Here is a 287,247-nt window from a genome sequence, read left to right as displayed (position 1 = left end):
GACACTTTTTTCAGCTACACTACTCTGAGACTGAGTCCCTGGCTTCAGCACCTCTTCTCACCAGTGCTCCTTTGGCTGGATCCAAAGGAGCTTGGACCCCTGTTGGAGACTTCCCCTCTTGGCAGCTCTGCAACTGGCAGATGTTTGCAGATATGCAGGGCAGCCTCTTAAAAACCAGACAGCATTTATTAGGGATACAGGATTTAGGGCTGGTTTTTTTTGGTCAGAATGGGAAAGCAAAGGCTATCTACACATTTCTCACCTAACTCATCAGCATCGCACCCAGTGGGTAACAATAGAAAAGTGAATGGGGAAACTGAGCCACATGTATACTTTTCACAAAAATAATACAGACATTTCCCATGTTCCCCACACACCCATGTGGTCTTATTACCCAGAATGCACCACAACAATTTTGCAACACTGCTTATGAGGGAGGGAATCCCTGCCTGATACCTGCAGTGATGAGTGGATGCTGTGAAGTATGAGATTTGATTGAATTTGAATGTTACTCATGGTCATTACACTATATAACCTGGTCTTGGGAGAATATTAATACTTTGTCCTTCGAGCATGTCTTTTATCCTAGCATCAAAAATCACTTTATTAACATTAATTACAAGGCTCACAATCCACCCTGCATTCCCTCTCCTCTTGCTGAATCTATCTATCTATCTATCCCCCCACACACCCCTCGATCTATGTATCTATCAGTACAGATATCACCCACCACTGAAATGCCACTACCTCTGGAACGGAAAGCTACATAGTTTTTGTACTGTTGTGTCCAGATAGAACCACGGGGTGTATTTCGGGAGGTCGAATGTCATTGCCAAAGGTGGAATTTTGGAACAACCCAGTTCTTACAAACAGTGCTACCACCGTCTCTTTAGTTTGCTCCCAGGGAATCCATTTTACATTTCATCTGAGAGATGGTGCCTATTCAGCCACAAATCTTGTCTCAGTGGTTTCCCTTGGCACTACTGTGCACAGATGCGTAGGTGCTGCTGAATATGGGTCCTTCAGTTACTCATAGCAGCCTCTAACACCCGTGACTGGGCTTTAACAAAACTTTGAAATAGTCAGTACTGGAGCTCATTAGAAGGCAAATAATGCTGTGCACAAACTGGCACTTTGATGAATTTACAGGGGTGGAAATAAAAATGAAAGGAGAAGGAAACTAGTAGCAACATTGCAACAAATAATTCATGCTGTGTTTGCCTCTGAGGCTGCTTTGCTGTTAACTAACTAGCAATATGACTGGTTTTCCTCCACTGAGTGTGCTGCCTTTCACCGAGGGTCAAACAACCCCCCTGCCCATGGGCCCTTTCCTTGTCGCCCACATCATGTGGAGATTCTGCTTTGGAGATGTGTCTGGGGGAAAAATGGGGGATTCTCGTTAGTGTGCAAATGAACCCATGTGAAATGCCTCACTGGAGTGCTATGGATGAATACTAATGTTTCAGCTGAAAGTTTCGGGAAACCAGAGCAAGCCACTTGCCATGTGAACTCTCTCCCACTGTCCCCACTTCATTCCAGATGACACCAATGCAGCTAAGGCAGGAGCAGGCAGAGGGCCCCAGAACCCCTCCCTGTGGCCTATAGACAGCCTTCACTTAGACCTCATCATTTTATATGTATAGTTGGGATTATGTTTTCTGATGTGCATTACTTTGCATTTATCAACGTTGAATTTCATCTGCCATTTTGTTGCCCATCCACCCAGTTTTGTGAGATCCTTTTGTAGCTCTTGTCAGTCTGCTACAGATTTAACTATCTTGAGTAGTTTTGTATCATCTGCAAATTTTGCCACCTCACTGTTTACTCCTTTTTCCAGATCATTTATGAATATGTTAAATAGGACTGGGTCCAGTACAGGCCTCTGGGGGACACCACTATTTACCTCTCTCCATGCTGAAAACTGACCATTTATTCCTACCCTTTGTTTCCTATCTTTTAACCAGTTACCGACCCATGAGAGAACCTTCCCTCTGACTCCATGACTGCTTACTTTGCTTAAGAGCCTTTGGTGAGGAACCTTGTCGAAGGCTGTCTGAAAATCTAAGTACACTATGTCCACTGGATCCCCTTTGTCCACATGCTTGACCCCATCAAGGAATTCTAGTGAACTGATGAGGCATGATTTCCCTTTACAAAAACCATGTTGACTCTTCCCCAACAAATTATGTTAATCTATGTGTCTGACAATTTTGTCCTTTACTATAGTTTCAACCAGTTTGCTCAGTACTGAAGTTGGGCATTACCAGCCTGTAATTGCCGGGGTCACCTCTGGAGTCCTTTTAAAATATTGGCATCACATTAGCTATTCTCCAGTCGTTTGGTACAGAAGTTTATTTAAACGATAGGTTACAGACTACAGTTTTGTTAGTCAGGGGTCGGCAACCTTTCAGAAGTGCTGTGCCGAGTCTTCATTTATTCACTTTGATTTAAGATTTCGCGTGTGGGTAATACATTTTAACATTTTTTAGAAGCTCTCTTTCTATAAGTCTATAATATATAACTAAACTATTGTTGTATGTAAAGTAAATCAGGTTTCTAAAATGTTTAAGAAGCTTCATTTAAAATTACATTAAAATGCAGAGCCCCCCGGACCGGTGGCCAGGACTCAGGCAGTGTGAGTGCCACTGAAAATCAGCTCGCATGCTGCCTTCGGCACCCATGCCATAGGTTGCTTACCCCTGTGTTAGACTATAAATGTGTTAATCTCTAAGGTGCCACAAGGACTCCTCATTGTTTAGACTACAGTTAGTAGTTCTGCAATTTCACATTTGAGTTCCTCCAGAACTCTTGAGTGAATACCATCAGATTCTGGAGATTTATTACTGTTCAGTTTATCAATTAGTTCCAAAACCTCCTCTAATGACCTCCTCACAATATTAGGACAACTGCTGCCTGGAGGGGTTCCTCCAATGCCGCCCTTTGTGCTGGAAGATGAAATCGCCCGCAGTCTCAGGAAGCACAGAGGGGGAAAATCCTGGATGTAAAACTGCTCAGATATGTACACAGATGATTATCTATTTTCATTACCTTAGCTAGTCTGTCCAGCTCTGGCTAACCTCTCCTCTTGATTGGCCTGGTAAGCCAAAGGAAAGGCTAGCCCAGGGGTTGGCAACCTCTGGCACGTGGCTCGCCAGGGTAAACCAGGGATGTGCTGGCTGCGGCTTCCCACCATCCCCATTGACCTGGGACGGCGAACCACAGCCAGTGGGAGCCGCAATTGGCTGAATCTGGAAGGTAAACAAACTGGCCCAGCCTGCCAGGGTGCTTATCCTGGCGAGTTGTGTGCCAGAGGTTGCCGGCCCCTGGGCTAGCCCATCAAGTCCAATTCTGTTTTGTTTTCACACCCGAGTAAATCAGGAGTAACTCCATTAGAAACAGGAAGATGTCTCACTGGCTGTGCCTGAAGGGACTCCACATAAACAATGGTGTCAGTGAGATCAGGGTCTGACACCAGATCCCTGGGAGCTTGTCCGTGATTGCTGCGCAAGGCAATAGATTGGAGTTTCCCCTGCAACATTCTCAATCCCCTAGGGCCTAGCAGGGGGACCTGCACATGCTCACTGCACTTTTTCACACTGGGATTGTGCCCACTTTTACACATGGAGGCTGTGACCAGATGCAAAGGCTCTGTCTAAAGGCTGACAGGGAAGGGGTTAACCCTGCCTCTGTAGCTGGAGAAATTGCACAGCTGAGGGAAGTGGGATTCAGGGCTGGACCCGCTGTAGGGAATGAACCACTCCTTCCCACACAGTACATAGGATTGGTGTGGGAAGAGGGTGGGTTTGCTTCTAGGTAGTAGCTTGGGGATGTAGCTGTTGTCATCTCTGCATGCAGGTGTCACAGTGGTGTTTTAACTGCTGCCTGCCCCTCCAGTACTGTCTGTGCACCAGATAGGCCCTTTAGATGTGCTAGTGACCCAATGAAATGGCTTATTTAAGTATTGAAGGTGCATTCATTGCTGTGATGTTCTTAATCCTCTCTGGAGTTTGGCGGAAGTGAGCCAGTTTTAGTTGTTTGGTTTGGCTGGTGTGTTTGCTTGTCTGTAAAAGGCTAGTGTGAAATCTCTGGTTAACACCACAACCTGGCAGAGGAGAGAGACTTGTTCCAAGAAAATGGAATCCTCTCCTGGTCATGCAAAGTAAATCAGAAATGAAACAACCCTTGAGGTAGCTTGGAGCTGTCCTTCAGTGCTCACAGCTGGGCTATGTAACTGTATAATTGTATTACTGCACCCCTCTTCCCTGCCCCTCTTACAAGCTGTTACACTCCCGGGTTGTGTCTTGTCTTCCATCCGTTTGTAACTTATCTGTGTCCAGGGATATTCCTGCCTGTGTGTTTGGGCAGCACCTAGTGCAGGGGTGGGGCCTGGTCCTGCCCGGTGTCTCTGGGTGCTGCTGCACTCTAAATGCAGACTGGTGGGGGGCTGATCTGAGACCTCCATGCAGGTTACTGAAATCTTATCAGAACTGGCTTTGGGCTGCCCTGATCTGCAGTGAAACCAGGGGATAAAAGGCCCGAAGTGCTTTTGGCTCTATAGAGTGAACAAAGAAAGACAGTAAACAAATCCGCTTCCATGATGTAAGCTGGGACAGGTCAGACCTAAGCCAGTCTAATGATGGTTTTGTCTCCCTGCTCAAAAGCTTCTGAGTGTTCAAAGATCTCTAATGGGCTGTGCAGGGCTGAAACGTACAGAGCCCTTAGTCCACTTTTACTGTCCCTTCTGTAAACCTGGCCTGTCTCCTCGTGAGCTAATGACCCATGATTGTGTAGGACTGACTCAGGCTGATTGCACAGATACTGAGGGATAATGCATGCGAGGTGGCTTCTGTCTCTTGTGCAACTTTACTGCCATCAGTCTGGGATTAGGCCAGTGGTGGATTTACCCCACTGCTGCCCATTAACAACGTGGCCGCTGCATAGTAGCCATGTATAATCTCCTGGGCAACTAACCTGTGTCCACCTGTACTGATAAGTGTTCTTTCATCGGCTGATGAGTGAGCATTATGTAGGCAGTAGCAGCAGCAGTGCAGTGTGTTCATGGAACAGTGATGGGCAGTAGCATTATTATCGTACAATCTTACTCCACGCCAAATTCCTATCGCCGGGGCAGCTCCAGGAGTGCAGATGGTTGCCCGGCTGCTATTGACAGCAGGCTTTTTTCTATCTGGCTGTAGCGCGGATGAACAGTGCTGGAGATAGGCAGTCCTGTCCTGTTTCCCCAGCATCAGCACAGAATGGGCAGAAGCAGGTAAATTCCTCCAGGGATTCCCATATCAAACCATGCCCCTCCCTTGCTGTACTGGAAGATCTCATTAGCAATGCAGTCTCCAAGGCCCTGGGTTTTGTTGCTGACTCAGCCAACCTCATGTTAGCCATTGGTTAGGAAGGACTGTCAGTAGCTGGCTGACCAAGAAATGGAAAGAAAAGCTGCATATCCCCTTTGCCATCCCTTTCCCTTCCACTATCCCATGCACAAGATGCTATTTGGAGGGCCCGTTTCTGTTTACCTTTGGCACTTTTTAAATAGCTGGATTCAACCAGCCCATCGGGAGAAGAAACTTAAACCTCAGCTCTGCTGTAAAAAAGCATCAGGTCTGTGTGTTTCTGCTAGACAAGCCGGGGGAAGCACAATAACTTGGGATGACTGGCAAAGCAGCTGTGGTCACAGCGCTATGAAATGTTGCTTAGTGCATGAGATCTTGCAGTGGTTAGTATGATCAGTTCTGATAAGCATGAAGACAGTGTTCTGTATCATGTACTTGAGACATGCCAACAAGTAGGAGTGACACATCAATCTTGAAAACGAGAGGGAGGATTTGTCTAACTTTATTCCAGCTGTCACTTGCTGGGAGAGCAGTGAGGCTAGTAAGTTTCATTTGACATTTCAGCTGCTCAGCACAGCTCTCTCTCCCTCCGTCTCCCTGTCCGCCAGATCCCGAGTTCCTTATTTAGAGATCCCCCCATTCCTAACTTGGACAAAAATCTCCCATTGACCTCAAATGAATAGCACCACCAAATGCTATTTGTTGCTGACTCAGCCCATCTGGGTGCTGCTTAGAGTGCAGGATTTTGCTCTGAAGAGAGATCCCCGTCATACAAGCCCCATGCTAGCAAGGAGTGTCAGTAGCTGTGTGTGCATTCTGGGCCTGCTTTAACTAGCAGTGATGTTAGTGCAATCTGTGTCCATTGCCTTTAATGGGAGTTGGAACAGGCCACCTGTGTTTGTCTTTTGTCTACTAAGACTCAATTCTGCCAGCCTTACTCACAACGAGTAATGCTTTACTTGAGAAGCTCCATGGAAAGCAATGTAACTACTCACAAAGTAAAGTGTTACTCAGAGTGAGTGAGGCAAAGCCCTTTTGTCTATACACCAGCTTGGTGCTCAGCAAAAATAATAATTAGGGGAGGAGAGAGAACAAGGCAGCAGGCTTGAATTCTGCAGGTCCCGCTTCATAAGAGTGCCACTCTTAGCGGAGAAACTCCTCTTGAGAACTGAAGGCTGGATGAACAATACCTGGATCCCAAGGCAATGGCTGCATTGTCTAGACATACAGTGTTGTTCATGCTGTTATTGAGCAGTTTTTTGCCTTATTTTTTTCTGCAAGGACGAACAGAGACCTTTATTTCCCTACAAGACAGTGACTCCACTGGCTTCTTTTCTAACGTCCTCTGATCCGCGACACTAGCTTTGCTATCGCTGTCAGATAATGCCTTGTGGTGAAATGGCTTTCTGGGTAAAACTGTGAGAGGGATCAACTGCTGTCAGGGCCATTCCCATTAAATATTTCATCTAATGCTGTGTTCAAAGTCTGGGGGGAAAACATTGCATAACTTCCATGTGGACACATCCCAGGTGATTAGCCTAGCAGAATACAATACCTGGAATGCACAGCAAATCTGCACAGGTTGCTGGACTCTCATTACTGGCCTCTCCCCAGACCCAAATCCTCAGCTGTGCAGGGAGGCTGAAACTAATCATTTCATAGTCTAGGAAGTCTTTTCAGGTCAAAGGAGAGCATGGCTTTGTCTGGCATGAATGAGGACTGGCTGCTTGGAATGGAAGGCTTTCAGGGTCAGCTGTCACTGATAGGGTGACTAGACAGGAAGTGTGAAAAATCAGGACCGGGGTGTGGGGTAACAGGATCCTATAAAAGAAAAAAACAAAAACAAATTGAGACTGTCCCTATAAAATCGGGACATCTGGTCACCCTAGTCACTGACCAAAGAGCTGGCACCATAAGGCCAAGATATAGCAGAGCCAGACTGAGAGGTGTGGAGATCATGACCCTTGGGGAAGGTGTTTCGTCATATGAAATGGCAAGAGGAAGGGAAGAGTGGGGAAATCCTGGTAAAAATGGACTTCTCTTAAAAACACTGGGGAGTGAATGACTGTCAGGATTTTCTTCCTTGGTGGGGCTAGGCATTCTCACCCAGGAGTGGTGGAATCTTGCGGTGACTTGATCAAAAATGACTTCATCTGTTTGTTCTGCATGCCCAGCTTTGCTTCGTCGTCTTCACCTGAGGTTCCCTTTTAGTGCAGGATTGTTGCCCTGTCTCTTCCAAGAAAATCTGAGTTTCCTGGTGCCTTTTACTCTTCTCCCATTCCTCACATCTGAGCTTGCTCAATCACATGGAGAGGAAGAATGGGTTCGAGCCTGAGGCCTGGGTTCTATTCACTGCTCTGCCACAGAGTTCCTGTGTGACCCCAGGCAAGTCACTTAGTCTCTGTGCCCCAGTTCTCCTCTGTAAAATGGGAATAATAGCACTTCTCTGCCTCCCAGGGATGTTGTGAGGATAAATACATTATAGATTGGAAGGTGCTCCAATGCTACTGTAATGGGGAGCAAGATAAATACGATAGATAAATGGATGGATAACTTATACCGTGCATAGACCATTTCCAACAGTCATGGTTAATGAAAGACCCAGCTGTTGGGGCTTAGGATCCAGTGGAGGTTGTAGGTCCTGTAGTAACTGGTAGGATTTCCAGAACAGCCCTGTTCCGGTGAAGTATTACATGGCCTTGTAGAGCAAACTGGACACTCTTGTGCTCTCAAGCTATTTTGGTCCCCAGCATGTGGCTGTTGTTTAAAAGTTGCCCTTCAACAGGTCTCTGCTGCTTCCAGGCACAGCCATTCCCTTCTGAGTGGCCAGTGGGAAAAGACTTGGGGCCAGATTTTTAAAGGGACTGTGGATTCTGGGAGAGTTGCATGAAGCACCACAGGGCTGATGCTCCACTCCAGCCAGCCCCTTTCTTCTTCAAGTGCTTGATAATTTGCTATTTTAGCTAAATTGGTTCCCCAGATGCCGGGACAGACATCCAGGAAGATGCTTTTCATGTTTTTATTAGTTCTCCAAAATTAATATCTCTTTTGCTTTCCTGGACTCCTCACTCTAGTATTTACCAGCTTGTTTAAGATTCTGCAGTCTTAGAAATGAGAATGAGAGTCAAACATTAGCAGTAATGAATGGGGAAAAGGCAGAAAGCTGCTGAATCAATTAAAGAGGGAGTTTTTAATATTTATGGATGTGCTGAAAAGGAAATAATATTTCCTTTGGGTTAGCATGTGGCTTCCACCTCTGTCCTTGCAGGAAACCTTGTCTTTTAATATACATATCCCCATCCTAATGTGTATTATTTCACTCACCCTTGAAATTCAGCTGCCTCTAGGCTGGACTCTGGTTAACAGAACACAACAGTAAAGGATGGTAAGCAATGCAGAATAATGTATCCCACCGGCAACTGCAGGGGAAATTTAGGAAGACAGAATTTGGCAAAGAGACCAGTTAACATCTCTATCCCACCTGAATGTACCACGTGATCTGGAATAACCACTTGTGACTAGAGCTTTGACTTCGTGTCTCCTCTGAAAAGTACCACCTCCAGCAGCACGGGTTCCTTCCCATCAGCACTGTGCCAGGGCATTGATTCAAAGTCCATTTCCCACAAAGCCTGAGCTTGCCTTGGCAGGCTCTGGGTTCACTTTTAACCAGCCCTACCTTCACTTGGCGTAGGAGAGCCTTTGGAGTCGCACACAATACGGTAAGGATACAGGAGCGTTGACCTGGATGTTGTGGGAACAAGTGGTTAAAAACTGAGATTAAGGGCCCACTTGTGCTCTGGGTTACCTGGGTGTAAATTTAGAATCACTCTATTGTCTTTCCTTGCGTTTACATGGACCTAACTGAGGAGAATTTGGCTCTGTTTCAATTATCTTTATTAAAGATTATCCAGACGTCTCAGGTTACTCAGCTCTGGCAACCAGCTCTATTATAATCCACCGGAGCACCTGCTATTGTTCACACATTATCCGGGAATCCCAAGAATCCCCTTCCAGCCTCTGAAGCTCTCTCCATGTAATGACTGGTATAGAGTAACAGGAATCCCTGTGAGAGCTATCATTTGCCTTCTGTGGTGCTAGCCAAGCCATTGATACAGCGCTGAGTTGAGGTAGATCATTGCCATTCTTCAAAAACTGGCTCACAAAGAAAAGTAGCCCAAGGTGCCCCTGATATGGGCTGCCTTTGAGTTAGGCAAAGAATCTGATTCAAATGAAATGCTTGGGGAGGTTCTATATGTACAGCCCCAGACTCAGTGCTGCTCCTGTTAACATCAGTGGGAAAATCCCATTGAATTCAGTGGGATGGGAGCAGACTAGGCTGACCAGGCAGCAAGTGTGAAAAATCAGGACGAGGGGGAAGGGGGTAACAGGTGCCTATATAAGACAAAGCCCTGAATATTGGAACTGTCCCTAAACAATTGGGATGTCTGGTGACCGTAGAACAGACCTTAATGGGTCTTTATTTCCTGAGTCTGCAGCACAATGTTGCATGGGCCATTGCTCTGAAAATGAGCCATCATGTCCACTCTCTCCCCTGCACCTTCCCTCGCGTGCCTGTCTGGGTAACAGGGTCTATGTTGTTTAGCTGTGTGGGTGTAGTTTTGGGTGGGTTTTAAGTTGCCGTTTCACCTCTTTCAAGTGGGAGGGGGAATGAGCTTCCCACAGCTAGGGTGCTGCAGGCTGCTTCTCGCTGCTCACAGCTGCAAAGTGAACACACAAACTGAATCTCTCTTTGCCTCTTAGCTCCAGCTGTTGCCTGACTTATTGTGGTTCATCAGTCAGTTTGCAAGTGACACGCTCCTTTGCCTTGTACCCTACTAACCATTCAGACTCTTAATATTATTTCCACATAGCTACCACTTAAATCGGTTATAATTGCAGCAATTAACATAAGTGTTTAGTTACTCCTGAGAGGGATGTCATCTCATGTAATTAATCATTTGCTGTATCGCCGGAGCTGGTGCAATTCCCAGGAATTTCCATGCAAGAGGGTCCGACTGTGATGCTGCCTCTTTCAGTGTGTCAATATATCCCCCCTGCTGTGTTCCCATGTAGCCTTGCCCAAGAGCAGAACTGATCAGAGTTAAGCAGATAGGGTTGGACTAGAGCTGGGGGGAGGAGTGGGGATTTTCATTCAGTTTTTCATTGGATCCACCAAAAATGCGGATTCAGGTCAAGTTTGGCTAATAGTTTTGGCTAGGGGGAAAAAATGGGGAAATATTTGACTCTCTTTTTAATGTAGATCCCAGGGCAGGAACCACAGAGTTCAGAACTGCATCACACATCTTCAGTTCAGGGGATTCACTGGCTGTGTGGTAAGCTCCATTCGGTTCCCGTACTTTGAGTTATTGGATGCTGAAGCAAAAATGGTAGCAGGGACATAGTCTGTTGGGGAGACTGACAACTTCTCACACAGCCCCCCTCCTCAGGGGGATGGGGAGAAGAACTCAGTGAGAATGAATTTCCAGCCAACTGCCCTATCCTGGGGGAAGGTGTAACCACCCAGAACAGGCTGGGATGCCAGACTCCAGGACTGTCTGCCAGAGGCTCTGGGCTCACACTGGGGCCCCAGAGTCCTGCTCCTCAGGAGTCAAGATCCATTGGCTTCCCCAGAAAAGACCAGCCGTGGAGACCTAGCTTAGTGTGTGTTACTTTCCAGAGAAGTAATAGTGGGTGTCACGGAAGATGCCTCAATCTCCAGACATGGGTGGTCTGATGAAGGGGGATGCTAACACAAAGACAGCTCCCCCATTTTCCATATAAAAGGGGTGAAGTCTGCACACAGAGGTCTGTGTGCCTCTTCCCAGCCTGAGGCATATGTCTCCACAAACAAGTCCATGGGGCTAACAAAACAAAATGTATCTGAATAGTCGGCACCTGGTTTATTTCTGCACAGAATGTTCCTGGAACAGGATTTTAAATAATTTCAACACCAATTATCTTTCTTGAAAGCTGCAGCAGTCAGGTTTCTTGGAACTAGAAAGAAAGCCCACTAACCATTTCTTTACCTCTTTGAAATTCCTCCACTCTCTGCCCCCAGTAATACCCACTTTCACGGGACTCTTGCTTTTTTTGACCTCTCTTGTCAATACCTTCCCCAGTTTTCTCTTTGCACTTCTCTCCCTCAATTTTTTTCTGTTCCTTTTTGTTCAGTCTCTTGTCTTCTCTCACCTCTAGGCACCATCCCCTTCTCCATCCCTGTGGTATCGCTGCCCCAGAGGTTACCACAGAAACAGTTGATCACTCACTGTGTACAGCCTTAGCATAATAGCTCGGACAGACAGGAGGACGTCCCAAACAAAAGCATTTTACAAAATTAAAACCAATAGAACACTTTAGGCAACTGCCATGGCACCGGTCAGGAAAACGGTCAAGAAGAAATCATTGTGATTGAGAAACACTGAACACATCAAAATGCAACAGCGAACCAGACACAGAATCAGGTCCTGATCTCAGCTCCTCCAGTGTACATAAGTGCTGCAGGCTCAGAAGTTTTCTCTGCACAATGCTTAGCTTCTGAGCCAGTGTTACCTGCAAGCTTCTGTCTTTTGCACTGTGTGTTATTTCAGTGCAGACTGAAGAAGCATGTGAATGGACATAAGATCAAAGCAGGAGAGCATTAAAGCTGCAACAGTGTCAGGCTCTGATTACACACAGCCTGCGTTTACATTTAGGCCTTGGCTACACTGGAGAGTTGCAGCGCTGGTGGTGGCTTTACAGCGCTGCAACTTACTCACCATCCACACTTGCAAGGCACATACAGTGCTGTATCTTCCTGGCTACAGCGCTGCATGTACTCCACCTCTGCCCCGGGAATAACGACTGCAGCGCTGGTGATGCAGCGCTGCTCCGCCAGTGTGGCCACCAAAAGAGCTGTTATTGGCCTCCAGAGGTATTCAGAGGTATCCCAGAATGCCTGCTCAGCCACTCTGCTCATCAGTTCGCACTCTACTGCCCTGGCCTCAGGTGACCCACCCTTTTAAATGCCCTGGGAATTTAAAAAGTCCCCTTCTTGTTTGCTCAGCCAGGTGTGGAGTGCAATCGGTGAATCTTTCCAGGTGACCATGCCTCCACGCGCCAAACGAGACCCAGCATGGAGCAATGGCGAGTTGCTGGACCTCATCAGTGTTTGGGGGGGAGGAAGCTGTGCAGTCCCAGCTGTGCTCCAGCCATAGGAATTACGATACCTATGGGCAGATATCAAGGGTAATACTGGAAAGGGGCCATGACCGGGAAGCAGTGCAGTGCAGGATTAAAGTAAAGGAGATGCAGAGTGCCTATTGCAAAGCTCGGAAGGGAATTTGCCTCTCTGGTGCTGCCCCCACGACCTGCCATTCTTACAAAGAGCTGGACGCGATACTTGGGGGTGACCCCACCGCCAATCTGAGGACCACGATGGACACTTCAGAGTGGGAGGGGGAGGAGGAGGGGGGGAGGAGGAAATCGAGAGTGAGGGTACTAGGGTGGGGAGAGACACCCCGGAGTCCCAGGAGGTATGCAGCCAGGAGCTCTTCTCAAGCCAGGAGGAAGGTAGCCAGTCGCAGCAGCCGGTACTAGGTGAAGGACAAGCAGAGGAGCGGGTTCCCGGTAAGCGGCTTTTATTTTCAGGATGGAAATGTTTCGGGAGAGGAGGGAGGGTTAGGGCTGCATGCATGCATGCATGCCTAGATGTGGAATAGCCCATTGATGTGGTCTATCACATCGCGGTAACTGGCCTTGGTAATCTCTTCAAAAGTTTCAGCCAGAGCTTGGGCAATGCGCTTGCGCAAGTTTATAGGGAAAGCCTCTGTGGTCCTTGTCCCAGTCAGGCTAACAAGTCCGCGCCACTGTGCCACGAGGGGTCGGGGGACCATTGCTGCACACAGGCAAGCTGCATAGGGGCCAGGACGGAATCCGCATTGCTGTAGAAGACCCTCCCGCTCTTCCCAGGTGACCCACAGCAGCGAGATAACTTCCAGGATTAACTCCTGTGGAAAATGTTGGGAGAGTGTTCAGTGTAGGTGCCCCCTGCAGCTGTTTGCTTTCCCCAATGCACAGAAACCCCAGCACAGCCGTGAAGCAATCAGTCCCCCTTACTCACCATTTCGAGGCTCCTGTGGGTTATGTGCGCTCTCTTTGATATGGGAAAATTATGCTAAAGTGAAGACTGTAAACTCCTTCACTCTGTGGGAATAGCTGTCTGAGATATAAACAATGCTGCCTCTGTTAACTGTTGCCTTTTTTCCCTTTCCACAAGCAACCTTGAGTTCTCAGTTGCCCATGTTAACAGCAGCTCAAAGACTCCAAAACCTATGGAAGAAGCAGCGAAAAAGCAAAGACGACCTGCTGCAAACAATTATGGATCACTCTGTCAGAGAGAATAAAAAACTGCAGGACTGGAGGGAAAGGGAAAGCAGAATCTGCCAGAGAAATGCAGCGGCCAGGAAGAAAAGCACAAAGCAGCTGATAAGCATCCTGGTGCGCCAAGCGGATTCTATCCAAGTGCTCGTAGCCATGCAGGCAAAGCACTACTGCACCAGCCCCATCCCAAAGCTCTTTCCCTTGTGCCCCAATATCAGCTCAAAACCCCCTTCCCCAGCATCCAGTTTCTTACCTCCACCAGCTGCCTCCAACACCTGTACGTTCACCAACCAGCCCTGAGAACTATGACCCTTACCCTCTGCACTCAACCCCCGTCACCATGCAGTATTTTCATCCTGAAGTGCAGCAGTCATTGCACAGCACTCCAGAGAGGACATATTCAAACCTGTGACAGTACAGTTCCCCACCACACCCCCATACCCTTTTAGGTTCCCAAAATGTTGTGTGTCTGTCAATAAAGTTATTTTCTTTTCAATAAATGAATTCTTGGCTTTGAAAACAGTCTTTGTTATTGCAGAAAGTCAAAGATACCTTAGCCCAGGAAAGAAACAGGCACTGCAAATCAGCTTAGGAGAAACAGATTCCTACTAACATTGTAACCACTGCACTTCACTCCCGTGCAAGGCACCAAACATTATTGTTGGTTTTAAGCCTCAAATTCCTCCCTCAAGGCATCTCTGATCCTTGAAGCCCTGTGCTGGGCCTCTCTAGTAGCCCTGCTCTCTGGCTGTGCAAATTCAGCCTCCAGGCGTTGAACCTCAGAGGTCCATGCCTGACTGAATGTTTCACCCTTCCCTTCACAAATATTATGGAGGGTATAGCACGCGGATATAACCGCAGGGATGCTGCTTTCCCCCAAGTCTAGCTTCCCATACAGAGATCACCAGCGCCCTTTTAAAGGCCAAAAGCACACTCCACAGTCATTCAGCACTGGCTCAGCCTGTAGTTGAACCGTTTCTTGCTCCTGTCAAGCTTCCCTGTACACGGTTTCATGAGCCAAGGCATTAACGGGTAAGCGGGGTCTCCAAGGATCACAGTGGGCATTTCAACGTCCCCTACTGTGATCTTCCGGTCTAGGAAAAAGGACCCTGCCTGCAGATTCCTGAACAGGCCAGTGTTCCGAAAGATGCGTGCATCATGCATCTTTCCAGCCCAGCCTGTGTTAATGTCAATGAAACACCCACGGTGATCCACAAGCATCTGGAGAACCATAGAGAAATATCCCTTCCGATTAACGTACTCGGATGCTAGGTGGGGTGGTGCCAGAATAGGAATATGCTTCCCATCTATCGCCCCTCCACAGTTAGGGAAACCCATTTGTGCAAAGCCATGCACAATGTCCTGCATGTTCCCCAGAGTCATGGTTCTTCTTAGCAGGATGCGATTAATGGCCCTGCAAACTTGCATCAAAATGACTTCAATGGTCAACTTTCCCACTCCAAACTGGTTCCCGACTGATCGGTAGCTGTCTGGAGTTGCCAGCTTCCAGATTGCAATAGCCACCCGCTTCTCCACTGACAGGGCAGCTCTCAATCTCATGTCCTTGCGATGCAGGATGGGAGCGAGCTCAGCACACAGTCTCATGAAAGTGGCTTTTCTCATCCAAAAGTTCTGCAGCCACTGCTCGTCATCCCAGACTTCCATGACGATGTGATCCCACCACTCGGTGCTTGTTTCCTGAGCCCAAAAGCGGCGTTCCACGGTGCTGACCATTTCCGTGAAAGCCACAAGCAATGTCATGTCGTATGCGTCAGGCGACTCGCAATCATCGTCGGACTCCTCATCACTTTGGAGCTTAAGGAATAGCTCAACTGCCAAACGTGATGTGCTGGCGAGACTCGTCAGCATACTCCTCAGCAGTTCAGGCTCCATTTCCCACAGAAATCGCTCTGCACAGAAACCGTTGGGAGAGTCACAATGGCGCCAAATGTGGACGGAAAAACAGGAACCACTGGGATGTAAAGCGATGCATCACGGGGCTTTGAGACAGGAAGCAGAATGACCTGCATCCTTCCGTCCCCTTCCCACAACCCACGGCGCCAAAATGGGATGAGATGCTCTGTGGGATAACTGCCCATAATGCACTACTCCCAACAGCGCTGCAAATGCTGCAAATGTGGCCACACTGCAGCACTGGTAGCTGTCAGTGTGGCCACACTCCAGCGCTTTCCCTACACAGCTGTACGAAGACAGCTGTAACTCCCAGTGCTGCAGACCTCCAAGTGTAGCCAAGGCCTTAGATAAGGAAACCTGAATAAACAATGTCCCATGGGGAAGCTCACTGTGGAGAAATTCCAATTATGATGCCCTGACTGCAGGGATGAGCTGCAGAATGAAGGGCTCCAGTGTGTTAGGCCATGGCTACACTGGTGCTTTACAGCGCTGCAACTTTCTCGCTCAGGGGTGTGAAAAAAAACACCCCCCTGAGCGCTGCAAGATACAGCGCTGTAAAGCCTCAGTGTAAACAGTGCCGCAGCGCTGGGAGCATGGCTCCCAGCGCTGCAAGCTAAACCCCATGGGGGTGTGGATTATGTGCAGCGCTGGGAGAGCTGGGAGAGCGCTGGCGCTGCGACCACACTCACACTTCAAAGTACTGCAGCAGCAGCGCTCCCGCGGCAGCGCTTTGAAGTTTCTAGTGTAGCCATACCCTTAGTCATGTCTGACTTGGCTTGGAAACTAGCTCTCAATTATTCCTAACTACCTCAGTTGCCACTGTGTTCTGCTCTCAGAGAAGACGTCTCAGAGTGGCTGTGCAAAGGGTTGTATGTAGCCTAATATAAGGACAGGGTCCCTGACTGGCTCTGCTCTCTTTAAACCCTCTGAGGGGAGACTGGCTGGGATTCCATTTGTGGGGAGTCCCTCTGTGTGCAGAAGTCCCCAGTGAGAACTGAATTAGTGCAGCTGCCTTCTACGCCCCCACCCACAGCATGCCCTGGTGTAGTGTGAGGGGATGCCCGGGGCTAGCTGGTGCATGTCAGGGGTTAGAAGGAAGTGTACAATATTCTGGCACTCATCAGCTGACTCTCACTCTAGGCCATGCCCACATTCCTGTCATAATCCAAACCCTACATTGAGTTAATCTGAAACCCCCAACCTTGAGCAGCTGCATCAGGGCACTTTTTATTGTGCGTGGTAAGTGTTTCCACCTGGGGAGGTAATATGGCATAGCTAGTGCACTTTTAATTCATACCGAGTTTACTGTGCACCAACTCTCACTTGTAGACAAGCCCTGATGAGACTCTCGCTGCTAGGCATGGGGGTAAGAATGCAGAGTGTGAAACAGAAGTGGGGCAGGAGGGCAATTAGAAGGAATGGAGCTGAGTGGGCATGTTCCCCATCCCCCTCGATCTCTCTCTCAAAGTGACCATACGTGTTCAGTCACCAAATGTGTTCAAATATCTACCCGCTGTTCAGCATAAAGAACTCACATTATAAAATGATTATAAACATCAGTTAAGTCTTAAAATTTCTCCTTCTCACACAGCAATTGCTATATCAAATAAACCACTAATGCGGCTTTGTGTCTCTATCCTGATTTGCTAGACTGCTAGCTAGCCAGGAATAGAACCTAAGAGTCCTGATGTTCCTGCTCCAACCAGTAACCCACGGCGCCGTGGATGGGGAAGAATTCTGCCTCTTTTGCTCCCCTGCTGCAGTTACATTTTTGCAGTTACCACATGTGTGCTGGGGGAGGAATGCTCTGGGAGAGGAGATGCTTCTTTCAAAAGGCTGGGGTGGGAGCCTCAGCAGCTATTTTTGGAAGCAGTATTTTGAGAGAAACAAAGGGCATTTGCACAGACTTGTGATAAACAGTGTCTGTATTGTGTATCTCTGCGTCCATCACACTGCATTAGCAGCACAGTTAATTGCGGAAATAAAAGTGAGACTCTCAAGGCCAGCTAAAACATTGTTGTAAATGTCACACAAGTGGGTTGCACAATGGCCCCATGTACCGAGCAGTGATCGCGATAGGATGAGCTATGAGCTGAGCAGACATTGAGAAGGAGAGTTATAGGTGGTGATGTTTGCAGACAACCATAACTCTCTTCACTGGGAGGCATTCTGGAACTGCTCCTCAGCTGTCTAGGGGCTGGCTGTAGAGCAGGGAATCTCCTCTCCCATGCTGGCAGCACCAAGGGGTGCAGAACTGTGATACACACAGGTAAAAGCAGCACAGCAAAGGCAGGTAAGCTGCCTTGCAATGTGATGCTTTGAAATAACTTCTGGTTGTTAGGACTCTCCAGACTATGGCTTGAGGTTTGTGTAGATCTCCTTTATTTGTTAGACCAGCACAGGCCAGGTGTCTTATCCAAAGTATTGTGGGCATCCATGCCTAGGCAGAGTTGCGGTAAAGGGCAACGGCCTGCTGAGGTGACAGAGACAAGGTGGGTGAGGTAATGTCTTTTATTGGACCAAATTCTGTTGGTGAGAGAGAAAAGCTTTTGTGCTTACATAGAGCTCTTCTTCAGATGTATAAGCATGAAAACTTGTCTCTCTCTCATGAGTAGAATGACATGTTTCAGAGTAGCAGACATGTTAGTCTGTTTCCTCAGGAAGTTGGGGTGTCTCGAAGATAGCTGGGAGTGCTGGTAGCATAGGGCCTGAGGAGAGAGTCCACATAGCCAGACAATTCTGATGTTAAGGTGCCAATGCCTGAGATGATGGGGTGTCCAGGATTTCCAGGTTTATGGATCTTGGGTAGCAAATAGAATACCCCTGGTCAGGGTTCTAGGCATGTGTCTGTACAGATTTGTTCCTGTGCTTTGTCAGGGAGTTTTTTTAGCAGATGGTGTAGTTTCTTTAGGTAATCCTCAGTGGGATCAGAGGATAATGGCCTGTAGAATGTGGTGTTAGAGAGCTGTCTAGCAGCCTCTTGGTCATATTCCAATTTATTCATGAAGACGACAGCATCTCCTTTGTCAGCCTTTTTGATTATGATGTCAGAGTTGTTCCTGAGGCTGTAGATGGCGTTGTATTCAGCATGGCTGAGGTTATGGGGCAAGTGATGTTGCTTTTCCACAATTTCAGCCTTTGCACATTTACGGAAGCAATCTATGCATTCTGTGCATCCAAAGAAGTGGGCTGTAGCCCTTGAAAGCTTATGCTCAAATAAATTTGTTAGTTTCTAAGATGCCACAAGTACTCCTGTTCTTTTCATGAGTAGACATTGATCCAGTAAAAGGCATTACCTCACCCACCTTGTTTCTCTAATAGCTTGGGACCAACATGACTACAACACCACCGCATACACCACGCTGATGGGACAGTCACCCAATCACCTGCCTACTGTATTTTTCACTCCATGCATCTGATGAAGTGGGTTTTAGCCCACGAAAGCTTATGATCAAATAAATGTGCTAGTCGTAAGGTGCCACAAGGACTCCTCATTGTTTCTGCTGTTACAGACTAACACGGCTACCCCTCTGAGAGCTTTCTGCCTCTGGGGGTGTTATGGCAAGAGAGGAGGAGTTGAAGAAGTTGGTACGGGAAGGCTGAGTGATTACGCTCTGGGCTCCCAGACAAGATGCTGAGCCCTCTGTCTGCACCTTCCCCTGAAGCGGCTGGAGCTAGCCCTTTGCAGAGAGGGGATACAGGGTGTCACGGAGTCCCTGGACGATGCTCCGGAATTACTCCCCACAAAGCCAGGCAGGACTTTGGGGAGCTCCTCTCTCTTGGAGCAGACTTTTTCAGGGAAAGAAGCTCACATGTCTTCACCTCCTGGGTGTCTCCTTGGAGCATTCAGCACCCTCTGCCCTTCCGGGCACTTCCCACAGCGAACCCGCCCCAGCAGGGTCCTGGGGAAGCCACAGGGTCCTGCAACCCCACTTCGCAGTCAGATGTGACTCTCAGCCAGCCAGTAAAACAGAGGTTTATTCGATGACAGGAACACAGTCTAAAACAGAGCTTGTAGGTACAGTGAACCGGATCCCTCGGCTGGGTCCATTCTAGGGCCCAGCAAGGCAGACCCCCACGTCTGCTCTCACTCCTCATTCCCAGCCAACTCCAGACTGAAAACCCCCTCCAGCCCCTCCTCCTCTGCTCAGTTCCTTTCCTGGGCCAGGAGGCCCCTGATCCCTTTGTTTCCAACACCTTCAGCTGGCACCTTTGCAGAGAAGGGAACCAGGCCATCAGTTGCTAGGAGACAGAGTGCCAGGCATTTAGGTGCACTGGCCCCTTCTTCTGCAGCAATCACACACCCTTATTCCACCACCTAGATATTAAGAATTGCATAGGGAACACTGAGGCACCAACACAGTATTCAGAGAAAACATTAAGAACATTCCCAGTTCGCCACATCGGTCTAGGTGCAGCCTGGTCTGATCCCCGATGTCTGGCAGTTCCCGTGTAGCAAATGCATGTTCTAGAGGGACCCATTATCTTGACTGGGGATCATCAACTCTTTCCAAAGGGTCTTTATGTAATAATCAGGTCATTTATGGGGCATTTTATCGGTGGGCCTAGGAATAGAGATCCCTGTATTTTTCCCTTTCCCCCCCCACCCCGTGGCTAGAGAATTTTATTTGTTTATAGTTCTGCTCCATATATATTCTTTTTTTCTCCTTGTTCTTGATGTCCCCAGTATGTATGGCTAGTAACGAAAAGCATCAAAGAATAGATTTCCATTTATGTAGTAATTGGCTGAAGGAGAGGCTAATGGCATTTGGGCGGCACTGGCTAATCACTGACAAACAAAACCTAGTAATTGCTGCAGAGGATGAATTGCCTGAAAGGAGAATAGGACATTCATGTGAAAAGATGTGTTCTTTAAAAACAACCATCTGTGAGTTAATACCGAGCCACATTAGCAACTGGACGAATGCATTGATGGATGCCTGAAAGGGACAGGAGTATTGCTGACTGCAGAGTAATTAGCAAGCAGATGCCAGAACCTGGAGGATTTAATGTCTTTACAAAAAAAAAATGTTTTAAATTCTTAGTCATAGAGTTTAAGGGCCAAAGTGACCCACCAGATCATCTAGTTTGATGTCCTGCACATCAGAGGCCACTGAAGCCCACCCACTTTACCCCGTATTGAGCCCCATAATCTGGATTAGATTTAGACTAGTCTACAGGCAGAGCAGTGCAGCTATATTAATGCAGCTGCACCGCTGCAATGTGTCTGGGGAAGATGCTGTATGCCGACAGGATAGAGCTCTCCCCTCAACTTAAAAAACCCACTTCCATAAGTGGCAGAAGCTAGGTCAGTGGGAGAAGCTCTCTGGATGACAGTGTTGTGCCCATGAGTGCTCATGTCAGTTTAATTTAGGGCACTCGGAGGAGGGGGGGGGGGGGTTTATTCACATCCCTGAATGATATAAATTCTTCTGACATAGGCTGTAGTGTAGACATGGCTAACACATTGCAGCCTCCAAAGGTGATGCTATTGCATGGCTCAGGCAGAGAATTGCACTGCTGCTTGCACCCCCTGCAATGGCAGAGAACTGATTTAGTGAGCTAGGCACAAAAGATACTATCTTCTTTTAATGGGGATTCAAAGGTGCTGGCTCAACAGCCTCTGTCTACATGCCATGCAGCAGGGCTAGGGATGGCTAAAGCCACACGCTCAGCCAATGTGGCTCAACCCAGATATGGAGTGATCATGTAGCGGTGAGAGACAGGTCAATCTCCATAGCCCATTTAGTCCTGGACCTGCCTGCTAAGGCAGCCAGCAAGAAGGCCAGTTAGTGCAGGAGATAAAGGGCTCATCCCACAGAAGCCATTCATACTAGAAGGCCCCAGAAGATGAGGCTTTGACAGAAGAAACAAGCAGGCTCTGCTCCTCTTCAGTGTGGCTTGCACTGCAGGCCCTAAAAAAATAGATCAGTGAATTCTGGCTTGTCTCTTGGTCCCAGTTCCTTGGCCCATTGCCCAAATGAGTTTGAGAGGAGGAGAGTGTCTTGAACATAATGACTTAGGCTGTGAACACACTACAGTTTACATTGGGTATAAATTATGTTGCTCAGCTGTGTGAATAAACCCCCAATCTATGTAAATTACACTGACCGAAGTGCCGGTGTGTTGGCGGGTGAGCATCTCCCAATGACATAGCTACCACCTCTCCTTGGGGGTGGAGTAATTATGTCAATGGAAGAGCTCTCTCCCGTCCAGTTAGAGCAGCTACATTACAGAGCTGACAGCAGAACAGCTATGCCAGTACAGCCACGCCACTGTAAACTCTCTAGTGTGGCTGTAGCCTGAGCATTAGGACACCTGGGCAGATATCACTTACTTTCCAGCTAGGGTAAGAAGCTTAATTAGCACGTTTGTAAAGTGTTTTCAGCTAGTCAGATCAAAAATCCACCATGGGCTTGATTTTAAGTCCAGTGAAATCAGTGGCAAAGCTGCTGCTGACTTCAATACCTGGAAAGATACTTGAACAAATTATTACCCAATCAATTTGTAAGAAGAGAACAAGGTTATAAGGAATAGTCAGCATGGATTTTTCAAGAACAAATCATGCCAAGCTAACCTCCTTTCCGTTTTTAACAGAATTACTGGCCTAGTGGATGATGGGAAACAGTAGATGTGATACATCTTGATTTTAGTAAGACTTTCAACACAGTCCCACATGACATTCTCTGAAGCAAAGTAGGGAAATGTAGTGATGAAATTACGATATGGTGAGTGCACAACTGGTTGAAAGATCATATTAAAAAAGCAGTTATCCATGGTTTGCTGTCAAACTGGGAGGGTGTATCTAAAGTGATCTCACAGGGGTCAGTCCTATGTCTGATACTATTCAATATTTTCTTTAATGACTAGGACGATGCCTATAAAATGTGTGGATAAAAACAAGCTGGGAGAGTTACAAGCACTTTGGAGGACAGGATTAGAATCCAGAATGACCTTGAAAAAGTAGAGAATTGGTCTGAAATCAACCGGATGAAATTCAATAAAAAGTGCAAATCAGTAAAAATCTACAGTGATGAGGCCTTGACTGGATTACTGCATCCAGTTCTGACACCACACTTTAGGAAAGAGGTGGACAAACTGGAGAGAGTGCAGAGGAGAACAAAACTGATAAATGGATTAGAAAACCTGATCTATGAGAAAAGGTTTAAAAAATTGGGTGTGTGTAGTCTTGAGAAAAGAAGTCTGAGGGGAACTTGATAAGTCTTTCAAATATTTAAGGGCTGTTATGAAGAGGACGGTGATCAATTGTTCTCAGAGTCCACTGAAGGTAGGACAAAAAGTAATAGGCTTAATCTGTAGTAAGATTGAGGTTAGATATTAGGAAAAACTTTCTAACTATAAGAGTGGTTCAGCTCTGGAATAGCTTCCAAGCTTGAAGCTGTAGATCCCCATCACTGGAAGTTTTTTAAGAACAGGTTGGACAAACACCTGTCAGAGATGGTCTAGGTTTACTTAGTCCTGCCTCAGCTCTGGGGGCTGAATTTGATGACTTTTCAAGGTCCCTTCCAGGCCTACATTTCTCTGACACTGTGATTCTGTAACAAGAAGAGTATTTTCCAGAGTCTAGTTCTGGCAGAGTAGCCAACCTCCCAGGAAACCTGAGTAAAGCTGGTAAATACATTTCTTTTGATTTCCAAGGTGAGAATTAAAGGTTGGGCTAATTAAAAACCTCACTGAATACCACTTTCTCTGCTTGATACAGCAATGGCATGAAGACTGCTTACTGCGAGAGGATTAAGCTGGACAAAGAAATCCAGGAAGAAAGGAAATGCAAAGCAGATTAAGATCAGTACGAATGAAAATAAGAATGGCTAGGCTGGGTAGACCAATGGTCCAGCTACCCCAGGGTCCTGTCTTCCGACAGTGGCCAGGGCCAGGTGCTTCAGAGGGAGTGAACAGAACAGGGCACTTTATCGAGGGATCCATCCCCTGTCACCCAATCCCAGCTTTTGGCAGTCAGAAGTTTAGGGACACCCAAAGCATGGGGTTGTGTGTGTCCCTGGCCATCTTGGCTAATAGCCACTGATGGAGCTATCCTCCAGGAACTTATCTAATTCTTTTTTTGAACCCAAAGAGCTGATTGCCCATTGCTGTCTTGTGTTGTCATTCACACCTCTGCAGAGTGGGTGTGAAATGTTACCCGACTGGATTTCTTCACTTGCTGACCTCAGTATTTTCCACCCCCTACACAGGTGGGAGTGACTGCAGAGGTGCAAAGCAGTGGAGAACTTCTAAAAGTCATGAACAGGTAGGTGTCTGTGTTGCAGTCCCTCTGTGCGCACTAGCACATGATGAAAGATGCATGAACACTGTGTGTTTTCCAGCAAATCAGCACAAGGTAGCTCAGCACAGATGTCCCTGTAAGTGAGGCATTAGAGGAACATTGCAAGGTTTAAAAGCCCTTGACCTGCATGCTGCCAGCTCTGATTGGAAGATAGAGAACATAGGTCAGGACTTCGACATGAAATACAGGGGAGACAGGGTGTTCTTTATTCCTCAGGGTATGGGGGGGTGAGAGAGCAGGATGCACATGTTGAGACGTAGGAGTGCCAGCATCTGCATTGGGGGTTTGCCCCCAGTGTAGCTACTCCTATGTTAAACTCCCTGATGCAGACAAACTTTTAATCTCAGCATCAGCATCTTGCAATAAAACTCCCAAGAGCCCCGCTGCGTCAGTTACTGCTAGGGGCTCGTGACGTGAACAAGTCTGGTTTTACTCATGTAAGTTTTTTCAGTCTTACCGATGGTGCCAAATGACTGTTGTTTTGAGCTGGTTTGACTCTGATTGTTCTGGGACTTGTCGTGACTGCATTTGGGGGCTGATCTTATTCTGCTGCTCCTTTGTGTGACTGAAAATACTTTTCTGGAATAAAAAGCCTGGCCTTGAGAGGTGGTAATGCACTGAAGCAAATTACATGCTATGGTAGCTAAAGTCTGTAGCGCCTCCTTCATGTGGTGATGCAAAAATAAAGCTCAGAGTCCTGGCCGGAAACTGGGTAATTAGTGCACTTGTGGTCTCTCATCTTCTGTCCCACTGGTATTTTTAGATACATAAAGGTGCTCAGTATTTACAAACCACATTCTTTTGTGTCTCGGGCAGAGAGGTGGAAGGAGCAAGAGGTTAAACAAACCCTCTAAATAAAATATCATTCAATATGGATCCCCCGGCCCTACGGTCCTGTCTTGCTAATGATCCAGTGAAACAGGAATGCTGTGATTGGAGCTGGTCAGGAAACTGAATTTTACTTCTGTGAAAAATGTTGAGGCTTTGGAAAAAATTTCGCCCTGAATTTTCAAAGCCAAACCCAGGAATTTTTCATGGAAGTGAAATTCTGCCATCTTTCATCTTGGAAACACTGACACATTCTGCAGTGATGTTTCCAAAATTAAAGAACCCCCCCTCCGGGCATCCAAGCTCTCCTCCAAACAGGATGGTTTTGTGGCTACAGCACAGGCCTGGGACTTAGGAGATTTGGGTTTCATGCCTGTCTTTTCCTCTGCCCCGCTGCATGACTTGGGCAATACACTCTTTGGGCCTCAGTTCTCCAGCTATAAAATAGTGATAACAACCCTTCCTTTTCCCACCCTTTGTCCAGCTTGTCTATCTCGCCTGGGAGCTCTTTGGGGCAGGGACTGACTCTTACTGTGTGGATGCACAGTGCCTAGCACAACAGGGCGCCAATCTCAACCATGGCCCCTAGACACCAATGCAACACAATGATGAGAGTGAGACAGACTGCTAAGCTGGAAACCCTCCTCCTCAGACTGCCTACCCTATTCATCATGTCTTCTAGGGCTACTGGACCCCAGCTAGATGGGATTTTCTCTCATTTAACTCCTCCTACTCCCCACCAGGCATGTTAAGAGCCAGAAGAGGGAACCCAACCACACACACCCTGTGCCATTGTTGATTTCTCAAGCCCTAGCCCCACTGGTTTTCTGTGTTCAAATCCTCCAGCTGATGTCCAGGTTTCTGACATGCAGAGTTGCATCCACCCAGCCTGGCTTGGATCACATCATTGCGTTAAAAAATCAAACAAAACAAAGCTCTGTCTAGAAAAATTAATTAAAGGGTGAGACTTTACTCCCCAGTCTCACGCTGACAGGAAAAGCAGGTAAATGAATCAGGCTTAGGGCTGATCTAGCACCTTTATTCTCCATTAGTTAGCACTTGCGGGTTGCTCTGGACACTCACCGTACTTCCTGGGACAGCTACGACCCCTAGTGCATGTGACAGACCCGCCGCCAGCTCTTGGCTTGGTTTGTGGAACCCACTGCCAGATGGAGTAAAACCACCCACTAACCTGCTCTGCATTCAGAGCTAAATACAAACCCCATCTCTTTGCCCAGGCCGGCCTATAATAGCTTCCACAGCTCACTCCCCCATTCCCACACTGCTGCATCCAGTAAGCAGCCCCTGAGCCTGCACCTTGCCAGTGAGGAAGGAAGGAAGAGAGGCCCCTGTTGGGTGGGTGGGTTGGTTCATAACTCATGGGAGGCACTCAGATGCTAGACTGATAGGTTCTAGTGTAACACCCATGATTGCTGAATGGATGATGGTTGCATGTCTGTAGTGGGAGATAGACAGACGTCTGTATGGAGGATCGATGGATACACACCCTATGAGGTAGGTTTGTATTATTATAGGCTCTGGTTTACAGCTGTGTAAACTGGAGAGATGAAGTGACTTTAGCAGAGCTGGGACTGACTTAGAAGTGCCTGCCTGCAAAGCTAATGCTGCTAACAGGAGATCGTGCAATGGCAACACACTCTGGTAGGATCCAGCTACAGCCCTCCCAAGCTCAAACCCAGCTCCGCTTCTGGGATTAGAGATGAATGGACGGAAGCCCTCTGAGAGGAACTCCGTCCTTTGGGCTGCTTGCTGCCGCTTTGGACTAGGGGAGATCTCAGGTGCCTTCAGCTAATTCTTTTTCTGCTTTCCCATGTCCTTGTTTAGGTGTTTGTGGAGTTCAAACAACGTCCTGCATGACGGCACATCACAGAGCACTTTGAGATAACCATGGCAACAGGACAGTAATTAATAGACACTCAACTCCATGGAAACAAAACTGCAACAAACAAAGCAAGCTAGCAGGTGAGCTGGATGGCTCAGGGGATCCAAAAGGGCCTTGTGGCCCTAGGTCACCAGTTCAAATCTAGCCCAGGTGCGTAGCTCCTGGGTTTTAGCATCTGTTGGCTGCTTGGTGGCCTATGTCACATTAGGGAAGGCAGAACTGATCTCAGTTTGGTTCTTAGCAGAGATGTGTTGACAGGTGGCACTGACTGGTAGTCTTAGCTGAAGCCAAAGACTGAATGAGCCATGCAAAGTGGGTCCCCGTGCCCCAGGTCAGTCTGACTCAGTAGCATCGATTTACTTTAGCGTAAATGATTACAGGAGGTGCAGGGTAGTGGAGAATCAGAGAGATTTCTTCTGTTTCTCCCCTAAGCCTTGTTTTCTCATTGACATAATGGCTGGGAGCTTTCAGCTGGATCATTTCCCGGTACTTAGGAGCTTCCAGGCTAGTGCATTAATGGCCTGCAGTGCAAAGAAAATGAATGTCCTCAGCATCACAGCCATAGTAGCTTCAATTCATAAATCCAAATGATTTGAGGAAGGACAGAAGAGCTCAATGAAGGCCAAACGGGTGTCCTTTGCCCCCCACTTGCCAGCCCCCAGGGCTGGGCATCTGGGGCCTGGAAAATGACACATTTCACCCCAAGAGCAACAGGCTGTTTTCTTCTAATATTTGCCAGCGATTGGTGCACTGATGAAAGGTGCCAGGCTGAGCACAGGTGACTGATGCTCTGTCCTCTAATCACCCGGGGTGAAATTCACCCCTGTGCACCACTGCAGCCCTATTTTGGGGAGGAAACATACTCCTTGTGCTGGCCCCTCTGCATAGGGGTGAATTTCTCCCCTGCACAGCAGGTGCAGCCTAGGCTGTGTCAGCTCAAGCATCCCCCAATCCCTCCCCTAACTAAGCCTCTCAGCCTGGATGGACCTGTAGGGCTTAAAGGGCAGTTCAGACTCCATGGCAACCCTGGAAGCTGAACGGCTCCTTCTCTGTAGCCACAGGCTTTGAATCTCAGCCCTTACACAGCAATGAAGTCCCCTGAAATCAATGGCTTCACTGAAGAACAGACAGGGCCTGCAGGGACTCTCTTGGGTAGGTTGGGGGCTAGGGCTCATTCCATGCTTGGCCTCGCTGCTAAGACTGTCCATAAGGATGGCTGTCAATTAGAGCCAACTGGGATGGAGGGTTTTCTGATGTGGCCAGCTCCTGGGAAGGAGTTAGACCAGTGGTGTTAGCCAAAGCTTCTCTGCCCACTTGCAATTCAGGTCGTTACAATTAACCCATATAAATCCCCCTGAAGTTTCAATCCGACATGGGATTCCTTTCCACTTGTTGAGCAATGTTGCTGTGCACTCCTAGGACATGATCTGAAGCCCATTGAAGGCAGTGGAAGCCTTTCTATTGACTTCAGTAGGCTTCAGATCATGCCCTTAAACAGCTGATGCACTCCACCTCAGAGGTGGTTGCATTTCAGGAGAGGGAGGGGCAGAGTGGAAAGGGCATTGCTGTCAGGCTTAGAAAACCCAGATTTTCACAGGCTGCCTGTCTGACCTAGGGCAAATCAATTAATCTACTCTGTGCCTCAGTTTCCATCTGTACAATGAGGGATAATCACACTGCTTTGCCTCACAGGGGTGTGACTATGCGGGCTCTGATATATTAAGATGATAGGCAGATCTCCATATATATGTACAGTGTCTGTTTTCAGTCTGGGCTTATAAAGTGCTTCAGGAAGAGTAGTGCTATCTAAGCATGCGCTGTAAACTACCAGTAACACTAGAGATGTTTGGATTTGGTGAGAGGTGAAATTAATATAACCACTTTATTCTGTAGTGTGTCTTTCATGCAAACAGTAATCCCAGAGCACTTCACAAAGTTATATGTATAAGACAGCAGGCAGTAAATGGTATCTCTTTTTTAATGAATAACCCAGTGGTTTAAAGACATTTGATGGTGAATAAATTAGAGCACATTTTCACATGAGCAGGAAGTTCAAACACAAGTTTAATGCTGATGATACTCTATTTAACATAAAAGATGCTTTAGATATTTCTCTCAGGCTAGCTTCAGTTTCCCCAGTGAGTCTGTGGATTCTGCGCAGCTGTGGGTCTCCGAGTGAGTGTCAGGCAGAGCCCACTTCCAGAACTAATAAGGAGAAATAGACATGAAAGCCTGTGTGTCCCACTGGGATAGGATTCTTTTGAACAATGGGCCAAGACGAGAATTATCTGTTAGTTGAGTAGATTTCCTAGGAAATACTTGGGAGGAGGGGAATGCAAATGCCTGCCTCTAGACCTGATCTTTGGAAGATTGCCCTGGGGAGGGGACCTTTGCCTACGACTTACCGATTTCCAGGATAAAAAGGCTCAAATGACATAAAAAAGTGACTCTCAGATTCAAGGGGCGCTTGTTCTGACCTAGTGACCACACACAAACCCCATGGTGGGATATGAAGGCCTGCTCACCGGCCAGAACCCTTGTTGGAGTTGGGGTGGTCTCAGGTATTAGCATGGGTGTAGCTTTTTTATTGCTTGAATATGTTTTCTCTGTACTGCTTTACCCTTGAGAATAAATGTGCTTGCTTAGAAAGATCTGTGTGGTAACTCCACTGTGGCAATTAGCCTGTGTTCTCTTCAGAGACAGTAAAGTAAAGCAGGCCTGCTGAGGCAGCCTGATTTTGCTGGTAAATTCACAGTGGAGGCAGGGAACTGCGCAGCTTGGAAATAGCCTGGTCAGAAGAGAGAGGGATGCATGTCTCCGCCCAAGCGAGGAGATGGCTGGGGAGCTGGAAGCCTGAGGGTGGAGGAGGAATACAGATGCAGGTGCCCAGAATTGTGACAATCAAATCCTCTTAAAACTGATCACAATAAAGGACAGATGTTGTGTTCTTTTTTTAACACAAGTGGCTCATTATTGAGGTTTACATCAGATTACATGATTGCTCAGATGAACTGGGAATGAATTTAGTAGAAGGTTCTGTAGTCTCTTTGGCTTTGTTGATCAGGAATTCAAACAGCTGTTAATGAATACCCCCTGAATTAAACAAGCAATGGAAAAGGAGCTGCATTGTAAGAAAATAGTTATTATAAAGCGGCAATGTTCTCACACAAGCCAACCTCTTCAGTGTTAAGGGCCTGATTATCCAGCACCAGCTGAGATGGAGTGAGCACTGTGTGCACATGCCTGACGTATGCTTACCACTACAACTGCTGTACGCCCAACTCACCAAAGGAGAAAGGAAACAGGGAGGTCAAAAGAAATGCTTTAAAGACACCCTCAAGATAAACATCAAGAGATGTGGCATTGACACCACACACTGGGAGACAGCAGCCCAGGATAGGGATAACTGGTGAAGACTTGTCAGAGAGGGAATGTCCACTTCTGAGGAAAATCGCCTTGTCCTGGTTGCAGAAAAACACCAGAAAAGGAAGGACCGACAACTGTCATGCAGCAATCACGGCCCAACTCTGTCTTCCAACACAACCTGTAATTTCTGCCAACGAGCCTGTGGCACCAGGTTTGGACTCCTCAGCCACCAAAAGACCCATGAAAAATAAAAGCTGCGAAAGATCATCCTCGACCTCGAGGGATCACCAACTGTATAGCACCCTTCCTCCCAAAGAATCCTCATACACAGGGATCCTTTCAACCAGTGCTGAAATGTAGCCACCTCTTGAGTGAAACATGATAGCCGGATTTAACACTCTGACTCTTGCAAAAAGCGCATGCCAATGAGATTAAACATCAGTTGTACTTATTTTATCAGCTAGTATTGGACTGATGAGGGCTTTGAACTATGCCACCAAAGGTTAGGATACCGTCTGAAAGAGGGCTTGTCTCTTAGCTGTACCTTCAACCTTTGACTTTCCACCTGGAGCTTGTTCAGCACTTCATTGTTCTTTCATAGACATCACAGAGAAGCAGTGCTTAATTAATAATGACACAGATTCAAGGCTCAAGCAATCAGGTGCTAGGGCTCAAGTAATTTTTAAACTTCCAAAACTGACGTGCCAAGCCCAGAAATGCTGGGGCTACGAACTGGAAGCCCAGAGGTTCTGGGGCTACGAACTGCCAAGTCCCAAAGGTTCTGGGGCTACGAATTGCCAAGCCCAGAGATGCTGGGGCTATGAACTGTCAAGCCTAGAGGTGCTGGGGCTCAGCACAGTTAAGCACTGTAGAGAAGGGCTATTGAGATGTAAGTAAAAAGGGCCTTTGACATCTCTAGGCTGAGGGTTCCAGCCTGGAATTTTCACCTCCTCCGGCTTCAAAGAAGTTACTGCTAATTGACAGTTGTGCCAGAAAAGAATCAAGTTCGCTATCCTCATTGCGGTTACAGGAAGGAGTGGAAGGAGGCAGCAGCCAGTGGGGGGAGTGAGAGGGTTGGAAGCGTGGATCTCGTAAGTTCAGCACACAGCTATGAGCATAGTTGGAATACAGAGCCTCAAAGGATCAGAGAGCAGTCTGAATTCTCTTCTTCTCTCTGACACACAAACCCCTCCTGGAATTAACACAGCTCCTGAGTGTCTTTCCACCCTGACTTTCCTCTGCACCAGGTCAGTAGAGAATGCAATGGTACTGTTGTTTGCACTTACAGATGGAATATTCAGCTCAAATTGAGAAGCAGATTTTTCTTTTTCTTTTAAATGTACTATATGCATAACCCAACTAATGAGCAAGAAATGTGCCTACATGGTTGGAACAGTTCTGTAGTTAGATGCTACTGCATTATAGAAGTTACTTAATTCCTGACCACTGGCGTCTCATTGTAAAAATGCCCTTAGCACACTGAGAGTGTAGACAGCTGAGGTGGAATTATTTTGCTGTTTAGTATCATCTCAGAAGAAGCAAGGACTCCTATACAAAAGAACGTACAGGAGGATTTTACATTCATCTTGTTGTTGACACAGCTAGTTCTTTTGTACAGTTCATATTTGGAAGCTCATTTGGGAGCAGAATAGAAAGGTTTGAGTGATATAAAATGTATTACTTTGCTTTGATTCCACAGAAATAATACTTTGAAATTGCCTTTAATAATGTTTATTTTGAAAGCATCTTCCATACAAACAGTGTCTCAAAATTCTCTCTGTTTGGAAAAGTTCTATACAATTGAATAAGGATAAAACCAATGGGGCTCAATAGAAACTAACCAAAAAATATGGATTTAACAGAGTCTGCTAAGCTTTCTATAGGTTTTTTGAGCCACCCTATAGAATTCAATAGCAGGGATAGAATTCTTTGTTCAGTTCTGTAAGATGTTTCTTAAAAATCTATAGAAAGTGTGTGATTTCTGTTCTATTAAATTAGATAAGACTTTGCCGTAGGAGTTTACAGAGCTAACAAAGACAGAAATGAAGGGGTTCAGGAAAGGAGAAAAGGGCTACTTTACTAAAAAGCTCACTAACCTGCTTCCATAGACAAATGGGAGATTAGGCACTAGAATAATGTTTTTCAGGTCAGACTGAAAAATAATTTGAGCAGCAACTCACAATGCTTTGTGGGAAAACATATATTTTAAGAACATCATAAAACCTGCTGGATGTGCAATGCATGTGTGTGTACTCATTCTGAATAACAGCAGGAATCCATTCATTATCTCCTACATATGAGGAAATGAGTTGTATACTCTCCTGAGTGATGTACAGCAGAAGTTCTCATGGCATCAACTTCACCAGCACGAGTGCTCTGTCCTTGTGGCTGTGACTGGCCAGCCAAAACTCCCTGACAGACGAGGATAAGAAAGGTCATGAATGGTGGGGGTGACTTGAAGGGATTTGTATTCCAAGACTGAATCTAATTCTATGTCCACCAATTTCTGTCTTTCTTTCAAATCCTAAATTTGGGGTCTGGCCCTCTCTTCTTCAAATTGTTTCCTTTATCAGCAGAGGGCTATTTATCTGAATCTCTCCTTTTCTAAACCTCAATTTTCCCATCTTCTTTCCCAGGAATCTGTAGAACAAAACTCTTCCCAGATATTCCAGTCAATCCAGGAAAATTAAATGGGGGAAAATATTCTGAGGAAGTTTGAGACAAAGAAGTCGGATTACGAGGAGGCTAAAGGGACAGGACTGAGGGGAACTGAATTAGCCTCAGTATGAAGGCTAATTGCAGCTAGAGCACAAACATGAAGTGAAATTTGATGTACCATGAGGACATTTCAATTCAACTCTCAGGCTGTGACCCGTGAATTACAGAACAGAGAGGAATATCAGCAGGTAGCACCTAAATAACTGTTCACACAGGGATACTCAAACATAGCTGGAAAATCTCTGCATAGCTGAAACACTGAATTAGGTTAACAGGTCACATTTTACCTCTCAGGAATTGCTTCCTCCTCCAACCAAAAGAGATGCCCACAGAAGGATTCAATGGCAATTACATGGCACATACATGGGTTGCTAACTGTGTCCATGAACTGCAAATGAATGGAGTCATGGTTATGACCCTATAATTAAGGTCACTAATGCTGACCCCTTCTGCTCTTGTCTAAGCTTGCTTCTCAGTTGACTTTGACTCATGGAACCAATTGGGAATTGGGACAGGCTCTCGACCAACGACAGCATCAACGAGATCATCCTCAAGAACAGCTCCAATTCCAGCTCTCAGTTTACAGGAGTCCAGTTGATCCAGTCCTTCAAGCCCCTCATCATCCCCTGCTACACCTTGGTGGTGCTGATTGGCATCTTCGGCAACTATCTTCTCCTCTACGTCATCTGTAGGACCAAAAAGATGCACAATGTCACCAACTTCTTTATCGGGAACTTGGCTTTTTCAGATATGCTGATGTGTGCAACGTGTGTTCCTTTTACCCTGGCCTATGCCTTCAACCCACAGGGCTGGATCTTTGGGAAGTTCTTGTGTTACTTCGTGTTCCTGATGCAGCCTATGACCGTCTATGTGTCTGTCTTCACCCTCACAGCTATTGCTGTAGACAGGTAACTGTAATTCCTAGGTTTCAGAGGGGTAGCCGTGTTAGTCTGTATTGGCAAAAACAACGAGGAGTCCTTGTGGCACCTTAGTGACTACTAATTTATTTTATGCCCAAATAAGTTTGTTAGGCTCTAAGGTGCCGCAAGGACTCCTCATTGTTTTTGTAGTTCCTAGCCTTTGGAAATAATGATTTTCCTTTTTTTTTTTTTTTCCGTGGGTGAGGGAGTTATTTAGTATTTTTTTGGCCTCAAAATACCAAAATCTTTTCATTAAATATCACTAAGAAATCTTTGCAATTTCACTGCAGCCCATCTTGCAGCCTCAGAATTTAGCTTTTCATTAAACAAGTGTTTGCCGAGTGGTGGCTTTTTATTGCATTGGGGCATGTGATGCCTTACAGTTTTGCATGATTCACTGTGAAAAATGATTTTCAGCAAAATGAAATTCCAAGTGTAAAAAATGTCCAGGTTTTTGCACAGAAAAAGTATCACTTTGGAGATGAGGGGGAACTGAAATTTTAATAATTTCAGTAATTAAATATAAATCTTATTACTTTCCCTTACATCACACTTTTCATCTTCAGTTATACAAATGTTAATATGGTAACCCTCACAGCACCCTAATGAGGATAGTCATGATTTATTATCCCCATTTTACAAATTGGGGAACTGAGGCACAGGCTGGCGAAGGGACTGATTGATTTTGTTTTATTGATGTATTTGAATGGTGTTTATCTAATGTGCCTATTGACATCTCTAGGATCTGTCACTGACTTGTGAGAGACTGCAGGCAAGTCAGAGGATCCGACTTTCAGTAGAGCTCAGGAACAGATGTGTAAGCATTTAGCATCCACAGCTGGAGACAATTTTTTTAAAAAACCCTCAGCTCCCACTGCAACGCTTATGTACAGGTACTAAAAGAGCTCAGCCCTTGGCATGTTGAGTAGAAGTCTGCCAAGTTTTAAATCAGAAGAAAACCTGCAAATTTCAAAATGCTCTAGGAACGAAAGTTCAAGACAAAAAAAAGTTTCAGAGCAATCAAAATGTTTGGTGTCAATTTTGACTTTATTGTTTTATATTACAATATATAATATAATACAAATAAGAAGAAATTCAAAGCAAAAAGTTGTTTCAAAAATGAAAAATCAAAGTGGTTGGTTTTCATTGCTGGGATTCGTTCCTCCCAAACCAAATTTTGGTGCATACAACATGGTTTTGATTTTGAGACAACTGCATTTTGCAAGGCAGTTCCACTGAAGTTCTTCCAACCAGCTGTAGTTCTCAGCTCTTTAGCAAGCCTGGCCACTTACAGGTGTCTACGTGGGAGCTTGGCTCTTTTGGAAATCTGATTCTAAATTGTTTTGTATAATGGGAATCACGATCCAGGGTGAGAGACTTAGCATTTGTAAAGCATTTGGGCATCCCTGAATGAAAGTGCTAGAGACATTATTACAGATACAGCCGGGAGTTCCTGTGTCTCAGTTGGAATGAATATTAATTTCCCTCCCTCTTATTATTTTCCTTCATTTCCTTTGCTGCAGCTGTTTCCTACAGTTCTCGTGGTCAGTTCTGCTCATACACTGTTAACTGGCAGCCCCATTGGCTCAGCATACCCTGCTGAGATCATTTAAAGGATCAATACATTCCTTCAGGGCCCCTTCTCGGCCTGACTCCAGGATCTGGGGATCTAGACTGGGAAGGGGAATTGAAAGTTGTGTAACACCAGGGCAACCAATGAAGAGCAACTCAGTAGTAGTCCTTGTGTTCCAGGGCTGTGTTCCCTCACAGAGGGCTGCAAAAAGGAGTAGGCTCCTTATTTTCTCCGCTCTGCTGCCCAGGTGTGAAAAGGAGGGACATACTCTTGCCCACAGGGACCAGTACTGTGGGTTTCTTCTCCCACAAGACAGGATTAAAGGGTGCTCAGCACTGCATAGGATCAGGCCATTAGGGCCAGATTTTCAGCAGAGGTCACCATCTATTTAGGCACCTACAGGAAGTGGATGGGTTTTCCACTGAGAGTTATTGAGCACTTTTGATTATCCGGCCCTTAATGTGTAAAAGCCAAATTCACAGGCCCTTCCTCAATTTTTACTCCCACAGAAGTTAATGGGAGGCTTGCCTGAATAAGGACTGGGTAAGAACCTCAGGCTTCGGCCCTAGGATGGGTCAGTTGTTTCTTGCTCTCTAATGGCTTGATCTTGAGAGGCACTGAGTAGCACAGTTGAGCCCAGATGAGGCAAGCACCTGGAATTAGATTCCCATTGGTCACTTTCTTCTAACCCAACTCAATTTTTTGAGGCTTCTCTTCATTTTCAAATGCTTTTCTTTTGGTGCCTGTCAATTACCTCACTTACAATCCATGCTGTCTGGAGTCCCCTTCAGGGCAAGATTAATAAACGTCAGCCATCCAGCTCTTCAGATGTTTTCTGCTTACCAAAGCAAATCAGCTCTCACTCCTGACAGTTCCCAGGCAGACTTCCCAGCTTGCAGGCTGGGGACCATACTAAGATTCATGAGAATCTGCCACACCAAACACAGTGCTAGCGGTCATTCAGCATCAAATCTAGCACCAGTGCACATCCATGCCACCAAATAATGAACATTTGAACAACTCAGTGCATCATCTCCTGCAGATGACAGCTTCTGTTGCTCTGAATTCTAATACAGAACCCTAGAGTTGCAAATAGCCTAGTAGGTCCAGCTTCCACTGCACAGTGGAGGATTGCTCCTTTCAGCAGTTAACTGTAGCAGAAGGGGCTTGGGTTTAAGCCATAGAACTGAGACTTAGGAGCTCTGGCTGCAGTTCTGGCTCTTCTGCAATTCTGTGTGTCACCTGAGGCAAGTCACTTACTCGGCCCATGCCTCAGTTTCCCCTCTGTAAAAGGAAGTAACAAAGGGGTGTCGTAAGACTCTGTTCATTAAGGTACGTGAGATGCTCAGATTCTGTGGTGATGGGCATCACAGGAAAACCAAGCAATCAGGAGAGAGTAACGTAGGGTATGTCTATACTGCAAATAAAGGCTATGGGAGTAACTTGCCTTAGCTAACTCAGGTTAAAATAGCAGTGAAGACACTGCAACTCGAGTTATCAGCACACGTTCAACCCTATGGCTTTCACTCGAGCTGCTAACCCAAGGTAAAAGCCGAGTTGCTGTGTCTTCACTGCTACTTCAGCTCATGTTAGCTAACCCAAGTTAAGAACACACCTTTTCTGCGGTGTAGATTTACTCTTAAAGTGAAACAGTTAGGGCCAAAGACTTAGCTGGTGCAATCCATGTCGCTCCAGTAAAATCAGTGGAGTTAGGCTGATTTACACCAGCTGAGGATCTGGCCTGAGATTTTTACAACCATTGAATAATTTCCGGCATGTCTATTCAACTGTGTGTATGCACAGGAGAAGACTATACATATGTCCTCCTTGTGTCTCGTACGGCACTGAGCACATTGTCTGCACTTCGCAAACAGCAGTAATAACTGATCATATCAACAAGGAGATTATAAAGCGGGCATCAAGGCAAATGGAAATTAATCCTCCTCAGAGGGATGCAACAAGACTAGTCTCAGGGGAAAGCCAGGCAGTATCTCCATGCTTCCCCATGATGTGTTCATTCACTCTTTGCACACCTCTCCAGTCCACCTCCTGGCAAAGTGAGACTCATTCAGGAGAGAGGCTCAGTCCGGACCCACTCCTCACACACCCAGCTCTGTCATTGCACCTCATTGCTGAGATGCAGCACCCGCTGCTTTTCCAGCACAGAGTTTCTGTTGAGCAGAAAATACCAGCTGTGCACTATAGCTATAATCTAGGAGGAGAAAGAAACAGCCCATTTTCCCTTGTGCCAGGACTGGGATTTGAACTATAGTCTTTAGTTGTTTTCTGGTGTCTTTGGTTTGGGCTGTTGCAAGCTTCTGACCTGTTTGGGAGAAGAGCTTGTTACTGAGGGCGTTGACAAGAAGTCACTGCAGAGCCCACTACACATACATCAAACTCTGCATTACATGGTGTTTTTCCCTCAGTGCTGTTGCTTGCTGTAAAAGTGGAACTTTTATGTGACTTTAATACCAGTGCAGTTTGTGGCATGATAGTGACATGATCAAACATCTCTACTGTGCCCAGACAAGACTTTGTAAATCCAGTACCAAGCTTCTTACTTTCTTGGAGCTGCTGCAAACACCGGGTGTGATAGATTGATCCAATGACGGAGCCTAGATCACGGCAAATAGCAATTCAATTTCCTTTCCTCCTTCTGCACTTTGTATTGAAGTCCTGTGGCTTTGGCACTCATCAGGGCTGGAGAGATGCCATGGCATGGTGAAGATTAAACCAGTGTCATCATGTCAGAATGTTCCAAACAGGAATATGCTACTCAATCTCCTTCTCTTTGTGTGAGGCATATTTGTGCCCTATGCTTCTTTCCCTATAGGCAGAAATGATAAAGTGTTCCCCATGCTTGCAACTTGTAGCCAGCTGTGTTGCAAAATAAGCTAATTTCATATCCCTTCACCTGACCAGGAGGGCTAAGCAGCCAGCATGGGACTGGAAATGTATGTGTGTTTAGTTTGGGAGTGACCTTCCTATTGCTCTTGTTCTGATTTCAGTGCCACTAAATAATGATGTCCTTTACTGCTGGTTCTGTAGGGCACTAGGTATAATTTCTGCTAGTTCCAGGTTATTAATACCTTGCCATACAAATCTGTGCCAGACAAATTGTTCTGACGCCCAAATAGCAGGTACAATCCCTTCCTAAACGGAGACAGACATGGGATCTGCGTTGAGGCTGGTTTTTTTGTGCTTTGGGTTTTTTTACACTGTTTCCATGACGATGTCACTTTTGCAGGGAAGGCTGCAGTCCCAGTGGCGAATGGAAAGAAATAGGCAGATTCCAAAACTAAGCCCCAGATACAAGGAGCATCTTTAATGCAAACATGACTCAGATGCTGGCAGAATAAAACAGGTGCAACGGAGGCAAAGCAGATTAAACGAACAAAGGGAAGATTTAAACTGGACTAGCAGGAAAGAACTTTCTGATAGTGAGATCTCTTAGGATGTAGGATGACCTGCCAAGGGGAGTGTTGGAAATCTGATTACATGAGACTAAAATATACTTGGTAACTGTGCTGTTTGGTCTGATCTTGCATTTTCTGATGGAGGGCTGGACTAGTTATGTCCCAATAAGGCTTTTCCGTCTTGAATTTCTGTAACTCTCTTTGCATTTAGGGTTGGGTTGTTCCTCCATGGTAAAAGAGAATCTAGACAAAAGGAGCTGCAGCATTCATAACCCCTTTTATAACTGCACACTTAGGGCTACATGTTCAGGGAGCCCTACTTTTAACTACTCCTTTTCCTTCCCTAAAGCAGCATTAGTGAGTGATTCTGTGGTACATTGCAACGTACAGAAGGCATCACTAGCTTGGAATGGAAAATGTCATTACTGAAAATATTTCTCTGTCTCTATCTGTTGTCTTAGATGTTTCTCAAGCTCCCATCACCGTAAGTCTTCTTGGCTGCATATTATTTATTAACATAAGGCGTGATTCACCACTCTCTTATACATGTTTCATGCCAGTGTTACTTCACTAACTCCAAATGAGTCATGCCAGGGTGAAGCTAATGGAGTGGAGTAGTGAATCAGGCTCATATTATTCAATCAAACCAGGCCTCTGTGTTAATTTTTCTCCATCCAGTCTTTGAAGTTCGTGCACCTTCCCAGGAATTACAAAACCAGTCAGTACCCTTAAATTCAAAGGTTTGGTTAGGAACTGATGATGGAGCAGAAGGATTTAGTTAAAATACTTAGCTGCCCTTTTCAAAGGGACTCTTTCAGATAGGATGAGATTCTTCTATGTGCAAAGAGGCAGCACAAAGCCTATTGACCACCCCAGTTCCACATGAGTCCTCAAAATAAGTAGGACTTAGGTGGTGCACTGGCTTTGAGCTGGCTCTCTGCATGCCAGGAAGTTGAGGAATTTCTCACCTTTACATCCCTAAAGAGATGTATATGTTCTGTGAGAAACTGTTCATATCGCAGCCCAACAGCATCCAGACTGAAATGGCCTTAAAATATTTACTCTGTGAATGGGGCAAGTCACAGAACCTTCAAATTTTGTGTCAAAGCATCACTTTTGCCAATGCAATGGTCAGGTTCTGTTCAGTTCAAAGGCCCCATTTACACTAGAATTAAAAAGCAACAAAGAGTCCTGTGGCACCTTATAGACTAACAGATATATTGGAGCATAAGTTTTCGTGGGTGAATACCCACTTCATCAGATGCATGTAATGGAAATTTCCAGAGGCAGGTATAAATATGCAGGCCAGAATCAGTCTGGAGATAAAGAGGTTAGTTCAATCAGGGAGTTCAATCATCTGTTAGTCTATAAGGTGCAACAGGACTCTTTGTTGCTTTTTACAGATCCAGACTAACACGGCTACCCCTCTGATACTAGAATTAAAGAATTCCCTTAAACCTCTGAGAAGGAAATCAGGAGTAAGGCTCTGATCCTGCAAAGACAGTCGTGTGCTTCATCTCAATGAGCTACTCATGTGTAAAGTTAAGCGGGAGTGCACATCTTTTATAACCCTAGGTCCAGCCTGAGTTTAGCTCTGTATACTGCTGTCCCACTCATATGGTAGCACAGATTGATCCGAATCCTGGTTTTGGGAGGTTCATATGACAGGTGCAAGCCTGCTTTCCTGTCTAGACAAAATAAATTATAAAAAATGTTATATATCTATCACACGTAGGTTTATTGTCAGAGAGATCAGTTCAATTGCTATGCAAGCTTCTTCTGCTGAGGGTTTGTTTAATTTCAGATGCTCCTTTCCAGTTCCTATTTTCCATTATAATCTTGAATGTTTTGTGAAATCTAGTCATAAAATACAAGTACAGGGATAAGATGGTCATAATAAAAATCGAGATAACTTGAATAATATGTAACTGGGGCATTTATTACTAGCTGGAACATAGGCTGGGACATAGCTAGACAATTTCAACCAAAATTCTCTCTGGCCCTGACACAAGACACCACATAACCATATGCTGAACTTTGAGCCTGGGCTTAAGTCTCATTGACTTCAATAGGACTTAAGCACATGTTTAAAGTTCAGCACATGCTTAAGGGCTATCTTGAATAGAGATGCTTTCCTGGATGTGAATGTCAACCAGTTACATAGGTTCAAACACGAAGGTGAAGAGTGAGGTACAGATACGTACATAGACAGACAATCATAGGATTGCAGGGGAGAGCTGAGTGTGAGTTAGTGCTGAACATCCAGTATGCGAAAGGTGCTACATAAAACCACATTTTATTCACTTAAAATGGCTGGCAGGAGGCTCGGCTCTTACAAGTCTTTCATCATAAGAAATAGCGAGGAAATGAGTACAATGCGCATAGTCAAAGAGAAGAAAAGAGATTAATTAGGTGATTTTTTTTTTGGTTTTAGTCTTTTTAAAAATGCTGCCTGAAGCTCCCAAGTATGATTCAGAGTAACTTCATACAAAGGGCTGCTTGGGTGGTTGATCAGGAGCCTTCTGATAGGCCGGGTGTTTCTGGAGACAACTGAAGGCACCCACTGTTTAACACAAGGCCTCAGGATGGGGAAGATAAAAGCCTCTATTATTTCATTCTTCCACAATAAAAACTGTTCCCAGGGGTTAATTCTGTGGCTGTGCCTCTGCTGGGATAATTACAGCTTTTAGGGACTAAAGGCTTTTCTGCACAGAAAGGGTATCATTTCCTGCAGCTTTGGCACCTCATGTCAGGCCTTTTTGCTTAAATTAATGCAACAGAAATGTAATGTTAATGAAATAAGAAAAAGCAGCCATTAAATGTTTGACTAACTAGAAAATGACAGCTTTGGAACTGAGGGGAAAACCTTTTTTGTAGCTTTTGTGCTCAGCCCTGGAATTTGCTGGTGCTGCTGCTGAGCTGACTGCTGCTGATTCCCCTTGGTTATGCAGAGTTTTATTGATTAAGGACTACCAGAAGCTTTAGGGATTGTAACTAGTGGCACGTGCTGAAGCAGGTAGAACTACAACAGAGCAAGAGCCCACTGAGTCTCATAGTTTGTCTCTGATGGCTGTCAGTGCTGGATGCATCAGGAGATGTATTTCTCCCCAACTGAGCAGTACTATATATATACATTATGGCAGGAAATGGCTTTATTACACCATCAAGTGATCACTTTAGACTCTGAAACCTGGTTGATAGTCTTTGTAATTTTACTTTAGCTCGTGCAACTGGCAGATGCTGTTCTTACCACACACACTCTTTGCCTCAGCTATATACTGTGATGGTGAGTTCCAAAGGTTAACTACAGAATGCATTAACTACTCTCTTCTTTCATCAGTGTAGAGACTTGATGGTTTTTAAAATGCAATTTAATTTTTAACCTTCTAATTTGAGCAAGTGCCCTTTTGTTCTTGTATCTTGGGATGAGGTAAATAGGAGAAACCACCTGGGTATCTCGGTACCTTTTGATACCTGTATCCTATACTGACTGGCCTTTCCTTTTCCTCTGTCATTCCTCCAACCCAGGTAATGTCAATGAAGCTGATAAAATACACAGTAGACATAACTTTGTGGTACAGCACCCCAGGACTCATTAACAATGATGGAAGCTGTGCTTCTGAAACCATATACCGAAAGAAAGTCCTCTGTAGTAGTCATCAGCAGATGAGAAAATCTTTCTATCAGTGACTCCACAGTTCAGTAGAGGGTAGCGTTCTTTGTCCTCTCACAGTGTGGACTCCCTGTGCATTAATTGTGGGTGAAGCACCATCCTGTGCAGAGGAGCCAGCACAAGCCCTCAGCACCATGTGGCGCCCACTAAGCCATACCCAGCGGATTTCAGAGATGTGTAGCACTAGCTGTCTGCTTGGAGAGGGGTTTCAGAGCTGCTCAGAAGGGGGGGCAAGTGGGGCAATTTTCCCTGGGCCCCACAGGGGCCCCCACAAGAATATAGTATTCTATAGTATTGCAACTTTTTTTTATGGAAGGGGCCCTCAAAATTGCTTTGCCCCAGGCCCCCTGAATCCTCTAGGTGGCCTTGAGGGGTTTAGCCCTCTGCAGGGAAACTTCAACGCCAGCCTGACACTGAAACACGTGGACCGGGGCTTGGATGAAAAATGAAGAGCACTTTGCCGCGCTCCGGCTGGGATAGTGGGGCCGCGGGACTCACCACGCTCCGGTTGGGGGATCAGGGCCGCGGAACTCGCCGAGCTCCGGCTGTGCACGGGGTCACGGGGGTTACTGGGCTCTGGCCAGGGGATCAGGGCTGCGGGACTCGCCGTGCTCCGGCTGGGGTTGCGGGGCAGCGGGACTTGCCCCGCTCCGGTTGGGGGAGCGGGATTGCGGGCCGCGGGACTGGCAGCACTCTGGCTGGGCTCGGGGCCCTCTTAGGCGCAGGGCCCGATTAGGGGAAATCCACCTAAAGCCGGCCCTAAAGAGCAATTATAGCTTTCAAAGGTGAGACAGAGAGAGAGAGTGCAGTTAAAACAACATCCTCACTGTTGTAAATACATGAACACAGGGACAGCAGCAGAACATGTGCACGTTAATGTAAAACGGTCTCTAGTGGCTAATTTAGGTAACCACATTACTCAGTATATATCATTGTGGAGGAGTCTCACCCTCTGGGAGCACAGCAGGGGTCTGTGTAGTTGGTAGTGCCACTCTATCCATGCAGTTGGTCACTGGAGCATTTGTTTACTGCTCCAGCTCCACCATCCTCTACCCACGGGCCCAAATGCTAGTTCCAATGTCTGTCAGGTTTGGTGCAAACAATAAGGTCTACAAAAAGCAATTTGAGCTCAGCTTTACTCCTCCCCCAGCTCAGTCAGGAGGACCCCTCATGACTCCTCAGGATAAGTTGCTTCCTATATATCGCTGAGGCCTTATTTGGGTCTTGATACACACACACACGCCAAGAGCACACCCTGACTGGTGAGATACATGAGCTACAGGGATAACGCCATTTAAGAGAAAGCACCCACACTCATTCCCTCTCCCTCTCTTTCCAGGTACTATGCCACGGTGCACCCACTGAAGAAACGCATCTCGGTCACCACCTGTGTGTATGTGGTGGGTGGAATCTGGTTGCTGTCCTGTGCGCTGGTGGCCCCTGCCATCGCCCACACATATCACGTGGAGTTCCAGAAGGAGGGCTTTGCCATCTGCGAGGAGTTCTGGATGGAGGAGGAGAAGGAGCGCCTGGCCTATGCCTACAGCACCCTGATCATCACCTACATCCTGCCCCTCTCAGCTGTCTCCCTCTCGTACATCTGCATTACAGTCAAGCTGAAGAACCGTGTAGTGCCCGGTCACCCAACGCAAAGCCAGACAGAGTTTGACCGGGTGAGGAAGAGGAAGGTCTTCCGGCTTATTGTGCTGGTGGTGGCTGCCTTTGGGATCTGCTGGCTCCCCATCCACGTCTTCAACATCATTCGTGACATAGATATCAATCTCATCAACAAGCACTACTTCCTGCTCATCCAGCTGCTCTGCCACTGGTTTGCCATGAGCTCCTCCTGCTGCAACCCCTTCCTCTACGCCTGGCTGCATGACCGCTTCCGCAGTGAGCTGAAGAAGATGTTCACCTTCAAGCAGAAAATCATCCCCACTAATAACTGCGTAGCCGTGAGCGTGATGCTCTGAGGCCCGGAACCTGGTTTCTCTGCTCTCTGATGGTCTCGCATTCCTCTCACCCTTTGCATCCCAAACTGATACACACAAGAATCAGCACAGCCACTTCCTGAAATGCTGGCTCCTCCCAGGTGGAAGGCTGTGACTATTTATGTGTTTAACAGCAGCCAACCACATTGCACCAGATTCCATTACATGAAGTGAATGATGCTGCATTCCACCACAATTGCATTAGGAGTTTGAGATTTTAAATTACAGAAGTAGAATATGCCCTAGTTCTTGCAAAAAGTGCCACCAGGTCTTTAATGTGTGCAAATCTGGGGTCCTCGGGTTTCTGCCTCATCTGCTCCAGAAGTATCATGTCCTTTAGAACATGATGAAGCTGAGTACTCACTCAGAAGAAAAAGCACAGGGTATCTCCACATCTGCATGGTCCCCAGATGTCACCCGTCCAAGAACTGAACTTTAGGAAGCAGAAGTGCTTTTTTACCCAAAGCATGATCAGCCTGGGGAACGCACTATCACAAGGCATCTTTGGGGTACAGAACACAGCAGATTTCAGAATAAGGATACCCAGAACACCCAGGACCAAAATATCAAAGGGATACAGACCGTCATGCATAAGCCAAGCACTAACTGCAAATGTCAGGAAGACATTTTCCCAGGGGCACTGTACTACATAACTGTCCATTGGGGGGGTTTACACTTTCCTCAGAAGAGTCTAGTATTGTCCACGATGGCACACAAGATCGTGGACTAGCTGGCTCTCAGGTCTGGTTTGGTCTGTCAGTTCCTGTTTGTACAGCCTGCTTGCTTTGTTGGATATGACACCATAACCATGAGCAGCATCACTTCAGGGCAATAGCCTGGAGAAAAGTGGATTTGTGTCTAATGGTAATGTGGGTATGTGTGAACAAATACTGCACCATATTCAGCCCTGCATATATGGGTGCACAACCCCCACCTCTCCTGACTGAGTTAAATAGAAACTGCTCCTCCATTCAGCTGGCATGAAAGGCTGACTTATTGTGCATAGTTCTTTCTTTCTTTCTTTCTGAACAGAAGAATGAGTTGGATGGCCATGGGAGAGGCTGCTTAAGTCAAACAGAAGCTTGGGACAGTGAAGTATATGCACCAGTGTTTGGGGTTGCAATGTAACCTTGTCAAAGTATTCCTGTGTCTAATACAATACTCTTTCCTTCTTGCATATCTCAGATTGTCGTTTGTTGTAATAGTACAATAAATATAAAGGAATAATTTCAAGATTCCTCTCTCAAATGCTGAGCTTAGAGGCAATTTTCTTTTCCAAAGTGCAGATGCTGCAGCCCTGATACCTGCTGGGAACAGAACTGCAGCGAGTGAGATCCTAGTGACATGTAACTGACATGATTCTAATGATTTTATCCCTCACCTGCTGTTCGCTGAGTCGATGTGTTTGATGCCTAATAAAGCAGTGCCAGAGATTTGAGATTCTTTTTTCTCATGCCGACTCCATCAAAGAGAGGGCTGTTTTCATCCAGACATCAGTGGATCTGGAGGGGAGCTGGGGGGAATGTTTCCCAGTGGCTATAGAACAGGACTAACAGTCAGGACTCCTGGGTTCTGTTTCCAGCTTTGCTACTCGGTGGCCTTGGCCTAGTCACTGCACCTCTCTGGGCCTCAGATGTGGCTAATAAGACTTCCTTATCTCACAGGAGGGTTACATGGCCAACCAACACTGGGGATATGAGTGACCAGCCATGGGGAAATGTCTATGCAATGAATGAGGAAGGAGATGCTGCGTGGGTGAAAAGCCTCTTTTGTAGTCCCTGTTCCATTTCCTTTTTACTCTTTCTGCATCCTCTTCCTGTGCCTTTAGCCCAGGGCCCAGTGAGGGGTCCTGGACCCAAATTTCTCCTAGCCACATTCAGAAGCTGGCCTGGAAAGGGTTTCACTACTTCACCCCATTGCCCATCTCCAGCCCTTAGTGCAGCTACAGGATTTCGGGGCAGGGAGGTACATTGGTACCATGGGGAATTTGTGATGTTATGTTGTAGCCTCTCTCCTTTCTGGAATCAGTCTTGATAATCTCCTTTCACAAAGGGCTGCAGCAGGCTGACACTCATGTCACCCAGCCAAAGGGGGGGCGGGGCACTGTGTAACTGCCCATTCACCCAGCTACCTAACAGCTAATCACCTACCACCCATAAAAGACATATGCTTGCCTCAGAGAGCTCCCTGTTGAGGTACTCCACGTTAGCCCCTGCAACGCCAGGCCCAGTGGGAGCTCAGTAGCAGCACCCTTAGGTGCACTGCCCAGAGTGTGTTCTGTAGGGTCCCAAAATGCAACCCCTTGTTGCCCCACTCTGTGTAACTTCAGGGTGAAGGCTGGGGGGATCAGATGCAGATTTCTACCACTTTGATGTGACAAAACCAAGCCAATGCAGTGGCTGTACTGTATGCACATATTTTGATTTGATAAAGATGCATATGCAGAGTTGATGTGGCCCATAGGAGCCTGACAAGATGCCAGCGTGGATCTCAGTGTCAGTAACGATTTGGACAGACCAAATTCCTTCCAGGCTTGTGCCAGCCTGTAGAATACTGGCAAGGATGTAGCAGAATCAATGTGTTTCTTATGTATTTCATTTCCCATTTATGAGGAGGAGGAGAAAGCAGAAGAAAGAGGAGGGAAGGAGGAAAAAAAGCAGAAGAAATTGTAAAGCAGAGAATTCAGTGTGGCTCTCTATTTGGCAAAGAATTGTTTAAAAATGCATCAATAAATCATTTTGCTTGAAAATGTCAGAGTAACTCCTAAAAGCCAGTCATTCCCCCTGGGGTGTATTTTAAACAGTCTTGGGATAGGAGAAGGTAGTTTATTCTTAAAAGGGAACAAGCGCCAGAGGAACCGCAGCCTCAGAAAAGAGGAATGTGCCTCTTTTATCAGGAAGCAGGAAATGCTGGATCCCGTCTACAAAGCTTAGCAGGAAAGGGTCCCACTCAGCTCTCCCATGGCCCTATCCTGTGAGGTGCTGCTGGCCTCTGAGTGGGGCTGAGCGTCTTCAGCTCTCACTCACATCAAGGGAGGTGCTCAGAACCTCTCACAAGGGGCTTGCCACCTGGCAGGATCTGTCCCACTGTCTCTCTTTCTTCTCCAAATCTTTGCAGAGAACAGGATGCAGGAGGAGGAGGCTCTGACATAACATCAAAGCAATCACTCCCCCTTGAAACTCATTTTTTTGCTTAATAAATTCCAGTGATAGAAACGGAGGTGCTGTGGGCTTTCTCAGTTCCTGATCTCCAAAGAGACTGAGATAGCTGCAGGAGGGAATAGAGCTCCCTCCCCCTAGTGCCACAGCAACCCCATGCTCTGCCTGTTTCCCTCAAGGGGCACATGGGCATTTCTGTTCCCCATCCCTCTGCCCTCACTGATCATCACAGATTTTCTCTTGTGCATGTTCAGTTTTTCTTTTCTGGTCCCTACATGAATTTATAGCAACCCCTCCCCCATCCTTATCTCAATGACCTCTTGTAAACACTACTCTGATTGCCTGGGAGAGGAGTTTAACTCATGACTCATTATCAGAGGGGTAGCCCTGTTAGTTGGTATCCACAAAAACAACAAGGAGTCATCTCTATTGAGCTGAAGAAGTGAGGTTTCTTACCCATGAAAGCTTATGCCCAGATAAATCTGTTGGTCTTCAAGGTGCCACTGAACTCCTCGTTGTTTTCATGACTGATTCAGACTCAATACGAGCACAGAGTGGTTCTCCTTCCGAAAGTACCAGCACTCCCTGAGCTGCGGTTTGGTTTTGGAGAGCTCTCTGCCCACTGCCTGTCATACTGGGGTGCCTGTTTGGAATGCCTTTCACACCCCAGTGACAGCAATAGCAATCTAGGCGGGAGGGTGGCTGGGTTGCTCAGTGCTGAAATAATGCTGGAGAAAATCAGGGCAACTGCAACTCTCTGTCCCTCTCAGAAAAACCTAGGCACCCAGTGCTGGGGGACAAGGGGATAAAAAAGGCTCGTTACTGTGAGTCACGTGTTGCCTTCCAAAGTCATTTTCCATATTGCAATCTCTCTATTTCAGCAGCTCTTAAAGCACCTCTGGGTTTTCCACATGAAGTACCATAAACTGGAGGTCTTATCCATTCCTGTGTTGAAGCTTATTACCTCATTACAGTCTACCTCAGCAGCACCTAACTTACCTCCCAGCCTAGAGGGAATGCTCACATACCGTACTAGTATTTCACGTGTGGATCCATCACTAGGTTATTGTTGTGCTCTGTTAGAAACATTGCCCAGAAATCCACTTGCTTTTTTTCCTCCCACTGTTAAGCTTTGTTTACTGAAGGGGTTAAAGTTTTATCCTGCACCAAATCTCTCCAGACACTGCTGCAGTTCTGTGTGCACGAACATTTCTCTGTGCACCTCAGATGCTATCTCTAGTGGTTAGGCCATTTGGACCTGTGTTGCCCTCCTCATTTGTACTGACTGCTGCAGTCCTTACTTTTGCATCATCAGCAAATTCCATTGCCTCGTGCATTTCATGTTCCAGCTAACTACACACTGTATAAAGCAAACAATATCAGGCTTCCTGATCCCTGAAGTGCTTCTAAATTTCCCCCAATCCTTCCTCAGGTGCAATTTTACTCCTGTCCAGAAGGCCCATCACGAAAATGGTGCATAGACCTTGAACTGGCCCTTGGCACTGAGTGAATTTTACTGAAACTCTCTTGAAAGCCAGTTCTTTAGGCACCCACACCACAACATCCTATTCTCCCATCTGGGACATCAGCCCTTTGTGCTGCCGTACTCTGCTCCTTTTCTAAACCCCAGGGAGACCCTGTAGGTTTCTCTGCCATTCTGTTTGTTACTTTGAACACGAAATCTGATCATTCATGAGTGGAAGGAGAACGTAAACTGTCTGCGTGGTGGGAAAATTCAAAGAGGCTGTCACATTGAAAGAAGTTGCAAATGCTGGTAAAGACACAGAAATAATCCAAAGGGTACCAGGGAGTTTGGAAATATGGGCACACAATGACAAAGTGGGATTCAGCTTGTAAACTGTACACTAATGTATCTGGGAAGAAATAGCTATAACCAAAGAGAAGGAGGGGGTGGAGTTGTACCCACCCGATATGTGCACACATGGGACCTCCCCTAAAACCTCAGATGCAACAGGGGCTATGCATCTACCTAGAGAGATAAACTGACCATGTGCACATGGATTTCTCCCCTCTCACACAGAAAAAGGAGCTGCGTGAGCCCCTCTGCTCCCTCCAGATACTCCATTGTTCCAGGGTATGTAAGGAAGTGGTGGGGGCAGGTATGGGAGCTCAAGGCCAGGAGGCATTCACATCATCCCTGCCCACCATGTGGCTCTGACTCAGACAAGATACTATAGCCTAGGGTTGTATTGTCTTTTCCATGGAGACCCTGGTGTGCACAGTGTGGTATAGCAGACACTGACGATACCCCTGGAAGTTAAAGTCTGATTGTTTCATCATATAATCAAAGATGGAATGGGGAGCAGCACAAGCATTGTCGTTTCCTGGTCCCTCATTAAGACTCGCCCTTTCTTATTATTGTTATCATTTATATTATGGTAACAACTATAGGCTCCAATCAATAGTGCTGGGCACTGAACAGACACATAGTAAGAGACATTCCCTGCCCCAAATTGCTTACAGGATAAAGAGTCAAGATAATGTGGGAGAGAAAGGAAGGATTATTATCCCCATATTACAGATGAGGAACTGAGGCCCAGAGAGAATAATTCACATGTCCAGGGTCACACAGGGAGTCTGTGGCGGAGCCAGGAACTGATCTCCTGAGTCCCAATCCAGTTCCACAACCACAGAATTATCTATCGTTCCTCACTAATATTGGGGTTGAATTAACCTGCTTCACCCCACAGCACATGGTTCCTTAAACCATCACACATTCTGGGACAGAGCTCCTCATTGTCTAGAGAGTTCTTCGGACTTTCAGATTTCCTGATCAGAGGCTCTGGCTTGAAGCTGCTCATCTTCATAGCTCCTCCTGCTCTCAGGCTTCATTGGTGTCTGCTTGCCTCTTGGGCCACTAACTCCTCCCGGGCTGTCTCTTGCCCTGATCCAGCACCCATTACAATACATGGAAAATTCCTATTGACTCCTGTGAGGGTTGGATGAGATCCGGTGTGCTGAGGAAAGCCGTATATCTTGCTGCAGCCTAAGGGGAAATCTCCTGTTCCTTCATCAGCTTTTCTTGTTTTTAACACTTTTCTACCTTGCAGTCTTTCATGTCCTGCTTTGCCCTGCTTGGTCCAGCTGTTTTACACCTGGTTGCCTGCACATGGCTCTTCTTTAGCTTTAAAAGCAGCAAAGAATCCTGTGGCACCTTATAGACTAACAGATGTTTTGGAACATGAGCTTTCGTGTGTGAATGCCCACTTCGTCAGATGCACTATTCTTTAGCTTTGTGCTTCTTGGTACAACATCATCACAGGCCTTATTTTTACAGCTCCTGCTATATGCATTCCTATGTCACATGTCCTGTAGTTGGCTACTCATTCTCCCTCACTGTACACTTAATCAGTCTTTCTTTGCCTGCATTTGTCATTCAGTATTTTTCACAGTCTTCCAATATTTAGTCTGCTGAAATTCAGTGCATTTTCACTTTCATCCTTCGGGATCCCATTACTACAAAATTAACCAGATTACAGCGACTGAGCAAGGAGCAGCCTTGTCAAGAGGAAAAGTCCTCTGCTGCCAATGATTTGTACATCTGTTTCCTCCAATTAGCTGATTACTGAACATCTGGAATTTATTGAAGTACACAGGTAGAGTTGGCCGATACAACCCAGAAGGAGAGGGCAACAGGGAAGGAGACAAGAAAAGGCTTGTTATTTTTTCATTTACCTCATACCAGTTACTAAAGCAAAAAATAATAATAATAATAGTAGTAAAAACTAAAATTTAAAAAATCAAATTCTAATAGTTCCAACATTTTTAAACCACAGAGTTAATATGAACCACATAGCAGAAGGGGGTGCTGTTGTTTAGCACACAACAATTACAAGACACTGCTCATTTAGAGGAACTGCAGAAAGAAAACAAAATATGCAATTACACAAGCAATAGGTACTAAATGCCCCTTTTGCTTGTTAAGAGGCGCAGGCTGCAGCCTCTTCCCCTAATTGTCTAACAGGGACATTTATCCACACCTGATCTAGCTACTGTAAAACGGGCTCATAAATAATAAAATCCTTTCAGTTTAAAGTCTGGCCTATAAACCAGGCTACCTCTAAAGAGATGTGACAGTGTGCAGTGTGTTACAGTGAAGGCTTTCACTAACCCAGCTACACATATTTTAAATTTGCAAGTAGCAATGCTAGACTTGTTTTGCCTCATGCTGAGGTCTCCCACATTTGATCCATGCCTAGAGTTGGGAAAAACTGAGTATAGCCCAAACTGTAAGTGTCACAGAGCCATGGCTATAAAAGGTGAAACATAGCTAATCCAGTGCACAGGCGTGCACGAGAGAGGACGAGACAGTGGCACTGGTGGCCATAGGGGACAAGGGGTGACTAACCAGGATGGGCTACTGTCATAAACAGATAGCTAAGGGTTAATGTCTCTTTCACCTGAAGCACCTGACCAGAGGACCAATCAGGAAACCGGATTTTTTCAACTTTGGGTGGAGGGAATTGTGTGTCTGAGTCTTTGTTTTTCTGGCTGCCTGATTTCTCTGAGCTTTGGAGAAGTAGTTCTGTTTTCTAATCTTCTGTTTCTAAGTGTAAGGACAAAGAGATCAGATAGTAAGTTATATGGTTTCTTTTCTTTGGTATTTGCATGAATATAAGTGCTGGAGTGCTTTGATTTGTATTCTTTTTGAATAAGGCTGTTTATTCAATATTCTTTTAAGCAATTGACCCTGTGTTGTATCATCTACATACAGAGAGAACATTTGTATGTATTTTTCTTTCTTTTTATATAAAGCTTTCTTTTAAGACCGGTTGGAGTTTTTCTTTACTTCAGGGAAATTGAGTCTGTACTCACCAGGGAATTGGTGGGAGGAAGAAATCGGGGAGATCTGTGTGTTGGATTTCGAGCTTGATTTTGCATTCCCTCTGGGGGAATAGGAAAGTACTTTTTGTTTCCAGGATTGGGAACGGAGAGGGGGAGTCCCTCTGTGTAGTTTCACAGAGCTTGTGTCTGTGTATCTCTCCAGGAGCACCTGGAGGGGGGAAGGGAAAAAGGATTATTTCCCTTGGTGGTGAGACTCAAGGGATTTGGGTCTTGGGGTCCCCAGGGAAGGTTTTTCAGAGGGACCAGAGTGCCCCAAAACACTCTAATTTTTTGGGTGGTGGCAGCAGGTACCAGGTCCAAGCTGGTAACTAAGCTTGGAGGTTTTCATGCTAACCCCCATATTTTGGACGCTAAGGTCCAAATCTGGGACTAAGGTTATGACATGGTGTAGCAGTGGTGGGATATAGACAGAATCCAGAAGCCAGTAGAAATATTATATTTTTCTTTTCTCTGCTAAGGGCTTTTTAGCAGAGAGAAACAGTTGGTTTTAAAAGGGAACCAGAGAGAATTTTTTTTTCTGCTCTCTCTGGCAGTTTGTGGCTTGCATGTTAAGCGAGAAGCCATTAAGAGACTGTTGAGGGTCTTTTGTCATGCAATAGCCCTCCCATTAGGAGGCAAGTACCAGCACTTATAGGCATGCAAATAAAGTGGTTTTTCTGGTTTCCCTTCATTGAACATTAGCTAGAGAGAGAAAAGGAAAAAGCACTGTTGCTAGGCAGACTTCAGGAGGCAACAGAACCTGCAGTTCAGAAGATAAACACCGGAGGGCACCCCAACACAAGAAAACAGGAACCATGACTTCTAAGGCAAAAATCGACGCCGAAGAACAAATCAAAGAAGCTGAACACAGGCGACAACTGGAAATAAAACAAAAAGAGATGGAGATGAAAGAAAAGGAAGAAAGCATGAAACTGGCAGCCTTCCAAAGAGAACAGGCAGCCCAAGAGGCAGCACACAAAAGAAAACTAGAAGAAGAAGAGGTGGCCTACCGAAGGAAACAAGCAGAAGAAGAGTTGGCCCACAGAAGGAAGCAAGAAGAAGAAGAGGCGGCCCACCGCCGAGACATGGAAAAACACCAAAAAGAAATGGAAAAAACAACAAAAAGAAATGGAAAAAACAACATGAAGAGAAGGAAAAACAGAGAAAACATGAACTGGACTTGGCAAAAGCTGGGCTGCATGTGCCAGCCAACCCTAACAACCCGGCGCCAAATATTGCTCCACAGCACAGGAAATTTCCCACCTACAAGGCAGGTGATGACACCGAGGCCTTCTTGGAAAATTTTGAAAGAGCCTGTCTTGGGTACAGCATTCCCGAAGACCAGTACATGGTAGAATTAAGGTCACAGCTCAGTGGACCTTTAGCAGAGGTGGCAGCTGAAATGCCTAAGCAGCAAATGAATGACTATAAACTTTTTCAAACCAAGGCCAGATACAGAATGGGGATAACCCCAGATCATGCCCGTCGGCGCTTCAGAACCCAAAAGTGGAAACCAGAGGTGTCATTTCCCAAACACGCCTACTACATTGCAAAAAACTATGAGGCCTGGATAACAGGAAACAACATTCAAACCTTGGAAGAACTAAACCTCCTCATACAAATGGAGCAGTTCTTGGATGGTGTTCCTGAAGACATCACACGGTACATACAAGATGGAAATCCCAAAGATATCGCTGAGGCGGGGGAGATTGGAGCCAAATGGATGGAACTGGCAGAAAGCAAGAAAGCTACTGTCAAGGGGAACGATTACCCCAGGGGGCACACAGACCATAAACCCTACAACCGAGGACAGCCAAAGACCCCACATACCACCCAAGTAAAGCCACAGATACCCTACCCTTCAACCTCACCAGTCTCCAGTAACTCACCTCGGCCCAGTGACCCATCAGATGGAAGATGCTTTAAGTGTAACGAACTGGGACATATCAAGGCCAAGTGTCCCAAGAACACCATGCGAGTGCAATTCATTACACCACCATCACCCCAAAGATCCCCAGGCCCGGATGCCTCTCAAATACCCTTGGAGCGAAGGGAAAATTTGAGAGTGGACGGAAAGAAGGTTACTGCGTGGAGAGACACGGGGGCACAAGTGTCAGCTATCCACCAATCCTTCGTTGACCCCAAATTCATCAACCCAAAGGCCAAAGTTACAATTTACCCCTTCATGTCACAAGCTGTAGATTTGCCTACAGCTCAACTGCCTGTCCAGTACAAAGGCTGGTCAGGAATGTGGACTTTTGCAGTCTATGACAATTATCCTATCCCCATGCTACTGGGGGAAGACTTGGCCAACCAGGTGAGGCGGGCCAAGAGAGTGGGAATGGTTACACGTAGCCAAACCAGGCAAGCTTCCAGACCCATTCCTGTTCCTGAGCCGTCCACAGAGGCCCCGTCTGTGTTACCAGAGACCCAGACAGAGGTAGTGGACCCGGATTCCATGCCTACCACTGAAACAGCCACAGCATCTCCAGTCCCAGGCCCGGAACTGGAACAGCAACCAGCACCAGCAAGTGCAACCACATCTTCAAACTCAACGCCAGAGGGCGCCAGCGAGCCAGAACTGGCAGAAGCAAAAGACAGCCATACCCAAAAGGCTCAGCCAGAGCCTGAAATACCCTCAGGTGCACCAGCGGAGAGCGGTACACCAGCAACGGAAACAACCCCATCACCTACATCGCTTCCAGAGGGACCAAGCCCAAGTCCACAGTCTGAGGAAGAACTGGTGACCCCAGCCTCAAGGGAACAGTTCCAGACTGAGCAGGAAGCAGATGACAGCCTTCAGAAAGCTTGGGCGGCGGCACGGAGCACCCCACCGCCTCTCAGCTCTTCTAATCGATCCCGGTTTGTTATAGACCAAGGACTTTTATACAAGGAAATTCTTTCTGGTGGACACCGGGAAGAATGGCAGCCGCAAAAACAGTTGGTGGTTCCAACTAAGTACCGGGGGAAGCTCTTAAGCTTAGCCCATGATCATCCCAGTGGCCATGCTGGGGTGAACAGAACCAAGGACCGGTTGGGGAAGTCCTTCCACTGGGAGGGGATGGGCAAGGATGTTGCCAAGTATGTCCGGTCTTGTGAGGTATGCCAAAGAGTGGGAAAGCCTCAAAACCAGGTCAAGCCCCTCTCCAGCCACTCCCCATAATTGAGGTCCCATTTCAGTGAGTAGCTGTGGATATTCTGGGCCCTTTCCCAAAAAAGACGCCCAGAGGAAAGCAGTACGTACTGACTTTAGTGGACTTTGCTACCCGATGGCCGGAAGCAGTAGCTCTAGGCAACACCAGGGCTAACACTGTGTGCCTGGCCCTAACAGACATCTTTGCCAGGGTAGGTTGGCCCTCTGACATCCTTACAGATTCAGGGTCTAATTTCCTGGCAGGGACCATGGAAAACCTGTGGGAAACTCATGGGGTGAATCACTTGGTTGCCACCCCGTACCACCATCAAACCAATGGCCTGGTGGAAAGGTTCAATGGAACTTTGGGGGCCATGATACGAAAATTCATCAACGAATTCTCCAATAATTGGGACCTAGTGTTGCAGCAGTTGCTGTTTGCCTACAGGGCTGTACCACATCCCAGTTTAGGGTTTTCACCATTTGAACTTGTGTATGGTCACGAGGTTAAGGGGCCATTACAGTTGGTGAAGCAGCAATGGGAGGGGTTTACGCCTTCTCCAGGAACTAACATTCTGGACTTTGTAAGCAACCTACAAAGCACCCTCCGACACTCTTTAGCCCTTGCTAGAGAGAACCTAAAGGATGCTCAAGAAGAGCAAAAGGCCTGGTATGACAGACATGCCAGAGAACGTTCCTTCAAGGTAGGAGACCAGGTTATGGTCTTGAAGGCGCAACAGGCCCATAAGATGGAAGCATCATGGGAAGGGCCATTCACGGTCCAAGAGCGCCTGGGAGCTGTAAACTACCTCATAGCATTTCCCAATTCCTCACTAAAGCCTAAAGTGTACCATGTTAATTCTCTCAAGCCTTTCTATTCCAGAGACTTACAGGTTTGTCAGTTTACAGTCCAGGGAGATGATGCTGAGTGGCCTGACGGTGTCTACTACGACGGGAAAAAAGACGGTGGCGTGGAAGAGGTCAACCTCTCAACCACCCTGGAACGTCTGCAGCGGCAACAAATCAAGGAGCTGTGCACTAGCTTCGCCCCATTGTTCTCAGCCACCCCAGGACGAACTGAACGGGCATACCACTCCATTGATACAGGTAATGCTCACCCAATCAGAACCCCACCCTACCGAGTGTCTCCTCATGCCCAAGCTGCTATAGAACGGGAGATCCAGAACATGCTACAGATGGGTATAATCCGCTCATCTACTAGTGCATGGGCATCTCCAGTGGTTCTGGTACCCAAACCAGATGGGGAAATACGCTTTTGCGTGGACTACCGTAAGCTAAATGCTGTAACTCGTCCGGACAACTATCCAATGCCACGTACCGATGAGCTATTGGAAAAGTTGGGACGTGCCCAGTTCATCTCTACAATAGACTTAACCAAGGGGTACTGGCAAGTACCGCTTGATGAACCTGCCAAGGAGAGGTCAGCATTCGTCACCCATGCGGGGGTGTATGAATTCAATGTCCTTCCTTTCGGCCTTCGAAATGCACCCGCCACCTTCCAGAGGCTGGTAGATGGTCTACTAGCTGGACTGGGAGAATTTGCAGTTGCCTACCTCGATGATGTGGCCATTTTTTCAGACTCCTGGCCCGAACACCTACTACACCTGGAAGAGGTCTTTGAGCGCATCAGGCAGGCAGGACTAACTGTTAAGGCCAAAAAGTGTCAAATAGGCCAAAACAGAGTGACTTACCTGGGGCATCAGGTGGGTCGAGGAACCATAAACCCCCTACAGGCCAAGGTGGATGCTATCCAAAAGTAGCCTGTCCCAAAGTCAAAGAAGCAGGTCCAATCCTTCTTAGGCTTGGCCGGATACTACAGGCGATTTGTACCACACTACAGCCAAATCGCTGCCCCATTGACTGACCTGACCAAAAAGACCCAGCCAAATGCCGTTAAGTGGACTGATGAGTGTCAAAGGCCTTTACCCAGCTTAAGGCGATGCTCATGTCTGACCCTGTGCTCAGGGCCCCGGACTTTGACAAGCCATTCCTAGTAACCACAGATGCATCTGAGCGTGGTATAGGAGCAGTGCTCATGCAGGAAGCAACAGATCACAACTTCCATCCTGTCGTGTTTCTCAGCAAGAAACTGTCTGAGAGGGAAAGTCACTGGTCAGTCAGTGAAAAGGAATGCTATGCCATTGTGTACGCCCTGGAAAAGCTACGCCCATATGTTTGGGGACGGCGGTTCCAACTACAAACTGACCATGCTGCACTAAAGTGGCTTCATACTGCCAAGGAGAACAACAAGAAACTTCTTCGTTGGAGTTTAGCTCTCCAAGATTTTGATTTTGAAATTCAACACATCACAGGAGCTTCTAACAAAGTAGCTGATGCACTCTCCCGTGAGAGTTTCCCAGAATTCAGTAGTTAAAAAGTGTTCTTAAAATGTAGAAGTCTGTTAGTTATATACTTAGTAGTATATGTAAAGGTGCATGTGTTGTAGTAATCTGTTTATTTTCAAGTTCTAGAAGGAAATCGCCGCCAGTGAGCTTCCCCACTGTCTGCAATTTGGGGGGCGTGTCATAAACAGATAGCTAAGGGTTAATGTCTCTTTCACCTGAAGCACCTGACCAGAGGACCAATCAGGAAACCGGATTTTTTCAACTTTGGGTGGAGGGAATTGTGTGTCTGAGTCTTTGTTTTTCTGGCTGCCTGATTTCTCTGAGCTTTGGAGAAGTAGTTCTGTTTTCTAATCTTCTGTTTCTAAGTGTAAGGACAAAGAGATCAGATAGTAAGTTATATGGTTTCTTTTCTTTGGTATTTGCATGAATATAAGTGCTGGAGTGCTTTGATTTGTATTCTTTTTGAATAAGGCTGTTTATTCAATATTCTTTTAAGCAATTGACCCTGTGTTGTATCATCTACATACAGAGAGAACATTTGTATGTATTTTTCTTTCTTTTTATATAAAGCTTTCTTTTAAGACCGGTTGGAGTTTTTCTTTACTTCAGGGAAATTGAGTCTGTACTCACCAGGGAATTGGTGGGAGGAAGAAATCGGGGAGATCTGTGTGTTGGATTGCGAGCTTGATTTTGCATTCCCTCTGGGGGAATAGGAAAGTACTTTTTGTTTCCAGGATTGGGAACGGAGAGGGGGAGTCCCTCTGTGTAGTTTCACAGAGCTTGTGTCTGTGTATCTCTCCAGGAGCACCTGGAGGGGGGAAGGGAAAAAGGATTATTTCCCTTGGTGGTGAGACTCAAGGGATTTGGGTCTTGGGGTCCCCAGGGAAGGTTTTTCAGAGGGACCAGAGTGCCCCAAAACACTCTAATTTTTTGGGTGGTGGCAGCAGGTACCAGGTCCAAGCTGGTAACTAAGCTTGGAGGTTTTCATGCTAACCCCCATATTTTGGACGCTAAGGTCCAAATCTGGGACTAAGGTTATGACAGCTACTGTGAATCACCTACAGATTTCACAAAAATAATCACAGAGGTGTTGGAAAGCGGGTGTGCTATTTTTCTTGTGGGATTAGTTTAAAAGGAGAATGAGTACTTTTCCTGGGGCAAGGAGATTGAATAACACTATTATGTATCTAGTCCTTATAGAATGCTTTACATCTTCAAAGCACCTTATAAACATAATCAAGCCTCTCAGCTCCCTGAGAGGGAGAGCCTGGGTTTACAGTTGGAAAAAGACAAAGACACAGAGAGAGAGAGAGGGCAGTGTAAACTGTATTGAGTTAGCAGCAAAGAGTCCTGTGGCACCTTATAGACTAAGGCCTGGTCTACACTACGCGTTTAAACCGATTTTAGCGGCGTTAAACTGATTTAACGCTGTACCCATCCACACAACGAGGCCCTTTATATCGCTATAAAGGGCTCTTTAAATCGGTTTCTGTACTCCTCCCCGACGAGAGGAGTAGCGCTAAAATCGGTATTACCATATCGGATTAGGGTTAGTGTGGCCGCAAATTGATGGTATTGGCCTCCGGGAGGTATCCCACAGTGCACCACTGTGACCGCTCTGGAAAGCAATCTGAACTCGGATGCACTGGCCAGGTATACAGGAAAAGACCCGTGAACTTTTGAATTTCATTTCCTGTTTGGCCAGTGTGGAGCTCTGATCAGCACAGGTGACCACGCAGAGCTCATCAGCAAAGGTAACAATGCAATCTCCTGAGAATCGGAAAAGAGCTCCAGCATGGACTGCAAGGGAGGTACTAGATCTGATCGCTATATGGGGAGACGATTCCGTGCTAACAGAACTCCATTCCAAAAGATGAAATGAAAAAATATTTGAAAAAATTTCCAAGGCTATGATGGAGAAAGGCCACACCAGGGACTCAGTGCAGTGTGAAAGTTAAGGAGCTCAGACAAGCCTACCAGAAAACCAAAGAAGCAAACGGAAGGTCCAGGGCAGGGCCGAAAACATGCCACTTCTACGCTGAGCTGCATGCAGTTCTAAGGGGGTCCGCCACCACTACCTCACCCCTGTCCGTGGATTCCGAGGTGGGGGTGGTAACCTCAGCCATGGCTGAGGATTCTGTGGATGGGGAAGATGACGAGGAGGACGAGCTTGCAGAGAGCACAGAGCACTCTGTTAGCCCCAGCAGCCAGGAGCTTTTTCTCACCCAGACGGAATTATCCTCCCAGCCCTCCCAAGCCACTAGCCCAGACAGTGAAGCCATGGAAGCGACCTCTGGTGAGTGTACCTTTGTAAATATAAAACATGGTTTAAAAGCAAGCGTTTTTTAATGATTGATTCGCCCTGAGGACTTGGGATGCATTCGCAGCCACTACAGTTATTGAAAAAGTTTGTTAACATGTCTGGGGATGGAGCGGAAATCCTCCAGGGACATCTCCATGAAGCGCTCCTGGAGGTACTCCAAAAGCCTTTGCAGAAGGTTTCTGGGCAAGGCAGCCTTATTTCGTCCACCATGGTAGGACACTTTACCATGCCATGCATGTAGCAAGTAATCGGGTATCATTGCATGACAAAGCGTAGCTGCGTATGGTCCCGGTGATTGCTGGCATTCAAGAAACATCCGTTCTTTATCTCGCTGTGTTATCCTCAGGAGAGTGATATCGTTCATGGTAACCTGGTTGAAATTCAGGAATTTAAGTAAGGGGACAGAGATGGCCATTCCTACTTGGCTGTTTGCCTGTTGCTTAAAAGAAATCCTTCCTTGCACGTAGCCAAGCGGGGGGAGGGGAAGAGGGGAATAGCGCTGAGCTTTTTCGCGTTTGGCTATCAGGGATCTTCCCTGCTACCAGCTACGTGGTGGTGGGGGGAAGGGGGGTGATTAGCAGTGATCTTCCATGATACCAGCCATGCGGTGGGGAGAGGGGTAAAGCGATCATCCTACAGAATTGGAGTGGGGGGGTGGCTTCTGCTGCTGCATGTTAACAGGAAAGAAGCATCACTGAACTGGATTTGCTTGGTATTTGGGAAAGGAGGGCACTGTGTATATGAAAGCTGCAGAGGCCGAAAGACAATGGCTTACCATGGCTGCATACAAGCTGAATTCTGATGCCCGGGCCTGCGTCTGTGAGATCTGTAACATCAGAGCCGCAGGCACTCAATATTAAGAGGCAAAATGCGACCTTGTAGTGAAATCACATGTGCTATGTAAGGTGAATAGTGTTGTTCACGGTGAAAGAGTATAACCATTGTTCTGTAAAATGTATCTTTTTAAATACTTCTCTCCCTTTTTTCCCTCCCTCATGCAGCTGCACATTTTTCAAGCCTCCCTGCTCCATCCCGAAGGCTATCTCAGAGAAGGCGGAAGAAAAAGAAGACGTGAGACGAAATGTTCTCAGAAATCATAGAAGTGACCCGCAATGAAAGAGCTCATCTGAATGAGTGGAAGGACGTGGTATCAAATTACAGGAAAGATGCCAATGAACGTGAGGACAGGAGGGATGAACGTGAGGATAGGAGAGACGCTCGAGATGAAAGGTGGCGGCAGGAAGATCAGAGGTGTATACAGGAAGATCAGCGGTGGCAGGATGCAACGCTGGGGCCACTGCGTGATCAAACTGACATCCTCCGACGTCTGGTGGAGCTTCAGGAAGAGCAGCGGGGTCACAGAGTGCCGCTGCAGCCGCTGTGTAACCACCCTCACCACTCACCATGTTCCATGTCTTCCTCACCCAGACGTGTAAGAATGCATGGGGGAAGCCTTCTTGCACCTGCCCACTCCACCCCCTTGGATAGCCCAACCAAAAGGCTGTCATTACATTGAAATGTTTTTAGTGGCCTTTTCCTTCCCTCCTAACCTCCTCCCAAACCACACCCGGGCTACCTTGTCAGTTCTCTCCCTCTTTTTATAATGACTTTTTAATAAAGCATACATGATTTTTAAACGATAGTGACTTTATTTCCTTAAGCAAGCTGTAATCGAAGGGAGAGGGTGGGTTGCTTACAGGGAATGAGTCAATCAAGAGGGGGAGGGGTTTATCAAGGGGAAACAAACATAACAGTTACACCGTACCCCGGCCCGTGATGAAACTCATTTTCAAAGCTTCTCTGATGCGCACCGCTTTGTGGTGTGCTCTTCTAATCACCCTGGTGTCTGGCTGCATGTAATCAGTGGCCAGGTGATTTGCCTCAGCCTCCCACCCCACCATAAAGGTCTCCTCCTTACTCTCACAGAGATTGTGGAGCACACAGCAAGCAGCAATAACCAAGGGGATATTGGTTTGGCTGAGGTCTGAGTGAGTCAGTAATGTGCGCCAGCATGCCTTTAAATGGCCAAATCCACATTCTACCACCATCATGCACTTGCTCAGCCTGTAGTTGAACAGCTCCTGACTACTGTCCAGGCTGCCTGTGTATGGCTTCATGAGCCATGGCATCAAGTGATAGGCTGGGTCACCCAGGATAACTATAGGCATTTCAACATCCCCAACTGTTATCTTCTGGTCTGGGAAGTAATTCCCTTGCTGCAGTCGTTTAAACAGAGTAGTGTTCCTGAAGATGTGAGCATCATGAACCCTTCCTGGCCATCCCACGTGGATGTTGGTGAAATGTCCCTTGTGATCCACCAGTGCTTGCAGCACCATTGAAAAGTACCCCTTGCGGTTTATGTACTGGGTGCCCTGGTGCTCCGGTGCCAAGATAGGGATATGGATTCCTTCTATCGCTCCACCACAGTTAGGGAATCCCATTGCAGCAAAGCCATCCACTATGACCTGCACGTTTCCCAGAGTCACAACCTTTCGTAGCAGCAGCAGGTTAATGATTGCTTTGGCTACTTGCATTACAGCAGCCCCCACAGTAGATTTTCCTACTCCAAATTGATTCCCGACTGACCGGTAGCTGTCAGGCGTTGCAAGCTTCCAGAGGGCTATTGCTACTCGCTTCTCCACAGTGAGGGCTGCTCTCATCTTGCATTCTGGCGTTTCAGGGCAGGGGAAAGCAAGTTACAAAGTTCCATGAAAGTGCCCTTACACATGCGAAAGTTTAGCAGCCACTGTGAATCGTCCACACCCGCAAAACTATGCGGTCCCACCAGTCTGTGCTTGTTTCCCGGGCCCAAAATCGGCATTCTGTGGCTAGAACCTGCCCCATTACCAGCAGGATCTCCAAAGAGCAGGGGCTCGCGGTTTGAGAGAATTCTGTGTCCATGTCCTCATCACTCTCGTCACTGCACTGCCGTAGCTGCCTCCTCCTCCTCGCCTGGCTTTGCAGGTCCCCGTTCAGCATAGACTGCACGAGAATGCGTGAGGTGTTTACAACGTCCACGATTGCGGTATTGATCTGAGCAGGGTTCATGCTTGCCGTGCTATGGCGTCTGCACAGTTCACCCAGGAAAAAAGGCGCAAAAAGGTTGTTTGCTGTTTTCACGGAGGGAGGGGTGAGGCTGTACCCAGAACCACCCGCAACAATGATTTTTGCCCCATCAGGCACTGGGATCTCAACTCAGAATTCCAAGGGGCGGGGGAGACTGCGGGAACTATGGGATAGCTATGGGATAGCTACCCACAGTGCAACGCTCCAGAAATCGACGCTAGCCTCGGCCCATGGAAGCACATCGCCGAATTAATATGCCTAGTGTGGCCACGTGCACTTGACTTTATACAATCTGTTTTACAAAACAGGTTTATGTAAAATCGGAATAATCCCATAGTGTAGATGTACCCTAACAGACATATTGGAGCATGAGCTTTCGTGGGTGAATACCCATTTCGTCGGATGCATGTAGTGGAAATTTTCAGAGGCAGTTATAAATATGCAAGCAAGAATCAGCCTGAAGAGTGTTGTTAGTGGGTTATAGATGGTTGTAATAAGCCATAAATCCATTGTCACTATTCACTCCATGATTTTTAAGATCCAGTAAAGTTACAAATTTAAGCTCCCAGGTTCATCTTTTGAAAGTGTCATATAGATTTCCTTGTAGATGAGGAATGATAGGTCAGATATAGAGTGATCGCTTTCCTGTTGAGTTCATTGGAGAGCGCAGTGACTGTATGGTTTTACCCACATAGTCACTATTGGAGCATTTAGTCTCTCCAATGAGACAGAGCACCTGCTTATCGCCTCCTAAGGCCATGAGATAGCGGACTTTAAAACTGACATTTTTATATGTAAATCACCTGTCATGGGACCAAGAGCAACTCTTTTCCTCTGGGCTTTTGGGCTGGTATATAAATATGGGTTGAAATCCCACATTTGGGGAGAAAAGGAGGAGACATTTCTCCAGTAGGTTGACTTTTTTTTTTTTTAAATGGCGACTGTTTGATGCCAGGTGTTTGGAATGTTGGAATGAGTCAATAGATTAGTGGGCAGAAGGCAGTGAGGCTGTCAAAGGTGTGATAAATTCATATGTAATGCAGCTGTGCAATTTATCATCTGGCACAGCATATAGATGCTGCCTCCACATTGTCAGTTGTCTATTGTCAATTGTATATTATGTATCATTACACATGGGCCATCTAATATAAACTATCTAAGTAGCCAGGGTCTAATCGCATTTGCTATAGCTAAGGTTGTAAAACAGTTGCTATCACATAATTCATTTGATTATAATGTGCTACAGCATTCAGCATTAAGCTGACAACTTCCATACTTGGTCTCTGCTATGACGGCAAATTTATTTTTTTTCCATATGTATGTTTATGACTTCAGTTCTGCATTCTATTTATGTCTGGTGTCACATGGAGAACACAGACACTCGACTCATGGGTCATGGGCCTATTTGCATTAGGAGTGGCTCCTAGCATTCCTCTCTAACTGGTCACACAGGTCCCTAAGGGAAAATTATTGGAAGGCCTAATGATTTGGATGGTAATGTAAACATAAGCATTGAGGATAGAAGTTCCAGGATGAGGGAAGGTGAATCTCCTGGAAGCGTTAACATGAGTTATTAAGGGTGAGCTGCAACTAGACTGAGCCGTTTATTTTTGTGATGTATTGAGAATTCCTGAATTGCCTTTTCCCCTCAAAAAGCTGTTTTTTTACAAAGAAATGCAGGTCATATCTATCCCGAAGGCCTCAGTGGAGACCAGTGAAATAGTGATATCACAAGAATCAAGAGACTGAAAAGTGAGTAGCTGAAGCTTTGTCTATATTAGAGAAATGTTCTAAACATTTATTCCTGCATTGGCATTAGCAACATCACCAGCCTTAGTAGAGGTAAAGCTCCTGTTTTTAATACTCTATTAATATTCTCAGTGCAAGTCTCAGCGCACTCTATCTGTGAGCATGTGCAAGGAGTGACTACAGAGGGTTCTATTTGGGGAACTGATGTAAGGAAACAGGTGAGATCATTGTTTACTAACTCGTGTAAATGAGTAACCTGTCTGATCCATTCCTTACATAAAAAGCACCACTCCCTGAAAGCATTCCATTGGTATGAGCAAAACACCGAAACTACAGAATGTAACAAAACCACATTCTCCACCTTCTCATTCCTCTCTTCTCTCCGAAGAACAAGACGTCCTGGTGTAAAACTGTCAATTACTGAAAAGGGGAGGGGCAGAGACAAAAGCACATACTGAAGGAGAGAATCTTGTAGAAACCTGTAAATCTCATACTTCACACCTAATATTTGCAGCTTTTTCTTGGATAAAACTAGGCAATCAGAAAGCATATTAGGATATGTTGAGGGTGAGAATCTGTTTGTGACTGATATAATCACAAAGCTCAAAGTTACAATACTGTACATATGATTATTCAGAAGTACTGCCAAATAAACACCACCACCTCTCCCCTGTATATAATGGCCACTTTTTCTATGACACGATGCTGTTCCCATAGGAATGGATTGAAGGGGACAGTTGGGGGGTGGCTATTCATATGGCCAGGGCAATTGTGGGGCGGCTGTTTGAAGGGGACAGTTGGGGGCAGTGGCTGTTTGCATGGCTAAGACATTTGGAGGGTGGCCGTTCGCATGTCTGGGGCAGTTGGGGGGCGGCTATTTGAAGGGGGCAGTTGAGGGTGACTGTTTGAAGGGGACTGTTCTGGGAGGCAGCTGTTTGCATGGCCAGGGCAGTTGGAGGGTGGCTGTTCACATAGCTGAGGCAGTTGGGGGGAAACTGTTTGAATGGGACAGTTGGGGGTCGGCTGTTTGAAGGTGGTAGTTGAGGGGCAGCTGTTTGAAGGGGGAAGTTGGTGGTGACTGTTTGAAGGGGACAATTGGTGGTGGCTGTTTGCATGGCCGGGACAGTCGGAGGGCGGCTGTTTGAAGTGGACAATTGGAGGGTGGCTGTTTGAAGGGGACAGTTGGTGGCAGCTGTTTGAAGGGGGCAGTTGGTGGCACCTGTTTGACAGGGACAGTTGGTGGCAGCTGTTTGAAGGGGACATTTGGTGGCAGCTGTTTGACGGGGATAGTTGGTGGCGGCTGTTTGACGGGGATAGTTGGTGGCGGCTATTTGAAGGGGGCAGTTGGAGGGCAGCTGTTTGATGGGGACAGTTGGTGGCAGCTGTTTGAAGGGGGCAGTTGGTGGAAGCTGTTTGAAAGGGGAAGTTGGAGGGTGGCTGTCTGCATGGCCGGCACAGTTGTGGGCAGCTGTTTGACAGGGACAGTTGGTGGCGACTGTTTGATGAGGACAGTTGGAGGGCGGCTGTTTGAAAGGGACACTTGGTGCAGTTCTTAGGGGACAGTGGTTACTATGGTTAGCACTGCTGACTGTGGCAGTGGTACCCAGAGGCCTCACTCGGCAGGGCCAGCCCCTGGCGCCAGGCGCTGCACACACCCACGGGCACAGCCAGACAGTGGCAGATGGGGATGTCTTGAAGGCTTCGGTTTGAACTGGGGCTCAGGGAGCCAGTCCGCTCTCCCCATCCCGGATGCCCCGCCCCTTTCCCCTCTGGACACGCCCACCCCCCCTCACGGAGCGTGTGCCCCGCCCCCACACACCTGCCCCTCCGCCCCGCCCCTCCAGGCCCTCTGGTGGCGCGAGCCAGCCCCAGCTCTCGCGAGCTTTGCCGCGAGCACTTCGCGGCAGGGCCAGTCCCAGCCCGGCAGTCGGTCGGTCAGGATGTCGCTCTCGGACTCTCCGCCGCGCTGGGCCCCGACCCATGTACAGGTGACGGTGCTGCGGGCCCGGGGGCTGCGGCCCAAGGCCAAGGGGGCCGGCGGCGGCAGCGACGCCTACGCGCTGATGGCGCTGGGCAAGGAGAAGTTCGCCACCTCGGTGTCGGAGCGCTGCCTGGGCGCACCCGTCTGGCGCGAGGAGGCCACCTTCGAGCTGCCCCCGCGCCGGCCCGGCCACGGCGGCGAGCCGGCCCTGCAGCTCACCGTGCTCCACCGCGCCCTGCTCGGCCTCGACAAGTTCCTGGGGCGGGCCGAGATCCGCCTGGCCGAGCTGCAGGAGGAGGGCGGCCGCCGCAGCACCCGGTGAGTCCCGCTGGGGGTGGCGGAGATCCGGGGGGGCGGGCCCAAGGGCTTGTCCCTCCCGCTGCGTAGCCGGAGCGGAGTGGAGCTGGAAACTCCGGGTCTGACCCGAACTCGGGCGGGCTTCCTTGGCGTGGCGAGCTCTCCCCGGCTCGCTAAAGCCACCCACGATGGGATCGCCTCTGGGTTTGAGCCCCATGTCTGTTCCCAGCGCTGGCCCTCCCCGAGCGGCAGGTTGCTCTTAGGGCAATGACGGGGTTGTCCGTCCTTTCTCCCCATTTGTCTGGCTTGGGCTCAGTTAATTTTTCTTTATTGCTCGCCCACAGCCTTAGTTGGAGAAAGGAGCAGGTGCTCCTCTGAAAGTCTCTTTCCTATGCTTGGAAATCCCGGCGTAGATCAGAACCGTTGTGTCATGAGCTGGGGCTTGGGTGTTTGACGTGCCCTCCCCTAGCATCAGTTTCTTGGTGCAGTATGTTAGCACTTTACCATAATAAAGCGAGAGAGATTTGTGTGGGATGGGATGAATGTAGGTTAGCAACCAGGGAGTGCCCTTTGATAACAAGGAGCTAATTTGACACGTAAGGAAGCTATAAATCAGCTGGGAGTTTTAATGTGTATTTCTGTGTAGACAAAGCTTCTATTATTCCATGGCAAACTTAATCAGAACTTTGCAGCTAGATCCTTAGATTCTGTGGCAGCTTATTTTAAAGTTTTAATAAAATGATAAAGACTATACCCAGTATAGCATCAAGGATATTTATTTTTATAAATGTAATGTAGTCTGCATTGTCCTCACATTTTCAGTTTTCAGTATGAGAAACTTGTATTGGCCATGTCTTGCAGAAGTTGTCAAGGTGAGGGGAAGCAAGTGGATTGGCAAGTGGGTGAAGGAACTAGGAGGGAGTGGAGAGCAGTTTCAGATTGCAGGATAAACACTTGAGCAGGTGTTTCTGAAACAAATAATCTTGACAGATTGGATGTCATCATGAGGCTTCTAAATTAACATGACATTGTGATGAATAGGACCAATTTACATATCTTAGATATTTTACTGGAGACTTTGGGACAGTATCACTCTGCTTGTTCTTTTGTGTGTAATGTTTCTTTTATGAGGGGTAGAAAAATTTCTTTTAATTTCAAGCTTGTATTTGAGAGCACAGTTGGTCAATTCAGGAAATGACAAAGATATAGGATTGTTTGATGAAGGAAAATGATTTTTTAAATGGTATTCTGGGATTTGCTATTCGGTTTCAAGTACTTTTCATCAGATATTCTCAGTTTACAAGCAGGAGGATATTTTTCTGATTCCTAGTCCTGCAGAATCAGATGGGTTCTTTCTTGTGCATTATTACTGGCAGAGAAGATTCTGCAGGTCAAATTATGCCATTAAACACCTTACTACAAAAAAAATATACATTAGTGTGTTTGCAGTTCATTTCCTTTCCTTGCAAGTGGACATGGGGTCTCTGTGTCCATTTTTGTTTGTGTGCCCAACTCAGTTTGGACCCTATGGGCTGGTCTACACCAGAGGGGGAAATCGATCTAAGATACGCAACTTCAGCTACATGAATAGCGTAGCTGAAGTCGAAGTATCTTAGATCGAGTTACTTACCGTCCTCACGGTGTGGGATCGAAGTCTGCGGTTCCCCCTGTCGACTCCGCTATCGCCATTCGCGTTGGTGGAGTTCCGAAGTCGACAGGATCTCATTCAGGGATTGATATATTGTGTCTAGATGAGACGCGATATATCGATTGCTACCCACCGATACGGCTGGTAGTGAAGACGTACCCTATGGGTTGGATCATACCCTTTTACAAAATATCTGCAGGAGGGGAAATGGAAGGATGAACACTGGAGTTCACAACAGGAGTGAAGATTTAAGTGTTTTAATGTAGTGAATTTTAGTTGTGTGCTTATTAAATTATATGTATTTGAAAGGTGGAGTTATGTTCTGATTTTAGTGTCTTTGGTTTTATACACTCTAGATGTTTTTTAATATTAGATAATGTTTTCACCCCTCTAGCCAGAAGGGATGAAAACATCATTGCTTCAAAGAGATTATTGGCTTCTGATTTTACAGGCTGTATTAATAACTATAGACTAACTTATTGGAAGTGTTTTTAGTAGGGTCAAGCATATTAAAGGAGAGTTAAAAGGCATGTTTATTACCATAGTTGTTGTTCTAAAATGAAAACTTATTTACGTATGAATAATATTTGCACCACATCAGAAAATTCTAGTCAAGTGAGTTTGAGATCTTCACTTGCTGCACTACTGTACCCTTCTACTACTGGGATGGAAATGTCATTAGTAATAAGCGGACTTCAAGATTAGTGTCATCGTTCTCTTCTGTTATTTTCCACTGGAATGAAATATATAAACTTTCAGATGAAAAATATGCACTTGCATTTAAAATTCTAGAGCAGGAAAGTACAACTTTATGACAAATACAATCAATGGGCATCTATTTTAGCAGGCTTTGGCTTATTTTTTAACTATTCCAGCTACACCAGTTCTTGTTGATTTCAGTATGAAGGGATATACTTTGCATGAGGCAAAAACTATATATTGTTTTATTTGGATTCATAAAAATGTATACAGAAGCTTTGAAAACCCCAACAATACTTAGACTTATAATAACTGTAACTATCAATCAGCATTAAAAACTAATGTACAAATTCATTGAATAAGTCATTCACGATCAATTTAATTAAATGTAGTTTTCCTAGGGCGCTGACTTGTTATATCATAGCCCTCCAGGAAAGCGACTTGGGTTGATTATCTTGAAGTATGATGCCTGGACTAATGCCCATCAGTGTATGGTAATTAAAATAAAGGGATTTTTTAAAGGATTGTATCTACATTCCTTTGAGGAGGAAATCATTGACAAGGTCATCTAAGTAGATAATCTTTAAGACTTTTTCCTAAATTAAACGTCTAGTTGAGTCTTGATATCAGTCTTTTCTAAAGCTCCTGTGAAGGTATTTCAGTACAGACAAACTTAAGTTCTCTGGTGCTCTTGTATATATGCTTGAGTTGAAATAACATGTTTACAGAAGCTATGTTGGTTACCTCTAAGAACGTCTGACTACTTGTGTTACTTACCAAAAAAGAAAATCCTTTTCCTTTGAAAAGATGAAACTGCCTTATTGACTCAGTGTTGGAGTCAGTCTTATACTAGTTATATCTGGAGGACAGTAGGATTGGGTTTTACAGGTTAGTCAGTGTCCATTTTTTAACCTTTTTCTATTGTGGAGGCAATAATGGCTTGGAGTAGGATATGGTTTAGAGGGAAGTTTTCAATGTTTATTTCAGTTTTGAGATACCCTTGGTTTTTGTGTATAAATCTTTAAAAAGAAACAGTAACAGTTCACACTAAGAACAGTGAAGTCACCCAAGAATATTTATCATGTATGTAAAAGCCTCTTATTTAGGTGAAGAATGAAAGTACTGTGCAATGAGTCATAAACACTCTTGTTCTTAATAAATAAATACCCTTAAAGGACATAATCTCCTGGAATAGTAGCTAATTGAGTAAAATGGTGTTTTCCGTTAACTGTGGAGTGGAAATTGTATGAAGTAAAAGATTTTTCCTCCTAGCTTTGAACAGCTAGGTCAACATTGAATTCTCGTATTTGCTGTTTTAATCTAAATGCTTTTGGCTGCTTTGAAATTAGTAAGATTATGGTTTCTACTGTGAGACTATTCTTAATAGAATAACAGTGTGTGGCTAACATACACTCTAACCATATGGACTAATGAGCTGTTTTAACTACCTAGCAGATCTACCTTGGTGAATCTCATGAGGGCCAGTTTGGCTTTTACTTTCACAAAAGTAAGAGGTTTGGCAGCACTGGCTTCTTGTAAATTGAGTATGCCCATGTAAAGGCTCCTCCTAATAGACTGACAACCATGATGCTGGGTTTGGTGTGGACTTATTTTTCTTCCAGGAACTATTTTTAAAAAAATAGTTCTGGGCTGATATCAGGCATACAGGAGCATTAGCACCAACGTGGCCCATAAGCAAACACTCAGTGGTTCTTGACAAAGCTGTGTAGCACTCTGTTGTGTGAAGGAGTTCTCAAACACAAAAGTCTAATGAAAAATGTAGCTGTTTTTTAAAATGCATTGGGGAAAAGAGGCATATGGCAGATGTTTATAGCCTATCATAGGAAACATGTCAAGTTTTAAATATTTATTATTTTGGACTTTAAAAGCTCTTCAGCCATCAAGGTTCAGTATGCAGGAAACTTACTCCATTAGATAGTGGTGTAGTATTCTTCCAGGTTTGCTTTTATCCAAAGATCTGAAAAAAATTAAGGAAAAACCTGGTAATGTTTCTTGGAAAACGTAGTTCTGTCAATAACTGTTTTCATATCTTGTTTCTTATGTTGAAACTTCCTTGTCAGTGGGCTGTTGGCTACTGGATTTATTTTAAATTTTGTTGAAGAGAATATAATAAAATAACCCACCATTTTCATTTGAAGTTTTTCTTCTAACCTCGCACTTAGGCTATGTCTACGCTATGGACCTTACAGCAGCAGTACTGTACTGCTGCCATCGTGCTGTAAGGCCTCCTGTGCAGCTACTCTATGCTGGCAGGGGAGAGAGAGAACTCTCCGGTTGGCATACTTAAATCACCCCTAATGAGCAGCGATAGCTATGTCAGCAGGAGAGCATTTTCTCACTGACATAACGCTGTCCACAACGGTGCTTTTGTTGGGGTGGGTTTGTTTTTTTTTTTAAACACCCCTGACCAACAAGTGCTATTGTAGACATAGCCGTAGTTACAGTATGCAGAAAATATACAGTCTTGGCCCTGACTGCTGACATGCACATTGTTCGCTAATTAGTCTGTGGGGAAGGTGCCTAAAGTTTGTTGCACAATATTGCAAAGATTGTGTTGCTGAAAGTAAATAGCTATTACTTGCACAGCAACTTTTCTTAGAAATTATGGCTGTACTTAATAGAAGTTGCATTCCTTGAATATTTAGAGCTTTTTTTAAAACATTCAGCTGGGACCATTTTATTAAACGGGCTATGCAAAATAAACAGGATAAGCTCACTGATGTATATTTGGAGCCAGAAAATACGTAGGAACGTTCCTTGAATTAAACACACTTTAGAGTCACAAAAAATGGCCAGGGGCTTTTTACATTTAAATGCAAAATATATTCATTTTTATACTTTTGTCTAAGGCTTGGTGAGTGGAACTTATTCAGCTTGTATTCTTTGATACTCCAGTGAGAATGGTCAGCATTTCCAATATAGGTTTCATTTTAGGGATTTTGTAATTTGGCTGTTAGTCATTGTAGGCTGACACTTGGAAGAAAATTGCTTTAATAAAACTTGAACTCAAGTTTTCTCACCCCTTTCTCTTGAATGCATTTCTTCAAGAGACCTTTTTATGTTTGTGTGAAAGTGGAAACTCATTTTAGGGTCAGCTGTCTGAAATAGTTTTGAAACAAACTGCCTGGACCCACTATTTCTCTTCACCCTCAATGTGTGGCAGTGCAAAAAAGGGCAGCAAGGCATTTTCATGTTTCATGCTTTTCATTCCACTTGTGATGGAATACTTCTATTAGTTTGCTTTAATTTAGTAGTTAAGATGTGAGGGAAAATCCCAGCTCCTTTCAAAACAGCCTTTCCTGTCAGTTCTGCAGGGTCAGCAGATCTCTACAGCTCCTAGTGATTGTTAAGAAACTATGTATGGTGCATGATGCCAGTAAATACCTACTCTTTGTGCCAACAAGATTGAAATGTCATCAAATAGTACACCTTGCCTGGTAATTGAACAAGTTTTAATAGTCTAACACAGGCCTGCACAACTCGTAAAGCGGCAAGGGCCACATTACTCCAAAGAAAACAGCTGAGGGCCGAAACCCCCCAGCCCCGCAGAAACACACCTCCCCCAGGACCTCCCGGCCCACGGAAACACTCCGCCCCAGCACCGCCCAGCCCTGCAGAAACAAACCCTCCTTCCCCAGCGCCGCCCCACCAAAACAGCTGTCGGCCGAAAAGGAAGGTTAGGGGTGGGGAGGTGTCATGGTATGAACCCCCACTCTGAACCTTAGCGTCCAAAAGATGGGGTACCAGCACGAATTCCTCTAAGCTTAATTACTAGCTTAGATCTGATAGGGCTGCCACCAGCTAGGACTTGCAGTGCCTGGTACACTCTGGTCCCCCCAAAACCTTTCCAGGGGACCCCAAGACCCAGACCCCCTGGATCTTAAAACAAGGAGGAACTGACTATACCCCCCCCCTTTCCCCTTCTTAGACTTTCCCTCCTTGGGTCGTCTGGAGAGGCTTCACCAACTCACTGGTGAAACAAGATCCAAATTCCTTGAATCTTAACACAAGGGAAAATAAACCCTTCCTCCACTGTGTCCTCTCCCAGGCTTTCCCTCCCTGGGCTATCCTGGGGAGATAGACACATTCAAGCTCCATGAATCTAAAACAAAGGGAAATTCGCCTTCCCCCTCCTCCTTTCCCCCCACCACTCCCTAGTGAGTTTAGACTCAGTTCCCTTGAGCCTTAACAAGGGGAAAAAATCAGTCAGGTCTTTTAAAAAGAAAACCTTTTAATAAAAGAAAGAAAAAGTAAAAATTGTCTCTGTAAAATCAAGTTGGAAAATGTTACAGGGTCTTCCAGCTTATAGACACTAGGGAGAGTCCTCCTCCCAGCACAAATACAATCCTTCCAGCAAAATACACGTTTGCAAATAAAGAAAACAAACGAAGACTAAACCACCTTTCTAACTGGTACTTACTCATTTGAACAGAAGAGGTTTTTTCAGAAAGATTGGAGGAATCTGCTTACATGTCTGGCCCCTCTCAGAACCCAGAGAGAACACAACAGGAAAAAAAAAACCCAAGAAGCACAAACAAAGGCTTCCCTCCACCGAGATTTGAAAGGATCTTGTCTCCTGATTGGTCCTCTGGTCAGGTGTTCCAGGTTTACTGCTAGTTAACCTTTTATAGGTAAAAGAGACATTACCCGTAACCATCTGTTTATGACAGGAGGTGATACTTGATTTTAAATCAATTAGGGGCTCCCAGCTGAAGAAGTGGCTGGGAGCTGTCAAGGGCAAATTAAAGGGCCCGGGGCTCCGGCAGTTGGGGGAAACTGGAGCTTTGCGGGGCTGGAGCAGGGCTTTAAAGGACCCAGAGCTCCTGCTGCTGAGGGGAGCCCAAGCCCTCTAAATCCCAGCCCAGCCCATCCGCTGGAGCCAGGGCTGGGATTCAAAGGGCTCTGGGCTGCCTGTAGCCGCCAGGGAGCCCTGAGCCCTTTAAATCTCAGCTGCGACCGGGAATCTCTGCGGGCAGCCCAGAGCCCTTTGATTCCCGGCCGCGGCTGAGATTTAAAGGGCTCTGGGCTTCCCACGGCTGCGGGCAGCCCAGAGCCCTATGAATCCCGGCCGCTGCTGAGATTTAAAGAGCTCTGGGCTCACCGCCGCTGCGGGCAGCTCAGAGCCTTTTGAATCCCAGCCACGGCTGGGATTTAAAGGGCTCTGGGCTCCCCGCTTCTGCGGGCAGCCCAGAGTCCTTTGATTCCCCGTTGTGGGCCGCACAGTGAGCCTCTGCGGGCCGCATGTTGTGCAGACCTGGTCTAACATAAAGAGCCTACAGTGTTTAAAACTGTAATTTCAGAAACAGATAAAGTGTTCAAAATATAAGTGTAGAATTCCCGTCTATAAAGAATCTTGCTTTTGGTACCTTGATTCTGAATCAGTATTGTATTAACAGACTAAAGTAAATAGAAACATCCAACAGTGATAAAGTGCTTGATTCCGAAGAGGAAATTATAGGCATTTTCCCTCTGTGGTTCAGGAGTTTCTATATTTGAAAAGTATTGAAATAGTAAATGAACAGAGAATTGGAAAGAAAGGTATGAGGTGTTTGGAGAATGCCTTGACAGAACTATTTCAGGTGTTGGTGTGTAACTGCATCTGTACAGTTTGTTCTGTTGCACTGATGCCTTTTCTGTCATACCTGCTTCTACTTTTAACCCCTGGAAGTTTTCAGGAAGCAGAACAAAGTATAAAGTTTGGGAAACCAAAGTGAAATGTTACTTTACCCTTCTTCCTTTAATTAATTTTTAGTTAATGACTCTCATTAGCGCTTTAATAATTTCTCCTTGAGAAACTGTTGGCCCTGTGGAACCCTTTTACCCTTAGACCTGGTCTACCCTGGGAGGGGAATGATCCAAGTTACGCAACTTCAGCTACGTGAATAATGTATCTGAAGTTGACACATTTATATCTACTTATTGTGGTGTCTTCACTGTGGTAGGTCAACTGCTGATGCTCTCCCGTCGACTCCGCCTGTGCTTCCCACTCCGGTGGAGTACCAGTGAGTCAACGGGAGAGCACTTAGCAGTTGATTTACTGCGTCTTCACTAGATGCAAATCGACCCCCGCTGGATCCAGAGGCAAGTTTAGACATGCCCTTAGTTTTGTTTTGTTTTTCCCCATAGGACCTTATCTACCAGTTCTGAGTTAGTTAAAGTCTTCTCTTTTGAAGTCCATGGTCCTTTCCTTAGAATCATGAAATCTATCATTTCTTGGTCACTTTCACCCAAATTGCCTTGTACCTGCAGATTCACAACCTGTTGGTCACAATCAAGTCTAGAAGAGCTGCCCCTCATTTAGTTTCTTCACTTTCTGAAACAACAGATTGTTTCCAATATATTCCAAGAACTTACTGGACATTTTGTGTTGTCATAATACTCTTCCAATAGATGTCTGGGTGTCATAAACAGATAGCTAAGGGTTAATGTCTCTTTCACCTGAAGCACCTGACCAGAGGACCAATCAGGAAACCGGATTTTTTCAACTTTGGGTGGAGGGAATTTTGTGTCTGAGTCTTTGTTTTCTGTCTGCCTGCTTTCTCTGAGCTTTGGAGAAGTAGTTTCTGTTTTCTAATCTTCTGTTTCTAAGTGTATGGACAAAGAGATCAGATAGTAAGTTCTATGGTTTCTTTTTTTTGGTATTTGCATGAATATAAGTGCTGGAGTGCTTTGATTTGTATTCTTTTTGAATAAGGCTGTTTATTCAATATTCTTTTAAGCAATCGACCCTGTATTTTATCACCTTAATACAGAGAGACCATTTGTATGTATTTTTCTTTTTTTTTATATAAAGCTTTCTTTTAAGATCTGTTGGAGTTTTTCTTTACTTCAGGGAAATTGAGTCTGTACTCACCAGGGAATTGGTGGGAGGAAGAAATCGGGGGGGAGATCTGTGTGTGTTGGATTTGCTAGCCTGATCTTGCATTCCCTCTGGGGGAATAGGAAAGTGCTTTTGGTTTCCAGGACTGGGAACAGAGAGGGGGAGTCACTCTGTGTAGTTTCACAGAGCTTGTGTCTGTGTATCTCTCCAGGAGCACCTGGAGGGGGGAAGGGAAAAAGGATTATTTCCCTTTGTTGTGAGACTCAAGGGATTTGGGTCTTGGGGTCCCCAGGGAAGGTTTTTCAGGGGGACCAGAGTGCCCCAAAACACTCTAATTTTTTGGGTGGTGGCAGCAAGTACCAGGTCCAAGCTGGTAACTAAGCTTGGAGGTTTTCATGCTAACCCCCATATTTTGGACGCTAAGGTCCAAATCTGGGACTAAGGTTATGACACTGGGTAGCTAAAGTCACCCATTACTACCAGCTCTTGTGTTTTGGATATTTGTTCTAGATCTTCCTGATTTGGTGGTCTGCAGTAGTGTCCTACCATGAGGTCATCCCTATTTCCCCCCCGTTTTTGTCTTTACCAGAAACTTTGTACCCAGAAACTTTCATCTGGTCTGCCCAGGGTGGGTTTGATTTAAATCAAATTGGTTTAAATCACTAGTCAGGATGACTTAATTTAATCATGGATTTCTACATAAAAGTGCATTCTTCTTCTTCGAGTGATTGCTCATATCCATTCCAGTTAGGTGTGCGCGCGCCGCGTGAACTTTCGTTGGAAGAGTTTTACCCTAGCAACACTTGATGGGTCGTCTGGGCGCCCACTGCCAAACCAACCGCCCCTCAGTTCCTTCTTACCGCCCGTGTCGGTTGTTGGAACAATGGAGCGTGGCTTAGCTGATCTTCACCTCCCTAGCTTCTTGTAGTTCTTTCTTTGTTATTGTGTATATAGTTCAATTTTCTATATTTCTACTTAGTTTTATTAGTTCTTTAACGTAGTTATTGTATATAGTTAAGAGGGGTTGGGGATTAGCCCTCACCCGGTGCCGGGGCCCGTGCCTGGTTCACTGGGTTTCAAACCGTGTTCGGCTTGTTGCAAGCCGATGCCGACAGGAGATCCTCACAACGCCTGCCTTAAGTGCCTGGGGGAATCCCATCTCGCAGACAAGTGCCGCATCTGCAAGGCCTTCAAGCCGCGGATGAAAAAGGAGCGAGACTTTCGTCTCAAACAGCTCCTGATGGAGGCAGCCCTTACTCCTCCGCCCTCGGCACTGAGTGCCGGACAGTCCGCACCGGGGAGAAGGGCATCTTCAGCACCGGAGCGCACCAGCACCGCGAAGGCCCCTTGGTACCGCTCTCTCTCCCCGCGGGTCAAGAGGCACAAGACTCCTGCGACTCCCATGCCGACGTCGCAGTCAGAGCACCCGCCTAAGTCGGACCACCCGGCACCGACAACTTCAGCGCCGTTGATTCCAGCCTTGTAAGAGCTGTCGAGTCCGGTGCCTGACAGCTCCCTGGCACGCACCATGATTTAGCTTATTGTCCCCTCCACGCTGGAGACATTCTCTACGGCAAGGGAGCTGATTGCCCTGACAGAGCCTGCGCTGTCTCAACCCCCGGCACCGCTGGTGCGGGTTATCCAATCAGTACACAAGCCTGCCCTCCTGAGACCATCCTTGCTCGGCACCGCTGAAAGGCACCCGTCACGATTGAGGTCCCGCTGGCGTTCTCGGTCTCGTCACCGATCCCAGTCCTGACGCCGCTCGCAGTCTCGGTACCGGTCGTACTCGCGGCACTGCTCGAGATCACGCTTGCTGACCCAATACTCTCGGCACCGATCCAGCTCCCAGCACCATTCACGGCACCGCACCTCTCACAGCCACTCTCAATGTACAGCTTCGAGGTCCTGGTTGACCTCCCGGCACCGCTCCGGTCGCAGGTCCTGGTCTCATGCCTGGTACCGTTCTCCGGTGCCGCGTGGATACGGATCAACCAGACGCAGAGACCCTTCCCAAGTGGTTTCAGCTCCTCCGTGGCCGTCTCGCCATACATCAGTATCATCACACGCAGACAGTGTCTCCTACTCACATGACTGTGATTCGGATACACGTAGCCTTGTCTTCAAGAGACCCACTGCCCAGACCAGGGACCTCATCGTGGTCCTTCTGGACACCTTGGGCATATCACCAAGCCCAAGGTGGATCCGCAGTGACATCACACTCCATTCCATCGGAACACCGGGTGCCAGAGGCCACTGTCAGCCATCCCCCTCCTGCGGGTACGGAGGAAAATTTCCATCCACGCACCGGACCCTCAGGTCCCACCAGTCCCTGACATCACCCATGATCAGGAGACCATACAGGACCCACTCGTCCTGGGCCTTTCGTTTTCCTCTTCCCCGGATGAAGTGGTAGCGGGGACATACTCATTGGGCCTGCCTCCAGTTGACCTCAGGGCACACCAGGACCTCCTGCGGTGTGTTGCCCTGAATATAAACCTGCAGGTGGAGGAGGTTCCAGAGGTTGAGGAACCTGTGGTAGATATATTGTCAGCGGATGCACCAACTCGAGTGGCCGTAAGGTTCATTCGATCGATTCAAGCTAAGGCAGATACCATCTGGCAATCCCCGGCATCTATTCCGCCCACGGCCAGAGGAGTGAAACTTAAGTACGTGGTGCCCTCTAAGGGCTACGAGTACTTATACGTGCACCCTCCTCACTGGTCGTACAATCCGTAAATGAACGGGAGCGCCATGGCCAGCACGCCCCTGCCCCAAAATCTAAGGAGGCTAGGTATATGGATTTGTTGGGCCGTAAAATCTACTCTGCAGGCGGCCTTCAACTCAGGGTGGTGAACCAGCAAGCCCTACTTAGCAGGTATAATTACAACACCTGGGAGGCGGTAGGGAAGTTCACATAGCTGGTCCTACAAGACGCCCGCCAAGAATTTAAGGCACTATTGGAGGAAGGAAAGAAGGTGACGAGAACTTCTCTCCAGGCCTCGCTGGACGCTGCTGATTCGGCAGCCAGAATTGTGGCCTCTGGAATTGCCATGAGGCGTATATCGTGGCTCCAGGTGTCAGGCCTGCCACCTGAACTTCAGCACACTATCCAAGACTTGCCATTCGATGGCTAGTGTCTATTCTCCGAGAAGACGGACCTTAGGCTACAGAGTCTGAAAGATAATCGGGTGATTATGCGTTCGCTCGGGATGCATACACCACAGACTCAACGAAGATCCTTCAGCAACCAACCTCAATGCCCTTACCCCCCGCCTAGACCAAGACAGGACTTTGGCAGGAGGCGAGGTCGAGGCAACCGCAGACGACAGTCTGGACCTCAAGGGGGTCACAATAATGGTCCCTCCAAGCCAACGACGGGATCCAAACCGAACTTTTGAAGGTGCGCCTGAGGGTGGTGTACCAGTTGTCTCCCTGGATCCTTTTCAGTTTTACAACCGCCTTTCCCCTTTCCTCCCTGCGTGGACCCAATTAACCTCGGATCGTTGAGTCCTACGCACGGTAGAATTCAGATACCACCTCCAGTTTATTTCACTCCCTCCCTCCCAACCCCCCTCCTTGTCCCTCTTCAGGGACCCCTCTCACGAGCAATTCCTCTTGCAAGAGATATGAATGCGCCTTGCCATGGGAACTATAGAGGAGGTACCGAAGGACTTAAAGGGCAAGGGGTTCTATTCCCGGTATTTCCTAATCCCCAGGGTGAAAGGAGGCCTCAGGCTTATCCTAGACCTGCGAGGACTGAACAAGTTCATAAAAAAGTTGAAGTTCCACATGGTATCCCTGGGGACAATCATCCCATCCTTGGATCCCGGAGACTGGTATGCCGCCCTCAACATGAAGGACGCATATTTCCACATTGCCATTTACCCTCCGCACAGACGGTACCTCCGGTTTATGATCAACCACCAGCATTTTCAGTTTACAGTCCTTCCGTTTGGCCTCTCTACAGCCCCTCGGGTATTCACGAAGTGCATGGCTGTAGTCGCTGCCTCCCTCCGTCGTCGTCGAATACATGTCTTCCTGTATCTCGACGATTGGCTCATTCGGGGGACCTCCGAGGCCCAAGTCACCAGTCATGTGTGCATTGTCAAGGACCTCTTCATGCGACTAGGCCTGGTGATCAACCTGGAAAAATCTACTCTAGTGCCCACACAAAGAATAGAGTTCATTGGGGCCATCCTGGACTCCAATCTCGCAAGGTCCAGTTTACCATGACCCCGATTTCAGGCAATAGTATCAATTATGCAAAGCCTTCAAAACTTCCCGACAACTTCAGCTCACACTTGTCTCGGCCTCCTCAGTCACATGGCTGCCTGCACGTTCGTGACCAAGCACACCAGACTACGTCTGTGTCCCCTCCAAACTTGGCTCACCTCGGTTTACCGCCCAGGCAGGGACGCCATAGACATGGTAGTCACCATTCCCCCGAGCATCCTAGGCTCCCTCAACTGGTGGCTGACGCCCTCCCTGGTGTGTGCAGGACTGCCGTTCCATCCGCCACAGCCCTCCATGTCCCTGACGACGGACGTGTCATCTCTCCACTGGGGTGCTCACCTCGGACATCTTCGCACTCAAGGCCTTTGGTCGTCTCAGGAGCTGGCGTTACACATAAATGTCCGAGAGCTAAGAGCAGTCCACCTGGCGTGCCAGGCGTTCCAGCAACATCTACAGGGCAATTATGTCCCAGTGTTTACAGACAGCACAACGGCCATGTACTACATAAACAAGCAGGGAGGGACATGATACTCCCCACTTTGTCAGGAGGCGATCCAACTATGGGACTTTTGCATAGCCCACTCGATAGGCCTGGTAGCTTCCTTTCTCCTAGGAGTTCGGAACACTCTGGCAGATCAACTCAGCAGATCCTTCCTGTCTCACGAGTGGTCGATTCGCCTGGACATTATACATTCTGTCTTCTGGAAGTGGGGATTTCCCCACATAGGCCTTTTCGCTTCCTGCGAGAACAGGAAATGCCAGAGGTTTTGCTCCTTCCAAGGTCTCTCCCGGGGTTCAATCTCGGACGCCTTCCTGATTCTGTGGAAGAGCCAACTACTTTACGCCTTTCCACCATTCCCATTGGTTCACGAGGTCCTACTAAAGCTCTGAGGGACAGAGCTCGCCTGATCATGATCGTCCCTGCGTGGCCAAGGCAACACTGGTACATCATGTTGCTCGATAGCCAACCCAATCACCCTGCCTCGTCATCCAGACCTCATAACTCAGGACCACGGCAGACTTCACCACCCAGACCTGCAGTCCCTTCACCTCACGGCATGGCTCCTGCATGGTTAACCCAGTCAGAGTTACGTTACTCTGCCCCAGTGCAACAGGTACTCCTGGGTAGCAGAAAATCTTCCACTCGGTCTACGTATCTGGCCAAGTGGAAGCGTTTCTCCTGCTGATGCGAAACGCAAAATGTTACTCCCATTGAGGTCTCGATCCCTACCATCCTGGACTATCTCTGGTCTCTCAAACAGCAGGGCCTAGCGGTATCATCTTTGCGGGTGCACTTGGCAGCCATTTCTACCTTCTACCCAGGAGAAAGTGGCCGCTCCATGTTTTCACACCCTATGGTTTCCAGGTTCCTCAAGGGCTTGAAGCACCTATACCCCCAAGTATGCCGCCCTGCCCCTACCTGGGACCTTAACCTAGTCTTAAACAGACTTATGTCTCCACCATTCGAGCCGTTGGCAACTTGCTCGCTGCTATACCTGTCCTGGAAGACAGTTTTCCTTGTAGCCATTACATCGGCCAGACGAGTCTCCAAAATTCGGGCGCTCATGGTGGACCTGCCATATACAGTCTTTCACAAGGACAAGGTGCAGTTGCGACCACACCCAGCGTTCCTCCCTAAAGTAGTATCGGCCTTCCATACCAATCAGGACATCTTCCTTCTGGTCTTCTTCCCGAAGCCACATGCTTCATGATGGGAACAACAGTTGCACTCCCTAGATGTCTGTAGGGCGCTCACTTTTTATATCGAACAGATGAAGCCCTTTTGTAAATCGCCCCAACTCTTCGTTGCAGTGGCAGACCGAATGAAGGACCTACCTGTCTCCTCCCAGAGGATCTCCTCCCAGAGGACAGTGTGCATCCGCACTTGCTATGACTTGGCTCATGTTCCCTCGGGCCATCTCACCCCACATTCTACCAGGGCTCATGCTTCATCTGCTGCCTTCTTGGCCCATGTACCAATCCAGGAAATATGTCGTGCAGCTACCTGGTCCTCGGTCCACACCTTTGCTTCGCATTATGGTCTGGTTCAACAGTCTAGAGATGATGCAGCCTTTGGCTCAGCAGTTTTGCACTCTGCCACATCTCACTCCGACCCCACCACCTAGGTAAGGCTTGGGAATCACCTAACTGGAATGGATGTGAGCAATCACTTGAAGAGAAGACGGTTACTCACCTTTGTAAGTGTTGTTTTTCGAGATGTGTTGCTCATATCCATTCCAAACCCGCCCCCCTTCCCCACTGTCAGAGTAGCCGGCAAGAAGGAACTGAGGGGCAGTTGGGTTGGCAGGGGTATATATCCAGCGCCATGGCGGCGCCACTCCAGGGGGCGCCCAGCCAACCCACCGAGCGTTGCTAGGGTAAAAATCTTCTGACGAACGTGCACGCGCTGCGCGCACACCTATCTGGAATGGATATGAGCAACACATCTCGAAGAACAACAGTTACAAAGGTGAGTAACCGTCTTTTGTTGGTGGTTATAACTTTAAATACATATTCTTCACAACTCAGAGAGAGATGTAGGTTTCATTTTTAGAAGGTACACGCTATACATTTTTAAACTGATTTATTTTGAAAACGTTTCAGATTAGTTTTACAGTTATATCAGAAAATGAATGATTGTTTTGTTATTTCATTTAACAAAGGTAATTGAAGCAGATATTTAGAAGTCATTTGGAGTTGAACTATCTCCAGTTGGAGGATTTTCTTGCCATGCTGTATTAGGAGGAGAACAACACCGGACAGACATTTAAATTGTCTTATTTTAACTATTTCTCACCTCTTTATTTATTTATTTATTGATTGATTGATTGATTGAAAAACATTTTTGCTGTTAACAAGCATGTTATCTCTGGAGACCCAAATCCACAGTTTGAGAACTGCAAAACTAAGCATCTCTGATGGTATCTTCTAGACTGAACACGGAGTCCCATTGGGTAGATAGAAAGATTAACCTAAATAATCTATACAGAAGCCCCTGGAATGCCATAAAATTGGGTCCCTAATCCATGAACAATTGGTTCTGGACCTTCTGAACTTTGGAATAAGTGTATGTATTCTTGATGTATAATGCTGCATCACCTCCCTTTTTACCCTGCCAGTCCTTCCTGAAGAAGCTGTACCCCTCTCACTATACCTGTATTCCCGTCATGGGTCTTATCCCACCAAGTCTCTGGTGCCAGTTAAATCATGGTACATGAAAAAAAGTTATTTTAGCAGAGATGCCAAGGAAATGTCCTCACCTCTGCTCACAATAAGCTATCTGATCCTTGTCTAAGCATGAAATAGTTTCCCAGCTAGGGAGTCTGTTTTCTCATTTTTTTTCCCTCTGCCATATTTTTCTGTGGCTTGCATTAACCAGAGTTTGTTTTCAAATCTTGTATAACGTTCTGTCTTTCTTTTGCAGGTGGTATAAACTTCACTCCAAACCAGGCAAGAAGGAAAAAGAGAGAGGAGAGATTGAGGTGGATATTCAGTTCATGAGGAGCAACATGACAGCCAGCATGTTTGATTTATCCATGAAAGACAAGTCCCGGTCTCCATTTGGCAAGCTGAAAGGCAAACTCAAAGGAAAGCGGGCCAATGGACTGCCTGACACGGCATCAGCCATCATTCCCAGCATAACTCACTCACCAGCTGATAGTGAAGAGGAATCACCTGAGAGAGAAAAGAAAAAATCCAAGATCAAAACCCTGTTTTCTAAACCTGGTTTGCAGAAAACCTCCATCTCCCAGTCCATGTCAGTTTTACCTGCTTTTCAGCCAGTGACAGAGAAAGTTAGGCTTAAACCTGGTGACTTTCAGTCAAAGTGGGGGGAAGATGATGATGATGAGTCCTTTCCTCCAAATTCAGAAAGTGAGTATTTCCTCTCACAATATTAAACTTTATTACTATCTTAAATCTTTGCGCAAAAGAGAGGTTGATTTTTGATACAGTAGATCGATTTATTGACAGAATATTAGAAAAGATTCCACCCATTTTTCTTATGAAAAAGAAAGTGACAGAGTATTTGAAGATATTGGCTAAAAGAAGCATTAAAGCACTGTTGGCAGTACATTTGTAGGTGGGTGATCAGATGCAATTCTCTTTTATTGTATATGTTTTATTTAAAACAGTAGGGCTGATTGGGAATTTTCTGACGGAAATGCTCTGCCTGATTAGGAGTGGGGTCTTGAACTTGGGTGTCTGATATCCTAGGTGAGTGCTATAGCTACCAGGCTTTTGGCTAGTCTGCTGGTATGGGTCTATGTCTCTTTGCACACCACAAAAAAAAAAAAAAATCTTGATGTTTGTTCCAAATGTAGAATAAAACCAAATATCAAACCCTTAATTTTTTGTGAAATGGAGTTCTTGTTTTTGTAGCTGTATGTTCACAGATCCATTGAAAACATTTTAAGAAGAATTTGTCTGAGACCATTCTTTGTATTGCTGGAGCCATTTTGGGTGAAATAGGATACTTCTTCCTTGTGATCTGCCACCTTGCCTCCTGCACACATGCGCCTGCCCCCCCCAACCCCCCCAACAAACAAACAAAAAACAAAGCCAAAAAGCCTGTATAGCAGAGGTTTCCAAACTGTGGGGCCTGGAACTTTTGAAGGGGTGCGACAGGGCCTGGGCCAACCCCCCCCCACCCCCTGGGGTGGGGGGGCAGCGGGAAGGGAGAGGCAGTAGTCCCTCCCTGTCCCCAGCTCTGCTCCAGTCCAACCTGCAGCTATGTTCCTGACCCCATGCCTGGCCCCACTCTCAGCCCTGTGCCCTCTTTCTCTCCTCCCTTCGCCCCCTCTGCAGTCCCAGCCTCAGTTCCCTTGTCTGTGTCCCCTGGCTCTGGGGGGGCATGGCACAGACAGGGATAGAATGGGCCCAACCTCCAAAAGTTTGGGGACCGCTGCTCTACAGGGTGATACTCCTGCTTTAGATAAAAAAATTTCTGTATCTCTAAACATAATTTTTCCATTGTCATGGTAATCACTGAGTCTTTCAACGCTTTTTAGACTGTAATATTGACTGTCACCGGGAAATATTTTTTTCATAGCTTTAATGTCTTTCTTTTTTTTTTTTTTTTTTTTTCAGAGGCCTTTGGAAACAAACCTGAAGATAACTTACTTCATGCTCCTGTACTCATGGCTCATAAAAGAACAGCAAGTGCAGACAATAAGCAACTAAACGAAATAACCTCCAGCAACACGAAGAAAGAAGGACTTTCCTTATTCAGTGGCCTTAAATCCAAAAATGATCCCGCAGTCCGATCCAACGTGTGTATCAATGGCAATCATGTTTATCGGAAGGAAAGTGAAACAAAAAAAGAAACCATGCCAAAGGACAACACTCCTTCCTCTTCCCCTCAAACATTCAGGAAAAACCAGCTCTCTGAATCAGAAGAAAACCCATCTTCAAAATCCACTAAGGAACATGAAAAGACAGGAAGAATGTCTCCTAGCAGAGGTTTCTCTGGGTCACACTCATTGGAGTCGTTTAAGTCTATGACCCTACCATCATACAAACTACTTAGCGGTGGAGATTTACTGGGAAATAGTGCTTCACTGAGTTTAGAAACTGCAGAAGAAGAAACTAAAGAGGACAAAAAACAAGAGAACAAGAAGTCTGCTTTGTTATCTCTAGTCACAGGAAGAAAGGAAGTAGTGAAAAACGATGTAGAAAACATGTCTGATACGACTTTGAAGGAGAGAGAAGTCAAACTTCTTGAAGACAAAAAGAATGAAAAAGAGGTAAAACCTGTTGAAATCCCTAAGGACTACAACCAAGAAAGTACTCCAAAAAACAGCAACACAGCAGATGTCCCCAGAAACAAGAAATCACATAACCCCTTTGATGAATCGCTCATGGAAGAACAGAAACCAGACAAGTCTGCAGTCTCTTCAAGGACAATCCAAACCAAAGCTGTCAAACCTAGGTTAGTCTTGTTTTATTTAAGTTCAGATTCTGATATAAAGCACTGCAGACATATGACTAGGCTGGCCCACTTCCTGCCACAAGGTAACATTTTTGTAGCTGTTGCCCCTTATAACATCTCCTGTGGGGGACTCATTTGTGTTTTGCCACTAGATGAAAGTTTAACTAGTTACACACTTAAGATTCTTGGTATAAGTATTAACTTTTACTTCCATTCTTAACCAATTTAACTTCATATAAGTGAGGATGCACTAACATAATGGTTTTTAGTGCCTGTATCTTTTCAGATAGTATGAAGTCATTTATTCCATGTTGTTCTATTAACCCATAACAAAAGCTAACAATATTCTCCTGCCTTGCTGTCTAAGTTTGGAAGTGTGTAGAAGGGCTGAAATATCATCTTTAATCAAGCCTATTGCTCTCCACTGTACTTCTTGCTGTGGCCTGGAGAATGGCAAATTTTGGAACACATCTGCTTTTGGCATTCAGTTTCATGAGTATATTTCTGGGGTTCTGTGTGAGACTTTTTTCAGAAATTCTGCTCTGTGACTTACATATATGAAAGAAGCGTGGCCTTACTAACTAGTATCCTGAGTTATCTGTCATTAACACTAGATATTCAATTACATTTGTGTTTAAATGCCTTGTGTGTAAATGTAAACATCTTAAGCTATTATGCTATTAGTACTTATGTCTTGGATGCAAAAGAAATTATGTACAGTTGCTTTAAAAGTAGACATCACCCTAGTAATCTTTGATTTGCATGTAGCAAACTTTACAACACAAGTTTTTTGCATCACGAATATTAGTATTGTATATAAAGTATTTTAACGTAAATTATTTCAAGCTTGTTTTATTGGTCCATTAAACTCTTAAGTCCTTGCAGTTTCTTATACATCATTAGTATGTTGCAAATTTTGTGAAATCTACCTTTAGAACTTGTCTTTGTGTGTCTCTCACATGTTGCACCTGCAACTGACACGTGAGTTTTTGTCCCTTTTACAGACTGGGAGTGTCTTCAGAGGATGAAACCGAAGCCACGCTTCCTACTTCTATATCTGATTCCCTTCCTGCTTTCCTTTCTGCACGTCATTCTAGTAATGACAATAACCCTTTCACTTCTAAATTGAGACAAAAATTTAAAGCACGAGACTCTGGTAGCCCTCTTCCTCCATCACTCATTTCTGGACAACGTTCTAATGATGGTAACCCTTTCATTTCTGACTGGGAACAGGAATCCAAAGCACAAGACTCTGAAAACTTTAGTAGTCCTCTCTTGTATTTCCCCCATCCTCCTGCAACTCTGGGGCATGTTTCTCCTCCTCTTCTTTCTACTCACCTTTCTATTGACAACCCTTTTGTATCTAAACTGGGACAGGAATCAAAAGTGCAAGACCTCAAAAACTTTACTAGTCCTCCCTCTTTCTCCCTTCCTTCTGCTGTTTCTAGCAAAAGCTATTGTTCCTCTGCAATAAACTTTGCTGATTCGGAGCACCCCGCTTTTGTTTCTTCAGAGGAGTCTCAGAATGAAAGTTTGACTAATGATACAAATACTGTATCAAATTCTTTGGGGTCACTGTCTGAGTCTCCTCCTCTACCTGTGTATGAAAGGGTTGGGCAGACCCCAAGGAAACAGTGTGATGTCAAAGAGGTACAGATAGTATCACTGGATAAAAAAAATAACAGTGGCTTTAAGAAATCTGTGACCTTTCATCTTGATGAGTTGGAAAATATTGATTCCAGCAGAAATCATGCTGAGACTTTAGATAGAGAGCAGTGTGAGAGATGGCATCCTGATCAATGTGAAGAAATGTTCACTACTGATCCAACCGTAATAGAAAAGAGACAAGGGTTTGCCTCTGTGCTGGGTATGGAGTGCTACTCTTCATCTAAACTCTGTGATGAAAGTGGGAGCTCTGCTCAGAACAATGAGAGCACTGTTCAGGAAGACGTTGAAACCCGCAGTTCAGGTGCTGAAACCTGGATGAAAGATGGCAAAGAACTAACTTCTCTCTCCAAGTCTAATTATAGCCTTTCACCTGGGAATGCTGTAAAACAGCCATCTTCTGCTGAAAGCAAATTAAGTGAGGAGCAAGAACTACATAGTGGAAAGAAAAGTAAGAATTCACTCAAAATGGAAGAATTTGGGCTCACATTAGAGTCCAAGGTAACTCATGCCATCAAAAGTGACTCTTCAGTTCAAGTAGAGCTGCCAAAACCAACTCCAAGAGTTCACATGTTGCTCCCTAAGGACCCTAACAAGTCAGAGGATGTTAGTGAGCTCAATCCTCTATTTGCAAAGCCAAAGCCTACCCCAAGAAATACTGTAAAACCAAATAAGTGTGCACCTGTTTCTCTGACTGGTATACTGAAAGATGAAGAGCTGCTTACTCCATCTGACAGCACAATGTCTGGGTCTGGATTTGTGTTTCATAGAGAGAATCCCATGAACCCACATGAAAACCCAGCCGGTGACAGCTTATTAAAAACAGCTACTCTGTCAACTACACATCATCTTGACAGAGATGATAGCAATAATGGACACTTAAAACACAAAAGTTATGGTCATGATGATTCATTATTTGACTCTGGAACAGCCCTGAAGTCTGCCATTCCAGTTACTGGAGATCAGAGTCTAACACATGTTGGCCTTCCAGTTATTCCAGAAGTAGGATCAGATGATGAGCTTCTAGACAGCTATCAAAAGAACAATGAAATGACTGCAATTTATAAAAGTTTTCCAAATACTGAAAATCAGTGTATAGGTTCATTGTCTGTCACTGAGGAAGAAAAACTCAGTTCAGATATGAGCTCTACTGATAGAGCAAGTATATTGTTTCAGAAGGGAGAAGGTGGCCCTGAAGATGCTTGTAAATCTAGCAAATCATCCAAACTAAATTCAGTAGTAGACATTCATAGTGCAAGCAGCAAGACTAGTGAGTCAGGTTTAGATATGTTTTATCCCAGTGAGCATGGGTGTGTTGAGGAACAGGAACTGAAGGAATCTAGCAGTATTAAGGAAAGAAGGAAGAGTGATTTTTTTGAGCCCTCTGAAAAGTCTGTTTCTTTTACCTCCCTGTCCAGTTCTTCCCAACTCTCCCTTTCCTCTAGTTCCCCCCAATCTGGCGCTTGTGACAGTAGTAGAGCAGAATCAGTGAAAAAGCCACCAGCAGAGAGCTTCAGTCATAAAGTCGAAAATGCTGGCAAGAAGAAGCTGCTTCAGGCATGGGTTTCACCCTCTGAGACACTTCCCAATCAAACACAACAGAGGGGTGGAAGTGTGTCTGTTAAGAACAGGTGAGAATATGGGGAAATGCATAGAAAATTTCTTGGTGTTGTACAGGACATACTTTTTTCTTGCTACAAAAATATTGTGATAGTTTTTTCACTTTGATGTGACTTCATACAATCTTAACTTGGTCTGACTTTTGGACATTGTGAGAGACCTATACCATACCAGTGTAAGATCACTGCCACAAACTTTTATTAGCAAAAAGTCAGTGATTGAACCAAAAAGAGCTGTGCACCCAAAAATGTAGAATGAGCAGTTGGCAGTGCTTTGTGAAAATCTAACATTCACAATACTTCTATTATTTATGGCAAGTTGTTTACATTAGGGAACTCCGTGCTCATTAGCCAAATATGGATTTATCCTTTTTGAATAATGCTACTTTAATACCACAGATGTTCTGGTGTCAACAGCTGGATTTGGTAAACTACATTATGATCTCTAGCTTTTTGGAGGAAATACAATCAAAGGCAAACTGTGGTGGTCGCTTAACTGGTAGAGAAAAGATTTCTAAGCATTAAAACATACTGCAGGCAAACCTTACTTTATGTGACTAATAGGCCTGACTCCCAGATGACCAACATGCTTTTGGACTTCCAGAGCTGTTCACGGTTCCAACTAACTGGCACCTCATTATAGTCTAAGGTGCAAATTGGAGCTGTCTTTTTCTGTGAAACTCTGCTAGCCTCAGAACCGCTTTATCTTTCTCACGTATTGTAGAGCTCCAGGGAATTACTGTTCAGAAATGGTTTGATAGAAACACAGTTGGGTAACTTACTTCCACTTTTTAAAATTGCCATTACAAATGGGTCTAGAGAGTACAAGATTATGTCTAGACATCTAGTGTGCCTTATGCCAGAATTAGTCCATTTAGCGAAGATGGAATAAATCTGCTGCCTAAAAGGATATTTGGTATATAGACTTCTAATGAAGATAATGTGGGAAAACTATGTAGAATCTAACTCTTATAGTAATGTGTGTAGTTTAAAAACAAAAACAAACCCACAACCAAACAAAAACTAAGCACTCACGAATATGGTGTAAGCACCTCATGTAACCAACTTCTGTTGTGATGTTTCCAGTTACCATGATACTGTTTCTTTTTTGTTTTTTGAATGCAATAAAATAAGCAGAACAGAGTGAGTGAGTGTGTGCACACCCAATGGAAGACTGTAATTGGAGGTAGAACTCTATCCTGGAACTGAATTTCTCATACCTTGAGGTGTATAAGGAAATTAATTAAATCCCCTTGTGTTCATACTTACTAGATTTAGGAACTTGTTGGATGCTTTGCTTGTGATACGATCTCAAGATGTTAAGGAACTGCCTAAACAAGTTGTGGCTTTTGTTTCAGACCTCATCCTGTGAAGCCAATGAACACCACAGCAAATAAGTCGCATCCTAAAAGTTTGACCACAGCCACAAAAATGGATGAAAACTGGACTGAGAGCAATAGAAAGGTATGAAAGAAATTGAAACTTGGGTTATAGCTTCATAATAGTTATTGTAAACTTCATAGCTTCTGGGGCACTCAGTGTGAACTTGCTTACTCAGGGTAACTTACATTTTTTGTCTCTGACACTCAAATGATGTCTGTTAAAGGATTTCCTTATTTTCTCTATTTCCCAGCGTTGGGAGGAAGAAATTAAATTCACTTTTTGTTCTTATTCAATGCAAATGACTTTAAAGCAAAAAAAAGACTCCTGATGGGGGTGTCCCAAGGAACTGTGGCAGTACTACTGGAGTAAACCCAGAAGTGCTCTTTGGTTCCCCACTAGATGGGTATGTTGATGGGGAGGCTTGGTTGTGAGCCAGGAAGATGACTACTAGGAGTGCCTTGGGTAGAGGGTGACAAGTAAATATGCTTACTTTGGAGACAGCAAGGATTGTCTACAATGTGTGGGGTGTGGCCACTGTCACCTGGAGTCTGCTTACACTGTGCTTACTCAAGGTGGTTGGGAGCAGGTAGTCACTATCTGCTGCACTGCTGATCTTCCTTTCAGCAGAGACTAGTGGGACCCATCACCTTGTAACTTGCTGCATTGGCAGCTGCCACGATTAAGAATTTTCTCCACTGTCTGAAAGGCAACATGTCCACTTGTTAAAGCAGGAGAATGTTGCCTAGCAAAAGTAGGTTATATTTCTAAATGTGCATGGCTAAAAGCTTTCACCTTCTTTCTCTTCTTCTCAAATCTCTGAAAAGTATTGTCAAAGTGTTCGCATAAGTTCTGATCCCTGAGGCACCATTAGATAAGAGGTCTGTAAAATGAGAGCAAACCGTGTTCTGAGAAAATTCTGATTCAGAAATCCAGGCACAAACTGGCTTGTAATATGGGATTCCTCATCTTAAGAAATGACTATATGCCTGCGCGCCCTACACCAAATGGCAGTGAATCTCAGAGCCTGGGTCAGCTGATGTTGGCTTACATGTCAGTGCTGAAAATAGTCATGTTAGACATTACTGCTTGGGCTCTGAGACTCCTAAGTAGATGGCCACAAAAGAAAAATGTGACTGAAAAGTTGAATTTTTTTCACTTAAATTCAGGTTTGCTGCTCTTCAAAGTCTACAGAAGCCCATTTTCTTAAACATCTGGTGTTTCCAGACCATACCTTAGCTGTGCCAATACAAAACTATTCCTTGTAGTGCCACTGAGATACAACTATGAATAAGTCTGTTGTACAATGAGTATTCTGTACTAACGTAATATTTATGCTAATACTACTTGTATTTTTGCTGCACTAAAAAGGAAGTATAACAAATTACTTTGCAGAGGTTACTAAAAATCATTTCTATTTAAAACAATAAACAGCATTTTAATTTTAAGAATAACTTCCCAACAATGTATTGCTAATTAGTCAAAAGAGAAAATAACAGTATTTTTAAAATTTCAGTCTCAAATTCATCAAATACATTCACTGCTGTTTAACCTGAGTTTGACTCTTGCTTTATTCAGTCTATTTTAACTTGTGGTTCTATAGATCTTTCAGTGCTAATATTACATGGGGAATTTTTTTATGCAAGTCTTTGGGCAATTGATATCCTGGGATCATAACTCATCTGTCCTTTGTTATGGACTCAAATTTACCCTTTAACCCCATGCAAACCTGGCATTCACATATTACTGTAAATTGCTGACACATATTGAGCCATAAAATTGAGTCTCTAGAAAGCGCTACCAAATGTCTCATTTTGAGTCTTACTTCCTCTTAGAATAGATGCCCTGGGCTTCCTAAATCCTACAGTGTCAAATATTCCTGTGCCATAAAAGTGCAGTACTTAAATATTTTTCTTGTTACTTTCCTTTCCATATAATCTATTGTTATAAAGTCCACCTGTCCACATTTTGGAAGTGCATGAATATCTGCCAATAATTATAACCTCGCTGTCATTTCTAGCTGCCATTGCTAAGAGCCCTAACAGATGTCTCTCTTGCGATAGCAGTTGCATTTGTGTCACTTTACCATATTGGTTTGGTCCTGTAGCTTTTCCCTGTCATTGCTGATGTTGCAAGCCTAGCAGGTTTTGGCCCTGGGGAACTTGCTTTTCCTGTTCACTGAAGTAGTAATGACTGATAAATCTTGAAATGCCAGTTGTGTGAAGCTTTTAACAAGATGTAAAGTACAGTAATTTTTTTGAAGAGCAATCCTGTTTTGGTAACCAATGTCCCTGGAATTCTTCAACCTTCCATGAATACAAAGATCATTAGGCAGTCTTCTCATATTACTGTAAAACACTTATTTCTGCATTGACCCTGTCTGTCTTCTCTCTCCAAAAGAAATATGATCCTTCGGAACCTGCCTATGCTTATGCTCAATTAACACATGATGAGCTGATCCAGCTGGTGCTGAGACAGAAGGATACCATTACAAAGAGAGATCTCCAGGTGCGGGAGCTAGAAAACTACATTGATAACTTGCTTGTCAGAGTCATGGAAGAAACCCCCAACATTCTTCGGGCTCCATCTCCAAAAAATATGGCTGGAAGGATGTAAAACCTCTGCCAGTAAACCTGAATAAAGAACTGGACTCCCATCTTGTTACTCAAACTTCACAGGGAGATAATGTGAAGTTCCTGATGTTCTGGTACTGCTGCCTACAAAAAAAAAAAATCACCTTTCTGTGTCTCTTGCAAAAAGTTGATTCCACTTATCTGGAGACTAGTTAATAATTATACCAGGTCTTGAATACGTAAGCCAAAAATACAATAGTCAGAAGTCTTCCACCTTTCTTTCTGGTACACTGTAAATATTTTACCACCACCTGGGAGGCATTGTTAAAGAATGTAATCAGAGGCCTGAGATTCATGTGGCTGTGAATGTTTAAGCCGTTTTTCTCAGTGAGGCACTGATGGTTGTTGGCTTCTGAGCTTTATTTTATTAATATTGGGAGTTTAGCTTAAGGGTTGGTGTTTTTAAAAACTGAACCGTGTTTCTCAGACTTTAAGAACAACAGTTGTTCTTAATTCTAAGACTTAAGTTGTAGTGCAATATAAGCCATCACATACACTAATTCAAGGATTTGATTGCTTTGTTCAAATAATTATATTACATAAGTTGAAATGCACTCCAGAAAGAGGTTTGGTAACCATAAGTTTCCTTATTGTAAAAAATGTAATGCCCTTTAAATATGCTGTAAAATTGGAGGGCCTTTAAATCTACATGAAAATGTGATTGTACTAATGAAGTGTCTACATCTCATTTTGGGAAGGGAAATGCAGAGCCTGTGTAAACCTAGTGTTGAAAAATTTCAAAGCAGTGCTCTGAGCAGGATCTTATGGCTGCTTTAATATAGCAAAAATCAAACAAAGATATAATTGCCATTTGACTACGTGATTAAAAAACAGTTACAGATTTTAGATAATATAGTGATCTGAATTAGAAGCTGTTTTGTTTCATAGCCATCATAATCCTGATTTGAAGGTTCTTGTTCAAACTAGGGGGCAGACAACTCCCATACAGTTTACTCGGTATCCTGTATAAACATGCGTGCACCTGTTTCCTTCGTGGTACACATGCTTAGTTTGTTTATATTGCTATGCACAGCAAGTCGTAATGACTTTTCTGTTGTGCCACTCAAGATCATAAATTTTTTAACATGCTGTATTTGGGAAACTAGGACCTACAGTATGGAACAACTGTCCAAGTTGATCCATATGGAACATCTAAATTTTGTGTGTGTGTGTGAGAGAGAGAGAGAGAGAGAGAGGGGTGTGTGTGTGTGACCTGGGTCTCTTAGTAAAGGAGCATTCAATTGGTGGCTTTTAAAAATTGATCTGGTTTCCAGTAATAAGATTTGAGGTTGAGAATGTTAGAACAGGTTTTATTTTAAATGTAATCAGAAGACATTGTGCTGCTGTTTTCCAAGATAAATCAGATACCTCTGTCTGAATCTTTTGCCGTAGTCTGCTGTAACTATGGGGTTTGCCATGGGACAGGCATTTTCTGTTTATATCGGATAGCAAACAGCAAGACACTCGCAAACAATCATTTTAGTAGGCTCACTTCAAATCATTATTTTATGATAGTGTTGATAGGAATTGTCAATAAAATTTAGCACTTGATGGAAAGTTGTGATTGGATTCAACAGTAACTTACATCTACATTTAGTGTTGGGGCTGAAGTGTGGCAGGCTCTCAGTTTTAACAGCTCTGTGCTCACTGCTCTCGAATTAACTTCTTGAAGGCAGAGTGAGGATCCATGATACAATATTAAAGTACTTTGGATAATCTGTTTTAACATCTAGCATGTATTGTGAAGCAAAAAAAAATAAAAATAAAACAAACTCTACCCTTTATCAAGGTGAAAGGGTCCATTAAGTCTTCCCTAAAGTTCTGAGTGATTAATTTCACCTATAGTTTAGGAGGGCACAGTTTGTCACAGTATTCTTTTCATTAGAGCACTTTAATGAGAGGTGAGACTAGTTGAATTTCCTATTAGCCTTTTAATAGTCTATTGCCTTATATTTAATATTTTCACAAAACACTGGAGACCATTGTAAACTTCTCAGATCCTGTATTTTTGTAGTGAAGTATAATTTAATCTATTTACATAGAAGAAATCAATGTTTACTGGGATTGTATATAAATATATATACTGTTATGTGCATTTGTTATTTTGTGATTGATTATGTGATTAAAAAGTGTAGGGCGGTTAAGTTTTGCCTATCATACAACTTTTCTTCAAGGGAAGCTATACATGAAATAATTCGTAATATTACGAAAGAAAGGTTTAAGATGTAGTGTTCCTTTCTAGGACCACAGGTACATAGTAGCAATGAGTGTTTGAGCAGATGACTTCAGTTAAGGGGTAATTTTCAGTGTCCCAGATCCCATAAGTGGAGTGGCTTGTGCTGAATTTTTTAGCAGAATCTCTTGATTTTGTTTGTATATATTTAATTTGCATGGAACTAGCTATCTTCCACTGAAAATGACTGCTGCTTGTGCCTTGCAATAGTGAGGAAGACGAAACATTAATTTCAGTTGCTTCTATCCCCCTTGATGTTTCTATGGAGAGGAAATTGTTGTTTGCACCTCCCTAAACAGTTTTTTGCCTTCAGGACTTGATTCCATAGCTTACCAACAGCTTTCTGGTTGTATGAGTGCTGTGGAGATCTCTATTTTTTAGTGCCTTTGAGCAGTGGCTCAGCAGTCTGCATTTGAAACTGCTATCATCATAATGGTTGGACTTGCTTTTATACTCGGAACTAATCTGAATGAATCCAATGATATGAAGTGATTTTTACTAGCCTGATTTTAAATGGCTGTCCTTCTGCTCTGGAGTTAAGGTACTACACCACCAACAGCTGAAGCCATTGTTTGTAATGCTGCACCTGCTGCTTGAGGGATAAATACTTTACAAAAATGTTTATCATTAACCAAATGTATTCTTATCTTGGGAAAACTTAAACCCTGTGGTTTTAATATTTGCTGATAACGTTCCACTTAAGGTTCTAACATTCTACTTCCAAGATGGGACTATAGAATTTTGATAGGGTTTTTCTCTTTTTGGTCATCTTTTATACCAGTTACACTTGGAGTCTGTCTGTCTGTTGGACAAAAGGTTAGCTGGCTGCTCTTACGCAATGAGGCTTGATCTCTTGGTTGCATGTGGTAAGTCTCATTTATTGGTGAGATTTGCACACTGCCAGGAGAGAGTGGTACTTTACAGGCCACACTTCTTCTTCATTAGCTGTGAAAATGTTGCACAATCTTATTGTACCTCAATTTTTTTTATTGGCAATGCTGTTTTTGAAGTGTTTTGACATAGAAGAACTGGAATTTTTATTAAGAAAGGTACTTAATTTGAGTACTTACGAGATTAAAGCTTGTTTGTCAAGCCCCTGTACAGTTGCTTAATGAATGTTTAATATTGAAGGATCCAAATGTATTTTTATGTTTATATTTTCTGCTTTGTTTGTCTGGGTACTTTTTTTTCTTTTTCGTTTTTAAAAATGACATTCACTCTTATGGAACACTAAAATAAAATTTTTAATTCAGTGTTTGAACACTTGTTGTTTTTTCACTAGACTCTGGAAGTGCTAGAAAATGCACAAACAGAATGGAGAGAACTCTGTGTAATGGACAAATCGCTAATATAATCTGGGGAATTGTTCTGCGATGGCCCTGCAGAGTGGAAAAAGTCTCTTCATTGCCGTAGAGAAAATTGCATTTGCTTTCTCAGCTGTTCCTAAAGCTTGCATGGCGAAATCATTTTATGCCATATGTGATTGATTACAGAGGGTCAGAGTCTCCTGCTGTTAAAGCCAGTGGCTGAAGTGAGAGAAGCTGGGAATATAGATAACTTAATGTCAAAGTATAAAACAAGCAGGTGAAACTGGCGTACAGTTAAAGACAAATGTTTGTGTGCTACAAAAAGAAAGAGGTGGTTAAGATTTAATGTGGCATCTCAAGGCAATTCTGATTCGTGGGCCTATGGCCCTCTGGCTTTGGCTGCCAGCTCATATTTTCCTCAAGTTGAAGCAGTGATTCTCTGCTCCGCAAAATGCCAGCATTTGATAGTTGTCAGCAGAGGATGCTTGATGGTCACTTGTGCAGTGGGGGGACATGAGGGTGGTCTTTCTTTTCCAGGTCATGCAGCAGGACCATGGTAAGTTCTCAAAATTGTGACTTTAATTTATTTTTTTTTTTTTAAACTGGTGAAAGGAGTTGGGCTAACATTCCTCAAGACTGAAATCCACTGCTGAACAAGTGCAGCATAGCCAGTAGCAGGGCAAACTTCCTGTGCTCTGTTCTCCTGGCACTGTGCCCCAATTCTCTTCTCTAGCGCTGAGAAGGCAATTACGTCTTCAAGGCGTTTTCAGTGATTGAGTGCCAACTAAGGGTCTAGTTATGATTTTTTGATGTGGACACCTCTTCACTGGGAATTGCACAGGTTGCTAATTTTACAGAAGCTGAGAGTAACAGCATTAGGCCACAGCAACCTGGGCTAGATATAGACAAGTAAACTACAAGTGTAGCAATTATCGCTATCCTCTGAGCTAGCTAGACACACACTACAATGAAACTTGATAATGATCTTCCTTCTGTTTATTATTTGTATATCTGCTCCTCCCTGGTGGGAGGACTTAAAAAAATGCAGTGGGTTGTGGCTCATGGGTCCCCGTGATCCAGTACATCCAACTTTCCGATTGGCAGAAAGTGAATAGAAGAGAGACTCTTTGGGCTTGTCTACACTGGCACTTTACAGTGCTGCAACTTTCTTGCTCAGGGGTATGAAAAAATACCCCCCTGAGCACTGCAAGTTTCAGCACTGTAAAGTTCCAGTATAGACAGTGCACCAGTGCTGGGAGCTATTCCCTTCATGGAGGGTTTTTTTTGTTTTTTTTTTTTTTAAAGGCCGCGACTACATAGCCACATTAAAGTGCTGCCGCAGCCAGTGCTTTAGCGTTGCTAGTGAAGACATGCCCTTTGTCACACAAACATTGCTGCTGCCTATCCCTCTCCTACTTTGGGATTTGCTAGAGGGACGGGAGCTGTCTCTAGCTGCATTGAGTCCATGGTAAACACTCTGTGGGGTGGGAAGTCTAATCAACAAATTTAGCAGCATGTGAAGACTGAGGTTATTTACATAATAGAGAAACGTATGAAAGTTATTGCCCAAACGTATGAAAGTTATTCCACTAGAACCAGGTTAGTAAGGATGTCAGTCCTTCAGGAGCACTTTAACTGCATTAACTTTTAAATCCTCTTCACTCTTTGTTCAGGATATCTGGGCAGCAAGGACAAGGTGGGAGAATAATCAGTTCTCCTTTTTCTCTGTCAGTCCACTTTGGCCTAAAATATATTTGCCTTGCCAGGAGAACTTGCATGCTACTATAATAGCCTCTATAATGCTTCTCTCTGCCTCCACTCTGAGGCATTGTTTCCTTCAAGGGATGGATCAAACTAGCTATTAAGATCCTTCTGCATTCAATCTGAATGGTTCCTTCCACTGCCAGGGCCATCAGCAATAATGCTCTGGGGAAACTTACAAGCCAACACTGAATAGAAATTACTTGGTACTTTCAGGCATTTCTTCCTTGTGCGTAGCTCTAACAAGGTATTGTAGAGACTTAGAAGAAAGCTAATCAGATGCCTACTCTCTCGCTGCAGGTGTTTCCATGTGGCCTTCACTGGAGAAGGTAAATCATAGCTGATTGACTACATTCTGGGAAGCAGGGCTTCTGTTTTTAGTTTCATGTGAATTGTCATGCTCTGTCAGCCCATTGGCTCCTCTAGTTTGGTATCTTCTGGTCAATGCTTGATGAAGCCTCACAAAAACCCTCTACTGCCAATGAACCTGGCTAGCTGGGAAACTGCTGTGGCCTGGTAAACAACTTTCCACCTCTCTGAAGCTCCACTTCCATGCAAGCACCAGGCTGGCTTATTCTCTGAAACATGAGGGGTTACCCTTAGCTGTATCTGTTCATAATTTGTTCGTATTAGAGTCCTCTGACACTGTTTGGTTTTCCTGGAGCAGAGTTCCAGTGGTGGCTAGTTAATTTCCTAAATGTTTCCTTGCTTGTTAAATTTTCTGCCATTATTTGTTTAGCAATGTCTTTAGGAAGGCTTTCTTCATTGACATGTTGTTCAGGCTATATCTACACTACGTAGCTTTTAGTGATGTGGATGTCACTACAGCCGTGCCGCTAAAAGTCATGCCGTGTAGCTGCTGTTTGTTGGCTCTCCTGCCGAAAAACTTCCACGCCCAATGAGCGGCATTTGTGTTGTCGGCACTGGCACTTGTCATGGCAAAACTTTCTTTTGTCTTTCGGGGGAGGACACCCCTGACAGACAAAAGTTTTGTCATTCAATTACTAGTGCGGACATATCCTCAGTCTAGTCTTGTGCATAAGATTCAGATGCCAAATGACTTGCACCCATTTGAGCTGTGTGCTGATATCAAGATGGCACTAATTTTGGCATATCACTGAGAATGGCCTTTTCCAAATATAGTCTCTTTCTCCTCTTTTTGTGTTATTAAACATCAAGTCTGTCTAACTGATTTCCTACTCACTTTGGGGCTCTTTGAAATTACCAAATCTCCAGTGCTATATCAGCCTGTTATCACTTCTCCTCCAAGTTGATTGGGACTAAGTTTGTTTTTCTGCAGTCTTTCTTGTAGGGGCCAGAATGACAACTTGATTTCATAGTGCCCTTCAGTCAGCGCTGAATAAATGTATTAAGTCCCAGTATAGGATCTTCAGGGCCTTCTGAATAAAGAGGCAGGTGCTACCAACTGCCTTAGACTAACATTTGACTCTCAGTCTCTGGAAGACTTTCAGCGGATATGGAATAGTTCATATCTTCCTGTTTGCAGCAGGTCCCTGTTACAATGAGAGAGCCATTAGCCATTAATCCTCTTTTCCATCCAGTGAGGCAAATGAGTGTTTATCCATATTTTGATGTGAGGCTGGAGAAATGGAGGCAGAGTCAAAGTGGGCTACACAATCAATTTAGCCAGGACTAGAATGCAGGAAATCAATAGCTTCTAATTCAGGAGTTGGCAACCTTTCAGAAGTAGTGTGCTGAGTCTTCATTTATTCATTCTAATTTAAGGTTTCGCGTGCCAGTAATACATTAAACATTTTTAGAAGGTCTCTTTCTATACGTCTGTAATATATAACTAAACTATTATTGTATGTAAAGTAAATAAGGTTTTAAAAATGTTTAAGAAGCTTCATTTAAAATTAAATTTAAAAAGCAGAGCTCCCCGGACCGGTGGTCAGGACCCGGACAGGGTAAGTGCCACTGAAAATCAGCTCGCGTGCCACCTTTGGCATCGTGCCATAGGTTGCCTACCCCTATTCTAATCCATGTCCTTGGATGACTAAGCACCATGTGTTGGATGCCATATGGACTGTATATGTACATTGTGTTCTTGTGCTTATACCACTAGTGCATGCACAGCTGCATGCAGCCCCTGCCTGGATACTGATTTGCCTTTTGTACTTGGGTGCTTTTCACATGCATGAAGAGGGAAATCCCCCTTTGCTTATGCCCCATTTTGTTCAGACTGTGTGCTGGCATTTTTAATTACACTTAACTTTATAATGGCTTGTTTGCCTCTCCCAGTGAGGGATGAAATGTGTGATCCACTATAGAAAGAACACTTTACTAAGTGGTCCTAAAGCTAGCTCAAAATTGGTTCACAAGGTCAAGAGTTGTGGGCTAGTTCAGAGCAGTGGTTCTCAAAGTTTTGTGTTGGTGACCCCTTTCAGAGAGCAAGCCTCTGCGTGTGGACCATTCTAAATGCTGGAGGCAAAGCAGGGTGTGGGGTGGAGGCTGACAGCGTGTGACCCCCATGTAATAACCTCGTGACTCCCTGAGTGGTCCTGACCCCAGTTTGAGAACCCCTGGTTTAGAGCATGAATCTGGTCATGGCTGTTGGGTTCTCTTCTAGTGACATCGATCACGTCACTTTACCGGTGTGTTCCATGTTTACTATTCTGCTAAAAATATTGTGGATCCCGGGCTAGAAGTTTAATTGGTACCTCACGTGTTTTAGCTGTAACTGCAAAGTGAGGGTGCCATCTGCTGGTCCATACCCCGGTGAGCAGACAGTCCCATCGTTCCATCTACTTTTGTTTTCTGTCCCATATGGTAATACTGATGAGCCCACTTAGATTCGTCTCCTCTAGTTTAAAGGAGAGGGAGGAGCTAAAGGGTTATGGGTTAGTTACATAATGTCAATTTACTGATGTGTAGGCGGTTGTGTTCTAGGAGCCAGCAGATACAGGGGTTGGTGGGTCCCCAAGGAAAAGCTCGTGTCGGTCATGTCAGGAGCGAGGTGCAACAACTACATTACAATGTCTGCGGACAGAAGGCGCTTGGGGGCTATTGACAGGTGAGCTCCAGCCTGGGGGCGCCTTCCTGCAGCGATCTGTCACTGGTGACGGTTGGAAAATGTACAGGCGCCGCGGTTGCAATGGTGCCCGCCGGCTCCTTGCTCGCCCCTTTGGCCCGAGCGGTGCCGGTGCCAGCACCACGCCAACCCCATGGCACACGTGCCTCCCCTTCCGTCCCCCACCCTCCCGGGCAACTGCGTGCGAAGCCCAGGGGAAGGGCGGAACGCGCTTACGGGGGTTCTGCCTCTACTCGGACGCAGCCGTTTGACCGGACCGGATATGACGGATGCGATCGTGTTTTCTCTTCGGCTAGCGTGGGCAGGGTGCATTGATCTAAAGTCCCCCCGGCCGTACACTTCCGTTTGCGAGCGGGAAGGCGGTGGCGGCGGCTGCCTGAGTCCCCGGGCGAGGTGAGTGTTTGGGGGCCGGCGGTGTCTGTGCCCCGGGGGCCATTAGGGGAGAGCCGGGCCGGGGAGACCTTGGCAAGGGGCTGGGCAGAGGCTGAGCCCAGGGGCGGGACGTTGTGAGCCCAGAGCTGGCGGGCGGGGGGTGTTGAACGGGAGGTTTCGGAGGCGGGGGGGGGGGGCAGTGCTGAGCTGAGCTGAGCGGGGGGAAATCTGGGAGGCTGCACGGGGTGATCTTGGAAGGGGGAGGAGAGCAACTGAAACACGGATCTGCCCTCTCCCAATTCCCTGCAAAACACGAGCTACAACCGCGAGAGCCCTGGCTTGGGCAGGCGTTTCCATCACTCAGGCGAGTGAGGCCAGCAGGAGTTGGGAGTTTGGTTGCTCCTCGCGTCCTAGCTCTGCTGATTCAGCTTAAGCCTGCCGTTTTTTTTTTAAATGGTGTGTATGGAAAACTTCAAGCCACATTACAGCCTTGACTCAAACGGCTGAGCTTCTATGAAGGGAGAGTTTAGGGTGAAAACATTATCTAAGTTGTATCTGTCTCAGTTCATACTTGCAGGTTTTCAAGATGTCTGGCCAGAGAAAATGCCCTGATTGTGGCTCCTCTGAAATTGTGGAGGATGCACATTATGCTCAGAACCAACTGGTGTGTGCTGACTGTGGGTTTATCCTCACCGAGGGGCTCTTGACAACCACTTTCCAAGATGAAGAACATTTACAAGGTCAAATAAACACTGACATAAATATGTCAAAATCCGCAGGGCTTTGTGTAAATGGCATGAAAAGTCATCGCATAGTCATGAGGACAGGGAGGCAGAGATTTCAAACAAAAAAACCCCACCCATTCCTCAGAGTTTTGGAGAATATTTTAATCAAAAGTCTTTTTTGCCCTAAAAGCTGCAGAAAAGAGAGTAGGAGATACATTGCTGTTCTAAACTTTACAAAGGCACCAAGAACAGCAGGCCTGGACAGATGTCTCTTAACCCACCTTTCTTCCCCCAAATCAGAGAGATCATAAATTTGACTCCCTTCCTCCACCTATATTACAAACCATTAGTCCTAACTATGAGAGTTTTGCAGACTTATCTTGCTTCTGTAGTCCTGGTTTTAACTTATTTCTCCAATATATAGAGATTGCCTCGGCTGTCTGCAGAAACATTCAACTACCTCTTCATGTAAAAATGCCACAATATAAAATAATGATTTTTTAAAAAACATAAGAATCATGGAATTCATGACCTTTTGAGGGAAAATAATCATCATACAGCATCAATGAAACCTGCACTTGAGTCTTATAAGCAGGGGCCCTACTGTGAAATCTGGTCTTTTGTATGCTTTTATCCTATACCGGGGTTGGCAACCTTTCAGAAGTGGCGTGCCATGTCTTCAGTAATTTAAGGTTTCACCTGCCAGTAATAAATTTTACATTTACAGGGCCTCCCAGAGTGGCAGCAAGCTGAGCAGGGCTGGCGGCAGGGACCCCAGCTGGCGGGGGCCGATGGACAGAACCCCAGACCAGCAGCATGCTGAGCTGCTTAGCCAGCTGATGGTCTGGAGTTCCGGCTGCCAGCTCCTGCTGCTGGGCTGGGGTTCCATTCACCAGCTGCTGGCCAGGACCCCAGACTGGCAGCGCTGGCCGCAGATGGAACCCCAGACCGGTAGCATACTGAGCTGCTCAGCCCGCTGCTGATCTGGGATGTACCAGACCTAAAGCGCATAAGTTCTTGGTACACCACTTTCATAAGTTTATTCACTGTAATTATAATAGCGCTAAAAGACCACATCGTTTGCTGGCAATCTGTAGAGAATCAAAGAATCGAATTTCCCACGAGAACTGAACACCATTCACCTTAGAGGGTGAGGGAGGATCTCTTTTTAGTTCAGGATTGAGGCAAATGGCATGAGGCATGCTTGAGAGAGCCTGCACTGTTGTTGTCTGTGCTGCTGGTACCTGTTCTGTGGATAGAAAGAGAGTGACCAGCCTTGTAAACTGAAATCTGGTGTCTTCAGTAGCACCAAGCTCACTCTCCACTCCACCCCTGAAAGTGGCTGCTTTGCCTGATGCTTGTTGTTTTCCAGAAGTGACGTATTCACGGAGTACCGGCCAGAATGAGCAGCTGAGCCGCTGTAAGCTACGAGGTGAGAGCTTTTATTTAATGATTCCTTTCTTGCAACACTAAGACTCTTGCATGATGCTCTGGCCGAGAAGAGGCTACCATTCAGATTGTACAATCTGTTCCTCATACCTCTCATTTTTCTAAAAGCCACAGTGACTAGTTCTGAGCCCAGGAGAACCTTTGGGAAAACCTTCCCAGCTGCATGAAGAGAAATGGCAAAAGTTGCCGTGGGCAGTTGGTAAGGCTTAAGTTGCCACACTGCCATGTTGCTCCTACCTGGCTTTGGCTGAGTCTTTGCTGCACTGCAGTATCATGCTGAGGTGCGGTTAAAGAAATGTTTTGTGCAAATGTTAAAAGCATCATGGTGTTTTCTCACAGGGATCAAGCGTGTCCAGGATCTCTGCAAAGTCCTCTATCTCCCAGCTGTGTTTGAAGAGACAGCCCTGTCCTATTTCCAGCGAGCAATTGAACACCCCTCCTTCCACTTAGTCAGCTTGGAGAAGAAGGAGATTCTGGTAGGCTGCTGTGTCTTTGTGACCTGCCGGCAGCACAACTGGCCCCTGACCATGGGTACTATCTGCTCTCTGCTCTACGCAGACAAGGAGTTGTTTGCCAGCGTCTATCTATGCGTCCTGAAAGAGCTTGAACTGGATGTGCCAGCCCTGAGCCTGACGGATCTGGTGAAAACACACCTTAACAGGTAATGTAACCATCTGACACCATTCATAATAGAGGATCCAAATGGCTTCCAAATGATATAGGCATAACTAAAACACAGCTGCTTGTGGGCTGAAAGACTACAACCATGGACACATCAAGCTGTACTGCCATGGAATGGGGGTAGCTTTGGCCAAGAACATTAAGGCAAAGCTTTGTCCCTTGTGTTCTTTGAAGTCCATACATGGCAGAGGGGACTTCTGTTTTAGAGCCCTGTCTAAAAGGCCCACATTCAGTTTATCTGATTCAGAACAATGAAGAGCTGTTTTGCTCCTACTGAGATTTAGACTTGTGGCCATAGTGTTTCACAACTGGAGCGTAGCCCAGTTAAGTGTTGTGTTCATGTGAATACATCCATGTATTCTTGTATTGACTGGGATACAAACTAAAGTTGCCTCCTGTATTGCCACAGACTAACCACTCCTTTGGTGATGTAAGAGAGATGGGAGGCATGGGAAGCCAACCCTTAGGTGGCTTTTCTGATCCCAGAGTGCCGGGGGAGGCCAGTTTGTTCTGTTTTGTACAGTGCCTGTAAGGATGGGGGTCCTGGTCAATGACTGGTGTTCCTGGGGGCTACGGCAATATAAATAATAAACATCTTTGGGCACTAAATCTGTAACCCCTTTTGTGCTACTGCTAGTGAGGTTACAGTTAAGCAGCCTATATTCTGCTTCTCTAACTTATACTGTAGAATTCCGCCTGGATCTACTGTTAGTGTTCTTAAACAGCTGCCATATTCTACCAGACTGCATTTCAGTGTCAAGTGAACCCTTGTGTATTGTTTGCTTGCAAAGTGCTTTGGGATGAAGTGCTATAAAAATGCCACTTGTGAGGCAGTGTTGTCTTGTGATTAGAGCAGGGGACATGTCAGGTGCTTAGACTTGTGTTTATTCCCAACTCCACTGTTGACTCAGTGTATCAGCTTGGTGTGGAGAGACTTTACCTGTCTGCCTCCATTTTTCCATATGTAAAAAGGGCAGGTGCTCACCTAAGTTCTAGGTGTGTTCGGTGAATGGGTTGCAAGGCTTATAGTGCCATTATTGTAAGAAAAGTGACTAAGTATAAATATCGCCTCTGTTTTTAACAGATCTGCTCCCCATGTAGCTGGTTACCAGCTCATCTGGTTTAATTATGGTAGCTCTGTTCTGTTTGTACTGCTGTTAGTGAGCAGGCTGGGTTCTACTGGACATAATAAAATTATCAAACTACATTCTAGTTAGAGATTTTTTTAATATTGGAGATGTTCTAGCTAGAAAGCCCAATCTTGAGTGTCAGAGCGCAGGGGAAATTTGCAGTGCTGGCAGTTAGAAAAGCCAGAAGTATTAACAAACAAGATATTTAAGTCTTCTATATCTAAAAAAGTGTGCTGTCAATCTTCAATCCCTCTGCTTTTTGCGGTCTCTCATCTCCCTCTGTGTGTTTCTTTCACTCACACATACTGTATACCTTCTACATTGTAAATTCGTTGGTTTTGCCCTCTGCCCATCACCATGGTATCTCAGCCTCCATAAATGTTGTAGGTGAGTGACAAATTCAGACTAGAAATTAGATGCACATTTTTAACAGTGAGGGTAATTAACCAGTGGAACAATTTGCTAAGGATTGTGGTGGATTCTCCATCACTGCCAATTTTTAAATCTATGTTGAACGATTTTTAAAGCATCTGCTCTAATACAAACTGAACTAAGTCAGGGTAGTCCTGTAGTCTGTTAAACAAGAGGTCAGACTAGAAAAGAGCCCTTCTGGCCTGGTAATCTGAGTGGTCTCAACAGCCATGAGACTTGTTGCTTCTCTCCCTTTGTCTTGAGACTCATAGGATTGGCTAGAACTTCACTTCTTTCTTCTTGCCCTCTCTCCGTTTCTGAGGCCCAGTGATGTAGTCCTTGCTCACCTACAGCAGAAAGTGAATGTGTGGAAAGCCTGTCCGAGGTCTTGCATTTCTCCTGAAAGGTCTAGCCAGCTGTTGGCTTTGCACATATCAATAATAACCTGTGTAAACCAAGCAAATTGGCTGGGGAGGCTGAGGATGAATATGGGAGCCACTCAAGGCCCTTTGCAGAGAGGACTGCACTTTGATGTGTGTGCTGCACTTTGGAAGCCTCCGACAGTGCTGTGGCCATGTAATACCTAGGGCCCTACCAGATTCACAGTCCTGAAAAACACGTCATAGACTGTGAAATCAGCCCTTCCCCAGGAAATGTAGCTATTGGAAGGGAGAGGGAGAGTCAGGCCTGGGGGTGCCCCAGCTCGGGGCTCCTAGCTGTGTGACCGGGCTGGGGAGGGATCAGACCCACCTCCGGGTACCTCCCCACCCCCACCCCAGCTGCGGGAAGCTGCACGGCTACGTTGAAGGCAGTGCAGAAATGAAGATGGCAATCCTGCAACTCTCTCCCCTCAACAGCTTTGCAACCCCCCATGACCTCCTTTTGGGTCAGGATCCCCAGTGACAACACCATGAAATTTCAGAGGTAAACATCTGAAAACCTGAAATTGCCTAATTTAAAACCCTTTGGCCATGAAATTGATCAAAATGGACTATGAATGTGGTAGGGCCCCAGTAATACCTGACACCTCCCCTACCCTTGCAGCACAATGGACTTAATGATCTAATGGCTTCGTTCTACTTCTGATACCCAGTGCAGCAATATAGCTAATGGGCTCTCTTTGCTCTCTCAGTTTCAAGCTGTTCCAGAGTTCAGCCAGCGTCCCTGCTAAATTTGCTGAGGACAAGGAAAAGATGGTTGCCCGAACAATCCAGATTGTGGAGCTAGCCAGTGAGACGTGGCTGGTGACAGGCCGGCATCCCATTCCCATTGTCACTGCTGCGGCCTACCTTGCGTGGCAGTCACTGCAACCTGTGGGGCGCCTGACATGCACCTTCCCTCACTTCTGTAAGCTGGCAGGCACAGACCTACCCCCACCGGCCCACCTGAGGCTGAAGGAGCTTAACGACATCCTCCTGAGAATGGCCTCCCAGCTGGCCTGGCTGCGCGTGCTCAACGTGGACAAAAAGACTGTGGTCAAACACATCGGGGACCTGCTCCAGCACCGACACTTCCTGCTGAGAAGCTCCTTTAGCTCAGGAGACACTGAGGATCAAAGTGCCACACCAGCAGGCAATGGCTCTGAGAGTTCACCGCAAGCTGCAGGGTGCTCGGCCCAAGCTGAGGGCTGCCAGCCTGGGGGCAAACAGAAATGCAGCAGTGTACGGAGGCCTTTGCTGCCACCATGCCTTATAAACCCCAGGAAGAGACTTCGAACAGCAGCCCTGAGCCCTTCGGACCAGGCTATCACTGGAGACGAGGCCATTTCGGACAGCGAAATAGAGCAATATCTGCGGAGCCAGGAGGAGATGCAGGAGTTCAGAAAGGCCCAGGCCTGGCACTGAACTGAGCTCCCAAGAGCAACATGGACAAAGGCACTAAGAACTAGCCACCTGAAGCAAAGGTATGAATTCTACAGCACAGCTGTCTGTGGCACTGCTAGCGGACGTGCGTCCCACTGGAGAAATAGGATAATGGGGCCTCTTAAGCATTGCATGCTATGGGGAGGAGTTGTAAGTAAATGACAATGTGCTCTCCTAGTTCTGCTGGGCCAGAAAATTAAAATACCAGAATGACTTCCTAACTGAGACTTTCCTAGGGAAACTGTTTTTAGTGTGTTAGAAATAATCATCACAGTGACCAGAAATGCCTTCAGGATGTTCTCTTACCAATTTACAGTTAGTCATTTTGTTGAAATCCAGATGTCCTGGTGCAGCCCTTACAAGTGAGTTTAACTTGTCTATGTACTGATCAAAGGTGGTGGCAGTAGCATGGGTAAGTAATTCTATTGTGACTGTCAATAGAAACATTTAGATTTCTTGCTGTTGTATCTGGGCATGACAGTTCCAGCTTGGCAAAAAGGCTGTTGATCTGTGTGGTTTTGGTTACGACTAATTGCTTTGCATTTCCTGTCCTAAATTGTAGGATTATTTGGATGAGGAGGGCCCTTGAATAGGTCAGCCAGTTCATTTCTCAGGGCTGCTCCGTGGCGCACAAGCCTTCTATTAATTATAGAGCAATATCAGGGTTATGCATTTATCTTTGGCGATATGGAGGAGGAAAGAGTACTTTTTTCGTGTCTAAAACAGAGTAACACCTGGTGAAAACTCCGTGTTCCAAGCTTGCTGTTTGGCACGTGGTTCATTTGAGTTCCTTTCCATGAAATGTGACCCTGCCATGTTGTTTCACTAGAGCTCAACTGCATTGTTTGTGATTTAGTAGAACGTCCACTTTCATTTGCTGTTAAGGGTTTTTTCAAAATGTAGTGCCTGTTTCCCTTGGTGAGCAATATGAACGCCCTGTGTTTTAGACCATGTGTGGGCATCACGCTACAAGATCTGTCTTGGGGCCACTACAGATAGTGGGTGGGTTGGATTGGATAGGATAAGAGAGACATCCTTAATAATACTGTTGGGAATCTAGCGTTGCCCTCTGCCTAGTAAGGAAAACAGTTCTGACCTTGGCTGTTAAATGTATTATGTGAAGCTGCTGGAATTTTGAATCCTTTCTTTGTATGATTATGGCACCAGTTGTTGATATCTAAGTACAGCCAAATTCAATAAAAGAAATGACCTTGCTGTGCTGAAGGGTCTGTCATGTATTGGAGACCAAGGGCCTAAAACAAGCAACATCACTTTTCAGTAGACTTGCAAATCTTTAATATATTAAAAACAAAACATATCTGCTAGAAACATTCGGTTTATATAAAAAAATGCAACCCCCCCCCCAACCCTTTAAACATATTTTCTTTGGCACTTTTTCCCCACTCCCTCCCCCGTGTATATTGCAAGAAGCTCTGTTGATATGTCATTTGCTTGTAATGTAAACAGACAAAATAAGTGTAATACAAAGCTTTTATATAATACTGTCACAGTGCAGCAAGCATATAATGAGTTCAGCATCAGCAAAAGTGTGTAGGTTGGGGTATCAGCATCTGATTCAAATTGTATTAAATACAAAGCACGTTTAAAAAGGGGGAAGTCTAACAAGGCCAGGGGGTAGTAGCACTGCAGTGTAAGCCCATTGGTCTTTCAGCAATAGAGGGAGTGGGGGGTTTCAGAATGGAGAGGAAGAAATAGAGAAAAATCTGTTAAGTGCTTTATAATCCATTAACTCCTGCATCTTTCCACCGCAAATCTCTTAGAAATGGTGTGGACATGAGCACTGGCTTGTGGCTGGACGCTGGCTCCATGCTTGCCTTCTAGCACTTCAGTCCATAACTAACCCCTTGGGAGGTAGGTAAGTATCGATACCCATTTTTACAGGGGCACAGAGATTGTGACTTGTCTTCAGCCACAAAGGGGAGTCTGTATCAGAGCTGGGCTTAGAGTGCAGGAGGTTCCTGGCTTGTAGTCCTGTGTCCAAGGCAACGTGCCCCACTCTTCTAATCCTCCTTTGATTTCAAGTGGGACAAAAGCAGCCAAAATAGCAGAACAATTAAGGCACTGGGTCTCCCTGCTGACTACAGGCACAAGGGTAAAATTATCTTCTCTGAACTGCACTGCAGGTCTCTTCTCTGCTGACCTATGGTCAAAACTCCTCTTGAAAGGCAAACACAAATTCTGTGTAGGGAATGAGTGCCAAACAGCAGGACAGAGGAGAATTCTAAGGGCTGTTTCTTCATCCACTGGTTAGGGTATGAAATTACTGGTGGTTTGAGTACCCCAGTTCAATGCCTCACAGGCTAAAGATGCTCTGTTTTCTCCTCATGAGTTCTCACTATGTTTCTTTAGTGATATGTGGTGGAATTGGCAACAAATCTCAGCTCATGCTACCACAACAGGAACTTTTTGCTGGGCACTGTTTTGAATAGCAACTTCCTTTTCTAGGAGATATTTTCTATAAACATTTAAACCCAAGGCTCCTTTTCAACACCAGGCTCTGTGACCTGCCTGTGTTCATAGTAAGAAGCTGCTTTATATTTTACACTAGAAAAAGGGTACTTGATCTTTTTGTATTGGACAAACAAGTGCTTAGCCAAGTACCAGCCCTTTTAAAAGCATATTAGGAAGGATGAGTTATATATACACTCACCTAATTTAATTTTTCTCTGTGCGGCTGTAAGCATGTGTGGCCTGAACAATTGCCCTACTAGTTTAGCAAAGTTCTTTTCACGTAATAGAACCAGCCCTAGTCTGTAAAATGTTCTTTCCTCTTGGATCGGTAGATTCTGAATTATCTATTCACCTTAAGTAAAATGTTTTGCTTCAAGAGCAAAAAAACATTTTTGAACATGCTAAATGGGATTTCTGGGCAAGTATCGATATCTGTACCTCTGTCCACTGTCCAACTCTTTGGTTCCCTCTAGAGTAACACCTGACATACAAGGCATGAGACTTTCACATTGAGTGTAACGTACATACAAAATAATGCTCCTGCTGTTTCATTGATGGAAGCCTCTTTGCTGCAGCCAACAATCCTTTTGCATAGCATGGGCTTCTGAGGGCGCTTAACCCAGCTCAAGAGCAGTTTTCCTGCAGTGATTTTAGCGTCTGTCATATGCAGACAATTTACTTTGCTTGGAGCTTTTTCTTATCTTACCTCTTGTTCATTTTTAACTATGCTTTTACTTTGGTAGCTCAGTAACCCATAGGGCTAAATATACATTTAAGAACAGTCAGAGCAAATACTTGTCATTTCAGTCTCTCTTTCTGAAAATGTGTTTTTCGTAAGGATGAAACAGCCACATCTCTACTGCAGCGTCTTTGCATGAAGGAGCTAGTTCTGGTCTACAAACTGACACTGGGTGGCAAAAGTAAGTTCTTGCCAAAACTCCTAAGAGGAGACTCACTGCTCATAGAACACCAACCGTGTAACATGGAGGCACTTCCATCAGCTACCAGTCAGTCTATACATATATACATACAATAATATAGATTTGAAAAATAAACATTTTTCTTCTGTATATTTATAAAATAGCATTTAGAATCAGTCTCACGTGACATGCAGAAGTGATTAAAATAAGATTGCTCCTCAGCAGCCTGAATTGCAATGATTGTCTTTCACCGTAAGATCTTAGCGCTCCTGTGTCCATTGAGAATTAGATGAGGCTTGTTGATGTGCTCTGACTCTCTCTCCATTCCAGCACCCAGGTGGAACAAGACCCACCGTTACCTGCTGATTGACAGAGGAATTAAAACATTCTGGACAGTACCACCCAGGGCCCTGTAGTGCACTTCTATGTTTATAACATACTTAGGCTTGGATGGAAGATGCCTTCAGTTAGCAGCGCCATTCCCCACGCCCTGCCACTGGCTGAGCGAGCTGCTCCTTTGCCTGAGGAGAAACATGCTGGGATACTCTAGCTGCCGGGGCCCTTCAGTGCTCTAGACGGTCGTTTCGCTCTTCCAGAGGCCTGTCTTCATGCCAACCATGCTCTCTGCACTGGTGAGGTTTATATCATACTTACTGCCTTTCAGCCCCCCATTCTGGTTGGCCATGTTGAGCGGGTAGGATCTCCGCTTAGTCTCTTTCTCAATGGTGTGGGCCTGTTTGAGGTTGTCCCTGCTAGTGCTTTTCCTCTGAGCTCGGCTGAAGTCAGGACCCTGATGGCCGCTGCTACCACCGTCGCTCCCTTCGGACTGGGTCAGAGCAGCATCCCCTTCCTGCACCGCTGCTCCCCTCGGTCCTATGCAGCTGTTGTTCAGGGGGCTGTTTCTGCTGCTGTGGTAGCTCTCGGAATGGCTGTTGTGGAGGCTTCCACTCTCACTGGAGGGGTGATCTGAAGAAGGCCCCCGAAGCACTTTCAAGCGGTGGTGCTTCCCCTCCCGGTACTGCTTAGTTCTGCTCTTGTGGTTCCTGCGCCCATGTATGTTGTTAGCGTACCTGGCCGCGCTGGCGTTCTTGTTGTTGGCCGGCTCAATCTCTTCGTAGCAGGCTGGCCGTGGTAGGGGGCAGCTCTCTGCCTGGTTTTGAGCCACCTGCAGGTTGGTGAGCTTGCAGTGGCCCACGGTAGAATTGGTGCTGCTGGGTGAGGAAGAGGACTTGATGGAATGAGCCACCTCAGGGTTGCACCCGATGAAGATCTGCGAGCCCTCCTCTGCTGCCATGCCCGGGTGGACATACGCTTGCATGGGCTGCGCGTTCCTGTAGGATGGGCAGCAGGCAAACCAGGAGTTCTGCACGTCTCGACGCCGGGCACAGTGGTGGATGAAGATGAAGAGCCCCAGTGCCACAGCTGTTATCCCGTAGAGGCAGCTAAAGATGACATTCAGGTACCAGCGCTGGGACACGGCCATGGCCCCAAACGTCCACAGCGCAATGTACGAGAAATGGGTGATCAGCAGTGCCCAAAACTGCATCTTCAATGAGTAGACACCATCCACGTCGGTGCTGTGTGTCCCGGAGTTAAGGGTGACAGAGATGGAGCCTGAGTCTGTCAAGAGATTGCTGCTGCCACCCAACCTGGGGGGGGGCTCGAGGGGCACTGGAGGGTCTTTTTGATTCTTTGACTGGCACCAGATGTTGACCCCAGTACACAGGAAGTAAATCCAAGTGATGACCAAAATGAAAGCCACAGGAATGTAGAAAGCACCAAGGCTTGGCCTCCACACCAGCCAGCAGCTGTAGGGGAGAGAAGAGCTTAAGAGTCTGCCTTGGCTCTGCCAATGCTTCGTCCTAGTCATCAACATCTCAGGGGCTAGCCTGTGAGTAGATCTGGGACTGGGGCACTATTCACATTTCACAGGTAAGGAAACACATCCAGTGCTGGGATTAATATGGGTTTCTGGATCCTAGATTCCTTCTGAAAGCACTAAGAACATAAGAATGGCCGTACCGGGTCCGACCAAAGGTCCATCCAGCCCAGTATCCTGTCTACTGACAGTGGCCAATGCCAGGTGCCCCAGAGGGAGTGAACCTAACAGGTAACAATTGAACGATCTCTCTCCTGCCATCCATCTCCACCCTCTGACAAACAGAGGCTAGGGACACCATTCCTTACCCATCCTGGCTAATAGCCATTTATGGACTTAACCACCATGAATTTATCCAGTTCCCTTTTAAACGCTGTTACAGTCCCAGCCTTCACAACCTTCTCAGGCAAGAAGTTCCACAAGTTGACTGTGCGCTGTGTGAAGAACAACTTCCTTTTATTTGTTTTAAACCTGCTGCCCATTCATTTCATTTGGTGACCCCTAGTTCTTGTATTATGGTAACAAGTAAACAACTTTTCCTTATACACTTTGCCACTTCACTGTTTACCCCTTTCTCCAGATCATTTATGAATAAGTTGAATAGGATTGGTCCTTGGGGAACACCACTAGTTATCAGTCTCCATTCTGAGAATTTACCATTAATTCCTACCCTTTGTTCCCTGTCTTTTAACCAGTTCTCAGTCCATGAAAGGACCTTCCCTTTTATCCCACGACAACTTAATTTACGTAAGAGCCTTTGGTGAGGGACCTTGTCAAAGGCTTTCTGGAAATCTAAGTACACTACGTCCACCAGATCCCCCTTGTCCACATATTTGTTTGACCCCTTCAAAGAACTCGAATAGATTAGTAAGACACAGTTTCCCTTTACAGAAACCATGTTGACTTTTGTCCAACAATTTATGTTGTTCTAGGTGTCCGACAGTTTTATTCTTTACTATTGTTTCGACTAATTTGCCTGGTACCAATGTTAGACTTACCCATTTGTGATTGCTGGGTTCATCTCTAGAGCCTTTTTAAAATATTGGCGTTACATTAGCTATCTTTCAGTCACTGGGTACAGAAGCCGATTTAAAGGACAGATTACAAACCCTAAGTAAGAGTTCCACAACTTCACCTTTGAGTTCTTTCAGAACTCTTGGGTGAATGCCATCCGGTCCCAGTGACTTGTTAATGTTAAGTTTATCAATTAATTCCAAAGCCTCCTCTTGTAACACTTCAATCTGTGACAGTTCCTCAGATTTGTCAGCTACAAAAGCTGGCTTAGGTTTGGGAATCTCCCTAACATCCTCGGCTGTGAAGACTGAAACAAAGAATCCATTTAGTTTCTTCGCAATGACTTTATCATCTAAGCGCTCCTTTTGTATCTCCATCATCGAGGGGCCCCACTGGTTGTTTAGCAGGCTTCCTGCTTCTGATGTACTTAACACTTTATTACCTTTTGAGTTTTTGGCTAGCCATTCTACAAACTCCTCTTTGGCTTTTCTTATTACATCTTTACACTTAATTTGGCAGCGTTTATGCTCCTTTCTATTTACCCCACTAGGATTTGACTTCCACTTTTTAAAGGAAGTCTTTTGATCTCTCACTGCTTCTTTTACATGGCGGTTAAGCCACAGTGGCTCTTGTTTAGTTAATTGACTGTGTTTCTTAATTTGGGGTATACATTTAAGTTGGGCCTCTATTATGGCTTCTTTAAAAAGCGCCTATGCAGCTTGCAGGGATTTCACTTTAGTCACTGTACCTTTTTAATTTCTGTTTAACTAACCCTCTCATTTTTGCATAGTTCCCCTTTTTGAAATTAAATGCCACAGTGTTGGGCTGTTGAGATATTCTTCCCACCGCAGGGATGTTATGTTATGGTCAATATTTCCAAGCGGTCCTGTTATTAGTTACCTCTTGGACCAGCTCCTGTGCTCCACTCAGGACTAAATCTAGAGTTGTCTCTCCCCTTGTGGGTTCCCCTACCAGCTGCTCAAAGAAGCAGTCATTTAAAGTATTGAGAAATTTTGTCTCTGCATTTTGTCCTGAGGTGACATGTTCCTAGTCACTATGGGGATAACTGAAATCCTCCACCATTATTATTGAGTTCTTAATTTTGATAGCCTCTCTAATTTCCCTTAGCATTTCATCATCACTATTACTGTCCTGGTCAAGTGGTCAATAGTAGATCCGTAATGTGGTGGTCTTATTAGAGCATGAAATTTCTATCCATAGAGATTCTATGGAACATGTGGATTCACTTAAGATTTTTACTTCATATGATTTCTACATTTTCTTTCACATACAGTGCCACTCCCCTCGCACGACCTGTTCTGTCCTTCGGATATATTTTGTACCCTGGAATGATTGTGTCCTATTGATTGTCCTCAGTCCACCAGTCCACCAGGTTTCTGCGATGTGTATTATATCAATATCCTCCTTTATCACGAAGCATTCTAGTTCACCCAACTTATTATTTAGACTTCTAACATTTGCATACAAGCACTTTAAAAACTTGTCAATGTTTATTTGTCTGCCCTTTTCTGATGCGTCCGATCTGGCCCTTACATTATCCTTTTCCATCCTCTGTGCCTAACTGTAACCTAGAGAAGTCTGTGTCTGATCCACACGCTCCTCTGCAGCAGTTGACTTTCCTCCATCTCCTAGTTAAAAAACTGCTCAGCAACCTTTTTAATGTTAAGTGCCAGCAGTCTGGTTCCACTTTGGTTTAGGTGGAGCCCATTCTTCCTGTATAGGCTCCCCCCATCCCAAAAGTTTCCCCAGTTCCTAATGAATCTAAACCCCTCCTCTCTACACCATCATCTCATCCACACAGTGAGATTCTGAAACGCTGCCTGCCTACCTGGCCTGCGTGTGGAACTGGGAGCATTTCTGAGAACGCCACCATAGAGGTCCTGGATTGCAGTCTCTTCCCTAGCAGCCTAAATTGGCCTCCACAATGTGTCTCCTACCCTTCCCTATGTCATCGGTACCTACATGTACCATGACCACCGGCTCCTCCCCAGCATTACACAGAGGTCTGTGAGATGCCCTGAGAGAGCTGCAACCTTCGGACCAGGCAGGCAAGTCACCATACGGTTCTCCCCGGTCATCACAAACCCAGCTATCTGTTTCTAATGATTGAATCTCCCATTACTAACACCTACTGTTTCCTAGTGACTGGAGTTCCCTCCCCCGGAGAGGTAACCTCAGTGTGAGAGGCAACCCCAGCACCATCTGGAAGGAGGGTCCCAACTATGGGAAGGTTTTCCTCTGTTTCCCTGGGCCTTTCATCCTCCTCAACAGCACGGGACTGTCTGACAATTCTATAGTGTCCTGGAAAGCCTCATCAACATACCTCTCTGCCTCCCTTAGCTCCTGCGGTTCCGCCACCCTGGCCTCCAAAGCCCAAGAGCTCCTTGCACTGAATCCACACAGACACCACCTACCCACAGGGCAGGTACTCATACCTGCTGGGCTTCTGCCTGCATGGTCTCCTAGTCACTGACATGGTTTTGTTTCAACCGTGAGGTCTTAAGCAACAGCCAGGGGCCCTTGCCCCTTCCAAACTCCCTGTTAGCAGCCCCATGTTGCTTGCGCACTGCTGCATATAGCCCTGGCCTGCTGGGTAGCCCCACCCACGGATGAAGGCTCAGCCAATCAACAGAGGCTTCTAGTTTTCATGCTTTCCGTTGAAGCTCACAGCTTCCACCTGGCAGCCATGGTCCTTCAGCCAACCAACCAATCAATCAGATGGACAGACAAGCTCAGCACACAGTGAGTAACTCCCCAAAGGCCTGTGCATTATTCAGAAACAGCATCGTCAGTAACTAAGGGGGGTGGAGAGGTGTCAACAGCGTGTTGTAGGAATAGATTCAAAAGCATACAAAGGCTTTTCCCCTTCACTGGCATGGGCACTCACAGAACATAATTCCTTGCTCAGCTCTCACCTCTGCAAACAAAACATACTTGCTGGTTTCTTGGCAGATTAAATTCAAACCCCGAATCATTTAATTGGGTTGGATCATGGCATGGAAAGATCTTTCATTTCTCGTTCAGAAATAACTAACTTTATAAGAACATAAGAATGGCCATACTGGGTCAGACCGAAGGTCCATCTAGCCCAGTATCCTGTCTTCTGACAGTGCCAATGCCAGGTGCCCCAGAGGGAGTGAAGCTATCAGTCAATGATCAAGTGATCTCTCTCCTGCCATCCATCTCCGGCCTCTGACAAACAGAGGCTAGGGACACCATTCTTTACCCTTCCTGGCTAATAGCCATTTATGGACTTAACCTCCATGAATTTATCCAGTTCCCTTTTAAACGCTGTTATAGTCCGAGCCTTCACAACCTCCTCAGGCAAGGAGTTCCACAGGTTGACTGTGCGCTGTGTGAAGAACAACTTCCTTTTATTTGTTTTAAACCTGCTGCCCATTCATTTCATTTGGTGACCCCTAGTTCTTGTATTATGGGAACAAGTAAATAACTTTCCTTATCCACTTTCTCCACATCACTCATGATTTTATATACCTCTATCATATCCCCCTTAGTCTCCTCTTTTCCAAGCTGAAGAGTCCGAGGCTTTTTAATCTTTTCTCATTTTAGTTGCCCTTTTCTGAACCTTTTTCTGAACTAGAAAAGTATATCTTTTTTGAGGTGAGGAGACCACATCTGTCCACAGTATTAGATGTGAGAGTACCATTGATTTATATAAGGGCAATAATATAGTCTGTCTTATTCTCTGCACACTGCATGGACATCTTCAGAGAACTATCCACGATGACTCCAAGATCTTTTTCCTGACTCGTAGCTAAATTAGCCCCCATCATATTGTATGTATAGTTGGGGTTATTTTTTCCAATGTGCATTACTTTACATTTATCCACATTAAATTTTGTTGCCCAATCACTTAGTTTTGTGAGATCTTCTTGAAGTTCTTCACAGTCTGCTTTGGTCTTAACTATCTTGAGCAGTTTAGTATCATCTGCAAACTTTGCCATGTCACTGTTTACCCCTTTCTCCAGATCATTTATGAATACATTGAATAGGACTGGTCCTAGGACTGACCCTTAGGGAACACCACTAGTTACCCCTCTCCATTCTGAAAATTTACCATTAATTCCTACCCTTTGTTCCCTGTCTTTTAACCAGTTCTCAGTCCATGAAAGGACCTTCCCTTTTATCCCATGACAGCTTAATTTACATAAGAGCCTTTGGTGAGGGACCTTGTCAAGGGCTTTCTGGAAATCTATGTCCACTGGATCCCCCTTGTCCACATGTTTGTTGACCCCTTCAAAGAACTCTAATAGATTACTAAGACACAATTTCCCCATTACAGAAACCATGTGGACTATTGCTCAACAGTTTGTTTTTCTATGTGTCTGACGATTTTATTCTTAACTATTGTTTCGACTAATTTGCCCGGTACTGACGTTAGACTTACTGGTCTGTAATTGCCAGGATCACCTCTAGAGCCCTTTTTAAATATTAGTGTTACATTAGCTAACCTCCAGTCATTGGGTACCGAAGCTGATTTAAAGGACAGGTTACAAACTTTCCAGCAGCTGTTTGCTATTGGTGCTGATGCTGTTAGGAAGCCATTCTCTAGCAGTCTGAGGATAACATTCAGCTGCAGCTATAGGATATGTAAGAGCCCAAGTAATGATTTGTGACCTGCCCTGGTCTTGAAATAAGAGTGGATCGTGTCCTCGCATGGTGGGTTTTTGCTTCTCTGCATGTCTCTGATCTACACTGCTGCAACGTCAGCCTTTCCTGACCAGGCCCCCTCTCCTCGAGGCTAAGCACTAGTGCCTGAAGGAGGAGGCAGGTAAGGGAGGAACAATTCACTGCTCCTGTAGCACTTACTAGGGGTTGTTATCCTGGTAATTGTGGATATTGACAGCCGCTGTGATCCCACAGATGATGAGGGGGATCCCGCCAGCAATCAGATAGAATCTGTAACATGAACAAAGCCATGGTTACCCTGCTGCCCCCAGGGAATGTAATCATTTTGGATTGTGCCTGTTTGCAGGTGTTACTCCCTTTATTCCAGCTGGAATTACAGTGCAGGTTGCCTAATCCTTCTCGGCCCTGTCAATTGCTTGTAACTTTCTAAATCTCTTGTCCCAGGGGCTGAACAACTCTGCCATCTTTGAGATGGAGGATCTTGGGAGAGAACTACACTTTCCCTCAATTTAAGCTTTCTAGCCCCCACCCTGTTGTCACTATTACTATTGGTTTTTTTTAAAGAGTGCCACCTCTTTAAGGAGAGGAAATTGCCCAGCCCGAGAAGCAATAAAAATGGGCTTGAAAAGAAGAGTCTGTATTAGCTAACACTAAGCACATGGATACTTTAAGGAAAGACAGCTGCAATGCATGTCACAATTGAAAACCTCTTGCTTAAGTGCTCTGATGCTAGCTGCTGGGCAGTGAATGAGACAGGCTGGGTGCTACTCCCTGTGGCTTTCTCCTGAGCCTGTCTCTTGGCAATCGCTTCACACTAGTAATAGCTGCACCACAGAGCAACGTCTGTACCGTAGCATGGGCCGAGGGGCTGGCTGGGGCACGTCTCCTTCCTGCTGCTGCGGCGCCTTCCACGTCACCTCCTTGTAGATGACTCTGGCCTTCACTGCCATCCACAGAAGAGTGGATAAGGAGGAGTAGTGCAAAATGATGCCAACCTACAGGGCCAGAGGTTACAAAGCAGTCAGGTCAGTGGGCATAGGTGTGCATATTCCCGCTAGGAGTTGTTAGATTCAGGCACTAATAAATTACTGTTATCATGGCTGGCTGTTGTGAATGCTGGGGGGAACTTTGGCCTGCTCTGCTAAATGCATTGCGGCGGCTGCTGCTGCTGCTTTTTTTCTCTTGCATCTGTGTTTCTAATGTACTTGGCCCCAGAGGAAGCAATCACCTCTGCCCCGACCTGAAGCGCTTCCTGAGGAGGATCTCTTTGCATTTCCTGGTGGGGGCCTCTCAGCCATGGATGCTGCCAGTTGTGACACACAGGGTAGTGATCTGTCATGGGCTCAACGCTTCGAACACAAGTCTGCTTTCCCTAGGACGGTCTAAAGCTGGTCTGTACTTACTGCTTGGCAGACAATCATGTAGTTGGTCAGAGTGATGCCTCCTGCAAACACAGCTGATGTCATGGCGATGTAGAAACAGAGGTTAAGCAGCATGTGCCAGCACTTCCGGGAGATATGAATGGTGCTGAAAGAGAGGCGTGCAGCAGTGCTGATTAGCTGCTGTCTTGGAGGGGTTAAATTCACCACTACCACGCTGTGTGTTCTGAAAGTCCCTTCCAGCAAACAGGTACTACACATGCTACTACTTGGGCAGGGTTGTAGCCTTCCCAAGGACTGAGCATTTACCTGAATTATAATAGTCTTAGGTACCTTAGAGGTCCTCAGAGAGGAGTCAATAACAGCAACCCGGTAATCCTGGAATAGTTGCTGTGAGAGAAGCTCTCTGTCTCTTTGGAATTGTTTTACTAAGACTGTCAGAGGGTCATTTACATCTTTAAGCATGCACACAACTATTTTGAGCTGTAATTTTTAGGAGAAAAGCTAATAGCTGGACTCCCACCTCTTGAACTCTGCACATACAGATGGCTCAGAGAATGCCTGTGCATTTGTTCTGGTGTCAGGAAAAACTCCAGACTTTACATGTGAGGCTTTTTACAAGTGAAGCTGTGATGCTAGTGTGTTAATATTGAAGAAAACACACCACTGTTTAAAATAAACAAAAACCGACTATGGATAAACAAGGTTTAATGCTGTAACTTTTAAATAAATTTCTTTTCATTACAGTGATGTAAATGTTCAAGGTTTATTAAAACGTGTTTTGTAATATTTAAGTAATTCTGCTGCTAAATACCAGTGCTATTACTTGAATTAAACCATGCCGGATTCCTTAACCTGCAAGGGGTTAGCAAGAAATACAAAGGGTAAATGGTGTGGCTCTCCAGTGGCTGATCGGTATGGACTTTATTGTAGGAAACTTGAGGCAAGGGAGCCTGAAGGATTTTAAGCACCCCCAAGAGGAGAGTGTGCTGATTCCTGAGAGGATGAAAAACAGACTGAGAAGATAACGGGAGAAGTCGCCCACCAGCTAGGATGGCAGGGTGATGGGTAACAGTACGGACATCTGAAAAGCAGAGTAGAAATGGGTAGGCTGCACTGAACACTACGCCTATCTAGGGGCCCGACTTTTCTATCCTACTCCTAGGTGTATTCTACAGATGGAAGGAGCACCTCAGGGTTCCCCCTTGCGCTGGGCACTCTACACCAGGGGCCAGACTGGGCCAGACTGTCCCTGCTCCTGCCAACTTACTGACGTCAAGAGTGGGAGAAAGGATGAATTCGATTCCCTATTTTACAACAATCCTAAGACTGTGGCCCCTGAAATCTGGTTTGCATAAGGAAAATGTGCTCCAGTCTACAAATCAATTCTGGTCCTAGAGACCAACTGAACTATAGTGAAGCAGTCAAACCCATTTGCAGTAACTACAGCATTTTTCATGGCAGAGCTGCAGGAAAACAAGGCATGGCCTGGGGATTGGACAGTGCCTCTCAGGTTTGGCATATCCACCTCTGTCTCCATGTAGGAGGGATGCCCACTCAGTACGGGGGTCCTGTGGTCCCATTGCCACTCAGGTTTAATCAGGAGGGGATTAAATTAATGATTACCAAGCACAGCCTGTTCTCCATACCAAAATCAGCTAGACCAGTAAGTGTCTGGTTTCCCAGCTCTCTGATGACCTTGTTCTCAGTGGGTGGTAAGGGTTATAGCATATGGACCCTTAGTTTGATTTTTAAAATAGGATTGCTGACTCCAACGTCTAGGTCTGCGGTGTGAGCACTCTGCTGTGGAAAGATGACTGCTGTGTGCATTACTGTGCAGTGGGGAACAATAAAGAAGGATTTGTTTGACTGACTCTGGTATCCTCTGTCAGGAAACAGGAGCCTAGGGTGTTCTCTCTCCACTAAAACACCTTGGAACAAAGTCCCCTAAAGATCAATTTGACAGGAAGTGCCTTATGCCCTGTTGTGGCTGCTGGCTAGTGCCTCAGTGAGTCTGAAAAAAATCCAAGCTGGTAGACAGATCCCTCATTCCTCCAGCTGCCACTGTCTATGGCCAAGGGCCAGGGGGTATTTATCTACCGTTCAGCCCCAAACCACTGAAGTGCAGCCACCTCTGAGGTGAAAGTGGCAGCTGGTTAACAGAGTACAGCACCACATCCCCGCTCACCTGTGGTTGATGATGTAAGTGATGATGGTGGTGAACAAGCACAGCAGCAGGAGGGCAGTGCAGGTGTAAAGAACAGGATGCAGAACCTCGGCTGGGCCTGCTGCCTCATGGGGGAAATTGTTGAGTTCCTAGTTACAAAAACAAAATTAGTTTCACATCTACATCTGGCTGCACCCAGCAGAGGGGTTACGAGGCTGCTTGTAAGCTGGCTAAGTCAAGACTGCCATGCCAGGGCCTCTGGAGATTGCTGCTGCCTCAGCCCACATCCTGTGCATGAGCAGACAATGACCCTTATGATCCCCTCTGCCATCTGGGACCACTCCCCTTCCTTGCAGGCCAGCTGGAAGGGGTGAGGGGGAGCTAGTGAACAGGATTGGCTAATGGGAGTTTGATGAGGGAGTTTAAGTGCAAAGAATGTTAGGTGTATCTAGCCCCTGTAAAGGTCAAAACACCGCTTGATAAAAACAAAGCGCCAACAAGGGAACAAGCTTTGGGAGTAAAAAGAGAACACAGGTGGAAGTCCAGCAACAGAGTGGGGGGCCACCCACTTTATTGCACCCAATGCAGCATGTATGATTACCTGCCCTATGGGCAGGTGGCGTATGTGTGCATTCGGTGCAAGGAGCTCCTGGCCCTCAAAGACCGTGTACGGGCTTTGGAGACCAGGGTGGCTGAGCTGGAGGAGACAGAGAGAGACATCGATGAGACTGTCCGGGACACAGTAGGATGGTCCCACCCCTGGTCTGACAGCCTCGTTGCTCTTGAGGAGGATGGGAGTCTCAGGGAAGGAGAACATCCAACTGGAGCAGAGGGAAACGTTCCCTTAGTTGGGATCCTCCTCCCAGATGATGATGTGGTATCCTTTCACACTGAGGATACCTCTCCGGGGGAGGGAACTCCAGTTATTAGGAAGAGACAGGTATTAGTAATAGGCAGTTTGATCATTAGAAACAGATAGCTGGGTTTGCAAGAACCACATTGTGACTTGCCTGCCTGGTGTGAAAGTTGCAGATCTCTCGAGACATCTGGATGGGCTTATGTGTAGTGCTGGGGAGGAGCTGGTGGTTGTGGAACCTGTAGGTACCGATGACATGGGGAAGGAGAGAGGTCCTGGAGGCTAAATTTAGGCTGCTAGGTCAGAGATTAAAGTCCAGGACCTCCATTTTCTGAAATGCTTCCAGTTCCATACACATGGCCAGTTAGATGGGCAGAACTGCAGAGTCTCAATGCATGGATGAGATGATGATGTAGGGAGGAGGGGTTTATATTTTTAGGAACCAGGGAAGCTTTTGGGAGTGGGGGAGCCTATACAGGAAGGATGAGGGTCTACCTAAACCAAATTGCTGGTGCTTAAAATTAAAAAGGTGGTAGAACAGTTTTTAAACTAAGGGCTGGGGGAAGGCCAACAGGTGCAGAGAAGCATGTGGTTCAGACATCCCTTAGGGGAGGATCTATAACTGGAGATTCCCTATGTCCTAATAAGGAGAGGATGGAAAATGATAAAATACAGGGAGGATCTGATGAGAAACAGTCAAATAAAAAAACAGTCCCATTCAATTACATCATGCAGTAGGGGACAGCCAAAAAGTGCCAAGTTTTTAAAAAGTCCTTATATACCAATGCTAGAAGTTTAAATAAATAAGCTGGGTGAACTAGAGTGCCTAGAATTAAATGAAGATATCGATCTAATAGGCATCATAGAAACCTGGTGGTATGAGGCTAATCAATGGGACACAGTAATACCAGGGTACAAAATATATGGGAAGGACAGAACAGGTTGTGCTGGTGCAGGAGTGGTACTGTATGTGAAAGAAAGCATAGAATCGCATGAAGTAAAAATCTTAAATGAACCAAACTTTACCATAGAATCTCTATGGATAGTATTTCTATGCTTGAAAAATAAGAATACAGCAGTAGGGATACATTACAGACTACCTGACTAGGACGTGATAGTGACTGAAATGCTCAGGGAGATTAGAGAGGTTATTAAAATAAAAAACTCAATAATAATAATGGGGGAGTTCAACTATCCCCATACTGACTGGGTACATATCACCTCAGAAAGGGATGCTGAGATAAAGTTTCTTGATGCCTTAAATGGCTGCTTCTTGGAGCAGCTGGTCCAGAAACCCACAAGAGAAGAGGCAATTCTTGATTTAGTCTGAAGTGCAGCACAGGATCAGGTCCAAGAGGTGAATATAGTTGGACCTCTTGGTAATAGTGACCAGAATATAATTCAATTTAACATCCTTGTGGCATGGAAAACTCCACAGCGGCCCAACACTGTAGCATTTAATTTCACAAAGGGGAACTACAAAAAAATGAGGAGGTTAGTGAAACAGAAATTAAAAGGTTCAGCACAAAAAGTGAAATCCCTGCAAGCTGCATGGAAACTTTTTAAACGCACTACAATAGAGCCTCAACTTAACTGTATACGCCAAATTAAAAAACATAGTAAGAGAACCAAAAAAGAGCCACCGTGGTTAAACAACAAAGTAAAAGAAGCAGTGAGAGGCAAAAAGGCATCCTTTAAAAAATGGAAGAGAAATCCTAATGAGGAAAATAGAAAAGAGCATAAACGATGGCAACTGACATGTAAAAATATAATTAGAAAGTCCAAAAAAGAATTTGAGGAACAGCTAGCCAAAGTAATAGCAATTTTTTTTAAAATACATCAGAAGCAGGAAGCCTGCTCAATAATCAGTGGGGCCACTGGACGATCAAGATGCTAAAGGAGCACTCAAGGACGATCAGGCCATTGCGGAGAAACTAAATGGATTCTTTGCTTCGGTTGATAAATGCAAAGTAATGCACATTGGAAAATATAATCTCAACTATACATATACAGTGATGAAGTCTAAATTAGCTGTTACCATTCAAGAAAGAGATCTTGGAGTCATTGTGGATAGTTCTCTGAAAACATCTACTCAATGTGCAGCAGCAGGCAAGAAAGCAAACAGAATGTTGGGAATCATCAAGAAAGGGATAAGACAGAAAATATCATATTGCCTCTGTATAAATCCATGGTACGCCCACACCTTGAACACTGCGTGCAGATGTGGTCGCCCCATCTCAAAAATGGTATATTGGACTTGGAAAAGGCTCGGAAAAGGGCAACAGAAATGATTAGGGTTATGGAACGGCTTCTGTAGGAGAGATTAATAAAACTGGGACTTTTCAGCTTGGAAAAGAGGCGACTAGAGGGATATGATAGAGGACTATAAAATCATGAGCAGTAGAGAAAAAGTAAATAAGGAAGTGTTATTTACTCCTTCTCATAATACAAGAACAAGGGGCCACCAAATGAAATTAATAGGTAGCAGGTTTAAAACAAACACAAGGAAGTATTTTTTCACGCAACCCACTGTCAACCTTGGATTCTTGGAAGATAGGGCCATCAGTAGCTATTAGCCAGGATGGGCAGGAATGGCGTCCCTAGCCTCTGTTTGCCAGAAGCTGGGAATGGGTGACGGGATGGATCACTTGATAATTACCTGTTCTGTTCTTTCCCTCTGGGGCACCTGGCACTGGCCACTGTGAGAAGACAAGATACTGGGCTTGATGGACCTTTTGTCTGACCCAGTACGGCCGCTCTTACGTTCTTATGAGAGGGGGTAGGATAAATCTAGGGCAAACATGGTGTGATGCTTTGGAGCCACTGTGTGAAGAGGAGAGAGCAGTTGCCCGCCCCCCAAGACACCACCTCTAGTCTACTTCAGGCAGGAGGCCAGAGTCTCCCCTCCCGCTCCTGCCCGCCAGGAACACAACAGCACACCCCTCCCTACCATGAGCACTGCAAAGTTGTTCAGGTGCCGGCCGAGCAGGGTGGTGATGTTGGGCTCTTGGTGGGCCAGCTGACAGCCCTCGGCGCTCCAGCCCCCATTGCCCCCCAGCACCTCAAAGTTCCAGTGGGCAGGCATGGGGTCGGCTCCTTCCCTGAAGTGGCGCAGCGAGACAGTGACGGGCTCCGTGAGGTTACTGACCCCACAGCCATCTGGGGAGGGAAGGGGAGGAGAACGGCTGAGCAGATGCACTGCATGGACTCATCCCTCATTTTCTTATTCCACTCCCTGCTGCCCAGGGTCCCAGGCAGGGCCAGACCTGGGGTACCTGCTCTGCAGCTACCTCCTGGACCTGGCTAAGCAACATCCTACCTGACGCACAAGGGGAGAGTAAAGCAGCAGCAACCAATGCTTAGTGGAAGGCAGGACCATGGCCTCTGCATGCTGCCACGGGGGTGCCCACCAGACCCCCCCATGGGCTGCGGGGAGGCCAGCTGCTCTCCTTCCAGATAAGTTGGCCAGCAGGGGCCCCTACGGCTTCACATCTGGGTCATGGGATGGGCAAGTCTGAGCTGCTGAGAGGCGCACAGCCCACCGGGGGGGAGGACGTGGGCTCCAGTGTGAGGCACTCTGACCAGCTGACAGCAGCCTCTCTCGTAGCCCAGTGGAATGGCCCTGTCCCACTGCAGCAGTGCCAGGCTAGCGCCCCTTACGTGTCCCAGCGTAGATCACGGGGGTGGCCACGCTGCGGCGCTTGCCGTTGTCGGCCAGGCGGGAGGAGTTGCCGGTGCTGCGGAAGAGCTTGCCATTCCGGAACACCAGGAACTGGACTTTGCAGGCCTGGGGCAGGGAGAGCGGGGCCGTGGTGGAGAACAGGCTGGGGGGCAGCTGGATGGAGGCCAGAGCGATGCTGTTCTGAGGGGACAGGGAGCAACAGGTTAGCAAGCCCCAGACGGCGCAGCTCTCAGGCCCCGCCCCTCCCCATCGCCACCCCCAGTACCTTGATGTGGAAGTTGGCCAGAGAGATGTTGGGTTGGCCTGTGGTGCACCTGAACTTCAGCTGCTGGTCAGCCAGGGGCTCGGCCTCCTGCTCCTGCAGCGATGGGCGCCCGCTGTCTCGCTTCTGGAAGGCCGTGCAGCTCAGCCCCGTGTAGCTCTCCGGCTTGATCAAGTAGGCCTCGAAGGCGATGTTCCTTGAGTTCTGCCGAGGGCGCAAAGCAGCCAGGGCATTAGCAGGGCACCCGCCACAAGAAGCCTGGCGGCCTCGGAGGCAGAGGCCAGGCCACTCTCCCCCAGCGCCCCTCAGTGCTGACCCAGCCCCCTGCTACTCCAGCCCTGCGCTCCCTTTAGTCCTGCCCAGCTCCCCAGCCCTGGGGCCCTACCACAGCCACATGCTGCGAGTTGCTGCTGAGTACGTAGCCAGCGATCTTCTCCACGGAGCGGACGATGCGGGTGCAGGCCTTGTCCTCGATCTGAGCCATCCACAGGATGTGGTCGTCCACCAGCATCATGTTACTTGCCATCTCCACCATGACATCCGGGAGCTGGAGGGGAGCACGAGGTGGTTTTTGTGGGCTCCGACACACCCAGCCCCAGGGATTCAAGGAAGATTCCCCAGGGGTGTTTGGAGCATTGGATGGTCCCTCCACCTGTGTGCCGCAACCTCCCGTTTGGGGTGGTGACACCAGCCTGTCTCTGGATGGGTGTGAGGGCCAGCGGGGGCCTGCAGAGAGGCCTAGAAGGGGGCTGGGGGACAGTGACTGCTCTAGGCAGGAGCTCACGGGCTGGAGATGGGGAATACCTGAAGTACTCGACCCCCAGGCTGGGCTCTGCTCACAGGCACCTTGGCACTGGGATAAAGGAGCTGAGCGCTCATGGACAGCACCATGTGGAGGGGGAAGAGGGAGAACTGGGCAGAGGAGGCTGTGCGCGGAAGAGACAGAGGGATGGGAAGGGAAGGGCTGTGCAGAGAGGGCTCTTGACAGGGAGCTGGAGCAAGTGAGAAAGCCATACCTGCCTGATCTGGTCCACGTAGCCAATGAACTTCTCAATCATCTGGGCCACGTAGATGATGTCCATCATATCAGAGAAGTTGGCAGCCTCAGCTGTGTACACGCGCAGCTGGTGCGCCAGCGTCAGGGCATTGGAAGCATTGATGGGCATCTGCAGGGGCAACAGGGGAGTCACCAGCTGGGTCAATACCCGCCTCCTGCTAGCCCAACGCAACCATGCCAGGGAGCCGGGACAGAGACTGCCTCAGAGATGTCCTGACCTACAGCAGGGTCACTGAACTGCATGCAGGGCTTCAGCTGCAGCCTACAACTGGTACAGACATACCATGGCCACACAAGCCTGGAAACATGACAGGCAGACAGAGCACTTGCCTGCCAGCCTGTCTGTCCATCTGTCTGGAGTTAGAGGCGCTGCAGACGAGAACCCAGTGGCGCCAGTCCTGCCCTCTTGGTTGATAGTTGGTGTCTGTTTGCAGAGTCCCCCAGCACCTCTAACTCCAGATAGAGCATGTGAGTAACGCTACAAACGCCGCCCCATGGGAAGCAGCACAGTGGGTGTGGGGGACAGACAGGCTGGCAAGCAGACAGCTGCACACTGCAGACGGACAGACAGATGACACATGCCGTCAAAACAGGAAAGAGAACACAGCCGTCAAAACTGCTTTCTTCCATGTGTCTCAGCCAGGCCCCACTCACCAGTACAAAGGTGTAGAGCACGCGGGTGATGTCGTTGGTGTACAGGCAATGCGAGTAGTCGCCCTCCTCCCAGCGTCCCATGCGGTCGCAGCGCCGCAACGCCTGCTTCTCCACCGCGGGGCTCCCGTTCGCAGCCAGTGAGGTGAAGGGGTACTGCAGGCAGGACTGGTAGGCAGTGATGCCGGCCAAGGTGCGGGGCCACCTAGATGAAAAGGAAGGCACGCAATGAGAACATGCCCGGCCACTTTGGGGCCCTGGGCAGGTCCCTGATACACCATTCTCCATCACCCAGTCCGCCCCCCACCCCTCTCCATGCAGGATCCTCCCTGTTCTCTCCCCTGCGATAGGAAGGATCCCCCAAAATCCGAAAAGCCCCCAAATTATCCCCTTTCAGTCCCTCCTGGAAACCCTTTGCCATGGAGCTGGTAGGTTCTTGCACTGGAGACTGGTCCGGCTGCTGTCCCGCTAACATCTCTCCACCCCGGTTTGTGGGTTAATTAGCCCTGCTGCATGCTCCCAACATCCTGGGTTGGGAGCTAGGGCAGTCTTTGGTCTCGGCGTGCCTAGCACTGTGGGGCCTTGATCCCCAGTCTTCAGGCCCTACAATAATAATAAGGGTAGAATCATAGAATATCAGGGTTGGAAGGGATCTCAGGAGGTCATCTAGTCCAACCCCCTACTCAAAGCAGGACCAATTCCCAACTAAATCATCCCAGCCAGGGCTTTGTCAAGCCTGACCTTAAAAACCTCTAAGGAAGGAGGTTCCACCACCTCCCTAGGTAACCCATTCCAGTGCTTCACCACTCTCTGAGTGAAAAAGTTTTTCCTAATATCCAACCTAAACCTCCCACTGCAACTTGAGGCCATTACTCCTTGTTCTGTCAACAGGTACCTCTGAGAACAGTCTAGATCCATCCTCTTCGGAACCCCCTTCAGGTAGCTGAAAGCAGCTATCAAATCCCCCCTTCTTGTTCTCTTCTGCAGACTAAACAATCCCAGTTCCTTCAGCCTCTCCTCATAGGTCATGTGCTCCAGACCACCAATAATTTTTGTTGCCCTCTGCTGGACTCTTTCCAATTTTTCCACATCCTTCTTGTAGCGCGGGGCCCAAAACTGGACACAGTACTCCAGATGAGGCCTCACCAATGTCAAATAGAGGGGAATGATCACATCCCTCGATCTGCTGGCAATGCCCCTACTTATATAGCCCAAAATGCTGTTACTTTTCTTGGCAGCAAGGGCACACTGTCAGCTCATATCCAGCTTCTTGTCCACTGTAACCCCTAGGTCCTTTTCTGCAGAACTCCTTCCTAGCCATTTGGTCCCTAGTCTGTAACAGTGCATGGGATTCTTCCATCCTAAGTGCAGGACTCTGCACTTGTCCTTGTTGAAACTCATCAGGTTTCTTTTGGCCCAGTCCTCTAATTTGTCTAGGTCCCTCTGTATCCTATCCCTACCTTCCAGCATATCTACCACTCCTCCCAGTTTAGTGTCATTTGTAAACTTGCTGAGAGTGCAATCCATGCCATCCTCCAGATCATTAATGAAGATATTGAACAAAACCGGCCCCAGGACTGACCCTTGGGGCATTCCGCTTGATATCGGCTGCCAACTAGATATGGAGCCATTGATCACTACCTGTTGAGCCCAACGATCTAGTCAGCTTTCTATCCACCTTATAGTCCAATCATCCAGCCCATACTTCTTTAGCTTGCTGGCAAGAATACTGTGGGAGACCATATCAAAAGCTTTGCTCAAGTCAAGGAATAACAGGTCCACTGCTTTCCCCTCATCCACAAACCCAGTTATCTCTTCATAGAAGGCGATTAGGTTAGTCAGGCATGACTTGCCCTTGGCGAATCCATGCTGACTGTTCCTGATCACTTTCCTCTCCTCTAAGTGCTTCAGAATTGATTCCTTGAGGACCTGCTCTATATGATTTTTCCAGGGACTGAGGTGAGGCTGACTGGCCTGTAGTTCACCGGATCATCCTCCTTTCCTTCTTCCCTTTTTTAAAGATGGGCACTACAGTAGCCTTTTTCCAGTCATCCGGGACCTCCCCCGTCCGCCATGAGTTTTCAAAGATCATGGCCAATGGCCGAGGAGCACCTTGGCCCCATGCTATGTGCTTCGGAGCACCGTAAAAAATGACATTTAAAACAACAGCAGCAGCTGCAGCACCTGCCTCCTCCAAGCACCTTCTGCTCCGGCGTCCAGGCTACCCTGACAGGAGAAGGACTTCCAAAGGCCAGTGGCAATGCCAACCACGGAACCCAGCTGCAGCAGCCCGCTCTGTCTGTCAGTCCCACGCCCACTGCACTCACCACTTAGCATGTGTGGAAGCAGGTTAAATCTAAGGAGGCAGGTGGATCCTGCAGGGGGGATTTTCAGCTGCATTCTCTAGCATGTACATCCCTAGGTTGGCCAGCCTCTCAGGACTTGGAAAGGGATGAGAGCCTTAGCCGAGAACGTGCTGCCCTGCCCCAGCACCTCGCCCTGCTCTGGTCCCTGGATGTTATTACTGGGCCACAGAGGCTCTCTTCCCCACTCGGGGTGTCCTGTGAGCATGTGGGCAGGGGCAGCGTGACCTCCTGCTGCCCAGGCTATCCCCTCCTGAGACTGACTGACAGAGGGGTCCACACGCCAGGGCTGGCATCATGACACCGTCCCCCAGCCCGGAGCTAGACTTCTACAGAGACCACTGGAGCCCAGACAGACAGAGGGGGGGACTGGCGGGTGGGGGACAGGTAGGCAGGAGCTTTGGGGAGGGGGTCCACAAGCAGACAGAGATGGGGGACAGGCTGGCCAACACTCGGGGAGGCGGGGCGGCCACAGGCAGGCCGATTTCCATTTCCTGAATGATAAAAGGAAAATAATGCTTAGCCCTCCTGCAGTGCCATGGCTGGGCTAGGCTGTGATTATCCCTGCTCCTAGCTTCCCTGCCACAGCTCTGGGAACCCACCACCAGCCTCAAGGGAGCCCGAGAAAATAACTACAGTGGGGGAGAAATGCAAACTGGCTGTGCAGAGCTGGGTGCACTGCCCTGCTGAGGGAGCCGGGGGCATCAGGAGCCTGCCTAGGCATCTCCTAGCACATGCACGGCAGCTGGCAGGCTCCCAGCAGAAAGGTCCCTCCCCTGGGGCACTCAGGGCCCCTCCAGGGATGGGCTGACTGCTGAGGCTCAGCAGCTGCAGAGAGCAGCACAGGCTTAGTGAGGGATGGAAGGGGCCTGCCAGAGAACCCGGAGCACTGGCGACCCTGTCGTCGCAAGGCAAGGGAGGTTGGCCCACCTGCTCCTTTTGTAACACTGATCTAGCTCCTGTCTGCTGGGAACTGGACAGACACCCCCCACCCAGACTCAGCTTGCCAATGACCAAAAGCAGCTGGTGAGCACCCCGTCTGGTATGTTAACAAGCACCATTTCCTTGGGGCTCTGCTGGGCCAACTGCCCATGAACCAGGCGGGTGCAAGCAGCAAGGAAGCTCTGCTGGCATGGAGTGGGGGAGCAGGCATGTGTCTGTGCATGGGAGGGAACACGTCCATGCCGTGCACTGGGAGGGATCCCAAGGGGGATCAGGAAAAAGTTTTCCAGCTGCGTGCAGGGCATGACAAAGAGAAAAACTTCAGACAATCCACAGAGCAGCTGAGATTTTTATGGGGTAATTTATTTCCCTTCCTGGAAATCTCGGCTCGGCCCAGCTGTTTCAACATCTGGTTTCTGAGCCACTCCCTGCTCCCCCGCTACCACAACAGCTGGATTATGGGAGGGAGGCCCATGGAGGTCACATGCCTTCCCCCAGTTCCGCTCAGCAGACATCCAAGCCCAGAATTCTTCCTGCTTCCCACAGTCCTTTGCACCAATCTTGAGACCCAATGGCTGGAATGAACCTGATCAGGCAATCAGCTACAAGGAACCAATACGGCTGCAGGGTCAAAGGGTTTGTCTGCGTGGGGAGATTGACTAGAACAGCTGTCTGGCGTGGACATACTCTCCCTGACTCGGAGTGCCCACATGGGGGCTAGTCCCAAAGAGCTGTCGTGCATTAAATTCACACCATAGCTTATTCTGGAATAAATCCCCTGGGTAGCGCTGATCCTGGCTGGAGCTGGCAGTGTGGATGGGGCAATCTGCTTTGCCTGAGCCCTTCATGCCCCTTGGTGCCCCAGTGCCAGACACCACCATGCCCGTGCCCCTCTGCCCTCATCAGGATGGACCCCACCTGTCTAGCAGCTCTCACAGCCCAGTAATGCCACTGGACCCCTAAATCCTTCCCACCCCTTGGCAGCCTGCTGCCCGTGTCCCCCCTGCATGCCCCCATGGGCACCGGCCTCCTCTGCATCCCTCTGGCAGCCCATATTCCACTCCTTCCCTCTGTGCCTCCCACCGCAGCCCATTTCACTCTCAGACCCCAAGCCACCCTGTACACCCCCCAGCATCCCCTGTGCCCCTTCCCCAAGCCCACCTATATCCCCATAGGGCTCCAGTTGCCCTGTAACCTGTATCACTCCCTGGCAGCCTTCATCCCCCTACACCCTCCTCACCCCCCCGTATTCTCCCAACCCACTGGCAGCAAGTAAGCCCGCCAAGCCCCTCTGGGCCGGGTGTCCTCCACACAGCCCAGCTCCGGGTGCCAGAGGCCTGCAGGGGAGTTCCCGCAGCAGAACGCCGATTTCCCCAGCTATCTAATTCCATATCCTGCTCAGAGCGGAGCGGAGGGGGAGGGGCGTGCGGGGAGGTCCTGCTAATTTAAGCCATATTTACTGTACCAGTAATTTATATTCCATGAAGGCCCCGCCGAGGTTACAGTGGGCTCCCAAAGCCTTTCGTCTCTTGCCAGAGAAATTCCAACACCTCTGCTTCTGGAGCCCGTCTGCGCTGCCAGCACGGGAAGCCTTTCAAAGAAGCCTCCCTATCAATGGCTGCCTAATCACTACCAGACGCCGGGTCACCTGCGTGACTGAGTCTCAGCACCCCCCCTGCGCCTGCAGTCCGAGGAGTTGGGGGGGGCAACAGAAAAGCCCTGACACCCCCACGCCTGCTGCGCTGCTGCCTGGCCTCCTGCCTCCCACGCTCTGTCTGGAGTTAGAGGCACTGGGGGACTCTGCAAACAGACACCAACTATCAACCAGGAGGGATCATCAGTCACACCCCACGCCACGGTGCAGCTTTCCACCCCTCTTGGAAGCACCAGGTGTTGGAGGCTGGGCTGGAGAGACCCGGGGACTGGGCTCACAAGGCAAATCATGTGCTACCTCCTTTTCCCCCAGGCCCTCTGATCCTCCCAGGCAGCCGAACTCTTCATTCTGATGGAGGAAGGTGGAGGGAACTCCCCCGATGCCCCCAGGGTTGTAGGGGCAACTGGCGAAAGGGACTCCTCTACATTGCAGCTGGCCCAGCAACCCGGTACCCTCAGCAGCCCTACAGGGAAACCCAGTGCCCCTTCTGCCAGCAACATGGTGCCCTGCTGGGGGCGCTCACCACACATCGATCCCAGCAGGAATCGTGATGAGGCCACTCCTACCCCAGGCCCTTTCCCCCACGGATAACTGGGCAGTGGGCGTGGGTCAGTGATCAGGAGATGCCGCTGGAGGGTGCGCATTGGGGCATGGCAGCTTCAGTTCTGACCTGAAGTCCCCACGGTTGTTGGTGATCCTCTCGGCCGGGCAGTACGAGGCCGATGTCTCCAACACCACGATCTCCACCTTCTTGCTGACGTTGCCCTGGGAGGTGGAGACGGCGCATTCCCACTCACCGTTGGCAGAGACGTGGATGTTGGAGAGGATGAGCTCACTGGGTGGGGGGACAGACGGGGGAAGGGGGGAGACACAAGGCAAACGCTCACATCTGAGAAGTTAGGAGGCTACGAGAGGCCAACGCATAGCCTCTCTCCTCCTCCAGCCTAAGGGGCAGTGGCACTCGCTGACACGCCTGGCACTGCCCTAGGCCCCACTGAGTGACAGGCAGATGCGTGTCTGTATCCATACCCACTGCTCACCCACTGGCGAGACATCTCCCCAGGGCTCACCCAGCGCTTTCCTGCAGTCCCTTTTCTTTGGGGTAGGGACCCAAACCAAGGCCCAGGGATCATTTCAAATGCCACAAGGCAGCCACCTCTGAGGAGGACGTGGCAGCTGACAAGAAAACGTGGCCATTTATCCCATAAATAAAAATCCCAGATGGGATTTATAAAGGAACCTAGGGGAGTTATGCACCCAGATCCCAGCCCCCCACCCCAGGTGAAGCAGAGCGCTATGCACCCAACTGAGGCTTAGTCAGGAATCCCAGCTCCCATGGGCTTGGTTTCAGCAGGAGCTGTCAAGATCCAGAGCGACCCCTGGCCAGGGCTGAGCTGAGCATTTGGGAACCTGGCCCCTGCCCAGAGCAGCTTGGTACACTGGCTGCACCACAGAGCACTTATGCCAGGGCATCCTCCCCCAGTGCCTATCACTCGCTGCCCAGCACCCAGGCCAGTACCCTGGGCAGGATGGAGTGTGTCGTACCTGGTGATGAAGGTGCAGTCATGGATGAGACTCTCCTCCAGGATGATGCCAGTCTGCTCGTCTCCCTCCACCAGCATCCGGTTGTGGTACCACCGGATGCGGGTGCTGCTGTCCAGGTAGGTGGCTGTGCACTGGAATGGCAAGCGGTCGCCCTGGAACACCACCTGCCGCAGCGAAGGGATCAAGTGGTGGGTGTGCAGCTCCGGAGCGCCCACTGTGGGAAAGGGCCGAGATACCTGGGTGAGCCACCTCATTTCCCGGCAAGGCAGGGAGCCCCATTCGGCAGTGCCCAGCCCACCTGGGTCGGTCATGACCGGAGGCCCCTGTGGGTCATGATCCACAGGCTGGAGTCGGTCTTGGTCCCTTCCCTAGCCAGACTGGCATCCACCAGCCCGGCTGACTCCATACTGGGCCTGCCGAGGGGGTTATCCAGAGCCTTGGCAGTCAGAGGCCTGACGGATGGCTTAGGGGCTATCCCTCAGATACTCCATGCTGCCCACCCCCTGCCCTCTGTGCTCTGGGAGTGGCGCTCAAGGCCAGGCTGCCTCACCACACTGCAGTTGGCTCTCCCTGACGCTTCTCAGCGGCTTGGCATGCAGGATGCTGGGGTAGATGCACAGCGTCTTGTCGGAGATCTGAGCCGAGCGGTTCCTGGACCAGGGCAGCATCCAGCGCAGGTTGCAGTCGCACGTCAAGTACTCGGTGGCAAAGTCACTGGAAGAGGCAAACCCAAAGGGCTGGACTCAGGGACGGCAGAGGCCCCACAGAGACGGGTTTTGGCAGAGTGAGCCCAGCTGCTGCCAGGACCCCCATGCTTCAGTGGCTGGGGAGCGCTGGGCACCGGGGTCCGCGCTGGGACAGGTAACAGCACGAGGCCTGTCCCCCTGACGCTCACTGCAGGAGGCCGGAGTGTCACAGGAGCAGCACACAGAAGGTGTAGCCATTGCAGCAGGACATTGGCAGCTATGTATACTACTGTCCCGATGCCAGTCTGCACACACGTGTAACTGCCGGTGCACACACGTGAGCACACCACGGCTGCAGAGCACCAGGCGTGAGCTTGGTCCCTGCAGAGCTCTGCGCACACCTCTCGCTCAGCTCCCTGCTGGCCAGGGTAACTCTCTCTGGTGAGGGGGGGGCCTTGCAACGAGCCCTTTCCTCTCAGCGAAATACTCACACGACTTTCAGAGATGGCAGCTCGTCAAAGATGCCAGGCTGGAGGCTGGAGAAAATATTCCCCGACACATTCCTGTGAGAGGAGACAAGAACCGGGCTGGAGGTGACAGAGGTTTGGCTGATGCACTCTGACCAAGCCAAGTCCCAGTGCAAACATCTCCCGGGGCAGAGCCAGGGCAGGGAATGGGCATTTCCAGAGACTGCAAAACCTGCTCTCCCCACACTTCTGCCTCCCTCCCACCCTACTCTGGGGCGGGAAAGCTCCTGGCTGCAGGGAGCATGTGACGGCTTTCACCTCAATTGCCAAGACTGCTGAACTGGGACCTTAAAGAGAGCTTTCGGTGCAGGGATGGAGCTATGTTCATACGGGCACCTGGCCTATTGCAGGGCTATCGGACACAATAAACACCCTGAGTTCCATAGAGCCAGAAGCATTTCACAGGTCATCTCCTGTGTATCTCACGCCAAAGAATTCGCCCCAGCTCACCCTGTATGGAACCTAACCCCCTCAAACTGTCATTCAGCCTCACCTCATTACTCCCTCTGTGAGGGGGCGACCACCATTATCCTCATGGCACAGAGTGGGGACACGGTCTGAGGCAGACCCAGAAATAGAACCCAAGGGCCTACCTTGTCACAAGTGTTCTGGGGGTCAGATGTGGCCCGACATGCGGGAAGTGCTGAGTATCTGCCCTCTGAAAACCAGGGCCCTTTAGGTCTCATGTGGGCCCCCAAAATCACTAGTCACTTTGAAAATTGTAAGGCCAGGAGTCTTGATGCTCAGTCCACAGGCGCTGGGATGAGAACCCAGGAGTCCTGGGGCTCAGTTACTCCCTCTCACTTTACAAACTCTCTCAACACACTAGCATCACGGATTATACAGAGATGCACACTGAAAACTCAGGGCAAAAGTTTGCTTTTTGCTTTAATCCAATTCTCCCCAGAATCTCTCCAGCCATTTCAGTCCCGCTCAGCTTTTGTTCTCGGGCTTAGCCCCCCTCCCTGGCCTGGTTTTATGGAGAAAAGCGAAAACAAGAGGCCTGGCCCCTCTTGCCGCTGTGTCTTGGGGTTTTAATGCTCACTTTGATCAAGAATGCACACAATCGCCAAGCAGCACTTAATGAGCTCCCCAGACAGGTGGGGACAGAGAGGAGCCCACATGACAGGCTGAGCAGCAAGGGCCTTTAATGAGCTCCGCGCTGAGCGCTACCTTTGCCTGGCAGACAGTCCATTCAGCCATCACTCGCATTCTCCGGCAGGAGCTGCTCTGAAGCGTCTGCCCCCAGAAGCTAAGCCACTCTGTGCTTGGGACTTGGAGAGCTAATGGAGCCACTGGGCAGGCAGGCGGCTGGGCAGGCTGCAGGGGGAGGCTGGGAGTGGCCAAGGGGTGGCTGGCTGAGAGACAGGGGTCTCTCTCCTCCTTTCTTCCCCACAATCCAGACTCCCGCCCATGTGTCTAAATCCAAGAGAGGATGAAGATCAGAGACAACAGCACCCTGGGTGGGCTAGTGTCCCTGTGACCCTCTTGATGCCACCTGGCTGAGGGCATAGAGGGTGCACAGTTTTTTAGGGATCTCTGGGTCAGTTATGTGCACAGTAGTTCACTGAAGGGGGCACGTGAGGGCTCTACAGAGAGCCAGTAACACACAGCCATGGCAAAAAGAAAAAGGGGACATTAACAGCTACGGACCTATCCTGAAAATGTTGTTTGTAAGGCTGAGCGTTAAAGCAGGGCACTGAGAGGTGACAGACGGTCCTTCCTGACAAGAGGAGGTGTTTATCTATCAGTTGGATCAGATGCAAACCGAGCACTGTATACTTCCCAATGGATCCCCCTCTGCCTCCTGAGCCACCAGCTAACCCCAATTCAGAAACCAACGGGAGATTGCACATCTACAGGACAGAACCTCGGGAGGGCGCCCATTCCGGAACAAAAATCAAAGGGTTGTTTTGATCTCTCGGGGGTTGCACAGGGACACCCTGGTAGCATCACCTAGGAAGTAAGCAGTGGACTTGCTTCACGAACAGAAGCTCCCAGCCAAGTCTGGCAGTTACACACTGGAAGGATATTAAGTGAGCGTTTCCTCTTCTGGCATAACAATATCCTATCAATTAAGTTTAAGCTCTTGCAAGCATGGGATGCTTTTAGTGTATATGTGTAACTCTTTGTTTTCAACATCCCACTTGCTCTCATTGGCATCTCTGCTCCTCATTAAATAAACTTGTACAGGATCCCTCTGTAAACAAATCTAAGTATGGCGCGTGAAGCCGAGCTGTAGTCTCATGTGTAACTGGTAAGCTGGGAACTGGTAATTTGGTGAGTGCCCAGTGGAACAGGGGCTGGACATGGTCTGGGGACACTCAGGGGACTCAGGAGTTGGAATGTGTCTATTGCTAGGCTCTGGCTGGCAGAGGCCAAGCTGTCCCAGGCTAAGGGCCGGTGGCAGCGAGATGGAGTGGCCGGAAAGGCTAGGCTTTGCTCCATCCCTTGCTAGCAGAGGGGAGGGTCCTGCTGTCAGGTGGGAAGGGGAACGAGGGCGAAATCGGGAGAGCAGGTGTGGGGATCCTGCTCCACAACAGCCAAAAGCCCCTGGCCAGCGCTGTGCCTGTGGGCAGGTGCCCTCCAGGGAGCTCTTCCCGCGGGCCCCTCCCAGGTACTTACAGCCGAAGGAGGTTGGTGAGTCCCTGGAAGACGCTGGCGCTGAGGCAGCCGATGCGGTTGTTGGAGATGTCTCTGGAAACAAGCAGAAGGGACATAAGAGCTGTGTGAGTGCGGGAAGCCAGTGCCGGCTGCACCTTGCTGGGGGGAGCCTCCGGTGCTGCAGGGAGATGTGCAGTATAAATGAGCTGACTGACAGGATTCAGGCACTGTTGAGAGTGGGGCAGCTGCTGCTGTGAGTGCACCCAGCACTGCTGGAGGAGCTCAGCACCTGCCCGGTGTGTGGGGCAAAGCGGCAGGACCAGTAGCTCCCGGAGTCGGGCTGTTTCAAAACCCAGGCTGCAGCGCAGAGAGAGGACCCTGTGCGGACGGGCTCTGGTCTGTGCACCGGCCCTCGCCCATGAGCCAGCTGCAGGCTTGACTCTCCCAGAGGAGTGAACCAGGAGCCTGGGGCCACTTACAGGCGCTTCAGCTCCGAGAGGCCAAGGAACGCGCCGGGCTGGATTGTGCTGATCAAGTTGTTCTTGAGGTCCCTGGAGAAAGAGAGAGAAAATAGATAAAAAGGAAGCCAGTGGCCGGCAGGAGGCTCCGTGTCCTGGTGAGGGGGCAGAGCAGCCCAGCACAGTGCTCCTGGCAGATAACTCCCCCTACATGGTGTCGACCCAGCTCAGGGGAACCCAGACTGGGTGCCAACCATGCTGGAAGGTCCCTTGGACAGGGAGCCATGGCACCAGCTGGCAAACACCTGGTACGCCTAGCCAATGTCACAGACCGAGGCCAGGCTGCCTGGAGGGGCCTCCTCCTCCACTTGCCCAAGGGTAGTGAGATCATGCCCTGATACCAGCAATGGCTTCATCCATTCACCTGCTCTATGATGGGAAAAGAACTTCCAGAGACTTCCCAGGCTCCTGAAAAATGGGTCTGGGACATCAGTGCCCTGTGTGGTGGCACTGCTTGTGAGGCGGATGCCTGTTCACGAGGAACTGGCACCCCCTCCGCCCTAGCTCGAATCACGTGTGAATATCCGGAATGACGGCAGTACGGTGGTGCCTGCCGGAGACCCCTTGCTGCTCCCAGCAGCCAAGTACAGATCTTCATCAGCAAGTGGCCTGATGAGTTGGCAAGGACATTCTTCCCGGGAGGGGGCAGAAGGAGTCCCGGCCCAGGTGGATCCTGGGCCATGCCGGATGGACAGGTCTGAGAAAGACAATAGGGTTGAAATAACCTTGACCTGGACCCCTCTGGTGCCTCTTTCTACAGCCAGCCTCACTATCCAGTACGGGTGTCAGGACCCTCATGGCTCCACTTCACAGCACTGCTTTCCAAGGGAGCAGGAGCCTGCAGGCCCTTCACAATGGCTGCACCGCACTAGCCAGGCAGGATAACCGGCCTGGAAGGGCACATAAACCTCTTGGGAACAGGTCACATGGGGGGAAGGGCCAGGAGGTGCGAGGGTTAATTTGGTGTTTGCAAAGCGCTTTGAGATCCTGCATGGACCAGGCAGCAGAAAGGGACCCTCTTGTTGTTTCTGCTTCGGGTTTAGATTCCTCAGCCAATCAGAGCCGGGAGTTGCCAGGCCAGTGAAGTGCTGGGCAGGAACCTCATTAGCAGCTTTCAATTCAATCTCTAATTATCTCTCAGAAGGGAACAGGGAGTGAGGTTGGAAACTGTTACAGCTCCCTGCCGGTTTGAAGGAGGGAAAGATGCAAGGGCCTCTGCGCTCACGAGCGCTTGCACACTTGGAGCTCTGCAGAGGCGGCAGCGGACAAGGGTCTGCCAAGCAGCACCTAATTGGCCGAGCAGGCCATGCATGTGTGTTCGGTGTCCCCACGTGTAAAACAGTCAAGGGCGTCCTTCCATACAGGTGTGCATCCCAGGACGAGCTGACGGTTCGCCACGTCCCAAGACCTGGCGCGTGATGTTGCTGGGAGCGAGTAGTGGATTTGCTGTGGCCACGGGCCCACACTCCAAGGGGGCCCCGGCCAGGGCCACTCTTCTCCGCCCCCTGCTCTCTCCTGCGCAGGGCCGGCTTTAAGCCTATTCCACCAATTCCCCCGAATCGGGCCCCGCGCCTAAGAGGGCCCCACACGCAGTGAGAATCCCTTTCCTGGCTAGAGGCGCCTTTTTAATTTTTACTCACTTGGCGGTGCTCCGGGTCTTCAGCAGCACTTCGGTGGCGGGTCCTTCAGTGCCGCCAAAGACTTGGAGCAAGTGAAGGACCCACCACTGAAGTGCCACCAAAGACTAAGGGCACCCCCGGTGAGTACAAGCACCACATCTTTTTATACGTGTGTGTGTGTGTGTGTGGCCTTTTTTTTTTTAAGTGATCCCTGCCGAGGCCCCGTCAAAACTGTTCGAATTGGGCCCCGCACTTCCTAAAGCCGGCCCTGCTCCTGCGGGGGAAAGAAGCTTGGTGCTCCTGGCACTGAGGCTCGTGCTGCAGTAGGGCTGCCAAACTCCCCCTCCATTGCCTCCTTTCACAGCTTGCTCGGTTCCCGCCCTCCCCCTTCCTGCCAACGATCAGCTGTTTCGATCAGCTGTTTGCCGGCAGGAGGGTGGGCCCAGCATGCTCACCTGGGGAGAGGAGGCAGAGAAGAGGCGAGGTGGGGCCTTGGGGAGGTGGGGTGGAACAAGCAGACCTACTCTGAATGCAGAGCTGCACAGCCAGGCTGAAAAAAAGAAGGTGCTGCTCAGCTCCTGCCACTTTGCAGCTGGACACCACCACCTTCTGGGTCCTCGTGCTGGTTAAGCTTCCTTCTGCGTGCTGGGAGCCATCCATCTTGTACAACAGTGAGTGCCCGTGGTGGGGCAGACAGGGCAGGAGAACAGAGGGCAATGGGGAAGGAAGGGGGTGGGATGAGGAGGAGATGGAGTGGTGGGGAAGGGGCATGGGATGGTGAAGAGAAGGGGATAGGGCAGGGATCTGCAACCTTTGGCACACGGCCTGCAAGGGTAAGCCCCCTGGTGGGCCAGGCTGGTTTGTTTACCTGCCTTGTCCACAGGTTTGGCCAGTCGCGGCTCCCACTAGCCGTGGTTCGCTGTTCCAGGCCAATGGGGGGCTGCAGGGCGAGGGATGTGCTGGCCACGGCTTCTTGCAGCCCCCATTGGCCTGGAGCGGCAAACCACAGCCAGTGGGAGCTGCGATCAGCCAAACTTGCGGACAGGGCAAGTAAACAAAGCGGCCCAGCCCACCAGGGGGCTTACCTTGGTGGGCCGCGTGCCAAAGGTTGCCGATCCCTGGGATAGGGGAAACAGGGGTCACCTTGACAGCAGCTGGGGCTCCCCTGTTAAGCAGACCCATCAAACCCTCACCCTGACAAGCCCCACCTCCCCTGTATCTGTACCACCCTGATGAGCCTCCCCCAGACACCCTCACCACTGAGCCCCAACCACCTACATCTAAGCCCCCACTCAAATGAACCCTGTAGATAAATCTCTGTATTAAGCATCTTCACATAACTTTCATATGACTTTATATTATGCCGCTCTATATAACCTTGTATTAAGCCTATCCATATAGAACCTCTAACTTGCATATGACTTTGTATTATGCCTCTTCATATAACCCTGTATTAAGCTATTTTCATACAACTTTGTATCAAGTCCTTTGATATAGGACCTTTATATCAAATCCCTATGTAGAAAAACTTACAGAAAACTGTGTTTGTTAAGCCTTGGTATAATGTTATAGTCCCTAAGGATCGTTAAAGTAGAAGAAAAATGTCTTTTTGCTAGGAGTAGCATAAGATCCCCCCCCCCCCCCCGCTTAATCAATTGCCCTGTTGATTGAATGAGGTGTGAATGAGCAAGGCGTGGGAGGCAGGCACCTCCAGATAGCTAGTTGGAGAGGGGATCGAAGCCAGACCCAAGGACAATAAATCTTGTCAAGTGGGCTCACTAAAGAAGAGCAGACATATTGACGGCCAGGGGTGAGGGGGAGGGGGTTAGAAGCAAGCACCTTCTTTTGGAAACACCCTCTTTGAACAGCATTGGGACAACACCCAGAAGGAAGCAGCACAAAGGACCAACTGACAGAGACACAGATTTTGAATCTGGTACAGATTTGCATGAGAGGGAAGCTGCTATAAATGTGAGGCGTCTTGCAGAGGATCCCGGGTCTGGTCTTGTTAACATCAGAACATCGATCCGGATCGGCAGAATCCTGGCTTCCTCCCTCCCTTATCTAACTTACTTGGCCAGTGAAGTTAAGGGGAGAAACTAGTTGGTAACAACAAGACAGAGTGTGTGTGTGTATGTATGTGAGTGCATGAGTGTAATATAGATCATATGCATATGATACAGTTTTGATTGATGCACGTACTACCAATGAATGTGGCATTTGCCTTATTCCCCCTGAAAAGATCCTATGCAGTACTTTAAGTACAACAACCCCACCTCCCCTGCACCCAGACTCCCCTCTTCCCCACCTGAGCTCCAACCACTGTTACTTGGTCCCCCTGCAGACTTCCATTACCCCTGCACCTCCCTGTGCATCCAGATCCCCCACTGAGCTGCCTGCACCCAGACTGCCCCCCACAGAACCCTCTTACCCCCCCCCCCACAGAACCCTCTTACCCCATCTGGATACCCCACTTTAAGTCCCTCTGCATTTGGATCCTGCTGCCAGGCTGAGCCTCCCTGCCCACATCTGGTGTGCCTGGTGCAAAAGGGGCAGGGCCCCAGGGTGTTTCTGTGGCAGGCCTGGCCCTTGTTCTGTGTCAGGGTCAGATTAAGCCTCATTGCCAAGTCCCTGTCTCATGGGAGTGGGGGAGGCTGCCGGGTATTCTCCCACCTCCATGCAGCCAGTGACCTGTGCTCCCCACTGCCATGGTGGAGCTTCCATATTTATTTATTATAAAAAAAATCAGAATTTTAAAATATTATGCACAGAATTTGATGCAGAATTCCCTCAGGAATATGGGGCACTGTACAGCTGTGATGGCGGGACTGTGAAGGGGGTGCTGGACAGTAGGGGATCTGTGTGTGGGAGAGCTGGGCAGGGGGTATGGTGTGCAGGGTGCTGTGCAGTTGTGGTGGGAGGTCAGTGGGGCGGGGTCTCTAGGTAGGAAGTGCTGGGCATAGCGATCTGTGGGGGAAGTCTCTGGGTGAGGGGGCACTGGCATAAGGGCAGGGCACTGGGCAGGGGGGCAGTGTGGAAGGGGCAAGCTGGCAGCGCAGGGCTGGGTGGGCCAGTGTGCGTCTAGCAGTTTTCGGTTTGTAAACAGTGCCCTTGTGCTGGGCTGAGTGAGGCCACTCCTGCTGTGCCTCACTGCCCCCAACTAGCCCCTCGCTCTGTGGACCGCCCCCCATCACATGCCCATTTCCCCAATGGGGGCCCACAAATATGTTTGTCGCCAGGCCCACAAAAAGTTAATCCGGCTCTACTAGGAGCACATGGGGCTCCATTCCATACTGCTTGTCCTACTCAGTGAAACCCACGTAGTCCTGTATGAGAGGGGTAGCCGTGTTAGTTTGGATCTGTAAAAGCAGCAAAGAGTCTTGTGGCACCTTACAGACTAACAGACGTTTTGGAGCATGAGCTTTCGTGAGTGAATACCCACTTCCTTGGATGCATGTAGACACAGTCCTGGCCACATAATGCAAATGCCGAGGCTGCCCCTTGAGTGAGTGAGAAACCCCAAGAGCCAAGAGCAGTAACCCGCAGCCCCATGCACACTAACAGTCCTGCAGAACCCAGCTCGCTGGGAATTAATGAGCCTGGTGCTTGTGGATTTGAAAGAACTGCAAAACCTAATGGGCAGGCCAGGGTGCTGTCATGGAAGTGATGTAAGACTGTATAGGATTCCATAGAGGATGGCATCCTTCCTCCCAGATGTGGGAGGCACTCTCCACAATCCTGAAGCAGGGCTAGCATGGCCGATTCAGGGACGTTCCCATGAGAGGGGAGATAAGCTGGAAGAACAAGGCTGGATCCAGATCCAAGCACACCCAGGGTTTGGTGGGCTCAGGGTGGGTCCTGCTCTAACAACGTCAGATTGAATCAGCAGTGCAGCCTGTCACGGAGTCACCGGGTGATGCTCTGGAACTGCTCCCCACCAAGCCATTCAGGACTTTGGGGAGCCTCCTCTCCCTTGCAGCAGATTTGTTCAGGGCAAGAAGCTCACACGTCTTCACCTCCTGGGTCTCTCCTTGGAGCATTCAGCATCCTCTGCCCCTCCGGGCGCTCCCCACAGCGAGCCCGCCCCAGCGGGGTCCTGGGGAAGTCACAGGGTCCTGCACCCCCACTTTGCAGTCAGACATGACTCTCAGCCAGTCGGTAAAACAGAGGTTTATTCGATGGCAGGATCATGGTCTAAAACAGAGTTTGTAGGTACCGCGAACCGGACCCCTCAGCCAGGTCCATTCTGGGGGGCAGTGAGCCAGACCCCCCACATCTGCCCTCACTCCTCGTCCCCAGCCAGCTCCAGACTAACAACCCCTCCAGCCGCTCCTCTCTGCTCAGCCCCTTTCCCGGGCCAGGAGGTCACCTGACCTCTGTCTCCAACACCTTCAGCTGGCACCTTTGCAGGGGAGGGGCCCAGGCCATCAGTTGCTAGGAGACAGAGTGTCAGGCATTTAGGTGCACTGGCCCTTTGCTCTGCAGCAATTACACACCCTTATTCCACCACCTAGATACTTAAGAACTGCATAGGGGACACTGAGGCACCAATACAGTATTTAGAGCAAATATTAAGAACATTCCCAGTTCGTCACACAGCCACCATGGAGAGTCAGCATATTCCATTCCATGCGGGTGGCAGCAATCCAAGTCTCTGCCTGTATCTGCAGAGCCACATTGATAATTCAGCCCCCTTCGCTTTTACAAATGGGGACTGATTTATTACCCATAGGCCATCCCCCAGGAATCCAGCCTGGCAGAGGCAGACATTGGATAGAGGAGGTGATGCTTGGGGCTTGTTCCCTAAGCCCCAGAGGTTGCTTTCCCATTAAACTCTGCTTCAAAGAGTCCTTGGAGCTGCCTGGGGTTGGTTATGGTTCTGGAGCCTGTTAAGAACCCTTGGTTTTTAGATTTCTCTTTGCTCTCTAGCCCTGGGATCCTCCCTGCGCAGAAACTACTGCTTCTCCTCCCCACTCTCTGCTTAGACAACTCAACGGGAGAGACGCACACCCCAGCCCACCCAATGTGCTTGGCTGCAGCTCGGCCTGCTCCATCCGCACAGCGCTAAAGAGGACAGCATAGGTAAAACCACCCTGGGAGTACCCACCTGCATTTCTGTGCAAGGTCCCTCCTGGACAACTCCCAGCAATGTCTCAGCTAAGAGTCTATGGGCTGAATCCCACAGCAGGCCAGCTGCTGCTGAAAATGTGCCTGCCTAGCTTGATATGACCAGTAACTGGCTAGGGGCCTTTTGTCACTGGCACTGTTTAATACTGGTTCATATGGACATGTGTATGCATCAGCATGCTGCATACAAGTCTCATTTCAATTGTCCTTTCAGTTATCCTTTTAAAAACTGTCGTGTGCTTGCGCTAGTGGATACTCAGTAACAACACTTAGCTGGAAAGAGCTTTACTCAAAACTGGGCAGGTATATCACTACTTCCCGTCTATAAAGTGGGAGACTGAGGCATAGGGCAATTAAGGGCAAGAGAAGGGCTCAACTCCAAGTCCAGGCCAGAGTTTCAAAACTGCCCAGCACGCCACCATTCCCGTTGTGATTCTCACATTCAGATTTTCAAAAGAACTCAGCACCCAACATACTGAACAGAGTTGAAAAGGGACACCATCATAGGATCTAACCACATCAGCCACACCATCAGGGGCTTATTCACCTGCACATCTACCAATGTGATATATGCCATCAGGTGCCAGCAATGCCCCTCTGCCAGGTACATTGGCCAAACCGGACAGTCTCTATGCAAAAGAATAAATGGACACATTCTAACATCAGGAATCATAACATTCAAAAACTAGTAGGAGAACACTTCAGTCTCCCTGGACACTCAATAACAGACCTAAAAGTGGCAATTCTTTCACAAAAAACTTCAAAAACAGACTCCAATGAGAAACTGCAGAATTGGAATTAATTTGCAAACTGGACACCATCAGATTAGGCCTGAATAAAGACTGGGAGTGGATGGGTCACTATAAAAACTAATTTCCCCCTGCTGATACTCATACCTTCTTGTCAACTGTTTGAAATAGGGCACCTTGATTCCACTAGCCTCATTAGCACTACAAAACTGATTTTTCCTCCTTTGGTATTCATCCCTTCTTGTCAACTGTTGAGAATAGGCCACTTCCACCGTAATTGAATTGTCTTTTTAGCACTGACCCCCCCAGCTGGATTATGACAACTCCCATTTTTTCATGTGCTGTCTATTTATACTTGCCTCTGTATTTTCCACTCCATGCATCTGATGAAGTGGGTTCTAGCCCACAAAAACTTATGCCCAAATAAATTAGTTAGTCTCTAAGGTGCCACAAGGACTCCTCGTTGTTTTAGACTTGAAAAACAGGCCATAAGCGATGTGCCCAATGTCACAGCCCTTTCCTGCCTCCTTCCCACCAGGGAGCCTTCTCTGGCACATTCCTCATGCACACAGGGTCTCGGAGAAGGGAATGTCTTTCTGAGCCAGAGAATGTCAACGGAAGGAAATAGCTTAATCTCTGTGCTCTTAAACTGGGGCCTTCTATATGCCCGTTGGAGAACACTACCAGGCTAGCTCAGGAGCCCAACACTCAGAGCCATGCTACATCCCACAGACACCCCCCCCACTGCCCTCGGAGCGAGATGGGCCTGGGCCCTTCAGTAACATGAAGATGTTGGCCACCCATTTGTACCAAATCTGTTTGCCACAGTTGCAGGGAGAGAGGGCTGTTCCAGATTCACCAGAGGTCCCATTTCCTGCCCTGAGCCCTCTCTGCGTAACCTTAGCTGACAGATCACATTTCCTATAATTGCATAATTTATGTCCCATGAGAAGCCTGCAGCTCTGCAGTCTCTGTACACAGGGGCAGGGGCAGCCACTCGCCTGCAATGTATTTAACACGTTACAGTCCACAGGGCTCAGGCTCTGCTTGCTGCTCCCTCTCCTCTCCCCGGCAGCTCTCTAACCACCCCAAGTCTCGAGGCCCAAAGGGAGCATCGGAAACATTCCACACAGCTTTGCCACCACCCACACTGAAACCAGAGCACTGGCCAAGCCACCAATTCGGGTAATTCCATCCTATCTATGAAACCTCCTCCGCAGTTTCAGCTGGATACAGGATCCTTCTCCCCAACCCCTTAATCCTGTGCTAATGCACGGCTTGTGTGTTGTTATATCAGTGGCTGTGTTCCACCCAAGAAGCAGCTGCATGCCAGCGAGGCAGTTTCTGTAGCTTGTTTTGGGATGGAGGGCATGATAGAGACTCACGAGTCTCTTGTTATTACCACCAGGCTGGAGAGGGGAGAAATTCCTAGAGAAGACTCCAGTTTGAAGCAACTACCCTGTTGCAGAGGAAAAGAGCCGAACCATAGGCCAAGCCATGCACTGCTGCGTACCCCCATGGCCCATGAGGACACAGGCCTCCGTCTAGGTGGAAGGACATGCATTTTGTTGGTCCCTGGAACCCAAACCTGCTCACGTAGTTTAGCTTGAATGAGTTGAACCAATTTCCATTTGACTGCATCTTCCATTAAACTCCTGCCAACCACAGCTTACAAATGTCCCTCTGCCTACAGACTTTGCCTGGCGGGCCCCCAAGTGGAGACACAGCCAGGGAGAAAACGACGCTTTATTCCCATTACAAGCGATCTCACACCTGGAGAGTTCACTCGAGTAAACTGGACTGCGAGTCCCACTGACCTGAGGTCAGCTCAGCACAAACACGCTCTTCCCAGCAAGGGGATAGAAAGGGAACACCCAGCCTGCAGCCATTGGCTGCCTGGCAAAGAGCAGCCGAAAGAAACTCCGCATGACTCCCTCGGTAATATCAAGCCTCCCTCCGGAGAGGTCGGGAAGTTCTTCAGCCAGGACAGCTCTGGAGCTGTGCAGTGAGCATCTGGTGCATCCCACTTAGCGCTGCAGACAGGCTGGGAAAATCCCCTGGTCTAGGCAGGGGTGCCCCAATGCTGCTGCTTCAGAGACATTGTCACCTCGTCTCAGCATGCACTGAGAAATGTTTTCTCCACATGCTGGACACTGCTCTCCGTGCTGTATTACTGTATTTTCCACTCCATGCACCTGATGAAGTGGGGACTCTGTGCTCCTCCTGCTCTCCAGGAATCCCCTGCGGTGCAGGCAGTGCCTTGAAGCATCTCCTGCCCCTCAGAAGCCCTCACTCTGACCGAACACCCAGCCCATCTTTGTGGTCAGCGGACAGACCCTTTCCCTCCCCCAGGCAGTAAGATCCAGTGGGCAGGGCACTGAATGGGGACTCAGGAGACCTGAGCTGTGTTCCCAGCTCCATCACTGATCTGCTGGGTGACCTTGGTCAAGTCACTTCCCTTCTCAGTGCCTCTGACTCCTCTCCCACTCTTTGGGGCAAGGACAGCATGGACAGCGCTTCACACCCCTGGCCCCAATCCCAGTTGGGGCCTCTAGGTGCTCTGCGGAACAGGTAAGTAAGTAATAATCTCCTCGTCCGGGGTCACTGACAGCGATGAATCGCCAGCCTCAGTCTCCAGCTGCAACTGTCTTTCACAACCAGCCATTCCTTGGCAGAGGAAAGGAAGAGAAAGTTAAAAGAAAAGTTCCATAAAGTGCGATCAGAATTAAGCTAAACACTTCCAGGAGCCAGCCCACCCGGAGCCATGCAGCAGTGCACCATCTCTCTGTGTCCCCGCATTTCTCCCAAGTCACCGTCTCTGTTCCGCCAGCCATTTCTATTTTGATTGACTGATGCTCTTCATTAGCATGCTGGACATTGTGTCATCCCTCGACTCAACACCCTCCTACCAAGGCTTGAGGGGTCACCACGGATAAGCAGCTGAGCATGAGCAACCAGCCTGATGCCGCAGCTAACAGGGCCAATCCGATCCTTGGATGTACAAAACCAAGGGTGCAGTGAGCAGGGAGGTGATTTTACCTCTGTACATGGCGTTGATGGGACCGACACTGTGTCCAGGTCTGGTGCCCATATTTTAAAAAAGATGTGGAACAATTGGAGAAAGTGCAGCCAAGAGCCACAAAAAAGATTCGAGGGCCGGAGAAAATGCCTGACAGCGACAGATTTCAAAAGCTCAATCTGCCTTGCTGCTTAAAAGGAAGATTGAGAGGTGACTTGACTACAGTGTCCAAGCACCTTCATGAGGAGAAAATCCTGACTACAAAATGCTCTTTGATCTAGCAGAAAGAGGAGTAACAAGACTCAATGGCTGGATGCTGAAGCCAGACAAATTTAAATGAGAAATTAGGCACACATTTTTTACCAGTGAGGTTGAATAACCATTGGAATTGGTGGATTCTCTATCTCTTGATCTCTTTAAACCAAGACTGGCTGCATTTCTGGAGATCTGCTTCAGCCAAACACAACTTACCGGACTCAATACAGGGGTAACTGTCTGGGTGGAATTTAATGGCCTGTGACATACAGGAGGTTAGGCTGAAACTCAGTGAATCTATGGTTACTAGGACTCTGGCTTCTTTGTACTACAGCCAGAAGGTGAAATCTCTCTCACCGGGGCCACTAGTTACCATGCCCCTGGAGCCAAGAAATGTGAGTCTAGAGAGATCCGTGGGGCCAAGTCACCCTGGATACGATCCTGCCCCTCGCTGGTATGCACGGTGCCAAAGCACGTCCTTGTTCTGCCATTCCCCACAGCTGAGCTCTTCCTCTGCCAGTGGAACGTGCTTATTGTCCCGCAACCTCCCTTCACTGCTGGAGCCAGAACAACCCCGGCCTTGGCAATCATTTAAAAAAAGTAAAAGAGAGAGAGACCCAAGTCCATAAAACTAATAAACCAAGCAAAACGCCCTGAGGAACTGACACGTGAGGAGCCTCTTAGTAATGGGGTGTTGCTAGGTACATTGAAACTAGGTCAGCTCAAGTCCAATCCTGACCCTGTGCTCCAAAGATGTGACTCTGACATAGGCAGGAGCTGGTTTATTATATAACTTAACCATAACATCCCAGTTCTTATATTTGTCACCGTAAGAGCATGTGGTGCTGATCAGACTGTGCCAAGCACAGGTTCCCTGCTCAGCAGAACTTGCAATCAAGAGGCCTGCTCCTTCTAAATCCCTACTGACTCCATCTGGAGCAAGGCCAGCCCTGATCCCCCACACTGCTGACGTGGTGGCTCCCCATGATTGTATTGCCTCTCCCAGGACAGGGCCTAATTCGGAGAGATCCTCTTGAAACAAGTGGGAGCTGCAGGAACCAGATCCCTCCCAGAACTAGACGCTCACTGCACTACGCCTGAAAGATGGAAGCCTCACTGGGAATATCCCTGTCCCCTCCCTCGCTGAGTGTCCTGCAGTCTGAGGCTCCTATGGGGGAACCAGCGGGAGAGAGCAGGTGTGGCAGAGGGGTATGAGCCCCAAAGCATAACGTATTCCCTCATTACCCAGCATAGGCTGAACGAGGCACAGGGCCCTTGACATTGGCTCCTTTTGTCTTGTTCCTTATCTCACTGCAATTAAATAAAACCCTTTTCTTGGCTCCCCGCAGTTGAAACCACAGCGCCTCTGCGATATTTTCCTGCTGCTGGATAAGTGTATTTCTTAGGCACTAACTCTGGAGGGGGGAAAGGCAGGAAATTGGCAAAGGCTACAATGGAAAGCTCCTGCCTATGGGCAAAGTTGTTTCTGGAGCTGCCTTATCCCAGGCACCAGAGGTATGTGATAACAGCACACAGCCATTGTCAACAGGGTCTCAAAAGGCCTTTGTTCTTCACCAAGCTTGAAGGAAACTCATTCGGTTTATTAGCTTGATTGTAGCATGTATCTAATCACAGCTGCAGAGCAACAGCAGGCTTGCGCCAAAGTCAAAGACTGAGGGATCCACACACTGCAGTGAAGAGGACAACATCCGCCCCCCACCCACCCCCGGCTCAGACACGGGCATGCAAAGATTAAATTACAATCAGTAAATGTCCATGTCAATTTCTTTTTTCAGTGCCACCCAAGTAACTACAAAGCTGTCTCCCTCATTAATAACCGGCATTTACAGAGAGGGGAAATCAAACACACATGCAGATGGCCTTAAAGACAGCACAGAGCTAGCAATACAAACCCAGCACGGACACTGAGTAGGTACTCTGCCCGCTAGCCGCCTCTGAAGCCCACGTTGCACTGTCTTCACTCACTAGTCCTGCTACCTGCAGTAGCTGAATTCCAGCTAGCTCGTAGGCTAACCTGTGCACAGCTTCGTCTGTGTAGACAGAGCCGAAGAGAGAAGTAAGGGAGGGAAGGCTGCGGTCAGGTGAAAGGGCGATCCCAAACGCCACAAGGAAATGGCTCCTTTACCAAAGCTCGGCAAGCTGAATTTATTGTGGAGCGCCATCTCAGCACATCCGGCCAGGGCTGCTGGGGAAGTGTTTCAGGAGCTGAAGCACTCGGAAGAAGGAATAAAATCCAGATTTTATCAGGAGGGTTTTTTTCCTACTTCAAAAACAAAATAAAAAAAATAAAATAAACCCTTAAAATGTGAAGAGGCGGAGGTGGGGGGTGGGGGACCCTGACTACAACCCTTCTAGGCAAAACGAGCAGGAAGCGGACATCTCTGAGGGGCTTTTGTTTCCTCCCCAGGCTGATAATTCCCTTCAACCTCTTGGGTCTGGAAGCAGCATTTTTCCAAGCTGCTGTGAGCTGAGGAGGGCAAAGTTAATGTGGAAGTGGAGGTGCTGCTTGTTTTTTCTGCTGGGATCTCAGACGGAGGTCACCCCCTCTGCATGTACAGCAATCTTCTGGCTGTGCCCTTGCCCTTCTCGCCAAACGGCTGCGATATGGGGAAGTGCCCCCTGCAATACTCCTGCTGGGACATTACATCAGCTTATGGTCTGTCCACCCCACGGGTTTACAGAGCACTAACAGGCAGCTCCAACATTCCCGTCCTCTTCCTCTTCAGTGCCTGTCCAATTACCGTATGGTGGTGTGCTGGGCTCTTACGCAGGCTGCCACATGTCACCCTAGAGGTGGCTGCATTCAAGTAGAGGAGGCAGCAGGAGAGGAGCATGACTTTTGTTTGTTTGTTTTAAGATACAGTTAATCAAACTTTTTCAAACGTCAGAACAGGATCCATTTCACTCCTAAGTTTATCCAAATGGAAAACAGAACAAACCTCACCACCTGCCCTTCTCTAGCATCTTCCCTCCAGGATCTCAAAGTCCCAGGCCAACTTCAGAGCCTTCTTGAAATATTTGGTCTCTTTTCCCCATTTTACAGTGAGGGAAGCTGAGGCATAAAGAGAATGGGAAGGGGATCTCTCAGGGGCATTGCTGGGAAACAGACCCAGAAGCAGAAAAGTTGAGTATGTTTTGGTTTTTGGGAGTAGCACGTTTTGGATTTAATCCGCGACCTAATGCAACAAGATACTCAAAGAAACCACCTTGTGAAAGCAGCCAGGACCTCCTATCGTCCTGGTGGGGTGACCTGGTCACAGACAAGGAGTTAGGACTGCAGCCCCAAACTGCTCCTGCCGCAGGGCCCATCTAGCAGAGAGCAAACGCTGCAGGCTGCACACAGAGCTGCTACTATACCATGCCCGAGAAGCAGCAGATGCAAAGGGCCTAGAGATCAACCACACAGTATTATGGGGGCAGACAGGGGCAGCTGTGAAGCAGGAGGTGTGTCAGGACATTGGTTTGATGGTGCTAAGTGTCCTCTTCCTTGCGTCTGACTCTGTGGCCTAGAGCACACGACAGGAAACTGCTCTAGTGTAAGTGGAAACATCCATCTGGAGCAGAATACACCCGCATGCGACAGAGCCGGAGCTCCTGGCAGAGTGGTGAGATGGTCCCTGCTCATGCGAGTCAGTCAGCACGCGAGGGCCAGTGCGCCTGGCAGTGTGAATCCAGCAGTGAAGGAGGATCATATCTCTAAATCAGGGGTTCTCAGCTTTTCCCAGACCGTGACCCCGTCGTACAAGAGAAAATGAGTCTCCCAGCTCGGCAGCAAGGGAGGGTAGTCGCAACCACCAGGGTGAGAATCACCCTTCAGCTGGCAAAAGTCAGCTTGGGACCCAAGTGGAGAGATGGAAAAAATCTCTCTCTCTTTTTCAACCTCCCTTCCTCCCCGCCTCCCCCAACAGTAAGTGCTTTGATCAGGATAGAGAAAAAAATAACATGCTGGGGACAAAGTGACATGACCAATCTCTCTCTCTCTCTCTCTCATGTGTGTGCACACATACACACACACGCACTCTCTCCCCCCTCAGGACAGAGCCTCGGGTGGGCACTGTACATACCTGAGGACAACTGCCTAGTTGTTCTAAACAGCATCAAGGCTTACTTTATGGCTGGGCCACAAAAACCTCCTGCCTGGAACGCGGCTACCTGGCTTCGGATTCCAAGATAGCAAATTTTGGTGGTGATTTTTCTTTTTAAAATGGGGGCATCCATTTACCAGGGCCAGAGACCCGAGAACTCAGTTAGCACACGGGCTCCCAATCACACCCCTGATCACTACGATGACCTGAACTGAATCAGAACAAGAGAGGATCACAAGGCCCGATGTAAAGAGCTGCACCGGCCAAGCCATTTGCAGCATACAAGTGAGATGGGTTCTACAAAAATCCAGCAACTATGCTACATATTCTGGAGTGCCATTTCCTGGCACCTTGTCTATTCACTATCGACAAATACATACTATAGTGCAGTCCTGTAACAGGCAAAAATCTCCATATCTCATTTGCAAATGTAACATGGAGGTTTGGCCTGCTTTGGGTAACTCAAGATGCCATGGCATTTGTACTTATTTATTAGAAAAAGTTGGGATGTTAGGCTCTGTGCCCTGGCCAATCTCCAACGCCAGTAAGAACATTCGGCAGCTCTACCTTCCCTTTGCTGTTTCAGTCGGATATTGTGTTCTTTACTTCCTCTTCTATGCTGATACAGTGTTCCATCTCAGAGGTGGCAGCCTGTCAGTAGTAAGCTGAGTAATCCTGATAATACATCCTTTATTCCAGAGGGTGGGTTAATGAATTTGTAAATAGCCCTGCAACCCAGCATGAAAGGCACTGGACAATCAATGCATAGTATTACTCTCCACCCAAGTTTTCCAGACCCCTAACCACAGCAGTTTCTATAACAGCTAATTCCCAGGTATCGCCAAGCAACAGGCACCCAGCAAGCCATGCTTTGCTTGGTGGGTTTGTCATGTATATTGCTAGCCACTGGCAGTAGTTCTAAGGCCACCAAACTCAGTTCCCTTGAGATCGTTGGCAGCAATTCAATCGCTAGCCACACAGATGTAAAAACAGTGCTTTTTCCACACAGGCTGCAGACCCCCTTCCTTTCTAGGGACCTTATTTCCTCAGGTCTGAAGAGGACGAAGAATTATAGGCCAAAATTCAGATTATGAAAATATTTCATGACGCATTGCAGGATGACCTCATCTCTGCACACACATTGCCCTGCCAACAAAAACAACACAACCCATGTTCGGTTTCCAAGTTCTTTACAGAGGAAGCTGGAGTCAAGAGGAACAGCTTCATGAGGTCTGTGATTTTTATTAACTCTTGACTAACCACTGCTAAGCATGCCAATTCTATGTAGATTGCAGCAAATTGCAAAGGATATCGTTGCACAGGAGGCAAACTAAAATATCAAATGATACACTGTTCCCTGGAAATAAGGACTGAACATGCCATTTCTATCATGCTACTGGATGAAAGGCCGTGCAGTCAGCCTGTTTGTCTCGTCCCCATCTTCTGGGGATCTAACTCTGTTGCCTAGGCTTGAGTTGACTCTCATCTGGAAATTACCCCCATGGTTGCTTGGCATCCTAAATAAAGCAAGTCAGTGGCCCAAGTCCAGCTTCCATTGGACAAGACCATCACAGCTGGCACCAAGTGACCACGCAGAAGACGACCTCAGCCAAGATGCCAAGGATTCGATGGCCATGGAGATGAAGCTTCCTGCAGGGAGCAGTGTGTGTGTGTGTGTGTGATGGGGGGTGGCTTGCCCTGCTGCCTCTGCTTTGTGGACAAGAACAGGACCTTCATCCTTCAGGGCTGTGAACCCGGCACCTTCCATGAACATGAACATGTGGGTTGAGTAGGAAAAGCCGAGCATACCTAATGCTCCCAGTCAGCTAGGTGCCATCACAAAGCCTAGAAGCAAACGCTCAATTTTAATCACACAGCTAGTCCCACTGAAGTCAGCAGGATTATTCACGTGCTACCCGACTGTGGCCCTACCTACCAATAAAGATGCTGAGAGTCCTGCATTTGGCAGGTGAAAACCAACCTAGGACTTGGAAGGTTTCTCACCATGAGAGCTTTGGAAGAGAATGGGTCCAAGCAGCATTGAAGAAGAACTGGCTCAAAAGCTCATCACAGATGCTAGAAGGAAAGCAGTGTTAATGCAGATAAAGCTGCATCCCATACCTATCTGGACAGGGTCAATCTGCTGATTCCACAGGGCTTTTCCACTGGAAAGGCTACTGGAGATGGAGGAAGAACAAAGGAAATGATCAGTGGGATTCTGCTAAAGAGAAATATCCTACTACATATCAGGGTTCCAAACTGCTGCTTTGGGCTTGACATCTCCGCTTATGGTTCCTTGTCATTTCGCCCGTGGGTCCCCTGGTCTCACACACAGTTGGTCCCATTCATATTTTGTCCTGCATTTCACGCATAACAAAGCGGGTGTCAGTGGTACCCAGTCTCACCAATGAACAGAAAACAAACTCTCTTTGATCCCTTAATGCTCATTAACCCTTCATTGCCTGAAAGACCATCAACCCAGGGCCGAAGAGGAGGTTGGGGGGATGGAGGAGAGAGGGGTCAGAAGAAACTACACCCTGCCCTATTTTGCACAGCATTGCAAGAACTAGCTAAGCACAGGACGTGGGTTTTCACCTTCCTCTGAAGCATCAGGCAACGGTCACTGGTAGGGGAAGGAGACTGGGCTAGATGGCGCCGTGATGTGATCCATCATGGCAGAGCCTTTGGCCCTTGAAACCCTGCATGTTCCCTACGGAAATTTACATGGATCTACAAAGGAGAATTCTCCCTTTAGCTCAAAAAAGGCTCTTCCACTCCTCTGAGCTCCCAACAGTTTGCTAGGCATGCTGGGAAAGCATCCCCTTCCCCCTGCTCCCCAGACCCACGTCCTGGCTGTGGAAGGGACTGACGAAGACTAGAGTGTATGGTTCGCTCATGTTTTCCTTCGGGTCTCTCTTCAAAGCTGTCTCCCCTCCCCCTCTTCTTTTAACAGCTGCTGCTCCCCGCTGGTTTTGTCCTGCATCCATTTAACACTCATCTACTGACAACCCTGTCTGGCATTAAGGGTAGTGCTGAGTGTCCAATCCAAACAGAACAACTGCACTTCAGAAAGGGGAAAGAAACACATCGCAAACGTTGTTCGCTGCCTGGTTGTGCAGTCAGCAAATGCTCCAGTTCTTGAGTCCCAGGTTAATCAGCACTGAGCATGTGCTGTCTCTCCAAACCCCTACCTTTCCTTAGCCTCCCTGAGCTTTCGGCTCACTTTTACATGGCCTGGATGAGCACAGAGCAAAGTTCTGACCCTTGTACAGCCTGGCGTTACTGGGTGCAAACAGCCAAGTGGAACTGGTAGCACTGCTGAGCTCTGAGCAGCCTCTGCAGTTCAGGAGCATTACTGCAGATTTCCACCTCTTCCCTCTGACATGTTGGGGACCCAGGGAGAAAGCATTGTCCTCTAGCAGGAGCTAACGAATAGCTGTAGTACTGTCACCTTTTGCCCGGTTACAGGCCTGGGTCAGGCAGGATTCCCTTGGAAACATCCGCAGTTCCAGCCCTTGAGAACATTGGAACTGCTCATCTCTGAGTGGGATCTTGGCTTGAAGGGTTACCAACTGGGAAGGGTTCTTTGCTTCTAAAATTTCCTTAATAATATTATTGGATCTGGGGTGGAAAAGTCAGCTACAGGGGTCAGCAATCGTTACTACTTCCACAGGGGTCTTTCATTGCACACTGGTACATAAGGCTCATGTCACCCACTACTCAAGTCTCTAGGGTGGAACACAAGGCATTTTAACAGCACACAGCAATACTCCACAGTAGCTTCGGACAGGAAGTGAATACACTGATCTCAGACACGGTACCAAGTCCAGCCGAGTCTGCAGGGAGCTGGAATCAAGGTCAGGACATCAGAGTCAACAGCTCTCCTCTTTAATGCTCCCACTGCACTTGATTTAATGACCAACAAGGGGTCACCTTTGTCTCCAGATCAGACAAAGCACCCCTTGCGCCATGTCGGGGGCGCTTGGTTCAGCAGAGAGCGGAAGAGGAAACCTACCTCCAGCTGAGCCAACAACTGGGATTTTTTCTTCTTTGTGGGTTGTACAGTAATCGAGGATTTACAATGGGACTTTCACCATGGACTTCAAGGGGGAGCAGGCTGGAGTGGGGGGACTGCAGCTCGGAAGGAAGGGATGCAGAGGCCCAAGGAGAAGCAGGCCAGGGCTGCTGGTGGGGGGGAGCAGATGGAGACCAGAGGGCACAACCTCTAACCCTTCACACACAACTGGCCTTCAACCCAAAAAGAGCCTGAGTGACCCAAGAAACCACCTTCCACAGACACGTGCGGGACTAGGCAGGACCCCTCTGGCCTTGGCTTCTGCCAGCGAGAGCCTGGTCCCCATTGCAATATGCAGGGACAAGCAGAGGTACAGACTGCGCCCTGCATGCAGCGCCCTGCTCTTGGAAGCCTCTGTTTTGATAAGCTGCATTTTCCCCTTCTGAAAAATGTTCGTCTCTCGCTGGGTTTGGGAAACAATGTGCCGTGTGCATGGCTTTCCAGTGCTCTCCGAACCCCCATGCACGGCGGAGCGAGGGGAGATGTGCCACATGCCAAACCCACCATCCGCACGTTATCAGGGAGACAAAGAGGGTCCTGTTACAGTGGCAGCGATGCTCCCTCCTGTTTGCTCCTCTTCACTCAAAACTCATTTCCTTTCCTGCCACCAACTGCTTGTATTCCCAGCCTCTGAATACAGAGTCCCTGCACTGCACTGGAGCGAGAAGTCATCATTCTCACCACCACCAGCCAGGGACCGCCGCGGGCAGGGCAGCGGCCAAGGGAGAACAAATGCAAACGGCAAGCGGGATGGTACCCAGATCTGGGAGCCTTGTGCCTCGCAGGGAATCCATGCGGCAGGCCCCTCGTTCATTGTCCCTGCACAGGGAACTGCTGCTTTTCTGTGTCTGAGTCGCATTATTTACAACCATCCCTAAAAACGTATACTTCAAAACCACTGACTAGAGACCCCTCCTTGGCCAAGCAGAGGGCACCAACACCCGCCGTATCCAGGTGAACAGGGGGTGCTGAAGGAACAGCTCCTGCTCACCTGGCTGTAGGCTAGGTAGGTTTGTCAGTGCAGGCTCTGGGAGCTCAGCTGCATAGCTCTTACCATCTCACCTCCTAAAACCACATTCTGAAACACAGCCCGAAATCTGGACTCTCCTGCAGCCCATCCACATCCCCTGGGATTGGGGAGCTGGGCTGGAACGCTCCCAGGAGCAGGCTGGCTGGCTGGCCCGGGAATCCTTCTCTCACAGCACTCAGGAGAGCACTGGCTCCCCGTAAGGGTAGAGGCACAACTATCTAGCCATCAGCATTCCTTGTGATTCCATATACATCATAGAAACTGATGGGCCAGACCAGGGGCCATCTACTACTATTATTATTGCATTGTTCTTCCATTGAGGAGCCCTGTCATGGACCAGGATACCATTGCACTAGCAAACACGGAATAAAGAGTCTCTGCCCCACAGAGCTTCCAGTCTGAGAAGAGAAGAGAAAACAGACAGACACATACAGACAGACGGGGGAGCACAGGAAACAGTGAGACGATCCTGGTCAGCATAACAGGCAGTGGTCTCAGCTCACTGACTGCCTAACTTGCACGTTTTTTGTAGGCATTGCAGGAAGCGTACAGTCCCACGTCCTGCCTGTGAAAGTGGCCAGTACCAGCAGCTGCAAAGGAAGGCGCAAGGCCCTCATAGTGGGCAGTCCTGGAATACCCTGCTCGGGGGGGCAGGGCTTCCCCAGCAGCTAGTGGGTTAAGCACAAGGGTTTCCATCCCTCCCATGCAATAAGGAACATCCAGGTGATGTTCCAAGTGAGAGCAGTCAGAAGCTTCAAGGCCTCCCTGCTAGACTCCCCTGGACAGAACCCTCTCAGGGGCTCTACCCACCCACACTTTTTACGAGTCAATGAAAACCATATAAAACTAGAGTTTAGCAGGACGGGTGAACCCTCAGTGAATCCCTTTCAACCAAGGAGAAATTGCAGTGTGTTCGTACAGCTTCGGGACAGTTCCTTGGATACAGACCAAAGACTTCCATAGCCTGAATGTAAACAGCCAGAGATAATATAAACTCTCCATCCCGCGCCCCTTCCAAGTTCATCCAGCGGTCCCTTGGGACAGCTGTGTCCCTGGGACTTTAACCCAACATTCCACCAGGAACATAAACAAGTGACAATAGAAGCAGCAGAAGCGAATACCACAGGCTTTATCCCACTCAGCCCTGACTTCCTGACCTGCTGGGCATGCTAAGGATGCAGACAGGCATTTGGGGGTTTAAAATACAATACATTATCCTGCTAATGACACAAAGCAGGAACCAGGCTCTAAACTGCATTCGGAGAGAGCTGGGGGAGGGCAAGGAAAGGGCTGAATGCCTCCTGCAGAACTGCTCACCCAGCAGGAGAGAGACCCAAGCTGGGATAAACTGGTATAGCTACTTTGACTTGAGTGGGGTAGCTTGATTCACTTCAGTGCAGCTATGACAACAAAAGAGATTCAAGTCCAGGACTCTGATGGTAGCGTTCTCCATTTCCAGTTCCACACACAAGGCCAGACAGACAGGCAGACCTGCACGGTCTCTATGTGTGAATGGGACAATGGTGCTCAGAGGAGGGAGTTAGGTTTATTAGGAACTGGGGAACCTTTTGGGAAAGAAGGTGCCTATACAGGTAGGATGAGCTCCACCTAAACCAAAGCGGAACCAGATTCCTGGCTTGTAAAACAAACAAGGTCACAGCAGGGTTTTTGAACTACGGGCTGGGGGAAAGCCAACAGGTATGGAGGAGCACAAAGTTCGGACACAGACATCCCTTGGGAGGATACTTTTAAAGGGGATCCTAATAAAGAAGAGAGGCTAGATGTTGATAAAGTACAGCTAGGAACTGAAGAGAACCAGTCAGATGAAAAAGAGTCTCATTCAATGGGGGCAGCCAACAAAATATTGACAAATTTTATAAGTACTTGTATACAAATGCTAGAAGTCTAAATACTAAGATGGGAGAACTTGAGTGCCTGGTGTTAAATGAGGATATTGATATAACAGGATCACAGACACTTGGTGGAATGATGATAATCCATGGGACATGGTAATACCAGGGTACAAAATATACTGGAATGACAGAATAGGTCGCGCTGGTGGGGAAGTGGGCATTATATGGGAAAGAAAGCATACAGTCAAATATAGCAACAATCTTAAATGAATCCAACAGTACCATAGAATCTCTATAGATAGAAATTCCATGCTTGAATAATAAGAGTATAGCCGTAGGAATATACTATTGACCACGTGACCAGGATGGTAACTGTGATTGTGAAATGCTCAAGGAGATCAGAGAGGTTACAAAAACAGAAAACTCAACAATAATGGGGGATCTCAACATCCCCATACTGACTGCGAATGTGTCACCTGAGGATGGGATGCAGAGATAAAATTTCTAGACTCCATTAATGACTGCTTCTTGGAGCCACTAGTCCTGGAACCCACAAGGTGAGAGGCAATTCCCTAGTTTAGTCCTAAATGGCATACAAGATCTGGTCCAACAGGAGAATATAGCTGAAACAGTCTGATAATAGGAACCATAATGTAATTAAATTTAACATCCTTGTAGGGGGAAAAATTCCAAAGAAACCCACCATAGCAGCATTTAACTTAAAAAGGTGAACCACACAAAAACGAGGAGACCAATTAAATGGAAATTAAAAGGAACAGTCACAAGAGTGAAATGCCTGCAAGCTCCATGGAAACTTTCTAAAAATATCTTAATAGAGGCTCAAACTAAATGCATACTCCCAAATAAATTAAAAAAAAACAACAACAACAGTAAGAGGACTACAAAATATAGCAGCAACAGAGTAAAAGAGGTAGTTAGAGACAAAAAGACATATTTTAAACATTGGAAGTCAAATCCTGCTGAGAAAAATAGAAAGGAGCATAAACTCTGGCAAGTCAAGTCTAAAAATATAATTAGCAGGCCAAAGAAGAATTTGAAGAACAACTAGCAAAAGACACAAAAACTAACTGCAAAATTTCTTTTAAGTATATCAGAAGTAGGAATCCTGTCAAACAATCAGTGAGGCCACTGGCTGATTGAGGTGCTAAATGAGCACTTAAGGAAGACAAGGCCATTGCAGAGATGCTAAATGAATTCTCTCCATCGGTCTTTACTGCAGAGGATGTGAGGAAGATTCCCAGCCACGAACCATTCTTTTGAGGTGACAAATCTGCTGTCCCAGATTGAGGGGTCAGTATAGGAGGTTATGGAACCTACTGATAAATGAAACAGTAATAAGTCACCAGGACCAGATGGTATTCACCCAAGAGTTCTGAAGGAATTCAAATATGAAATTGCAGAAATACTAACTGGTATGTAACTATCACTTAAATCAGCCTCAATACCAGATGACTGGTGGAAGGCTAATATGACGCCAATTTTTTAAAAAGGATCCACTGGCGATCCTGGCAATTACAGGCCAGAAAGCCTAATGTTAGTACCAGGCAATGTGGCTGAAACTACAGTGAAGAACAGAATTATCAGACATAGATGAACACAATACACTGGAGAAGAGTCAACATGTCTTTTGTAAAAGGAAATCATACCTCACCAATCTATTAGAATTGTTTGATGGAGTCTACAAACAGGTGGACAAGGGTGAACCAATGGATATAACGTACTTAGATTTTCAGAAAGCCCTTGACAAAATCCCTCACCAAAGGCTCTTAAGCAAAGTAAGCAGTTGTGGGATAAGAGGGAAGGTCCTCTTATAGATTGGTAACTGGTTAAAGGACAGGAAACAAAGGATAGGAATAAATGGCCAGTTTTCACAGTGGAAAGAAGTGAACAATGGAGTCCCCCAAGGATCTGTGCTCGGACCTGTGCTCGTCAACATATTCATAAATGATCTGGAAACGGGGTAAATAGTAAGGTGGCAGACTTTGCAAACAATACAGAATTATTCTAGATAATTAAGTTCAGAAGAGACTGCAAAGAGTTACAAAGGGATCTCAAAAACTGGGTGACTGGGCAACAAAATGGCAGATGAAATTCAATGTTGATAAATGAAAAGTAATGCAATCTCCACTATATGTGAAAAATGATGGATCTAAATTAGCCATTACACTCAAGAAAGATTTTAGAGTCATTATAGATAGTTCTTGACAAATATCTGCTCAATGTGCAACGGCAGTCAAAAAAGTGAACAATGTCAGGAACCTTTAGAAAAGGGATAGATAATAAGACAAAAAATATAATGCCGCTATATAAACCCATGGTACGCCCACACCTTGAATACTGCATGCAGTTCTGGTTGCCTCAGTCCAAAAAGATATAGTAGAATTGCAAAAAGTAGGATAATAAAAGTGATTAGGGGTATGGAACAGCTTCCATATGAGAAGAGATTAAAGACTGGGGCTTTAGAAAAGAGACAACTAAGCAGGGATATGATAGAGGTCTATAAAATCATGACTGGCGTGGAGAAAGTGAAGAGGGAAGTGCTATTCCCCCCTCCACATAACACACGAACTAGGGGTCACCGAATGAAATTAATAGGCAGCAGGTTTAAAACAAAAATAACCAAGCATTTCTTCACTCAACACACCGTCAACCTGTGGAACTCATTGCCAGGGGATGTTGTGAAGGCCAAAAGTGTAACTGGGTTAAAAAGAGAATTAGATACGTTCCTGGAGGATAGGTCCATCAATCGCTACAGGTGTCTCTAAACCTCGTTCTGCCAGAAGCTGGGAGTGGATGACAACAGATGGATCAATTGATAAAGTGCTCTGTTCTGTTCACTCCCTCTGGCACTGGCCACTGTCAGAAGACAGGACACTGGGCTAGATGGACCATTGGTCTGATCCAGCCTGGCTGTTCTTATGTAACTTACACCAGCTGAGGAAGTGGCCCCATAATGTAACATCTCATGAAAAGAGTCTCCAGCAGCTTCTTATTTCATGTGCTGGTCTGTTGCTGAGTCACTTATGAAGATTGACGGAGACAGAGACACCCCTTGGATTCAGTGACACCAGGCCAGCACTTCTGAGAACTGGCTTCTCCAACACTCCACTTCCCATATGATTCCAGTCCTTTTCTAATATGGATTAAGGCCTTGTTATCCCACAAACTTGATCTGGTTTCATTAAACGGGGTGAGTTACATGGGTGCAAACCCCTCTGTGGGCTCCCTTGCACCAGTTTCAGAGGGGCTTATATTTCTGTTTAGCTTAAACCTGTTGCTCCTGATAGGCTTAAATTAAATGGAAATAAGCCTGGTCTAAACTGAAATGAGAGTGTTTACATTGAGTCTTTCGCACCAGTTTAACTAAACCAGTTTAAAAATCATACTTTAGGTTAAAATCGGTGCAATTGTGTGTGGAGATCAACCCTAAAAATCACCATCCTCCTGCCCCCAAAATGGCCCTTCTAATAGGGTTGCCAACCCTTTAGGATTGTCCTGGAGTCCCGAGGAACTAAAGATTATGTCATGCGATGAAACCTCCAGGAATACATCCACCCAGAATTGGCAACTTTATCTTCTAAGTGCTTTCTGATGTGATCAAACAGCCACAAAAATGTAACTGCTGTTAAACAAACATGGCCTACAATTTGCCCCGGGTACCTCAGTGGGCAGACAGGGTTGCTGGGGTTTCAGAAAGACTGTTCTTTCCTAACAGGAAGCTACAATCTGTGCTCCCCCTCGGCCATACGTGAGTTAATGAGGAAAATCCTTTGTCCCGTCTGATTTTGCGGGCGAGCTCACTATTGCTGCGGGCTGTGCAGAGACGTTATCCAGACAGAGCCCATGTGTTTACATCTGCCTTGGAAAGCCTCCATGTTAGAGCAGTCAGCTGACGGGGGGCTGGAGCCCTCCGCCGGGGCCAGAGACAGGCCCAGCCTGGAATCAGGGCCTGTCTCTGAGGAGGCCCCAGTGCAGAGCACGAAGCACCAGGTCGGGCTGGGCTGCGGGGTTGTTTGCATCACACTCTCAGGGGAGGCCAAGCAGAACCCCAGGCAAGTGCAGTGCGTGGTTCTCTCATCAGGATACATTTTTCATTAAGTTACTTCCTTTCCCAGCCGGCCAGAGCCTCCATTCTCTTGCAGATTTACGATAAGGCTCTTCTCTCTCCATTACTTTTGTTTGGCTTAGTGTTTCCTCCAGTTCCAAGATTTTCCCTCCTCCCTGCACAAATCAGCCCCCTGTTGATATTCTACAGACGGGGGAGCGCAGCTAGCAGCGTGTTATGCTAATGAAGGCTCCCCGGCCACTCACAGCCTTCATTTTCATCCTCGACCCCCTGGACTCTGCACAGATCCAGCCCGTCCTATCAGCCTCCAGCCCCTCCCACTCCCTATGCTCCTCCTTTGTCTTTCCTCCACCTCACTTTCAGGTCCCAGGTGTAAAGGTGCTCACCTGAAACTGCCTTCCAGTTCCCATGCTGCTGCAGCGACAACAGGAGAGGAGAATGTTCATTACAAGCCCCTCCGAGATCTGTGGGTGCTACACACATAAGGCAGCTGCAAAAACAGGGCCCCGAAATCCACTAAGTGATCCCACAAAGTGGGCCAAATTCACCTGTGTGTAACCGAGGGAGCAGCACCAAGGAAGAACGCAGCTCAAGGCTATAAGCGATCAGAACACACTGTCCTCAAATGCCCTCATTAATTGCTATCAACACTGCTGGAGTTGCTCTTGCTCTTTTAGGCGTCATTGAAATACACAGGGCAGGCACATCCATGCCATACAAGCCAACCGAAGAGAGCACCAGGCTTGCAGAAAGCTGCCCACCCAGCAGAACTTAGAGCAAGCTGAGTCAAACATGCACAAATGGAGACAAGGTCTGAGACTGCTCGGAACTGATGAAGCTTTCCTGTGCCCCCAGGCCAGAGGTACTGGATTGGCCTGAGCTAGCTGACTGGTGCAGGCCCACAAGGGGCAGAAGGCATGATGTTGCTCAGGGTCCCTAGGAATTCAGATCTTGTACTCATGAAAAAATGTGATGGTCAACAGAGCTTAAAGAGGGACTTGCACACTAGGTCAGACAGATTCTTTAGAGAACCGCGGGAACAATTTACCAAGGCGAGTGGGTGGGTTCCTCCATCACAGAATTTTTAAATCAGGATGGGATGTTTTTCTGAAAGCTCTGTCCTAGGAATTATTTTGGTGAAATTCTCTGGCCTGTGTTATGCAAGAGGTCAGAGTAGCTGATCACAATGGTCTCGTCTGGCCTTGAGATCCGTGAATCTATTAATCACTTCTGAGCCACAAGCCACCTTCTCTCGTCCCTGATGCCACTGCTGCATGAACCTGGCTGTAAACATGAGACGCCCTCCTGCAAGCAATTCTGCAGCAGACCTGCTCATAAAGGCATGTGCACACAGCAGCTTAGGCCTAGTCTACACTGACAGCTTTTGCTGGCATAGCAAGGTCAGTTAGGGGTATGATGTTTTGCCGACATAGCTGTACCAGCAAGAACCCCAGTGCAGACCCAGTTATACCAGCGAAAAAGTGCTTTTGCCGGTAGAGCTTATTTTGCTGGGAAATTGCCATAAGCCCTATCAGCAATAGGACCTGTTTACAGGCACACCCTGTGCCTGCACTAAGGATAGCCATGCGGCAAAACTTTTAAGCATAGAAAGGCCTTGGAGAGTTCTACGCCTGCTCTCGCTCTCACATTTCTGTGCCAACATTTCAGAGCCCGCCTAACTCTGTGGCTACAGGAAATCTGCCCCTGGCTGCTTTCTTAGCTCACTCCAAGCTTCGGAATCTGAGAGATGGCAAATAGAGAAGCCGGTTCATATTTTCCCTCCCCTGCCCAGTGGTATTTGTGCAGCACATTAGTTCCTGTAAGAGGATTTCTCAGACCTTCCCTGCTCTTTCATGTAAGGAAAGTTAATAGCCTCTTTCAGCCGGAGCAAACTGCCAGCGAGTGTTTACAGAGTATGGGATTGATTTACCATGAAAGCTACTTTTCTCTCTGACTCCAGGCGATGTTACACCAGAGCCTTTCAGGGTTGGAGTAAACTAATGTGTTTCGGCTCCTCAGCAGCCGCCTGCCTCTCTCCCTTTCTGAATTTCCACACATGGGGCCTAAAATAATCAAGGGAGGTGGCCGTGATCTGAACACAGGCTCTCAGTACTCCTGCCGGGTATAGCACTGGGCTCTTTTCTAAGGTTTCGTTTAGACTCCCCCACATCCCACAGAGCAGGGCAGAATGATATGAAAATGGGTCTGTGCTGTCTCAGCAGCACCCACGCTATGTTCCCCTGAGGGGCTGGGGAAGACAGTGACCATTTCAGCCTCATTTCCCCACACCGCACCCCCATCTTCAGCCTCGACAGTTTTCACCCAGAGCAGAAGGGAAAGCTGCACATATGGCTGCTGCATTTCCTGAAGACGGGAGGAGTCCAGTCCCCGACAGAGCTGAAGAGCTAGTACCCACACTAGTCCACTTGTGCTTTGAGCTTTCAACCAGGAGCCAGCAGAGACTCATGGAGGTTTTCAATAGAGTCGCCCTGGTGTTTGGATGGCATTTTACCTGCTCACACCCAGGCTGCAGTTGGCTCCATTCAACACCATCCCTCCTGCAATAGCTAGCACTGCACAGCCGGTTGGCACACCAAAGAGCAGATTGCCCATAGGATGCAATCATCAGGTGTCTGAACTCAGATGTATCCATCCGGTGCCCTCTTTAGGGTGCAGGCCACCACCTCCAATACTAGTAGACAGAGGACAAAGTTAATTCCAATGCAGAAAGACCAGAACCCCCTCTCCCCTTGGCTAGCAAAGCACTGGGATCAACGCACTCTGTGTAGATTAGAACCAGCAGCAGGGTCACGGAGCAGCCTGAGTCATGCAGAGCTCCCCAGGAGCAATACAGCTCATTTCCAGCACTCAAGGGATGCCCAGTGCCCTCTCCCTGTCATTCCCTAGGGACAAACAGCCAGTGCTCTGCTGCAGCATCCGCTCAGCTCACAGTAAGTGCTACCACCGCCCGCAAAGAGGAGCAACCAGCTCCCAGCCACACGTGCACACAGGCTACTCTGCCTTCAGCAGGCGGAGGAATGGCTGGTGTGACTCCTTGAGGAACATGGTTATTACAAGCCAGCAGCTGGTCTCTAACCTGCAGGCTGTGGAGTGGGTGCTCTCCATGGCACATCCGGGTGGTCCCTGGAGCTGGGGAAGCATCTCTCAGTCACCAGACAGCAACAATGGCTGGAGCCTGGCCCAGGACCCTAAGAGGACTGGGGAGGCTTTTTGACTCTCAACTCCGAAAGAATGAAGCCTCTTTCAGCTTGTGGTGCAGTTGCTGTCCCTCTCTGGTGTAAATCCAGCTGGGACGAAACCCATTTGGGGCGCCATACACTGGAGAGGGAGCCAACGCCGCACAGGACAGGACCCAAGTGCAAAGTGGCCTGGAGGGGAGAGCTGGTGCTAATCAACACAAAGCCCTACCGCCACAGACAGGCCAAAGCAGCCTGGATACAGAATGGGGCAGATGCAAACAAGCAGCCACAACCACTGTGTTTCAGCTCCCGGAATCCCTCCCTCGTTCCCTTTTCATAGAGCCATGCCCACGCGCTGTCATGTGGAATGGGCCAACAGGAGACCTATGATGGCAGAAGTGGCACATGATGGGGTCCGTGGTGCGGCATTTCAGCAGAGCACAGGCAGAGACACCTGCGTTTGCTGCAGCAGAACCAGACCTACCTTTTGTTCACCAGATGCTTTCACGTCCCCTGAAGCAGGGCCTGGAGAACTCACTCCTGCAGCGCTAGCTGCTCGTATCTTCCCTACCATGTACAGAGACGGCACAGGGGAATTTGTGCTCTGTGTTGCGGGGGTGCTGAGTCCGACAGCTTCTTGGTGTCATGCAGGGTAAGGATGGCAGAGCCTTATGTTGTCACCTTGTCAAGCGTGGTGACACACAGCACGCTCCTAGGGAATTCTGGGAGGCCCCTCTGATAGGAATGTGGTGCTAAGTACTTGCCCTGACTCCATCTCAGGGCACAAGGCCATCTGCATTACCAGGATGGAGACACAAACCAGGACCCACCAAGCTCCTTTCACTAACCTCCTGCCACAGCACCCTGCACTGACAGCCGACTCCTCCCCCGCCCTCCCCGCCCCCCGTGTATCCTCCCTGGCCATCTGGTTACTATCAGCTGACACTCATTTACAAATGCAGTGTGAGAGTTTGCAAGCCGTGGCTCTCAATCAGAAGTTTAACCTCTCTCCTGGCATGCAGATGTGTTCCAGCCCTTGCCCCACAAACCTGCTCACACTCCAGAGGCCAGATTCCTTCAGAGCAAAGGGAGCCAAACCCATTCAGCCTGGGAATTCACAGAATACATAGCAATTCTGGCTCAATATCTGCCTGGCTTTCTCCTGAGGACTCTGTGAGCCAGCAGGCAGAGCCAAACAAGAGCCAAATGGCTGGGAGTTGAAGCTAGAAAAATTCAGACTAAACATAAAGGGAAAATTTTTCAATGTGGAGATCATGGGATGAGCTTCTCTAGCCTGGGTTAAGCAGAGTGTCGGACTGGATGATCCGAATGGTCCTTTGGGCTTGAGGCCAAAATTCTAACATGTTGATGGCTGAATCCAGATGCCTAAATCCAACCGGGGATCCTGCTGGTTACCCAGTCCCTGTGCAGGGCTCTGCTAACTTCAGCCAGGCTCTCTGCAAACTCAGAGGAGACTGGGGCCTGATTTTCAGAGCTGCTAAGCCATGAAAAACTCCACCAGAGAGGTCCTTTGGGGCCACCTGCCCGTCCCAAGTCAGGATAAAAGAGGAGGGTTGGGCGTGGGGCTAGCAACTCCACCTCGTAAAAAATCAACCTGCTACAGAAACACCTACAATAGAGACAACAGAGACTTTTACCCTGGAAAAAGAAGGGTCTTCAATTCGAAGATGCATGACGCTGGGTGGTAAAAGTCGTGAGGAAGCCACTAAGCCCATTACCCTTCTTGCAACCAGGAGGATTACCATAGGCACATGGAACGTGAGGACCATGTACGAGTCAGGAAAGATGGTGCAGCTTGCAGCAGAGATGAGGAGCAACAACCTGACCCTATTAGGCATTAGCGAGACAAGATGGACGCAAGCGGGACAGAGACGACTGTTGACAGGAGAGCTGTTGCTGTATTCAGGACATGAAGAGAGCGACGCACCCCACACACAGGGAGTAGGCTTCATGTTGTCCAAGCAGGCACAGAAAGCACTGATTGGTTGGGAGGCACATGGTCCCAGGATCATCACAGCATCCTTCAGAACTAAAATGAAGAGGATTAAGATGAATGTTGTTCAGTGCTACGCTCCAACTAATGACAGCTGAGAGGAGGACAAAGATTATTTTTACAACAGACTCCAGAAAATATTAGAGATTCTCCCAGACAAAGACATCATCATCCTTATGGGAGACTTTAATGCCAAAATTGGACCTGACAACACAGGATATGAACAAATCATGGGGACCCACACTCTGGGAGTGATGAGTGAGAATGGAGAGAGATTTGTGGATCTGTGTGCACTTAACAACCTGGTCATAGGAGGTAGCATCTTTCCTCATAGGCGGATCCACAAGAGTACCTGGGTATCACCAGCAGGCACGACAGAAAATCAAATCGATCATGTCTGCATTAGCAAGAAGTTCAGAAGATCCTTGCAGGACGTTAGAGTTAGAAGAGGAGCAGACGCGGCGTCCGACCATCACTTAGTGGTGGCCAAATTGAAGCTGAAGCTGAAGCTGAAAAAGAACTGGATAGACGCGTCAGACAGAAGAGTGAAGTACAACGTCAGCCTTCTGAAGGACCATAAGACCAAGGAAGATTTTGGACTGAGGCTGAAGAATAAGTTTTCAGTATTACAGGATCGGTCTGAGGAAGAGGAAGACAGTGTACTAAACAGATGGCAGAAAGTGAGAGAGACACTTAGGTCAGTATGCCAGGAAGTGCTTGGAATTAAGAAACACCAGCAGAAAGAGTGGATCACAGCAGAGACCTTGATCAAGATAGAAGACAGAAAGAAGAAGGCGGCAGCAGTCAATAACAGCAGGACTAGAGCAGCAAAGGCCAAAGCTCAAAAAGAGTATGCTGAAGCCCACAGAGCAGTGAAGAGGAATATCAGGAAGGACAAGAGAGAGTATGTGGATGAACTGGCAGCAGAAGCGGAGCAGGCAGCATATAGCGGTAATATGAAACAGCTGTATGATACTACCAAGCGACTGTCTGGAAAGTTCAGCAAGCCAGAACGTCCCGTTAAAGACAAGCAGGGAAAGTCTATAACAGGAATAGAACAACAGATGAACAGATGGGCGGAGCACTTTGACGAACTCCTGAACAGACCAGCACCACCAAATCCACCAGATATCAACCCAGCCAACGAGGACCTCCCAATTAATTGCGATAAACCAACCAGAGATGAGATCAGAAAAGCCATCACCATGATGAAGAATAGGAAGGCGGCTGGACCTGATGACATCCCAGCAGAGGCCCTGAAAGCAGACCTGGATGCTTCAGTGGAAATGCTGTACCCCTCTTTGAGAAGATATGGGAAGAAGAAGTGATTCCGGTAGACTGGAAAGAGAGATATCTCATCAAAATCCCCAAGAAAGGAGATCTTAGCAACTGTGCCAATTATAGAGGAATCACACTCCTGTCGGTGCCAGGGAAGGTCTTCAACCGAGTCCTCTTAGAGAGAATGAAGGATGCCGTCGATCCACAGCTACGAGATGAACAGGCAGGTTTCCGGCAGAATAGATCATGAACAGACCAGATAGCAACGCTTCGCATCATAGTCGAGCAGTCTATGGAGTGGAACTCCTCGTTGTACATCAACTTTGTTGATTATGAGAAAGCGTTCGATAGCGTGGATCGAGAGACCCTCTGGAAGCTCCTTCGGCACTATGGCATCCCAGCAAAGGTGGTCAACCTGATCAAGAACTCATATGATGGTATACACTGTAGAGTGATCCATGGAGGGCAGCTTACTAACAGCTTCCAGGTGCAAACTGGAGTCAGGCAAGGATGCTTGTTGTCATCATTTCTCTTTCTCCTCGTCATCGATTGGATTATGAAGACATCCACTTACGAGCGTAGGAATGGAATCCAGTGGACGTTGTGGACCCAGCTTGATGACCTGGACTTTCCTGACGACCTTGCGCTCCTTTCGCACAGTAAAGGCAGCCACGTCATCACAGGTTGGCCTCAACATTCACAAGGACAATACCAAGATCCTTAGGATTAACTCCATCAGCAATGACCCAGTCACACTGAATGGAAGCCCCCTGGAAGAAGTGCAGTCCTTCACCTACCTAGGTAGCATCATCGACCAGCAGGGTGGCACAGACACAGACATCAAAGTAAGGATTGGTAAGGCAAGAGCAGCCTTCTTACAGCTCAAGAACATCTGGAGCTCCAGAGAGCTGACTTTGGCAATAAAAATTCGACTGTTCAACTCCAATGTGAAATCAGTCCTACTGTATGGAGCTGAAACCTGGAGGACAACCAAAACAACCATCAGAAAGATCCAGACCTTCATTAATAGCTGCCTCAGAAGGATTCTCCAGATCCGCTGGCCAGACACCATCAGTAACATCCATCTCTTGGAGAGGACTTGTCAACTCCCAGCAGAGGAAGAAATCAGACGGAGAAGGTGGGGTTGGATAGGACATACACTACATAAGCAGCCAACTAACATCACCAGACAGGCACTGTGGTGGAACCCCCAAGGCAAGCGGAAAAGAGGCTGTCCAAGAAACACCTGGCGACGCGACCTTCAGGCTGATAGCAAAAAAATGGGCTATACCTGGAACCAGCTACAGCGAATGGCCCAGGATAGAGGACTCTGGAGATCTGTGGTTGGTGGCCCATACCCCGATTGGGGTGACGGGCATGAGTGAGTAAGCCATGAAAGTCAAAGGGAACTGCTGGGCCCACTACAGCTTTTGAAAAAAACCCAGCCTTCTTACTATCTACATACCTTTCACCATTGTGTCTGAGCGCCGTATGGTCATTAGCAGAAGTATCATCATACAGAGGGGGCACTGAAATGTGCCAGATTAAGTGACAGGATGTCTGTGGCTGAGCCAGGAATTGAATTCAGGTCTCTTGAGCCCCCATCCAGTGTCCTGGCCACTGGCCACTCCTTTTCCCCCATGCCTAAGTGTGGATTTAGGTGCTGAATTTTGAACGTCAAATGTTAGAAAGTTCTGACCTGAATTTCTGTACGTGATAAAAGCACAAGTGATATTTACGAAGCATAGATTTTTCTATTCAAAAATAAATTAAAAGCAGCATCTGGCAGCCTGAAGGATCCAAAATGCTTCAGAAAATTTACGAACCGCTATACCAACTAGGGGGACACAAGGCATTGCTTTCTCTCTTACTGAACTGCAGCCACCTGTTGGGTGGGACGCAAGCACTGTTCGACAGCACACAGCACCAGTTTAGGACAGGAAGTGAAGAGTATTGTATCCGACCATGAAGCTGCTGGGGGACTTTAGATCAGCAGAATGTAACTACTCAAGCTGGAATCTGGCCAGGACATACACAGTACTAATCACCAGAACCAGGGGACAGCATGTTTAAGTAGGCAATTAGCAAATGGGAAGTGCCATTTAGATATTCAAGTAACAAGCCCCTCTCTAGACTCTCCCTGTGCCAATCCAGCCATAAGAGGTCACTAGTAGTTACAAGGCCCCAGGAAGCCGCAGAGCAGTCTGCAATGCACTGGCCAGATTGGGGAGAGGGTATTTTTTAAAAAGAAATAACTCTAGATGTATCCATTTTACTGATACTGGACTGAGCCCCCTGTTGGCAGCCCCCGAGGAATGATCATGCCACAGAGAGACAACTCCCCTTGCTGTCCCTGCAGGCTGGGTATAAGACACACTGATGGGGGCAAAGCAAGGAAGCTCTTTGATTTGGGTACTAGCCAAAGACTTGGGAGACCTAGGTTTGAGCCCTTGCTCTGCCACAGATTTCCCATCAGTAGCATGGGGATAACAGTATGCAAGTGTCTTTATCTAAGCAGCTGCATGTCTGTTGGCCTGTGTATAGAATAGGCGTGTAAAGGAGCCTAGAGATGCACGCTCATCTTGGGGAAAAATGAATCTGCTCCCTCCATCCAAGCCTCTCAAAGCACCTTACAGTCCTGGTTCAAGCTTAAACTCCCTTTCGCTCCCCACCACACTGCAACGTTGGTCTGTATCATCACACACGTCCCATTTCACACGCACAGAGAGATGAAGCTACTTGCCCAAGGTCACACAGGGATTCTGCAGCAGAGCCAGGAACAGAACTCAGAGCTCCAGCCTCACACTTCCCTGTTTTAGCCCCTAGACAATCCGCCCCCTCTGGCTTTACCTGTTTTAAACAGAGGGCTTGAATGCAGACTGTCCTGCATAGCTCACCGCCCACTTCCAGACATTCAGAGCAGCAGATCACCATTGCTGAGCACCGCGGCATTTTGATTAAAACCATTTCCAGTTAATCTAAACCAGAGCATTCCTCTGGAAGCAAAAGCATGCTGAATATTAACTGATACCAGCGACAACATGGGCTCTGCACCCAGGCTGATTAACCACCACTCCTCACTGCAGCCAGACTCCTGGCCTCCCCTGCTGCAGCACAGAGGATGCTTCTGTCTCCTTGAATTACACTCCCGGGAAGCTCCCATCTGTGTAAGAGCCATTGCATAAACCGGGTGGGACAAAAGGCCTGCACATCTCCTTGGCTCAGCTCAGACCCAACCTGAAGGCTTATTTACTTGGGCACTTCAAATGTGTGCTTTAGCTTTGAGTCTCTTGCATGCAAGCTGCCTATAAAACTCCTTGGGATGTTTGCACTGAAGGATCCTACAGGGTCTGCATTGATGGACTGATGATATTCTGGAAATGAACAAGAGTTTGTCCTCCTCGGTGCCTCTTTGCTGCAACGCCCAGTGTTGCACTTGGATCCGTCTCTGCTAGCTGCACTCAACCCAAATATATACTTAATCAAATCCACAGCATGGTCTAGGGGCAGAGGCTTCTCAGTACAATGCAGAGGCAGGTGCAAACCTCTTGGGCTTGGCGCCGAGAGGCTCTCTGCCTGCAATTTCTTAGTAAAGAGCACAAGAAACTATTCTCAGCAGCATGCCAACCAAATGGCAGAGTTAGCCAAACATGCTGGATACAGCTGAGATGCAATGACAGATGGATGGGGGACACTATTCAGAAAGCAGTAGGGGCCAGTTCATAGATTCTCTGTGTCTTTAAAAATTAAACCATAGGGTAAAAGTGTCAGCATTTTACTCCTCTCTCTAGGGTGAACATTTAATTTTGTTAATTAAAACCCTGAAACTGCTGAAAAGAGTAAGGCCCTATTGTAACAATTGCTCTGGCAGGCAAGGCCAGATCAACAGGGCATCCTCTCCCTAGGCCATCTCACAGGAAGGTGCAAGAAATCCCATTATGGAATAACTTACCAATAGGGAAGCTTCTTCCGAAATCCCATCAGTTACTGGAAGGTTTATCCCGGTGAGGGTTTATGTAGCAATGCCAGATTCCCATGGAATCAATGTAGGAGACACAAATGTGGTCTTATAGTTATTTAGCAGGAAGACGGGGATACAGGACTCTTGGGTTCTCATCTCTGAGTTGGATGCAGTAAATGAGAGAGGTGATGCTGCCGTGCCCTGCAGGCAGGATTGGGAGGGTTAGTTTATGCATGCTTTGATGCACTTTGAGAGCCACAAATGGAGAATGAAGCTGCAAACACCCAACTCTGCATGGCTCCGTCACAATGGCAAGCATCTTCCCGCACCCAATCACGGCATCTGAGTTTCAGACTCTGAGAGATTCCTGCCATGCACAGAGCCCACACCTTTGCAGAGGAAAGGAGCCAGATTAATTTGCCCTACAAAGAGCCAGGAACTAGCTGGCTGTTTCATCTTTAAACTGAACTAGTCAACCCGTTTGTGAGGACTCAGAACAGCCCTGCCCTGCCGAGCCACAGCATCATCAACGTGCCATGGCCACAATTCAGAGAAAGCCCAATTCTCCATCATTGCTCAGCTGAGACACTCCGCACTGTACGAAGGGGACACCCCTTTCTCTCCAGGTTACAAGCTCAAATCCAGCCAGGTCCGTAGTGGCCAAAAGCCATTCCCATGCGATGACTGTTAGTGGGCCTGAGCTAAATGAGTCTGGACTGGGACCCAGCAAACAACAGGCATCTCCAATACACAAGCCTCATTGTTGGCAGCCCCACAGGAATGATTGTGCCACAGACAGCCAACTCCCCCCGCTGTCCCTGCAGGCTGGGTATGAGACACACTGGCGGGGGCAAAGCAAGGAAGCTCTTTGATTTGGGTGCTAGTGAAAGACTTGGGAGACCTGGGTTTGAGCCCCTGCTCTGCCACAGATTTTCTGTGTGACCCTGGGCAAGCCACTTAGCCTGTCTGTACCCCACTTCCCATCAGTAGCATGGGGGGATAACAGCACTGCCCTTCCTCCCAGAGGTACTGTAAGGATAAATGCACTCAAGATGGAGGTGCTCAGATATCATGGCTATGGGAGCCATACGAGTACCTTGGATGTATGGATAAACTGACTGATGGTTGATTTTCCTACCCCAGACTGTCCAGTGACCCAGAGCACCACAGCCTCTGGGACCCAGCACCAGCACTAACTTCACTTGTCTGCATTTAAAACCAGACCTTCAGCTCAGAAACCTGCACCTGCAATTGACTCTCAAACACAACCCGCCTGGCAACCGCAGAACCACACATGCCCTGGGGAGCTCACACCCCTTTGTGATGGTGCCACATGGCAGCAGCAGGGCTGTGCTCTGATCCTGGCCACGTGGAGGGCTTTAAAGGGGTGGGGGATGGGCGGCTCCATTCTGGGAAATAAACCTTCAGCCCAGTCAAAGCTGGGATCTTTGCTGGCATGGAGCACAATGATGCTCCCAACCAAGGATTAGCAGGGTTGCTCTTCAACCTGCCCTCAAATACAGATTATTCACAACCTCAAACAACCTGGCCCCCACCCAGCATCTACAAACTGCAGCCACCTCCAGCCGCTGCTAAGGGAAATGTGACACAAGCACCTGGGGGCTTCCCAGAGCAGGTTAGATTGGTGGGAAAGGACAGCTCCAAGCTGATCTGTTGCTAATGAGGGTGGTGGCCTGGGCTGCAAACCAGCCCTGCCGAGACTCATTAATCTCATTATGTAGCTGCAAATCATTAGAGAGGCTGAGCTGAAATCCCAGAGTACTGGGCATCTCCAGGGCACCCACTTTGTGCCCGCCTGACGCACAGATAACAAGCAGCACATGGCCAATGCTCGGGTGAGGGCAGGCAAGATAGGCACAAGAGATCACTGCTCCATCCACAGGGATCCGAGTCACGGCTGCCCCTGGCTGGTTATCACAACAATGACCATACAACCCAACAGCCAGAGATGCCAAGGCATGCTACAAACTATATAATCTACCAGAGTCAGTCACTGGCCAGGAAAATGCAGCCACTTCAGGGATGGACTGTGGCACTGCACTCAAATGCTGTGCTACGTTTGTCAATCACAACAGACGGACTGGATAGTGTATGTGCAATTAAATGACTCCCCACCCCCGAGATTTCCATGCAGCTCCTCGTCCCTGTACTCCTGCTGCCATCAGCTGGACACTTTCCCACAGGAAGAGGCACAAGGCTGATGGGTAGGAGGGGGAGTGGGACCAAGCCAGCAAACTCAGCCTTCTCTAGGAAACAAATCCTGGGTTTTCTTGCCTGGTAAATGCAAAGAAAGGGGAGCAAACTCCCATCTCTGCTAACTCCTCAGATCTCCTCCTGTCCCTGCACAGACATATCACACCACTGCTGACAGCCAAAGGGAGATCCAGGATGGGATGGTCCTTACAGGTGCTCAGCACCTCTGAAAAATAACTGGGTGCACATTTCCACAGAGAAACACCAGCAGCCAGTCCTCCTTCGGCACTGCCATGGTGGGGACAGCCGACTGCTCCCCTCTCCCGGTCAGACCATCCCTCTGTCCAGTTATTGAGGGCATGGGGTCAACGTGTTATCTCTGCAGCTCCGAATCAAGCTGATGCAAAACAATTACAGCCCTTGTCAAGGACAATTACTTTCCGAAGAGCACGCCGCGCTGCTTGCTGGAGAGTGAGTGGCAATCGGGGGGAGGGAGGGAGTGCACTGGGGTGGGAGATGAGGGGGAACACTAAAGAGGGAGCAGCCCACCCCCCACCTCCCGACTGATGGGTCTGGGCTCCCGGCGTGATTTGAACATTCCAGAGGTGACCGGGAGGTTAATGCCGCTCTGCGCACTGGGATCAGGACATGCTGTTTGTTCAAGGCTACGAGAAGAATGAGACTTTAAAGAGATTTTCAGCACCCAGGGGTCCAACCCAATTAGACAAGAGTTTTTCAGATTTGTATGCAAAGGGGTGGGAGGGTGGAAGAAAAGGCAGGAACTCAGAAGTCAGGTTCAAGGATTGTGGGGGACAAACATGGAGGCTGTTGACTCAGGAAATCAAATTTCCTACAAGAGGGTATATTTTCGGACCGTCCTTGGCTGTGATTCCTCCTTCACTGAACGCTTTGCTTAAGGAGTCAGATCCATAAAGTAAATTTTTAAACACGTTCCAGGCTGCTTTGTACCCTCATGGGAGCATGAATCCCCTCTCATTAATGAGAGCTTGGTGCCAGGATCAAGGGGAGGATATGACCCAACGCTTCGAAAGTAAGTGGGTGAGGAGAATAAATCAATTTGAGATTAAAGGGACAGTGACAAATAATTTAGGCCCCAAATTTAAAAAAATGACTGGGCAAAGGTAAGTATTAACAGGGGATTTCGTGGTTGGTTTGTTTTTAAAACAGTTCATTATAAATAATGTTTGGACAAACTTCCCCTAGAGAGTTTGCAACCCAAACATCATAGCACCATGCTATGCTAGCACAGGGGAGTGGGAAAAGGAAACTGACGACACAGAAAGTTGCGTGCAGTGCTGAGGTAGCCATGCTAGTTCCAGGATATGAGCGAGACAAGGAAGGGGAGGGAATATCTTTTATTGGACCAACTTCTGTTGGTGGAAGGTACGAGCTTCCAAACGACAGAGTTTCTAGTCCCCGTTTTCACTGCCCAAGGTGAGTGACGTGCTGAAATCAAGTGCGGTGGGGAGGATAGTTACCGTGGAAAGAATTCTCTCTCAGTCTCAGGTGTTAGTCACACAGATCAGAACATCTGGCTTTCACAAATAAGTTTGGATGAGGTTTCCCAAAGCAGCCTAGGGGATTCAGGCACATCTCTTTCCTTAACTTTAACAGAAAAAATGTAACCCAAACCCCTAGGCTGCACTGACAACTTCAGCAGCACCTTTGAATCTGGCAAGTGTCCCATCCAAACACACTGGGGACAGGCTCAAAAAAACGGCACTGCCATTAGCTCTATAGCCTGCAGCCCAGGCCAAGCTAAAAGATGCATGTTACTCACGCTTAGAGTAGCGGGCTTAGTATTCAGGCTTAGAGTAGTGCTTGGGCCAGGCCAGGTGCTTTGCAGCCATTCGAGGGGCAGTCTCTGTCTCAAGATGCTCAGTCTCACAAGCCTTCCTGAATCTGGGCTGATCCCACAGCTCCTCAGCTTTGTGCCACCGCACTGCCACATCTCCTGTTTATTGCAATGGGCTTCCAGCTGCCCCCGTTCAGAAGAGAACGAACTGCTGGCAACCAAAACGAGACTGGCCTGAACAATGGGAGATTCTCAGACTCGGGGCCCCACCTGCCCACCCTTGACAAGGAAGACACGATACCAAGGTCAGAATTCGGACACCCACATGTGTGGCGGGATCAGCGCCGCAGGTTGGCTGAACATTGGCTGCTGAGCTCTGCTGAAAATCTGGCCCCAGTTGCGGGTGCAGAGCACTGGGAAATGTGGCCTCAAAAGGAGAGTATAAATGTATGTGCCTGGGACACCTGTATGGGCAAACGTTCCGGAAACAGCTGGAAGCTCCCCCAGCAACCTCTCAGTTTCCTGCTCAGGCTGCAGCCAGTGCATACTATGGAAGATTTCTGCAGGGACAGGCACGCTTTGCTAGCTGCATTCACACGACAGCCCTGCCTGCTTCCTCCTGCTTCCCAGCACATCAGGGCCGTTCCAGAAGCCCCATCCCCTGAAGGAGCAGCTGGGATCTGCTATTGGCTGAGGCAGGTGCATGCTGTATAACGAGACCGTGGTTCATGTTAATAAATGCTTCCTGAGTTGGAGCTAATGAAACCCAGGCTTGCCTCAGGCCTGGCTCTCCAAGGGGAGTAACCAGCAGCACCACAGCGGAGCTGCTGAGCCTGCTGGGCAAGGGCACTTTGCCTCCGCTACGGGTATGCTCTCTTCACCAGATCCACTGTTTAGTGGCCCCTGTGAATGGGAACTGGGCCCAGCATCCCAGTGAATGGGATGCTGTTCAGACAGCAGTCGGACCATGCTGGATACTCCCTTTCACCCAGCACTGGAACGTGGGTCCCAGCACTTACAGGGGTCTGTTCAGCCCTTTTCCTCTACAGCCCAATCAACAGAGTGGCCTCCGGAGTTACCGATACCCACAGGGCCAGGTGTGCCGAAGGGATATAGCCCCACTTAGAGTCTGCCTCCCGCCTTTTGCCCATGTAGCTCGGAGCACTTTGCAAAGGCGGGTGGCTATCAGCATGCCCAGACCGGAGGAGAAACAGGGCCACATAGACAGAGTTTTCCGATTCAGAAAGCCTAAAATCAGGCACCTCAGTCCTTACTGCAGCCTGTCAGTACAAGGGACCCTGACACGCTGAGCGTTCACTCTCCCAGCCTCCCCACTAAGTCAGCAGGGACCATGGGTACTGCTCATACCTCTTCATACTTGGCCGCACGACCCCTGGACAAGCGCTCTCACGGCCCCAGCTCCCTGCATGGCTATGCAGCTTTAAGACAGCCACAAGCCTCCCTCCCAGCAGGCGAGTCATTAGCAGCCTTGGTGAGTGCTGCAGAGAGGACTTGGAAGCCCAGCGTGAATGGGGTATTTGTGTGCACTCCCCACCAGCTGCACAGAGACTCAATGCATGTCACTCGGTCCTGACACAGCACAGTACAGCTCTCTTCTATGGCCTCTCCCCATTTCCTCCTCCACATGCCCTCTCTTCTCGCCACCCCCTGGACCCCACTCTGCCACCTGCACTGCTTTGTTCACCTTGCAGAACGAGCAGACCCAAACCAGGCCTTGCAGAAGCTTTTATTTTGGAATCTAGAAGGGTGGATGGGTGGGCAGCAAACAGTCCAGGAGGCAGGAACAGCAGTGGTGACATGTGGGGGCTAGGGGAAGGGTTGCAGAAACTGGCACCTGGTTCAAGGCTTTGTTTTTAAGCCAAATAACCTACACTGCCCAGCAAGCGACATTTGCAAAAGCCCAGATTCCACCTCCCCAGTCCCACAGTCCGGGCACTGCTTAGTTACCCCTCCTCACTCTCTGTTACTCATTTGCACAGAAGCTAGGGAATGCCTAGGTCTTACAGACAGTACCAATTCCTGGGTGTTCTGCTACCGGCGCTGGGAAGGTATGTGGGCCCGGTGGCTTAGAGCAGGGGCAAGGTGCTTAGCATACCCTGCCACAATTTCCCCATTCGTAAAACAGCAACAAGAATACTGGCTTTGCAATGAGGCTAGTTATCATCTGTACATCACAGAGCTCCTTGGATAAAAGCAGTAAGGGAGCATCATCTTCAACTTTCGTAGCAGTCAAACTGCTCCTGCTGCTGATTCTCCAAGTGACAGTGGAACCTTCTTCCATATAGGTTATACACACCCAACCTAACACCAGAGAACTCTGGACTGGCCAGAGAGCACTTCAGACATATCCCTATAGTGCATTTCATTCTCACAGGACCTCAAGGCACATGGATCTCATACCTTAGAGAAATGCAACCTCCTTGGGGTGGGGAGTGACAACCAACAAGCTCACTGCTGTAAGAGGGAAGAAAAATGTTGGCCACGCATGGCATGACAAAGCCCTGTTTTCAAAACTGTGCCGTGGGATCCCGAACACCCCCCTGGAATGGAGCTGCAAGGCCCTGAAATCACGACATCCTTTTCTCCTCAGAACGAGTGATTGTTTGACTCAAACTCTGCTGTTTCCCCTTTTATAGGCACTACAGCCCAGCTTCCCAGCAGGGATGGAGACACATCTTTATCCCTGTCACCCCCACCTCCAGAAAGTATCCAGGCCAAGCCTTGGGAAGCACGGCATGGATCCTCATCCATGGGACAGCCATTTACAGCACTGCTTTGGTCCAGCTCCACAAGCTATAGTCTCGCCACAGTCTGCTGGAGAACCTCAGCCCCCTCCTGGGACACGGAGCACAGGCTGCACTTTCAGTCTCACTCAATACATCAAGCTAGAGTCCCCGATTCACTGCTGGAATGCAGGAGTCCTTCAGAAAGGCAGTGTCTGGGAACAAAACCCCCTCAGTGTGCGGAACCCTCTCCTACATACCTACAGATCAAATCCATATGGGGGCCATAAATCTCCCCTTATTAAAGGCTCCCACCAGAGAGATCCCTTTCACAGAGAGATAAGAACGTGGACTTTGTTCGACGGACAATGTCGCTTTTCATATGGGACCCCACAAATCAATGCCTCCTCAGACGCTTCCAGCCCAAACGTGGCTTTCCAATGAGCTTCTGAAGTGGAACTCATTTCCTGGAGTCCCCGAGAGAACCTCTCCCTTCGCTCCCTGAGACCGTTTCTTTCTTCTGACACCCTCCGTGCCGCGCCAGAGCGGCTGCATCCTCCACCCGAATTGTTCGTTTTCCACACTCCACAGCAGGGCTGCAAACACTGGCGGTGGGAATCCTGCATACGAGTATGGGGATTTAGTGCTGGTTGAAGGTGAAAGCCCGACAGCCAAGAAGCAACACAAACTTCCTCACTCCTCCTTCACGCATGCACCCTTGGGCACCCAACTGGAGAAGTAGAGACTGGGAGTGGCTGGGTCATTACACAAACTGAATCTATTTCCCCATGTTAAGTATTCTCAGACCTTCTTGTCAACTGTCTGAAATGGGCCATCTTGATTATCACTACAAAAGTGTTTTTTTTCTCCTGCTGATAATACCTCATCTTAATTAATTAGCCTCTTAGATTTGGTATGGCAACTTCCACCTTTCCATGTTCTGTATGTATATATATCTTCTTATTATATGTTCCACTCTATGCATCTGATGAAGTGGCTGTAGCCCACGAAAGCTTATGCTCAAATAAATTTGTTAGTCTCTAAGGTGCCACAAGTACTCCTGTTCTTTTTTCAAGGAATCTGATTCTCAGTAAGTGCTGAGCATCCAGCCTCTGAAAATCAGGCCCCTTCAAGGCATCTCAAAAGGTGGGTGCCAAAACCCTCCAGATGCTTTGGAAAAGCTCAGCTGATGTTCCTCACACCTGTCCTGGCGAGACCTCCTGTAGAGGACAGAGGGACGCCCTAACTCCTTGGCCTCTTTGCTAAGGCTGCGAGTGGACGGGCAGTGCAAGCCATCCTGTACAAAGTGATTTGAGACACTGAACAAGCCAGGGACAGCACGGTGAGCTCAGGCGCACCCATTTTCATGTAGAAGAGGAGACAGGCTGAATGTCTTGCATGTTGACACACAGCAGCTGCTCCCCCTTGCTCCCATCAGCCAGTGCTGTGGAGTTTAAGTGCAATTTCCCCCATATTTGTAGCAACAATGGAAAAGCAAGTTACACCGGGTTGCGTATTTCATTTGGTTACCAAAGCCCCTCCAACACCAAGCAGTTCCCCCTCCCCCCTTCATAGCAGAAAAAAACTCTCTCTTTCCCCTCCACGCCCATTTAATTTTTGCTCTGCTTTGGTCACTAATTTCCTAGTCCCTCATTAGGAGCCCAGAGCTGCTCAGAACTCACAATGGCCCGACTGGCACTTACAGCTTCTCGAGAGCACGCAGTCCGAAGAAAGAGCCATTCTTCAGCACCGTTATCTTGTTGTTACTCAAAAGCCTGTGGGGGAAAGAGAAAGGGGGAAAGGGGAGTTATTCAACCTGAGTTAAACAAGCAGCAAATGCCTGCATGACCGGCTGGGGCTAGGTGTGTGGTCCGTAGGGGGGTGGGGATGAATGTTGTTAGCCACAGCCAGATGTAGGGGAACAAAACTGGAGATACCACAACATACGTGCAGAGATGTCACAGCTTTGTAACAGACAGAAGGGACCATTTGATCATCTAGTCTGCCCTTCTGTATCTCACAGTCCCATACGAATAGTTATGGCCCGTTAGCAACTCTCCTCAGCAGCGCCCCAGAGCCTCAAAACGGCAACAGTACCATCGTGCAGGGAGACAGGAGTCTGAGGGAAAGAGGAGGGGCAGGGTGGGCAGGGGTGTAGGAGCACTGCGTGTGGGGGGAGTGCCACAGTGAACTAGTGTGGGGAGAGGAGAGGCAGTGGGATGAGCCAGAGGAGGGTGGCATGAAGAAGGATTCAGACTCACTCTCTCTCTCCCGGCAAAGCATGGAATCAGCAGCTCTTTCCGAGGGGGCTGAATGGGGAGGCTGGTGTGCTGGGACCAAGGGCCTGTTCCACTTACAGGAGCACCATGGAAGGTGGCGAACGGGGGGGAGTGGAAGGAGGAGACATGGGGTGGAGACGCTGGCCCCGCTAGCAGGATAAAGCGTGGGTTGGGGGGTGTAGGAATTGGCGTCCGACAACCCCTGGGAGACCCCTACCTGACAGGTGTGTGTGTGTGGTTGGGGGGAACATGGGATTGGAAGAAGGGTTTGGACGGCCAGGTGGAGGCACACACACGGGGCCAGTGGGAGTGTGGAAAGGGCCGTTGGGCACGGCAGAAGGTGGCTTTAGCCGCTGCAGCCTGGCAGGGTCAGAGGGCAGTGAGGTGGGAGCCAGAGAGAAGGCAATTGGAGCACCTCACAGCTTAGAGATTACGTGACCCACACTCCTGACAGGCCACTGCTAGACTCGGACTCAGCTGTTCCCAGTTCCTCTCCCCACTTCCCTCACTCCCGTCCTGCTCTGGCTCCCTGCCTCGGGGCTGCAAGGGCTCAGAAGGCCGTTCTGCACATCAGGGAGCTGCTTGGCAGTAACGGCTTTGTCCTCTCTGCGCATCCCTGAGCGGGGCTCCGAGTCAGGATTCCAGCAGCTCCCAGGCGCAGGGCCTTTCAAGTTGCTCGGCACCGACTCTTTATCCCAAAGTAAACAGTTTAGCTGACCACAAAGGGGGCCCTCAGTCCTGCTCTGGCTGAGGAGCGGAAGCCAGCCAGGGTGAAAGGAGAGGAGGGGAAAGGAACACGCACCCATCAATTCAGCTAGCAGCTCATTAAAGCTCTTTAGCAGCAATTAGCACTTACAGATGCAGCCTATTGCCAAAAGGGCCACCAGTCAGCCACTGTGCTTTTAACTGCCTCAGCATTGAGGGTGCCCTCCCCTAGCCAGCTGCTCCAGTCTCCTTCGCCCTTTCAAGAGACCCACGGGGGAAAGATTTCCACCCACCGCAGTCAAACAGTCCCTCTGTGTGGCAAGACCTATAAACACGAAGAGGCCTCTCCAAGGGAAGCAGCAGAATGTCACCAGCTGGGACCTTTCACAGTGGCCTGGAGAAGAGGCCCTAGGGAAGAGCCTGCACCAGCCCCTGCGGAGGAAGGGAAACAGGGCTGATGTTTTCTAATGGGTAGATCTCTGTTCTGCAAGAGGAAACTGGAGAGCAGGGCAGGGAGAGAGGCTTAGCTGGGAAAACGCAGGCAGACACAAGCTAGTAGGTCCCAAGCCCTCCACATGCACTGAGCAGAGAGAACAGGGAGACCCTGAGCAGTTGGAGGGGCCGATTGCTTGATCAACACAGGCCTCCCTCAGGCTTTGCAGAGCAATGGTGACTGCACAAGGCATTTGCAGCCCCTTTCTCTGCAGCAGGCAGTAGCAAGGAAAGGAAGTAGCAGGAGGAAAAGTCTCTGCCACAAGCCCTCATGGCGATGACAGGTGGGGACAGAGGGGCGGTTAAGGAATGCCTCCCAGCGTCGACTCTGGATCTCCCACCTCATCACGTGGTGTTCCCTATCCCAATGGCCAGAAGCTGCCCAGAGTGGGGGGTCTCTAGAGCAGCGGCTCTCAAGACTGCTGGACCCCTTTCAGGAGTCTGATATGTCTTGCGTACCCCCAAGTTTCACCTCCCTTAAAACTACTTGCCTACAAAATCAGACATAAGAATACAAATGTATCCCAGCTCACTATGACTGAATTGCTGACCTTCTCCTTTTTACCATATAAATTACAAAATAAATCAATTGGAATATAAATATTGTACTTTCATTTCAGTGTATAGTATACAGAGCAGTATAAACCAGTTACTGTCTGTGTGGAATTTTAGCTTGTACTGACTTTGCTAGTGCTTTCTATGTCGCCTGTTGTTAAATTAGGCAAATATCTAGTTGAGTTGATGGACCCCCTGGAAGACCCCTGCGTATCCTCTGGGATACATGTACCCCTGGGTGAGAACCACGGCTCTACAGCAACTGAGGGTTACCCTTCAGCCCTGTTAGTTCCACAACGGGGCCTCGGGTCATGACCTGCCACCACTGAGCATCCAGGAGGTGGAACTTTCTGTCTGGCTGGGACGGCTGCAATTAGGAATCAAGCGAGGAACATGGCAAGGGGAGCAGTCTGGGAGCGGGACGCTCAGCACAGCTGGCCCCAGCGCAGCAGCAAGGAGAAGCTGGGCTGCCTCAGAGGAAAGCTGTGAGAAACGAGCTGCTGAGCTGGACGCCACATGTGGGTTTTGTGTGGTGTCCCTCATTTCGCCCTCCACACTCCTCAGGCTGCTCACTGGCCTGACCTGCCCCTCTGACATGGTATCACAGCCCTCGAGCAGACAAGCATCCTCCTGGCTCTCAGAGCCCTGACTTTCCTGCTGCTGCTTGAGACAGCTCCTCACATCTGCAGCACATCAGAGGGGGAAATCTACCCCTATAAAACCAGAGGGGGCTGACAGCTGGGAGGGGCAGCAGGCATGGAGCATGTCAGGTCTCATACCATTAACTGGGCCTGCTCGGGCATACCAGCCAGCCAGCCCTGAAGGCTGGAGGGATACACACAGCTGGTCAGGCCTAACAGAGGACACCCCATTGGGTTCCAGATGGGTGACAACCAGCATCAACAACTAGGTGACACTAGCATCAACTTCCTAGACACCACCATCAGCAAGGGTGCTGCACTCAACTATACACAAGAAACCCACAGATCACCACACTCACCTCCACAGATCCAGTGGTAACCACCCCAAACACACCAATAAATCTGTTATCTACAGCCAGGCTCTCAGAGACCACAGAATATGCTCCAAGGAGAAAGTCTAGGATACACACCTTGTCACACACAAAACCGCCTTCATCAAACAAGGACACTCCAATAGAGAAATAGATCACATCATGGAACAGGCCACCCAAATACCCCAAGAGAACACACTTCAATACAGAAATCACCAAACAGCACCCCAACACATGCACATGCCAAACTGGAGTAACCCTGCAATTCTGTTCCTGTACTCCAGGGCCCCACCATGCCCTGTGCCCTCCCTGCTGCCTAGCACAGATCCTGTCTAAGCTCTATTGGGCCAGGACAATGCTTTCCATGCTTTCTGTGAAGCCCCGAGCACACGTGGGACACTATCTAATAACAAATACTGCACAAAGTGTGCTACAAAACACGTGGAGTCCAAGTCCTTTTCCTAGAGAGCTGATGCTTGGACAAACAAGAAACACGAGATACCCATCTGGGAGCAGGGAAAGCAAGGAGGTGCCCTCAGTTAAGAGGCCAGTGCAGGAGGGGTTAAAGGGAGTGGGGAAGACATTTGACACATGGGAAGTGGGAGGATGTTCCCAGCATGAAGGTAAACAAACATCTTGCTGCTTGGAGACAAACAGCTTGCACCTGACTCAGTATAAAGTTTGCCTGTATGTGGGGGGGAGCCAGGAAGGGATTTGTCAACCCGCGATGATGCCTACCTAATTTTCCCTGCACATCAACTCCTGCCCCAGCAGTCATTTGGAACGCGGACAGGAGCAGACCAGCTCAGGCCTGGGCATTTTTCAGCTCGCTACACGGTTCACGCAGCAACACAAGGAGATCACAATCCTTCACGATTCATCAGCCTCCAGTAACAGAGTCCCTGCCTCCCGCAGCAGCCAGGCATGCCACAGGGCAGGCAGGCGTCTCTATGGGGAGGCTCGACTCTGCAGCGCAAAACAGGGACCAGAGCTAGCAAACTGACAGCTGTCTTTGAGGAGGCGCTAATAAAACAGGCTGATGTATTCCCTTATGGTCACGCGCAGGCACGAGGCACCAAAACCGACTGGCTAACGGTACTATCTCAAGCTGACCAGAGTGCCTAAAGGGCTTGAACGAGTTCACCCTCCCCTCTCCAGTGGTGGGCATCCTCACCCCGCAAAACAGAGCCCAGAAATATTTAAACAACCCCCCACGCTCACTCCCCCGGCTCCCCTCCACACAGCAGGTCTGTGGCACCAGCATGAGCAGAACCGTGGGTTCACTGGGGAATGCGTGCTGGGAATCCGACTCCGATCCCACGCAACCTTGAACAAGGTCGCTGGCTTCTACGCAGCTGAAGCAGCTGGGGCAGGACCTGCTCTGTCTGGTCGAGGAGGTGGAGGGCAGCAGAGGAAGTGGGGGACAATTAGCTGTTTAGGAAAAGCACTGCGGGCTCCAGCTGCTTGAGGGCAGGGCAGCAGCAGGCAGGGTCAGGGTTATTGCTGGGGGAGGGGATAATGGGAGCATACATAGCCCCGGCGGGCTAGAAACGCCACTCTCCTGTCACTGGGGTAACAGAGCTATAGCCACTCTCCCCTTCTCCGTCGGGGTGCATCCCAAAGCTGGGCAGACGGGAAGAGCAGAATGGAGCTGTTTTTCATCGAGATTCCTTCCTTTCAGTGGGTCCCCTCCTGGAACATGCCTGGCTCTTCCCTGCCTTCCACCTCATTCCACTAGGCTCCCAGAAACGTACTCCACTGTACAGCCCGTGTCTCGCTCCGTCCCAGCATCTGCCCATCTCAGGGCTCTCCAGTGGGGCTGGGAGTTAGGGCTCCTGGGGTCTATTCCTAGCTCTGCCACACACTCATGACATGGTTCTGGGCAAGTCACTTCACCGCTCTGTGCCTCAGTTTGCCCATCTGCAACAGAGGTAACGCTCACCTGTGGGCCAAGCCCTTAAAGTGCCGAGGGCCTAGAATGGAGAGTGTTCAGCACTCCTCATTAGGATTGGGCCCCAGCCTCCTCGTTTATGCTCAGTTCATTTACTGCTCATAAAGCACTTTGAGTCTCTCTGATGATACATGCAGAGAAGGGCCTGCTCTTGCTGGATATGGCGCTTCAGGGCAGAGGAGGGATTCTGGGAGAGGTGAAGCCAGACTAAATTCAGCTAAATCACTGCGACAAGACACCATGGAGGCTGAGAATTTAGCAGGCTTCGAAATGAGATTAGACATTTATATGAATAACAGAATATCCAGTGATATTACAATAAGTATAAAACAAACAGGAACCTGGGAAGGGCTACAAACCCTCCTGCTACAAGGCACGCACTAAGCTAACTAATGAGGGCCAGGAAGAAACTTCTCTGGGGCAGGATTTCTTCCTCCGAAGCATCTGGTGCTGGCCCAGGCAAACCACTGTGTTCCTAAAAGGCAGCTCTACGCCCGTCAGAAATACAGGGATCGGACGTGCAATCAGCAGCGGGCCTAGAGTGTTTCCACCATGCATGAAAGAAACTCATAAGATGAAGCTATGTACTTTCCCAGTGGGCTGGTCTGCGTGTGCGAGTGAACAGACATGCTTTAAAAGCAAAGGGAAAAAATGCCTCACGTGGACTGGGAAAGCACCCTGGAGAGGTTCAGTTACCAAAGGCGGGGGGGGAAGGGAGGGCTTATTGATGTTTGAAGTCAGTGCTGTTTATATAAAGGCTGTTTCTCCAGCTTGGCTGAATGGCTGCTGTGTGTGTGTGCCGGAGGCAGAGACCAGGGCACGGACTCCATTAGTTCCCCCTAAGAAAACCCAGCATGTATGTGGATGTCTCCAGATTTTGTTTGGGTTTCTCTAGCCCATTTACTGGGCAGAGGTTTGTCGGGAACTAGCAAGGCCTCTCGGGGCCCAGCTCCTCTCTTCCCAACAGTCCATCTTCTGGCCAGCGAGGCCTCTGAACAAATAAATGAAAAATAAATACAGGGGAACACTTCAGACCGAGATATATACATATGCACATATACACACTCCCCCGCTACATGAGCGTGTGAGGGGGTCAACAAACATGCGGACCAGAGTGATCCAGTGGAGATAGTGTACTTGGACTTGCAGAAAGCCTTTGACAAGGTCCCTCCGCAACAGCTCTTAAGCAAATTAAGCTGTCATGGGATAAGAGGGAAGTACCTCTCATGGATCAGGAACTGGTTAAAAGACAGGGAACAAAGGGTAGAACTAAATGGCCAGTTTTCACAGTGGAGTAGGCTGACCAGAAAGCAAGTGCAAAAATCGAGACGGGGGTGGGGGGGATAATAGGAGCCTATATAAGAAAAAGCCCCAAATATAGGGACTGTCCCTATAAAATCAGGACATCTGGTCACCCTACAGTGGAGAGAGGTAAATAATGGGGTCCTCCAGGGATCTGTCCTGGGACCTGTGCTGTTCAACATATTCATAAATTTTCTGAAAAGGAGGTAAACTGAGAGAAGGCAAAATTTGCACACAATACAAAATTACTCAAGATAGTTAAGTCCAAAGCTAACCATGAAGAGTGACAAAAGCATGTCACAAAACTGAGTGACTGGGCAACAAAATGGCAGACAAAATTCCACGTTGACAAATGCAAAGTAATGCATGTGGCAAGCAATCCCAACTATACATACAAAATTATGGGGTCTAAATAAGCTTTTACCACTCAAGAAAGAGATCTTGGAGTCTTTGTGGATGGTTCTTGGAAAATATCCAATCAATGTGAGGAGGCAGTTGAAAAAGTGAACAGAATGTTAAGAACCATCAGGAAAGGGATAGATAAGACGACAGTAAATAGCATACTGCCACTATATAAATCCATGGTATGCCCAGACCTTGAATGCAGCATGCAGTTCTGGTCACCCTGTCTCAAAAAAGATTTATTAGACTCTGAAAAGGTACAGAGAAGGGCAACAAAAATGATTAAGGGGATGGAACAGCTTCCATATGAGGAGAGATTAAAAAGACTGGGACTTTTCAGCTTGGAAAAGAGACCATATCAAGGAGATATGAACTGTGTAGATTGGAAGATAACGCATACCCAAGGACATGTATATGGGGAGCTATCAGAGGGAACAAGAACAACAGGATGTCCCAAGCTTCGCTATATAGACACATGCCAGCGAGATATGAAGGAATTTGGAATTGATCCTGACCGATGGGAAATCTTGGCAAGTGACTAACAACTGGTGCCATTGTCTCCATCAGGGCATCAAAGTCCATGACAGGAGCTGGCTCCTACAGCTTGAAGAGAAAAGAGCCAGTAGGAAGCAAGCAGCTCCTAACCAAGACACAGATATTTGTAATAACTCCCAAAGAGCTTGCAAATCTGAGATTGGTCTATTCAGTCATGAAACATTGCAAACCATCTACATCATAGGCTGCAATTCCCCCCATCTCTCACAGATGAAAGGATGCCAACAAGCTATAAAATCATGAATGGTACAGAGAAAGTGTTATTTACTTCTTCATATAACACAAGAACCAGGGGTCACCTAGTGAAATTAAAAGCAGCAGGTTTAAAACAAACATAAGGAAGTTCTTTGTCAACCTGTGGAATTCATTGCTAGGGGATGTTGTGAGGCCAAAAAAGAATTAGGCCTATCACCCAGGAACTTATCTATCAATGGCTATTTGCCAAGATGGCCAGGGATACAACCCCATGCTCTGGGTGTCCTACCCCCTGGCAGCCAAAAGCTGGGAATGGGTGACAGGCGGTGGCTCACTTAGATTCCCTGTTCTGTTCATTCCCTCTGGGGCACCTGGCGTTGGCCACTGTCGGAAGACAGGATACTGGGCTAGATGGACCTTTGGTCTGACCCAGGATGGACGTTCTTACGTGTGTACGCATGTGTGCTCTGACTACTGCTTGCTATACCAATCACAATTGTCTCCCTCTTACCTGGTGCTCCACTCCATCTGTTGCAGCTTTAGTGATCTCTCACCAAGTACTTCGATTGGAAGCTTTTTGGGACAGGGAGCACCACTCCATTATATGTTCATACAATGCCTAGCACAGTAAGAACCCAATCCCTGGTTGGGGCCTCTAGGCTGCACTGCAATACAAATGACACTACATACATATACACACCCACCCACGCTGGCCTGTGGTGTTACCGCCCTCCTGGGTCAGACTTGCTGCTCCCTGGCCAGCCTCTGGGCATTTCTCTAGCAGCCCCTGGAGCACTCAGCTTCTAAGCGCATGGATGTTTCCCTGCAGTTGACTGTCTCTCCCTCTGGAGTGGCCACCCTGAGTAATGGATACATTTAAACCCCTCTGCCGAGGGTACAAGCAGCCCCTGAAGCACCAGGAGACCCAAGGAGGGTCAGGGAAGGAGAATTGCATGGTTTCCAAATGCAAACCTCAAACGACAGACTCCAAGGAGTTGGAGCCAGGAGACCTCCGGGGGCCATTGCTCAGAATGGGAGCAGCTTCTGCTTCTAACACCCAGTCAGTTAGCAGCTGCCCCACCCTGCAGCAATGCCCATTACCCTCCCCCCCCGCTCACTCTCACCTCTCCGTTTCCCTTTTGTAAGCAATTAGGGAGCGGCTGGCCTGAGCGAGATGCTGGGCTGTATCCTGTGTTAATGAGGGGCTGCCACCCGGCACTGCTGTGTCCACAGAGCCTCAGGACCCCACTGGAGGAGGGGAGAGGAAATGACAAGCAGCCCTGCTAGCCTTCAAATTGGTTCCACAAGTCAAAGGCTTGAGAAACCACAGCAGGCTGGGATTCCAGGCCTGCCACGTCTCACCATTTCCTCCCCAGCGTGCCGGCCCTAGAGAGGCCCCAGGCAAAAAATAATCAGCAGAAATATGCACACACAGGAAAAGCTCCGGTTTTACTGGACTCTGGTTAGCCGAACCCGCTGGGCTGAGCCCTGCCCTTCGTCAAATGGACCATGCTGCAGAGCCAGCTCTGCAGACCCCACGGCTATGAAAGGGGCCTTGCTCCAGCTCATCCAGTTCCTTTCCAGCAGGCTGGGCAGCAGAGACAGCCGGCATCTACCCTGGCCTGGGACCAAGATTCTGCAGAGTCTGGAGTCTGGCTCCTCTGCTTTAATCAACTGAGGATTCCCTTGACCCACCTGTCTGCCAAAAAGTATCCATCCCCCCCCAGCAGAAGGTCTATGAAACCAAACTCTGACCAGCCCTGAGCAAACACTCTAGCAATGCTCAGCCAAAGGCAACATCAATTGGAATGGTTTGAAACTGACGACTCACTGACAGACAGATCCCTGTCCAGAACCAGCCACTGTGACAAACATCTGACAGTTTGCACTTATGCCTCATAGAAAAGTATGTCTGGGACTCAAAGATCCCAGGCCTAGATTATTCCAGGAGATTTTAATTACAACAGCAGCTGCTTTCACAACCCAACCTAATTCTTATCTGAGGGGGTTCCCTCTCCTTACCCTACCTTCTGTCCCTAACAACAGGATCCAAGGAGGTTTCCTTCTAAAGCAGGGACCAAGGCAGAAGAAGGCTTGTGCAGAATTACACGTGCATGCAAGGGTCACAACTTCCTAGTCAGGTCAGCCCTGCACCAACTGGCACATGGCAAAGCAGCTCACCAGTCACAGCATGTATTTACAGTGGGAGTCTGGTTATTTCTCATCTATAGCATTTTGCTTCCAATGTGCTAGTAGCAATCAAAAGGAGAAACGCTCACACACAGAACCCCATGCATGTGGATCCTATGTAATCACAGCGGAAATGTACTTGGGATTGCCAGGGATCCCAGCTGGAGGGCACAATCTGCATCTGCTTCCAAGAGACCCAGTGGCTGGTGGCGAATAGCACCTTCAAACAGGCACCATACGTCCATGGGAAACGTGCCCTGAGGAAAGTGTTGGCTCCCAAGGAGGGCAGGTACCTCTGCCTGCCCAGACCACCACGTACCCTCTGGAACAAGGAGCAGATTCCAGCCCAGCCCTCTTCTGCACACCAGCCAGTGGTCTGCACAGCGCCACAACCGAACAGAGACTCGCAAGCCTCTGACTGCTGAGAGACTGCCCTCACAAGCTGGTACAATCCCGACTCTCCTCTCCTCATCCAGCTATTGCTCCTAATGACCGGGGGTGGGGAGCGGAGCGCCTACGAACGGGAGGGAACTCATAGCAAGACAGTGCTATCAAGTGCAGCGCAAGCTTCCTCCAACCCTCCACCCCCCCAACCTCAGCTACGCCAACACACCTCAATCCCCACCCGCAGCCCCTTTGCTCTTCTAGCCCTAGGCTCCCCCTAGCACTCCACTGAACTGTGCCGATGCTCCTCAAACCTCTGCTATTTCAAGCCAGGGCCTCACCCCTCACCCGCCAGCTCTGCTGACGTACCTCAGTCCTCATCTACAGCACTCCCTGCTAGTCCAGTACTGCCCTTACCCAGTCACCCTCATGCTAACCAACCTGCAGCTCCTCTGCTATTTCAACACTGTCTTACCACTCGGCTACTTCCATCCCTCCTCCCCGCCCCAGACACTCCCAGTCCTTGCGTGGTTCTGTGTCGTGGGATAGTTTCTGCTAGGGACAAAGCTGATAAATCTAACTCCTCTTCCTCTGTCACCTGAGCAAAGCCTGTCTCCAGAGGCGTGTTTGCCCCACTGAGTGCACAAAAACCCCAAGGTATGTGGGGAAATAAATGAATAAATGGGGAGAGAAAGGAAAAAAGGCCTGGAGAAAAGCCTGGGCTCCCTGGAAAGCAAACAGCACTCTCTCTCCAGAACCCCCAACAAACATCATTGAAAGTGAAGGATCCACTCTCTCCTGTTTGTTTGCTTTAGCAGATTAAAAGAGCTGTGCAGCACCAGAAAGCATTAAGAGGTTTCCACTTCCAGCCCCTTGCCTGCTCTGGGACATCCCGGGGGGCACCTAGGGTAGGGATGGAGAACATAATCCCCCAAATCCCACACAACCTCTTGAGCCTTGATAACCAGCCTAACCAGAGACAGCAAGCACATCTCACCAGCGTGGCCTGTTCTCCCAGGATCCCCTGGGCAATTTTGCAGGCCAATGAGCCACAGAGAAACTTCACAACTTTGGGGGAGCTTCTCTGACCCTTTGAAGGGTCTCCCCCTTGCTACCCACAAGCCCTGCTCACAAGCATCAGCTTGTGCAAGGCAGGTGCCGTGCCCTGCACTGTCACAAGGTGCTGAAGAGGGGGGTTGGAGAAAGGAAGGTCCAGAAAGCTTGCACTCTGGTTTACTAACAGCACCCAGTGGTGCTGATAGGGTGACCAGACAGCAAATGTGAAAAATCAGGACAGGGTTGGGGGGGTAATAGGAGCCTATATAAGAAAAACACCCAAAAATCGGGACTGTCCCTATAAAATCGGGACATCTGGCGATCCTAGGTGCTGAATCAGAGCAGGAAACGCGGTGATGCCCTGGCTCAGCCAGGCTGACTCCCCTGCACTTCTCAGGGACCTGCCACACCATCACCACCCACACCTGTGCACTAATCTCTGCTGGACGGTGCCTTCACCACCCCTCTTGGGAGCCTCATGTTCTGCACCAGCTGTTAGGACCTTGTTCTTAATAGCAATGCCTAGATGCCATTACGGCTATTTCCAAGCTCCCCTCCATTCAGATGGTTATGCGGGAGGAATTCATGGACTGTGGTTATGTTCCCCTCTCAAAACCTTCCAGTTCACAGTGTCACAGAGTCACCGGGCAATGCTCTGGAACAGCTCCCCACAAAGCCAGTCAGGACTTTGGGGAGCCTCCTCTCCCTTGGAGCAGACTTGTTCAGGGCAAGAAGCTCACACGTCTTCACCTTCTGGGTCTCTCCTTGGAGCATCCAGCAACCTCTGGCCCTCCGTGCGCTTTCCACAGCGAGCCCACCCAGGAGGGGTCCTGGGGAAGCCACAGGGTCCTGCATCCCTACTTTGCAGTCAGATGTGACTCTCAGCCAGCCAGTAAAACAGGTTTATTCGATGACAGGAATAGGATCTAAAACTAAGCTTGTAGATACAGCAAACCGGACTCCTCAGCCGGGTCCATTTTGGGGGGCAGTGAGCCAGATCCCCATGTCTGCCCTCAGCCAGCTCCAGACTAACAATCCTCTCCAGCCCCTACTCTTTGCTCAGCTCCTTTCCGGGGCCAGGAGGTCACCTGATCCCTTTGTCTCCAACACCTTCAGCTGGCACCTTTGCAGAGGAGGGGCCCAGGCCATCAGTTGCTAGGAGACAGAGTGTCAGGCATTTAGGTGCACTGGCCCTTTGCTCTGCAGCAATTACACACCCTTATTCCACCACCTAGATATTAAGAACTGCATAGGGGACACTGAGGCACCAACACAGTATTCAGATATCAGAGGGTAGCCGTGTTAGTCTGGATCTGTAAAAGCAGCAAAGAATCCTGTGGCACCTTATAGACTAACAGACGTTTTGGCAAACTGCTGAGCTTCAGTTCATCTGCAAATTTGACACCATCAGCTCAGGATTGAACAAAGACTGTGAATGGCTTGCCAATTACAGAACCAGTTTCTCCTCTCTTGGTTTTCACACCTCAACTGCTAGAACAGGGCCTCATCCTCCCTGATTGAACTGACCTCATTATCTCTAGCTTGCTTGCTAGCACACATATATATACCTGCCCCTGGATATTTCCATTACATGCATCTGAGGAAGTGGGTATTCACCCACGAAAGCTCATGCTCCAAAACGTCTGTTAGTCTATAAGGTGCCACAGGATTCTTTGCTGCTTTTACAGTATTCAGAGCGAACATTAAGAACATTCCCAGTTCGTCACACACAGTCTCTCAGTCTCCACTCAGTCCCATGTCCCCTCCTGTAGTTCCACCATGTCCTCCCTAAGCTATACACACCCCTCCAGGTGTGGCCACAGCAGGTGCCAGCGTGTAATTATCCCCCACTCCTGACACAGGCAGCCCTCTGAGGGAAGCACGGAGTATGCCGTACAAACCAGCTGCTCAGGGTGAGAGGCAGTGGGCTCTTTAAAAGAGGGCCTTGACTATCTTTTAAAACATCAAATTATAAAAACCCACCCTCTTCCCCCCCGGAGCAGTGCTTCCTCAGACAAAACAGCAGTAAGGAATGGGATGCCGCAAGAGGTTGCATTTACAGCGCAGCCATGCTGAGACAAATGCTGCATTGGTGAGGTGTGAAATCTCACCACCAAGAGAATTCAAGCAACTTCCAGAAGAGAATGTCCTCCCGGACATTGCCAAGCAGGCCGCAGGGGGCTGTGAAAGCCGCGTACTGCATCCTGGACTTGGAGGGACTCTAGCCAGGAAACCAAGGAACACAGAGCCCGGATGGGCGGGAGACTTCGCCGCGTACGTAGATAGGCCAACATTTATTCAATATATTCCACTTTGCACACACATTGTATATTAAAAAAACACTTCATGTGCTACGTATATACATGCAACACACAAGCTGTCCCACAGCCTTTTGGCTTAAGCAAACAGGTCAAAATAGTGCATGGGGTGGGAAGAAGTGGCCCTGCCATTTTCCTGCCCTGGCTGACCCAGATCAGTCTGAGACTGTTCTAAGAAAAGACTGATGCTACTGAGATTTCCCTGCAAAGCTAAAGCATTCCAGAAAGCTTGGTAGCCCCCCCGGGGTTCTAACTGTGCTGCGGAGATGGCCCCTCCACGAGCCCTTGGAGCTTCCGCCAGCACTGTAAATATTCATTAGCTCTGTTTTTTAATTAGCAAACTAATACTAAGAGGGATGGGGCGCAGACTCTGTCCTCAATTATGCAGCTCTGGACGCCTTCAGTGGAGCAGCTTCTGACTGACTCTGGTGTAAATGCGGTTAGAATCTGACCCCAGACATTCAAGCAATCAGTGGGATGTCTTCCCAGCTGCCAAAGAACATCAGGTGGCTGCCCCTTCACCAACACATCACCCACAGCTCTCCTGCCTGGGAGCCTCTACTCTCTTGTGTGGGGCCAGCAGGAGCAGAGAAGCCAAGAGATCTTCTCTGTCTCAAGCGTGCAAGATCTGGCAGGGGAAGCTCACTTTGTTCTCTTGACCCCTGGGACCATCCAACTTTCTGCCACGCCATAAAATCCCCTCCTTAAAAGGCAAGGAGCTCACAGGCCAAGATGAAATCAGCATCCTGTGTGATCTGCAGCCAGGCTCCACCACAAGGAATCCAAGTCCTGATGGCCTGGAAAAGGGATGCGAGATCCCACCCCTCCACACACATGCGTGCCCCCCTACCCCACGGCTATTCAGAACTACTTTGGATGCTTTCCTCCTTGGTGGGGAGAGCCCCCAGGGCCTCATGCCCACAGCACAATTTTAATTAGTTGTGAAAGGACCCTGCAAGTCCTGGCCACACCCAAGAAGCTAGGACACACAGCCCCTTCGGAGCCAGCCAGTTCGCTGCTCTTCAGATCAGCTGACTAGGGTGGAACAGTGAGTGAAATGAGGTTCTTATGCTGAGTCGGTGGAGTTGTGCTCACAGCCACACAGCCCGAGAACCTGGAGAGCAGGTGGGAGACTCAGTGGAGGAATTATCTGGCCTGTGCTATGAAAGAGGCCAGGCTAGCATGCTCCCTTCTGGCCCTAAAATTCATGAGCCCTTTGCAGTGGTGACCAGGGTGAGTCCTAAGCCAAACCTGCTCTCTCGTCACAGCTGGAGGAACCCAGGAGTCCCCAGATCCTCTCTGCTAACAGTTTCCTTTCCATTGCTCTTTCTACACCTGCAGCAGCCTCCCGCTCCCCAAGTCCCAGTCTCCCCGATCTTCCTTCATGTGACGGCACCACGCTGACATACATTCATTGCCCTCTCGAGAGTGGTGCTTGAGGTTTCACCCTGGATGGTGACTGCATCTGAAGTGTCCGTCTAGTGCCATGTACTCGTTCTTAAATGGCAGCCTGAAGATCCTGCATCCCCCTTCAGAATCATCCTTACTTTCATGTAACTTTTGCAAGGGCATTTCCCTAGTTTATTTCCTGAAAAATCATTGTGACAAAGTGGAGGGTTTTCTTGGTTTTTCTGTTTTCCAGTGGGTTGCATGCAGAGAGAGAGAGGGACTCAGTATCCCTGGGTGTTACTGGTTTAACGAGGTGAGAAGAGAGGGAGTTTGTTGTTACAGAGGCCCAGAGAGGGAACTTGGGACCCCGGCCGATGGCCTGGAGGATGGAGACCTCAGCGACTGGTGACCCAGAGACCCAGCTCAGGAGTCACAGCCGGTTCTGGCCAGTGGGAGGACAATGAGCTGCAAAGAGAGGACCCCAGTGACCTGACCAGCCGGTTCCAGCCAGAGGGGTCAGAGGAGGGCTGAGAGGAGAGGAGACCCAGGCCTTCCTGTTTTACAACCCTGTTTACCTGGAGAGAAGACAATGGACAGAGGCGGGGCTTGGGGCCGGGGATATCGGAGGCCCAGCTGGGAAGCAAGGGGGCTCGGGGCTTTAGAGGGGGAGCAAGCAGAGCCCCCCTGGAAGCAAGGGAGATTGAGATATGCTGGGCTGAGGGAGGCCAGGCTTGAGGCCCTGAGAGTTTCCTGTGCTGTGTTCAACTTGCAATAAACCCTCCTGTTTTATGCTGGCTGAGAGTCACTCCGGTCTAGAGAACAGGGTTGCATCAACCCCTTCCGGGGTGAGGAGGCCCAGGGGGTCCAGAGCGCGTGGACTCCCTGAGGGGGCCCACGGCAGAGACGGACGTGCTAAGGCTCAGAGAAGTGCAGTTCCAGGAGGTGGAGGGGCCTGACCCCAAGAAAGAGTGGACTCCCAAGAAGGGCTGTCGTACAGAAAGGGGCACCCCCCATGGACCTCATGGGGCCATGAGTGGGCATGATCTGTGAGTCCGTGACAATCATCCATCTTCATTTCTTCTCCCCAAAGTAGACCAGGCTCTCTACAGCACCTTATTACAGATTTCAAGACCAGAAGGGATCTGACCTCTCAAATAACACAGACCAGACGATTTTGCCCAGCAATTCCTGCATCGAGCCCACAACTTCTGGCTGAATTAAAGCATAGCTCTGACAGACATCGCTCCAGGTGACTGAGAACGGACCACTTCCCTCAGTCCACTGTCCCAAAGGATAACAGCCTTTATTGTGAAACATTTGTGCCTTATTTCTAGGCTCAGTTTTTCTAATGCACTGGACCTCATTCTGCCTGTGCACGCTAGATTAAAGAATCTTCTACTCTCAGAAATTGTTTCCCTGCATAAGTACTTACAGCCCACAATCCAGTCACCTCTTAACCTTCCCTTGGATCAGCTAAATAGAATGAACTGAGTTCGTCTCTCCCAGTCACTGCTGGTAACATTCTGCATTTCCACAGCATCTTCTCGCTGAGGGGCCTCAAGGGGCTTGAGAAAGGTTTGTGTGTCTTTTTCCTTGGAGTTTTGTTGCTCTGCAATGGAGGAGCGCTGCTCCAATGCTAGGAGGGCCTGGCCAAACTTCTAACAGCACACATACAAACAAACCAGCCCCAAGCCCAAATCAAGCAACAAAAACCCCGCCTGCTACCAGCTCTGCCCCTCACCCATCTCCTTATGGGAACAGGAGGGGGAAAAAAATTTGTTTGGCACATGTCCTGAAGCTTAACAAACTCAGACTGCTGCAGATCCGGGGGGGGGGGGGGGGGAAGGGGGGGAGGAAATCTTGCAAGCTCCAAAGGCTCAGAGACCCGGCACAGGCCACTCTGCCAGGCACCCCCTCTCTTCCATCAGAGGGGTTTCTGCTCAGGCACCTCTGCTGGGTTGCTAACACAGTGCATCACTGGGAAGGAGGGAGGGAGGTCCCACTCACCATCTAGGGCTTTATGCCTCAAAGCCAGGATTTCCAATGACACTGCTAAACCCCCTGTAGGGAGGGCAGGGTTAGCATAAGAGCTGGCTGTTTGTCCTGGAGCCAGCCCTGGCAAAGAGAATACAAAGCAGTAAGCCCCATGTTTCTAGGGTCCTGCTCTCTTCTCCGGCAGGAAAATATTAAAACTGTTTAATAAGGAACTTGCCGTGTCGAACTCCGAAATGGATCCCAGGGTCACCGTGCCATGGTCCAGCATACCAGGCCCAGGTGGCAATGCTCCCGGGGCAGCCCTGCTCAGCAGGCAACGGGAACGGCGAGGTGCTATGAAATAAACAACCCCAGAAGCCATGCTTAGGTCGCAAACGTCGGAGCCATGACAAAACACTCGGCCTCGACCATTACCGATGGCGAATCAGCGGCACCGAGCGCGGAAAGGACTTGCTCAGGCTCACAGTGAGCCAGCAGCAGACCCAGGCTTCTTGTATCAGCCCACCCTGCTCTAAGTGTTAGATCCCACTCGCTCTACGGCACCTCAGAGAACTAGACCATTTCAGATCCATCCTGCAGTATTACAGGACCTCCCTGCTCCACATCTCCCACTGTGCCCAGGTCAGACTGGCCCAACAGCGTCATAGGAGCTCCCCATATCTCTTCTCAATAAGAGCAGGGAGCAGCAGCTTGCCTAGCCAGGCAGATCATTCCTAAGGACACGTAGACGGCCTCTGGATCTTCTCCTGAACTCCAGCCGGTGCAAAGGGAGCTTCAGGGCTTGGCTACACTGGAGAGTTGCAGTGCTGGTGGTGGGTTTACAGCGCTGCAACTTATTCACCGTCCACATTTGCAAGGCACATACAGCGCTGCATCTCCCCGGCTGCAGCGCTGGCTGTACTCCTGCTCTGCCTGGGGTATAAGGATTGCAGCGCTGGTGATGCAGCGCTGCTCCGCAACTGTGGCCACCAAAAGCACTGTAATTGGCCTCCGAGGTATTCGGAGGTATCCCAGAATGCCTGTTCAGCCACTCTGCTGTTTTGTTGTGAACTCTGGGCTCCCGGAGATGCTCATCTAAAAAACAAACACAGCTCCTGTTTGCTCGAGCAGAGGCAGGCAGGGGGATTCTTTTGGAAATGTTCACAGCTAGTGTTTGCTTGAGGAGAGAAGCAACACGGCGGGGTGGGGAGGGGGGAGTCCGTTTTGGAGCAGCTGCTTATCTGGTCTGAAGGCTATTTGCATTTAGTGAATAAGAGAGGGGTGAGGGAAAGGGTCGAAACTTTTAAAATGATTGAAGGTTGGTGCTGTGTATCTTCCAGTCCTTAGAACTTGCAAGGCAGGGAGCTCACACAGTGTTGGCTCCAAAAATCCACTCTCTCTGTCTCCCCCACGCTCCCTGTCACACTCCACCCCACCACCCTCCTTTGAAAAGCACGTTGCAGCCACTTGAACGCTGGGATACCTGCCCATAATGCACCACTCCCAACAGCGCTGCAAATGCTGCAAATGTGGCCACACTGCAGCGCCTTCCCTACACAGCTGTACGAAGACAGCTGTAACTCACAGCACTGCAGACCTGAAGTGTAGCCAAGGCCTCAGAGTGTTCCTGCATCTGTACTCCTGGTGCTCAAACAGCTGGAGAAAAGGCAGAAAAAAAATAAACCCAACCGCTCTACAGAGTAACCCTGGGCTTCTCGTCTCTCCCTGACTGCCACCATGTCTACCATGTCTATCTTATGGGTCAATAACGATCGCGTCTCCCACTCCAGACCCATTGCTGACCATGTCTGGCCATCCATGCCTACCAAGGCAGCACAGCTGAGCCATCTGAAGAGCTAACCATGTCCTTTCCGTGCTCTCTGTAGCCACAGAAACTCTCCCATATCTCCCTGCCCGTCCAGAGATAGAGGATACCCGGCTGGGCTCTGAAGTGCCAATCTGAAGGCTGCGGCTCCAGAATGCCTCAGACTCAAGAGAGACTCAATGGAGGCAGTAGGCGGAACTCCTTTCACCTGAGGCTTCAAAAGACCCCAGTGCCAAGGGCAACCAATACAATTAACCCTCCGAGCTGCGTCTCCTGCTCTGCACAGCGACCGCTCCAGACTGTCTTGCTCTGCCTTTCTGCAGAAGGGTACAAAGCAAGGGGGATATTATAAACCCTATTTGTCAGATGGGGAAACTGAGGCAGGGAGGGAAAGGAACTTGTCCAGAGCTCTCACATCAGTTTGTAACAGAAGCTGGAAGTCTTGACTGCCATTACTCTAGCAATTAGACCACATCCCCAGCCACGGAGCTGGGAAAAGGACCCTGGAGTCCTGACCAACAGTGCCTTGCTCTAACCATTGCTGAGAAAGGAGCTCCTTAACTTCGCACGAGCATCTGAACCCCTTGTGCAAGGCCATCTGCTGATGAGCAGGGGCCTTTCCTAGCTACGCTTCGACTGCTGCCCTCCATTCTCTCCCCTCCCCAGCCTGCATCTGGGCTGAGTGCTCCAGGACCAAAACCAAGATAACATTCCTATCAGCTGTGTTTTCTCCAGCAAAAAAGAAATCCACCAGGGGACCATTTATGAGGCCAAAGAGTCAAGTAGTGAAAGAGACTCCAGATAATGGGCCCGATGAGTAATTACCAGCATTCTGCTTGCTGCATTACAAAGAGGTCAGCCCAGACATGTCTTAACAGAGTCCAAAGCTGTGGGCTTTGAATCCATCTAAAATAACCCTCTGCTCTCCAGCCAGAGTAGAGCTTTCAAACATATGCTGCTCAGGGCTGGACTTTCATGAAACTGACGAAATGTTGGTTTGTGTTTAAAAGGGAAACTATCAAAATAAAAATAAAAGATGATTTAAAAAGCTATTAACAATGAAGTGCTATCTCTGTAACAAGCAAACACCCCAACTGCCCTCACGGGGAGGGTTACAATCGGATGGACTTCCCACTGTGTCTTTCATTCAGGTTGAGGAGGCTGGATTTACTCTCCACTCAGCGTCTGTTTTAGAGTAGGTTGAAATTCTTCATACAGATTATTTTTTTAATTAAAGTATGGGTCTTAGGTGAAAATGAAAATGTGCACACACACACACACGCCCCCCCCCATGCTTTTAAAAATCTCTTTAGATATGAGAGGAAAAGGTTAAAACAAGAGAAAAAGGGCTCCCCCCATCAAAACAAGATTTAACGCTGCCCCCCACAAAAATGTAAAATATTACATATTTGAAATACACTTTCTATTTTCCAATCAGCTCTCTCTGGCTTTGACTTCCTTTTCCAGCTCTCATGCACTAGCAGAGTGCAGCTGTGTTTGGATATCCAACACTATCAAATTTTTAAAAAGATTAACTTTTTTTTTTTTTTTAAATGTGATATGTGAAAATATTTTCATTCATTCTAGGCTAACTCCTGTCATCCCAGTTCGGTTTCATTTGGAAGGCAAATTCCCACCAAACTCAATGCAAGTTTTGTTTGCCTAAAGATAAGTGAAAGCTGAAGAAGAACTTCAAGATTTGAATCAGTGGGGCCCTGATTCAGGAAATCACTTAAACACGTGCTTATAATACTTAGGCAGGTGTTGAAATGCTGCCCTGTTATCTGTCATAAGCAGATAGTTAAGGGTTAATGTCTCTTTTACCTGTAAAGGGTTAACAAACAGGGAACTAAACACCTGACCACGGGACCAATCAGGAGACAAGATACTTTCAAATCTCGGTGGAGGGAAGCCTTTGTTTGTGTTTTTTGGGTTTGGCTTTGTTCTCTCTGGGACCTGAGAGTAACCGGACGTACTACAGGCTCTAATTTTCTATTCAAGTAGTAAGTGCAAGTAGAAAGGCGGTTTAGTCTTTTTAATTGGTTTTCTTTAGCAAGGGCTAAAGAGTGTCGGAGGGTGTTTTGTAGGTTGCTTACAAAGTCTAGAATGTTAGTTCCTGGAGAGGGTGTAAACCCCTCCCATTGCTGCTTCACCAACTGTAGTGGCCCCTTAACCTCGTGGCCATACATAAGTTCAAACGGTGAAAACCCTAAACTGGGATGTGGTACAGCCCTGTAGGCAAAAAGCAATTGCTGCAACACTAGGTCCCAGTCATTGGAGTGTTCATTGATGAATTTACGTATCATGGCCCCCAAAGTTCCATGAAACCTTTCGACCAGGCCATTGGTTTGATGGTGGTAAGGGGTGGCAACCAAGTGATTCACCCCATGAGTTTACCACAGTTCTTTCATAGTTCCTGCCAGAAAATTAGATCGAGCAAAAGGCCTAGTATGATAAACATACCAGGGAGTGTTCCTTCAAGGTAGAAGACCAGGTTATGGTCTTGAAGGCGCAACAGGCCCATAAGATGGAAGCATCATGGGAAGGGCCATTCACGGTCCAAGAGCGCCTGGGAGCTGTTAACTACCTCATAGCATTTCCCAATTCCTCCCTAAAGCCCAGAGTGTACCATGTTAATTCTCTCAAGCCCTTTTATTCCAGAGACTTACAGGTTTGTCAGTTTACAGTCCAGAGAGGAGATGACACTGAGTGGCCTGAAGGTGTCTACTACGAAGGAAAAACTGACGGGGGTGTGGAAGAGGTGAACCTCTGCACCACCCTGGAATGTCTTCAGCAGCAACAAATCAAGGAGCTGTGCACTAGCTTTGCCCCATTGTTCTCAGCCACCCCAGGACGGACTGAACGGGAATACCACTCCATTGACACAGGTAATGCTCACCCAATTAGAACCCCACCCTACCGAGTGTCTCCTCACGCCCAAGCTGCGATAGAACGGGAGATCCAGAACATGCTACAGATGGGTATAATCCGCTCATCTACCAGTGCATGGGCATCTCCAGTGGTTCTGGTACCCAAACCAGACGGGGAAATACGCTTTTGCGTGGACTGCCATAAGCTAAATGCGGTAACTCGTCCAGAAAACTATCCAATGCCACGCACTGATGAGCTATTGGAAAAGTTGGGACGTGCCCAGTTCATATCTACAATAGACTTAACCAAGGGGTACTGGCAAGTACCGCTAGACGAACCTGCCAAGGAAAGGTCAGCATTCATCACCCATGCGGGGGTGTATGAATTTAATGTGCTTCCTTTCGGGATGTGAAATGCACCCGCCACCTTCCAAAGGCTGGTAGATGGTCTACTAGCAGGATTGGGAGAATATGCAGTTGCCTACCTCGATGATGTGGCCATTTTTTCTGACTCCTGGCCCGAACACCTAGAACACCTGTAAAAAGTCTTTGAGCGCATCAGGCAGGCAGGACTAACTGTTAAGGCCAAAAAGTGTCAAATAGGCCAAAACAGAGTGACTTACCTGGGACACCAGGTGGGTCGAAAACCATAAACCCCCTACAGGCCAAGGTGGATGCTATCCAAAAGTGGCCTGTCCCAAAGTCCAACAAACAGGTCCAATCCTTCTTAGGTTTGGCCGGGTATTACAGGCGATTTGTACCACACTACAGCCAAATCGCTGCCCCACTAACCGACCTAACCAAAAAGACCCAGCCAAATGCAGTTAAGTGGACTGATGAGTGTCAAAAGGCCTTTACCCAACTTAAGGCAACGCTCATGTCTGACCTTGTGCTCAAGGCCCCGGACTTTGACAAACCATTCCTAGTAACCACAGATGCATCTGAGCATGGTATAGGAGCAGTGCTCATGCAGGAAGGACCGGATCACAACTTCCATCCTGTCGTGTTTCTCAGCAAGAAACTGTCTGAGAGGGAAAGTCACTGGTCAGTCAGTGAAAAGGAATGCTACGCCATTGTGTACGCCCTGGAAAAGCTACGTCCATACGTTTGGGGACGGCGGCTCCAGCTACAAACTGACCATGCTGCGCTAAAGTGGCTTCATACTGCCAAGGGAAACAACAAAAAACTGCTTCCATGGAGTTTAGCTCTCCAATATTTTGATTTTGAAATTCAACACATTTCAGGAGCTTCTAAGAAAGTAGCTGATGCACCCTCTCGTGAAAGTTTCCCAGAATCCACTGGTTAAAATAGGTCCTTCAAATGTAGAAAGTCTTGTAGTTTACATACCTAGTAGTATACGTAAAGGTGCATGTGTTGTATTAATCTGTTTATTCTAAAGTTCTAGGAAGAAATCACCGCCAGTGAGGTTCCCCACGGTCTGCGATTTGGGGAGGGGGTGTCATAAACAGATAGTTAAGGGTTAATGTCTCTTTTACCTGTAAAGGGTTAACAAACAGGGAACTAAACACCTGACCGGGGACCAATCAGGAGACAAGATACTTTCAAATCTTGGTGGAGGGAAGGAAGCCTTTGTTTGTGTTTTTTGGGTTTGGCTTTGTTCTCTCTGGGATCTGAGAGTAACCGGACGTACTACAGGCTCTAATTTTCTATTCAAGTAGTAAGTGCAAGTAGAAAGGTGGTTTAGTCTTTTTAATTGGTTTTCTTTATTTGCAAATGTGTATCTGGCTGGAAGTATTTTAAATTGTATTTCTGCTGGAGGAGGCTTTTTCTCCAGTTTCTAGAAGCTGACAGACCCTGTAATATTCCATCTTGAATTTACAGTGATTTTCTTTATTATTTTTTCTTTTATTAAAAGTTTTGCTTTTAAGACCTGTCTGATTTTTTCCCCTTGTTGAGGCTCAAGGGAATTGAGTCTGTACTTAACAGGGAGGGAGAAGGGTGGAATCCCTTTGTTTTAGATTCACGGAGCTTGAATCTGTATATCTCTCCAGGAGCCCAGGGAGGGAACACCTGGAGGGGAGGAGAAGGGGAGGGAAATGGTTTATTCCCCTGTGTTGTAAGACTTAAGGAATTTGGGTCATGGGGTCCCCAGGAAAGGTTTTGGGGGGAACAGAGTGTATCAGGCACTGGAATTCCTGATTGGTGGCAGCTTATCAGATCTAAGCAGGTAATTAAGCTTAGAGGAATTCATGCTAGTACCCCAACTTTTGGACTCTAAGGCTCAGATTGGGGAAAGATACTATGACAGTATCAGGTTTGAGATTCCTACTGTAATGCAACCTTAAATTCTGGGCCCAGCCTAAGCCTTGTCAATGAGTCAATTTTTGGTGAGATCATGTAGATTACTCTGGAGAAGATATACTACTGTCCAGGGAAATTCCAAAGGCCAAGGCATCTCCATTCTTTGCCGCAAGAAAACGAATAGCCCCGCCAGCCAACAGCAAAACGCAGCAGTAGACGCAACCACTCCAAACTCAGTTACGCTAGTGATCATCAGTTGAGAAACTAATGTGCTTGCAAAACATTTACTCTGAATTCACAGACCCAGGCAGGCAGACTTTCTGTGAGCCACATGCACAAAGAGCTTGTGGACTCTGTCACGAGACAGCAGGTTCCTCTAGGATGGAGATCGGAGTCTCTGCAAATGCTCATGGAAACTCCACTGTTAATGAGCATCAGGAAGAACGTATTTCCACCGCAAATGCTTTTTCCGAGCTCTGCCTCGCTCTATAAAGGGAGAGCCTCATCAACTCCTTATGTGAACAAATGTGAACCTAAGAATCGCCACCCCAGAAAGGAGCAATGCTTTGTTCAAGTGCAGTTCCTCCCCGAGACAGCGGCCAATGCTAGATGCTTTAGGGCAGGGGTTTTCAAACTTTTGTCATTTGCAAACCTCTACAAAAATTCAGATGGAGATGGAAATCTTAGACATTGTCTGCTGACCCCCACGGGTCCCCGGACAGAAGTTGAAAACCTCTGCTTTAGGGGAAGGTGTAGAGACAGCCCAACACACTGTGTATGGGGGACGGACTTTCTTCCTGACCCCAGCTGGTGAGCAGCTCACACCCTCCTGCATGAGGTGCACCAAGCCTTGCAATTCTCCCTTGCTATTGCAAGCGCAGCAGCTGTTCCTATTCACAGCAAAGTCTCAGCCTTTTCCAAACAAGCCATTTGCTTCTGTCTCTGAAATACAAATTATATTATGTTGTAACATGGCACCTTTCCTCCAGAGAACTCAAAGCACTTTACAATCTCTAAGCAACAGCCTTTCTTCTGAGGCCCTGAGGACACACAGCAAGTCAGCAGCAGAGCTGGGGTCTTCACTAGTCCCTGTCCCTTCCCAATGTTAATAAGCCTAACCCACCTAGTGTTCAGACTCTGACAGGAGTCATTTGCCTTGGTATTACAAGCCACTGGGAAGCCGAATAGCAAAGGCCAAAATGTATTTGACATGGATCTCTGCATAATGCCCAGGTCCAGTTTTCACCCTCAATGCATGCAGTGCACAGAGAAATCTGTCAAGGGGCAGCCACGCACAATGCATATCATAACCTAGACTAGAGCCTCGAGGCAGGAGCTGGTCCCTGACAAGTACTCAAATCCAGGCTGCGTTGTGAAGATTCGTCCCTGGCCCCTCTCACACAGAGCTGGGAAGCAGCCCAACATCCTTTAAGGGGCAATGGTGAACAATGCCTGGGCAAGTCACCCCCTGCCCGGAGCAGCTTTCTCAGCTAAGTGGCAGCACTTGGGTCCCATGCAGCAAGAGAGGCACCAGAGGTTTTGGCTGCAGTTAGAGGCGCAGTTCACTAGCTGGTTTTCTCCTGGTCAACAGGACTCTGCCTCCTGGAGACAGGGTGTACTCAGTCCTCACTGCTATAGGACACATGCTCTGCTAACCAACAGAGCACAGGTAGCAGCAGAGCAAGAATCCTCCATCCCTCTATACCAATACATCTGGGACTTGATCTGGTGGGACATGCCTCTAGTGATGAAAGGGGAGTTCAGTCTCTCTGGCTCATTCAGTTTGTGGCTTCCTTCCCTGGGCAGCCCCCAGAAATAGGAGTTCAGTGCTGGTAGAAACAGTACTTTCTGTGAGCGGGACATGAGTCTCATTGGGAACAGGGCAGAGAGCCACCAGGGGCTGCTAGGGTGACCAGATGTCCCAATTTTATAGGGACAGTCCTGATTTTTGGATCTTTTTCTTATATAAGCTCCTATTACTCCCCACCCTCTGTCTCAATTTTTCACGTTTGCTGGCTAGTCACCCTAGGGGCTGCTGACCAGCCAGGAGACAGGGTCCAGTCGGCAGTCACTGCTGACCCGTCCTGGATGACCACCAGCTCCTGACCAACTGTGCACAAGCAAGAATCTTCCAGCAGCAAGTTGCTGCCCTTGGGAGCTGATGAAAGTCTGCCCCAGCTGGAATCCGGCAGGCAGAATTTTCCGAGTCCCAGACATTTGTCCAATTTCCTTCAGTGATGTCACAATCCAACCAAATCTGGTTACAGTACTAGGGACCTTCCAGACCCCCCACCCAAGACAGGGCCCCTCCTCCCCCAGGGCGAAAGGCTGCTTCTCTGGAGGCAGGAGCTAAGTTGATTCCCAGTCTCATGCTCCGGCATGCTGGGCAATGGTTTCTTGTTTCTGCCTGGGAAGCTCTGTAACAAGCACCCCAGTGCAACAAGGAGCCTTTTCACGCTGCCCGCCACAGCCCCAGGGGATTGCACTGAGCAAACATTTGAAAATAAAATGAGACTGGGATAAACGCTCCCTCCCATACTTGCCTTCCCCTCTGGCTTCTAGAAAAGCAAGGAGTAGGGACAGCTATTGGTGGCCACTCAGTAAGGCAATATGGCTAAGGGAAGCAGTGTAGCCTAGTGGACAGAGCATTGGACTGAGACACGGGAGACCTTTGTTCTATTCCCACTTCTACCGCTGCTCTGCTGGATGATCCACTTCACCTCGCTGTGCCTCAGTTTCGTCATCTGGAGAATGGGAATTATGCTGCTGGCCCCCTTTGTAAAATACTTGGAGATCTACAGATGAAATGCAATATATTAAAGCTAGATATTGTTATTATTGTTAATGGAGATGCAGCAGCCTTCCCCCTAGCCTCACCATGATCACCAATTGCATTGGTGACTCCAGAATCAGGGCAGTCTTCGTTTCCCCCAGGGGGTCCAGCAAGGGCACGAGAAGGGTGGAGCTTGGAATTTACCTACCAGACAGCAAATGTCTGGTTTGCAAACCTTGTTCCACTGAATTCAATGGGAAAACTCCCATCACTTTTGAGAGGGTTTGCGATTCCACCCCAGGCATTCTGCAAGTGGCTCCCTGGCCCCAGGAACAGCAGAACTGGAGTGAGAAGATGGTACACCTCTACCTCAATATAACGCTGTCCTCAGGAGCCAAAAAATCTTACCATGTTATAGGTGAAACTACGTTATATCGAACTTGCTTTGATCCACTAGAGTGCGCAGCCCCGCCCCCCTGGAGCACTGCTTTACTCCGTTATATCCGAATTCGTTATATCGGGTCGTGTTCTATTGAGGTAGAGGTGTATTAGCAAAGGAAGTGCCCTTGTGCAGAGGCAGTGGGAGAGCCTGGGGGGCATTTAGTGGACTTGTTCTGGCCATCATCAGTGCAGTCTGAGCCCTTAGATGAATAACAGCCGCCACAGAACTGACCCCAGTGAAAGCAATCATCCAAATAAAACTGAACATTTGCTAAATATGAGTTAAAACTAAGCAGAGCGCAGAGTGAAGGAGTCAGCACAGTGCAAAACCAACACTTTGTTCTAAACAAAAGAAAGTTTGGCTGAACCTTATCCTTGGGATCTGAGCAGATTACCAGGGGTTATTAGCCATTGCCGATGACTTGACCACCAGAAAACTAGACAAAGAAAACCACCAAGAAGCTGCATCAGATAGGTCACCCCAAATCTGTACGGGAGAGACGCACAAGCCACATCCGCAGGGACTGAGAGGAGCTCTGGAGTGTCAGCCACCTCCCTGCAGGACTTAGAGCCACTTCCCTTAATTTCCCTCTGCAACTGAAAATAAAACTTACAACTCTCATAGCAGCACTTTGCAATCAATGAAGTCTTTCAGCAGAGGAGCTCAAATAGGTGCATGCCATACAGCTTCATTAAGCCATGCAAACCCTGCTGCCTCCTCCTGCAAGCAAGAGAAAGATTTATTGTTTCCATTTCCCAGATGAGGGAACTGAGGCACAGCCCAGCTAAGGAGCTTGCCCACAGGTCAGCAGTGAGTCGAGGCAGACCCAGGAACAGACACCGGAAATCCTCATTCCCAGCCCCCTCCTCCAAGCAGTAGGCTACACAATACTCCTTTCTAGACAACAAAAAAAGCTCCAATTCACCTTCTGAGAGGAAGAGAAAAGCCTTTGGGAGGGGAAGACACCTATTCTCCTTCCCACAAAGCACTCTACACACACAGTAATGGGCAGGAGGAGAGAGACATTACGCCAGCCAACAGAGTCTGAACCACTGTACTGGAGAAGCATTTCCTTTGGGATCACAGACCCAGTTAACTCAGGCGATGCCTTCCTCTAGCTGGCTTTAGAGGTGGAAACTGCCTGGTGGATTCTCCCAAGGAAGCCCCCTTCATAAGCAGGTCTGTGTTGTACCTGGTCCCTGAACTGATGTGGTAACCAGCCATCAGGCAGAGAGTGAATGGCATCTGTGTGTCCTGGAGTCTCTAATTTACAAATGCAAGGCCAAGTTCATTCCCCTCCTTTGCCCCTCCAAGGAGTTCGGTGTTCGGACTGTTCCCGAAGAAACCCCTCAGAAAGCAGGGCCTCTCCTGGACTCCCCAGCCCATCCAAGGGGGACGGCCCATGTTACACCCAAACACCATCAGGGGTCTAACTCCACCACACTGAAGCCAGGAACCAGCGCTAAACCCCAACCCCACAAAGCCTTTCATTCACGAAAGGCACGAAAGGCCTCCAGCAATGAGAAATGGGTGATCGTGCCGATAGGTGCTACATGCCCAACAGAACGAGAGATGGGGCAAACTGCGCTCTCAGTGACAGTACATCTGCAGGTACCCCTGAGTGTGATTTTGTCATCTGCCTGTGTAACACACGCATGCCTTAAACACATGTGGATTGTACATGCATTCTCACACATCTGCACATGGCATCTGGGAACAGAGTCACGGGGCCCGACAGGCATGTGGGCAGCAGGGATCCAGGCCCTGCCTCTGGCATGACAGTCTGCCTCTCTCTCTGCTCCCGCTGGGCCTGGAGGGAGTGGTGTCACCCTCTGCATGCAGTCTCAGCTGGAGGAGAGTGAGCAGAGCTTCTCGCCTCAAGAGCCTCCAGGCCAAAAAAACCTCCACGGGACTGCGCGGCCGGGGATTCCATTGCATTGACACAATGGGAATCTCTCCCCACAAAGCCACTTGGTCTGCCAGAGGCGGCTGTGGATTCGGAATTCATCCTGGCAGCAAAGCATTCATGTGCTTTCTGACGGATAGATTTTAAGACCTGAAAGGAACGCTGTGATCATCGGGTCTCAGCTGCTGCATAACACAGGCCAGAGAATGCCACCCAGTCACTCCAGCGAATGGTCATCTTCACTGCACAGATGGGGACCTGAGGCCCAAGAGATGTTGGGTGGGTTGCCTAGGGGCAGATCTTTCAATGGGTCTGCTGGGCTCCTAACTCACTGGGGCACTTTTGAAAATTCCACCCAAAGTGACTTGCCCAAGGTCCCACAAGGAGTCTGTGGCAGATCTGGGAACTGAACCCCGATCTTCTGAGTCCAGGACCTTCACCCCAGAACCGCCCTTCGTCTCATTACCCCAACCCTGCCCAGCTCCCCCAGCCACCCACCCCCAAAGAAATCATTGCCTCCATCCCAGTGTGGTGGAAACACCGGAGCTGAAAACCCAGCATCCACCCATAAAGAGACTCACTCTCCTACTCTTACTTAGGATGGGGTTGCTTTGCCTCTATCCCTGCCCTCAAGCAAAAAGCCTTCTGCTGTCAGTTACCCTCAGGAGCTCAGGTCTGGATCACGAAGGCAGAATGGGATCAGGGCACCAAGTGTTGGGGTAAGGCCAGCCTGACCCCTCCTGCCTTGCCCACTTCTCACTGGCCTGTCCTCACCAGGAGAAGGGAGACTCGAGCCCTGCTGCATCCACCAAACAGTTACCAGATAGGACAGCAGGGACCTTTCCCCTGGGGCATGCCGAGTCAGCACTCTCCTGATGCGCAGGACAAGGCTGCTGTGGGATGCGCTGTCCCCTGGGCCATGCTTTCCTTGGCAGGTCTGGAGGGGCCAGGTGGGAGGGAAGGGTCCCAGGCCAGCCCACTCTGTACAGAATTGGGTGCTGATGAAAAATGAAACCACACTTTGTATGCATGGCTGTAGGGCTTCATTTGACTGGGCTCCTGCTCTCTCTCTCCAGACCCTTTCCCGCTATTGAGTCTTTGTGTTGTTTGTTTACTTAGGGACAACCCCTCCCCCCGCCCATGGTTTGGCTCCATAATGAAGCAGGGAGCAGGAGAGAGGAAGAGTGTTAGGGGAAGCTGTGCACCGGCTGGGACCAGCCTCAACTGCTTCCAAAGCCTCCTTGCCCCATCAGCACCGTCCCCTCTCCGAGGTGAGGACAAGCGATGGATTGAGGAGGGACGGGGGTATGGGCAAGGGAGACTTCAGAGATGGAAACATCCAGGAAGCCTCAGCAAGGGAAGTGACTTCCCCGCTCCCCGTTCCCCTCCTCGCGTTCCCCACCCAGGCTTTGCAGCCTGGTCCCAGAGCCCCTCTTCTCCCAGCTGGCCACATCTGCTCCTCACATATACACACGCTTGGCAGACCATGAAAGCAGGACAGTCCTCCTCCTCCGGACTCGGCTTTGGCTCGGGATGTCACAGGGACCTTCAAAGCAGGGAGTGCAGAAAGCTACCCAACCAAACGTTAACTCACGAGATTCCAACTTACAAGGCCTTTTGCTAAACACATTCACACTTTAATCTCCTGTGCAGGAGGAGTGGGAAAGGACCAGGACTCTCTGCTCAGAAAGGACAAGGGAACAAAAATAATAAGGCTTTGGAGTGTGTAGACAAAGCAGCATCACAGGGGAGGCACCACAGCTCCAGCTGCCCCAGCTCTGGACACCTGAAAAGCCAAGCCACTCTCTTATCATGAGAGGCAGCATGGTCCTGTGGGCAGGGGACTGGGCTGGGAGTCTCTGTCCCCAGCTCAGCCACTCATCTACTGTGCAACTATGAGCAAGGCATGGCCCCATCCATGCCTCAGTTTCCCCTCCCACCTTGTGTTGGTCTTGTCCATTCAGACTGTAAACTCTTCAGGGCAGGAATTGTGTGTCTGTTCAGAGTCCAGCATAAGGGGCCCAGATCTCAGCGGGGCCTCTTGGCACTAATACAATGTGAGTAATACCTAACACCACCATAAGCATGACAAAATTTAGCGTTTAATACAGTATGCGGGTGGGATGGCTTCTCATTCCCCGCCCTCCCCACCTCACCCTGGGAACACACTGCAGCCACACTACACATTTTAATTGGCTAATTGAGCGAGGGCTGGAAAAGTCTCTTTGGACAATGTGGGGATTAGGAATTAAAGCATTGAGTCAAATGGAAATAACTGGCAGCAGCCCAGTGGCAGGCAGGCTCAGGGCACTGGGCAGACAACACTGTCCACGGACAGTCACACCCAGGAGCACTTGACACAGATGTAGCGGCTGTCGGGGATTCCTCCGAGCCCAGAGAGCTGCAGCTTTTGTACAACACTTGACGCTCCCTAATGTGGAGCGTGTTTGGGGTTGTGTCAAAAACCTGTCGCGCAGAGTCTCCGAGAAGTTCCAGTGGTTTGAAGTTAATAGGACTTAATTGCTGGGTGCCAAGTCCTGCTGCAGCACCGTCGAGTCACTGCTGAGCGTCAACACAGGGGATTTTTTTAAATCACGAAAGACGAGCCAAAAGCAAAGAGGCCAGGTTGTTTTCTCAAGCCCGCTGGAATCCACTTGGATAAACAACGGCTCCAGAAACACAGCGGCTAAAACAACAAACTTCCTATGGACCCCACCAAAAAAGGAGGTGGCGAGATGCTAGCCCCCCTCGGTCAGAACGCGGTCGGCAGGATGGAGACATGCAGCAGAAAGACAAATACCATCAGATGGGAGCGCAGTAATAGAGGGGGAGGATTTATGCTTTGCTTTCTAAGTGCATTAATTTAAAGCACATGGCTCCAGAGCTGATGCGTTATGGGCCACTCCCGGGGGATGGGGGACAGGGAGAACTCATCGGTTTGCACTGGATGGTCTAAATGCAGGTTTCATGTGGGAGAAAGTTGCCAGGTTACAAGCCTCAGGAAGCAGCAGTGGTATCCCCCAGCACGCCACTCCTCTGGGCCTACCCCCGACCGGAACAGATGATCTGTGCTGGTGGGCCAAAGGGGAGTCCTGTCTTCAGGGCACATTCCTTTCTGAGCCTCTCTCTGCAGAAACGGGTGGACGCTGCCAACTGCAGGTTGGCCATTATGATCTGAAATGGGGGATCAGAAGCCACAGGTCACTAGGGTTTAGACTTGAACTAGTGACGCAATGCCAAAAAGCCTCCGCACCCCACTCTGGGTCCCGTGGTGCCACTATAGCTAAGGGCTAAAATCCCATTGGCCTCATCGTGAACAGGGGCAGACAAATAAATCCAGGCTGCTGCCCAGCCAGGGCATGACCAAGTGGCACCCCCTGACCTCACCTCCCAGCCAGCTCCCCCCTTTGTTTTCACAGGTTCAGGGCTCTTCCCTTCGCTGCGACATGCCCAGGGCGTTGTCTTGAGGCTCACGTCAAAGCAGGCTATTTTGGAGGCCTGAAAATTATTGTTCCAACACTTGCTTTTGTTAGAACAGGAAAAATAAAATCCCAGAGAGAGTGCGAAATGGCCAGTACGGCGCAGGCAGTAAGACCTCCCCTGACATATCAGATACCTGGGAGGGGGAGGGAGGACTCCCTGCGACAGCAGAGAATTGGCACGCTGCTGTGAGGTTTCCAGTATTGCCAAAACAATCAGGAGATTGGCTGAAAAAGCAGGAGATTTTTTTTAAAACAATACAAATTGGGGGCTTATTTGCCTTCAGGATTCACCTTTTCCAGCTTTTCAGCACAACCAAGAAAGCCAGAAAGTTACGGGGTGGGGGGGGGGGGGGAGGGAGAAGAGAGAGAGAGAGAGAAAGAAAAGAAAGTTGAGATTCTCACATAATCACCTGACTCCAGGAGATAGGGCTTTAAGAAAAGCAATCAAATATCTCAAAACTCACGATCAAACAAGGACAGCGGGCAGCACTGGGTATCCAACCATGCTCAGAGCCCTGGCAGAGGTCATCCCACTGGGAGGCTCCATACTCAAGTCTGTCACTTTATGAACTATGCGAGGGAGCAGAGTATCCTGAGTCAGGACTCCAGGGTTCTTCTGCAACACACTTGCTGCGTGCTCTTGGGGAGATCACCTTATCGTTAGTGCTCAGTTCCCTTGCTCACAGTAAAGCCCTTGGACAGACTGAGATGAAAGGGGATGCTAAGGGCACAGTATTAGGTGTTTCAGCCCTCTATGCTCTGACAACGCCCATCTGCTTTCCTAGACCCTGCCTGCATTACAAACAGAGCCATGGCTGAACACGGTCTTGTTCTCGCCTGTGTGGAAAACACAACCTCCAAGACGCCCGTTGCCGCCCAGCCAGTAACCAGCAGCTAAAAGGGGCCGAGGTGTTTTCCCGCTCCTGCAGCACTTGCCTACATCTTGTGTGTCCCGTTAAGGGAAAGGTGATCCAGATGTGCCCAATTCGGGGGAGGAAGGCGAACAGGTTTTATGTGGCGGCAGGTTTACACCGGGCTCGGGGCCTGGACTGCTCATTTGGACAGCTGCTCGTTCCTCAGACAAAAGCAGTAACGTGTAGCGCTGGGGCAACTCCTAAAGCAAGAGGGTGGGGAAGGGGGAACCTAGACTGTCTCATCAACAGACCCTATAAAAACAGGATCAGTGGCCATGTCATTCATGCCCCCAGAAGGAGGAAGAGTTGAAATGAAGGTTAGGAACAAGAACAAAACAAAAGAGAAGAGTAAGGGAGCAGGGGTGCAAATGGCCTGGAGCCTTCACCATGTCGACGGCTCTCAGGCCCCATGACCTACCCGAGCCGTCCCTCTCACACGCTGCTTTGCAGAGCACTCCCTGCAGAAAGCTCCGCACCAACACATGCTGATGGCTGGATCCAGCATGCAACCCTCAGCAAGCTCCCCAGTGCTGGAGAAAGATAAGGGGATGCTAATTCTTATTGCACAACAGGTTCTGTGCTTGGAGCACGGGCCTCGTTCTCTGTCTTGCCTCCCACCCGGCCCCTATGGCCCATGCCGTGCTGCTCTCAGATTCCCTTCCCGGCTCCATTGCTGGCAAAGGATTGGGACCAGCCAGTAGGCAGCTAGCCACCCCACCTGCCGCTGATTCTAAGACAACAGTCCTTGGTTTTGAGCACTGTGTTAAGAAGGGAGCGAAAAAACACTCACATCTGCCTGTGTCAGGCCACTGATGGCCTCCAGCACTCCTTCCGGGCACAACTTCCTGTTTAACTGCCCACTCGTTTCAAAAAGCAAACCGCATCCTGGTTCAAAGAGGAATAAAACCGTGTGCAGGAAAGTCCCATGTGTGCGTAGGACTGAGGGATGCTTGCAGAGACATGCGGAGAGGGTGTAGATCTCTCTAGGAACGGATGGCGGCTAAGTGCTGTCTGAGCAGTTTGGCCTAGCTCCACTCCATCACTGACCTGTCCTGAAGTTTTCCAGGTCTGGCTGGCAGCAACAGGTGTCCTGAGTGACCTATGGAGTCCCTCCTGCTTGGCCTTAACATCACTTTAATTTACTACCTTTGCCACACAAACCTGGAGCACAAAGTGTCAGCTGCCAGCTCACATTTCAGGAGCTCGGACGGAGCCACAGCAGATCTTGGGAGAGTGGAGGAGAGCACCACAGCAAAGCCAGCTGCCCTCTGCAGCTGTCCCCAGAAGCTCCTAACAGGACGAGACCGAGGCAGGGCCTGGGACTCAAGCTGCGCATTTCAGGGTGGCTTAGGAATGGCCCTGGTGCAGCCGTTGCCAGAGGGATGAGGTCATTTCTAAATTATGTGGGACATAGCAATAAAATAAGGAACAGCCAATATTTTCAGCCAAAGTGGATCAAAGTAGAACTCACGGTGATGGGCAAGAAATTCACTAGCTACATGAGCCCCGAACTCAAGAGGTGCAAGAGGACTATCAGGGTGCTGCTCAATCTCTTACAGCAAGGTGTGTTATCGAGCACATGCTCCCCAGCGCATCACCTTATGACCAAATGCCCCATGAAATAAACTTGCCACTGCTTCCCCTTGGGAGGCTGATCCCCATCTTGACACATCAACCCTTCCTCCCCTCACTACCAAGCTTCTGCATCCAAGATGCAGGCTGGTTAGGGCAAGAGCATCAAGCTTCGGGGCAAGTCACGCACAGGGACTGACAGCAAACGCAACATGACCCGTGCAGGGCGTAGTTCCATGAGAGAGGGAAGCAGCAGAGGCATTCACAATGGATGGACAATGAACAAATGGGCACAAGACGCTGCTGGAATGGGGCAGCTAGCTCCCCTTTTCAATCCAACCCAGGGATTACGCACTAGATTACAGCTAAAGGGATTTCACTGGCAGATACAGAACAAATGATTCAGCCCTTTCCAGCAGCTGCCCTAGGACAAGTGCAGTGCCTGTGCACCCACCACTCCTTTAGGGGAGCAGGAATCCCCTTGCCATGCTCTGCAGCAGCCCTGTACATTGCTGCAACAAGACCCAAGGTGGAAGAGTGGGTTGGAGGCTGATGGCTGAGCCTGCTCTGAGCTGAACCACTAGAAACTGCACTAGCTGCTGCCGGGAACCTAAGATGTAAACAAGCAGAGGCTCTTGGAGAGTCACCTTGGGAATATCAATATAATCCTCCAGGGCCCTCCCTGCACCAAAAGAAACAAGCGTCATTAGCTGCTAGTCCTCTCCCACTTCCCCGGAGCCATGTGTGAACGTCAGCTGGCGCTGCGCTGGAGGAGAAATGCCTTCACATCAGCACCCAGGAGAGTCTACTGCTGGCGAGAAAAGGAGCTCCCCTGGACCCCGCCACAATTGGCTGAGCTGGACGTAGAGGTTCTCTTGCTCCAGGCCTCACGCTGGCCCTTTGCCTGGGACGAGCAGCATGCCAGGGGACTGGCTTTCCAGGAGAGAGAGAGACCAGGCAGGCCCTCTCCCCGCCTGGACCATACCCCAAGGGGCAGCTGATGATTTGCTAGCCCAGCCTCCTCCCAGTGTTCACGTCACAGAAGCCAAATACTTGGCACCTTGGCTCCCGAGAGCTGGAATGTGTCCATCAGCCGAGAGTCTCTGGGGGAGGTGGCCAGGTTGATGTACGGTGCAGACAGAGATGGGGGCTGTCCTACCCCCTCTAACACACTAACTGAGGCCTGGGTAGTGGTTTGGTTTCGGACACCGCTCATTTTCAGCCCCTGTTCAGGTGCCAGCACCCACTGATGGACCCAGCACCAGCGAAAGCCCCTGTGGCTCAACCTGGCCCTTTCTGGTCAACAGCACGATCGGGTGTGGCCTACCAGCACTTCTCCAGGCCCAGACCTAGGCAGTGTCACACTGTGAGGGTACAGCTCAAAAGGGTTAGGAAGGGCAGAGGAAACCCCCGGCCTGTAACCATTCAAGCACCACTGCGTGCTGCAAAGCAGGATGCACTCTCCGCATGCCAGGCCCTCCACCTGCAGCAGCGAGGAGCTGGGCTACAGACCGACTCAGCCCGGCAGCTTCTACAGAACATGGGCATTACTCAGCCCTCTCGGGGAACCCCTACAGCCTGCTCTGCCTGAGCGCCGGGGGGCAAAAACAAGGCTAGGAAGCTACAGGCTCTACCTGCCTTGGAATGCTCTGCAGACGCTCGCTCCCGCCAGCCAATCATGCTCACACTAGGGATGATCAGAAACACATGGGGAAGGAGCAGCTGCTCTGGGGCGAAAGTCAACATCCTCCCAATGCTGGAGTGGGAGGAGAGCTTCCCAATGGGCACCCACACAGGCATCCTTCATTCGTGGGGTCTATTCCCAGCTCGGCCACTGACCAGCTGTGGGTCCACGGTGAGTCACTTCCCCTCCTCATCTGCAGAACAGGAACAGCAGCACTGACCTACTTTTGTGAAGCTCTGAGATCTCTCTTTCATACTTATCTGATGCACTATCCTCACTACACTCCTGTGAGGTAGGGCAGTGCTGTTTTCCCCCATTCTACAGAAGGGAAATGCAGGCACACAGAGGCTAACTGATTTCCCCAAGATCACACAAGGAACTTGTAAGAACATAAGAACGACCATATAGGGTCAGACCAATAGTCCAGCTAGCCCAGTATCCTGTCTTCTGACAGTGGCTGGTGCCAGACGCTTCAGAGAGAATGACCAGAACAAGCAATTATCAAGTGATCCATCCCCCGTCTTCCAATCCCAGCTCTAGCAGTCAGAGGCTAGGGACCACCCAGAGCATGGGGTTGCATCCCTAGCGATTGATGTACCTATCCTCCATGAATTTATCCAATTCTTTTTTGAACCTAGTTATACTCTTGGCCTTCACAACATCCCTTGGCAATGAGTTCCACAGATGGATGGTGCTTTGGGTGAAGAATACTTCCTTTTGTCTCTTTTAAATCTGCTGCCTATTGAAATAATCAGGTGACTCATCATTCGTGTGTTATGTGGAGGGGTAAATAACACTTCACTGTTCACTTTCTCCTCACCTTTTGCGATTTTACAGACCTCAGTCATGTCCCCTGTTAGTTGTCTCTTTTCAAAGATGAACAGTTCCATCCTTTTAATCTCTCCTCATATGGAAGCCGTTCACACCCCTAATAATTTTTTGTTGCACTTCTCTGTGCTTCTTGCAATTCTCATTTTTTTTGAGACAGGGTGACGAGAACTGCATGCAGTATTCAAGGTGTGGGTCTATTATGGATTTTAGCATTATGATATTTTCAGTCTTATTATCTATCCCTTTCCTAGCGGTTTTTAACGTAAATTTAGCTTTTTTGACTGCTGCTGCACACTGAATGGATGTTTTCAGAGAACTATCTGGGTTGACTCCAAAATCTCTTGTGAGTGGTAACAGCTAATTTAGACCCCAACATTTTGTATGTATAGTTGGGATTATGTTTGCCAATGTGCATTCCTTTGCACTTATCAACACTGAATTTCATCTGCCATTTTGTTGTCCAGTCACCCAGTTTTGTGAGATCCCTTTGTAACTCTTCGCAGTCTGCTGTGGACTTAACTATCCTCAGTAATTTTGTATTGTCCGCAAACTTTGCCACCTCAGAGTTCACTCCTTTTTCCAGATCACTTATGAATATGTTGAACACTACAAATCCCAGTACAGATCCCTGGGGGATCCCACTATTTATCTCTCTCTACTATGAAAACTGATCATTATTCCTACCCTTTGTTCCCTGTCTTTTAACCAGTTCCTGATCCATTAGCGATCCTTCCCTTTTATCCTATCACTGCTTACTTTGTTTAAGAGCCTTTGGTAAGGATCTTGTCAAAGGCTTTCCACTATGCACACTCGATCACCCTTGGCCACATGCTATTTGACCCACTCGAAGTCTAATAGATTGGTGAGGCATGATTTCCCTTTATAAGAGGCACGTTGACTCTTCCCCAAAATACTGTGTACATCTATGTGTCTGATAAGTCTGTTATTTACTATAGTTTCAACCAATTTCCCAGTACTGAAACAGCCTGTAATTGCCAGGATCGCCTCTGGAGTATGTTTAAAAATTGTCTTTACATTAGCTATCTGCCAGTCATCTGGTACAGAGATGGCTCAGCTATATTCACCTCTTGGACAGATCCTGTGTGTTACTTAGGACTAAATCAAGAATTCTCTCTCCCCTTATGGGTTCTAGGACTAGCTGCTCCAAGAAGCAGTCATTAATGGTGTCTAGAAATTTTATCTCTGCATCCTGTCCTCAAGTGACATGTTCCCAGTCAATATAAGGATAGCTGAAATCCCCTGTTATTGTTGACTTTTTGTTTTTGTAGCCTCTCTGACCTCCCTGAGCATTTCGCAATCACAGTTTCCCTCCTGGTCAGGTGACCAACAGTATATTCCTACGGCTACACTCTTATTGTTCAGGCATGGAATTTCTGTCTGTAGCAATTCGATGGTACTGTGTGAGTCATTTAAGATTTTTATTGTATTTGACTCTATGCTTTCTTTCCCATATAATGCGACTTACTCTGTCATTCCCATATCTTTTGTACCCTGGTATTACTGTGTCCCATTGACATTCATCGTTCCACCAAGTGTCTGCAATGCCTGTTATAGCTATATCCTCATTTAATACCAGGCACTCAAGGTCACCCATGTTAGTATTTAGTCTTCTAGCATTTGTACATAAGCACCTATGACATTTGTCAATATTTACTTGTTTGCCTTCATGTGATGTAACTGAATAGAATTCTTTTTCATCTGCTTCTCTTTAGTTCCTATCTGTACTTTATCAACGTCCATCCTCCCCTCTTTACTAGGATACGAAGTATCCCTGTTAATAAATCCTCCCCTAAGAGATGCCTCTGTCTGAACCCCTTGCTCCCCTGCATCTCTTGGCTTTCCCCCAGCCCTCAGCAGTGGAGGAGGGACTTGACCCCACGTCTCCCAAGTGCTAGGCTAACATCCTAAGCACTGGACCATCCTTCTTCAGATCCTCTGGTGACAGAGCACTGTACGGTCTGTAATCATACTGTGGGTCCGTCTGTGTCTCAGCGTGTCTTGGAGAGCTCAGTCTCTGGTTCATTGACTCCTCACCGCTGCTGGCAAATCTGCCAACCAGAGGGCCAATTAGTGCCAGCTGTGGTGGCATTTTCGCTTGTCCTCTGGGAGATGGGCCGAGACCCACCAAAGCGGTTTCACACAGGCACAAACGAGACATGAGGCGGGAACAGACTGCAGTCACTACCAGCTTGGCCCAGACTCAAACCAGAAAAACTAGGCAGGGAAATGACTCTCTGGGCACTACTGTGCAGAGGAACTCTGTGCGGCACCAGCCCAGCATGAGCCTAACAGCTTGCACTCAAACCCACTGGCAGAGCGGTTACGTGTGCCAGAGATCAGAGCCACTCAGCAACCCCATCTTGAGCAGGTCTCTGCTATACAGGGGACGGACGTGATGACTGTGAGAAGACCCACTGAGGTTGATCTCAGAGCGGGGTCACGACAGTTGCTGGCCAAGACATTTCCTAAGAAAATGGAAGCTTGTTCAAATACACATATAGTACCCCTCCTCCAAAGACCAGCCTTCCTCACACTCACCTCAAAGGGGTCTAACAACTTTGGCCTGCTCCACAGACGTGTCCTCTTTACACCTTGGGCAGGCACTGGAGGCCAAGGAGGAAGCCGGCAGAATGAGCCCTCACGTCCATATGTGCTCTACTGTGCAATCTTCTTAGTTCCAGTTCCCTAGCCTTGCCATGATTAAATCAGCGTGCGAGCCGCCAGAGTCTCTCTGCCTTTGGGAGACGATTTTTTCAAAGAGAAGAAGGGGGGAGAAGGAGGAAAAAAGCTGCCACAACTGCAGCCCAATAAATAACAAATAAGAGGCTGAAAAGAGTTTGAGAAAGAAACCATCTGCGAGGCCCAGGATAAACAGGTCTCAGCCAGGGCAGTTCAAGTAGAACTGGAAATTGGTCATAAGTCGAAACCCTATATTCCCCCAGACAATATGCAATTTTGGTGCAATCAAGCTGTGCACAGAAATGAGGCCTGCTCTAGAATTCCACATCTGGAAGAGGTTTGGACTCCTGCGTGTGTAACAGCAGGGTTGGCTGTGGCCTAACACGGCTATCTGTGTCTTGTTAAGAATACAGTACTTTTTCCATTAGGCTATTAGCACAGAGGTCATTCCAAGGGGGTGGGAATTAAAACCTTATTAATACAGGTCTGAAAGGGCCCCGTCACCTCGCAGCGCCTTTGGACGAACATCAGAAGTGGCACGAGAGGCAGAACTGCATTCTCTCTTCACCCACATCCCCCAGATGGGGCGATGTGTAGCCAGACAGAGCAGAACCCCAGGTATGGGTGTGCTGGACTTTATAACTGAGCAGCGGCATTCACACCATAAACTATGGCTGCAAAAGAGGTACCAGAAGCCCAGTTTTTGATACACAAATATCAGTCAAGTCTGGTTGCTCCTGGATGATCTCACTCACAAAACCCTCAAAGAGTCTTCTCATGCATCTCCATTACCATGTACCAGAAAGGGCAGGGAGGAGAGAGAGAAACTCTGCTTCACTGGGCTCCACTGCTTGGAATCTAATGCACGGGAGTTAAATTGTGAAACCAGATTATAGTAACATAGGCATGGACCATCATGAGCAAACAAGCAGTTTCCCTAGAGAAGTTCTGGGAAACCCACAACTTGGGCCATTTCAAATAAGTGACCCATGCAGGAAGAATGCATTTTAGGGAACCCTCCAGCCGTGTCCCTAAGGAAAGGAAAACAGTCTGGCGAGCCTAGAGTGTTTCTTCCATTACTAATCCACAAGGCTGCAGCTTAGATAATGGCTCTTTGTGCCAACCAGAGTAGCTGTAAAAGCCCCAAAACATGCCACAGACCAGCTCATATGGCACACACAAACATGCATGTGTGCACCAAAACATGCATGTATGCAAGGGCAGGTGAGAGACAAACATAAACAAGTGCTAACTGGCAACTTTTGTTCATACTGCACTAGGATATTAGTGGCCTAATACACCTTCCCCCTTTGTACACTTCCCCCAGCATGTGAGCGTGCCTGACGTTGGGTCCTGGGTGCTAGAGAAGAACATTAGCAGAGGCACATTCTAATGGCTGCACACTGAAGAAATTGCTTTTTTTTGCAACAACAAAGCACAAAAGCTCTAACCAAAGCCAACAACATCCCATACCTGCAGCTGTTCCATTTCCTTAGAAATTGACTCCAGGTGACGGAGTTGCTTTGGCAAGAGGATGGAGTCAAGCCATGCAGAATGTCATGCTAAGACAGCTGTGGCTATTTAAGACTTGATGCTGTGAGATACTGAGCAACTTCGACTTCCACAGCCTTCAATGGGACTGGAGGGTGCTGGGCACCTTGCAGGATCAAGCCCTTAGCCATGCTGCTCCCCTGGAGTGCAATGGTCTGCATAGAGCCTCCCGGGCACAACGTGAGGACTTCAATCAAATGGCAGAGCAGACAATCCCCACCACTCAGCATCCCTGGTTCTCGGCAAATCAGGCCTCTTCCTTTGCCAGAGACACTCCACCACATGGAGTTAATTTCTGTAGTTAAACATCTGCTGGCATTTCACTGGTTTTGCTTCTATCTATTTGCGTAGCACCGATCCCCATGGGGGAGCTGGATGGAGAGAAAATGAGCTGTACTTTCTCTAAACAGAAGGCTTTCCATGAGCATCAGCCATGCATTATAGACACAGCAGGAAAATACAAAACGTGGATTCTGATCCTCTCATCCACATCACTCATGCCACTATGGAAAGAGGCTGCCTAGGCTGGGGTTTAATCCATGGAGGTCAACCCTCCAACACCTGATGGAAGGCTTTAGAGGTGGCTCTGCCTCTGTGCCTGGTTCTCTCTAACCCTGGTTTCCATTACTGGACACATTCACATGGAACCGGGATCTTGGATGCACTGGCTCTTATCCACCACTGCTGCTTATTTTCCCCATGCCTTCCCTCTGGCTGCGGTGGGGAGTACTGTGATACCAGCGAGGAGTCTCACTTGAGGAGTGAATAAGCAGCCGCGACTGCTGAGACTCTGAAGCCACAAAGATCTTGGCTCCATCAAACACCCCTAGCGGTTTAAAAGAAAAAAAGAGAGAGAGAAACTCAAAACACAAACCATCAGGGCTTTTACAACATCACAGGACATGTTCTGGCTGCGGGTCATGCACACGCATGGGTGCTCCCCACTCTGGCTGCAGCTCAAACATGCTGGTCTCCCCCAACTTCCACAGGCAGGCAGAACAACAGAGGAGCGATGCACGGTGGGGCAGGGAGCGTGCTCCATGTGTTTTAGCACGTACCACCCTGGCCAGGGCCCATGCACCCCTGTGCCATACCAGTTACATCACTTTCTGGCAGGAATAACTTGCTTGGGCACAGAAGCTAGACAGAATTAGGGCTGGTCGTTCAGGCCTAACATGTCCCTGTATTCTGGCCAGACCTGAAGACGACTAGAATTAGGGCCCTACTTTTAAGTGCCAAGTGTTATCGTTATTGTTCTAAACAAAATGTACCTAAACATTTCCCAGGAAGAATCAGCTGCTCTACAACTTTATCTAAAGAGTCTCTCCTGCAGAGTTACTCAGGAGCTTTGCCCATAGATCTTCCCCTGTCAGATCCTTCAGAATGGGTTTGAAGTGCAACTATTTTTTCAGCAGTACCACTCGTTGAGAAATAGACATTAGTCACGTTGCTTAATGCAGGACTGGAAGGCGTTCAGATACGACAGTGATGAGAGCAGCGTGAGTACCTACAGAGAATGGAACGGATGCCCTGTGACTCTCAAGGGCCAACTGCTGCTTTCCTACTTTAAATCCAACGGAAGACCAAGCCACTACGCCTCGTAATCTAAACGGGCCGCTCATCAACTAGAAGCCTCTGGTTTTGATTTTTCCATCTGGAAAAGGTTTAGAATAAATCACGTTTAGTGTTGGATACTAAAGTCTGGGGTCACTGAATATTTGTAGCTTTCTGCCTGTGTTTGTCAGTTTCATGTCAGATTTGAGTGGTGCCCCTTAATGTTCATTGTATGGTCAATCGAGCTTTGCTACTTTGCATTGCGTGCTGTCTCTGTATAACCCTATCAGCAAATGAGCTTCTCCCTCCGAGAGCCAAATTACTGAAAATTAAGCAGCAAATTAACTAGCAATGTTAAATCAGTGAAAGACAGACTTCAAAATGCCCTTTCTGCTTTCACCGTCCCCGCCACTCAGTGTGGTTTGGTTCTTTCCTCCTATACAGCATTTCAGCAGCAGCTAATAAAGTCCGTTAGCCACACATCCAAGTCCCAGTTCAGCAAAGCATCAAAGCAAGTGTTTGTGTGTTTTGTTGAATAAGCCTGGACTAATGAATCAGGGCCCTAGTGCACATTTGGAAGAGACAGGGATGTAAATTGAAAAAAAATATAAAAATAAAAAGCAGTTTTCTCTGGGAAGTGAGAAGAGTGATCAGATGTCTTAACAGAATTTCTGAGTTATGTATGGTGGTAATTAAAGGAGAGAGTAGATTACATATGGCAGGTATCACTGTTAATTATGAAACTCACTAGTTTTATTGTTTTGGGACTATTTACAGTGGTATTATTGTAGTTACATCTTTTAGTGTTGTCTTTGTGGGAAGATTTTCACATTGCCAAAATAGGTTATCTATGTGTACACACACACGCAGGCACACCCACTGGCCAAGATTTCCAAAAAGGACTAGAAAATCTGGATGCTTCATTTTTCAGGGACCCAGATTGAGATCTCTGAAAGGGACCTGGTTTTCAGAAAGCCCTGAACACCCACACTCTGAGAATCAGACCCTTTTAAAGCAATACAAGCTGGGTACATGAAATCACTACTTGCTTTTGAAAATCTTAGCCAATATGTCAAGTATGCTAGAGCACAGGCTAAAATATGGCCGGGGGGATAAAATGTACTTTATGAACAGAACCCCAAACGTGTCAGGCGCCAGAGTGCAGTAGGCTTGCTTGCTAGGGTAACCCCACCCTTTCTGAACTTGAATGATCCGCACAGCCACTGCACACACATGTCACGGCTTTAAAAACAAAATTCCTTATTTTGTAATTAAAAAACAAACTGATAAGTACACCACCACTACATACCAACAGCCTTAACAAAAATTGACGCAAGAGTAAATCCAAACCAGAGTTAAACACAGAACAAGAGCATTGCTTGGCTTTTTAAAAATGGCTCCACTGCCTATATGCTGGAGCTCAGAAAACATGCCCCTACAAATACTTATGCAAGTGCTTGACTTTATGCACTGCAAATAGACCGGTTGACTTCAATAGGACAATTCACAATGCATAAAATGAAGCACACACCTGCAGGTGCAGGGACTCAATGCATGTGCTTAACATCACACCCTGTGAGCAGTCCCAGTGAACCCTGCTTACTGCCTGTATGGCTAAGCAAGTGAAAAAGCCTTGGCAGGATCGGGCTCCAGATGAGCATAAAGTAATATTAACATTGCCTCAACTGACAAAGTGGGGTTCCGAGGACTTTTAAGAAAAGTTTCAACTGTGAGACCTCTTCTGTGCATACAAACCACTGAAAATCAAGTGTTACAATGAAAAGACAGATGGAACTTTTAAAAACTTTCCCTAATTTACATTGCCAGATCAAACTGAGGGGAAGGGAGCTATTTTAAGAAACCTGTGCTTTATTATTTCCAGTGGAAACAGTTGTTTTCAAACAAAAGCTCTCTGTGTAAAGCCCCAGATGTTGGCAAAGGAAAAGGTGGAAATGAAACTGACTATAAACCAAAGTGAAACTGATTTCACTGATTTTCAGGCCAGGCCTGCACTAGGAACTTTTGCCAATACAGACCAGTAGGAAACGAGACCCATCCTGATTCAAGCCCCACTGAAATCAATGGGCCTCTTTCTTCTACCTTCAGTGGACTCTGGATCAGGCCCACAAAGAGAATTTTTTTTTACAGTCCTGACCATGCCTATCTAGCCACTTCCATTCTTCCAGTCTTCTTGAAGACTCTGTCTGACCTGATACGAACAGGGCTGAGAATGGACAGACCGTATTCTGGTTAGTGGTGCTAATGAAGTCAGTGGAACTATTGGCCTGAGCACAGGCTGTGAGACTGGGCCCAACGAGCGCACCAAGAGTGGCACACTTGGAAGTCGACAAGACCAAGACACAGTTGGAGCCCGAGTTGCTGCCCATGGGTTTTCTGTCCTCCCTGCCTGATGCCTTCTTCCATGTCACAGATGTTCTAGGAATGGCCCCCCACGCCCCGGCTGTGCTTACGCAAATTTCCCACTGGTGCACACTCCGCCATTGGGCGCACTCAGACCCCATGGCGGCTAGAACGCTGACAGCACCAGCTCCCATTGTCACCCCCTGGGTACAGCTGTGATGATGGGAGATCCTAGGAAATCATGTCTACTGATGTACACACAGGGTCTCTGTGTGCAAGGATCCCACGCACAGCCTCCTCGATTCACCTCACCTCCAGTGCAAGTGGGCCCTAGTCCCGCAACCAAAGTCATCATCATCCCAATCACATGCCTGAACTCTCAGCCCCCTTCCTCCCCCGCTCCCCCAAGGCAGGGGCCTGGGCTGGTCATTATGTGGTTTGGAAGCCGCGCCTGCTTACAGCCCTCAACAAACAAACAAACACTTCCCAACATCCCCTCTGGCCAGGGAGCGCTGGACCCTGGATTCCAACAGCCCATCAGAGTTTACACACAGGAAAAACGTCTGGCCTAAGGGAAGCGAAGTGACTGGTGGAAAAAAGGGAGATGTATGTAAGAGTTGGGGGGGGGGGGCAAGCGGAGGGGCTGTCAGAAGGAGAACTTTGGGGGTGTTGGGAGCAGTCACTGGGAGGCACTGGGTGAGGTGTTGGGGGAATGCAGAGAGAGGCACAGGGGTAGACAGAGGAGTCATTCTGGGTGTGTATGGGGCAGGTAGGGGGAATCAGGGTGGGTGCTGGGGGCAGGCAGGAGAGATCGATCGGTGGCTGTTCCGGCAGTAGTTCTCACACTTTTGTACTGGTGACCCCTTGCACATAGAAGACCTCTGAGTGCAACCCCCCTTACAAATTAAAAACACTTTTTAAAAATACATTTAATACCATTATCAATGCTGGATGCAAAGCAGGGTTTAAGGTGGAGGCTGAAAACTCACGACCCCCATGTAATAACCTCATGCCCCCTGAGGAGTCGACCCCCAGTTTGAGAACCCCTGTGTTAGGGGGATGGCGGGTGCTGGGGAGTAGGTAGATAGGGGCACGCTGGATGTGGGGTTGGCAGGGGGAGTCACTCTGGGTGCGTAGAGAGCAGGTATGGGGGGGATTCATGCTGGGGGCAGGCAGGGGGAGTCCGCGGCTGTTAGAGGTACGGACAGTGGGTGATGGAGGAACCAGATAGGGGGCATTGGGTGCTGGACCAGGCAGCGGGAACCAGGGGCTGTTGGGTGCCGTTGGGGTGGGGGGTCCCGGCAGCCGGGACTGTCGCTGCCCACCCGCCCGCCGCGCCCAGCCCAGCCCGCGCTCGCTACTCACAGGGTGACCGTGGTGTTGGGCAGCAGGCGGGGGTCGGGCGGCTCGGGCAGCTCCTCGGCGCTGCAGATCACCTTCCTGCGGGCCGCGCCGGGCAGGCCCAGCCCCTTGGGCCGCTCCCCCACGCACTTGCAGCGGGGGGTCTGCGCGGGGCAGCTACGGGCGCCCCCCGCGCACAGCCAGGCGGCCAGGCAGAGCAGCCCGGCCGCGCAGCGCATCCTGCGGGGCGGCCCCGAGCCCATCAGCCCATCCTCGCCGGGCGCCCCCGAGCCACGAGACGCCGCCCCCGGCCGGGGCTCCGCTGGAGGAAGGGCCCTGGGCGCACAGGGGTGCGGGCCCCCTAGAGCCAGGTCCCGGGCGCAGCCATGCGCAGGGTCCCGGCTCCTTCCCAGGGGCGCTCCGCCCTCAGGCCCCCCCAGAGCCGCCCCGGCGCCTGGCTGCCTCCCGCGACTGCCCGGTGCCCTGCGCAGCCCGCGGCATGGTCAGGGGTCTCGGGCTCCGCGGCTGCCGGCGGGGAAGTGTCCCGCCGCTGCGCTCGGGATGGGACCTAGCGGTTTCTGCGGCTGCCACTCGGGTCCCTCCCCTGCTCCGCCCGGCCCGGCTGCGGGGCCCTAGCGCCGCCCTGCTCCGGGAGCGCCCAGCCCGGCCCCTGCTCGCCTGCCCCCACTTCAGCCCACCGAACCCCTGGGCTCCGCCCCCGCCCCTAGGGCCCGTGCGCGCCCTCCCCGAACCTCCAGGGTTCCTCCGCCCCAGCGCTCCCCGACACATCTCGGGGCCCCGCGGCACCCGCCCTCCCAGGGTTCTTCCCCGGAGTCCCCGACGTCCTCCCCCAGCAGCCCCACTGAGCCGCCGAAGGTGCCCACCCAGAGCTCCTGTGGAGAGGTAGCGGGAACCTTCCCCACACACCGGGTGCGCAGCCCGTGGGCGCTGGGTAAGCCCCCCAGCCAGACCTGCCCCCACTCTGAGTCCAAAGCCAGGCGTGGGCAGTGTGTTAAGAGCACCCAGTTCCCTCACCCCACAGCACTGTCACTCTCCCCAGTGACCTGGCTGCTGGGGCTGGGTCAGAGCTGGAGCCAGGAGGATGGTTTTCCCTCAGAGGAGGCATTCTGTATCTGCAAAGTTTGGGGAGGGCAGCATCTGCTCCTGTACAGGGACCATCGGGCCAGGACACTTCGTCCATCCTGCAGCATTTGCTGTAGGCCACTATTGGAGACTGGATAGCAGATGAACCACATCCTGGCACAGCACCTGGCAGGTTACCGCCTAGCAAGGTGGAAAGCCTGTCCATCTGCCTAGGAGACAGAAGAGCTGAGCCAATGGGCCACAAGTCAGTGACAGTGCAGCCTTCCAGGACACTGGTGTAGCAGTGGTGTAGCAATGGGTTGAGCTGAAGCTGAATGATGTAGTTTGTGATAGGGCCTGTAGCGTGGAGGAGGCATTGGTGGCACTAAAGATTGAGGCAACCCCCCTTATTGGGCTATTGCACTATCTTGGGGAGTCTGATAACCACTGCTCCCTCTTCCATTCCAACCGGCTCAAGTCCTGTAACACAGCCATCCCCACACCCTTCTGCCTGGCTTCCCACTCAGCCCCACATGCCTTATCCAGCAGGTTCCCTTTTCCTGCTTCACTCCCGTTTTCCTCCTCAGGCCTGTTTTCTAGTTGCATGCCCATGTGGCTGGAGAGCTGCTGGGGTGCTCAACACCTTGAGAGTCAGATCACTTGTCTCAGTGTCTACAGCCAGACTGGGATGCTTAAGCGTGCGTGATGAAGCCACAGTGTCCATAATCTGTGTGAATGTCCTGTTGCTATTCTTCACAGGTACTGCAGTAGCACTTGCAAGGCCCAGTCATGGGCTAGGACCCCGTTGTGCTAGGTGCTGTACAAACACAGCACAAAAGGGATGATGCATGTGGACTGAAGGCAGTATAGCGAAGGGTACCATGTGCTGGGAAGTAAGAACTGAAAGGCATTTCTGCAGTTCACTTTGTGGTCTCTCTCTTCCAGCCCCTCTTGGCCTCCATACTGCATGCTTTCAAGCTTCTGTTTGCTTCAGTGGTTTTCATGCTAACTTTAATATTGCTCATCCTGGCCCTGCACCCTGTGTCCCACTAGTGGAAGCTGTCTTTGCTGTTTCCCCTTCATCTCCCAGTACAGGGGGCTTGTGCTTTCTGCAGCCATAGCCCAGTGGCGTTTCAAATAAAAAGGGATCAAAAGAGGGCAATGAACTCTTGAAGAGCCCCACCATGAGACAGGAGGGAGTCAGGGCTGGGGAAAGGGGTCTCTGCAACTATGACGTCTCCCAGGGTACATCTACACTACAGGATTATTCCGATTTTACAGAAACTGGTTTTTGGAAACAGATTGTATAAAGTCAAGTGCATGTGACCACACTAAGCACATTAATACAGCGGTGTGTGTCCATGTACCGAGGCTAGCGTCAACTTCTGGAGTGTTGGACTGTGGGTAGCTATCAGGGCCCACTAATCCCTCCTGAAGGAGAGAGGATTTTTATTCCTTCCTTTCTCTAAACATATCTCTGCAGTGGGCTGTTTGAAGAGCAGCTCACTGCAGGGGTAGGGTAGGGGAGCAGACTCACAGCAGCACAAAGGCCCAAGCTGCTCGCATAGACATCTTCACATTGGGGACACAGGCAGGTGGAGTTTTAGCACAGCTCTTTAGATGCATAACCCTAGCCAGCTGGCACAGTGTGTTTCAGCTGATCAGGAATGGCAAGAAGCCAATGGAGCAGGCAAAGGGACCCAGAAAGCACTCAGCACCTTTCAGCACTGGCCCCCTAACCGCTCTTAGTCTCATTTGTAAAATGGTGATATTGACCTACCTCACTGGGGACAGTCATTCTAAATTAATAGCAGCAAAGTGCACTGAACTCCTCGGGTAGCAGGAACTAGGTAAATGTAAAGTGTTACTGTAATGAACCTGCGACTGTGAAACTGGAACGGAATGCAAGCACAGACAAACCCACTGAAAGAAGCAAAGTGCAGCTGCAGTTCCCCAGCCTGTCAAGAGAGATTACTCCAGGGAGGCAGAGCTGGGAGAGGGAATGATTTCTGTAGAACCAGGTTTCACAGTGAACCCATCTCTTTACCAGGAAATGCTGCAAGGGGCCCCCAAGCCTTTCTTGTCTGCACCTAGCCAAATGCTAGTGAACTCTAGCACTAGAGACCAGTGAGGTCCAGCCAGTTATACCCTCCTTAGAAACCAACATCCTATTTGTCCCCCATTAAATTGACAACAGGACTTAATTGGAGTTCACCCCAGTCAGCCTGGGAGGGGTTATTCTAATATGGCACATGAACACCCTTCCCTCCCTGAGCAAGCAGAGCGAATGAGCACACACCCTGGATCCTGAGGCTGGGAAAGGTTTTATGTATGGTCAGTCAAGCTGTACAGTGTCTTGCAAGTGGGTATGGCCCTGTGCTTAGCTGACCAGCACCCACGCTGCTGCCTGGGGTCAAGCCTGCATGCCAAGTGGAGTCTGACACACTCCTCACTAGCCAATTAGTTTTTAAGGTTTCATCGTAATGGCTCAGAGACAGAAAATGGCAGGGAACAGGCTTTATCTCACTGAGGAGCCAGCTCTGTTGGGACTGGAGGCTGTGGCTGCCAGGGCTCCTAAATGGAGCTTTAAGCCTTCCTTTCCAAGGAGTGAGTATCACAGCAGGAGGCAACTTAACCTGAGCCCACCACGTACTTGGTGCAAATGAGCTTTTCAAAAACACTGACACTCACAGAAGTGTTTCCACTTATCTTTTTGTCAGTGTCTATTAGAAACAGTCAGAAAAGACAGACATACATTCGCTCCTGTGCTGCAGGTGAACCCTAAGTTGCAGGATCTCAGCTTTGCATCAATGATATTGACTGAACAACAGGGAAACTGACTTTGAGAGTTTTAAACAAAGTTAGCCATTTCTGGAAAATCTAACCCTAGCGGATTAAAGTTCTTTCACTCCTAACCTCCACTGTTGCTAGTAACAAAGGGAAGGTATTCTGTTCCTTTGCGACAGGATTTAAAGTGACAAGGCCCCTGGGAATTTCAAAAAACTACCACCCAAAGCAGAAAACAAGGGCTCAGTCCTGCAAACACAATCATGCCCTATGCTTACTGCCCTGCATGGCAGTAGGCCACTCTGCTCAAACCTTAAGTAAACAAGTATTTGGATTAGGATATTGGAGTGTTTGAAAAAGCCAAAATACTGGTCAGCTGAAGCTAGCAGCAGGCCTGAGTGGGTCCATCATCCTACAAATAGCAATCAGGGCTCAGTTGCAAATATCCCACCAGGGAAATAGCCTAATGCTTTGTTACTAATTTACACAAGGAAATTAAGGAAACTCCAACCAAGAGACACAGAGAGAAGATTTATGCATTGTCCAGAGTTCCATGGGTAGCAGTAGGTGGCCTAGCCATTCAGGACTAGGCTCTCACCCATTGATTTATTCTGGGTTGCCTTAATGACCCATTTCACTTCTCCTCCCTCCTGGGAGCCAGTGGGGAGGTAGGAGGCTGCCTATGCGAATACATACTGAGCATTGCCCTGGATCCAATGCCAGCCCATAATTGAGGCACTCTCTGCCTTTTCTTTCCGAGGGCGATGTGTCTGACCCAGTGGTTAGAAGGGGCCCTCGAAAACACGTCATTAATTGTGCGTTCCTCATGAGCGGACAGGAATGGGCTTGGCGAGTTCTTGAGCCCTGGAGGATATTGGTCAGGGCTGGCAGCATTCTGCAGCCAGAGCTCTGGAATGGTCTCTAAAACACGTTGAAGCAATCATGCCCCTGCACATGGTCTTCAGCATTTCAGCCTCCTATAAAGTTACTTCCACAAAGAGTCAGCCCTCCTCCAAACGAATAACAAAAGTGACATTCCAGGGACATCACCACTAGAGGAGAATGTTCAAACAGTGCTTCCCAGCTGATCTGAGCTTCACGTACAAGTTCTTTCAGCTATTTCCAAGCCCCTCTAAACTCTTTCCCAGACAAACACCCAGCTTGCTCCATTCTGAATCATTATCCTGCTAAACCAAACAACTGGGTAACTTATTTGATGCTATAACATCGGAGCCTGAGTGTTAGAGGCACGTTAACCCTCTCCATTCCCAACCTCAAAGCAAAACACTCTGGCTTTGAGTAAAATCAAAGCAGAAGAGTCTCCAAATTCTAGTCATTTGCGTCCAATAAAAACCTCTTTTACATTGGCTTTCACTGAGGAAATCTGCTATCCAAGAAGTAAACAAGTCTCATTTTGCTTCCACTGATGAAATCTGCAACAGGCTCCAGCCCCTGGGTAGCCCATCATGAATGTTGACCCTCACTGTGTGTAGCTAAGGCCTTTACCCTGGCTGAAGCTTTCACAGATCCTATTAGGCAGGTCAAATGACATGTCAAGAAAGTAAGCATTACATTTGTCAACAGGTGCAATTTGCACTGTGCTGGGGGCTCATCCGTCAGAAGGGCTACATCCAAACCACTGGTTTTCAGATGCTGCAAAAACAAGCACAGGTGAGATTTTCAGCCTTCCACGTTGGCCTATCACCGGGGCTTCCTGTAGAGGTATATGGCTCTCCCTAGCTTTCTCTAGTAGCAGAGCATCCTCCAAGTGCATATGGATTTATCCTCACAGCCCCCATTACTCAGCTGGAGAACTGGGTCCCAGAGAGGTTAAATGACTTGCCCAGTATCACAAAGTCAGTCTATGGATGAACAGGAACTTCAACTCAGGTCTCGAGTGCCTCAACTGCGAGAATGTCCTGGCCAGAGTGAGAATGAAAATCAATTAAGAAGTTAACCATTTTGCATTCTTCTAAAGAGATCTGAATGGAGTGCCCCACAGAGCTAGGCCAATCCACACACCCTCCCCTAATAACACTTGTTGACAAGGGGACAGCGCACATGGAGACCATGCCCATGAGAGGGGTATTGCCCTCTGGAGGGCAGCAACACACAGGCATTCGGCATGGGAGCCCTAAGCTGTGCCAAAGGAGAGATCTCATACACTCATGGCTTCTTACTTTTAGCAACCCCAAGGATGAAGCTCTACGTAGAATTGCTAGCAGGGATGAGTGACAATGACTACAGCCCAGCTGCGCCTCTACAGCTGCTCATCAGAGCCAAACACCAGGTTGTTAGAGCCAAGTGCTTGCTCTAAAGAGCAAGTTCTCATTGGACGCCGCAGGCACAGATGCAGAGGAGCTCTTGTTAATCCTAGGTGCAGACCTGAAACAGGTCACAACACAGTGGACGGCCTTGACTCAGTAGCCAGACTTGGAAAAGGTTTGACTCCCCAGCAGGGGAATGTCACAGAGAGCATTTGAAAGGAGCTGCAGACAGACAGTCTTCTAGTCACAGAACAGGTACAGCACAGGCAGCTGCGGTGGAAACTTCTCCAGGACCAAGATGCTTCTATCCACAGAGAGACCCTCTGAGTCGACAAACACCATGCTGATGAGCACAGAAACCCCAAGAGAAAAGAAAGCTCAGTCTCCAAGGCCACACTGCTGAGAAGTATCAATGGAGTGGACAAGGCACAAAGAAGGGCCACAAAAATGATGAGGGGTGTGGAACAGCTTCCATATGAGGAGAGATTAAAATGCCTGGGACTGTTCAACTTAGAAAAGAGACGACTCGGGGGGGGGGGGGAGGATATGACAGCAGTCTATAAAATCATGACTGGTGTGGAGAACGTGAAAAGGGAAGTGTTATTTACCCCTCCACATAACATATAAACCAGGAGTCACCCAATGAAATTAATAGGCAGCAAGTTTAAAACAAACACAAGGAAGTACTACTTCACCCAAGGCACAGTCAGCCTGTGGAACTCATTGCCAGGGGATATTGTGAAGGCCAAAAGTGTAACAGGGTTCAAAAAAGAATTAGATACATTCCTGGACGATAGGTCTATGAGACTATTGGCCAAGGTGGTCAGGGATGGAACCCCAGACTCTAGGTGTCCCTAGCCTCTGACTGCCAGAAGTTGGGAATGGATGACTGGATGGATCACTTGATAATTGCCCTGTTTTGTTCTTTCCTTCTGAAGCATGATCTGGCACCAGCCACTGGGCTAGCTGGACCATCAGTCTGACCCCCTATGGCCGTTCTTATGTAAGTGGTAATCAGGGGGGTGGCTGTTGTGCTGGGGATACCTATTGTTTTCAGATCAGTCACTGTACAAACCAGCTGCCATCTTCTGACAGCATTCTAACCTAAAGCTGGGACACAGTCCAATGCTGGGTGAGCCACTCCTAGACCTTTCCCCACACGTTGTGCTGGCACAGCCTCAGCCACATCCACATTTGCTCCTCTCTCTCCCTTTCCTCTAGAGAGATTCTAAACTTATCTATAGGTAGTGACTGGCCTGAAGGCACAGACAGAAACTGAAGCCAGGTCGTCCTCTCTTCCTCCATCCTTCCTGCCCTCAGAAGAAACAATACAGCTTGCTTTTCCTTTGGATGAGATCCCTCCTGAGCATCACATGAAGTCTATATACTGTACTGAATGATGCCTAATAGGGAAAACAGATAACTTTCATGTCTATCCAAGTCCTCCCAGCAGCCCCACCCTGTTGAAAGCTAAAGCCAGCACTGATCACTTCCCTGCACATCTGTCAAATAGGGTCACGCATTGATTTTATTTCACAGATTGGCAGGAAGATCAAACTTGAAGCCAAGTACTTTGCAACACACAAGATATCATCTGAAACAAACAAACCTGACTTAGCAGCAGGAGGAGGGAGAGGACAGTGTCTGGACAGACTGGATTCCTCCTAACTGGGTAATTGAAGCCTGCAAAGCTCAGTGGTTTCAAAAGCTGCCTTTAGAGTAGGAGGCTGCTTATTTAGTATTGATATTTATCTAAATATAGCTTTAGCATGGAGTCTTTCCTCACCCACTGCTATGAAAAGAGCAGCAACACATGATTCCAGCCTAGAATAATCCATGTTTTTATTTCTTTTTGAGATAGCCAAGTCTACCCAGAGATGGTCTCTCAATCCCCAAAGAACAGTTCCTCCATGACAGAGTCTCTAACTCATGCTTCTTCGCTGCTTCCCTGGCTCACAACCGCTTTGAAGTGCTGGGAGACGGGTCCGTTTGTACAGCAGAGTTCATCATGGGGGTGTCTAAGCTTCTCCAAAGCAGGGAGAGAGCCTGGAGGGTCTATAGTTAATGCAGAGTCCAAAGTTAATGTGCAGTCTGAATAAATCTTGTATATGCCATGCGGACAGGACTAACACATAGCTACATTATGAAATGGCCAGTTCTGCAGTGTTCGCTCAGGCTTCCCTGCCCAAAACCTAGTTTTTAAAAGCTATATCTACAGTGGCATACAGGATCTGATCCAAGAGGTGAATATAGCTGAACCAATCGGTAATAGCAACTATAATTTAATTAAATTTAACATCCTTGTAGGGGGCCAAATACCAAAGAAACCCACTACAGTAGCACTTAACTTCAAAAAGAAGAACTACAAAAAATGGGGAGGCTAGTTAAATGGAAATTAAAAGGAACAGTCACAAAAGTGAAATGCCTGCTAGCGGAACAAAAAATAAAATAAAAATACCATCCTAGCTAAACAGAATCGAGAAGGTGAGAGACGCAGAAAGACATCCTTTAAAAACTGGAGGTCAAATCCTACTGAGGAAAATAGAAAGGAGCATAAACTCTGGCAAGTCAAGTGTAAAAGTATAAATTATACAGGCCAAAAAAGCTAATCTGAAAAGCAACTAGCAAAAGACACAAAAACGAACAGCAACAAAATTTTCTAAGCACTTCAGAAGCAGGAAACCTGCCAAACGATCAGGTGGGGCGCTGGACAATTGAGGTGCTAAAGGAACACAGAGCTGTTGTGGCGAAGCTAAATGAACTCTTTGCATCAGTCTGTGTTGCAGAGAATGTGAGGAAGATTGCAACCTGAGAGCCACTCTTTTGAGGTGACAAATCTGAGGAACTATCCCAGATTGAAGGGTCAGCAGAGGAGGTTTTGGAACGAATTGATCAATGAAACAGTAATAAGTCACCAGGGCCAGATGGTATCACCAAAAAGTTCTGAATGAACTCAAATGTGAAACTGCAGCACTATTAACTGTGATACATAACCTATCACTTAAATCAGCCTCTGTCCCAGATGACTGGCAGATAGCTAGTGTAATGACAATTTTAGAAGTACACTCTAGAGGAGATCCCGGCAATTACAGGCTAGTAAGCCTAACTTCAGTACCAGGCAAACTGGTTGAAACTATAATAAAGAACAGAATTATCAGACATAGATGAACACAGTATTTTGGAGAAGAGTCAACATGGCTTTTGCCAAGGGAAATCATGCCTCACTAATCTATTAGAATTCTTTGAGGGGGTCAAACAAACATATCGACAAGGATGATCTGGTGGATGAAGTGTACTTGGACTTTCAAGAAACCTTTGACAAAGTCTCTCACCAAAGGCTCTTAAGCAAAGTAAGCAGTCATGAAGTCAGAGGAACGTCCTCATGTATCAGGAACTGGTTAAAAGACAGGAAACAAAGGTAGGAATAAATGGTGAATTTTCAGAATGGAGACAAGTAAATAGTGGGGTCCCCCAAGAATCTGTCCTGGGACCTGTGCTGTTCAATATATCAAATGATCTGGAAAAAGGGGTAAACAGTGAAGTGGCAAAGTTTGCAGACAATACAAAATTACTTCAGATAGTTAAGTCCACAGCTGACTGTGAAGAGTCACAAAGGGCTCTCACAAAACTGGGTGACTGGGCAACAAAATGGCAGATGAAATTCAGTGTTGATAAGTGCAAAGGAATGCATATTAGAAAACATAATCCCAACTATTACATGCAAATTGATGGGGTCAAAATTAGCTGTTAACACTCACAAAAGACATTTTGGAGTCAACCAGAGAGTTCTCTGAAAACATCTGCTTAATGGGCAGTAGCAGTCAAACAAACTAATATAATATCAGGAATCATTAGGAAGAGGACAGAAAAGACAGAAAACATCATAATGCCACTATATAAATCCATGGTACACCCACACCATGAATACTGCGTCCAGTTCCGGTTGTCGCATCTCAAGAAGATATTGGAATTAGAAAAAGTACAAAGAAGGCACAAATGATTAGAGGTGTGAAACAGCTTCCATATGAGGAGAGATTAAAGAGACTGGGATTTAAGATTGGAAAAGAGAGGACTATGGGCGGGAATACGATAGAGGTCTTTAAAATCATGACTGGGGTGAAGAAAGTAAGTGCTATTTACACCTTCACACAGCACAAGAACTGAAGGATACCCACTGGAAGCAATAAGCTGCAGATTTAAACACAAACAACTATTTCTTTACACTTTTTATATGGGAGGGGTAATCCAGCCGACCTCAAGACTAAACTGTCATCAGCTGGAATTATTCTTTCAAGGCAAATGCTGACAGCGATACTGCCCCTAGAAGAGGGAATAGGAGTGGTAGCAAACTAGACAAGTGCTTGTATTTTAATAGATGTAAATAAAGCTCGTGTTGCAGGGGGAGGAGGTGCCATGGGGTTAACAACAGGCCAGGAAACTTTTCATCACAAGGCTCTTGACTCCATTCCAGTGACTAGCAGTTAGCATCTGGCAGGTGGGCCTTTGTGAAATGAGTGGGGGGTCCCAGCCCACTTCTTCCTGGACAGGGAGGACCACCACATTTGGCCCCCCTTGCTGGCAGCCTCAGAGTGGCCAAAGGAGACCAAATCCCCACTTTGGGGGGAGGGTGTCCTTCTGTTGGTAGGGGGCAGGGTGTGCATGAAGCTGGCACTGGTGCTACCCATCACACTTGCAGCACAGACAGAAGGCTGCCAGCTTGTCAGTGACTCCTTGCACCAGTACAAAAATGCATGCTAGAATGCATGAGCGAAGCAGCTTCACAACTTGAGAACAGAAGCTAACGGTGAAATGCTTTCCCCACTAATACCTTCTCATGTTGGCACTTGCCCCTCCACAGCCACTGTGATCATAATGGTAGTTCCTCCTTCCAGGCTGCCCTCGATACCACTCCTTAGATCAGCACTGTGGGAGAGGTAGTGGCAAGAAGGGAAAGTGCGTCTCTAATGCTGCACACCTCATTATATCACCTGTAGGTCTCAGACATAGCTGTGACTGTGTACTTCACTGAAGGCCAGCAGCAGATCCTGCTATTTGAGTCCTAGGCATCTTTTTGGTGCTGCTCCTCAGTGCAAATTGACACACACACACAAACGGAGATTTGGAAACCAAACACTTATGTTCATTGGTGACATAGTTTGTTATTTGAATGACACTCTCCAGAATTCAGAGCCCACTGCATTAACCCACTAACACAACAGGTTCCTGCAATAACATGATCCCTGGAACTTACCTTCCAGTCTAGATCATTCATTGCCTCATTAAGCCCCACAGTATCCAGTTTCCACTCCAGAAGTGAGTAGAGAAAATGGGAGAGAAGGGAAAGCAGGTGGGCTTCATGGAGGGAATATGAGCTAAGGAAGAAACAGATTCACAGCTGAGTCCATTATCATTTAGTCCCATTCTTCTGCAGTCCATAGCAGAAAGCATACTGAAGATCAGGGATTGTTTGGTGTATATACACACAAATAGCCCAAACTTGTTATTGCTGTAGAGATCAGGGTGGAAAAGCACCATGTAGGCCAGGAGATTGTCATTTCTCAATAGCTGACTGGCAGGTGAGCCAACACAATCTGTAGTGATAACCATTCTACCACCTTCCTTTTTATTGTTTGGAGTGGGGATGGGGAATCATTGGCTAATGTTCTCAATCATTTCTTCTGTTTCCCTTGCTTCTGCTTAAGGCCTGTTCCTTGCTCAGGTACTTCCTGTTCTGTACCAGCCTCCTCGTGGCTGGAGAACACAAACACTTCCATACCTCTGGCTAGCCACTTTAGCCTAGGATTATTATGGATGTATCTGTACCCCACAGCCAAAAGGTACCAATATCCCTCTTAAACCAGATCTACAGAATTGGGGGACAGTGCCACCCAGAGGCACAGCGAGAGAACTACTCACCTCCTCATTTTGGTTGCTCTACGGTCTCAGCCCTCGTTTATTTTTCCCTCTGATCAAGAAGCCTTTCCTCTTATGCAGGCAGGCAGGCCCTTTGCTTCAACTGTCTTTCAAAGCAATCCCCTCCTCCAGGACAAGCCAGTCTTACTAAACATGAGCCCCATGTTATGCAGACGTCTTGCATGGCAACTAGCAACTGTCCCCCAGCGTTCATCCAAAACATTGGAACATAAAAATAACATCTTTAATAGCTTTGTCATTGGCACAGATGGTATTCAAATTCACAACTGTTTTATTAACATACTATATCAAACACCACCCTTTGCAGCTCTGACGAGGGCCGTTCGAACTGCATGCAGTGTTGAAGCTATGTAACATGACAGGCTGATTCAAGAGTGTGTTCTTTTCAGTTACATTTAGAAGATAAAACCCACGGCTTATTTAACCAAACACACGCACACACAGAGAAGCCTTTTGCCATGAAAAGCAGGAACTGCTACTGGTGACTAAGGTCTCCTCATTCTTGCAACAGACAAGACCCTGAAGCCGACTGTCAAAATGTGAGTTACAAAACAGATCTGCTATAAACACTGTCAGTGAAACTATGTGCTGTGAGCCTGGATGAAACAGCTACTGTGATGGAACAGCTTCCTCCTTCTCGCTTTTAGAAAGAGCAGAGGTCAGAGCCAATGAAGAAGTGAATTTAAAGATTTGGGAACTATATTACAGCATCTGCACAGTGGCAATACAACTGATTTCATGTACATCTGGAAGTAATGGGGTAATAATACTTCGCATTTCAGCAGCACCTTTCCTCCAAGGGGTTCAAAAACATTACAAACAAGCAAGCCTCACAATCCTCCATGTGAGGTAGGTCAGTATTATTAACCCCGTTTTACAGATGGGGAAACTGAGGCACAGTGGTTAAGTGGCTTGCCTAAGATCACATAGCAAGCAAATGGCAGAGCCAGGAGTCTGAGACACACAGTTCCCTGCTCTAGCCAGTAGAGCACACTGCAACCGGACTTATCGGGTAGCATGTAAATAACTCACAACAGTTTACAAGGGGAAAAGATTAAAGGCTTAAAAGCCGCCTACAAAGACAGGAGGAGATATGTCATCAGTGGTAAGAGTTAGCCATGCCAGTCTGGAGAGGACAAATCCAACCTCTGGTCAGCCAAGCCAGCACACTCACACCTTCCAATTTATGTGTCAAAAGCAGCGTGCCATTGACTTACACTAGCAACTGTGTTATGTCCGTTCTAATAATGAACAGAGGAGTAAATATTCTCTTCAGTGTCAATACTGTTAAGTAGCTTTGACTTAGACACATTGTAGCTATTGAGCCATGTACCTTCTCACTCGAGATGAGTGGGTATTTAGAGATGCCTCTGACAATATTAAAACTGGCTAACCAGAAGTTAGTTCTCCGTCAGGTAAACCACGCCTCATATTAAAAATATAATCACAGATTGCTGGAGATGCCTTTTGCTCATTAATAACTCAATTCTAGTGCTTAATCGGTTTATCCAATATAGTTATCCAAGAGTGATTGTTCTTAAAAGTAGCTAAGACACTGAAGTCATTTTCAATCACAAGTTTTCTTGTTGTTTGTGGGTTAAAAAAAAATAATAATATCCAGTTTCTACTCACATACAATAATCGTTATAGGTTCTGAGACCTCTGGTCTATTACCAGGTAGTTCCCCTCGCTAGTATGACAAGCTGTCACTACGGAGGGAGGTGAAAGTGCATAGTTAAGTCTGCCTGGTGTCCTGTAGTTTTGAGCATCTTTCCTCTTTCCATTTAGTGCTCTTGCACAGCCAAGGTCTCCACGTTGCTTTTAGTGTCACTGGCATTGGCTGGTTTGTTGGAGTAGTCCCGCTCTCCAAAAATAATGTTTCCAATCCGGACGTTTGTGGATCCAACCTCAATCTGTAGAGAGAAGAGGGAACAAAACAGCCCTCACACACTGGGGCTCAGTACAAAGTTGTCCCACAGCCCATTAGCCCCATCAGTAACCCAGCTTGGGGCTTAACCACTAGGACACACAAGAATGCACATTTTCTCTATTCCCACATGCAATATCTGCTCTACATTTGGCTTTCAAAGTGCCCTTTTGATCATTTACTCCAGTAGTAAGCCATAGTGCAAGAGGTATCCCCCAGTGGAACAAGTTAGCAAACAAGCTAGCCGTATTCCCATGCGAGCCCCGTGTTTGCCTGCTTTAGAACAAAAGAAGAGAGGAAGGATGGTCCAGCGTTTAGGGTGCTAGCATAGGACTTGGCAACCTCAGGTTCAACTTCTTGCTCTGCCACAGTTGCCCTGGGAGAGTTTGGGCAAGTCACTTCGACTCTGTGTCCCACTGTACAATGGGGATAATAGTACTGCCCTGCCGCACAAGGGTGTTGTGAGGAGAAATACATTAACGACTGGGAAGGGCTCAGACACCCCAGGGATGGGGTCCGTGTAAGTACCTTAGATACATAGGGTGTGTCCTTAATAGAACCAGTGCTCAAAGTCACAATAATGTGGAAGTCACTGGAGCAAGCCTTACTCTGGGAAGAGTCGTGACAAATGGGGGAAGCTATCAAACAGAGAGATCAATGATGACCCAGTTCTAGGCTTACAGTTAAGTTCAGCTGTGCGCCTCAGGAGACTTAGCTTCTTAATCTCAGTGCAGGATGGGCTGCAAGGTCTGGCTGTTTGATCACTGTCCTGTGCTGTCACTATCTCTAGAGGGAGGTGGTATCAGTGGGATGACTGCTACCTTAGATCTGGGGTGGCCCAAGGAAACCAAACTTACTGCATGCTGATAGTCTGTGGACATGCCCATACTCAGCTCAACTTTCTCCATGGGGATATTTAGCTTTTCGCATACATCCTGTCGCAAGGATATCAACACCTAAGAGAGGAAACAAGGGGCAGATTACATATTGCTCAACAGTTACACTAAATGCTTTTCAGAGTGTCCTGGAACAAGCTTTAGGCTCTTATTCGGAGATTCCCTCCACCTGGCTGCAGTTCCCATTCTCCCTGTTCTCAAGGACTCGTGCCCATTTTTAAGTTCCCTCGTGAGTTTTTGGAAATGTACAATGCAGCTTATCAATAGGCCACATTAGCGACAATACACACAGAAGCCTTCACATCCTCTAAAGGGATACAGGTGTCCCAGCAGTGTGCCTGGAGCAGGCCTAATTCAGTGCAGCGATAGGACCTTACGCTACTTGGCCTCAGACACACGTCCCTCAAAGCAGAAAACAGCAAAGGGAAGTTGTGGTTGAAGCTTCGCCAGAAGGCAGATCTGTCTGATCAGGCGATTCAGTGCATTTCCTCAGCAATCTTCAGGAGATGGGCTCCTATGAATGTCGTGAATATAGGCTCCGGAGAGGACCGGTGGGATTATGCAAAGGACCAGGCTGTTGTAAGTTATACTTCCTTGTAAGACCCTGAGTTGGACAACATTGACACCATTGAACCTCCAGGGATAAGAGTGCATCAGCATTTCCAAGCACTGTTGCCAGGGTTTTATACCCTGACGGCAAAGCTTCCCTCCAAGGTAAAACTGTGCTAACCTGCATTTTAGAACTAGAAGTCAGGAACTCCCACACTCTCATCCCAGCACTGATGCCAATGGCCTCTGCAGCCACGAACAAGTCACTAACCTCTAGGTCACTTAGTTTCTTTTTATGGAATAGGGGACAATACTATTTACTTACCTCAGAGGATATTGTCTTCAAAGTGCTCTGCAAACCAAGAATGCTCTAGAAATGCCAAGTATTAAGGAGTGAACACTGGAGCAAGTTGAAGACTATTTTCATTTGGAGCTTTACTGTCATATTTTGAACATAAGCTCTTTGGAGCAGGGACTGTCTGTATCAGGCTAATACATCGCCTCACAGATAGGTGCTGATCCCTGACAGAAGTCTTTAGACACTACCACAATACAAACACCAACCAACAATTCACTTCCTTCCAATACCCAGGAAAGGTTTGTAGAACACTTCATTAGTTACCAAATGGAAGTGACACTCAGTAAGTGTAGCTACTGACAGTTACGGATGTTTTCTATATCGTAATTAAATGAGAGTTTGTTAGAGAGGTATCTGCCTCAGAAAAGGGAAACTATTTGTTCTGATACAAGGTGTGACCTATGCAACCCAGAAGCCTCTTCCTGATCCTGACAAGGCCTGGTCTACACCTAAAACTTAGATCGACTTTGCAAAGTCACTCAGGGGCTTGAAAAAATTGACACTTCTGGAAGGGGTGGATTTACTTCAGTGATGGAAAACCCACCTCCGTCGCTGCAGCGTTTGCGCTACAGCTGTGTAACTGCCGCTGTGCCACTGTAGCACCTGTAGTATAGACGTACTAGAAATCTTTGCAGCATAAGGTTGTGATCACACATGGTGGAGCGGCCTTTTAAGGGAACTGGGCTTAGCTGCAGCTATGTCTAATCATGCATCGCCCAGGCAATAGGTCCTAGGAGAGGAATCAGGCATAGCCTGCAGATCACCTGGTCCTCAAATGAAAGGCCAGCAAGCAGCTCAGTTAGAAGAGGCCCCTGCAGGAGATGCAGGGACTTGGGGAAAGCCCCCTTTCAGGTCCTTTCCCCACCAGGTAAGTGGAAGACTCTGCTGGAGACATCTCCTGTCTACATAGGACAGAGGCAGAATCCCTCCGAGGAAGAGGCTCAAGGAGATGCCATGCAGCCAAACCTGGGGATCTGTTCTGATTTTGAAAATTAAACCCATTCCTGAAGAAAGGGACTGAAATTCTGCTGCCGCTGGGAGTTCTGACACTACAGCTGGGGAGCTGGTCACACTGGCTTACAGTCACGCTACTGTAAGAACGCATCTCCCAGCAGGCCGTTCTGCAGTCAGCCTTTTCAACTGGAAGAGCTAAGCAACAGCAGCCCTTAACTGGCCGTTTTGTAACTCGATTCTGCACCTCTCTCAACCTGCTGCTATGTACCCGCTTCCTTGCCTCGCTGCAGAAGAGATGTCACAATCTCCGTCAGTTGGGTTCATGGGAGCTGTACTTCCCCTTATGAATAGTATGGGGGTGGTCTGTTTAGCTCTGCACACATTTAGCTCTGTCCTCCACAAGCCCTAGCCAGGATTACTGTCAGACGGGCTAAACTGTGGTCCCAGGCAATGGGAATCTTGCCACTGATTTCCAGTGAGTCCAAAGACTTGGCCCCAGTTAAGTCTTACCTGGAAGTCAGGATTTGGTCCCTTACTGAGGTCATGTCCAAAGCTGCCAATTGTCATCAGGCCCACAAACTCCAGGCTTGGACACTCCTTGATTATATGCTCCACTGTTCCCACTATTTCTCCAGGTGGGAGACCATGCTTACCTGAAAAAGAAGGCATATACCACAATGGTGAAACAGCCACACACGCCAAACTCCCAGATTGAGTTCCCTGCTCAGAGTCAGAGGCTGCCTAGGTATGGTTTCCACTTTGTTGTAATTTAGCCCACCAAAAATCTATGGCTTACAGCAGTATCAAACCAGACACTGGGGCTCTCACAAATGGAGCACAGAGTGGTACAGCCACTTGCAGCCCCTCAAGAGCTGTGGAGCATCTGGGGTGGTCTAGTGGTTTTAGAGCATTGAAAAGTCTCCTATGCATTCTCCTTAGCACTGCCACCTTGGGCACTTTGACCACTTACTTCACCTGATGTAGGAGCAGCACCCAGAAAGTCTGCAATACAAAAAAATCTATCAATGTTAAAAGAAAATCAACCTTGAAAGAGATGGTGACAGTGCCTTGTTTACTCTGTTCTCTGCAACACCTCCTCTGTGCTTTTGAATATGAGCCCTTGTCTACACTTAAGTTTTGCTGGTATAACTACACTGGCAAACCCTCCTGGTGCAGACATGCAGTTATACCACGAAAAGAGCGCCTTTCAGTATAGCTTATTCTGGGTCAGTGAATGAAATAAGGCGAACTGGCAAAAGCACTTTTTGCTGCTATAAAATCCTCTATGACAGGGCTTTTGCCTGCGTAGATGATTTGTTAAAAATCACACCCCAGCGGACTGTAGCTATGCTGGTAAAAACTTAAGTGGAGACCTGGCCTAAAAATGCATGTATATGTCCTGTCACATAGCTCCTTGATTTCTGTTAGGCAAGCTAGGCTGCCGTCCCGTGCCCCCACATTTCCGATGACATTTGAAACATACATTTTGTTTGCTGCACAACTGAGGCCAGGCCAACGTGAGGAATAGCATTAACTGCTCTGGTGATGCCGGCAAACGACACCCAAGCCTTGCTTTTCTTGTTTCCCTGCAGGATTTACCACCTCCCCAATTTCTCAGTATTAATGGAGGTTTTTTAACTGAGCTATTCAGACTGGAAAGAAATACTCCATTTTAAAACACTGAAGGTAGGTTGAATTTCAGACCTAGAGTAGCTCTTTAAATACACATGTTAGTCTAACCCAGCTATATTGTACCCATTAACAGTGCTAACAGAACATGAATGTCATTAGCTCAAGTGTCCAATAACTTACTATCTTCTCCACTTGTCTTAACTTGCACCATGATTTTTAACCTCTGCGATGACCCTTTTTTCTGCCACGAGCTGTTCACTTTGTCTGCCAGTTTCACAGAATCCACCGTTTCCACCATAAACAGATTGGGGACAGCTAGGGAGAAATAAGGCAGATTTGAAGGCATTTCTGTTGGCAAAAGCACAAACAACTGTAGCTGGAACACTGTCTGCCTCCACTGGCAATAGCCTCTTGTTAACTGTCGCCAGGACCTCCCAAGTCCCAATCCCGGATTCAATACATGCCTTGGGAAAGTCTTTTCACCTCTGGATCTCAGTTTCCCTATCCATAAAATGAACTGAACAGTACCGCCCTCCCTCACACGGGCTGCGAGGATCAGTCTGTGTTTGCACAGCACATTGAGAACGTACGGCCCTGTAGGAGCTAAATGCAAAATGGCACCCAACTTGATGGTACAAATGTAAGGGGCAGAGATAGAGAGAAATTTTGGTTGCAAACCAAATGAAATAGTTGAAAATCTCTGTTAAGGAAAGAAACGGATCGAAAGAAAATTTAACCTGCCACAGTGCTTTGTAAAACCTTAACGCTGCAGGTGTCTCATGCAGTGCAGGAAGCATTTAGCTTAAAGTTCTATTTACACTCCCGGAGCTTACTGTATTTTTCTTGCCTTGCTCTTTGTTACCAAGGCCATTTGTACGAGGAACATGGTAGTTGTTCTTTGGATCATCTGCTCCTGCTGTTTACTCCCTGCTTGAAGTCATAAGCCTCCCTCTGGGAAGCAGCAGGGGCAGAGGAACAAACATGCAGACAGGCATCAGTAACAGAGATACAGAAACAGAATGATCTTGTCACCAGGTTTCCACGAGGCTTCAATCATTCTTTAGCGCCATACACCAAAGACAGACTTTAGACTTTGCACAGCACGTTCAGTGCGCTACACTGTGCCTTTGCCGTGAAACACACAGACTATGTTAGGCCAATTTAGCAGATGTGGCAGTTCAGCTTGACTACTTGCTACAAATGGCACATACCAAAATATCCCTCCGTTGCGGGACATCATCTCCCCCATTCTTAGAAGGGGTCACAGTGACCCAGCACAGAGAGAGCTTGGGCTGTAGAAGAGCTAAGTAAACAACAAAAATTCATGAAATACTATTCCGTACTGGATTCAAGAATTGCCAGATGGGATTGGACTACAGCCTCATCCCAGTTCAGGATCCTGTCTTCCACAATAGCCAGTGTCAGCTGCAACAAACCTGCAGTGAGTAGGTATGAGAGTCTACTCCCCAGGAAGCTTCCTCCTCACCCCCAACAGAAGTTGGTGCACACCCAAGAGGTTTTACAGCCCTTCCAAAACTCAGAGTTGGGTCCGCAAAAGCCCTAGTGTAGATGCAGTAATACCAGACGAGGAGTGTTTTTCTGATCTAGGCCTTGTCTACACTACAGAGTTTTGTCAACAAAATAGTGGAGGTGTACATGCTCCTCCCACCGATGTAACTCCCCTGCTATGCGGACATAATAAAACCACCTCAATGAGAGGGGTAGGGCTTATGTTGGTGTAGTTAGGGCAATGCAGGGCTGCTGGCTGTTATTCTTGTCAATTTCACGGCTCCACTTGGAGCCATGAAATTGACAAAAAAGCCAGCTCAAAGCTGGGCTGCTGCCCCGTCTTCACTCCAAGCCAGATTGCTACCCAGACTCCTGGCTTGGGCTGCCGGCTGGGCTCCCCACTCCTCCTGTCCTCCAGGAGCACGGCGGCCAGCCGAACTCCGCATTATGATCTCCCCACTAGAGGCGAGAAGCCCTGGGTGGCTGGCTGGCTCCTCACCCCCACTGCTGGCTGGGAGCTGGAAGGCAAGAAGCGCCAGAGACAGCTGGGTTCCTGGTGTGGAGCTGAGAGCCCTGGAGCTCTCTGCCCCCACACACTGCCCCTCTTCAGTCAGGAGGGTAGTGTGGGCAGCAGCCACCACAGTAATTACTCCAGTGGCTGTAAGGTCGACCTAACATAGGTCAACTTATCTTTGTAGTATGGATGTAGCCACAGCTTATTTTCTTGGGTAATAGATATATCAGAAGAACCAGCCATTGGTATGTATGAACTGCATCTACACTAGAAGGGTTTGCTGTATAGCTGTACCACCCAAAACTTTCTAGTGTAGCCAAGGCTTCATTTACGCACTTTTGAAAGTTTTAACCTTTAAAATCTCAGAATAGTCCCATTATCCATGCACCTGTCTCGTCTTTTTTAGTCTTGCTAGGCTCTTGGTCTTTGATGTCTTGCGGAAATGAGTTCCACAGGCTGCGTTTTATTTTAGCATATGTGAAAATTCATGAACATAAAGGAGTTCTCTCTTGTAGTCAGAGGCGAATATCAGAGATACCAAAGTCATATTCCCCCAACTAAGGGGCTCCCAACCTCCTGTGAAGCAAAAGTATCACAGAGCTGTTTTGAATTGCCTCCAGCCAGCAGTGGACTATGGCAAGGGATAACAGCAGACAGAAGTAAAAGTAAAACATGAAGCCAGGACCATGCTTTCTTGGCCTGTAATCAACTGCACTAATGGGTTAATCAAGCAATTTATGACATAGGAACAATTTGTGCCCCGGGACACTGAGCATAAAGAAGTTAAATTAAGTTTACCAATCAGTTTGTTGACATTATTCCTCTGCAGATGGCCTATAAAATGCCATTTAATTTCTGGACACAAAGACAGAATCTGAGAACAGAGAGGAAGAGAGTTAATCAAGTTTGAACTGCAATTTTTTCACCAACCAAAAAGCATGTGGGCCTGTTTGTGTTTAGGGAAAAAAGAAAAATCTCCAAGCACCTCTTTCTGTAATTTACTGAGGGAAGTTTGGCTCAGATAGTGCTTCTGGTACAAGTGAGGTTGGTTCCTGTGGGGAGGACTAAGGGAATAGAATGTTATGCAAAGTGTGGGCAAAAAAATAACCATAAAACAATGTGGTTTTTTAAAAGCAAGTCATTATCACTGGTCTTTAAAACCCGAGAACAGCCTGTATCTCCTGTGGCAGAGACCACTATTGCAGGGGTTCTCAAACTGGGGGTTGGGACCCCCGGGGGTCATGAGGTTATTATATGGGGGGTCATGAGCTGTCAATCTCCACTCCAAACCCCGCTTTGCCTCCAGCATTTATAATGGTGTTAAATACATTAAAAAGTGTTTTTAATTTATAAAGGGGGATCACACTCAGAGTCTTGCTATGTGAAAGGGGTCACCAGTAAAAAAGTTTGAGAGCCACAGCACTATTGGCAATATAGGGGACACACACAAGCCTCACGACTAACTCTGCTCATTGACAGGAGCTTCAAGAATTCCAACAAACAGACCTGAAGCTAAGGACGCCCCACTCTCCTTCAGCCTCCACCTTGATTCGTTAAATGAAACATAGATGGAACGTCTGCCAAGTGGTAAAGATACTTTGGGGGTGACAGAAAGACTATATAAAAAACAGTATACTTACTTTGGAGTCTGATGCCTTTTCTAGTAACTCTTGAACCTGAGTGAATTAAAGACATCCTTTCATTAAAACTACATCAGGCACTTCTCCATTTTCTGCTGGAAGAGCAGAGGTACTGTGCCAGAACCAGCGTTCCTGGGACACACCATACAACTATACCAGCAAATACACAACTATGGACTTTCCATGGAGTGTCTATGGGGATGATGGTGAGATGGGGACTGCTCTCTCCTCTGTAGCACCCAGTAATGCTAATGGATGTAATGGATTGGCATCACGAGCAGAACGTACTACACGGAGTATAACACAGACAAGCACCACTCAGCTGAGAGTCTGGCATTTGGCAGAAGACGACTGAAATTAGGTAGTGCGCTTTTACTTGTACTGCCACTTTGAATAGCATTCAGATACAAAGTACTTTTTCTCACTACTTTACCAAGAATGCACATCTGGATTTTTTTCCCCTTCTCTATCTGGCCACAAGCTAGCATCCTTGCTGTGCCGGAGGTCAGCTAAAAGTGCTGTTATCTGGTACAGAAATATTAAAGTTTCAGGCACTGCTTATAGCTCTTCCTTCTTTACCCTGCTGGCTGGGGTTTAATTGCAAAACCAGAACAGGATGTAAGCAAAGGAGCCAGCCACGAAATACCGCAGCCCAGAATTATGGCTTGCTGGATAAAATACCCAGTTACTCCCCCTTCCGTTACGTCCTGCTGTCTAGAATGGAACTATAGCATTTGTCAAGAAATTAGAAGACAAGAATTCATACAGTGCTGGTTAAACAACCTTAAAATAAAGAAAAATGCTTCAGTCCACAAAAGAAAACCTAATTACGGATTTGAAGCGGAGTCCGCTTTTACTAGTCACCCAGGGGCTAAAGCTTAAGGGTTCACCACAAGAGAGCGAATGCTTGTCAGACAGTTTCTGAAAGGCATGCTATAATTCAGGATCAACTTCCTGGGCCAGATGCTGGATTTCAGTGGGTGAAATTCTATGGCCTGTACCATACAGTATGCTTGACTATATCCCAACAGTCTCTTCTGGCCTTAAAGCCTACAAAATAATGGGAGAATGGTGGGGAGGCACTTACGTAGTTTTCTCCAAAACTGCGTTGCCCTTGACTGTAGGCCTCTATAACCATGTCTACAGGTTTGGTTTTACTGACAGCCACGAGTCGAGGCTGTACAGCAGGGAGACTCTGTCAAAGGAAGCAGTTGTGAGAAGTCAGTGGCATGAATTCCAGGACCAAACCTCAGCTGAGAGGGCTATTCAACATCTAATGGAATAAGAGTTATCCTCATGGCAAGCTACTTAAAATAACAGCCCCTTCTCTCTCCAAAAGCCTGTATTCTAGACCAGTGTGCTCTGTAGTGCAGGAGGTGCCACAATATGCCACTAAGGAGAAGAGTTTAACTGTCTTGATGATGATTTCTTCCACTTGGGGTCATAAGGGCCATGCTGGCAAGATGCTCTAAGGGCTTATCTACACATGCAAGACATACCAAATAAGGTAGAGTATGAATTTAAAGCAGAGTAACTATTCTTGACTAACAACATGGGGCTGCTCTTATTCCAACGTGGAATAAACTAATCTGGAATAAGAGCATCCACAGATGGACTCAGTCAGAAACAGCTCCCCATGTAGATGAGGTCCAGCAATCTTAACTGACAATTTGGTCACAACTACACTGAGAAAAAGCATCATGTTAGAGGATGTATTAACTTGTTTAATGTGACTTTGCACCTTATGTAGACAAGGACAATGTTTTTCCAAAAACCAGCCTAGGGTTAAATGGTTAACCCTAGGCGACTCATAAGGTTTAGCTACAACCATCATGTTCAGCATGTCAGTTAATATGTTGTTTCCCCAGTGGTGTGACCTTACAGAAACTTTTGACATACTTTTTACAGCTAATTCCCTACAAACATTTCTTGACTTCTTGGCCAGTGGGGCATGTACTTTAGGAGAGTGAGAAATCCTCAGTGTAGAAAAACCAGGGCCTTCTCTCAAGCTCTATGTTATACCACTCAAGCAGCCAGAGCTGGACTTAATTTGACAGCTGGGAGAAATATATCTGGGTGCTTAGATTAGTTATGCTACCAGAATCCCTCAGGGAAGGCAAAAAACACCCTGATTTTTCCTTCCATTAGATACAACACAAAAATACATGGGCTGAGATAATCCCTCCTGTCGCCCATGCTTTTAGAAGCAGGAGAGAGAGACGATTAGTAGCCCAGTGCTGGCAGGGGTGGAATATTTTCAGAAGGTAATGAGGAGCATGTCTTGGGGATGGAAGGAGGACAGCAGCCCCTAAAACAGCTGGGGCGCTCTGGTTGAGTGCATGAGACCCCCATATGTGAGACTCATAGGATTTGGAGGAATGATAAATGCCAGACCAATCGTTTCAACTGAGGGGAAGGGAAGAAAAAACCCAGCCAGCTGAGGGAGGAGAGAGATCCTCTGCAGCCACCTAACCTACCCCCTTTTGCCCTCCCCACTGTAAACACTCCTTCCCCAATAACTCCCCAGCAACCAGCCAGCCCCAAACCCCTCCTAGGCTAGGCCAACCCAGTCATGCCTTAGCACCCACCTCCCACCAGCCTTCACCCAGAAATTCACCCTATCACACGCAGCCAGCGGGTGGGGGTGCTGGTGGGGAGGGAGAGGCCCTGCTTCCCAGTGCTGGGGGACCCCTGGGATGGGGTAGGGGGCTTGTTCCCCAGTGTTAGGGGGAGAGGCCCTGCTCCCCAGTGCTAGGGTCCCCCCAGGGAGAGGCAGGGGTGAGCTTATTCCTCAGTGTTGGGGACCCAGCGGATGGGGGGTGCCCCCCTGGGGTGGCGTAGGGGGGCTTATTCCCCAGTATTGGGGGCCCAGCAGATGCGGGTGGGGGGGAGAGGCCCTGCCCCCAGTGCTGGGGGGCTCATAGGGCGGGGGCCCCAGCGTTTAGGGATGTGCATCGAGCGAGGCCCCACGCCCTCTCACCTGGGGCCGCCTGCCCACCGCCTGCTGCATCCGCTCCGTTACCGCCCTGAGCGCCCGGCCCAGCCCTTCGCCCGCTGCCATCCCTGCTCTCCACCACATCCCCCGCCAGGCAGCCGCCCCCAGCCCGACTTCCGCCACACCCGCCCGCCCCCCTTAACTCAGCCAATCGGCGCGCGCTCTCCAACCCATCTCGCCAATGGCTGAAGGAGGTGGGGCCGCGGAAGCGAGGCTGCGCCCTGAGAGTGGCCGCGCGCAACGGCCATTTTGGGAAGGTCGCCCATATTGAAGGCTAAGCACCTCCCAGGAGAGGCAGCCTGCTAGTGCCCATGCACACTGCAAAGCGGGGCTGGCCCTGAGCTGGGGTGCTGTGTGCGTGTCGTGCAGCGGGTGCATTGCTTGGACTACAGTCAGCTGCGGGCAGGGCCAAAAGCTTACAAGCAGCCACATCAAATGCCAACCGTTAATGAGAATGATGCAATAGGTGTAATACAAGTATTGGATAACTAATTTCCATTAATTATCTGTGTGATGCCATTAACAATAACAAGAAAGCCAGTATTTGTAGAGAGACATCTTCAATTCACCTTTAAGTACATTGACAATACTAATTAACAATACACATATTCTGGTCTGTTACATGGTACCTGAGCACCTGCCAGTAATGCTCAGCTGGCTCTGTTACTTGTGGTTCTGTCTGTCTGACTTCTCCTTAGGGAGTGAATTCTTGTATCATTTAATATATTACATCAACACTGTGCTCTGTGTTCATGTCTGCAAAAAAGCAAGGGCAAAGATGAGTGGTGAGGGTTTTCCACCTCTCTAGTGAATGCCCTAACCACTGAACTGAAGGAGCATTCTTACTCACTCTGTCTAGCCCAAAGTATACTTAACTATTTATAGGCAGTGGAACAATGACAACAGGAGAGCTTGAGAGAGGCAGTTTTTCTAAAAGATATGCTCTATGAATTATTTTGGTGAAGTCCCATGGCCTGTGTTGGCAGGACAGACTAGACCACACTAGTACCTTCTGGCGTTAGCATCTATGAAAGCCCCTCATTAAACTATCCTTCAGTCCAGTGACTAAGGGGCATGCACCTGAGAGGGTGAAACCCAGATTCAAATCCTTTCTTCTTATCAGTCAAAAGCAGGGAACTGAACTAGGTTTTCCCATGTCCTAAAAAAGCATTCTAACTGGTTGGCCACAAGTTATAGAGGAGACCTTGTTCACCCACCTAGCATAGGAGTTAGGTGCCTAAGTCTTTTTGTAGTTCTGGACCTAAATGTCAGCCAAGTCCATATAAAGGGGAAACTGCTGCTATCTTAATATTGATATGTTGTAAAGAAACATATTTCTTACCTATGTTACTGAAGACACTTTAGAATGTTAGAAGTGAAAACAACCTAATCATCTCTTACTTTTGTAACTGATGTACAGTGTTTACTCTTTGCCTTTCGCTCAGTTTAGGTGCTTCATCAATTGAGTCAATTTCACTTTTGTTTAAAATCAATTTCACTTCCAGGTGCTCAGAGGCACCCTGCTTGGAGCTCACACACTACAGAAGAATGTTTGTTCAAAAATGACTGGTTTTGGTGTTTGTTTTTTCATTATACAAATGTTTCCATCAGCCTTAGGGGTTACAAAAGCATCTCTTTCCAACATATATATCAGGGGCAAGTTAAAGTTCACAGCATCCTTTTAACAAATACAAATGAAACAACACTCCCATCAACCACAACTCCCCGAGGCTTTGTGTTGACTAGGAAAATTGGTTGAGTTTAGGGTGGGCTTAACCAGCACGTTAGCTAAGCCTGGACTAAACTCAACCACTTTTCCTTGTCAAGACAAAGTCTCAGAGAAAAGCTGGGTAATCAGAATTCACACACAGTCTGATCTGAAGGGCAACAAAGATGGACTATGTTGACTCAAAGGAAGAAATGAGTTACAGAGATAGGGGCTGCTTGTTGAAAACACCCAAGCCCCACCTATATACGTACACATCTAGGGAGTACAGCTTCCCGGCCACTTTTGCATTTCATGGTGAAACAGAATGATGCTCTATTTAAGGCAGTGGTATGGGTTCAGGTCCCAGGTTTGCCACAGACTCACTATGACAACCCTGGGGAAGTCACTTAGGAACAGATTTTCCAAAGGGATCAGCATGTTATGTTGTGCACATTGGGTACTGAACTCTGATGAAAATTTGGCCAAAGGGGAGCTTTGGGGTGCTGAATGGTTTTGAAAATCTAGCCCTTACTGAGATGCCTAAATGGGAGCCGAGCTGTTGAGTTTGATCTCAGACCTGGGTGCTGAGTACTTGAAAATCTGACCCTTAAATGCTCTGTGCCTCAATTCCCCATTGATAAACTGGGGATTTCACAGGGATGTTGACAAGGTACATTTATTAATGTCTGTGATGCACTCACCCAGAAGCCATACCAATACCTAGACAGGGCCCAACAATACAACACTGAAAAATCAAAACCAATACTTTGAGGTGCAGTTGGAAATGAATTAGAAACCACACTGTAGGCTCCGGTTTATTTAAGCAGGGCTTGATTCTCTAATGTTTTTTATATGACACTCTCTAACCCCAAATAGGGCTGCAACCTTTGAAAATTCATCTTTTCAGAGACAATTTGTTTTTGTAATAACTTTATGATGCAACATGATCATATTGCGATACAGAGCAAGTTCGAACAAGGGATAGGAAAACCCATGGAGCATGAGCTTTCATGAAATATTTTATTCTCTTAGTTAAAACCCATTTATTTTTCATGGAAAATCACACTTAAAGATGTGGACTTCCAACTAAAGTAGGGTTGAGCTACACAGACTAAGATTCTTGTTTGAAAGATGTTCTTGCCCTCCAATGATCCGGGGAGTACATTTCTTTTTTAACTCATGCAGTAATCCAGAGGCAAAGAACTCTTTAACTCCAAAGGTTTGGGGTTTCAGTCTGGGTAATAATAAGAACAGAATTTTTAAAAAGCACCACACATAATAGCATAGGAAAAAAACAAAAACAAAAAACAACACCTGAGGCTGCATGAGAAATACAGGGTTTATCCATGACTCCAAGAGAGGAAACACTCTATGTTTTCCACATGTGAACCTTTAAACCATGACCTTCTCCTTTATTTCAAAAGGAATGTTGTTTAGACAAATTCCCATTTGTTAACATCTTGATAGTTCTACGGTTACAAGACATTTTCCACATGAATGTTGCCATATTTGAAAGCAGTGAGTACCTCAATGTAGATGAAATTCACTCCTGTGCAGCTCAAGACCTATGAATCATTTAAGGGTTTAAGTGGTACATAAGGGTGAATTTCATCAAAAGACCTGTTAGCAACTGCAGGGCTGCAGAAGAATATGAAAAGAAGGATTATCTTCTGCCTTGTACATCATAACCAGAGTCAGCTCATTTCCTACCACAGAATCTTTATTGCTGGTGCTGATGCCACGGGCAGAAAGCACAGCTGAATTTTCAGGTCTAGGTAGAGCTTGCAATGCGGTCAATAAGAGAATCTGCCATCTGAGCAAATTTGATCTGGAATAACTGAATCATGAAACTCCATGACAGCATTGTTATAGTTGCTTTTCCAACTGTCATCACACACCACTTGAGGGAAATACGTTTGTTGAATGAAGTCACTTCACTGTCCTATAGGCTCTGCACCACAGAACCACCTGGGAATTACTGAATGATGTCAACAAAGTGAGCTCTTGCCTTTTTCTATACACAAGACAGGAATTTGACAGGGCACTGGGAAAAGGCCTGCTCTTCTCTGGAAAAAAAGTTTTGGTTTCCCACTCCTTTTATCTTCACAGATATATATCTAATATAATCCTTCTCTCAAAAGCATGGCAGCACTGTGTAACAGAGAATATTTATCCATGGACTTCATAGGGAACCACACACAACAAGAGTTAGTGCCGCTAAACTCAGAATAAATCCTCAGAGGCTGATTTCATCTTTATTCCCCAGCAAACACACTCTTAGTGGCTGAAAAATGGTAACTCCGGTCAGAAAGGATCCAAAGAGCATAGTTTTTTTGCAAACTTCTGAGGGCTGGCCAGGAATGGAGACAGCAGAATCATAGGAGAGACAGCTGGGCACGTTGAGGTTCTGTGGCAAATGAGACAAGGACACCCATTTGGGCCCACTTTCTTGAGTGCACCCATTTAACAGCCAATTAATATGCATTTTTGAAAATGAGGAATGGGGTAAACAGGAAGCTAAATCTTCCTTTGCCAGGTCCCTCCCTTCAGTCCCTGCTGCATTAAATGAAAACTGTAAATATTGGAGAGCTCAGACAGATGTTTTTATTGAGAAGGAAAGCTATGGCCTGGGCAGTAAGCCCTGGCTAGGACCCAGAAATTTTTGTTGGCTCCAGTGCTTATGGTTAATTTCTTTTTATTTTGCTTTAATTTATTCCTTTAACTCATTTTGTTTGCCCTTTTCTCTACCTCCTTACCTAATTCTCTAAGAGTCAGAGTCATGTTCAAGTTTGGCATTGATCTCAGCTCTCCTGACGCCTCCTCTCCATGCGTAGGATCCACAAAGAAACTTAGGCATTGCAGCATTGAGCATCACAGCACCTAACTTAGGAATGTAGAAAATCACAGGACCAAGTTAGGCAGCTAGGCTCCCTCTACAATGAATGGGGAGAGAGATCGAAGAATGAGATCCACACAAGCCAGCCAGCACACCCCTCCCTCACTTTAACAATCCATGAACAGGAACCAGCCCAACTCTGGGCTCAGAGGTAGGAAACCCCTGTTCAAATCCAGAAAGAAGAATTGAACCTGGGTCTCCTACATCCCAGGTGAGTGCTGCTGATTACTACTTGTCCTACCTGCAGTGGACATGGAGAACAATTGGTCACCGTCCTCTTAATAACAACCCTTAACGTATCTGAAGACTTTTCAGGTCCTCCACAGCCTTCTTTTCTTAAGACTAAATATGTTTTTTTTAACCTTTCCTCCTAGGTCAGGTTTTCTAAACCTTTATCATTTTTATTGCTTTTCTCAGGACTCTTTCCAATTTGTCCACATCTTCCCTACAGTGGGCTGCCCAGACCTGGACACAGTACTCCAGCCGGTGCCAAGCAGAACAGGGCAATTACCCCCTGTGTCTGACATACACCTCTACCTCAATATAACGCTGTCATCAGGAGCCAAAAAATCTTACTGCATTATAGGTGAAACCGCATTATATCGAACTCGCTTTGATCCATGGAAGTGCGCAGCTCCGCCCCGCCAGAACTCTGCTTTACCATGTTATATCCGAATTCGTGTTGTATCGGGTCACATTATATCGAGGTAGAAGTGTACAATACTCCTGTTATGACACCTCAGCGTATAAGCCTTTTTTTTGCAACTGGTGACTCGTCCAATTTGTGATCCACTATCAGTCTCCGATCCTTGTCAGCAGTATGACCACTTCCCCATTTTTTGTATGTGTGTGATGGGTCACACGATGGGTGGGTGTGTGTGTGTGTGTGTGTGACAGAGAGAGAGAGAGATGGGTCACACGATGATTTGTTGTTCCTTAATGCAGACCAATTTAGAAATGCAGACCAATTTAGAAAGCAAGCAGCACATTATGCAAGACAAGATCTTGCCTAAATCAGTCACAGCCACTAACCATTGCATGATGGCCTTTTCTTTCATCCAGCTCAGGCACATAAGTGTTTAATTGTTTTAAATTGCCTACCTCATGTTTTGCATTTGTGACTCACAAAAATTACAGCAAATTGAGCTATTTGGTTGCTTGGTTACTCCTTTGTTCTGACAGGAAGCTGAGGAGAGAAAAGGTACCTTACCTTTAATTAATTCAGGGAGCCTGACTCATCCTATTGTACACTCTGGGGTTCTTGGGTAATAATACCTGGCTCCTACACAGCGCTTTACATGTGCGCCCACCAGTGCTTTACAGGGGATGGTATCACTAGCCTTTTTTACAGATGGGAAACTGAGAATGTTATTTCTTACTGTTAAAACATTGAGGACTGGATGGCTTAGAGGTATTCACAATGGGACACAGCCCTTTCAACTACACCCAGCTGTGTCCAGCCGTTGCCATCAGAGGCTTTTTTGGAAGGAGCTGTGGAACTCCATCTAGCCTCTTGATGTCCACATCACAAAATTTCTTTTGGCCTCTTTATGGGCAGTCCCAGCAAGGAAGGGCAGGACTGCATGATCCACAGAGCCTGAGCCCCCACCTTGATGAGGAATGCCTGCTCTCTAGGGCACACTCAAAGGTACTGAAAAAAAAGTTATTAAACACACACTTAGTTCACTAAGCCTCCCTGTCTCCAAAGCTTTCCAGGCCCCAATTACTGTTCTATGTATCAGATCTGAGCAAGTGATGAAGCTTTGCAGCACAAGGACTTAGGGCTGGGGTCATTCACAGCACGGCTGAAACAATACCAATTGCACATTCTAGTTCAGGGGTTCTCAAACCAGGGGTCAGGACCCCCCAGGGGGTCACGAGGTCATTACATGGGGGGTCACAAGCTGCCAGCCTCCAGCCCAAACCCCAGTTCACCTCCATCATTTATAATGGTGTTAAATATATAAAAAAGTGTTTTTAATTTATAAGTGGGGGGTCGCACTCAGAGGCTTGCTATGTGAAAGGGGTCACCAGTACAAAAGTTTGAGAACCACTGTTCTAGTTGGAATTGTTAAGGGAGCCTAAAGGAGTTTCTATCCAGGAATTGGATACCCCACTGCCTGAGGTCCTGTGACAATCCCAATCTTTATCACCTCAAATCTAATGGGAAGATAGTCACATGGTACCTTGAACCAAAATATTTGTCTTCGGATGCAATCAGCTGCCTTTCCCTCTCTTCTGATATTCAGAACAATGACAGCGTTTTACACAGCTGCTCTAAAAAGACACCATGCTGCCCCCTGTCAGGTTAAAGGTAAAACAACCATGTGAACGAACAAAATTATTCCCCTCAAATCTTCCATACCCGAGAAATTTGTCGCTGGTGTCCAATAATTATACTCCAAGTCAATTCACTCTGCACATTGGTAAAGGTAACATGCTCACAGCATGTACATTTCTGCTCTGCACACAGCTGCCTGAACTGTCACACAGAAGTTGAGGGACCAGAACAGATCTCTTCAGGGCTGCCCGGGGGGTGGGGGCAAGTGGGGCAATTTGCCCCAAGCCCTGGGCCCCACAGGGGCCCCCACGAGAATACAGTATTCTATAGTATTGCAACTTTTTTATGGAAGGGGCCCCTGAAATTGCTTTGCCCCAGGTCCCCTGAATCCTCTGGGTGGCCCTGGATCTCTTTTCCCTCTCACTCCTTGTCCAGGAACACGCTAACATGTTTCAAGCTCATTCATGCTTGAAAAAATATTAAAGCTACAAGTGAAAAAACTTTTATTCAGTCATTATAACAAATAGCAAAATAAAACGGCTTTTTTATTCCAATGAATCACTTCCAATGCTTGCCCAGGTCAGAACTTCCTCTGCCAATGCAGTTATTTTCATGCCTCAATCAGGGATTCCCAAACATGACTATTCACATACCCCTTGTAGTCCCTTCATTAAACAAGTGATTTTACATATTCCAATGCTCATTGCAAATTTGCATGCAGGAAAGAAAGAAAGAACAAAAACAAAGACCTAGCTGACATCTTGTCACTATGCTCACAAGGAAGAGATGGAATAGAGTCAAATATAGTAGCAAATTTACTCTGGAAGGCAAAAGAAGTTAAAGATATAAAATAATGAAGAAACTGTATCAGATGCCAACACTGAATTCAGTCTGGTAGAGAAAGGCATGGCGTCAGCTTTGCTCTAGCTAAATTATGATAAAACCCCCCAATTATGCTAAGATTTCACTTTATCATCTCACAAGCTGCAGTAACTAAGGGCATGGCTACACTGCAGCAGGAAGCAAACCCCCAGCCCGGGCAGACAAACTCATGCCAGCGCAGCTAAAAATAGCGTGAATGAGCTACAGTGTCCACACTGCTATTTTTAGTGCACTAGCTCAAGCCGAGCTAGCACCACTCTGCCTAGATGGGTGGGGCGGCATGCTCGCTGCTGCAGTGTAGACACACCCTAAGCTGTTACCCAGGCGGAACAATTAGGCTGTACGATTGTGTTTTAAATTAACATTATACTAATATTGGCTACTTCTTTTTCTCTGTTTTTCCTCATTCTTTTATAGTGAAATTGTATGGTAAAAAAAGTCCTATTTATTCCACATATTTTTACATGAAAGTCATATAAAATGGTTCAATACACTTTGGCTTTTTTTTTGGCTAGTAAAAAATGTTTGATTAAAAACTACGCATTAGTTACTAGATGCAAATATTTACCATCAGTGTGAGCAATCCTGAACGAGTGAGACTACCCTCAGTATAAACCGCAACCCCGACCCGCAAAAAAAGAAAAGTTCTGCTCTTCCCACGCTCTTCCTGTGCTCTGCGCAGAATCCTATTTGCAAATGCTAGTTATGTGAGAGCTGGGGTAGTGATTTGATTTTTCTATTGCAGTGTTGTCTAATGTAGTATATCAGTCTGGAATCTGAATTTAAGGTATAAACCTCAGGTTTTCCAGTAAGTAAAAAAATATATAGGAAGAGATATACCGCAAATAGAGTTATCAGTTCTCTCATGCAGTAACTGATGGCAGCTTTCATTTTACATTTTCAAGTACAGGCAAAGTAGTAGTCATTCAAGCTGTGAAAATATTAAAGAAAACGAATGTGAAAAATATTGGAAGCAGCAGAAATTCATCACGTTTCTATCTGACTGGGGCTGTGTTGTTACAAAAACACCCAGACAGGCTGAGCACTCTGATGAGTTTAGCACGCTAATACCAACGCAGCAGGTGGCAGGATATGGAACAACAGATTATACATGAAATAAGCTGGCCACTGACAACGGTGTTTGCACTCTGGCTGGAGCCACCATGTATCTGTGTGTAGGTTGCAAAATAAAACAGTGATTAATAAACAGGCTTTCCTGCCAAGTGGGAGGAGATGGCCTGAGGGGAACAGATGTTCTCTCCTGCCCTGAATTATGCTAAGCCCTTTATTTTCCCCCAGTTGAATTTGCGTATATATATACACACACACACACCAAAAATCTATGGACTCTTCACAGCTGCATACTTGAAGACTTAAAAACAAATCAAATTGCACCTTAATGGACCACATGTATTACAGCATCATTCTGGAGGGGGAGAAGGATAAATTGTTCTTTCTGAATTGTCTAAAGACAACAGGGGCAACTGTTTCTCCCTGGGACTATACAATACTGCGTTTCGTATGCCCCTGCTAAACATGAATCAAAATGCCTACACGAGGTCTAAATTAGCCATTCACTTCAACTTGTCTGAACATTCTCTTCCTGATAATGTATGGCAGCCACTGAACCATACTGGGCTATTTCAAATGTAGGCCCCAATCCTACAAACACATATGGAGATAAGTCAATGAGACCATTCACCTGAGCACAGCTACTCACCTGCAAAAGTATTTGCAAGATGGGGGGTCTGAACGATTCATTGTTTTGTAAGCTACTTTTCCTAAAAATCAATTAGATGTTGGTGAAAGGTACCATATATTGGCATCTTGGGAGACTGATGTCCCATTTAGCCAGAGAACAGGAACAGGGAATGCTCACGCTGCCCGCACCAGAGCACCTCAACCCTGACCTGGTAGCATCACTTCTACAGATGATTTTCTAGAAAGAGAATTACAGAATTTAGAACCTCCTTATCCCTCTACAAAATGTGGACCATGTAAAAACACTGATCTCAGGACATGGGAAACTAACAATCTCTGCCACCATATCTGTGCTGCCTTGCTTAAGCTGGGATATGTAGTGTACAGAAATCCTAGAACATCTGTCTCTTTCAAAGGGCTCAAAAAATGTACTGGGAATCTCCAACAAAAGAAATGACAGCTTCCAGCAGCAAAGAAGGGCATTGCCTCCCGTATCCCAATTGCTATAACTGCTCATGCAGAACTCAAAGTTTCATTTAATCAACCTAACCACACAACAAATCATCCTGCTGGAAATTTGCAGGATTCTCCCCCCTGCTACAGAATAACCAGGCCTCCAAAAGGGAGGGGTCAAAATACAGTGCAGAGCTGAACCTGGCTTGAGAAGTAACCAAAAAATGGTCTGTGAATATCAAAACATTTGTGTCTAAACTGATTTCTAGACAAAAGGTTGAGAGGGTTAAGTCTGGCTCATCTGCTTCAGCACAGAACAGTGAAAAAATCAAAAGGGGAAACCAACTTCTCAGTTTGTTTCATCTGTTAAAAAATAAACAAAAATTTTGCAAGGTCATTAGGTGTTATAAAATGGTTTCACAAATCCTCAGTGGCAGCGGCCCAATTCTCTCCTTTCATCTCTTCCACCAGTCCCTCTGCAGGCTTGCTCCCCGTGTGGTCCATAAACATGTTGGGAATATCTTTGCCAAAATAGATTTTGCTGTTTGATGCAATAGCTTTGTATTTCATCAGCTGCAAGTACTCAGGAGTTAGTTTCAGCTGCATGAAGAGAAAACAGAACATCAGCAGCCATCCAGATTTACTAACAAGCTTTTGTTGTGATCATATAGGGTACCATTTTTGCACAGCACTAGTGTACCTGGCAGACGCCCAAAGACATAAATACCCATCTTTTTCCTATTTAAAGAAACACTAGGAAAAACAACGTTCCCTTCCGGTATTTGCTGCTGGCAGTGATCCCTCTAACTCTACACCCAAGAGTTTTGTCCATTTGATTTTTTCTCCCCCTGCTTGCTGCTCCCCAGCAAGTTCTTGGCTCCGCTAGACTGATGAATTCCATGGATAATAGCAGCATGATTCTGATGTGGCCTGTAATCACATCTTCTCATAACAAGCATCCTCTAGAGACCTGCTCCATTTGTGCAAGAAGTTTGCCAGGTGGCACAAAAAGCATTAGTTAAAACTTTCTGGCTGTAACAGAGCTAGCACTACACTGAAGTGCTGCAGCTCCAGCTTCCTCTAGAGAGGGAGCCTTGGTCTCAGAAGCATTTAAAAGAGCAGCCTCCATAGAGCACAAGCCAGCGCATTTAGGTTTCCTCTGGACAGATTCATATTTACAGAACATAAGAACGGCTGTACTGGGTCAGACCAAAGATCCATCTAGCCCAGTATCCTGTCTTCCGACAATGGTCAATGCCAGGTGCCCCGGAGGGAATGAACAGACCAGGAAATCATCAAGTGATCCATCCCCTGTCATCCATTCCCAGCTCTCACAAACGGGGCTAGGGACACCATCCCTGCCCATCCAGGACAAACTGTCATTCTAGTCTCATAATTAACTCTCCTCCAGAAAGTGACAGAGTCCTGTGGCACCTTATAGACTAACAGACATATTGGAGCCTAAGCTTTCGTGAGTGAATACCCACTTCATCAGAGGCACCAACAAAAGCTTAGGCTCCAATACGTCAGTTAGTCTATAAGGTACCACAGGACTCTGACACTTCTTACAGATCCAGACTAACACGGTTAACCTCTGATACTCTCCTCCAGAGCGAATGCCACCAAAATACTAATGTGAACACTGTTCAAAGAGTGCCCTATCAGTCTGGCCTGATTGTCAGTAACTACATTCATTTTGTACATGTAGCAAGGAGTCATTATCACAGCTGTCTTTTTTTTTTTTTAAACAAACTATAAGCTCTTCAGCACATGGACCATCTTCTTGTTCTGTTTGTACCATGCCTAGCACAATGGGACCTGGTCCCTGACAAAGTACAGATAAACACCTTGTTAGCCTCTGCTATCTTCATGGCAGTGTAGCATTCGGCGTCAGCTTTTGCCTTCTCCCTAGCAAGGAATGCACCATCTGTAACGAAAACCACAGCAGCCATTTAAATACAAGAGAGCATGCAGCTGCTGTAACTTGTTAAATGTGCTCCACATATGGACCCGTCTTTGTATTTATAATAGCATCCACATGCTGCAGTGTATCAACACCACTTCTGAACTATGGGTGGTACACCTGAGTCTTGGGGGAAGAAATAGGATCAGAAGCTACAGTCTCTCTGAAATGCAATGGAATGATTATACACCAACGCTTCCCCTGCAAGAGAGGCAAATGGCTAATCTCTTCACTCTCCTCCAAAAACACAGCCATCTCTTGGGAAAAAGCATGGCAGCTATCTCACTATAGAACAGCAGGCAGCAATCCTACATACCACATCTGCACAGGACATAAAGAACACACCATCAGACTGAAACCACAGGGGGAATTTTAGATGGCGAATGTAATTACTCAAACTGGAATTTGGCCAGGACACTGGAGCTAACATCCCCAATTCTTGTGTAAAGGGCCAGGTGATCTTTAACCCTTAAACTCAGGCTCCTGGATTGGCTCTTAAATGTGGCTTTTTCCAGGATTTCAAGAGCTCAGCAAACAAAGGGTTTGATCCTGTAAGATGCTGAGTGCTCAAGTCTTAGAGAAGCACCTCCCATCAGTATCAGGCAGGGATACAAGATGAAACATTTTATAAAAGTCATCTAAAGAAACCAACACTTCCCCACTGCCTATTGCATTCTTCCTTTTCCCCGACGTTTTGTGGTTAACCATATTTAATTAACCTTAATGTTACATTGGCACAGTCTGTAAAGCCAGGCTTACCTGTATGGTCCACTATGGTCCCTGGATATTCACAGCCTGTTTTAGGGCACCCAACTCAGAGAGCAATAACACTCCTCAATACAGGCTTGTCAGAGTGCACTGGGATCCTATTCAAGTTTTTCAAAGCAAACAACTGGATAAACCATTCCTTTATCTCCACCAATAGGGAGAACATCCACATTTAAAAACAATACCAGCAGCTGGAAGGCTGGGAATTGAGGCTCTGCTCCATTTGGCCAACTAATGAGAACAGCTCTGCCGACTCAGTCAGAGCAGCTGGAAGGGCTGACGCAGGGCAGAAAGTCCCTGGCTGCAGGATGCACGGGCCGCTGTCTGGTATGGAGCTGGAGTGAAGGCCTGGCACCTGGTGACATGTATTCATAAGAAATAAAAACTATTGTAGTTCTGCTGGGAACTTCTTAATGAAAAGCTGCTGATCTGTAAAACTCTAATTGGCTCCTCAGTGGGCTTCTGCAAAGCTTGACAGGGCCTATAATGAACATAATTGGAAATAGGGCCTTGCAGCTCTGAGCCAGAGAGGCAGAGCCCTTTTCTTGTCCTGGAATTTGCCTGACACAAGGCACTGCATGGGGAAAAAGCCCTCTCAGTTAAGAGCTCAAGCTCCTATAAAGCACTCAGAACCACCGTCTTGGAAAAGAAAAATGATTAGAGAGATAATTTGCAAGGAAATATTCCATTCCTGCCCCTAGTCAATATTCGCTCCTAAAAGAAGCAAACAGCAATTCCAGATAGGTGTGAATGCAGGAATCCATGACAGGAAAAGACAGAATATAGGGTTTGTTTACTGCTGATAATGCTTAAAGAGAAACACTCACTTGTTTAGCCTAGGGAGATTTCCTCCCCCTATTACACACACACCATCGTCTCTCTAAGACACACTCACCTTGATCTTTGGATCTTGAAAGCTGCAAGGCAGGTCTCTGCTTATCTCAGAACTGGACAAACGGGTGAGATGAGTTTGGCTACATTTTTTTTTTCCTTTTGACTAGACCAAAATCTAGAGCTATGTTTACTGAAAACTCCTGACAAGTGTCCACATTTTAGAAAAACTCTGAAGAAAGAGGGGCAGATGTAAACTTCCATGGAACACTGTGGGTGCCTGAATGGAATGGCATGGCAGCACCCCACCCTGAGAGGATTTCCTAACGAAGTTCTAGCATATTCCTGCTTCTGGAAGATGCTCTGCCTGGTTCCTAGGTGTGTCCCACACACTGTAGTGGTGGTAACAAATCTCCGTGGGAAGAGTGGGAGTCTGCAGTGCTGGCTCCTGCAATACTGTTGACAATCACACTGCATGCCTCCTGTGCTGCGGCGACAAATGTCTCGGAGTTTGTTTGGGGCTCTCCAACTTTAGTACACTTGCCAGAGCAAACAGGTCCTCCTCTCCTAATAGACCTAGTCCCTCCAAGCACTCCAGTCTGAAATGGGGGTGGAAATGAAGGGAAGAATCTGAGCATGCAGACAAATAAGTTTTGAAAGTTGCAATGCATTTTGAGGGTCACATGAAAGGTTATTGCATCATACACCGGAGTTCAATATGAAAGGCCTCTGTACTTTCATATAGGGGCTCAATCATATTGTGGGTAGACTTTGGCCAACTCACATGCATGTTCTGTGCCTCAGTTTAACCATAAGAGAAATAGAGATAATACTGCCCCACCTCATAGCAGCATCGTGAGGACCAACTAAAATATCTGTGATGTGCTTTGAAATCTTCTGAGAAGAAGCACAAAGGAATTTGTTACTGGAAAGATTGTTGCTCACCTTCAATCTCTGAAATTTTCTTCTCCGTTTCCTTTTCCATCACCTTCTGTCCGTACGTTATTTCGGCCACTTGGGCAATTTTTTCTGCCTCTGCAGCAGTAAAGGAAACATCTCGATGCCCAAAGAGTTATGACGCGAGCTCCTTTCCCACAGAAGCAATCTCAGCCCTTATACTCCTCTGGCAAACCCAATCCTTATAGGGCAGATCTACCCTGCAACTGGAGGTACAGCTGCAGCAGGTGTAGCCCCATGGGACCTAGCTAGCTCAGGTCCCAATACCACCAGGGAGCTGGGGTATGTACTTGGGCGGCTAGCCTATGCTGCCATGGCGTCACTACTACTGATACCCCAATTAACTAGATAAAGCTACCTTAGGTATGTTTACACATGCTGCACATACACCTCAGACTGCAGTGTGGACATACCCATACATCACTTTCAGCCCTCAAGAGGTTCAGCATCACATCAAGGGATGTTTGTAGGCAAAGCAAGCACAGGAAAACCATCTGAGAAGTCCAGAGCTGTGCTGGAGGCTTTACATGAGCAAAAAATGGGTATCAAGCAGAAAGAGAACACTCTGCATTTTCAGTGTCCTTATCTACAAGATACGGAGCTGTTCAAAGAACTCCTGGCAGCAGCCCAAATTAGGAGGAACTCATTTTAAAACAGACTTAATCACAGGAACCTGTGACTGCACATTTAATCCAAATACAGAATTTTACAGTAGAGAAATTCACAGCGAATCCCTTGGTTCACACATTCAGCGGTGAAGTTATCGCTGTCACTGTGCTTGCTGTTGACAGACTCTGAACAGAACCAGCTCGACTAGAGATGTGCTAGAGCTTCTCTCATCCTCCCCAAACTTCACTCTCTGCCCTGTCCCACTTCGTATAAACTGCCAGTGTTCATCTTGTTTACGGTCGCCTTATTTAAAATCTCTTAGAGCCACTATACTGCTGCTCGCATGAGACCCAGCAGTGGCACATACGCTGCATGTACTTCCAGAGAGGTGTTTGGATTAGACACCCACCCACGCCTGGAAAGTTTCCCAACCAGCCACAACTATGGGAGATGCATATACAGACCAATCAGGGCCTTCTTCCTCTCCGTCTCTGCTTCCTTCTCCACGACCTTCTGCTTCTGAGCCGCGATCAGCAGCTTTGTCTTCTCGCTCTCCCTAGTGAGCCAGAACAAGACAGATGTAGAACTGCAGCGACCACACAGGATACGAGTTCTCAGAAGTGCAGCCATCCTCCTTAGGTGACAGCCGCGCCTTCCATGCTTGTCCCACTGCTACTCACACGCATGACACCGGGTAGATTCTCTCTCCAGAGTGCATTTGCAGGGGTAGGTAGTGGACAGAACAATGCATACACTCACACTCTACCTTGCTAATTTCATAGACAAACTCCCCACTCCATTTTTCTGACCTGATAAATGAAAAGCCCTCTCCTCTCCCACAACAAGTAAAGATACTACTTTTGCATGATCACACAGTATGTAATGTGTACTGCTGCTCTCTGCTGGGTGAATCAGAGCTACTCCAGTGAGCATATCACCCTCCAGTGGAGGGCAGTATAAGCACTAATTACTAGGATACATGCATATGAAGTTACTGTTAGTGGAGGTATCAAATTATTAAATTAGGAACATAAAGCAGAAGTGAAGCTATATAAAAAACCTTAGCCTTCAACATAGCCATAGCTGTAAGTTTTCCCTTTCTAATTTGGAAATTGCTTTTCCATTTGTAAGTAAATAGCTTTGGGAGGTATACGTGCAGGATCAAATGCTATTTTTTTTTATTTAGTAAAATGGCTCCGTATCTCTCTCACCCCCACGGTCCTACTGCCTTCTAAGAATGAAGTGAAATTAAAGAACATTCTCTTTTGAAAACACCACGATCGTGTTTTCTCCTAAAATTTCAACCATTTCAAAAACAGCTCAGGGAGCAGCAGTCAGGCCTGAAGAACAAGCCACTCTCCAAAGTACACCACACACTGTGCTGTATTTATAGTGACAGAGATAAAAATGGACTGATTGTAGAAATAAGGAATCTCCATATTGGGTCCCATCACACACAAGCTACCTGGGGCTAGGGATACAGGCTTTCATCACACACAAGACTTCTGGGGCTAGGGACACAGGCTTGGGAGAGGATTTGGGAAGAAAGGAAGACCTTTTTTGATTACACCCCTTTTGGTGGCACAGTGTTCAGAGAACCTGTGTGTTTCTGAATGGTCAGTGCAAGGCAGGCTGCTGGCTTAGGAAGTGTTGAAACAACAGGATCATGTTGCCAAGTGTTATTAAAACAAGTTATTTCAAAGCTTTGTGAAGTCTTCAGCCTGTTGTATCAACAATTTCTTCATCGCCATTCAAACGGCAGGATTACGGGTAGAATCTATCCACCCTGCCATTTGTGCACACTCACCAAGAGGCCCTTTTAAAAAGCCTTGAAGGCACACTGTTAAGGTCAACAGATCCCCAAATGAACCACTTTTACCATCCAAATGCCTGAACACACACAAAATACAGAAAACCTTCCCAATGGCAGAGGCATGCTTGCATGATGTCATTCCCGTTACTTGGGCCTCCCGCACATGGCAATGAAGCAGCAGGAGGCTAAAAGAGCATGCCTGGTAGAAGGCACTGAGATCACAGCATACTATGAAAACATATTAGTCTGGATGACAAATTCACTTTGGTAACACAAAGGTGAGAGTCCCAGGCACTTACATGAGTTCATAATTCTTCCGAATCGTTTCTGGAATGTTTGGCTTCGTGACGCGGACTGCCTGGAAAGACAGTGAATAGGAGGAAGGTAGACAAACAGCCAACACACCATGAGCAACCAAAACACTGGCAACAAAACTGTGGGACTTAAAATTGGGCCAAAGGTCATTAGTTGCCTCAAGGAACTCAACACAGAGTCTAGTTGGTAGAGCAGTTTTCCAGAAATGACATGCAGCTCTCCATCCCTGCCCAGCACTGCACACCCAATCTCGTAAGCATTTCTTTACCAGATGTGATGTCCTCCCCATGACCAGCACTTTGTACAGCCCAGGTGGGACCCTGATTACCTGTATAATGAGTCCAGGAGCCATGGTGGTCAGGTCCTGCTGCAAAGCCAGTTTAAGGTTTTCATCAATCTGATCTGATATCAAAAAAGTGAGACATGGTTAAAGAACACAAAAAGTATTTGACTCTCAGATCACTTGTGAAGTTATTCAGGATAGGCTTTGATTTAGCACTCTTGGAAATGAAACACAAGTTGAGGTTAGATATACACAGGCTACACATCCCACAGGGGAAATCAAGAGACACCTGTGTGCGCGCACACTTTTTTTCCCTAACAAAACCCCAATCTTGAGCCAGGCCCTGAAGCCTTTCAGTAAATAAGATTTGATTTAAAATTTCAGGCTGAACACATGCAAAACAAGATGGTATCACATAAGCAAGATGCAAGACCAGACAAAACTGGCAGTGAAACCAAAATACCGTAATTGGTGTGGGGTGGGTAGGACAAATAGCGGGCGGGTGGTCTGTCATGATGGTGAACTTGCACCAACAATATCTAAAAAAGAAGGGGATTTACAATCTTTTTGCAATCTTCCACAGCTCCAGTAATATACCTTTGGGATTTATGGACCTGGGAGGTACTCTCAGAATCCACACTACTGGGAATAAATGGACAATTACTCAGGCAACTGGCAGTATCTCAAGGGATAACTGGGACTGGCTCCTTATCCACTGTGTCTGCCACTCAGATGTACATGGCACAGCTGACTGCCAAATTCAGAACCAGAGAAGGAATATTACCCCAAGACATCATATCAGCAGGGACCTCATGGGACTTGCATCTTTCTCTGAGCACTGAACAGGTGTCATGTTACGAGATCAGGTAGGTGTACACTGCTTGGCAAGTTTCCTGCAGTGTCTGGGGTTCTCGGTCAACAGGGGATCTGGATCCTTCCTGACTTCTAATTCTGGGTTTCTAAGAGTCTCTCTGTTAGAGGAACTCAGGGATGCCACAAGCCTCCAGTGAGTACTCAAAGAAATGCCCACAAGCATGGTGTGTGTGCAAGTAAATTCTGAGCTATTCTAACCAAAGTCCCCCAACGCTATCATTCCAAACAGGTCCTGGAGCAGTTGCAGTAATTTAAAACCTGGCCTAGCCAGGCCTTGATCTACCCGGGCTGAACGTGTGCCAGCAAGAGACGGAACGAGGAAAAGGGAGAAAGGTGAAAGGTCACATTCGTTAGTTTAATAGGCTGGATGCATTTTCACCAGCAAATCCACTTGACTCAGTGGGTAGGAATTAACTTCAGTGTAGCTGGGGAATTTCAAAAGGAAATAAAGAATTCAAAGCCCTGCTGCAATGAAAGCTCCAAGGAAGGTTGCATGTTCCACTGGGGCCTGCTGAGAAATGCAACTCACTCCCTCAGTTATTAGCTTTGTCCCTGTTCGGATGTCTGGAATTCACATTCAAAACACAGTTCAGCCAGGAGTTTAGGAAACAGCTGTTATCAGTTTCCTGCACCTGCCTCCACAGGCAGGGAATCATGACATAGGTCTGTATTCAATGGGCTGCATCCCATTTCTAACTCCTCAGCCAAAAAGCATCCTGCTCAGACAGAAACAATCATGAAGGAGTGCATATAAATTTATACAGACCCTTCCTTCAGTGCAAATCAGTTTACTATAGTCTCTTTTTAGCTACTGTCGTCAGCAGCTGCTGATGTCATCTGGAGACATCTACGGGTGAACAATGAATACACTTTCTGAAAATTCCCCTCCTGTTTCTCTATAGAACCAAGTCCCAGTGTTATATTTTGTAGCAGTGCACGGTCAAAACAGGGATCTCTTAGTCCCTTAAAAAGTGCAGTTCAGATACAGTAGTTAATGATTAGCAACTATCACACAGCCATAGGAAGAACAGATCATGGAATCTCAAGGACGAACATGCAGCGTGTCTGTGCAAATGTCACACAGTGAGATTGGGCTCTAGCTTGAGATAAGTATTGCAAAGACATTTTCACAATTTCAGAAGAAAAATTAATCCAGAGAATAACTAAAGAATTTAGAAAGAGTAAAGGTCAATTCAGACATTTTGTTTGTCCCTCTCCTGTCAGGACACCCTCCTGTAACAGGTTCTCCTAGTCTCTGCACAGTCTAGTTTTAAGATGACCTGCAGTCTAGAATGGAGGATCATCTGTCCCATCCTGAGAGATACCCCTATTCTCGAACACCCACATGGCATGCCTAGGTAGTATGGTAATAGTTGCTTTAGTAGAACTGAGATATAAGCTCACCATACAGCATTGTGCTTGCCCTGAACGAGTAACATTTCTTGACAGGCGACTAAGTTCTTGTTTATATTTTTTGTGATTGGACCGGTAAATTTCCCATGACTATTTTGCAAGGGTTAGCTAAACAGAGCCATCTACCTGATGAAGCTTCTATACCTTCGACAGGACAATCAGCTGTTCTGTTTGTGACCAGGGTTAGTTCAGTTTAATTATAGTTACATATTCCTTATACTTCGGGAGGTAGTGTAAGTATGTGTATGTGTAGGTTTAACTAATTAAACTGAACCAACCCTGGTCATGAACAGAACAGCTACTGGAGTGATCTCATCAGAATCTCATCGGTTATGGAGAGGGGCCTAAAGGAGGCTCTGATTGTATACTACTAGATTTTATGGGCAGCAGAAAACCTTGCTGTAGCAACAGGAGATGTTATGTTCGGGTGAATGTGACAATTCATCTGTAAGGTTACAGTGACCAAGGGCAGAGATGGGGCTCACCAAACAGCTCAATGTAGACCTCCTGAAGAGTGTGAACGCTGCAGAACTGGTTCAGCTCATGGTGAATCTTGTTGAAGATGAGTGCTTTGTCATAGTCTGCTGTGTAGTTCTTCACTATGTCATACACTGGTGAGAAAGAGAGGTTTGCATTAGGAGAATAGGTGGTGCTGGTCTCGAGTCGGGCTCCGCTTGGGATACATGCAATGGGAGCCTGACATCTGTACTAGTCACTGGGGGGCACTCACTGCCAGTGCCTGGAGCCTTGCCACTAGCAAGTGAACAAAATGGAAAGAAGATCTCTGCACTGCAGAAGCGCACTTTGTTCATTTATTTTGACAGAGAAGGTTTAATTATCAATGCTAATACTTTATAATATACTAACCAATGTTCTGTCATATGCTTTGTAAACATAATGAAGTCTTAGTAACACCACACCTTTCTACAGCATTTGCTATTAAATCTTTGCTGAGAAGTGGTGAGACAAGGATTATGTGTCTGAACGATACAATATGTGGATTAGTGAATTTGGGCATGTACATAGCAATTTGTGAGACTCTCAGAGCAGGAAGAAGCCCCCAGGCCCAAAGCTGTACATGGATTTACTTTTAATCAATGGGACTTAAAATGGTCTGGTTCTGTCCCACTCACCAGGAATTTCTGTGCTCCCACCAGTGTATTCACAAGCAGGGCGGGTTGCCCAGATGTTCTTGGCCAATATATCCCCTCATTCCACTCTTTTCCAACATGCTAGATGGCTGTGGCATGCCACCCCAGAGGTGGCTGCATTTCAGTGGGACTCTATACATCAGTTTGTGACATTTTCGAGTGAAAGGTGCTCAAATCACTTAATCTGTGTCTCACATGCCAACCCTCTAATCATATTCATACCCCTTTCTCCCCCCTTTGCCTATTTAGATTGTTGGCGCTTCATGACAGTGCCTAGCACACCACCACTGGGATTCATAGGGGCTACTATGATATAAATAATAATCATCTGAGGCATTATAGATATTACGATGAAAGGTACTAGAAACATTAGTGTATCAGTGGTAGTAAGTAATAAGAACATGTCAGTGACAATAAAAAACAGAGAAATATATTAAAAAAATAGTAAAACTGGTTCTGTGCCTTTTAAGTTTAAACTTAATTTTAAATTTTAAGTGTTTCTGCCCAAAGAGCAGAGGGCTTTAAAGGGGACACTGCTGAATTTCTATGTCTCTTCTGGCCTCCAATCCACCACTGCACAAGCAGATATGATTTCCCAACCCCATGCTGCATTAGCAGGAACATAAGGAGCTTTCAGAAGGCAAAAGTCGTGCTAACACTCAGATGTGACTGACAGTCCTTCATACTGTAGCCGTGCAGACTCATTGGAAGAGATAACTCACCAGCACCTTGGATCAGGAAATTCACCACCTCAATCCTGTCAAAATAAATCATCACTCCCCCACTGTGAAAGGAAGTGAAAAAGAAAAGGAGGGTGTAACATTGCAGTGTAACATTCGGCACCAAATAAAGCTGTTCAGGGATACAGCCAGCGTCCGGGGTGGGTGTAAAATGTATGGAGTACTGGCTCTTCTAGAATAAGCCACTTCTTAGCCATAATTATTAAGCACTTAAAGGAGACTAGGATGGGGGGCAGAGAACAGAGCTCCCAGCAACACAACCCTGCATTGAACCCGTTCGTAAAAGCAAATTCTTATTTCACAATTTGCTAGAGGCTGGTCATGCAACTGCCACATAGACAACATCAGGAGGGACCAGTCATGGAGACAACACTCTCTGGCGGACTGAAAGGGACACTTCACAACCTTTGTAACTGTAGTTCACAGTGGTGGGCCTGCACTTGCAGCAAATCCAAGTGGAAGGTTTTGGGGGAACCCCAAGAACAATTGCCCAGTTTACTCTGGATTTAGCTACATGTAAGCTAGGAATAATGGGTTCTAGTTTGGGAGGAGCAGGTCTAGTGGTTAGAGTGTGTGGGGGTCTCTGGACTCCTGAATCCTTTCCTTAGTTCTCTGACTCTATTGAGACCTCACACTAGTCACTTAAAACTCTCTGTGCCTCTATTTTCCCACTGGTAAAATGGGGATAAAACTTGCTTCACAGAGAGCACGTGAGGCTCAGGATTTTAGATCCATGGAGAGAGGGTGCTAAGTAAAGGATCAGACATGGAAAGGGCTCTGAAGCCAACCGTAATGCAGTTTATCCTCACCTGAAATTTAAGTAGGCCAAGAATCAGGCCATGGAGACTGAGGTCCCCTCTCAAGCCTAGAGACAAGAGCAGTCACATCCATAAGGACATTCATGCCCTGGAGAGGGTAGGGTATTTGCACCGCCACATTGCCCAGGGTAGCACTGTGGGAAGCCAGAATCAGCTTCTACCTGACACTCTGCAGAAGCCCCACCAGCTGAGACTGCAGAGTGGAGGCTCTGAAACAGCCTGTTCCCTACCTGCTTTGTCCATGACCCTGCCCTAGTCAACACAACACAATTTTCAGGCTGTGATGAGCTAATGTAGGCTCTCAGTAGAGGGAAGCTGTAGTCACCACAACCTATACCCGATGGACTTTCTGCTGCTGGGAGCCTTACATCCTGGTTTATGCTAGCAGAAGTCTTTTTTTTTTTTTTTTTTTTTTTGCCAGAGATGAATCAAATCAGTAGACTTTAAGAGAACTGTAAAGTTATAGGAAGTTCTCTCTCGTTGTTACTATTAAACAGTCGCATTATTTACTGTATGTTATTCTGAAGTGGTGTAACACTAAGAGCACTAAAACACACCAAACATGCAGCTACAATAAGGCAACATATGTTAAGGTATGTTGGAGCTTCCTGAAAACATAGGATTGAATTCAGGGTCAGGGCAGGAAGGCATCTGACCAGCCTGCTAACAGGAACAAAGGGCAAAGTACATTGAAGTACTGCAACCTATGATTCAGCATGGGGAGAAACCAAGAAGAAAAACTGGTGTAACTTGACTGCTGTGCCAGATGATGGTCTGATATCTCACCTGGTACCACAAGGAACATTTTTCACCTCATCTGTCTGCAATGTAGTCTGGAGAGAGAGAGAACAAAGATTCATTTAAGAGCCAGCCTGCTTACAGAACCAGAGTTATGTAGTTCCTTTGTTTTTCAGCAGCTTTCCTGCCATCTTACAGAGTATCAGCTCTCAGGTTCCTCATTATATCACCCCTTTGTCCTGGAGTAGCCTAGGGAACTGCAAAAGCTAGAACTAAATCTGCTTCTATTGATTCTTCCTCCATTTGCTATCCAGCGCTTGTCAGCTCTAGGGATAAACCTGAAAGCCACTTGTCCAAAGGTTGCTCAACAGAAAGAGTGCATCACTGCATAACTCTTTGAGAGCATTTGCCAGTGATCTAGCCTGCAAGTTTACTGGACAGGTTCCAAGTCCCCACTTCAGAATGTCTATTCCCCTGCTTGAAAGAAAAACTGGGTAAAAGAAAGATGTACCACCCCAAGAGAAAGATAATGGGGAAAAAGCCCAGAAAGTTCAGAGCAGGCCTGGGGCAACTCCAGTGATGCAAACCTTGCAGTCGTCTGTTGTATCTACCCGAGGTTGGAGCAGGAGGAACTATAAAAAGGGAGAATGTAATGCAAAAGACCATTTATAGTGCAGGGTCTCTATGGGACTTGCCCTTCTTCTCTGGGGGAAAATGGCCCCATGCAGAGGTCCAATCCAAGCCTGATGTACCCACGGGGCTTTAAGTGGTACACAACCCTTGCACTGGTCCTCTGCACATAGGCCATTTTCACCCTTCGTGCAGGCAGAGTCTGAACAACTCCCACTGACTTCAGGCTCATACTGATCATAAAGGCATTTCCCTCTCCTGCCTAGATTCTCCTCTGGGAGGTTCCTGAAAGTGTCATCATCAGTCTTGTGCCAGCAACATCACAGGCTGTTTCCCTGGAAAAGATTGTGATGTCCCAAATGCAGCATTTTCTGACCAATTTGGGGGAAAATACTAATGTAAGCAGACAAATGCAAAAATACCTGCACAGATTTGTAGGAGGTTATAAAGGGGAGCATAAGGTGGAAGCCAGGTCCACTGGTGGAAGTCAGCAATGCGCCACCTCTGCAGGAGAAGAGACAAAGAAGAATGGTACACAGTTTATTCCCAAGTATCCGCAGATACTTTGACTATAGGAAGGCACAGAAGCATTAAAGATTAGATGCACTGAAAAGGTAAATAAACTGACATAATCTTGTCACTTCCAAACACAGACAGATATCTGCAAATATAAATGTATTTGTCATCTGTGCTTGGACACTTTTCTCCTTTAATTTAAGTTCTTGATACAGTTTGTGTACCCTGAATTCACAGCATACTGAAGACACTTTAGATAATGAGCAAATACTAAAACCATACAAGCTCTTCTTGTCTTTGATAAGAAAGGAAAAATTGTTCTCTGCGGTTGTGGCGGATTGGTTTTGCTCTGTCACAAGCCACATTCAATTGCCAGTTAGGATACGAAAAGTTACCAGCTAGCGAAGAGTCAGACACACAGCATTATGATTGTAGATTTCAAATCCTTTTCAAAGTTATGATCAATACATAAGTAAAGTGCCATAGCAATTAACGAACCCTAATGACACAAATAACCTAAAGCAGCTGGAGAGCCTGCTAGTCTCAGAAAACAAATGGAGACAGACTAAATATACCTTAAGACTAAATAGCTGAAAATCAGTGCCATGGGATTTGGACCTTTCACCTCCAGGTCACCAGTTCAAATCCAGCCCAGGCTGATAGTAATCAAAAGTTGTTACCACTCAACAGCTGTTCAGTAGCCTGTGTGGAATGGGTGGTGAGAGGTCCCTCAATCCAGTCCCCAATGGACAGGTGTCCACATTATAAAAATATGCCATTACACTTGTCACTAATCGGCCCCCTTGTTGGCAGGTTCAGCAGAGGTGCAAAGGGTTCAATAAGTCATGGAGACTGAATTACTCTCTCACACACAGAGATGGTCCCTTTAGATCAGGGCACATCTATTAGCAGGGAAGCTGGCGCTGCCAATGCTGTATCCTATCTGAGGATGAACAGAGGACTTAAATCCTCATGGTTTTCAGGTCTGCACCTTTCACCAAGATCACTCAGTCCACAGTCAGTCCCTCCTTCACCTGCCAGTCAGCCAAGACCACAACTTGAACTTCTGCTTCTCTCCTGACACAGCTGATATCACAAGCACCTGAAGCAGAGCAGAGAGCTGCAATCCTTATTTCAATATCTGGGTTATGTGGTATCATCAGCTCTTCTGGGGAAAACACAGAAGCTCGAACTCAGACTTTACATCCAGGTGAAGGAGGATGAGTCACAAGATATTTCGTACTAAAGTGGAATTACTGATAATTTCTAAGACTGCCTGAGTGTCTTCTGTTACCAATCTGGGATCACAAACTATGTCTCTCCCCAACTCCACCCCCCTTTGACAGAATATTGGCATCTGATGGGAAAGCTATTGGATAGTGGTTTCAAAATACCATGAACCCAAATAATATTCCAGCTGCATGTCTTACCTATAATAAACACCAATATGTCCTTCTTCAATTTTGTGTACTGCAGAGAAGAGAGTTGCAGCCAAAAAACTAACAGATAGCGCTGCTATCGCACCTAGTTGGGCCATCCCTGAGAGCTCCGCCTGGGGAAAGGGAACGTAGAGTACATGAGATCAGAGACTGAGGCAATTTGAGAAATATTTAACTAAATGTACTTAGCCTAATACTAACACAGGATCTAATAACAACTATCCTTCCAGCAGAGGATCTCAAAGTGTTTCACAAAAATTAAGACCCTCACGTATTCGCAGGAGGCAGGTTTTACTCCCATTTAATAAATACGGAAACTGAGGCAGCAAACTCACATGCCTGTTGTCACAGAATGAATCTGTAGTAGAGCTGGGAACTGAACTCAGAAGTCCTGACTCCAACTCTAGCCACTGGACAACATCTCAGCTCTCTCTCTTTTTTTGTTTAGATTTACTAAAATATTAGTTTTAAGACATCCCTACCAGTGCATTTGGGGTATAGTTAAAGGAACCAGAAAGCCAAGAGTCTAGTGCAACTTCCACCTCACATTATTAGTGTAGGTATCCTATTCTCCAGGTTCAGTCTCCATGGAGTTTAAAGCTGTTTTGCTATTGTAGTAACATGCACAAGTGGACTAGAAGACTCTTGGCACAGACAGTTTGTTCGATGTGGGCACATTAACTCCAGGAGTTACACATGCCCCTCAACAGGAGAGGAGGCCTCTTGCAGTCCTGACCAAATTACACAGGCTGCCAAATGAAGGAGTGAGTGCAGATCTGCCACTATAATTGTGACCTGCATCCACAGAATGGTAACTGCATGTTATTTCCCAACAAACCATTTTTTACTATTTGTAAATGTCAGAAAGAGCGCACATCTACCATACCGTAAATCCTTAGATGTTATAGAAAAAGTACCAAGTCTCTTTCCTTTCCGAGGAAGGGTTTGAGCTATGCTATAGACATGGGACATAATTTGTAACCACAAACACAAGGCCAAAGGTATTGGTCTATTAAGTAGCTCATACCCTCAGGCATTAAAAGGAACCCTAATACCCAATCCAAGCTGCTGTCACCTCCTTCCCTCCCCTCCCAGCCACACCATTCCCTACCCATTGCTGGTGCTTTACTCAATCTCTGGTCTTCGGCTAGATTATAAATTATGATGAGGAAGGGACCTTGTATTTGCCTTTTCACCTATGCGATGCCTGTCTGACCGGGGGGCTGTACAATTTCTAAGACTGCCTGAGGGTCTTCTGTTACCAATCTGGGACCACACACCACTGCCTGCCCCTGGGGATGGAGCAGCTATAAGGGAAACTTGAGACAGCGAACTCCAGGAGAAGCTGTGCTCACATGAGCCTTCAGCCCGTGAGGGCTGAGACCCCGGGGGGAGTGAAACCTGGGGGCGGAGGGGACGCCGGTCCCAGCCCTGGCGGCAGCAAGGGGAGAGGCTGGAGAGAGAGTCCAGCCCGGTGTGGAGGGACCCATAGAAGGGGGTCCGTGGGGCGGGAGGGGTCCCCCCAGGAATGAGTGGGAGCCGGGCTGGGATGGGGGGCGGCCCTGTAGGGCAGGGGGGCGGGATACCCAGGGTGGGTCTGGGGGCGGGAGGGGGAGGGACAGCCCTCGGAGCAAGGGGGGCTGGCCCGGCGGGGCAGGGGCCGGAACCTGGCCCGGAGATGGGGGAGGGGCGGGGGCAGAGGGACGGTTCCCACACTCACCGCCTGCTGCAGCAACTTCCGGGTGTCGCCGCGGTGATGCTGATACCATCATCACTGCGCGCCGCCCCCGGCCCCGCAAACCCTGCAGTTCCAGCGGCGGCTTCGCCAGGGGGAGCCAAAGGCTCACTCCCTGCTGTCGGCTTGAGATCGGCGCTTGCCTGCGAATACGGGGGAGGGCGCCTGGGTCATATTCCTGGGCCTGGCTCCCACACCGACCCAGCATGCAGCCCCGGGCTCCTGGGTCCTATTTCTGGCTCCCACACCGACCTACCATGCAGCCCTGGACTCTTGGGTCCTATTTCTGGCTCCCACACCGACCTACCGTGCAGCCCTGGACTCCTGGGTGCTACTTCTGGCTCCCACACTGACCCACCATGCAGCCCCGGACTCCTGGGTGCTATTTGTGGCTCCCACACCGACCCACCGTGCAGTGCCGGGCTCCTGGGTCCTATTTTTGGCTCCCACACTGACCCAGCATGCAGCCCCGGGCTCCTGGGTCCTATTTTTGGCTCCCACACCGACCCACCATGCAGCGCTGGACTCCTGGGTGCTATTCCTGGCTCCCACACCGACCCACCATGCAGTCCCGGACTCCTGAGTGCTATTCCTGGCTCCCACACCGACCCACCATGCAGTCCCGGGCTCCTGGGTCCTATTTCTGGCTCCCACAGTGACCCACCATGCAGCCACAGACTCCTGGGTCCTATTTCAGGCTCCCACACTGACCCACCGTGCAGCCCTGGACTCCTGGGTCCTTTTCCTGGGCCTGGCTCCAGCACCGACCCACCATGCAGCTCCGGACTCCTGAGTCTTATTCTTGGCTCCCACTCCGACCCACCGTGCAGCCCCGGACTCCTGGGTCCTGTTCCTGGGCCTGGCTCCCACACCGACCCTCCACTCAGCCCTGGACTTCTGGGTCCTATCCCTGGCTCCGATGCTCACTTGCTGTGTTGCCATCAGTTTAACATGGTCCTATGCCTCTTTCCAAAACCGTCTCACCTCTGTGGTCCATGAGTCCTGGGTTCTGCTCTCAGCTCTGACACCAACACTTCTTATAGCATATAGTCTATATGTATGGATAGGGTTTATAGTCCCAGCTCTGCCACTGACTTACCAGAGGAATGTGCACAAGTGATTTTGTCTTGACTTGAAAGCATTGACTTTCAATAGGCTCCTAAGTCTCTATTGAAGATGAGAGGATAGCTCTATCAATCGCTATTAGCAAAGATGGTCAGGTATGCAACCCCATGTTCGGGGTGACCCTAAACCTCTGACTGCCAGGAGCCAGGTATGGAAGACAGGGCTGGATCACTCCATAATTGCCGTGTTCTGTACAATCCCTGAAGCTCTGGTATGGACCACTATTGTAGACAGGCTACTGGGCATGATAGGCCATGATCACCCTTTTTGCACCTCAGTTTCTGCATCTGCAAAATGGAGGTTGTAGTGAAAGTCTGTGAATTAACATTTGTAAGTGCTTTGGATGAAAACTCAATATGGAGCCAGCTTGGGTAAAGGCAAGCTCAGCTGACTGGCTGCAAGCACAATTCCATGCTGGGAAATTCAGTGCATGCAGTAGTGCTGATAGTTGGCATTGCAGAAGCAGCTAGCAGCCCAGGTGTCTGCAAAAGGATGAACTCAATCACTCTTGAAATACAGAGACAGGATGGGTGAGGTAATATCCTTTATTGGACCAACTTCTGTTGGTGAGAGAGAGAAGCTTTGGAGCTTACACAGAGCTCTTCTTCAGTTAGCCTGAAAGCTTCTCTCTTTCACCAGCACAAGATGGTCCAATAGGAGCTTTTTCCTCACAACACAGCCACAACAACACTGCAAACAAGTCTTGAAATACACAGTTTTCAGCTTTCTGAAAGGAACCAGGGCTCTGCCGCTTCCCTTCTTTATCTATTACCCACATCATGTGACACCCAACGGCATGGACTTCTGTCGGAGAACTAGAAGGAGCTACTTGGCTCCATCAAATTAGTAAATTACACTCACACACAGGAATAGTTTTCTA

At 47.9% G+C, this 287,247-nt stretch overlaps 5 protein-coding genes and 1 long non-coding RNA gene across 12 annotated transcripts; 3 read left to right on the top strand and 3 right to left on the bottom strand.

The window, feature by feature from the left end:
• The first annotated feature begins 30,362 nt into the window (after nt 1-30,362).
• LOC127044914 (prolactin-releasing peptide receptor-like) lies at nt 30,363-45,148 on the top strand. Of its 2 annotated transcripts, none has more exons than XM_050940210.1 (3): nt 30,363-31,266; nt 33,032-33,645; nt 43,659-45,148. In XM_050940210.1, exons 2-3 carry the CDS (start codon nt 33,227-33,229, stop codon nt 44,290-44,292), a joined length of 1,053 nt encoding a protein of 350 aa, XP_050796167.1. In that variant the 5' UTR covers nt 30,363-31,266; nt 33,032-33,226; the 3' UTR covers nt 44,293-45,148. The 2 variants fall into 2 exon arrangements, with proteins under 2 accessions (XP_050796167.1, XP_050796166.1); XM_050940209.1 differs by having other exon boundaries at nt 32,656-33,645.
• A 21,696-nt stretch (nt 45,149-66,844) lies between these two features.
• RAB11FIP1 (RAB11 family interacting protein 1) lies at nt 66,845-97,364 on the top strand. Of its 2 annotated transcripts, none has more exons than XM_050939844.1 (6): nt 66,845-67,249; nt 84,077-84,525; nt 85,741-86,581; nt 87,586-89,877; nt 91,224-91,329; nt 93,646-97,364. In XM_050939844.1, the coding sequence occupies exons 1-6, from the start codon at nt 66,891-66,893 to the stop codon at nt 93,859-93,861; spliced, it is 4,263 nt and encodes a 1,420-aa protein (XP_050795801.1). In that variant the 5' UTR covers nt 66,845-66,890; the 3' UTR covers nt 93,862-97,364. The 2 variants fall into 2 exon arrangements, with proteins under 2 accessions (XP_050795801.1, XP_050795802.1); XM_050939845.1 differs by lacking the exon at nt 66,845-67,249 and adding an exon at nt 67,341-67,476.
• A 5,189-nt stretch (nt 97,365-102,553) lies between these two features.
• On the top strand, nt 102,554-110,074 carry BRF2 (BRF2 RNA polymerase III transcription initiation factor subunit). Its single transcript, XM_050940140.1, has 5 exons — nt 102,554-102,624; nt 103,168-103,343; nt 104,701-104,760; nt 105,117-105,438; nt 108,132-110,074. Exons 2-5 carry the CDS (start codon nt 103,190-103,192, stop codon nt 108,841-108,843), a joined length of 1,248 nt encoding a protein of 415 aa, XP_050796097.1. The 5' UTR covers nt 102,554-102,624; nt 103,168-103,189; the 3' UTR covers nt 108,844-110,074.
• A 266-nt stretch (nt 110,075-110,340) lies between these two features.
• On the bottom strand, nt 110,341-232,947 carry ADGRA2 (adhesion G protein-coupled receptor A2). Its single transcript, XM_050939849.1, has 19 exons — nt 232,709-232,947; nt 185,561-185,632; nt 140,672-140,743; nt 140,214-140,285; nt 137,553-137,624; nt 136,926-137,089; nt 136,376-136,589; nt 135,501-135,665; nt 129,875-130,076; nt 129,180-129,329; nt 128,549-128,710; nt 128,167-128,367; nt 127,880-128,081; nt 127,170-127,378; nt 123,385-123,512; nt 121,221-121,344; nt 120,667-120,812; nt 119,998-120,087; nt 110,341-114,061 (listed from the first exon to the last, which is right to left on the bottom strand). Exons 1-19 carry the CDS (start codon nt 232,945-232,947, stop codon nt 112,825-112,827), a joined length of 3,921 nt encoding a protein of 1,306 aa, XP_050795806.1. The 3' UTR covers nt 110,341-112,824.
• Nucleotides 232,948-244,960: 12,013 nt separating this feature from the next.
• On the bottom strand, nt 244,961-285,271 carry LOC127044843 (erlin-2). Of its 5 annotated transcripts, XM_050940069.1 has the most exons (18): nt 285,228-285,271; nt 283,499-283,620; nt 281,975-282,056; nt 280,971-281,017; nt 279,349-279,410; nt 277,961-278,086; nt 275,235-275,308; nt 274,891-274,949; nt 273,243-273,334; nt 272,158-272,247; nt 269,498-269,577; nt 255,822-255,929; nt 254,735-254,770; nt 253,893-253,968; nt 251,252-251,386; nt 249,950-250,092; nt 247,540-247,638; nt 244,961-246,668 (listed from the first exon to the last, which is right to left on the bottom strand). In XM_050940069.1, exons 2-18 carry the CDS (start codon nt 283,603-283,605, stop codon nt 246,540-246,542), a joined length of 1,545 nt encoding a protein of 514 aa, XP_050796026.1. In that variant the 5' UTR covers nt 283,606-283,620; nt 285,228-285,271; the 3' UTR covers nt 244,961-246,539. The 5 variants fall into 5 exon arrangements, 3 of the variants coding, with proteins under 3 accessions (XP_050796026.1, XP_050796028.1, XP_050796027.1); XR_007772550.1 differs by lacking the exons at nt 244,961-246,668; nt 247,540-247,638; nt 249,950-250,092; ... (3 more) ...; nt 255,822-255,929; nt 285,228-285,271 and adding exons at nt 265,101-266,843; nt 266,878-268,250; XR_007772551.1 differs by lacking the exons at nt 244,961-246,668; nt 247,540-247,638; nt 249,950-250,092; ... (3 more) ...; nt 255,822-255,929; nt 285,228-285,271 and adding exons at nt 265,101-266,427; nt 267,217-268,250.
• LOC127045038 (uncharacterized) lies at nt 260,351-263,139 on the bottom strand. The gene is made up of 2 exons (XR_007772606.1): nt 262,194-263,139; nt 260,351-261,844 (listed from the first exon to the last, which is right to left on the bottom strand). It is a non-coding gene; the product is annotated as an uncharacterized LOC127045038 (long non-coding RNA).
• Nucleotides 285,272-287,247: the final 1,976 nt, after the last annotated feature.

This window comes from Gopherus flavomarginatus, chromosome 2 (assembly GCF_025201925.1).
Source record: "Gopherus flavomarginatus isolate rGopFla2 chromosome 2, rGopFla2.mat.asm, whole genome shotgun sequence".
Taxonomy (NCBI): domain Eukaryota; kingdom Metazoa; phylum Chordata; order Testudines; family Testudinidae; genus Gopherus; species Gopherus flavomarginatus.
This window is presented reverse-complemented; position numbering and strand designations above follow the sequence as displayed.

Excerpts from the sequence above, each read along its gene's own strand:
- LOC127044914 (XM_050940210.1), top strand. The coding sequence starts at position 33,227 with ATGGAACCAATTGGGAATTGGGACAGGCTCTCGACCAACGACAGCATC. Across the intron at positions 33,646-43,658 it reads ACAGCTATTGCTGTAGACAG|GTACTATGCCACGGTGCACC; the intron begins GTAACTGTAATT and ends CTCTCTTTCCAG.
- LOC127044843 (XM_050940069.1), bottom strand. The coding sequence starts at position 283,605 with ATGGCCCAACTAGGTGCGATAGCAGCGCTATCTGTTAGTTTTTTGGCT. Across the intron at positions 281,018-281,974 it reads CCTCCTACAAATCTGTGCAG|ACTACATTGCAGACAGATGA; the intron begins GTATTTTTGCAT and ends CTCTCTCTCCAG. Across the intron at positions 273,335-274,890 it reads CGGAAGAATTATGAACTCAT|GGAGAGCGAGAAGACAAAGC; the intron begins GTAAGTGCCTGG and ends CTGGCTCACTAG.
- BRF2 (XM_050940140.1), top strand. The coding sequence starts at position 103,190 with ATGTCTGGCCAGAGAAAATGCCCTGATTGTGGCTCCTCTGAAATTGTG. Across the intron at positions 103,344-104,700 it reads AGATGAAGAACATTTACAAG|AAGTGACGTATTCACGGAGT; the intron begins GTCAAATAAACA and ends GTTGTTTTCCAG. Across the intron at positions 104,761-105,116 it reads GAGCCGCTGTAAGCTACGAG|GGATCAAGCGTGTCCAGGAT; the intron begins GTGAGAGCTTTT and ends GTTTTCTCACAG.
- RAB11FIP1 (XM_050939844.1), top strand. The coding sequence starts at position 66,891 with ATGTCGCTCTCGGACTCTCCGCCGCGCTGGGCCCCGACCCATGTACAG. Across the intron at positions 84,526-85,740 it reads CTTTCCTCCAAATTCAGAAA|AGGCCTTTGGAAACAAACCT; the intron begins GTGAGTATTTCC and ends TTTTTTTTTCAG. Across the intron at positions 91,330-93,645 it reads GGACTGAGAGCAATAGAAAG|AAATATGATCCTTCGGAACC; the intron begins GTATGAAAGAAA and ends TCTCTCCAAAAG.
- ADGRA2 (XM_050939849.1), bottom strand. The coding sequence starts at position 232,947 with ATGGGCTCGGGGCCGCCCCGCAGGATGCGCTGCGCGGCCGGGCTGCTC. Across the intron at positions 140,744-185,560 it reads CTGCGTGCTCTCGAGAAGCT|GGACCTCAAGAACAACTTGA; the intron begins GTAAGTGCCAGT and ends CTCTTTCTCCAG. Across the intron at positions 129,330-129,874 it reads TGCTCTACACCTTTGTACTG|ATGCCCATCAATGCTTCCAA; the intron begins GTGAGTGGGGCC and ends TTGCCCCTGCAG.